The 285686-nt window shown below is 46.7% G+C and overlaps 7 protein-coding genes and 2 long non-coding RNA genes across 19 annotated transcripts in view; 5 read left to right on the top strand and 4 right to left on the bottom strand.

Moving 5' to 3' along the window:
* Positions 1-20779: 20779 nt before the first annotated feature.
* TBKBP1 (TBK1 binding protein 1) lies at positions 20780-38218 on the bottom strand. 5 transcript variants are annotated; one of them, XM_070393826.1, is made up of 10 exons: positions 38184-38218; positions 35649-35908; positions 35122-35244; positions 34760-34864; positions 33605-33779; positions 32867-33042; positions 32612-32673; positions 24495-24613; positions 23526-24250; positions 20780-22330 (listed from the first exon to the last, which is right to left on the bottom strand). In XM_070393826.1, exons 2-10 carry the CDS (start codon positions 35871-35873, stop codon positions 22202-22204), a joined length of 1839 nt encoding a protein of 612 aa, XP_070249927.1. In that variant the 5' UTR covers positions 35874-35908; positions 38184-38218; the 3' UTR covers positions 20780-22201. The 5 variants fall into 5 exon arrangements, with proteins under 5 accessions (XP_070249927.1, XP_070249926.1, XP_070249924.1 ...); XM_070393825.1 differs by lacking the exon at positions 38184-38218 and adding an exon at positions 37753-37897; XM_070393823.1 differs by lacking the exon at positions 38184-38218 and adding an exon at positions 36528-37084.
* Positions 38219-45074: 6856 nt separating this feature from the next.
* Positions 45075-73741, bottom strand: KPNB1 (karyopherin subunit beta 1). The gene is made up of 22 exons (XM_070395002.1): positions 73365-73741; positions 73203-73261; positions 70872-71054; positions 66324-66524; positions 65254-65406; positions 62916-62975; positions 62093-62182; positions 61628-61738; positions 60773-60874; positions 58689-58913; positions 57611-57802; positions 56720-56850; positions 55733-55880; positions 55086-55157; positions 53111-53255; positions 51920-52002; positions 51060-51167; positions 50570-50713; positions 50349-50454; positions 49638-49752; positions 48823-48984; positions 45075-48104 (listed from the first exon to the last, which is right to left on the bottom strand). Coding segments are annotated over exons 1-22 (2631 nt in total). The 5' UTR covers positions 73405-73741; the 3' UTR covers positions 45075-48103.
* Positions 73742-74387: 646 nt separating this feature from the next.
* Positions 74388-86084, top strand: LOC138994358 (uncharacterized). 2 transcript variants are annotated; one of them, XR_011468425.1, is made up of 4 exons: positions 74388-74587; positions 78922-79027; positions 83963-84053; positions 85826-86084. It is a non-coding gene; the product is annotated as an uncharacterized lncRNA (long non-coding RNA). The 2 variants fall into 2 exon arrangements; XR_011468424.1 differs by lacking the exon at positions 85826-86084 and having other exon boundaries at positions 83963-84253.
* Positions 86085-99512: 13428 nt separating this feature from the next.
* On the bottom strand, positions 99513-165436 carry NPEPPS (aminopeptidase puromycin sensitive). The gene is made up of 23 exons (XM_070393581.1): positions 165057-165436; positions 153967-154051; positions 141543-141620; positions 135050-135171; positions 132047-132154; positions 130443-130643; positions 129890-129986; positions 129744-129777; positions 128555-128669; positions 124931-125095; positions 124052-124156; positions 123000-123060; positions 120435-120544; positions 119127-119190; positions 116386-116525; positions 114300-114434; positions 112803-113022; positions 109661-109803; positions 109157-109213; positions 105760-105867; positions 104876-105031; positions 104561-104608; positions 99513-101079 (listed from the first exon to the last, which is right to left on the bottom strand). Exons 1-23 carry the CDS (start codon positions 165318-165320, stop codon positions 100927-100929), a joined length of 2769 nt encoding a protein of 922 aa, XP_070249682.1. The 5' UTR covers positions 165321-165436; the 3' UTR covers positions 99513-100926.
* A 216-nt stretch (positions 165437-165652) lies between these two features.
* LOC138994009 (uncharacterized) lies at positions 165653-187140 on the top strand. 2 transcript variants are annotated; one of them, XR_011468366.1, is made up of 3 exons: positions 165653-166058; positions 171722-171960; positions 186696-187140. It is a non-coding gene; the product is annotated as an uncharacterized lncRNA (long non-coding RNA). The 2 variants fall into 2 exon arrangements; XR_011468367.1 differs by having other exon boundaries at positions 165653-165813.
* A 7008-nt stretch (positions 187141-194148) lies between these two features.
* On the top strand, positions 194149-201902 carry MRPL45 (mitochondrial ribosomal protein L45). Its single transcript, XM_070393583.1, has 8 exons — positions 194149-194287; positions 195188-195365; positions 195793-195910; positions 197226-197324; positions 199481-199529; positions 200503-200652; positions 201082-201255; positions 201435-201902. The coding sequence occupies exons 1-8, from the start codon at positions 194222-194224 to the stop codon at positions 201519-201521; spliced, it is 921 nt and encodes a 306-aa protein (XP_070249684.1). The 5' UTR covers positions 194149-194221; the 3' UTR covers positions 201522-201902.
* A 3288-nt stretch (positions 201903-205190) lies between these two features.
* On the bottom strand, positions 205191-220771 carry GPR179 (G protein-coupled receptor 179). Its single transcript, XM_070393580.1, has 11 exons — positions 219978-220771; positions 218361-218469; positions 216391-216478; positions 215986-216221; positions 214877-214945; positions 214160-214269; positions 213621-213859; positions 213306-213444; positions 212671-212776; positions 211996-212142; positions 205191-210291 (listed from the first exon to the last, which is right to left on the bottom strand). Exons 1-11 carry the CDS (start codon positions 220769-220771, stop codon positions 205210-205212), a joined length of 7119 nt encoding a protein of 2372 aa, XP_070249681.1. The 3' UTR covers positions 205191-205209.
* Positions 220772-225673: 4902 nt separating this feature from the next.
* SOCS7 (suppressor of cytokine signaling 7) lies at positions 225674-251350 on the top strand. Of its 3 annotated transcripts, XM_070393064.1 has the most exons (10): positions 225674-226756; positions 234271-234335; positions 237134-237238; positions 237691-237792; positions 238645-238775; positions 239282-239450; positions 242536-242664; positions 243270-243405; positions 243800-243948; positions 245474-251350. In XM_070393064.1, exons 1-9 carry the CDS (start codon positions 225795-225797, stop codon positions 243918-243920), a joined length of 1920 nt encoding a protein of 639 aa, XP_070249165.1. In that variant the 5' UTR covers positions 225674-225794; the 3' UTR covers positions 243921-243948; positions 245474-251350. The 3 variants fall into 3 exon arrangements, with proteins under 3 accessions (XP_070249165.1, XP_070249168.1, XP_070249166.1); XM_070393065.1 differs by lacking the exon at positions 237691-237792 and having other exon boundaries at positions 225676-226756; XM_070393067.1 differs by lacking the exons at positions 237134-237238; positions 237691-237792 and having other exon boundaries at positions 225675-226756.
* A 9585-nt stretch (positions 251351-260935) lies between these two features.
* ARHGAP23 (Rho GTPase activating protein 23) overlaps positions 260936-285686 on the top strand; it is a 75870-nt gene continuing 51119 nt past the window's right edge. For 2 of the 3 annotated variants that reach the window (XM_070395192.1, XM_070395194.1), the window contains exon 1: positions 260936-260959. In XM_070395192.1, coding sequence (XP_070251293.1) covers positions 260951-260959 — 9 coding nt within the window. In that variant the 5' untranslated portion in view covers positions 260936-260950. Of the gene's footprint in view, positions 260960-269001; positions 269065-285686 lie in introns of those variants that run through there. The other variant, XM_070395191.1, reaches the window with a different exon arrangement.

Here is a 285686-nt window from a genome sequence, read left to right on the forward strand (position 1 = left end):
TCCCCGCGCCCCCCCACCCGCTGCCTCGGCCCCGCCCCGCTCACCCCGCCCCCTCGTGGCTAAGGCTTGACAAGTTCTACGCCAGGCGGCTCGGACTAGAAGGGCCACGGGGTGGAGGGGGAGTCCCTGCGAGCCCCGTTCGCGCTGAACGACTTTGCCTCCTGGGAGATCAGCCCCTGTTTCTCTTCTCTGGACCCTCATGGAAACCATCCCACCTTGGAAGGCTCAGCTCGAAGGCCCCCTCCTACAGGGAGCCTTTGGCGATGGCTCAGCTGGGACGCAGGCTCAGTGCCATCGCCACCTTGAACGGCCAACAGACATTCCTGGATGCCCACTGCCTGTCAGGGGCTGCTGTGCAAGTGGCTTTGCATGAAGTGTTAACACACTCCCCTCCCCAGAGGCCCAGGTGGGCTGTGTCACATGCATCTTGTTCCTCTAGGCCAGTGGTCGGCAAACTCGTTAGTCAACAGAGCCAAATATCAACAGCACAATGATTGAAATGTCTTTTGAGAGCCAAATTTTTTAAACTTAAACTATATAGGTAGTTACATTGTTATTAACTTAATTAGGGTACTCCTAAGGCTTAGGAAGAGCCACACTCAAGGGGCCAAAGAGCCGCATGTGGCTCACGAGCCGCAGTTTGCCGACCACGGCTCTAGGCCTAGGGCGGACCTGGAACCTGGTTCCTTGGGGAATAAATACATCTGGCCACAGCCTCTGGCTTGCAGGCCCTGGGCCAGGCTGGGCCCACAAAAGCTCCCTCACTGGGCCTGGCCCCAGGGGCACTAGCAGGGCACTCTCCGAGTCTCAGGACTGGCTCCGTGCCTGTCACTCAGGTGTGTGTGACCCGGGCAAGTCATTTCCCTTGCCTGACAGTCAGCCTCGGTGCCTCAGTGATGGGAATGGGTCTGCTTTTCAGAGGGGCTGTGAGCCTTACCTGAGCAGGGGTACCCCTGCAGCACCTTCCAATCTCTCATTACGCCTCGCTGGGAAAGCTCTCCGAACAGATTCGGAAGCCGCTGACAGGAAGGAAACCTGCCCCATGTTCTGAAGGGCTGTCAGGTGCGAGGACCACGGCTTTCCTGTCTCTAGTTTTCCTTTTCTGCTGACTCATGTAGTAATATTCCTTTTATGATGAAAACGCTCCTTTTCCCCCAATTGAAAATAGCATCGCTGGGAGTTTTCCTGTATATAACGATAAAACATACTCATCTAGAAAACTTAGGCAGTAAAAGTAAAATCAGGACTGTAGAAATCCTTCCAATTTAGGATTCACTTTTCCGTGACCACCCTTCCAGGCATTACTCCCTGCACCCAGCCTGTCTTGTGTGTGTGTGTGTGTGTGTGCGCGCGCGCGCGCGTGCACACGCGTGGATGTGCACACACACACCAATAGGTAATTTTATACAAACACCACACGTTCTGCTTTGTAACGTGTTTTTCTCTTTCACTCCACAAGGTGTCATGGAATTTTTTGCATGTCAATATGTAGATAAAGATTTACATGTGAAAAGAGTGTTTTGAAAAATACTTTCATCTGGTAAAGGCGAGCCTTTCCTCTCCCCTGCCTCCCCAGCCCTCTTCAGTTCTCCCCTGGGGGCTGGCCCCATCTCCACGCCTCTGTCCCAGCCCAACAGGACTTCACCCTTAGGCGTCCATGGGGACTCTCTGCTCCCAACTAGAGCTGAACCAAGAGGCGGGTTGGCAGGTGAAGGCAAAGCTGGGGACCCCAGGGGGCGGGCATGACCCAGGGAGAGTGGGGGGAGAGAGAATCAGCACATCCCCTGAGGGAGGAGGCCAGATACTCGGCGGCACCAGAACCGGGGAAAGGCCCCCTCCCACCCTTTTACCCATCATTTCCTCATGCTTTAAGGGAGGCGGAAGTTTCTGCCTGCTATTCCAAGTGGGGCAGCATTGCTCGAAAGAGAGGGTGACCATGGGATCCTTGGCTACATGGGAAACATGTGAGATTCCAGTAAGACATCCCTGAATGACTGTCCCCAGGAGACATAAGGCTGTTGAACGCCGACACCTCTTTGGGGGGAACTTTGCTAAGTGCTGGGCTGTGGAAGGCCAAAGGGAGTGTGGTCCTCCCTTGCTCTCCCCCTCCTCTTTCCCACACTAATCTTCAGGTCAAATGACCCCTCCCCCTGCCTCTGAACAGGAGGGATGAGGCGTCTCAGAATCGGGTGGACCCGGGGACAGGTCCCCGGAGGGAGAGGGTGGCTGGGGGCAGTATTCCTATAACCTGATGGACTGTCAGAGGGTCTTACAACCTGGCTCATCAACCACAGATGGCTCACCCCCCTCCCTCCAATGTCTTCCACCCAAAAAAGAAAGTGCTTGTGAAAAGCGGGGGCTGAGTGGCCCCGGTGTCACCGCTGCCAGTCCCGCCCCTCTGCCAGCTCGGGTGAGAAGAAGACACTTCCTCCTCCTCTTGCCACCTCACCTCTTCCCAGGCCCCAGGGCTGGAGCGGTGGGAAGGAGGAGCAGGAGAGGAGGCCCCCTGGGATCCCCTTACTTCCCTATCACTGCCCCTCCCAGCCCCCCCTCTCATCCCATCAACCCACTGAGCATCCAGAAGGCTGGCCCGGGTGGGGCGAGGGACCAGAGATGCACAGATGTGTGTCCAGTTGGAAGGTCACAGTTATGAGACAGGTAGGTAGTAAGTATGGGAAGCTGATTTACCAAACGCACACACTGCATTCTGGGCAGAGCCAGGCAAGAACCCGGTCTCCGGATCCAGCTCTACCCTAGAGAATACGTGCTTTTCCATTCCGAGGAAGAACAGTAAGAATAAAGGGAAAGTCATATGGTCCCAGAAAAGGTTTGGAAAACAGAAAATTGCCCCTGACCACCAGCCCGGATACCGGTGTTCTTCACCCTGTTGTCCTCTCTGTGTATCCAAGGCTGCTTTTCAAGCCGGTTTCCACCAAGACCCGAAATGAGGCGGCTCCTCTGATGTCATGCTGACGGTCACACCTGTGGGCTGCACACTGCCAGGAAGCTGTTACATGTGGATTCCTGAGACCTGCTTCTAGAGAGGCTGATTCCCAGGCCTGTGGCCGGTCCCCAGAGTCTGTACCTTTAAGGAGAACTCCAGCCCTGGCCAGTTTGCTCAGTGGTTAGAGTGTCAGCCCATGGAACAAAGGGTCTGAGGTTCGATTCCCAGTCAAGAGCACATACCTTAGTTGTAGGTTCAATCCCTGGCCCCAGTTGGGGCATGAGCAGGAGGCAACCAATCAATGTGTCTCTCTCACCTCGATGTTTCTCTCTCTCTCTCTCTCTCTCTCTCTCTCTCTCTCTTGTCCCCTTCCCTTCCACTCTCTCTAAAAATCAATGGAAAAAATATCCTCACTTGCGTGAGGATTTTTAAAAAAGAAGAACTTGAGGGAGTCCACGCGTCCCACTCTCAGGCCCCCTCCCACTTAGCTCTCCCATCTCCAAGTCACGTCCCATCATAAAGGCAATGTGGCCTGACCTTGCTGCTGTGCGCGCCTCCATGGGGGAAGGCTTAGTGTCTGAGGACCAGACCACAGACTCCTCACCCCGGAATCTAACGGCCACCCGGCTTCTCTCCTTAAAATGTGTGGAGTGCGTAGCTCCCCTGGGACCTAGAAGGCTCTTGAAAGGGCTGATACCGCAAGGTGTGGGGAAGGCTGAGCAGCAAGTACATGGGGGAGGGGGGAGGGGGTGGCTGTTCGTGGAGACTCAGAGCACAGGGGCACCAGCACCCAGGATTTTGGCCTCCACCCCGCTGGGCACAGCCGGAGAGGCTGTAAGAGGGTAGATGAGTGAGAGAGATGGGGGCAGCGTGTTGGGGAGGAGGCAGGAAAAAGAAAGAGAGAGCACATGAGAGGCCTGGGCTGCATTTCTGAAAGAGAAATCTAGAGATGGAGAGGGACAGGGACCACAAAGTCAGAAACCCAGAATGTGACTCAGTGGGAAAGTCTCAGGCCAAGCAGGAGGGGAAAGCAGAAGAGGGAGTGGAGCCAGTGAGAGGGGGGTCTACAGAAGCAGAGACACCTGTGGGTCCCCGAGGGAAACAGGATGGCTGGCTTGCAACCCCAATCCCAACCCTCCCTGGCTGTGTGGCCTGTTAAGTATCTTAACTTCGCTGGCAAATGGAGCTCATAGACCTTCTGCTGGGACGAACTGGGTCTCAGCGAGGGGGGAGGTAGTGTCAAGGCGGAGGGGTTCTGTCGCAAGGCCGAAGCAGAGCAGAGCCACAGGCCATGCTGAACTGCTCCTCTCCGCCAAGCTGCCTGCTTCTTCCTGTTCCTCCCCGTGGCATCCATGGGTCCCCATAAAGTGTCCTTCAAATCCAGCCTCCAGCCTCCACTAAGGGCCTTGGGCCAAAAGGGAGCCTCCATATGACCTCCCCGCCCCCCGCCCCCCGAGGCCCATGCACCACCATTCCTGAAGACTCGTGTATTGAGGGCTGGGATGGGCCAGACCCAGGGCATCTAGGGTCACAGAGATGAATTAGGCTTAGCCCCTTCCCCCCATGAGCTCCTTAGCAAGGTGACCTCAGGGGCTGGAATCCTGAAGCCCCTCAGTCTAGTCGCCCCTTAAGTGTGGACTCAGAACACACCAGTCTTTGCACGTACATCACCCAAGTGCACACACCCACCCTACACGGAGTTACGCTAGACAAATCCTCGTGATCTGCACCTCCTCCTCTTGTCGCGCATCCAGCCTCCCTGAGTGCCTTGGACACCTGCCTGGCTCACCCCCACCCGCCCTGAACTCCCTCCCCTTCTGGGTCCAGACTGCCAGGCCTTCAGAGAGCATGGCCGGAACCGTTGGATTAACAGCCAGCGAGGGCGCAAGTGGAGTGACCGACCGGCACCTGTAGAGCCCCTCCCCCCATGACAGCTGCAGGAGTTCCGAGTCCCCAACACCCAGCACCAGGTGGTCAGTGTGGGCTCCTCTCAAGGTCAAGGGCTCTGGGTTCTCCCATCCAGGCTGGCTCACCCTTCCCCACCCCACACATTCCTCAAGGCCGGGCAGTCCTTACCCTTTGGCTCCAGGCCACGCCTGGGTCCTTCTGCATGGCAGCCCGCCCCCCCTCGGTGGGCATCCTATTTCCCTGTCTCGGATCATCTCTTCTCTCTGGTCTCTAACCGCTCAAACCCAGGCCCCAGCTCTTCACACAAGATCCACACACACCCACACCCTCGCAGCACCCCACCCCACTGTGCTCCCAGGCTAGGGTTCCTCGCCCGCCTGAAGCAAGGCTAAAGTGTCAGGCACTGGAGCACCTCTGTGTTGATGGGGCATGCCAGGTTAGGGACAGGCAAGCTGAGCTCCAGGGAGGCCCTGGGGAGAGGCTGTGTCCCCCCACCCCCTTCCTGGGGAATCTCAGTAGACAGGCCCTTAATCTCAGGCAGGAAGCAGGGTCTGGTTACCAGGAGTGGGGGTAGGGGGAATACCCAGGGCTTTGGGTAAAGGGAGCTGGGGGGGTTGGGGGGGAGTAGAGAATAAAAAGAGTTGAGTGGGATACAGGCCCAGGGGTTAACCCCTTCACAGCCAGACTCCTCTGTGTTTCCCATCCTCTGTTCTTGGAGCTGCACAGCCCCCTGGCCCGTTAGGCTCTGCCCGGCCAGGCATCCCATCTGAGGCCACTCCACATGGCCTTTGGCCACCGGACAGCAAAAGAGCCCCTGCCCGGCCCCCTCTCCCTGCTTCCTGTGAGCGCACGTATCCCTGTGTGCCCCGCCGCTCTATTAGGCTCCCGGGACTTCGGAGTCTCTGTTTCTCTGCGGTGTCTGTCTGCTGCTGCGGCTCTCAGGGTCCCTGTGCTCCTGCCTGTGCACAGTGCACCTTCTTCACAGGACCGCTGTCTCTGGGGTAACACCCCCTGCTTGTTCTCAGTGTAGGTTCTGTAACTACCACTCTGTGACTGTCCGTCTGCTTTCTCTGGGGCTCTGAGTCTGCTTATGTCTCTATCTCCATGTCTCTCTCTCTCTATCAGTGTCTTCAGGTCTATCCAGGTCTCAGTGTGCCCGCTGCACGTCTGTCTGTCTGTCTGTCTGGGACTGGGCTTCCATCTCTGAACCTGCCCCGGGCCTGTCTGCCTCTGGCCTGAGGCCCTTTGGCTCGCCCATCTGGGTAACAGTGTAGGGTGGGGACAAGATAGGGACAGGCTCATGGACTGGACCAGGGATGGATGAAAGAGGAGGGTGAAAGGGGACACAGGCAGTAGTCGGGGGAAGCGTTGAAAGGACAAATCCCATCCTTAAATGGTGCCTGAAGCAAGCTGGCCAGCCCTGAAATGCCCAGATGAAGCTTTGCCAGGCCAGTGGGCACGGGGGAGAGGGGCATGGCAGGGAACACGCCTGGCCAGGGGTACCCGGGCAGAGCTGCACAGCAACAGAAACATGTCAAATGGGAAGGACCCAGAAGCAAGTGGGAAGACTGCTTGGGGAAGCTCTGGGTTCTGATCCTACCCCCACCACTCGCCCCTGATGATCCTGGCTGGGCGCTTTCCCTCTCTGTGCCTTCGTTTTCTGCTCTGTAGAATGAGACAGTCAGCAGACACCGTCCTCCAGAATTCTGTGAGAGAGCAGGTGGGGGGTGGGGCAGAAGACTTCCCAAGACCCAGCGCAAGAGACTGCCCCTGAGGAGTATCCCTCAGTGCCCTCCAGTACCAACGTCCTCTGTGTCTGGGATTCAGCTGGAGGCAGGACCGAGGCAGGAATGGAAGTTAGATCGTAAGAAGGACTTCCTGCCATGCAGCAGGAGGACGGGGAGGCCCCAGATTCTCCTCCCAGTGGTCCTGGGGCCCCCTCTGTTGGGGGTAGGGGTGGAAGTACAGGGTAGGGGAAGGGGGGGTCAGCAGCTGGATAATTAGCCATGGCTCTCAGGCCCTGGGGGAGGGGCTGCTGGACTGAGAAACCAACGCAAAGTGACAGGGGCAGTTTTGACACGTGGTGGAGCTGACGGGCCCAGGGGCTGGGGCTTTGGTGTGTGTGTGTGTGTGTGTGTGTGTGTGTGAAGGGGGTGACAATCCCATCAGATGATTAAAAATAGGTCAGAGGGAAGAAGCCGCAGCCGGCACTGGTCCGTGGTGAGAATGCCATGTAGCTTCCCCAGGGCTGCTGCCAAAGTGGGGTGGGGGTGGGGGGCTGAGGAGTATTTGCACGGGGGCGGGGGGTGAGCTAGGCGTGGGGACAAGAAGGCTGCAGGCCCAGCAGCCGCCCTCGGCCTCCCACAGCCCTGTCTCATGGGGACAATTTGGAATTCTACCTGCCGTCCACCTCCTGGCCCTTCTGCCCCGCCATCTTCCTCCTCAAAGATGCAGCTCTCCCTCTGTCCACCCGACCCACCCACAGCACGTAGACAAATTCTGTGCCAGAAACAGCAAGACTATCGCCCCCTCGGCGAGCCCTGCGTAGCTCCCAGTCTCAGGGCCTCCTGCTGCCCGGGTGGCTTGCTGACCTATTCTACATGCCTTGCCCACCTGAACCAATTCACTACCGATTCCCTCCTGACATCTCGCCAATGCCGCATCCTGCTTGGAGCCCCTTTGGTCCTCCAGCTGGCGCTCAGAGGTCCCCTTTCCCTCCCCCCTCCTTTCCCTCCTTCTCAACTCCTGCCACAAAACATACAGTGGCCTGGGAAAGGCTACGGCAGAGGCAGAGGGCGAGGAGGAAGGAGGTAGGAGGCCCAGGAGCCTGGGGCAGGCTGATGATCTCCAGGACGGCAGATGGAGGCCAAGCAGCTGTCTGGATGGACAGCGCTGAGACACCTGGTGGTGTTCCCTCTATTTAAGCAATTTAGAGCCACCTCCCACCTCCTCCACTTAAGGTTGGGAAGTTCTCGCCAGGTCTTCCCACAGCCCCTCATCCTCCTGCAGCACAATCTCCCCCCCCCCCCCCCCCCCCCCCCCCCCGCCAGAGCTCCTGGAGAGATGAGCACCTGCAGTGTGGGGGTGGAAGGAATGGCCTGGGACCCGCATGCTGAGTGCGCTCTGGTCCTCATACATCCTGGGCACAGGCAGACAGCGGGCGGGCGACGAGGTGCCTGGAGCAGAGGGACAAACCAGCATTAGCAGCACCATCGCCAGCTGAGTGGACACCTGGGTCCCAGCCCCTGAAATGAAGGGCACCCAAGGCGATGTTGGCATGGAAATGGATTGGTTAGGTCTGACCTTGAGTTTAACCCCACTTACCACCCCAGACACAGATCCGCTCTGACACACACGTCGGAGATGTCCCTGGGAGCCTGGTGTCTGCTGCCCACCCCCCTCCGTTACCCAGGCAGTGTCACAAGGCCTCCTGCCAATCTCCTGCCACCAGGGCCACTGGCAGCTGGCACTTTGCACGGGGCCCTGAGACAGCCGCTGAACCCACACCTCCAGCCACAGGGGGCTGCCCATCACTGTCCCCCTCCACATGCCACCTCCGTTCCTTTTCAATCGCTGGCACCAGAACCTAACGTGTTGTCTGGGTGGCTATTGGACCAATGGCTGGGAATCACGATACTGGGCCCATGGTCTTTGCATCTCTCTCTCTCTCTCCTCTCCTCTCTCTCTCTCTCTCTCTCTCTCTCTCTCTCTCTCTCTCTCTCTCACACACACACACACACACACACACACACTGACGAGGCTCCGGTTCCCAGGCCCCCACTGCCTTGGACATATCGCCCAGTCTAGCTTGCACTGTGTCTCATCCTTAACTCCCAGTGAGTTTGGAAACGGGAAAACTCTGAGTCCTTCCTGATCACCGCCCACCCCCAGGCAACTCCTCCCCTTGATTGCATTAGACTTCACAATGCGGTGAGGTCCACTGGGCAGGGATCATTGTCCCTGTTCTACTGAATACGGAGAGTAAGTACCTTGTCAAGGTCACAGCTGGTGACCCAGTGCTGAGCCCTTATGCTGGCACCTGCCTCCCCAGGACCCACCTGTGAAGACCCCACTTGTTCTTCCCGTTTTGCAGATGAGAAAACTGATGCGCGGGTTTTGCTTTTTTTACCCCTATATCCCTCTCTCCTCACAAGGTGTCCTGCCAACCCAGTGCCAGCTGAGTCCCGTGCTTCCTCTGGAGAAAGGCACGACCCCCAAGGCCTCCCCAGGTGACCTGGTGAGCAGTCCCTGTGCTTTGGGAAGCGGGTCTTTTTCTGCCCGATGACCCTACAGAACTGAACCTCATCACCCAGCAAATCCCACCCCACTTACGGGGCAGGAGGGGTGGGAAGCAGGTTTGAAGAACTGAAAGGGGCAGGGACCGGCTTAGACACACAATCTGGCGGCAGAGAAGGAAAATGGTCCAGACGGGAGGAGCCAGGAGCCCTGGCGTGCAGGTGCGTGGGGGGCGGGGGCAGCGGCATTCCTCCTCCCTGAACTCCCTGCCCCTGGCAACAGGGCCCACTGCCTCTCATCCACACTGTGAGGTGTCTGAGTGGGGAGTGGGGAGGGTACGACCTGGGCAGCTCTTAGAAATGGGGGGTGGGAGGAAGGAAGACGCCACGGGCATGCCCTTGCCATGTTCCCGCTGCCCACTCCCAGGTTCACCACGCCTTCAGCTACTAGAACCTGCACTCTGCTCCCTCTTGCTTCTCACCTTGGGACCTGGGAGCCACTGGCCAAGGCGGGGGCAGCAGGGCCAGCGGGAGGGGCCAGCTGCCCCACCCTCTCCATGCCAACCTATGATTCTGGGGACCCCTGTGTGCCCCCGTTACAGCCTCAGCCCGTGGCTCTAGGGCCCGCATGTGGGTGGGGCTTAAGAACTCGTGTCTGGGCTGGGAGCGAGGAGGGGGCTTTCTTTGACAAGAAAGGGGGAAGTTGAGGCCCCCAATTCTGGCCCCAGACTCCCAAGATCTGAAACCCCTAAACCTCGCGCCCTTCTTTAACGCACCCGGGGAGACCCCCAAAAGGCCCGTCGGAGGCGGGTCCCTCCCCGCGCGCGGGCTGCCCAGCCTCCGCCCTGGCGCAGGAGAGGCAGGGGCAGCGATGAATCGCAGTTTCTTATAAACCCGGTGGCTTCTTGTTCCCCGACGACAAGACAGCGGAGGAACTCTGAGGTTCTGGGTCTGAGTCAGGCCCCATCGCCTGGGCGTCCCCGGTGCCATCTCCCTCCGCCCCGCCCCGGACTGGAAAATCAGGCTCACGCCCCTGCCCCAGTCAGTGCTTCCCCTGCTTCCCCTCAGGTCTCTCGCTTTCCCCTAAAGGGAGGCATTTCCTCGAAGCTGGGAAAAGTCAAGGGGGCAGAGACCTCGCTCCGCTACCGGCTTCGGGTGGGAAGGGGCGGAGGAGGGTGGGCACGTGCGGGCGGGGGTGGGGCTGCCTCGCCTTCCTGTGCCCCCCCCCCCCGCCCCCCTGCTCTCAGCCCCGCTCCTCAGTCCCCTCTTCTAGTTCCTCGGATGTGTGCGCCAGGGCGAGAGCATGGGGGGTGGGGGGGGTGTCTGTGATCGCGTGGGTCCCCCCAGCCCCCGAGGGTGCGGGCGGGTGGAGGAGGGGAAGCGCCGTGCCTCTGGTGTGTCTATGGGGTGACATTCGTTTTGTCCACATGCTCTCCCTCGGTTCCTTGTCTGCAGGTGCTGCCTGTCCCTCCCAGAAGCACAAGTCTGGTTGGTACCCAGCTCCCCACCCTGCATCCTGGAAATTGAACAGACCCCTCTCCTCCAGGAGTGAGACGAAGCACTCCATTTCCACCCCCCCCCCCACCCCCCCCCAAGATCAAGGGATTCAGGAATCAAGGAGGAGGCAGGCGCTTCCCATCTCAGGAAACTGACTCCTCTTCCTCCCACCACGGGACCCCCTCACCCTGGGCTGGCGAGGGCAGGTCATGCAGACCCCCACATTCCTGCCTGCTCAAAGGCTCCGAGAGACAGGAACCCCAGTCTCCAGAACCGAACTTCCAGGCCCTGGGGGAGGGCAGGTGGGTTTGGGGAGGGTCTGGGGGGGTGAGAAAGGCCCGAGTCAACAACCCAAAGACCTCACACGTGCCCACCTCCCTCCTGGGGGCCAGATGGGGAGAACAGGGAGCTGAAACAGAAAGCACAGAGAGAGATGGAGAGACAGAGAATGAAAGCAGGAGAGAGAAACTGAGACAATGGACAGTCAGAAGGAGAGTGAAGGGCAGAAGCGGGGGCGGCCACGCATTGGGAGAGAGAGCCCGGGAGCAGGTGCTTGCAGAGGGTCAGGGAATGGCTACCCATTCCCTTCCTTTCATCTCCAAAGGGGAAATGGAGGCTCGGTGATAGAGCCAGCAGAAGGGAAAACTGAGCCCAGAGGGAGTGGGAGGACCAGAGAGAGGGATGCTCAGGCACTTCCAGCATTCTCTATGGGATGGTGGGACTGCGGGTGGGGGTGGGGGGCGGCAGGATGGGGGGACGGGGGGGGGGGGGGGGGGGGGGAGGACTGTGGGGGGTGAGAGTGGAGACATGTCTGGACGTGCATTTATTTGCAGGGCAAGCTCATTCCTTCCTTTGAAATGTTAAAAATCAATAAAAAATGTCAATTTCTCTAAAGGATGCCTTTCCCCCGCTTTACATAACATTGAGGTGAGGGGATGGGACCTTCTCCCTTGGCACTGGCTACCCCTGATGCACATGGAGGAGGCGGCGGGAAAAGGAGCCAAGAGTATTTAATATCAAGAAGAAGAAGAGAGAGGCCATGGCCGGGTAGCTCAGCTGGTTAGAGCGTCGTCCTGATACACCAAGGTTTCAGGTTCGATCCCAGTCAGGGCACAGGAATCAACCAATGAACACACGAACACGTGGGACGACAAACTGACGTTCTCTCTTGCTCTCTCAATTAAAAAAAAAAAAAAAAAAAAACTTTAAAAAAGAAGAAAAAAGGAAGCCTCTCTTACCCACTCCACCTGCACCCCAAACGCAGGATCACCCGAGTCCTCTCTCCCTGACTCTGAGGATGGAGAGGTAGGCCCTGGCAAACTCCAGATGACCCTGGCCTGGGGGTGGGAGCTGAGGGGGCTGGACACTGTCAGTCACAGCCTGGCTTCTCCCATCCGCACCACCTGTCCCTGAAAGACCAGATCGGAACTTGGCCCAGAGAGGGGAGGGGACTGTCTCCAGGTCACACAGCCCTCTGGGAGGAAGGTGGGGGGATTCCAAAGGAGGATTCTGGTCCCAGGCCCAGGTACCAACTGGGCTGCCGGGCTGATATCCAGGCTCTGCTCATGTGACCCACTGTGCCCTGTCCCACCCTCAGCACCACCTCAGCTCTTGGCTCCCTTGGGAATTGAAAGGAGACAGACTTGGGGGACCCAGGGGCCCTTATCCTCAGCCCCTCTCTACTCCAAGCTGTTGGGTGAGGCAGCCCGAGAATAATGTCGCCCCCACTTTGTGACCCCCCAACCCCTGGGCCCACAGACATGTGCTAACACAGCGCCAGCAGCCCTGCCATCGGGAGCTCAGCCACCAGCAAAAGCTTCCAAAAGAAGCCCCTTGTCCGTCTCTGCCTCTGCCTGTGCTGAAAATTTGGGGGGCCAACAGGAGGGGCTTTCAACTCCCTTAGTCATCCTAGGAAGCCAAGCTGAGTAGCAGTGACTGATATTCACCCGACCACAAGCCAATTTGTGGTTTCAGTTGTTTTCGGAAGGAGCAGCAAAGCAGGCAGGAGGCCCTGAGCAAAGGAGTGGGACCCCAGCCCCTGCCCGGGCCACTCAGCTGGGCTCTGGAAGGACTCTGCTGGGGCTCAGGAGCGCCCTGGACTGCCCCCTTCACAGACTCGCACTGGAAAGATCTGTGACAACCAGGAACACCTCTCCCCATCCCCTCATGTCCCCATGGCGACGTTCCTGGTTAGGCTGGCTGCTTCCTGGATCCAGGTGAACTCTCTTTGTTTCATTTCCTTTTCCTCTCCTCTCCTTTCTCTTCCTCCTTCCATCCCTTTCCTTCCGTCCTTCCTTCCTTCTCTCCTTCCCTCCTTCTTTCCCTTCCTTCCCTCTTCCTTCCTTCTTTCCTTCCTTCTTCCCTCCCTCCCCACCCTTTACTTCTTCCATGATAGGAATAATTCAGGAGCCACAACAAAGAGAACAGAGGCTGCTGGAAAGGGCCCCAAATGTACATGGCCCGCCAGGCCCCAAACTCAAACCTACAGGCGCCCAGGCCCAGCCTCCAGCTCCTTCGGCTGTGGCACCCACTGCCCGCCAATCCCCAGACCACATCTGTTCACCCCCCTCATGATCTGGGGGGCAGAGCAGGATTAGCAATAAGGGCCACTTCTCACAGGGCAGATTTTAGAAGAATCTCAGAAATACAGAAAGCCAACATGTCAGAGCCGGGAAGGAACTTAAAACTGCCTGGTCCCATCCCTTAATTTTTTTCAAACTGACGAACGGAAGCTCTGAGAAGTGATGCAATGCCTTAGAGTATGGTTAGACGAGGCGCTCACGCTCAGCGGGCTCTAACCATCTCCCCTCACTGTCTCCACACCACACGAGGAGCGAATTCTCTCCCCTTTGTGATTTTTTAAGTGTTTTTTTTTTTAAGTACATATATTTTTATTGATTTTAAAGAGGAAGGGAGAGGGAGAGAGACAGAGATAGAAACATCAATGATGAGAATTATTGATCAGCTGCCTCCTGCACCCCCCACACTGAGAACTGACCAGCAACCTGGGCATGTGCCCTTGACTGGAATCGAACCTGAGACCCTTCAGTCCGCAGGCTGATGCTCTATCCACTGAGCCAAACCAGCCAGGTCCTCTTTGTGATTTTCAATGTTGACCAGACTCCTTGTCCCAATGACCAGGGAGAAGAAGGAAGTCACCAGAGCCAGGCCAGACGCAAGGAGGCAGATCCATTAACGGCTGGACACAGAGAGGTTTAGCATTTCCGGGAACAAGTGGCATTCCTTGACCTCTTCCTCCAGGAAGCCTGCCTGAATTAGCGATGGGCCTCACCCTCCATACCTGGTGGCCATAGCCATGGCAAGAGAGAAAGGGAGGAGCCAGGGTAAGGGACATGCCCGAGTACCCGCCACGGCGCACAGCCCTGAGGGACAGGGGAGGAGGAGGAGAAGTGAGCGGGGCAGGAAATGGGGTTTAGACAGGATTGGGGAGTACGAGAAGCTAGGGAAAAAGGGGCACCCCATGGGGAAAAAAGCTGCCCAAATGAGTCACCGCTGCCCAGGTGCAGCCCTCCTGGGGGCTGCCCATGTGCGTTTAAGGTTGATCATGTGATTTTTACAAAAGATAACGGAGCCCTGGGCTGGAGCCGACCACGTGCGTCTTCTCCCAATGGTCAGCGCCGTCGCAGCGGCAACCTGAATGCGAGAGCCCGCTGTTCAGCATTTGCGGGCGCACTGCTGGGTAAGGGGCCAGCTTCAAAGCCAGGAGCGACGCCTGCGTGTGCATGTGGGACTGCACGCATGTGTTGATGTGCACTGCTCCTGGGGTCTGCACGCAGTCACATGTGAATGCACAGCAGTGTGTGCCTGTGTTCCTGTGGCACCTGGGACATACCCCCATGGCACTGTGCTCCTGGCTGTGTGAGACTGTGTGTGTGCGTGTACACCACGTGTGTCGGGAGAGTGTGTTACTGCAGGTGGGTGTCACTGGGAGCTTGGTGAGGAAGGGTGTATGTGTGTGTGGGTGTGTGTGTGTGTGTGTGTGTGTGTGTGAGTGTGTGTGTAACTGGGACTGTCCATATGCTTTATGTACCTGGAGCTAAAAGTGCATAAAGAGGAGGGCAGTGGGAAGAGACCCACATGTGCCCAGGTGGGGGACTAGGGCTGTGCCTGAGACCAGAGACACCCAAATCCCCGAGCTCTGAAGATTCAGAGGGGTGGTCGCTGAGACCCCTGCACCACGTCCCACTCAGTCCCTCATCTGTCCTCAGGCTTAACCACCTGCCAGTCCAGGAGGGAATGGGATACTAAGGCAGGCAGGGGGCTCTCTATCGCCCAGGTAAGTTCTCTGTGTGCTGAGCACACCAGAAAGGCCAGCACCAGGGGGCACTGTCCCCTTCCCTGCCCCTCACCCATGCTGCTGGGTGAGCTATTTCCCTCACACCATCTCCTGATCCCCCCCCTCACCTCCTATCCACGGTTTGCTTTTGCTGTCTAGCGGGGAGGGTGGGGTGCAGGAGAGTTCACCCTCAAGGCCAAGGGCCCCAGGATGGAGGAGGGACATGATCGTCATTCAATCAGCCCCATCCATCTCCTCACCTGTGGGCTGAAAGCCTGGCTGGGCTTTCCTCTGGAGCAGAGGGCTCTGGCCAAAGAACACGGGCTCGCTGTATCCCCTGTCCCCCTTCTGGCCACCGTCCGGCTCTTTGCCTCAGGAAACTTGGCTCTACAACCCTAATTCCCCCCCCCCCCCCTTCCTGCCAAGAAGTCCTGCAGGCCTCTTGCTCCAGGCACATGGGGAAGCAGCTGTGGCTTCCCTGGCCCTTCTACGGTCTATAGGCCAGAAGAGGAAAAGCACGAAGGCAGGACTTGGGAGAGGGCTGAGACGAGACTGGCTTTCTCACCTGTGGTCATCAACTCAAATCCCTTCCCCAGGGTCTGGCTTGGGGACATGTCTTCTGGGGCCCAAACCCTCCCCCTCCCTCGAGCTTTCAGGTGCCCACCGCCTGCAGCGGGGCACTTTCTCAGCTCTCTGCCTCAGGCCTGCACGGGCCCCAATGCCGGCCTGAACTCCCCAGCCTGGGAGGGAGGGTCTACGGCGGGAAACATCCAGGGAAGCAGCTGCCTGGGTTCAGCTCAGACGCATGCCCCAGCGTCTTCACCTGAAGTTCTTCCTAAAGTCGAACCTCGTGTCCCTTTGACTGTGGCCTTCCCAGCCCCTCCCCGCCCAGAAGCTGGGCCTCTTCCCATCTCAGCCAACCCTGCTCCTTCAGGTGGAGCTGGACTCCAGCAGAAAGAGAGGCAAGTTCCAAAAGCGAAAACAAAAGCCTCCACTCATCCCGAGCTCTTCTACCCGCCCTGTCCTCCCTGCCCCCAGCCACCACAGAAACCCTCAGGGCATTGGAGCCTTGGTCCCCAAATGAGTCAGGGCCCCTCCGAGGGGTTCAGCGGGGGCACAGGAATTTCCCTTCATGCCAAGCAAGGGCTCGACTTCTTACTGACCTCTGTCCAACCCCCGTGGCCCAAAGGGGTAAGATCAAGATCGGCTTCCCCAAGGGGAGGGGTGGAACCTCCTGTGAGCCAACCACCTCGCCCTGGACGCACCTTCTGCCCTGGCCTCTTTTAACACCAAATACGCCCCCCCCCCCCCCCCACAAAGGTTGATGCTAAAGGGGAATCCATGCAGAGTGCCTGGGGATGGAGTTGGGGGCAAGGAGTGCTCCTGCCCGCTGAGGTGTGCCTGGTGCCCGCCTCACCCCGTGCCCCCTAGGACACTTCACACTTTTATTCCACGGAAGTAATGGAAACAGGAGCTTCTCCCCAGGTCTGAGGCCCCAGAGGGCCCTCAGGGGGTGCCAAGAGGCCAGCTGCGAGTTTCCTTCTTTCTCCTCTTGTGCTCAGGAGAGCGAGACTTCCCAACGGGGAGGCAGTGCTGTGGCGGGAGAGGGGCCAGGGCTGGTGAAGATGCTGGCCCGGCAGAGTGGAAGCAGCAGGTGGTCCGGCTGACCCCGTGGAAGCGGCATGCTCCCCTCACCCTGCACCCTGCACCCTACACTGCATATATTCTCTCTCTCCAAAATAGCATCTCTGGAGGGGGGAAGTGGAGGAAGTTCTCAGCTCATCATTCGCTCCTTCCCACGGTGTGTTCACAGCCCTCTGGCTGTCTCTCTCGACCTGGTTTCCCTGCCAGGCCCTTCTGCTCTGCCTCCACCCTCACCACCATGATCCGCCAGGTCCCAAGACCCTCTGGCAGAGAGCGAGCCTCCCTCTCTCAACCCTCCATGCCTGCGGTCTCCGACCTCCCAGCCGTGGCTGAGCCGTCATCATTCCCTACTCTCTTTGGTACAGAAGAAAATCCATCCCACATAAATGAGCACCAAATATGTTGGGGGGTCTATGTGGTGGTCCCTGGGGCGGGGACACCTGGGCCCTACCACGGAGTGAAGCTGCACCAGAGCCTCTAAGGGAGCTGGGAGTCCCCTCTCCCTCCCACCCCATGCCGAGGGCCGAGGGCCCACACTGGACCCAGGTTGGAAGGCGCAGTTAGGGCCCTGCCTGGGAAATGCCCAATCAGACGGTGGAGCAGGACACAGTGCTGGGGTCCCACATCCTGCCTAGGAGAGGGGCCCCAGGGACAGGGTTCTCCGGAGAAGGGTGTGTGGAGTCGGCTCTGAAGAAGGAAAGGGGCAGCACTGGGGTGTCTGGGGCTTAAGGATGTGGGAGGCCGAGATGGGGTGTCTGCCCAATCTGAGGAGGGAGGAGCCACAGTGGGTGCATTTCCCCTGCCAGGAGGCAGCTGTGGGGCTGCAAAAGGCCTGACCTCCTGACCCCAGCACCGTGTGAGTGTTGGAGGCAAGGAAAGACAGTCTCAAAGCCCCCCCCCCCACTCTCCCACCCCCAGGGAACCACCTCCCCCTTTGTTATTTCTGGCTCCATTTACTTGGTCAAGAAGGGTGTCAGTGGTAATGCAAATGAGGAGGTGTCGGAGGTGCTGGCCGACACCCATCCTGTCTCCCTCCCAGGCCCTCCCCCAGTGCCCACACTCACACAGTCGACTGGAACATCTGCGAGGCACGCCTGGTGCCCTTGCCCGTGGCTGAGTTGGCATGGAGGGTGGGTGTAGCTGCCGGTTCTCAGGGTTTCTGCTTCTGCCACAAGAACAGGGGCTGACACCAAAAGGACCAAGAGGGTCTCCAGCTGATGCCCAGGTCCTCCCCTACCCCGTCCCCTCCTGCTCTCTGCCCTGCCAGGCCTCCCGGTGGCACTGATATCTAGACAGTCAATGCCCCACACGGGGCCTTCTCGCCCAGGCTGCCCATTGAAGGACACACACTGGAGCTTTCTCGCAGTACCTGCCCGGCCCCTGCAGTACCTGTGAGATCTCTAGAGGCACTCGGGCAGCCAGCGGGCACCGCTCTGGGTGCCAAGCATTTCCCTAGCGCTAACACGGAGAAGTCAGGGAAGGGCAGGGAGAGGGGCAGGTGCTAGAGGATCTCGCACCACATGCTCTCCTCCCATTATCTGGCCTCTGCCCCAGACATCTCATCCACCGCTTCCCAGGTGGGACCCCTTGCCCTTGGGGTCACTCCTATGTGTGACCTCAGTTCTTCCTGCGCTAGCCAGAGTTGCTCTGTTCTTGTCCTTGCTGAGAGAGAAAGGGGACCGGGGGGTGGGGGGAGCTGTTCCGTTCCCCCTACCCTTTAGAGATGTCGCTGCGTGAACCCCCCACCCCCTCTGTTCTTCTTCATTAGTCCTAATCAGCGGGGTGAGGCGTTTCTCATTAACACGCTGACTCACCCACACGCCTTTCCCTTTTGTTAGCTATCAGCTTCTCTCCCGACAGACACACACCACCACCGCTTCTGAAAGGAGTGTTGCTCCTCTCAGCTGATTCCCTGACAGAGAGACCAGGAGTGGGGCAGAGGTCTCCATGGTAGCTCTGGCTGAGGAAATCCTGGGGGTACAGGGGCAGGGCTGTAGGGTCCCCAAAGATGAGGCAACCTGTTTGAAGGTGAGGCTAAGGGCAGAGGGGCTGGAGCAAATATGTTGGGTGCTGGCCTTTCTTTGGGTGCTTGGAGACAAACCATTGGTGACCTGGTCTCTGTGAAGTCCCCCCACCCTCCAACCCACCCCCCATGGTGGGTCTGTGCTGGTGGGAGTAAGCGGGTGTCCCCCCACCCCGCCCCAGGTGTATCTGCCTCAGCAGGGGTCTTCCAGCCACTTTGCTCTGCTCCTGTGAAGGTTGTCCCATCCTCTTACCTTTCCAGGAGCCTGGAGAGCGAGACCCTTTCACCCCCACACTCAGGCCTTAGTGCCCCCCACATGACTCCTAGAGAAACGAGGAGCCAGCGTCCTTATATCTGAGGACATCCTGCTTGGGAAGGGAGGGGTGTGTTGGCAGGACTCCTCAGCCCCTCTTCCAGCCCCCCAACCCCACAGCCTCTCCTTCGGTGGGGGAGGGGGGTATTCAACGGAAGGCTGTGGTCTGGAGGACCTCGGCTGGGGCATATTTCCCCACCTTCCCTCCCAGCCCCCAGCAACTTTCTGCCCCGCACCTGAGCCCTTTCCCAGGTCCTCAGAAATCCAGGAGACCAGCTGCCAGAATCTGCACCTTCTGTCCTCACGCTCTCTCACCCGATGACGATGACGGGGCGGAATGGCCAGGTTGCAGGAAACCCTAGGTTCCCTCCTGTGCCGAGCTGGCACGGCCATGGGTGAACCTGAGGTAGGCGGTGAAGGATGGAGAAGACAGACAAGAGAAGAAAGCTGGGGCTACGCGGGACGCTGCTTCTCTGATGGAGAGACAGAACCACGGCCTGCAAGCCGAGTCTTTATTTTATAGCAGATTCCACGCGGCAAAGTGAGGGCGTGGTCAAGATGTTTATCACGTGCTCCTGGGTTTCGAATCCACTCAATTACATGCACCTGATCAAGCTTTGTTTACTTGCTGCACCTCCCGCAGCCCTTATCACTCAACCACGTGGGACCACAGGTTCGGACCATAAGGTCAAGCTTACAGTCATAGCCTTTGGCTGTCATTGTGCTGGAAGTTGCACGCCACGAGAGGACCGTGCCCTCTCTTTAGTCCAAGGCTTGAACCTGTCCAAACGCTGTAGCCGCTCTCCACACCCTCCCAACCTTCAGATGTGCCCCTGCCAGCAGCTCATTCCAGCTCATCCTTTGCCTCCTTTCTCAATGGCCAGGATTTCTCTCTGCCTAATGCTCCTGTGCCACCCCTAATTCATCCACGCCCTTCCAGCAAATGCTTCCAAAGACCCGAACAGGACCCAGACCCCAAACCTGGGCACTGGAGTTGAGATGGGGGAGTGCCAAGGGGCACTGAGCCTCCATGTGCCAGAAGTTCCAGAACCTTCTCTCCCATGACTTGTGAAGCCATGTTCCATAGGGATCACTGTTCTCATCTCTCCTGTCACTCAGCACGTGACTGCAGATGGAATCAAGGCTGGATGAGCTTTCAGAGGAGCAAGCGGGGCTGGGCAGTCCCCTGGGGATCTGGACCTTGACACTAAATGGGGAAGGTTGTTCGCCCTGGGTCTAGAGCTGAACCTCGGGCCTTCAATTAGCAATTGCCCCCACCTCTTGTTTTTAAGGGTGAAAGCATCATGTGGAAATGAAAGGCACCCCGAGTTGATGCATAAGAGCCTCAGGCCCTTTGTGCAAACAAAAGGCGGCCCTGGCGGGGGCAGGAGTCGAGCGAGCGTTCATGACCCGGCTCTGACCTCCCGGGCGGTGCGACTTCTGAAGCAGCTCTCAGCCTGGAGCTCAGCCCTGCCCCTGCTCTCAGACTCATGAGGACATGGAACACGGATGTTCTTCCTCTTTGAGGCCCCAGCCTGGTTCCTGGAAGGCAGAAACCATTTGATGAAGAAGTAGCTGCTACTAATACATGAGCCCTCAGGGCGGGCTGCTGACCTCCACCTGCCAGACCTTCCGGGCAGGGAAATTCAAGAGTCCCCGAAACCTGCTCAGGGCTGGGGTGGCTGCTCTGTCACCAAGACACCCTCTGCTACCCCAGATCTGTCCTCAATAAACTCATCACAAGTCACCTACGGCCACTCGCATGCTTACGTCACCAGAACCACCTTGAGACGTGGGTGCCCTCTCATCCCCTACCTGCCCAATGACCACTCTCCATGGTGGTGTATCTGTGAGATACTGTTTTCAAGACCTCTGGGTCCCTCCCCACCCCTGCCATGGAGGGCACAGACTGAGCGCAGATGGAACAGGTAAGTTTTATTTGGACTTTCAACTTGTTCAGAGGGCTCGGGGGGCCCCCACCTCCCCTCTGCATTCCCCGTCCCCACTTCCCCTCCCTGGAGGAACACTTAAGGTACAATGCCATCTCTGGAGTCCTTGGCCCCTTTCCTGCCTGACACACCCCTTCACTCCCCCACGCTGAGGGGGAGGGGAGACGTGTGAGGAGGGAGGGGCCTGGAAGAGTTGGATCAGAATGGTACATGCACTGACAGTAGCGTGCGCTGCCACGGGCCTGGGGCTGAGACCCAGCCGAGGCTGGCAGCGGGGGGGTGGGTTCATCGTGGGTGGCAGGCTCTTGCTGTAGGAAGCTCCCCAGCCCCGGGACGCCCTGGCCTCCTGCTTACCCGTCCTTCTGAGGGTACGACTCTGAGGTAGATTTCACAGAGGGAATGTGGGTCACTGGGGTGTGGGAAAGGGGTTAGCTCTTTTGAATTTGATCTCCACAGCACCCTGGGCCCATCCTCGGGTTCTGGCTTGGGAGGCAGAGCTGATGACACCCACCCAGCTAACAGAGCCTGAGTCACACACCAGATCCTGGGTACCTGTGGTGCCAGGGCTCGAGTGGGGTAAGAGGGGAGGGGAGCAACTGTCATAAGCATCTGTGCCTCGGTGCTGGGGGCTCCAGGGGGAGCACACGGGCCTCGAGGGCTAGCACAGACAGTCCCCTGGCCTGAGGGTCATGGGGCAGGGACCCCTGGCCCATAGGGCAGCCTCTTTAGGCTGGATCCTTCCAGTCCTTCAGGGTCCTCCCTCTGCTCTCCCACCCTCCCTGTTCCCCAGGGTGGGCAGAGGGGGAGAATAGGACTGGCCTGCAGAGAGTGGCAAGAATCAAAGTGTCTCCTTCCCCCAATAGGGGCCCAGGCCACATGCCCTGAGCTGGCCATGGGATGGAGGAACTGGCGTCAGTGCGCAGGGCAGGCTCTGGAACCCCACTCAGGCTGTGTTCCTCGGGCAGAGCACGGCCTGAGAAAGATGGATGTCTGGGGAGGGGCTGAGGGAGCTCCTGGAGTCCTTTGATACCCTCCCTCTCCCCCAGGCCCAACCACTAGCCATCTCCTGGGATCCAACTGTGTTTGAGAACAGAAAGGCAGAGGGAGAGGCTGGGTAGGGTCCCCCCTCCCTGTCCCAGCCCAGATCCCCATCTCCCCTTGGAAGCCAGGGAGCTGGGGAGAGCCTTGACTGACCTCCTGGGAAGAGCCAGGGCTGAGTGGTGCCTGGACCAGGGAAGATGGCACACACATTGACTCGGTAGCTAGTGGAGGTATCTGGGGGTCGCGAGGGGCAGGGGCCCCCCACAAGATTCATGCAGCATTCAAAGTGAGTGAGTGCTTGGGGGTGATGGGAGAGGGCAGGGAAACAGCCAGAGGGTGGGGGCGGCACCCTAGATCTTGCTGTTCTCCAGGTGGGAGTCAATGTGTTTGATGAGGGCGTCATCCGGATACCCGACGGGGAAACCCAGCTGGCAGAGGGGGCAGCTGCGGACGTCAGAGCCCACTGTCTCCATCAGCAGCTGCGGGGAGAGAGGGACGTCACTTACGATCCCCAACCCTCCCCCGTGCTCCCCATATCCCAGCCTGCCCTTTCCCTGGGACCCAGGGCAGGGAGGACTGCCGCCCGCAGAAGGGTTCTGGGCACCGTCTGTCCAGTGCCAACCCTCTCCTCCCCGTCCCTGCCCACCTTCCACCGGTTCAGCATCCACTCCCCACCCCGGGGCCTCGGGTCACAGGAGGTGTGTGTGAGGAGGTGTGCATGCTCAGTCTGCCAGGACATCTGCCAGGGCCAGACCCAGACGTGCCCCCGGAGTGACTAAGACACCGCTGCCAGATAACTCAAAGCACTGAAGAATCCCAGGCAATGTATAACCCAAAAATAATTTTCTGTTTGGCTTTGGAATGTATTTGGGTCCTTCGAGGTGACAGGAGTTGAATCTGACATTCAGGAAACTCATTATTTCAGTGAAACGATGGAGCCCTAAGAGAGGCTGTCTTCTAAGACAGGTCTTAGAGGGGCTCTGAGGCCTGACGGCGGGAAGGGGGTGCGCAGGCCTGTCCCCGAGTCAGCCAGGACCCTCGGGGTCAGCGTGGCCTCCGTCCCCGACGAAAGAGCAGATGCTCACTACTAAGTGTCCCCCTCAGGTCCTGTGCAGGGGGTTGCAGGCTATGGCCTCCCTCCCGGAACCCTCTAAGGCAGTGGTTCTCAACCTGTGGGTCGCCACCCCTTTGGCAGTCAAACGACCCTTTCACAGGGGTCGCCTGAGACCATCCTGCGTATCAGATATTTACATGACGATTCATAACAGCAGCAACATTACAGTTATGCAGTAGCAACGAAAATAATTTTATGGCTGGGCCACCACATGGGGAACTGTATTGAAAGGGCCAGAAGGTTGAGAACCACTGCACTGGAATCAGATAATGGAATCATAACGGAATCACCGCCCTCACTATGCAGATGAGAAAACTCAGGGTCTGCGGGGGTGGGTCCCTTGTCCAGACCCCACAGCTCCGAGGCGGCGGAGTCTGGAATCAGAAACGGGGCTGTTGTCGTGCGGGCCACGCCCTGCACCCGGGCCCAGAACAGGTTCCAGCGGCGCATCAGGACCTCGCTCCCGGGCCCCAGGGAAGCCGCCGGGGCTCAGAGGACGCGGGGTGGGGCTGCCAGGCCTCCGATCCCCCACGCGGACGGGCGGCGGGCGCCCCACTCACGTTGATGGACGGCCAGGACTGCGCGTGCTCGGCGTGGGCATAGGCCGCGGCGGCCGGCGACTCGGGGACCGGGAAGCCGGCGCAGAAGGAGGAGCAGCGGATGGCGCCCGCCTCGGGGCTGGGCGGGCTGGGCGGCACGGACCACTCCTCCTCCTCCGACGGCTGCTTCTCGAAGCGCAGGCGGAGGCCCTCGAAGGCGCGCCGCGGGCTGAGCGGCCGGCCCGGGCCGTAGAGCTCGGCGGCGCCGTAGGCCCGTGGCTTGGGCAGCGTGGCGGCCTCGGCCTGCAGCCAGGGCGGGGGTGCGCCCGCGTAGCCCGCGCCCTCGGCCCGCTCCGCCCGCTCCGAGTAGCTGCGGCGGCCCTGGAAGCCGGCCTTGGCGTAGGCGCGCTCGGCCAGCGTCCGCTCCCCCGGCGGCGGGAGGGGCGGCGGCGGCCGGGGCGGCGGGGCGGGGCCGGCGGGGGGCCCCGGGGACCGGCGCTGCGGGCTGGGCGACTGGCACGGCGGCGGCGGCACCGGCGAGCGGCGCTGCGGGACGGGCGAGGGGCAGGAGGGCGAGGCCGGCGAGCGGCGCTGCTGGGGCGAGGGGCACGGGGGGCCTGGGGAGCGGCGCTGGGGCGCGGGGGACTGGCACGGGGGGCACGGGGGCGCCGCTCGCGCCGGCGGGGAGGGCGAGGGGCACTGGGGGGCCGGGGAGTGGCGCTGCGACAGCGGCGAGTGCCTCTGGCCTGGAAGAGAAGCAGGACCGGGTCAGGGGGCGCGATGGGGAGAGGAGAGGTCAGACTGGGGGCCGGGGCTGCTGGCCACCAAAGCCCACCCACCTCCTCCTCCTCGCGCAGGGAAAAGCATCGGGCCTGGGAGGGAAGGGAAGCGGAGGGTGGCCCGGACACGGGATGGCTCTGTAGCTCCCCCGCCTGGGGCCCAGCCCGGCCCCTGCCCGGCCCCTGCCCGGCCCCTGCCCGGCCCTCTCACCGCCGCTCCTCGTCTGCTCCTGCAGCAGCGTCCTCAGGATCCGCCCCTGCAGCGAACTCAGCTCCCGCAGCCGGCCCAGCTCCTCCGTCAGCTCCGTGTAAGCCAGCGCCAGGTTCACCCTGAAGGACACCCCCATCCCCCAGGTCACGGCCTGGCCCCCGCCTTCCCTGACCCTGAGGTCAGAGGGCAGGGAGCAGGGAAGAGGAGGAAAGTGGTTTCCTGTGACGGCTGTGGAGCAAGAACGGGCTCTGGGCCAGCATCTGGCCCTCTCCCCCCTCCGGGGCCCTGCGACCCCGATTGAAATGCCACCTGATTCCAGGAGCCGCCCTCTCTCCCAGCGAATGGTACCTGGGGCGAGGGCAGTGGCTCCCAGACTACGGGCTGGGGCTGGGAGCTCAGGGAGGCCCGGGGGTCCCTGAGTCCAGGTGTCGCCAGGCACTGCCTGTGGCCTGGACGTACCTCACACGGGTATGTGTGAATGTTTTTCCAATCTGTGCAGAAGCTGTGGTGACAAATAAAACACAGATTCATCAAAAGGCCGCACGGGACTGACAGTAGCTCTCGTCACTGTGCATTTTCCCAGAGAGCACCTACGAAAAGTGGAAGTGCCATCCGTGGGTCGCGGGCAGGGGGTCCACGAAGAGCCCTCAGCTGTGAGAGGGTGGGGACCACGGTTGCACAGCCCTGACGAGCCCCCTTCTGGAAGTGAAGGGCATGGCCTCCCGGGGAGCCCAAGTCTGCCCGGTTCCGGGTTCAGGCCCCTTGCCTCCATCTCTAAGCTGCCTCTGAGGGAGCCCTCTACTCAGAGATCTCTGGGAACACAGGGCCGTGCCCCACTCGCCTCCAGGGGGCGCCACTCACACTGAGAACTTATCCAAGTGGCCTGGTTTTGGAACTTCCCTGGGAGCTCCTCGAAGGTGGAAACTCTATCACTGCATTCCTATTCTCAGCTCCTTGCCCAGGGCCTGGTACCCAGGACATGGATAGTGAGTTGAGCCTTTCCATCCATTTTTCTTTCTTCCTCCACGTCCTGCTCGGCTCTCTGGGCACCCACCCTCACGAAGCTGGAACAGACTGTGAACTTGGCAAAGACCTCACCTACTTCCCTTGTTCCTTTCTCTTTAGGTCACTTTGACCCAGAACCTCCGGAAGTTATCACTGTCGGCACTGCCCCTCCCCTCGCCCCCACCCTGGCCTGCTGGCCCCAGAGAGACCGTCCTGACCTCACACGAGGCTCTGCCATGGCCTGGGGTCCCTGCCTTCCGGCCTGGGCTTGGACAGAGTCCGGGAGGCCGGGGTTTGGGTTCTCTTGCATCCCCATACCGTACCAAGTCCAGAAGGGGCTCTGGGGCTTTGTGGAAATTGGGGCTGGAGGGAAGGGGCGGGCAGAGGCGCAGCCACTCGGGTGGGGAGGCCCTTTGGCCCCAGGAGCTGAAGGGCCCTGGGCAGGAATGAGGCGGGGACTTCTCCAGACCTTCACTCAGGCCCCCCCCGCCCCCCCCCATCCCACGATACCCGGCATGTGAGAGAGGATGGATGTGGATGGGAGGGAGCGGAGGTAGGTGTGAGGCCAGTATGGTGAGTGTGAGGAACAGTGTGAGAGTGTGTGTGTGTGTGTGTGTGTGTGGCCCCAGAGGGGAGGAGGGGAAGTCGTGAGGTTAGGGCTTCAGAGGGCAGGAAAAGCCGAGGTGCAGGGCAGGTGATGACGGAGCTCCCTCACTCACACTCCCCGCTCACTGGCTGGCTCTCCTACTAGAGCTGGGTGGTGGGGGAGACAATGGCGCCTCCCACAACAAAACTACTTTTGGGTCAAAACAAAATTATTGCCAACAGGCTGGGATTCTTGGGGGACAAGGCTCCCTCTTAGGGAGGGAGATCGCTCACCCGCCCCTCGGATGGTGGGCCGAGATGGAGGAAGGAGGGTCCTTTCGGAAACCCTCGCTGAAAGGCTGCAACCCCTGTGTTGGCTAAATGTGTCCTGGGTCCACCCACTCAGCCTATGGGCCTGCGGGGACCACGCCACCTGTCCTGCCAGCCTAGAGGTCCAGTCTGTGTGCCCCACATTAAAGTGGGGACTCCCCAGTGGGAGGCTACCCCCTTCAGACCTGGGGAAGTCTGAGGGCAGGAGCTGTCTCCCTCATCAGACTGGGAGCTTCGAAGGACTATGCCACCCCGCAGTGGGGGGATGGGAGGGGTTCAGGGCAGGGCAGTGATTCGGAGCAGCGTCCTCCTCTGACCAAGCAGCCACCGTTTCTCTCCCCGTCCGCAGTCGCTGCTGTATCTCAGGTGACAGATACAGGTCGCTGCCTTCACACCCTGCCTGGGAGATCTCTCCTGCCACCCTCCGTTCCCAGGCCCCTATCTCTCCCCTGCTTGCCTGCCTCCCCTTGTCAGGAGCCAGCCCAGTTTCCAGGGCCAGCTTCTGGCAGCCTCCTCACGACAAGACAGACAGAGCAGCAGGAAATGGAAGAAAGGTAGCCCTGGCCCAGAATGTCCAGCCCTCACAGCTCTGATCTGGGTGCCTGGGGCAGGCAGGAGCTGTCCTGCTGGAACCCCTGGCAGCCTTCCCAGAGACCTGAGACCTGGCCAGGCGGTCGGAGCCAACCTCCTGATGCGCTATGACCCTTTGGGACCGCCCCCTTCAGTGGGTGTCATCTCCCTACCCCAAGATGCACACAGCCAGGCGGCGAAATACGCTAACGACCCGAATGACTCACATTAGAAAACACTGCCAATTCAGTGGAAAAAAAAATCTCAACTTCACAACGCAACCAAGAGTCACACGCGTACACCTGAAGGCACCTTCTGTTTCCTGGCTTCCTGGCCCTGCTACTTTCCACTATCGAGGCCGGTCGGGAAGCATGGGGCAGGTGAATGGCATTCGGGCGCTTCTTTATGGCTTAAACTACGGGATGTCCTGAGTCCCTCGGAACCTGGGAGGGACCCAGGGAGAAGAGAATCACAAATCACCTATGAGCGCTCATCACAGGCCAGGCATCGTGCTGGGAACTTCCCTTCATCTTCACAGCCACCCTACAGTGTTGCATTTTACAGGTGAGGGAATGGAGGTTCCCAGAGGTTGAGTCCTTGACCAAAGTCATAAAGCCGAGGAGGAATGAAGTTGCTGGAATGGGAGCTCTGGCCTCCTGGACTCCGGAGTCCAGGCTACTGACCGCTCCGCTATACCCTGCCTTCCAAAAGGAAGCAGCAAGGGCGGGAAAGTGGAGGCGGGATGGCAGCGGAGGAGGAGGAAGAGGCTGGAGACCTCCGAAGTGGCCGGGCGCCCTGAGCATCACCCCCGCCGCCCCGGGAGGAGAGAGGAAGGAGCTAGGCATGTGTGGCAGCGGAATGGCAGGGCTGGTCAGAGGCTGGCCCAAGGCCATGAGCAGTGGTGACACAGAACAGGGATTCAAACATGCTCTTGGCACCTCAGCCTGCTGAGCTGGCACCTTCCGAGGAGCAAATGGCAGAGCTGGCAGGAAGAAGGGCCCCCGCTGCAGCAAATCTTTCCACCCTTCATTGACTTATCCTTTCATTCATTCTTCCCACGCCTAAGTCAGGGATCTCAGAACCCACCTGGCAATAACAGTCCTCACTATTGTTGCTAAAGCTACCGAGGTTAGAGACCGAAGTGTCCTCCTCTATTAAAGGCCTTTCTGCCCCGAACCAGCTGGGAGACACAGAGGCCCCTGGGCGCCCTGTGTTGGAGCACCAGTGAGGACGTGGCAGGGTTGGAGTTCATGCGCCGGGTCATGGATGAGAATTAGGGAAGGGCTTGAGGTCGAGGTTAAGGCTGGGCTCAGGGTCAGATTAGGGCTGGGGCTGATAGTTCATTTTCGGTCAGGACTGTGGACAGAGTTGGGGTCAGGATAAGGGATAGGGTTAGAGTCAGGGATGGGATCCATATGAGGGTCAGGAATGGGGTCAGGGGTGAGCTGGCCATGGGGTCAGTCAGAATCATTAACTGACTCAGGATCGGGAGGAAAACAGACATCCAGCCCTCCCATCTTTGCCCACTGCGGCCCTCAGTTGCCCCCAGTCACCTCCCCCCTGTGGGTAAATTTAGGGACCAAACTTTCCACCACCCACAGGCACGCCCAGCATCAGTCTTCCCACCCGACCCTCAGGGAGGGGACCACAGGCACCAGGCCATGGAGCGGACTTGAGGTTACAGGCCACGGTGGGAGGAGGAAGTCGCTCTGCAACAACCCAGTGCTCCACTTCCTCTCAGGCGCCTTGAGCCCCTTCACGCTCCTCGACCAGCTATGACTTGCGGTCCGCAAAGCCTGGCAGCCCTGCCATGCTTCCAGCACAGCGAGATGTCAGGGTGCCTGGGCGCCTCTGCTACGCAGCCAAACTGAGCCGCTCACAGAGAGGCTGGGAACCAGGGTCCCTGGTTCAGTGAGGGGCCACCCATCCCAGTTTGCCCAGAACTGCCCTGGTTCACACCGGTGGCGCCAGCATAAATACTAACGGTGCCCCTTGCACTTGCTACAGGGATCAGGTTTGATCAACAAATCACCCGGCCCCTCCGATATAAGGGCCTCCAACCTGAAGAAGAATCTGAAGCAGAAAAAAAACCCATTTGCTCAGAACCTGCTTGACATGTACACTTAGCGTCTCTGATTACTTCACTTCTCTGAACCTCAGTTTGCTTAGCTGTAAAAGCGGACAATGCCTTCATCACATGGTTTTTTGGGGTTTTTTGGGTTTTTTTGGTGAGAATTAAATGAAATTGCCTCGCATAGCGTCTGGCATGGAGGAAGGATCAGGTGAGTGCCTAGGACACAGGGGAGGGAGGGGAGACCATTTTGATCCTTTTTCTGGAGACACCAGCTCAGTGACTTGGGTTGAAAAGGGAGGGGAGGATGTGGAGTTTCCCATGGAGGGAGAGAGTGTGGTAAGAGCTCCTCTCTGCCTTCCTGGCAGGGAAATGGCCCAAGACCAAGACCGGTTCAAAGCCCACCAATCCCTCAGACCACAATGAGGTGGGAGTGGTGGGCCTCAATCGCAGAGCCCTGCCCCACGCCCGCCCGCCAGGGCTGCAAGCGCTCAGTGGTTAATTCCTGTGAGCTGGTGCCTGGCTGAAGGAGACTTGAAAGAAAGGAAGTAGGGAGGGTGAGAAGCGTGAAGGGGGAGGCCCTGGGCCCACTGCTTCTGGGGCAGGAGGCTAAGCTCAGGGTACACGGGGGTCTCCGACTTCCGCCCTGACCCACCCTACACTGCCCTTGACCTCTGTGCAGAGTTTCCATCCTCTCTATCCGAGTTCACACTTCTCCCCCACCACTAACCGCAGCCCACGCAGAGGCTTGTGGGCGGAGAGAGGGGCGTGGGGGGTGGGCGGAAAAGGGCCCAGGCTGCAAGCTGAGCCCCCCACGTTGGGAAAGAAGAAAGACCTAGAGTTTACCCCTCATCACTCACACTGAGCCCTGCGTCTTCTTACGGTGGACCCCTCAAGAGCGAGCTCCCCCTTCACTGAGCCCTCGTTCCCCTCACTAGCCCTGCTCTCTCAGAGCCCTCAGATCCCAAAGGAGCCCCCTCTCCACAATTTCCCCTCCTCCCTCAGCGAAGGCCTCTGCGCTGGGCCCGGAGGGCAGGCGGTGTGGGTTCCGCACCTCCCCCTGGACAGGGACCCTCCTGGGGGCACCTCCCAGGGCACCTTCAGGAGCAGGTGGTCTCCACTCCCACCCCCTCCCCGAGTGGCCCCCATGCCCTTGGCCCCGGAGTGGCCCCCTGCAGCTCTCCCCCTGGGGCCATCTGTTTCCCTGGGCATCGGTCTCCAAAGGGCAGGGGAATCTTGCCCGGAGGTCAGACCTGGATGCATCTGGTCTGGTCTGGGTATCCATTTTCAGAGGAACATTGATGACCAGAGCTGATGGGCCAGGGGCTGGAATGGGAGGAACTGGGGAAGCCTGGGGCTGGGCTGCCTCCCAGCCTCAGCACAGGAAGGACCTATGTCGGAGGATTAATAGAGGCAGGAGCTGCATGAGGGGGTGCATTTTAACACCCAGGACTCCCCACTATACAACTGGCTGCCCTGGAGGTGGCCAAACGGAGAACAAGTGAGAAGCTTTCGGGGACACAGAAGATTCCCACATGGGAGGAGGCTGAACGCAGACATTTCTGGGGCCCCCTCTTTAGCGTTCACACCCCCACCCGATAATGCAGCCCCTGCATTCCTCTCCTGGGTAAACCCATCTGTGACATTCCCAGGAGCCTGGAGGGGCAGGAAGAAGTAGGAAGAAGAGGAGGGGTTGTGGGGGAAAGTGAGCTGACACAGGTGACTGAGGCCTCCCCAGGTGGGAGGCCAGGGGAGGCATCGCCGAGGAAGCGGACGATTACCACAAGGAGCTGAGTTTATAAGAAAATAAAACTGCCGGGGGAGTGAGGACTTCCTCTGGTAATTAACTCTTGCCAAGCTGGGGCTGTCCAGAGAAACCCAGCCTGCAAGCCAGTGTGAGGCCGGCAGGCAGGGAGGTCCAGGAGGCCCGGAGGCAGCGTGTGAACCACTGGGACCGAGGGGAGGAGCCAGGAGGCAAGGGAGGCAAGACCAGCTCATCCTTATGGCCAAAGGGACTGGGTGAGGCAGGTGCAGGGAGAGGAAGGAGAAGGGGCTGTTCTGGCCAGAACAGCAGGATGCAGAACCTGACTGCCAAAAGCACTTTATGGGGGGTGTTCTCTTCCACTCACTCACCCTCAGCCTTGGCCCCTTGGCACCCACCACCCCTCCTCTGCCCTCACCCGCTCATCACATCTCTCAGCAACGACTGACCTCTGGGCCAGAGAGGTGAGGTCAGTAAAGCCAAGCTGCTCAGCACGCCAGCATCCCTGGACTCGAAGCCCCGACACAACCCCTGTCTTCTCTCGGGGTTCAGCCACCTGGGGGCGTCTTCACTGCTGGTTTCTGAGAAGGGTTGGACTCACTGACCCATAAAGGGCCCTGCGGTGTGACTTTTGGAGCAAGCGAAGATTCTAGACTCGTGTGTGTGTGTGTGTGTGTGTGTGTGTGTGTGTGTGTGTGTGTGTTCCGGGCCGGGGCACACGGATGAGCATGGGCTGAGTCCCAGCCACAAGCTAGGGTGGACCCTCTCCACAGAGGCCTCTCGATGCCCCGCAGCAGCCTAGCTTAGGGGTCCCACCCACCAGGCCCACAAACTGTGTTCTCACCCCCCCCCCCCCCAGCTATCACAGCTCCACCCAGGCCCCCACCCCAGGGTGCAGAGGGAGGTGAGGAGATCCCCAACTGGCCAGAAGCTGGGAGGAAGGTGAGGAGGAAGCCTGCTGGGGGAGGACCTCTGGGGGCTTATAGCTGGGTATGCTGTGTGATGGAGGGTGAATTCCTGCCCCGCCTCTGGGCCTCGGTCTTCCCCTCCAATGGAGGGAGAAAGCCTGTGCCATACACCTCACCTCAGGGGAGAGGCTTAGGCGGAAGGAGGTTTGCACCCTATTTCTCAGAAAGTGGGAGAGGATGAGCTGGGTGCGGATGTTGAAAGGCATCAGGCTCACTGCTACCCGCCTGCCGCTCACCCTTGCCCGGCTGCCCACAGCTGCCCAGAAGCCCCCACCATCTGGCTCCTCACTGACACAGCTCCCTTCCTACTTCCTGCTTCCCTTCTCTCCTGGCAGGATTCCAGAGGGACACCCAGCTGAGTACATTCTAATCCCCCCCCTGAGGAAGTCCCTCCAATCCTAAGCCTCAGCTTTCTCTCTCCTGAGACAGATGAGGCACCATAAATCCCATAAAAAACAGGCCATCTCTTTCCTCTTCGTCAGGGAGGGGAGGGCAGGGCTAACCGAACTGGCTGGACCTTGTTCCTGGTCCCAGAGAGGCTCCAAAACTCAGCAGGGGACACAGGACATAGCAGCAAAGCTGCTGAGGTGGCCTCTCTCAACGCCCTCGAGCAGACACGGCCTTGGGTGCCAGAGGAAAGCAAAGGGAACCTCCTGGAACCCGAGCACCCCCAGAACCTCGCCTCCTTCCTGTGAAGGATGCAGTCACACAAGCAACCCAAACCCCACACAATGCCAAAGGGAGACGTCAATCAAAGGGAGGGCCTGGGAAACGCCACTGCTGGGGTTCAGAGGTAAAGAGGGAGAGGATTACAGGCATGACTTACTGATCATCTCCAACTCTTTTCACCCACGCCATCTCCCGCTCCGACTGGTTGGAGGCCAGATCCTAAGGGAGAAGACGGAGAGGTCTGACGCCAACCTCATCTGGTCTGGACTCCCCTCCTCTACCGTTCCCAGGGATGGCTGTACCCAGAGAAGAAGTCTTAAACCTCTAAATGCTATTTCCAGCAGCCCCCAGGCCTCCAGAGCTGTAGAGGTACCAGAACAAGGGCCCCGGGCCTGTGCCCCCTGTCACTCACCTGGGCCCGGGTCTCCTGCAGCTGCTTCAGCTCCTCCTGCAGCCGCTCGCACTCGGCCTGGAGCTGCTCTTCCCGGAGCTGAGCCCCCCGGGCTTCTCCCTGGGCAGCCTCCAGAGCCTCTTCCAGGCGCCTCCGCTCCAGCTCACTCACACTCGGCGCGGGGCCGGGCCAGCCTGCTGGCGGGGAGAGCACACTGTCAGGCTGAGTCCAGCTGCTGGGCACCTCCACTGCCTCCCAGACCAACACAAAGGGGAGAGGTGGGGACTGCAGCAGGAGGAACCCGAGAGAGACAGCTAGAGGACAGACACCCAGAATGAGGACAGTGTGCAAGGGGGAGCTGAGCTGCTGTTCCTAACCCTCCTGGAGGCCAGGGAAAAATAAGATGGCCCCTGAAGGGCTCCCCTGGCCAGACTCAAGTCCCTGAGCATCCTCTGGACCTCTCCTAATCACAACCTAGAGCAGGCAGGGGACTCTGGTTTGGGGTGCCCTCTGCTGGCACCTATGAGAATTGCATGGGGATAGCCAGGGTGGCGGGAGAGGGACTTTGATGGCAGAAATTGGGGTAATAGTGGATGGGGTGAGGGAACAGGTGGGGAAGTGGGTGATTATGGGGGAAATGCAAAGCATTATAAGGGGGTGTTGACTACCTGAGAAGCTGGGGGTGTCCAACGGTGTTGAAATGGGGGTTTGGCTTGGGGAGTTCGGGGTAGGGAAGTTTAGGGGGAGCTGAGATCTTACCGTGACTCAAGCCAGACCCCCCTCTCAGGGTCAGGTAGTGCAGGTCCAGATCAGCACAGGGCGGGCCCGGCGGGGGGCTCAGGCTGGAGAACGCTGTGTCCTGGAGGCCTTGTTGCTGCTGCAGTTGCTGCTCCAAACCACAGATCTGCCGCAGGTGGGTCTCCACCAGGGCCCGCTGCGAGGGAAACAAGGGGGTGAGGGTCTGCACAGGACCAGGGTGCCCCTGGAGCCCCCCGGATGCCCTGTTTGAACAGCCATCACCCCCAAACTGAGCAGGCCCCGGGTCACGCCACCCTCCAAGTGACCATGAGTTCGAGCGCTCCTCTCCCAGCAACTGCAGTGCAGATGTTTCTAGCTACTGCCTCTTGCAAAGCCAGAGTTCATGCCCCTTCCATGTCCCTAACACACTGGGACACTTTAGGAAGCCTCAGCCCCCTGTTCAGACACCACCTCGGGGGCATTTGCATACGCAACAACCACTCTGGCTTCATCTACCTCATCTATGAGATAGGCATAACCACACCTACCTCTTAGGTTTGTCATCAGGAGGAAAATGACTATCTAGAGAGATAAGAATGGTGCCTGGCACCTAGCAAGTGCTTTTGATGATTAAAGCAAAGCATTTTACACTAATGCCCACAACAGCTCAGGGAAGTTATCTGCCCCGCTTTTCCGAGGAGGAATGGAGGCTACGTGACTTCCCCCAGGTGGCAGCTAGGAGTGGACAGAGACCATGCCTCCTGATTCTGACCCCCGCCCACTCGCTCACACACACATGGCCATACCCTGATCCAGAATCACACACATGTCAAGACCCATCCCAGCACCGCAGACACTTTGGTCACCTTTGCCCTCACCTACAGAGCCTTCCAGGAGCCGTGCTGTAGGCCCAGGGTAGACCCAGCAGGAGACTCAAACATACACACAGAGACACAACGTTCTACAGGGTCACTCACACAGTCACCCCCTGACACTGCATGGTCAGTATGTACATAGTCACTCACAACCGACAGGGCACACACAGCCCCATTTACAAGGCCAAATGGACACTCACGGACAGACACACGGGATCGCAGCGGGGTGCACACCACAAGCACACTCACAGGGTGACACACAACCGGTCACACTCTCCCACCCCAGCTCCCTGGGCCTCACCATCTCCCCAAGCTCTGTCTCCAGGTCGCTCTTCTCCACACAGAGTTTCTCGTAAGCCTGGATCATCTCCCCGAGCTGTTCTTCCTGCTCCTTATTCTTCTGCAACTGGATGGGGGCCCGGAGGGTTGGGGTGCACGCCAGTCAGGCCCATCACTGACTTAGGGGCTGAGCAGCTCCCTGTGCCTCCCACCCCCGTTCCCAGTACCCAGGGGAGGGGCAGGAGGAGCTGTGGCCAGCCCTAAGGGGGATCATGGCCATCTCTGATCAAGGGGACAGAAGGCCGGAGGCTGTTGGGTAGGGGAGGTGTCTGAAATTGACTGGAGCAAGCTTAGGGAAAGCCGAGAGGCCGGCCAGGGGCTCACCTCATGCTGGAACTGGTTGAGCCGTTGCTGTAGGCTGACCTTCTCCACCTCCAACAGGGAGCCATCCTTGATTTCATACAGAGAGAAGCCGTGCTCCTCTCCGAAGTTATTGATCAGCGGGTACTGTGGATGGTGGGCAGGCCCTCAGGAGAGCTGGTGCCTGGCTCCCTTCCCAGGCTGCAGGCTCATTGTGCCCCTTCCCTACAACCTGCCTCAGAGTCCCCCTCCTCCAGTGGGATCTGCACATCCCAATTCCCATGGGCCTGTAGGCAGTTCCCACGCCCCAGATCTCTAGACCCCAGGCCCTCCAAATCTCTTCCTGATTGGCTCTGGGCTCCCCAGAGTTCCCATCCAAAGCAGCCCCACCTCTTATCGGGGACTCTCAAGTTTCAAGAGTCTGTATCCTGACCTCCCTTTCGGATCCCTAGAATCTCTGCTGAATCCCCAATTCCTGCCACTAGCAACCCCCGCTCCCCCCCTCCCCCCACACATAAACAGCCAGACCCCCATCATCTCCAAGTTCTGACCTTGATCTCATAAACTTTGAGGCGGTGCCGCAGGGTGGCGTTCTCCCTCTCCAGGCCCCCCAGACGCTCCTTGATATCTCCGTAGGCCGTGATGAGGGCAAAGTGGGAGGCGGAGCACATGTCTCCCCCCAGCGATGGGTCTCCAGGAGCGTCCAGCCACACCTCACTGGGGCCCAGGGCTTCCTGGGTCAGGATACTGATGTCATCCTCAAACATGGACTCCATGGCGAGGGCCGGGGCTGCAGCACCCCTGGGGCCTCCTGGGAAAGCAGGAGACATGGTGGAGGGGGCGGCCTGAAGCTGGTCCCCTGACACCCCTAGTCTTGGCCTGAGGAGCCCTGTGACCAGCTGAGAGGCAGCCTGGTCCTGCCCCACCATCTCCCACAGCCCGCTTCCAGGCCACCAAGCCCCATCATCCCTTCCCTGCATCCGTTGGGGCGAGGGGCTGGGACCAGGTGAAGACTTGGGGGTGGGAAGCAAGGGGGAGGTGACAAGTTGGGGCACATAAGCCAGTCTAGCAACAGGGACGGGCTCCTTTTGGAACCCAGTGAACTGGAGAGCGCTGCCTTCCCAGCATGGGGCCCACAGGGGGGCCGGCCTGGACTCACGCCTCAGCCCCTTCTCCACCCCAGGCCTCATTTCCCCCAAATACCTCTCTGCCAAGCCCCTCATCCCGGCCTCTGGCACCCCTGGCTCCTCTCTAAGGAAGGCTCAGTGCTCCTGGGAGGGTCAGCCCCACCACTGTCAGCACTTCCTCTGCTGGGCCCCCCGCCCAGCTCCCCAGCTTCCTCCTGCAGGATCCCAGAGTTCAGGAAAGGGAAATGCCTCCCCCACTCTCCGCGGGCCGTGGCCACCCTCCAGGCCCTCTTCGCCCCTGACCTGGGACCCACAGGAAGTCCTGGACGAGCGTCAGGATGCGCAGAGGGGCAGGGGCCTGGGAGAGGGCCCGGCCCAGGAGAGGGCTGCCCGAGTCCCCCAGCCCGCCCTGGGGGCGCGCACACGGCGACTTGGGGAGCCCTGGGAGGGGGCAGGAATGACTCAGGGCTCCCGAAAGAGTGGGCTGGGCGCGGGGGTGCGCGCGCTTCCCCGGCCTGTTTATGAATGTGTCTGCAGTCGGCATGTGTGGGGGAGTGTGTGTGTCTGTGAATGAGTGTAGGTGCGTTACACTCCGCGAGCGCCGGAGCGGGGCTGCGCGCGGGGGTCAGGATGGAGCCGCCAAGTGGCCGTGTGTGTGTGTGTGTGTGTGCGCGCGTGTGTGCACGCGTGCGTGAGCGTGTGTGCGGGTGGGCACGTTTGGGTCACGTGAGGCACTATGGGAATGTCCGAGGTGTGTGCGCGCGCCGGAGCCCGTGTGTGTGCAGGAGAGAGGGCTCCGGAGGTGTGAGTGGAGACAGTGGGGTTCGCGACCCCCCGGAGCCCTGCAGCAGGACCCCACACCGCCCCTCCCCCCCGCCATTAAGTGCCAGGAAGACGCGTGCGCCCCGGCCCGAGTGCGGAGCGTGTGCGCCCGTTCGGAGGGCGGCCGCACCTTTAACCCCTTCCTCCCAGGCCGTCCCCTCCCCCAGCCCCGCCGGCCGTCGCGCACCACACCCACAGCCCGACCCCTGCCCGCCACCGCGGGCCCCGCACTCGCAGGGGCTCGGCCCCGCGCCGCCCCGACTGTTTCCTTCCCCCGCCTTCTCCCCTCCGCCCGGCGGCCCCGGGTGGCCCCGCGAAGGACGGATGGGGAGGGGGTGCCTCCTCGGCCCGGGCCCCTCTGCGGCCCCTTTAAGAGCCGCCCTTTAAACCCCTTCAGCTCCGCCGACAGAAACCGTCGCCCCTCCCCTCCGGCGGGCTGAGACCGCGCGGCCCCCTCCCCGCCGCGGGCCGGGCCCGGTCAGCCGTCCCCGGGCCGGGGCAGGGGCTCGGGAGGCGGTGCGGCCTGGGGAGCGGCGGAGCGGGGCCAGGGCCAGGATGCGGGCGGCGGACGCCGGGTCCGGCCCCTCCCCGCCATCCTGGGCCAAGTGCCGGCCCCCCTCCCGCCCCCTCCTCCCGGGCCCCCTCGACCCCCGGGAGCCGGCCTGGGGCGCGCGCCCCTCCCCCGCCCAGCTCCGCCGGGACTCACGGCTGCCGCGGTTCCTGCTGGTGATCGCCGCTACCCCCCTCCGCCGGCTCCCTCCCCAGACGGGCACCGATGCCCCCACCCCCCTGGCACCGCGCTCGCTCTCGCCCTGTCGCCGCCGCCGGGTCCCTCCCCACCCCCCAGCCCTCCCCCAGCCCCCCTCCCTCCCGCCCGCCCCGCTCCTCCTCCTCCGCCGCCGCCGCCGCCTCCTCCTCTCCGGCTGCTCCGGGTTTCTCCAGCTGGGAAGGCGCCCCGGACCCCGCCGCTGCCACCACCACGTGGCGAGAGGGGCGGCCGGCCCCCCGGTGCGGCCCTCCTGGCAGCGCGCCCGGCGCCCCCCCGCCCGGCCCCGCCCGCCGCGCCCGCCCCGCGCTCCGCGGCCTCCCCGGCGCCTCCAAGCCGCGTGGCGGGGCTCGGGTGGAGTGTGGGGGCACCTGCAGGCTGTGCCAGGGGCAGGTGCTGCTTTGTATGTGCCTCAGGGCTGTACAGTTTGGGGGGAAGTGAGGCTATTTGGATTGGGGGGGCGGTCTGCTCTTTTGAGAAGGAAAACATTCGCCCTGCTCCTCACTGCTATTGGGCAGCGCTCGGATAGGATACACACCATAGAGTCCAGTCGGAGAGACGAGAGTTAAAGCAGTAACTTCTTTGGCAGCGAAAGTGAACTAAGGAGGTCAAAGGTTCACTTAGGAAGGGACAGCCCCCCCCTCCCCAGAACACACACACGCAATCCCCTTCCCCAGCACATAGACGCACCCACGGGCCAGCGAAACGAAGAAACAGCTGCGTTTACCCTCCCCACAAAGATCGTTTCGGCACTTGCCAAGCTACCGAGCGGGAGATGCTAGTTTGGTTTTTCGTTTGATTGTTCTTGCCACTGTCCCACTGTGTGACCTCGGGCAAGTCACTCAACCTTTCTGGATAAAGTTGGAGATAACCCCCAGCCCCTGTAACCATGGGGATGAGAGCTAAAACTGCTGTGTGACACTCAAGGTGTTGAGTCATTTTGGTCAGCCGGGCGGCAGGTAGGAAATGATGGAGGAAGCTGGAGGACTCTGGCTCAGCCCTGAGCAGCCAACCCTGGTATGGGGGGAGGGGGGGGGAGAGAGAGGGGGGAGAGTGGGGGGTAGGCTGGGTGGGGGGGTTTTGGGTAGGCTCATCATTTAGCTCAGTGGTTCTCAACCTTCTGGCCCTTTCAATACAGTTCCTCATATTGTGACCCAACCATACAATTATTTTCGTTGCTACTTGATAACTGTAATGTTGCTACTGTTATGAGTCGTAATGTAAATATCTGATATGCAGGATGGTCTTAGGCGACCCCTGTAAAAGGATCGTTTGACCGCCAAAGGGGTTGCGACCCACAGGTTGAGAACCGCTGATTTAGCTGGAAGGAGGGTTCAGGCTGCCGGGGCCTGAGGCTCCTGGCGGGTGGGGTGGAGGGGTGAACCTGGAAAGGGAAGAGGAGGAAAGAAAAGGTTTCTTGCATGCTGTGAGCTCTGAGAAACAGCAGCAGCAACTGCCATCTTGCCCCACTGTAGGGAGAAGATTGGACTGAGGGGTGAGCTCCTCCCAGGAGAGCCAGCAGGGGCTTGGACTCTCTCTTCAAAGAAAGGGATTCTCACTGCTCTCCTTCCTCCTCCTCTTCGGGGTTCCTGAACGAGAAGGCAGGCCATCCGCTTCTCTCCGAGGCTCTAGCTTTCTCCCAGCCATGTGGGACAACCCATCTGCCCTCTGGGTATGGAGGCTACCCAGCTGGGACAGCTGTCACCCCACTAATCCTGAAGGCTGGGCAGGTGTCACCTTCCTTGAGGCTGCACAGGGTCTGTACTGAAGCAGAAGACCAGGCAAAAGATTAGAAACTAGGCTGGAAGGTGTGGGGCTATCGCTGGGGCCTCCATGGCTGTGGACTTGGCTACTGGACTTGTGACACTGCCTGCCAAGCCCTCCCTCACTGGAAGGGGAGCACACTCCAGTAGATGAGTTGTCAGCCCCTGATGCTTGGGCTGCGCAGGACACAGGCCTGAGTCACAGCCAAATGGTTTATCCTGGCTTCTAAGCAGTTGTTAACAAAAGCCCCAGAGAGATTAGGCCTGTTTTATTATTTTTAAATATATTTTTATTGATTTCAGAGAGGGAGATAGAAACATCAATGATGAGAGAATCATTGATTGGCTGCCTCCTGCACACCCCTCACTGGGGACTGAGACTGCAACCCAGGCATGTGCCCTGCCCGGGAATTGAACCGTGATTCATAGGTCGACACTCAACCACTGAGCCAAGCCGGCTGGGCAGATCTAGCCTGTTTTAGGTGCCCCTAAAATACCCTGTCCCCATCCCCAACCTGGATCTCCAATCTGGACCGGTTCCCATCACATTCCGAATTTTCTGGTTCTGTTGCTAAAACAAGACAGTTCTGAAAGCAGGAACTATATCCCATCTATTTTCATATCCCCAGGTGCCTTGAGGCTACCTGCTCACTGTACATTAATTAATTCCGCAAATATTTACTTTTTAAATGTATTTTTTAAAACTGATTTCAGAGAGAAAGGAAGAGGGAGACAGGGATAGCAACATCAATGATGACAGGGAATCATTGATTGGCTGCCTCTTGCAAGCCCTCCCACTGGGGTGGAGCCCAAAACCTGGGCATGAGCGCTGACCAGAATCAAACTGTGACCTCCTGGTTCATGGGTTGACACTAAACCACTGAACCACACCAGCTGGGCAATTCAGCAAAGACTTCTTGAACCACCTATTAATGTGCTGGATGCTGAGAATACAGTGCATGCTTATCACTGAAGGACAAACATGCCCTTTTTGCCCTCATAGAGCTTATATTCTAGTAGAGGAGTCAGACCAAAAAGATTAAAAAAATGAAACAATTAGAAATTGTGATAAAGGGTAAAAAGATACATGGGACAGAAATAGAGAAGAATGGGGGGGGGGGGGCGGGAAACCTGCTTTAGATAGAGTAGCCAAAGCAGGTTTCCCCATGAGGTGACATTTAAGCTAAATCTTAAAGGGTAAGGAGTGCTCTTGGTTGAGTGAATAAATGAATGAAGCGGTGTGACTTTGGGTTAGTTACTTGCCATCTCTTGACCTGTTTCCTCACCCGAAAAAGCTGGAGACGGGTCTAAATTCCTTCTAAGAACCATGATATTATCAGGGCTCATCGTGATGGAGGCAGAAAATGGGGGAAACCAGGGCCATGGTCAAGGGGAAGTGAGGTAGGAGCTAAGGTGGGAGGAGAGGAGGGAATGTGGCAGACAGCTGGTCAGGCAAGAGTTGTAAACATTTCTAGAAGGCGTTCACAGGCACAGTAAGAGAGGACCCGCCTCCACTAGTTACTGGTACGAGAGAGAACCCCAAAGCAGGGCCTGAGTCACCCCTGCATGTTTCTCCTTGGGAACCATCGGGGAGAGACGATCTCCCACTCCAGGACTCTTGCTCTGGAGAAAGACTTTGTCTTTCCGGCCCCGTTCTTGCCTGAAAAGAGTAGGAGGAGATGGTGTTTGTTAGCAGCCGGCAGAGATCGAATGAAAATAAAACCCAGATGACTCAAATAGAACCAGGCAGGCAGGAACATTGATTAGACACATGTGACAATACAGGACCCGGGTGCCTCCAGTTCTAGACCTTAGAAAATTAGGGTTCGATGCACAACCATTCTGGGACTCCAACTACAGCTGCTGGTCTTCCATCAAATCAGAGGTTTGTGCAGTAGTAGAAAGACCTTTATTTCTTCACCAAATCCCCAAATTCCTTTGGAGGCAACACACATCCTCTAATCAAATTAGCCAGGTTTGAGTGGAAATTGTTTTAGTAACTCGTTGTGCTTTGTTTTCTCCACAACCACGTTCCTTTCTGCTATCTCCCAAACAGAATTTTGAAAAAAAATTATGATTATTATATTACAGTTTTGAATACTTATGAGGTATTGTCCATTAGAATGTGGACTCCATAGGATGGAGATTTTTATTTGCTTCATTTTCCAGTGCCTTTAACAGTGCCTGGCACATACTCAATAGTTCTCGATCGATTAAACTAATTCATGTGTGAGGCTCTATGCTAAGAACTTCATATGCATTTTCTTTCATCGGGATTCCTATTTTACAGATGAGGAAACTGAGGATCAGAAAAGTTGAATTTGCTCAAGGTCATACTCAAAAAACTGTGTAATATTTTGAAGGGCAGAGCTCAGAAAATAGCAGGCATTGCTTATTGCTATAGAGAGCTTATTCATACAGAGCCATTTCTCATTCCTCTTCCCTTCAGGATGGTGACCAGCTGCCCCTCTGTATCCAGAGCCCAGGCAGGGTGCCAGAGCTGAGATGTACTTTCCTTTCAGAAAAGAAGGTACATTTCACATTGAGGAAAGCTCAGCTCAGGAACTTGGGGCCTATGGGCACCTGGGGAGAGAAGAGCTCAGACATCGAAGGCCTCCTGCCCACATACGCTGCCCAGGGACAGCTGACAGCACTGGGCTAATTCAGATGGGGAGCTTACTCAGCAGCTCCATCCAACATATATCCCACCCCCAGCCCTGGTTCCCCAAAGCTTCTAGCTCAGAGGGAAAACAGCAGAAGTGCAGAAGATGGTTCAAACCCCAATGGCGAGGAAAGTTGACTTCATTCGTCCCCGAATGGAGAGTCTGACAGTTGCCAAAGGTTAACAATGGACCTCATACTAGAATCAAGACAAAATGGCTTTGCTACTTAATTACAAAACTTCATCCAGGGCGCTCTGTGCTTCACCACAAACTAAACTTTGGGAGCAGAGACCCATTTGCTGCTCCTGCCACAGGGCTGTGCAACAGCCCAATGGGACAAGCAGAATCTATGGAATCAGCACTGCTTACCAGCCCGCATGACTTTGGGCAAGGTTCTTAGCCCCTCTGGCTGGTTTCCTTATCTGTAAAATGGGACTAAAATGATGCCTTTGTTATAGTGGGGATCACTTTCATTACTAGTAATCTACCTAAGATGCTTATTACTAGCCTGACATCTGCATAAAATGGACACCATATGATGATTAATTGTTGACTAATCCTGTTCCCAACCCTCCAATTAACCCAAGGTTAAGACACTAGCCTGAAGACACGCAGCAAATGAGAAGCAGAAGAATAGAAGCCCAAGTCTTCTGCGGCCCTGCTGTTCCCAAGTTCCTTGATGCTCTGCCCTTCAAAGGCTGATGCCATTCCAGAAACTCCCTGTACTGACATGTCATTAGTTCAACAAATATTTATTGAAGGTCTATGATACGTCAGATGCCGCTCCAGTCTGGGGATATAGCAATAAATAAGACAGCCAAGGGCACTGCATTAGGGAGCTTACGTTATAGTTGGGAAAACTGGCAAAAAATCACTAAGCAACAAACTTAAAATATACTTTTAAATAGTCCTATGAAGGAAATAGATGCATATTATAAATATGTACATGGGCCCTTGTATTTATATTGCTAAGATGCTCATAGCATCAGTATAGGACAAACATGAGAAAAGCTTGGATTTTGCTGTCAGACCTGGGTTTGAATTCAAGCTCCATGTGACCTTGGTCTGGTGTCAGTCTTTCTACCCCTCCTAACTTGAGCAGTAAACAGGAATAGTGACTGTTCAAGTTGCTGAGAATCTATATAATAAAAGCCTAAGCGGCCATTAAGGCAGAACGTCCAGAACAACTGGTCGCTATGATGCACATTGACCACCAGGGGGCAGATGCTCAGTGCAGGAGTTGCACCCTGGTGGTCAGTGTGCTCCCACAGGGCCAGAAGCGGGGCTCATGGCTGACAAGCGCAGTGGTGGCAGCACCAAAGAAGGAGCAGCGAGTAGGAGGGCAGTAAGGAGCAAGGAGTCCCAGACTGTGAGAGGGATGTCCGACTGCCAGCTTAGGCCCGATCCCCATGGGGAGCGGGCCTAAGCCAGCAGGTGACATCCCCTGAGGAGTCCTGGACTGTGAGAGAAATATCTGACTGCTGGAGGGGGGAGGGAGGGATCAGACCTAAGCTGGCAGGCAGACATCCCCCAAGGGGCAGGTCAGGCTGAGGGGACCCCCCTGCACAATTTTGTGCAACGGGCCTCTAGTTAAGATATAATAGAACAGCCCTGACTGGTGTGATTATCATCCCATGCACCAGTCACCAGTTTTGATTCCCGGTCAGAGCATGTACACAGGTTGTGGGTTTGAATCCTGGTCAGGGTGCATATGGGAGGCAACCAAGGTTCCTCTCTCTCCCTAAAATCAATTTAAATAAAAGCTATAATGGAACATACAAAATCTCAATGTTTACTATTTTTCACTTCAGGCTGGAAGCCTTTACTAAGGCCAGGTGGAACTGTAACCTTGTTCTGTGTTCTTTTTGAGTGTTTGCTGGGAAGTAGATATATGGGAATGAGGAGTTATCTGGAGAAATGTTGAAAAGGAAAAAAACAAATTTAGCAGGGAAAGCAAATCTCTCCCTGCCATTTGATAATCAATTGATGCAATTTTTTTCCTCTCAGTACACCTTTCCTGGAGAAATGTCCTTGGTCAATTACCATCACTCAGGATTTAATGCAATCTGATTAGAATTACAAGTTACCTCTATAACCAAGTAATCTCCAAAATTGGACATAAAAATATTAGAACTTATGTTTATATTTACTTTTTGATCAATTGCTCTTTAATTCTATTTTTGTTATGAGTACACAATATATGGGTACAGTAGTACAGGTATAGAATTTATAAACAGTTGGGAGTAGGCATGATCAAAATTTCTTGACAAGTGTGCATCTAGAAAAGGTAAAAGGCCACATGGAGGCTAAGGTAGGAGAATTAGGGTTAGCCCTCATTGTATTTGCCTAATGTAAACTAAACAAGTGGGTATTTCCATAAAATACCCTGCAGGTGCCACTATGCTGCTAAGCAGCAGGGTGAAGAAAAGGACCCAGTTCCTAAATCCCAAGTTAGTGTTCATTTCTCTACAAGTTTCTGGGGCAAAAGTGGAAGTAGAAATTAAATACATGTTGCAACCTAAAAAGCCAACCTTTGTGGTGAGCCTTTAAGCAGCCCATATCATTAACCTGAAAAATATGCACGAGGCCAATCTTTAGCAGCTTCACCCTCTCCGAACAGGACACCTCCTCCGTGTAGTACCTTTGCCCTCCCTCACTTGTGGGGAATGTTTTTATTTCCCACTACATTACATACAGTCCATTCTTAAGACAGATGTGTCTGTCCTTCCTCTTCCCAACTCACACACATCACCACCACACGTTCCAGCTTCTTTCAAACCACTCATTTCACCTCCAAGGTGACACCATCTGGAACCAAAAATGAAGCGGCAAAATGTTGAAAATAAAAATAAAGCGGACTTTATTTAGAAGATAAAGGTGGTGGTATCAGTTTTGGTTAATAAAGTTGGGCTCAAGTGTTTTAACAGGTCTTCAATGCCATCACAGACTGGCATGCCAAGGGCATTCTAAATGCCAATTACAGATTGACGTTGTTTCGAAAACCAAGATGCTATCAAAAGCTGATGGAGTTTGGATTTCTCTTAAAGTCAGACTAACACACTTCTTAAATATGAGTGACTAGATTACTTGGTTCTGAAAGTGAAACACTACACTGAGCAATTCCCCTCCCTTTCTCCACAAGTCCCTAAGGCAGCACCACAGTTGCCTCGACAGCCAACATTTCAACAGAGGGGAGCTGAGGGGAACTGGAAAAATGAAAAGCAAAATTAATAAATGTAATTGTAATTGATATAGGCAGCTGCCACTGTGGCAAACCAAAGCCTAGTCCGATGTCCATTTTCTTCACATTTGCACTGACATCTTCCCAAGCAGACGGTAACTACATTCTTGAAGGAATGTGCCAAGACTAGGGAGGGGGAGGCCCAGAGAAGAGTGGTAGAATGTGTTTTGCATCCAGTTGCCTTAGGTGGTACAATCGATTAAGGACAAATACCCAGACTATGGAATACCCACTAGCCAAAGGTAACTAGATTAAATGCATAACCAATGCAGAATAACTGCGAGGCACCAAGACCACAATCCAACCAGCCCATTTTCCTCCTCTCCATCACTGAATGGATCTGGGAGAAAGCTTTAATAACAGCACTTGTCAACTGCTTCCCTGGAACAAAATGACAAAACACACGCAAGGTTTTGTTTTCATTATGGTTCTTGGTGTACTTTATTCTCCTGCTGTCTAGCTAAGCAGCCCACACAGGACAGAAATGGGTAGCACTGAGGAATGATCATTTTTTTCTCCCCAATATTCCTGCCGCATCCCTAAGCCTTGACCAAACCCTGTCTACCAGGAATGGTTAGTATACCCTCTCCCTCAAGGAACAACTAAAATTTACACAAGGCATTAGAGGGCCAGGTCTCTTCTTAGGGCTTAAGAGCTGGTGCACTCTATTCACAATGGAGCGTCTTTTCTTCAAATACCTGGATTTATTTTTTGTACACTGGTTCATAGATCGGCACTTGACTTTGAACCTGGCACCAAAAGGCACAATATCTGATACCCTGTACAAGAGCTATTAGAGATGCTGCCATATGGATGGGCAAAACCGAGCCAAACCCACATATGAACGAAAGGCTTGGACAGGAAGGGGAAAATGGCAGAGAAATACATAAGCCCCTATTTTTTGCTAGAATGAAAATGGAAGTGGGGGTTTAAGGTCTTGTTTTTCCAATCCTCCAAATACTAGGAAGCATTTAAAAATCTTCCTTGGTCTTTTTGAAAGCAGCATATTCGAAATGCCGGCAAAAATTCCTCTAATAACTGCAAAACCAGAAGAGGATCAAAGCTCACCCACATCCCTTATTGCTGAAAGATTCGAAAACCCAAATTCAGGGTGCCCTGTTCCCTGTGTAAAGGGAACATAATTAAGTCTGATTTATGGTTATCACAGCACATCACACTTTTAAAAAAATATTAAAGCGTGTGACCAGGGGAATGTTTGACACCATTTTATTAATCTTCAACTTCAGTGGAAAAATATAACCTTTTTCAAGTGCCACTTTCATCACAAGAGTTCTAGTCTAAGTATATGTATATATATACTTATATATTCTTTTGTTGTTGGTTAGTTGGTTTTGAAGTGCAGCAAGAGACCAATACCGCATTGCAGTCAATCAAATAAGAGAACAGAAGGCCAAGCAGTTTCCAAATGGTTATTTTATCAGATTGTTTGAACATTAAATTTATCCTTGTTTGCAATCCAAAATAGTTACCTGAAGTTTGCTATGTGTGTGTGTGTGTTTACTTTATTGTGTATTTGTTTTCTAAACTCTTTGGCACAATTTTCTGGGGGCGTTCAGACTGCCTTGATACATGTCAGAAGAGAACGTTTCTTTTGTGCTGCCAATCTGAGCATTTAAATTTTGTTTTTTGGGGGGGTTGTGGCTTTCTTTTGCTTTTGAAGTCTGCATTCTTTATTTGTAACAATTGTATTTTTATTTTTTCTATATCATCTAACTCCAGAGTTTTTTTTCTCCCCCCTCCCCCCATTCTACATTCACAGTTGAACCATATTATTAGGAAAGGCGCCTTGATGAGATAGATCAGAATGGGAGCTCTGAACATTCGTCAGTGTTTTCCCTAGAAGATAATTAAAAAACAAAACAAAACAAAAAATGAAACCTAAAGAGCATCCCCTCCCCCCCCCTTTTTTTTTTACATCTCTTGTGCTGCATCAGTAGACAGAACTTCTGTTAGTTTTATGAAATGCAATGTCTAACCCCTTTTTTTCCGGGAAAAAGAAACTGCAATGACTTGAAGTTGAGAATGTGGATACCGCCTCACTCACACACACTCATTCTCAGACTGTAAAGAATCCCTCGCCCTCCTTTTAGCCGGCACATACAGTACCGTATAGCAAAGGTACACCAAAGGTGGGCTCGAGACCCAGGCTCCATCTTTCTTATCAGTAGCAAAGGCCAGGCTGCCTTTTACAACAAAGCACCACAGCTGAACCCAGTTCCTCCTCCTCCTCCTCCTCCTCCCGAAAACTAGTCATTCCACTCACTCAACACCGGCCAAAAGACAGAAAGGCTAGTTCTAGCCTCTCCTGGGAAGAGACAGCTTTCTTTTGTAAGTAAATCCATCGGTTATTCTCTCTTCCAAGATGGCCGACGTTATGGTTTTCTACGAAGTCAGTGCTTACTTAGCTCACTAACAGCACTGCTGTTGGCGGCTGCGGCTGCTGCTGTGGCAGGATTTTCAATGTGGTGTGTTTTCAAGCCTCACTCACTCATCCTTTCATTCCCAAACATTCAGCATCCGTGCACACTCCTCACTTCCGGGTTTTTCAAAAGATTGGAGATTTCCAGTGGGGGTCTCAGGTTATCATCCCAATGGTAACAAGATCTAAAAATAGATGGAAAAAAGGTCAATCTTTGAGATCACATACAGCTGGTAGAGCCAAACACCTCTGATTCCTACAATTAAGTGCTCAGAGGCCAGAATGGAATTTGTCAACTTTTCAAGGACTGATTATTTTTCTTGCCTTCCTATGTGCCATTTATTGGCACATCCGAAGGTGGAAGGGAAAGTAAAAAGATAAAATTCAAAATAGCCAATTTTACTGAGATCTGTAAAGTAAAATAACCGAGTATGTGAGAGAAAAATAAATTAAAACTACATTGCCAAGCAGGGGTCAGACAACTCTGACTTTGGATATCTTCCGTAGAGCTAAGCGCTAAGCAATGTCTAAAAGCACAGCAGTCAAGAAAGAAAAGGGCCTGGGGAAGGGAATAGAGAGTAGAAAAGAGAATTAGGGGAAATGCCATTATTGAGGACTTTATTAAGGCCCAAAATGTGGGCACTTCAGTGAATTCTAGTTATAAAAGTTCTGTTCTTCATCACCACGAGGAATCAAATATTTGGCTCAAGGAAAGATTGAGGTTGTCTGACCCTTCCACTAGTACAAAGCTTAGGAACAAAGGCCCAGCTCAGACGCACTTATATGGGAAACAGTACAAAACAAAATACCAAATGAAAGGAAGTCTTTGTCAGAACAATCTAAATAAACGCTCCTCCTCCCCAAGAAAGTACAAGAAAGAGGGCAGTAAAGACAAGCTCTTACCAAGCTTGGTTCTTCAGTTTCCTCAGTTCTTTTGTTGCCCATGTAGCAAGGGTTTTTGCTTTGTTAGTCTTCGATCTCCGTCCTTCAGTTAACAGTTCATGGATCATTGGCCTAGCTTCTACTAATTTCAGGACATCCTTCCCAAATGCTGTACATAAGTCCCTGTGCAAAATAGACAGACCAGAAAATGAGCTCCTGGCCTGATGTATTGAGCTCAGTAATTATGTGTTGAGCCTCCGAAACCAGTGCTAAGGTAGCTATGGGTTTCTTCTATCATTTACTTTTTTAAACTGAAAGAAATCTTACAAATAGATAAGTCTAACACCTGCCCTCAAAAGATGAAAATATGGGGTCTAAAGAGGTAGAATGACTTACCAAAGTCAATCATCCCACCGCTATTTAATGGTAAAATCAGAACTAGAACCCAAGTCTTTGAGCTTCTCAAAACCAATGTTCTTTCCTTAAATGATGGTTCAGAAACCCTCAATTTGTTGACCAACATCAGAATATGGGATGGACATAGATCTAATGCTGCTTTTATACCTATTTCACTTCATAAGGAGTTTAGTGGGAAGAAATTAGAAATCTGGAGGGTCTGAAATGAAGCTAGTAGAGCTAATGTCTTAAATGAATTATTATTTGTGAGAACTCAAAACATGACACCATGGGTTCTATGAAAGAAATCTCCTCTGTACCAAAGTGGATAATTACCCTCTAGTCTACCCGCATCCCCCAATTTTTTTTTTTTTTTAAATATGTTCTCTCACTTTCCACCAGAAGCTAAACTCAGCTATTAGAAGACAGGTATAACCTACCCTATCAGTCCAGCAGCACAAGCTACTACTCCGTCTGTGTGATCCTCATCCCCAGCAATGTGGTCAATGAAAGACAGAATAAATTCTACTCTGGGTTGTACGAGCATCACATCCGCTATAAAAGAAAGAGATGGTCTGATGAACTTGTCCCATATCTGGCAGGGCTATACCCCATTTCAAAATTTCAAAATACTCTAACCCCATCAGGCAGGTGTCAGGCTAGAGAACTAGTTGAATATAATTATACCAATTTATTCTTTCTCAGATTAACATGCCATTTCTCAAGTCAACAGAAAAAGCAGATATTTTTCTTCTATTAAGCTGATATAATACAGCAAAAACAAAGCCCATGATATTGAAGGGGTAAAAGACAAAAATCCCCCAATCACTCAATTCAGTTGCACAAGGAGGGTGTGTGTATCAACAACTGCCACTTAGGTTGGTGCAGATGCAATAGCCTTGCTGTATCCCATCCCTTGCAAAGCTCAAGGAATGAGATAATGTAGCAAAGAAGGAGCAAAATAATAAAAGTCTGTCCCCTCCCCCCCCCCCGCCCCCTCACCAAAGCTCCTCTCTTCATAAGGGCACTGTTCCTCCTTCTCCCCTTCCTTAAGCAATAGGTACTAGCCTACAAGTAAGCTACAGAAGGAAAGACACAGCCCATCTGACTAAGTGCACCCTGGACCATGTAAGTTTGGTTGTATACTCAACGGTGTACGTTCTCCTGGTCTCCCTTCAATCCCTGGACAATTCCGGTATAGGCTTCCAAGCAGCTTTCCCTTAGTTCATTCAGATAATCCACCATGTCATAGTCTGACTGTAAGACACAAAGGAAAGAATTTCCATCATCTTGATCATTTTTAGTTATAGTATGTTTGTCAAAGTTCTACTCCTCTAATCGGGGCTGGACTGAAAGATAGCTTTAAGCTTACCTTGTCCACCTGGGCTTGGGAAGCCTGCTGAAGAGTATTCAATACAACCTCTAGGTATTTCTTAAACTCTCCACCAATAGCAAGGGCAATATCACCAAACACTGACAGAATCTGTGGCTTCACAGACCTGTGGACATTTTCATTCTGACAAGGAAAAATAACCAGGAAAAGCAAATTATTAAAAGTCACAATTTGTTCCACCCAAGACAAAAACTCTTAAAAAAAAAAAAGCAACTTAATATGCTGGGTGTATACACACAACTTAACAATGGTTACCTCTGGATAGAGGGATTCTATAGTTACTTTTCCTTGGCATTGTACTGGTTTTCCTCTCCAAGTTCCATGCTTTCCTTTAATTTTATAATCTGACTTTAGAACTGTCTTGTGAAAATGAGTAATTCCCTTCTTCATAAGCCCACAGCCACACCGTGGGGCCTGACGCCTCCCCAGAGGCTGGCGGACAGCTGTGTGTGGCAACTCACTCACTCACCCCCAAGTTTTCCAGCAGCAGCTGCATCACCTCGTCGCAGAAGGGCAGGATGCTGGACTGCAGCGCACGGCACAGGTCGCCCACCAAGCCCACCGCTGCCAAGCAAACCTGCAGAGGAGCAAGGAAATAATTTCCTAACGGAAAAGACTGCCTGCAGGGAGGGGTAAAGCACTGTTTACCTAGCTGCTGGTCCTTTAACACTTGAACCTAGAGTCAAAGAAAAAAACATCCCCCCTCTCTGAGATTTGTTCATTTTAATGAATATGGCAGGAAGAGAACTAAGACTATCAGAGATATCACCAAGAAAAGACAATATTCACCAGGGATGGTGATGGTGGAGGTAGCTGGCTTGGGGAAAAAAAACAGTACTGCTATTAGAGAACTACTCTATTTTAGGCAGCTAATATCCTGCTTCTCACTGACTACTTTTGTTCAGACACTCAGAGCAACAAATAAAATAGCTCAATACTTGGGTCGATACACAGGGAAGAATTACCTGCGCTACAGGAAACCGAGTTTGTACCAGAATGACTATTAGGTATAAATGAGAATATAAATGTATTATAATTGATCTTTGAATGATGTGGAGGTTGGGGTCCCAACCCAGGTACAGTCCAAAATCCACATATAACTTTTTCACAACACTGGAGCGTGCTGCAATGGCAACAGAAGGTGGCTATGAAGTAATTACAGTAATAGTTCTATTGTAGTTAACATTTCTAGGCTATGTGATCCACGTCTGCAAGTTTTTTCAAACTGTTGCAAATCTCCAAAAAAAATTTCCAATGTATTAAAATGTCTGCATACAAGTAGACCTGAGCAGTTCAAAGGTCAACTATATTTTGAAACGTATAGCCTACCTGGTACTCAGCATAATTTTTCAATCCAATGCCCAGGAAGGGTTTAAAGGCCTCCATGTACTTTAGGAATTCACCACCCAACACTGTAAAGAAACAAACTATTACCACCACAGGATATCACAGAAGTGAGCAAAAATAACCATGCTAGCAGTCCCAAACTCACCAGGTTGGGTGAGTTCATTACCGACTATCATTAAGACATTAAGGCTGCCTCAGACAAACCAAATTTTAACTGCTGGAAGGGCCTGACTCCACGCCACATGGCCAGAATAGGACTTCACTCTGGCTCAAACAACCAAGTGGTAGGGCCTCCTAGGAATGTCAAGGTTAATTTGAATTGGCTGAGCTAGCAATACTGCCTCTTGTCTGCCTCTTCATCTGATTATAACATGTCCTCTTGGAAGCCAGCTTACAACTGGGTCCCTAGGCAATTCCATTAAGGACTTACTTAAGCCAGTCAGGACAAGCAGACTGGGATGCATATCCAAATCAGCCACTCGAGGAGCCAAAATGAACCGCTGTGCTCCGTTAGGGTGGTCCCATGATGCCAGACCAGCTAGACACATGCTCTTTAAGCTAGAAATAGGTCTGGTCCTCAGGGGAGTGGTTCTCAGGTACAGGCATCGCCGGAAGAAGCATTCCAGGTTTCTAAACTGCTCTTTAATGTATTTTTAATGACCCTTCGAAGAGTCTTAAGTCTGATGTGGCTTCTCCTAAGTCATATAAGAACCAGAAATTCCAAGAACTCACTCACTGTTTTGTTCCAGCCCATACCAGGCACTATGATGTGTCAACCCGAGTCCAAAGCATTACAACCCAAACCAAGAGGTAACAAGTTCCAGGAAAGAAAATAGAAACCTTTGCTTCCTCTATCCTTGATAGGAGCCAAACCTCAATAATCAAGTAGACTTTCAGGGAGAAAAGAAACCCGATGCACATTAGGAAGATGGTAACAGTTTCCCCCCAAAAGGTTGCCAATCTGATTTGCAAACTGGCTCCCCATTTACTTCAAGGAGATTAAGAGGCAAGGCAGTCATGCACAATTTTACAATCACATTCAATTTAACTTGAACTGACTCATGCCGCAGTAAATGAGAAAACAGAACTACGCTTTCCACAATAAAAAATTCTTCATGGCATCGTAGCTCTTGCATTCTAAAAACATTCCCTGCCTGATGTCTGCTCACTGACCTTCCACTAGTGTGCTAACTGCCATTAGGGCATCCTCTTGAACTCCCCCTGACCCAGCCGTGCTTTGGAACATCCTTAACAGGGAAGCCATGACGACATCAGAGATCTGCAAAGCATCCTGATGTTGCACTTTCCGGAGAACATTCTGTGAAATGAACAAGAGTTCAGGATCTGTTGATTCCAAACCCTCCAATCAGAACACTATACTTAAAAAAAAAGAAACACAATTAAGCCCCTTGAAATTTTTTCTTAAAAAAGCCAAATATACTGCCCTGGCTGGCATGGTTCAATGGTTAGAGCGTCAGCCTGCATACCAGAGGGTTGTAGGTTTACTCCCCGCCCGTAGATGGGGCACATGTGGGAGACAGCCAGTCACATAGATGTCCCCCCCCTCGCCCCCCCCGCCCCCCCCGTTTCTTCCCACTCTCTCTGAAAAAGCAATGTAAAAAATATCCTCAGGTCAGGATAAATATAAAAGGCCAAATACACCTTTTATGCTCAAATGTTTTGACAGTGCAAATCACTTGCAAAGTACATTCTAATATTCCTTCTACTTCCCAATTCAGAACACACACGATGATCTTCCATGGTGCATAAAACCAACTCTTTATGTCTGACAAACCCATCAGCAGCTTCCATATTCCAGTCTTATTACTTCTGCTTTAAAGAACATATCATATATACTGAGTGGCCAGATTATTATGACCACCCCATCAGTACAATGAAGTGAATTAGTTATGCAAATAATAATAATAATAAAACCTTGAGAGTATTTGCTTAGGAAATTTTCAATATTCAATATTTTTAGAAGTGTCAATGAAGTACTGATGGGGTGGTCATAATAATCTGGCCACTCAGTGTAGTTCTTATTCATAAAACAACAATAACAACCCTTTATATATCCTAATGGTCAAGATAACGGTCAAGAAACGGTCTTGATAAAATGAAGCCAACCTGCCTTTTCCTAATTTAATATTCCGCTAACTTCCCTCCTTAACCTTTAATTTGTTTCAACTAATGTTACTAAATAATTGCTGTACTTGTCTGATGAATAAGGAAACACCTCTTAACAGTCATGCTTTAAGTTTGGCCCAGCCAGCATGGCTCAGTGATTGAGCATCAACCTATGAACCAGGAGGTCACGGTTCGATTCCCAGTCAGGGCACAGGCCTGGGTTACAGGCTCAAACCCCAGTGCAGGGCATACAGGAGGCAGCCGATCAGTGATTCCCTTTCATCATTGTATTTCTATTTCTCTCCCTCTCCCTTCCTCTCTGTAACCAATAAAAATATATTTTAAAAACATTAAGTTTGGAGTAAGAGAGGTAAGGTTACCTAGGAAGCATCACTCAATACTAAAATCTAGTGCCCACCTAAGCATCGGCAAGTTCCAGGGTCTTCCTGTTCTTTAGTAAAAACCCTCAGCCACTGCATGACTTGTCATGAGGAGTGACATTTGAATTATCCCGGCTTTTCAGAAAACGGCTACTGTCAACACTAGTTATTAACTCAAGGTATGATGGTAGAGACTCAAGGCTTTATTTTTAGCTGGGTGAATTACAGCTGGGAACCAAATCTACTGGGCTACCCTGGGACAACCAATGAAAACCAAAGACTAAAAGTTGCGCCGACGCTAAACAGCTGTAAAGAAGCATTCTTATCAGTCTGTTGAGATTTTTGCTTTCAGGTGTATCCTGTTCAACTCAAATAACTCATAAATTCAAATAAACAAAAAGCGCTGGATAGCAAGGAGGACCATCATAGCAAGGAGGAGCAGTTTTCTTCCCGACAGTGTGCAGAAGACAAATGCCTTCTTGATGGAGAGAGACAGGAAAATGAAAAACTATTCTGCCAATCCTTCAGAGAAGTTTCTCATAAGCATCACCTGCACCATTTCAGAGTTCAGGGTGCACATAACCCTGTTATCCTGGGATATGATTCTCTTCCCTGGAGAGTGCGACAGGCCACCATCATACCTGAAGAGTTGCGCAGAGTAAAGACTGAAGGTCATTGAACTGGATCCTGTCCGATGTGCTCTGGATATGTGACTACAAGGTAAAGAAGATGAACATGCTCTGAATAGATACTTTTTAAAGAGGCTCTAAAATCCCTCAATGTTTCCATTTTTGCTGGGTTTGCCAGGACCATTAAATAAGCTTTACTGATGCTAATGTAGGAAAGTAAATAAAATGTAACCCATGTGCCCTGGGGTCAGTAACTCAGTTGTTTAAAGCAGCTGTCTCCAACCCAGTCCGTGAGGTCCAAAAGGTTGGCAACTGCTGAGTTAGAGCATTCTCCCGATACTCGAAGGTTGTGGGTTTGATTCCAGGTCAGGGCACTTACAAGAAGAAACCAATGAATACATAAGTGGAACAATAATTTGATGTTTCTTTCTCTCTCCCACAAACCAATCAATAAAAACAAACAACAAAAAACACCCCACACACATTTATGAGTAAACTGTGACGAGCAATGCAAACTTTAAATTACAACACTTCTTTGCATAAGCATTATATCTTTCTGAGAAAATATATACTTAAAACCAGAAGAACAGCCTTGAAAGCAAAGCTGTGTTAGAAGTACTGCACCCTTTCTGCCAACAGCCAGGAACGCCCTGTCTCACCTCCATCTGAAGTACTTGTTGAAGTCGCTCCATGATGACTAGAGTAGTTTTCTGAACTGCAGGGTAACAATCCTTGGCACTGTTTTTCACAATTTCCATCAGAGATTCATATGCAGAACTCCTCAGATTGTTCTGGTGTCCATCAGGTCTGCAAGCAAAAACCAGCAAAAATCATAAAGTCCCAATTGAGAAAGAACAGAGAAATTGGTATAATGTAAACATTGTTTCATCAAAAACAAGAAATCAGGCCCTGGCTGCTATGGCCCAGATGGTTGAGCATCCTCCAGTGTACCAAAAGGTCACCAGTTCAATTCCCAGGCAGGGCACATACCTGGCTTACGGGTTCGATTCCTGGTCAGGGTGTGTGTGGGAGGTGGCTAATGTTTCTCACACAGATGTTTGTTTCTCTCTCCTTTCCTCTCTAAAATCAGTAAAAATATATCTAAAAAATTAATAACATTTTGCTGTATTTCAACCATTAAAGAACTCAGAAACTGATATGGTGGCATACCTATTTGAGTGTGGCAACAAAATACAGCCAGGAAATAAATTTTCAATCTTTGAGCCAATGACTGTGTTCATTATGGTCTCCAGACCTGGTTAAACTATTGAATGGCCTTTTTGGAAATAGGCTATAATTATAAGAAAAAGCTAGAGAAAAATGATGAAGAACCTATGTGGACAATTAAAGAGGTTGCCTGAGTAGCTAAGAAAAAGGCATCTAAAATTTCCTCATTAATCTATGAGATGCCTTTATATATAATTTTGAACAGAGAAGTGGAAATAAACAAGGTAAGCCTGAAGAACTTATACATAGCCCGCTTCCCTAATGGTTTCTTTTTCTTTTTATTCTCTCTCTTATTTAAACAAATAATCTACTATAGTATTCTTCTAATTCCTCCTATTATTATGTTTCTATGACTAGGTCAGACAACCCCCCACACAGAAGGCAGAAGTTGAATGCAAAGACACCTAATAAGAAGTTACCTGTCCGTGGTCTCCAGGAGCTTCTGAACTATTAGTTCAAAAGAAGACGACAAGCAGTAGGTAGCTGGTTCTTCCTGATCATCGGCTACATCTGCAGCTTCATAAGCAGCTTCAGCCAGACTAGAGAAAGCCTTAAAACCAAAGAGAGTTAATACTGGTCCTGCAAAGAACCTACCCCAGGATTACCTCATTTTCCCTTAAGATACCTTGGGCAGTGTTCCTCTCCAACTGATCTTAGAATATATCAATGCTAGTGAATTCTCAACTTTTTCGGACAAGGTCATCTCAAAACAACATTTTATAGGGATCCTTAAAATTAAATGTTTACTTATTTATATATGTTTGTGCGGCCCAAAACTCTCTAAGCAGCAGAGTACTTTCATCTACCACAAATGCCTGCCACTTCTACTTCTAATCATAGAAAGGCTTTTAGCCTTCCCATTTCCTTATTTGAACTTCCTCCCCCACACCCCCAAATGTCCCTAGTGAACTACATTCAGCCCATATTGACTCAGCACTTACACCGCCTACCTTCCTTTCCTCTTGTCCCCTTCTCGGCAATTGTACTTTTTGTAGCTAGCAACTCTCTACTTTAATCTAAATTTCTTCTCCCCAAGCAACTGAAGAAGAAAATGGAGTCCAGATAGTTTTCCCACTGGGTTAGCATGACTGTTTTAAATGGTTGAGGAACTGAACCAGTCACCATGAGTCAACAGCTCCTACTGGCTAATGGAGTTGACATCTCCCCCACATTTAATTGAAGAAATTAGAAAGGAGATGCTATTCAGAAAAAGCCTTCCAGGGAGGCAGACCCATTTCTCTCCCACACCTCATATTTCCTTGCCAATGGTTTAGCCAAGATCCTTATCTCACCAGGAAAAATTCCCTTACCCAGCACACATTTGAAGCCACTCTGGGTTCAGCACTGAGGCCCTCGATCAGACACTGCAGCAGCGGAGTCAAGTAGACATCATTGATGGCAGCTTCAGGGAGCAGTTCACAAATTCTGCCCACAGTCCATGCAGTTGTATCTCGAACAACTACACTGGGGTCTTTCATTAATTCTATTAGGGTGGGCATAGCCTGAAAATACAATATAGTTATTAGCAAGGCAAAACAAAGATTAAAACTCATGTTGACTACTACCTCAGAAGAGGAAATTCTAATGGTTAGGTTTTAACTCAAAGCATCAAGATGGTTTTGTCATTTTAAAGTCATGCTTGTCAAGTATCCATAATATAATAAATAAAAGTAAGTAAAGGGAAAAGTCCTCCTCTCTACACCAAATTCCAGTATACAGTTTTCTTCAGGGTTTGGTGTGACTTTTCAGCAACAGTCCTTACTAAATTACTTAGGTTGAGATCCTAGGAAGCAGCTATGATGGCTACATTTGACTATATACTGAAAGGTTCAGTTCTCTACATATTAAACTCAATTATAATGGACTTCTATCATCTTAAATAGCAAAGTAAGTACAATATTTCCCTAAAAATTTTCATTACGTAAATGTCATTTTGTCCCAGGGACAGAATAGTCACATCATTAAAAATTACAAAGAAATGTTTATGATACAGTATTAAGAGAAAAAAACAAGTTAAAAGATTATTTGCACAGTAAGACCTCCATCCTGTTGCACATATTATATTCATACTGAAAATAAATATCAAGAGTTAGAATGTTATCCCTAGGCAAGGGAATTAGAGATGACTTGTTCATTTTGGCCTTTTCTGCATTTTTCAAGTCATGTCTTTTGTAAAAAAAAAAAAAAAAAAAAAGTTAAATATATTTTTTGAACATTCACAAAGAAATATGTTTTACCCTTCATTGGCAGCCAATAGCTATCTAGAAATAACTTTTGTGGGTGACTACTTACAGCTTTGTTTTTTAAAATAAAGGCACACTTTCAAGCAAATAATTTAAACAAATAATAAATATCTCATTTCCCACCCCAAAACTTCCTCAGCTTCACCTGTATAACTAGTGGTTTGAGCTGATTGGGCTCTGGTCCTTCCAAGATACAGCCAAAAGCCATCACTGCTGCATCCCGGTACCGCCAATCAGGGTTCTTGATGTGTTCTTTAATGAAGGGGAGGACATGGGGGACAATGTCATCTTCACAGCAGGTGGCCAGAAGCATGATGCACACCCCGGCTGCTTTGCAGGGATTCCAGTCGTCGTCATCATCATTTTCATCCTGGAGAAAGAATGTAGCACTAGTTAAGGAACAAAACCTTTATATTTTACTAAAGGCCTGGTGAATGGATTCATGCACTGGTGGGGTCCCTAGGCCTGGCATGTAGGGATTGGGCCGAAACTGGCACTCCAACATCCCCCGAGGAGTCCCAGATTGTGAGAGGGTGGTTCTGGGGTGACCCATTCTGGAATCGGGCTCCCTCTTCTTTGGTTCCTGATGTATCACCTAAGAACCGCAGCTGCCAAGTCACTGCAGCTTAGCAGCTCCTGTGTTGAGCATCTGCCCCCTGGTGGTCAGTGTGTGTCATAGCTACCGGTCGGCCAGTCACTTAGGCTTTTATATTATCTACTAGAGGCCCGGTGCACGGATTTGTGCACTGGGGTGGGGATGGGGAGGGAAGGCACCCAGCCCGGCCTGTGTCCTCTCACAGTGTGGGACCCCTCGAGGGATATCTGCCTGCCAGGGGGATCATGCCTAAGCCAGCAGTCAGACATCCTTCTTGCAGTCTGGGGCTCTCGCAGTCTGGGACCCCTGGCTCCTTATCGCCCGCCCACGATGGAGGTGGGAGAGGCTCCCGCTACCACTGCTGCACTCACCAGCTGTGAACCCGGCTTCTTCCTGAGCAGCGCTCCCCCTGTGAGAGTGCAATGACCCCCAGGGGGCAGCTCCTGCATTGAGCGTCTGCTCCCTGGTGGTCAGAGTGCATCACAGCAACTGGTTGTTATGCAGTTCAGTCCATTTGCATATTACGGTTTTATTATATAGGATAGCTGCCCCCTGGTGGTCAGTGTGTGTTATAGCTACCGGTCGGCCAGTCACTTAGGCTTTTATATATATAGATTCTCTTCCACAAAGATTCATCACAGCACAGACTTTGTTAAATAAGATCCAGGTGGAGGGAAGAGCCACTGGAGTATTACACAATGAGATGAACAAACTTCAACTACATGTAACAAGAATGATCTCAGACTTACAGAGTAAAAGGCAGAACAAAAATGTATATGATTCTAGTTATATACATAGTTTAAGGTGCCTATGCAGTTTCAGATAATTACATACCTAAATAATGATTTGTTCCCAAACCAGGAAAGTACAACCAAAATATACAAAAGCAAAAATACTAAGGTCAAAAGATAAAAAATGGCAACTATAAAACTGAGAGATGAGATAAAGTTTTAAGGGAACACCTAGTCCATTTCAAACCAGACACATTTCCACATATCTTTTGAGATTGAAAGAGTCATGTACTTCCTCAAAACAAATTATACTCTTGTGTACAAAGACATATTGCTGGAAGTTATAGCACTGCTGCCTCAGAGCACTAGCACTGCCAGCTCTTTGGTAACATTTTACATGCACCAGAAGAGATGAGGCAATAGAAACAATCTTCCCAAACACCTCACCAAGGAAAACTATAAGGCATAAATTCAAAAGGGAATGATTGCAACCAGGATACACTTCATATAAAAGAGTTTCTATATTTACTCATTAGATCCACTTCTTCATGAAGTCTCATTACTTGTATTTGAGTGGCTTAAAACTTGCACCTCTATCTTCCCAACCTTTCTTCATCATAACATTTGTAGCTCAAGTCTCTTCTGCTAGTTTGAACAACGTAGCACTCAGGAAATCAGAGCAGTATGTGGTTCATTCCTGCTCAAAACTGCAAAGTTCTCCTTTACAAACAACTCAGAGCCTAGAGGATCTTATAGATCCAGCTCAGCAGTTCCCGAGTCATCTATATCAGAATATCAACCAGTTGAAGAGTTGCTGAATTCTTTCTTGGAAACTGTTCCACAGCAAACCAACCCATAACAAGGTTTCATCACTTACCTGGCTAGAATTGGAAGGTAACTCACCTGTTTAGTTAGTGTCTGTGTGAGGATTGGAACCAGGTACTGTAGTGCTCCCTTGGCATAAAACTTGCTGGTGTGCTCAGGGGGCCGTCCTTGTTCTGCTGCCTGAGGACAAACATAGAGCAAATTCTGGATGGCAACAAACAAGCTATGATACTAAGGCATACAATGAGAGCCGCCCAGGGATCTGTACAGAAATACATGGAACAAATGGTAACATTTGTTCTGATCTTTAAAGGCATTTATTTTTTGGTCTACTTCAATGAGATTCTTTTAGGCCTTAAAGGACGAAGGCAATCTTAAGAATTATGCTCTTTTTTCATAAGCTCAATTTATATTAACACAGTGTCATCTGTGACCTTAAGAATGCCAAAATAAGATTTGTGCTTTTTGAAGTACACGAAGACAATCAAGATGGGAAACAAAGATTCCAAGTGCAGAACTAACTCCTTTTTCCATATCTAATGTCTTCATTGAAGTTAGTAAACTATCGATTTCCACATCCCATACTTGCATTAGGACTTCCAAAAGGAAGTACTTTAGCACCAGATGTCACTTTGTTAAACTGTGATTGCCTGCTGCCCCCTTGTGGTCACAGTACTAAAATGAGTATTTATAATAAATCATGCCAGGCTGATTGGGGAAAACATGAGATGCCACATGATTGATCCGTCTCCCTCCTAAGTGGCTTTGGCTAGCAGAAAGACAGCTGTACAAATGGAGATACCCACCAAGTCCAGTCAGAATAAAGCTTTCCCAGAGGAGAACAATCATACCCACAAAGGAGATAAATCCCCAAAGCCCAGTCAGAGTAACAGCTCTCCCCCCTAAACCAACTGTCTTGTCTCCCAGGCTCACCTCTGAAGCCTCAATGGCCAAATCCATTTCCTCATCACAGACATTGGACCAGAATTCTATCCCTTGTAGGGCCACTTCATCAATATCACTTTTCATTGCTTCAATTGTGATCTTAAGAGAAAAAACATGGCAACACAGGCCCCACATAAGTGCTGGTTCAAGTTAGACCCCCTCCTCTAACCACAGACATTCAAGTTTCAAAAATGTAGATTTATAAAAGCTGTCTGAAGTGAAAGGTAGAAAAAGAAAACAGATTTTTAAAAATACACTCTTTTTACCAGCAGAAACAGCCAAGCTTTCTTGGCACACTACTAATGAACATAAACATAACACTGGAACTCAAGAAATTTGCTTGATTTAATAATTGCAAGTAAAAAATTATAGAAATGACAAAAAAAAAACAAATAAGAATGATGGGCTCTGCAATTAGCTACATGCTCAAACACATAAAACAGAAATACTTACTGCAAAAAGAGCAGGACCCATGTATGTCTCCATGTACTGATAATACAAGGACATTATTTTCACCAGATTCTGTAAGGCAGCCACTCGAACCTTTTACAAAGAGCAGATTAAACGGTTTACCATTTAGTTTAGTTAAAAAGGCAATTGGACAAAAGTAACTACTTCACTCAAATGGGTCAATAACCTAAAGGGTCAAGCTAGGTACATTTGGGTTATCATTCCTCCATGTAAGCCATAGCAGGACAAAACTCACTAATACCACTTAGACTAGATCAGTGGTTCTCAACCTTCTGGCCCTTTAAATACAGTTCCTCATGTTGTGACCCAACCATAAAATTATTTTCGTTGCTACTTCATAACTGTAATGTTGCTACTGTTATGAATCGTCATGTAAATATCTGATATGCAGGATGGTCTTAGGCAACCCCTGTGAAAGGGTCGTTCGACCGCCAAAGGGGTCGCAACCCATAGGTTGAGAACCGCTGGACTAGATGTTACTTCAAAGGTCAAGATTAGGTTACAGCAATAGCAAAGCTGTTTCAATGGCTACACTGGAAAACAATCAATTAAAAAATTACTGCAATTAAGTAGCAAGGCGGATCAAAAACCATTTCTCCCCTAAACCCTTTTCAAGATGTCAGCTTCTAATATGTTAACTTTCCAAGTCCTATTCTTTCCTTTTCTTTAATGTTGAAGAAAAATTCTTATTGGTCAAACCTTATTTCTGAAGTCACCTGATTCTCAACATTTCAAACTACAATGCTAGAGTTGGCATTTCCTAGGAAAGAAGACAAGACAGATAATTCAATGACCTCATACTTACCCTCGTATCTGGACACTGTGTGGCTTCACAAACCACCTGCATAATAAAGTGCCTTTCGGACTGCAGAAATAAAAGAGAGTTAGAAGAGTATAAACCATACATATGAAAATTGCTAGGCTATTATTTCAAGAACAACCTTACTCCCTCCGGAACCCACACAATCCTGGACCAATCAAGCAGCTTTACCTTGACACAGTAATAGCACTGGGAAGGCTATAGAGTTTGCCCCAGTGTCTACTATATGACCTGCCCTCAAAGGAAGTCCCACCCTAGCTGGTTTGGCTCAGTGGTTGGAAGGGTTTCTGGTTCGATTCTTGGTCAAGGGCATTTACCTGGATTGCAGGTTTGATCCATGATGAGTGCAGGAGGCAACCATTAATCTCGCATTACCCCCACCCCTCCATTCCACTCTCTAAAAAAATTCCTTGGGTGAGGATTAATAAAAACAAATAGTGCACCTACAGTAGGAAAATCTGTTTCTTTGTATTTAAAAATTAAGAGAATTCAAAACATCTGCTTTATTTCAGAGACAAAACTGGTTTCCTGAAAGGTGGCAAATCCACATCAAATGTGGCAAGATATAGAATAGAATAATGAACTTTGCTATTGTCCTAAATCTTCTGAAATCTAAAAGGAAAACCCCTATTTTCTAAGCAATCAGAATTTCAGTTTGCTTTGGCCTTCTTTAGACCTCCCTTCTTTGTCCACTATAAGGCCAAGTAATGGCAAAAAGCCCAGTTAAAGTGCCAAAATATATACAAAAATACTTTTAGACCATATGATCTAGCAATTCCACTTCTGGATGTACATATAAAAGAACTGAAAGCAGGGTCTCCAAGATTTATATACACATACACCCATGTTGAGAGCAGCGTTATTCTCGATAGAAGGTGGAATTCGCTACCCAAATGTCTAGTGACAGATAAATGGATAAACAAAATGTGGTATATACACACAATGGACTATTATTTTTCCTGTTTTTATTGATTTTTAGAAAGGAAAGGAGAGGGAGAAGAGACAGCTAGAAACATCGATGTGATGTGAGAACATCAATTGGCTGCCTCCTGCATGGCCCCTACTGGGGACCGAGCCAGAAACTCAGGCATGTGCCCTGACTGGGAATCAAACCAGCGACCTCTTGGTTCATGGGTCAACACTTCTGACACATGCTACAACATGCATGAACCCAAGACATCATATTAAGTGAAATAGAACAGTCACAAAAAGACAAATCAAATACTGTATGACCCACTTATATAAGCTATCTAGAGTAATCACAAAAACAGAAAGTAGAAAGTTAAGTAATCATAGAAACAGAAAGTAGAAAGATTGTTGCCAGGAATAGGGAAGGGGAAAACAGGCATTGTTTAATGGATATAGTTTCAATTGCAAGATGAAAAAGTTCTGGAAATTGGTTGCAAAACAATGTGAATACACTTAACACTACTGAGTTGTACACTTAAAAATGGGTAAGATGGTAAATGTTATGTTATTGTCTATTTTAACACAATTAAAAATAAGTAAATAATGAGAAAGTACTTTCAGGCAAAATAAACTTTGTTTATATATTAATTTTCAAAAGCACCTTCCTCAGGAGGTATAAAACAGCCCAATTTATTTTCTTTTTTAATCTTCACCCGAGGATGCTTTTTAAAAACTGATTTTATAGAGAAGAAGGGAAGGAGGGAAACACCAATGTGAGAGAAACATCGACTGGATCACACCCTAAGTGCCCCAACCTGGAATTGAACCCACCACCTTTTTGGTGCACAGGAGGATGCTCCAACCAAGCCACAGTGGTCAGAACTGAAAAGCCCTAATTAAGGAGGTTGGGGGAGGGGATTCCCAAGTACACTTTGTACTGAAAAAAGGAAAATCCTAAGCTTAGAAATCCTTTAGGTCACATTATTCCCAAAGCCTGAGGAAAAATGGCAAACACCTATTCCCTGGCCACCTCTCACAAATGTTAACTAGAAATGAATGCCTCTATCAACCCTGGACCTGGGAATCAACCTTGGAACCATTCTCATTCAAGAACTGCCTATTGTCATGTAAAAATTAACAACCTTGTTGCCCAAACAGTGGAGTCCCACCCCAGCCTACTACTTCCCCATGTAATCCTTGTCCTACCCCATATCAGCAGCTGGTTTATGGGGGGCTACAGAGCAGATTTTTGTGGATGACCTGCTGCTTTCCCATACTGCCGGCAGTACTGGAATAAACACTCGTATATGGTTTTAAAAAAGGAATGCCTCTAAACAAAACAGTTCTTTCTAAATCATAAGCTTAAAAAACTTTCATTTAACTCTAACTCTCGCTTCTCACCCTTTGAACTTACCTCTTTGTCAAAGTTAGCTTTGGTGAACTCCAATGAGTTCAGGAGTGCGTTAGTAGCTGCTAGCTTCACATTATTACTAGGCTCTTCTTTCCTCATCCCCTGAATTATGGCAGTCAGAATCTCATTGGATTTATCTTGTAGCTGCTCTGGGTCCTGAAACGAGGAGAAGCGCAATAAATATAATAATGAACTCATGACTAATCAGCCGTCTTTTTAAGTGTAAAATCCACTTGAGTGAGGATAATGACTTTCTCTGATCTCTCGGCACACGTTTCCATTTAGGGACAAAATATCCCAGCAGCTGGTAGTCCTAAATTGATCCGAAACAAGTTGAACTCATCAACTTCATCTCTGACTTCTTAGCAAGATTCTGGACATGAGGTAATAGTGTTTCCCCCGTTCTGTGCAAATGGAAATGGCAGTGTGATCCCTCCCCCTGCCCCCGGGTCACCTCTCCCAACTGAAGTATAGCTTCAGAACATCCGAGGGTCAAGAATCAATGCCTAGGCACACATCTAGGGAATCTAAGCCCATGTCAAGTGCTAGGAGCTGCTTTGCTTCAAATCTGTGTATCAAAACAGACACTCCTCCACAACACATACAAACCTCAGCCACCAAGGGTGGTAACTTCAGCAGCACCAACAGTCCTAGGAAGGCTGCATTTAATATACTGTGCTGTGGCTCCAATGACTAAACCAATTACAAGAGCTGGCAAACTGTTCCTACAGTCAATGAAAATGTAACAGCAACCATGGTACACTGAGGATCCTGAGAAAGGATCAGATCAGGATGCTACAAGATAAAGAATATCCTTAAAAGTCCAGAATCTATGTCTCTCCAAACACATGGAGTTTTTGACCCTCAAGTCTCTTAATTTTAGGACATGATTAACAATGTGAGGATATGCTAATTTAGGAGTCTAAATTAACAAATAAGGCAGTTCTACTTTCAAAACACTTTGCAGTAGCTTCGTTTTCTTTATAATATGGTAAAGATCATCCTAATATATGCATGTAACAACTAGATGAAATCATAGTTATGTACGTTAGGTAACATGAGGCAGCACTTACGATATCTTGGCAAATGTAACCAATAGCTTCCAATGTCGACTCTTTCATGTGCTCTGTGCTGTTGGGATTTGTGACATTGGCCACCAGCTGAGGAATGAGTTCTGGCCACTGGTTCACTGGGATCTCTGCACAAGCAATGCCAGCCACACACTGCGAGGCTGAACTAGGCCGGTAGGTTTCTGTGCCCAAAGTCTGCAAAACCTGCAAGCACACACATACACCAAAAAACAAGATGAAAGATATTAATTTCTAATACGATTTAAACACCTCATATCCATCTCTGAGTTTTCTATAACACAAAAAAGTAGAAAATGGCATATACAGTATAAGTCAGTTGTCGGAAAAAGAAAAAAAAAAAGCCAGCCTCAATACCAATCCCAGCACAATCAACATTGCCTCAGACCTCAGAAAAACAGCAACAAAAAACCCGACCCCTACTACCAATTGGAATTCTCCTAAGCCAGACAACTCATTTCAATGGTTCAACGCAGAAAAAAAAGCAGCACTTAGAAAAGAGATAGCATTAAAAGGCGGAAGAGATGACAAAATTAGTCTTCTATGTTCCTTTCCGGTATAATGGAAGGATGCTCACAGCTTTGTTTTGTGTAAAGGGTGGGATTTTAGGATGAAGGTAACTAACTCTGGGGCACTAAAGTGGATCTGATTCCTAATCTAACCTGATTCAAGAGATTTTCCCACTCATGAAATGTGGAACACACCTTCTGTCTTCTAGTCACTGACAATTTAGCACCCTGGGTGACTTTCATAGTAACATCATTAAATGCAGACATAAAGTTACTGATGTTACCAATACCTAAGAACCAATCCTTATTTAACTTCCAATCTGAAAGGATTTGATCTGTTCCCCCCCAAAATCAAAGAACTGTTCTCTCCACCATCAACAGGTACCAAGTACTAGTCAGATATGCCAATTAAAATGAAAACCACTTATCGTTAAACATATCTTGTTTGAAATGGTATTCATACAAGCATTTATGTAATGGGTAAAGGCACATGTACAGACAAAGGGTGAAGCCACAATGGATCCAGGGTTAATTATTACCATGATCAACTTATTTAGTCAATGAACTAAGAATCACCAGTCCACTCAAAAGGCAAACAGTTAACTGTTCCTGGCATGAACACAGGACAAAGAGTAGCTGCCAATTATTCAGGCCAACTCTGCTGACTGGGTCAGGTCACTTAGTATCCTGCATTGTAGCTAATAATAATGAACTCCCCCCATCTTTCCCCCTTATACTGTATACTCCCAACAGCTCTACCCAATAAACAAACAGTTTTGATTCTAAATAAAGGTTTTGCTCTCTAGGGCTACTAAAGCTAGAGTGCACTGTAACAGAACTGTATGTCAAAAGTCTAAGGGAGCCCTGACCGGTTTGGCTCAGTGGATAGAGCGTCGGCCTGCAGACTAAAGGGTCCCAGGTTCGATTCCGGTCAAGGGCATGTACCTGGGTTGTGGGCACATCCCCAGCAGGAGGTGTGCAGGAGGCAGCTGATCAATGTTTCTCTCTCATCATCGATGTTTCTAACTCTCTATCCCTCTCCCTTCCTCTCTGTAAAAAATCAATAAAATATATTTAAAAAAAAAAAAAAAGTCTAAGGGAAAGTCCAGCCGGATAGCAGAGTTGATTAGACCGTCATCCCAATATGCCAAGGTTTTGGTTTGATCCCTGGTCAGATCACATACAAGAATCAACCAATGAATGCATAAATAAGTGGAACAACAAAAATTGATGTTTCTCTCTCTAAAATAAATAAGAGAGTAGGAGGGGTAAAGATGAATTGTCCAAAATGGCAGGGGTTGAACAGTCATTAACCCAGGTCTGACCGAGAGCTCCAGTCCAGGGTGCCTTTATACTATTATACTGCACCATCTCCTAGAACAGCCGTCGCCAACCTTTCGGACCTCACAGACCATCAGTGGTTCGTGGACCACCGGTTGGCGACCACTGTCCTGGAACATAAGTAGAGAGTACTGAACCCCATCTACCTTTACTTTTCTCCTTTTAAATTGCTTCAAGAATTGCTTATTACTTCAGGTGATTTAGAGGCCACAAACATCCAACTCTGGAGTACTAAAAGTTATGTTTTAAAAAAACTAGGGGTGACCCTAATGATAATAGGCAATAACCTGAAATAAGAAAAATAAGAAACTAGTTCTCAATTGTGTCCAAGACCCAGATTTCAAAAAATAACCACCAGCATTGAGAAAGCATTAATGACAAAAATGTGCTTCTTCTTCTTCATCTTCTTTTTTTTCCTTCAGAGAGGAAGGGAGAGGGGGAGAGAGAGAAACATCAATGACGAGAATCATTGATCAGTTGCCTCCTCCATGCCCCCTACTGGGGATCCAGCCCAGAAACCCGGGCATGTGCCCTGACCAGGAATGGAAATGTGACCTTCTGGTTCATAGGTCAACACTCAACCACACACAACCAGTGAGCCACACTGGCTGGGCAATAATTGCTATTTTTTTTCTTCATGCACAAGGGCTCAACAAGTTCTTACTCAAATTTCAGAAAAACTTTTAAGTCAAGAGTGATGTGACAAAAAAATAAGTCAAGCCCTAGCCAGTTTGACTCAGTGGATAGAGGGTCGGCCGACACACTAAAGGGTGCCAGGTTTGATTCTGATCAAGGGCACGTGCCCAAGTTGTGGGCTCGATCCCCAGTAGGGGGCAGTGCCAATCAATGATTCTCTCTCATTGATGTTTCTCTCCTTTTCTCTCTGAAATCAATAAAAATTTATTTTAAAAATAACAAATAAATAAGTCAGTTACAGTTCTAATCATGTCCTTTCTCAATTTGGGCGCTACAGTATAGGAATCAAGATTTGCAGTGATTGCCCAGACCGGTTTGGCTCAGTGGATAGAGTGTCAGCCTGCAGACTGAAGGGTCCCAGGTTCGATTCCAGTCAAGGGCATGTACCTTGGTTGTGGGCACATCCCCAGTAGGGGGTGTGCAGGAGGCAGCTGATCGATGTTTCTCTCTCATCGATCTTTCTAACTCTCTAACCCTCTCCCTTCCTCTCTGTAAAAAATCAATAAAATATATATATATTTTTAAAAGATTTGCAGTGATTGATGAAATAAACATTTATATCAAACTGAAGGGTGGATTAAAATGTTACTACATAAGCAGACCCAACGTACATAAAAATAGTTCTATATATTTCAAAGACTATACAAAATAAGTTGCCTTTCATAACTTAATTCCTTATCATGGATATATCTATGCCAGACTGGAGAAAGACATATATAACTAGGAAGAGAACTTACTGCGGAAAGGGGCGTTAATTTACCTAATGCTGACACCTAGAACCAAGAAATGGCAAATATGACGTGCATAACCATACCTGCTCAAGTACACACACAAGAATCCCCCACTAGTTTTCCCTCAAATACCAAGGACCAATGATGCGTGACTTACTCACTCTGTGCCTTATATATGTAGGACAGTAAAAAAAAAAAGCTCCATTATTTTTTTTTTTTAAAGCAAAACACATCTGTCCATATATTCCAAATCTTTTGCTACATCTAAAAATATGAATTTCTAATACAACAATAAAAAGGTCACAAGAAGCCCTTGCTGGTTTGGCTCAGTGGATAGAGCGTTGGCCTCTGGACTCAGGGGTCCTGGGTTCGATTCCGATCAAGGGCACATGCCTGGGTTTCAGGCTCGATCCCCAGTAAAGGGTGTGCTGGAGGAAACCAATCAATGATTCTCTCTCATCATTGATGTTTCTATCTCTCTCTCCCTCTCCCTTCCTCTCTGAAATCAATAAAAATATATATTAAAAAAAAAAAAGCCACAAGAACTCCATGATGCAGAATAACAATGTACATTCAATTTTCCACAAAATCCATCAGCCTACTCTAAATGCCTTGATCAAAAGCCCGGTGTTTCTAAAGAAAGTTTTTCATAATTTGCTAAATATTTGATCAAATCCCCATTAATGTCAATCTTGTTTCATAAATTCTCTGGGCTTCAATGGCCCAAGAGATGATTTAATTCACCTTCAGACTCCACATAGTAGCATGCCTAAGCCACCGAACAGCAAGAATTATCTACAGCAGAATTTCAACAAGAGCTGGGTGCTGGCTGACTAGAAGAACCACTTGGGAAGACAGGTTAAAAAATATCCCCAAGTCTCACACTCCAAATCAAAATTTCTGGAGGGAGCTTGAAAACATACTAACAAATTCCTTAAGTGATTTGGATAATCCAAGTTTGGGAACCATCAATTTGTATACTACAATTCTCCAGAGAGTCTACAAATTCTGGCATCTAACTAAAGTTTCCCAAACTGCTGCAGTCTACCTCAGTTATCTTAAAAGAATTCCAATCCATTAATGGGAACGGACAAGCTGAAATGAGACAAATCAAATACAATTTTTATCTTCAAGTGAAGTTCAGGTACCAGAAACCTATTATACCATCAGCTCTATCCCATGTAAATGATAAAAGAACTGACAAGAGATTTTTGTTCCCTATGCTACATGACGAAAAAGAGACAAAAGTTACTTACATAATTCTTGACTTCCCGTCGAGCATTAGCATCAATTGCAAGCCACCTCTGCTGATATTGTGCCTTGATATCTGGATCTTTAGATGTCAAAGAGTTCTTGATTTGTAGACCTGCTGCAACTCTGGCAACTTGACTATTTCCTGGATTTGCTAGCACTCTGGACAGTTCCACAAGGAAAGTGGGCTGTTAAGAAAGATGCATTGGTGAATGAATATATCTCTTGGGAATTCTGTCAATTGAGGGTAGCTTATGAAGCATCAAAACACTGGGGAAAACTTAAATTTTTTAGGACATATCATAATGCCTCAGAAAACTCCAAAATATCTACTTCAAGACTCCTGTAAAAATGTTACATTAAGGAAGTCATCCATCTACTCAGGAAGCCTCAGCATTTAACAAGTTACAGATTTTCCTATTAACATCATTCTTAGTGCCCAAATCTTCACATTAGATCCCCCAGAATTAAAGCAAGTTTGACAATTTCGTAGTCAGAAGATTTTTTTTAATGTACCTACAACAGTGCTGTTACTCAATACTTATTTGTTGAATAAATGAATATGTTATGACAGGGTAAAAAGTAAAAATTTTTTCTAACTTAAAAAAAAAAACAACCACCTTAGTCCAAATGGAATGACACTCACGAGTGGCTTTTGATCTCATAGAAGCAGGTAATCTTGTAGGAGTGTGTGTTACTTATAAACCTAAAACAGACTTAGGAAACAAGCCTTCTATTTTAGTTGTGAGTGTTCATCAAGTGGGGAACAATGATAGGGGGGGAAATGACAAATACTTAGAAATTGCCATGGTAAACCTGTCAAAGCAAATGACTTTATATTTAATAGCCAACAGTTAACACACTAAAGGCTCCTATACACTTTGGACGTGAGCTGTCCACTAAACACAGTGGATTCCCCAAAAGCACACTCAATCTTTTCTAACACAGAACCCCAAAACTACTCCCTTTGTTTTTCAAAAAATGTAACACACAGTCCTTTACCCTGCAAAAAGCTCTGTCCAAAAGCTTTTCTTTCCCTGAAAAGTTAACAGGAAAAACCAAAAGCAGAGAGTTTCTTACCACCAACAAGTTCTGCAATCACAGAAGACAACTCTTTATTTTATTAACTACATGCTACTAAATAATGCTAGCAATTACATAAGAGGCTTCTTGCAAAATAGCAAAAGCAGGAACAGAAATATACTCCACATGGAAATACTATCAATCTATACCAGTGGAAAAAAAAAAATCTTTTCTATGGAAAGTTAAGGATAGAAAAGTAGTAATGAAACCTATCACAGATAAGGGCAAAAAAAAAAAAAAAAAAAATCACTCAAGAGCAGTTTGTATAAAATAGGCCTTTTCACTATTTTCTCCTTACATGATTTGCCTAACTAATCCAAATAAATACATGTGGTTAGTGTTATTTAGACGTATTATCTATTACCTTTCAAAGATGTCAAGTATGAGACACCTTCCCCTTTGCTCTCCATTCCAACAGGAGAGGGACACCAGAGAAACACGACCCGCACGGGCTATTTCAACCAATCCACCCCACATTTTTATGCAGAAGTCCAGACTCTAGGGGACTTATCGTCATTTTTCCTGTACCCCTTAAATGTGAAGTTATGAAAAACGAGGAACTTTCCTCTGATTTCATCTGGAAACAGGCCCCACCTTAAGGGTGAGCCTCACAGCCTGCTGTCTGGATACACATTCTCTACTCATCGAATTAAAAAAAAAACACACACACACACAAAAAAAAACTGGGAAAGGAATAATCAGGCAGGTAAGGGAGAAATATTGCCCGGAAAGGGTCAACAGGCATTCGGGTGCCAGACCGGTCTCTGAGGACACACACCAAGGGAGAGAGGAAAGGGGAGAGCTCGGAGAAGTGGGTGCAGAGAAGCACCGGGCCACGGGGCAGGAAGAAGCCGGCCCGGGTCAGAACTGGGCGGGCAGCTGGGCCCGGAGCCTCCACATGGCCCCTAGGCCCGGCTCCCCCACCCCCACCCTTGCTGAACACGCAGCGCGGCGCAACCGAACTTCGCTTCCCTCCCTCTTTCTCCCTCCCGCTGCACCGCCGCCCTCAGGCCGCGCGGCGATTGGCCAGCAGTCACCCCGGCGCGCCGCGCCATTGGCCAGGCGCCGGGGTCCGGGGCGGGACACACCCACCGGCTTCCCGATGGCGGGGTTAGGTTGGACCGGGTGGGGGAGGGAGGGGGACGGGATGGGGCGGGGTGGGTTCCCGAGGCCTGGGCCTCCGGGAGGGCGGGAAGGCCCGCACGCAGGGGATGAGGAGACAGAGGGATGGGGGCCGGCGGGATGGCACGCACCAGGTTTTCCACGGCCGCACGCTCCAGGAACTTCTGCGCCGCTTCCAGTTCCAGCCGATCTGGGGGGAAGGAAAGTGGGAAAGGGGACAGGGTCAGAGGGGCTAGGGCTCCCCTTCCCCCCACCCCATCACCTCAGCCCGACCCCCGGCCCCCGCGTCCTACCCGGAGACACGGTCTTCTCGAGGATGGTGATCAGCTCCATGGCGGAGGTGGCAGCGGCTACTCCTCCTAAGACGACGGTCCGGCCTCTGGGGCGGCGGCTCTAACTGGGGATGGGGGTTGGGGGTCGGGTGGGAAGGGAGGGTGGGGTGGGGAGCGGGGGTCACCACCAGCCCATTCACCGGCTCCCTCTGGTTAGTCGCCCTGGCTCCCTTCCTTCCTCCTTTCGCCCTTTCCTCCCTCCCAATTTGCTGCTGGCGGCGGCGGCGGCGGCAGCTGCTCCTCTGGCGGCGGGGGAGGGACCCCGGGGGCAGCTCAGAGCGCGGCTGGTGCTCGGGTGGCGGAGGGAGAAAGAAGGAAGGGAGGCAGTCAGTGAACGGCGGCTCGCAGGGAGCGAGATGGAGGGAGGGAGGGAGGAAGGCGGAGGGATATTCGGGCCGGACCTCTCCGCGGCGGCACCGCGCTCCGTGTCGATTGGCTGCCGCCGTGGCCATGCGGAGCCCCCTATTGGCCAGGCCGTCTGCGTTGAAGGGCCGCCCGGCATCCATTCGCCCGCTGGTTTCAAGTCCCGGGTTGGTTGGGCGGGCAGCGGAATGGGGTGCGTGGATTGGCCGAGGGCAGGCGCTAGCTGGATGCTGATTGGGCGGGCTTGGTAAAGGCCTCGGTCTCAGACCGGCTGAGCGCTGAGGGGAGAGGGGACCTCAGGCAAGACTCCGGGCCCGCATGATTGGCTGGGGTACTAGACGTTGATAGGCCAGGGCGCCCGGGAGAATTGGGGAGAAGAGTTCGGGGTCGGGGCCTCGGAAAGGCGGGAGGTGCCCCGCCGCTTCTGGAGCCCGGCGCGGGGCAGGATGGGACGCCCCCGGGAAGGGGCGGAGCCGTGTCCGGGCTGCGGTTGGGGAAGCGCCGTCCCTCGAAGGGGCGTGTTGAGGGTTTCGCGGGCTTGAGCGGGGGATTGGGGGGGTGGGGGGGCGCGTTAAAGCCTTGCACCGCGCCCACAGGAAGCTGCTTTAATGGCTGGGACTACTTGGCAGCGGGCTCGCGCGGCAGGGCAGGACCTTGGAGACCACGCGGTTCAACTTCCAGTTTGCAGATGTGGAAACGGAAGCCCAGAGAGGGTATGCAACCGGTGCAAGGTTACACAGCTGGTTAGTGGCCTGCTCGGGACTGGACTCCCGCGCTCCGGACTGCCCTTGGCCTTGCACTCAGCTTCCCCCTTCGAGGAGGTGAATACTAATCATCACTTCCCTTAGGCCTATTTATAGGATTTGAGGCCGGTGCTGTTACAAGCTCTAACTCACGTGGGGTGGGTATTCGAATTCCTCTTAGATCTCCACCCACATGTACCAGGTACTTAAAGGAATAGAAATGTTTCATCCTGTGAAGGTGCCTGTATAAAGGCACAACCGGGAACCAGAAAGAATCGTGTACAGGTGGAAAGCATCGTGGTTCTTAGCCATTTTTTTTTTTTTTTTTTTTAGTTCTAAGCTCTGGAAGGAACTAATAGTGAAAGCCTTCCTTGGTAAAATGCACATAAAGGAAATGTGCAGTTTGGGGTTTGTTTGGTTTTTAATTTCCCCTGATATTGTTACATGGGCTGCACGTGAAGAATTGTCTGAATTGTTACATTTTCACCATATTGCTCTAGGGTTAATTGGATGCAGGCAGTTTATAGAACTCATGACCATGAGCTTGAACTTGTGGAGTAATTGCCCTACGCTGGCCATACTCAGGGGAAGTAGGAGGAACTCTGTCCTCACTGAGGTTCCATCTCATAATTAGGAAAGGTGGGCCAGCTATCTTTAATCATTAAAAGAGGAAGAAAAGTTCTTTCTCTGCTAGAGATAATCATTGCGGTTCTGAAGCAGAACTGTGGATCACCTTCCTCACCCCGTGCTGTGACTAGTTGATTTCCGATGGCTTAGCAGTTCTAACCCCAGCCTTTTGCTTCATCTGTTAATTGAGGAAGAACTACCCTGTGTGTGTAACTTTGTTAGTAATCAGTGAAGGTTTAGGAAGGTGACGCCCATGAAAATCTTTGAATTGGCCTTATGTAGATTACCCAGACGCCAAGTGATCCACAATTTTGTCTCCAAGACAACTTTCTCCTGCACCTCTCGCCGCGGTTTGCCGAGCCACCTCCTCTGCTCAACATCAGTCGTGATAATACCAGTGAAGGCAAATGGATTTGTAAAGTAGCTGGAATAATACGCTGGGGAGATAAATGTTTTGCAGCAAAGTTCCAGTCAAACATAAGATCCGAGAGAAATAATTTTAGTTCAGTTGACGTTACTGATGCTGCTGTCCAGTCCCTGTCTAAATCACTCACTCCCCTGCATTCAGCAGGTGCTAGGGAGGCACCACAGTGAGTGAGTGCACACACTCTAGAAGCTGACTACCTGGGTTCATCCTAGCCCACCTCTGCCACTTCCCAGCTTGTGTGACTTAGTTTCCTTATATATAAAGTGCTAGTTTACCTACCTCAAAAGGCTTCTGGGAGTTCTTATGTGAGCTAATAGATGTTAAGTGCTAAGAACACAGCCTGGCATGTTCTATATGTTACATACACATTGACTATTATCTATTTAGCATGTATTTTGGACTAAGCAAGTAGTTCTTGGTCCCTGGCTGATTAGAGAAGCTAATCTCACAAATAAATGTCAAAGTGACAGATACCAAGGAATGCTACAGTCAGGGGACTCAAGAAAAACTTAGCTGAGAAAGGGAAGAGAGTTATTCAGGTGGAGCAGAAAGGAACAGTATGTACAAAGGCCGAGGTAGGAGAGTGCTTGGAGATTATAAGGAACTGCAAGAAGGCGGGGCCCCTAAAACAGGGAACAAGGGGTTGAGATAAAGCTAGAGTGTTGAATAGGGAAAAGGCCACGTGAAACCTTGCATGCCACTCAAGTGATTTTGTCTATATCCTAAGAGCAAAGAGCAGCTGTTGAAAGGTTTTAAGAAGGATAGTGGTTGCCGAAACCGGTTTGGCTCAGTGGATAGAGCGTCGGCCTGCGGACTGAAAGGTCCCAGGTTCGATTCCGGTCAAGGGCATGTACCTGGGTTGCGGGCACATCCCCAGTGGGAGATGTGCGGGAGGCGGCTGATCGATGTTTCTGACTCTCTATCTCTCTCCCTTCCTCTCTGTAAAAAATCAATAAAATATCTTTAAAAAAAAAAAAAAAGAAGGATAGTGGTTGCCCTAGCAGCCCAGTGGTCGGCAAACTGCGGCTCACGAGCCACATGCGGCTCTTTGGCCCCTTGAGTGTGGCTCTTCCACAAAATACCAACTTCTGCGCACGGGCCACAAAGTTTCAATCGCACTGTACGTGCGCGCCCGCACGTGGTATTTGGTGGAAGAGCCGCAGTTTGCCAACCACGGCCCTAGCCCTAGCCGGTTTGGCTCAGTCGATAGAGCGTCAGCCTATGGACTGAAGGGTCCCAGGTTTGATTCCTGTCAAGGGCATATGTAGGGGCGTGCAGGAGGCAGCCAATCAATGATTCTCGTCTTTGATGTTTCTATCTCTCCCTCTCCCTCCCTGAAATCAATAAAAATGTATTTTTAAAAAAGGATAGTGGTTGTAATATGAAGATTAGCCTGGAAAGGGGGAAGAGTAGATGCAGGGAGACCAGTTAGGAGGCCACTGTAATAATCCAGATCAGGAATGATTCTTGTAGAAAGGAGAAGGGTAGGAAGAATAGTGGAAATAGATATCAGAGTTCATTGAACTCGGTGACTGGAAGAAGAGGGAAGTGCACTGGTACCTATTAGGATGCTATTTGCAGTATCTCCCAAGTGGAAGGAATCAGAGACTATTGTTTAGCAGAGTGAGGAGAGGTACATAGGCTTCAAGTTGTATTTCTTTTTCTGTTTTAAAAAATATATTTTTATTAATTTCAGGGAGGAAGGGAGAGGGAGATAGAAACATCAATGATGAGAGAATCATTGATCGGCTTCCTCCTTCACGCCCCATTCTGGGGATTGAGCCCACAACCCGGGCCTGTGCCCTGATGGGGAATCGAACTGTGACCTCCTGGTTCATAGGTTGACACTCAACCACTGAGCCACACCAGATGGGCTCAAATTGCATTTCTTAATCTCTCTATGGAGTACATGGATTTTGATATGTTATTCTCTAACTTTTTGAAAGTCAGGAATATTCATGTCTGGTGAACAAAAAATTATGAAATTAAGAAAGAGAAAAACTGAGTTTCGCTCTTACTCTGCTACTTCCTGCTGTATGATCCTGAGCAAGTTCCTTAACCTTTTGGATCTGGATCTGTGAAACGAGTTGCCTGAGCAAAACCGGGAGCCTCTCTGAGGTGCTTGGTGTAAGTGTCTTGTGCCAGGAGGTGCTCCCAGTATGTTCAGCAAGTGAATTCGTGAATTCAAGAGATCAGCTGCGTTTCCCCTCCCAGGGTGATGTCCCCGCCCACGCCCCTCCAGGGGGGAAGACTAAACCTGAGGCTCTTTCTTCCTGAGCAAGGCTGACCTCCTTGGCCTCATTCGTGATTAGGAAGAATGTAGGTGAATATGACATTTGGAGGACTGAGCGCAAGAGAGAACATTCACAGAATGCTCTTCGTCTTCAGCTCCCATAAGCAGAAAGACCATTATTGTAAAAGAATTCTCTAGTTTTCCCTGTCTCTTCCCTTTGCTCACTAAGCTCTAGCCTTTCTATTCCTTGGACACTCCATGATTTGTGAGTCTGTTGGTATTTGCTGTTTCTCCCCATTATTCTATCTCAGATTCAGATGTCACTTTGTAAGGCCTTTCCTGACCAACCTATCTAAGGCACTTCCCACAGCCACCATGACAGGACCCTAGTTGATTATCTGCAGAGCATCTCTCAATACTTGAAATTATCTTTTTTCTTTTTTTTTTTGCTGTCTCCCCATAGCCACTAGAATGCAAGTTCCATGAGAGCAAGGATCTTGTCTGTGTTATTTGGTGCTTAAAATTGTGCCTCACACATAGTAGGTGCTCACATATTTGTTAAATGGAAGAAGTATATATAACTAAGCTTGCAGCATGTCCTCGTGACCAGTGAGAAGTGACCGTCCAGCTTTGTTGAAGGCACTTTATAACTTCGCCTTCTTTCCCAGTGTTTCACTGGTACCTGTGGTCCAGTCAGTCCAGCCAGATCATATCCCCTGCCTGGAGTTTCCTCCTTGTCCTCTGTCTTCAAGAATGTACTCTTGCCTGGCCAGTGTGGCTCAGTGGTTGAGTGTCAACCTATGAATCAGGTGGTCACGGTTCGATTTCCAGTCAGTGCACATGCCTGGGTTGCAGGCTCGATCCCCAGGGGGAGGGGTGTGCAGGAGGCAGCCAATCAGTGATTCTCTCTCATCATTGATGTTTCTATCTCTCCCTTTCCCCTTCTTTCTCTGAAATCAATAAAAAAACTTTAAAAAGTACTCTTGTTAATTTGTTCATTCAGCTACAATAACTTATTGTTTCCCTCACCCTCAAGGGCATTTCAAATATGACATGGGAATGTTCACCAAATAGGTAGTTATTACTTGATCAGAAGAAATGTTTAATTTTTTTTTTTTAATCCAGGAAAAGGGATAGAGAAAATGTTTGAAGAAGGATGTGTAAGCTCAAGGGCCAGGACCCTGCAGCACCTGGCACAACCAAACCTCTATGAACGATTTTCTGAACTCAGGTGATGATTCTTTCTATTGTTTTTTTGTGTTTTTTATTTTTAATATATTTTATTGATTTTTTACAGAGAGGAAGGGAGAGAGATAGAGAGTCAGAAACATCGATGAGAGAGAAACATAGATGAGCTGCCTCCTGCACATCTCCTACTGGGGATGTGCCCGCAACCCAGGTACATGCCCTTGACCGGAATCGAACCTGGGACCTTTGAGTCCGCAGGCCGACGCTCTATCCACTGAGCCAAACCGGTTTCGGCTGATTCTTTCTATTGTATCCTCCTCCCCAAAACAGAAAGGGACTCAGTATGGGAGCACAGATAGAAGGAAGGGTGGAATAATGTCAGAGTATAGAGATAAAAGCTTCCTGAATTCTAAGCTAGCAGGGCCTCTGAGAGAGGTGAGGGAGGTGGAGCAAATTATTTAATGAGTCTTACTCCTGCCCCTCCCGTGTTTACCAAAGAGCTTGGAGACAGACCAGGCACCTGAGCCACTTTCTCCTTTCATTTATTCAGTCCTCTTTTTGTTCTTTTTATGATTATCAAAGTAATACAGGCTTCTCACTGGCAAAGTTTTGAAAAGCATCAAGAGTTAAGCAGAAATCACCTGTAATGCCAAATTATATCCACCATTAAAGTAATTGGTATATTTTTCCCAACAAAGTTCAAATTTAAATGAAAACCAAGGTATTACCTTGTAACATTTTTGTCATCCCTCCTCAAAATGTACTTTTAAGAATTTTAAATTGGTTCAACTCTATCCGGTTGCATTAAGAAATAGGATGAACTAAACATTTGAACTGGCTCTGGAAGGCATTTCACACAGAGCAATGCAGAAAAAAGCCTTTTAACTTTGACTTAACCTTTTTTTAAAAAGTGCCAATAGAATAAGCTAAAATGGGAAAGTTATTGAAGTATGCCCATGGGTCACCAAACCCAAAGCTCCCGAAGGCCTCTATTCCTGGCCAGGTGTAGCAGGGAATCCTCTATTCAGGCCAGGGCTCTTCTCTATTTCAGTTCTCTTTTTCTTTATTTAACTGAATACGTCCTCAGTTTCCATTATCTGTTTTGTCATTTTGGGGAAAACCCAGCTCTTGTATGTCTCCATTATTCTCACACCTTCTACACTCACAACACCTCTGACACCAGAATGTGTGGGGTTTTCCCCCATCAAACAATACTCTGACCCCAAGTGGGTGTCCAAATTTTACTCAATTCTGACACTATCTGGAAATAGCCTCAGATTCCACAGGTTGAGGGCTCAGTCCCCTGAGACTGCCCCCCACTTCAGATGCCCATCACAAGTAGTGGGCCCCCAGGTTACCCACAACCTCTGTCTGACTTGGCTACAAATGAGATGTCCCTTTGACCCCTTCCTTGGGTTCTGTTACAGCGGCTCACAGAACTCAGGGAAGCAGTTACCTACATATACCAGGTTATTAAAGATATAAAAGATACAGATGAACAGCCAGGTGAAGAGTTACTGAGGGTGAGATCTGGGGTGGTCCCTAGCACAGTAGCTTCTGTCCCTGTGAAGTTGGGGTGCACCATCCTCCCAGCTCATGGCTGTGTTTCATCCACGGGAAGCTCCCCGAACTCCCTGCTATTGGAATTTTTATGGGTGCTTCCTCTTGTAGGCATGATCAGTTATTAACTCATTTTCCAGGCCCTCTCCTCTCTCTAGAGAAGTTGGATGTGGCAGGCCGAAAATTTCAGCTTCTAACTATGGTTCGGTCTTGCTGGTGACCAGCCCACATCCACTACCCCCTGAAGTCGCCTCAGAACAGAACATGCTCCTCGTGCTCTTATTATATGGAATGTACAAGGGTTTTAGGAGCCCCTGTGTCAGCGATGGAGTCAAAGACCAAATATTAACCCTCGCCTGTTTGGCTCAGTGGGTAGAGTGTCAGCTTGCGGACTGAAGGGTCCCGGGTTCAATTCCAGTCAAGGGCACATGCCCAAGCTGTGGGCTTGGTCCCTAGTAGGGGGCATGCAGGAGGCAGCCAATCAATAATTTTCTCTCATCATCGATGTTTTTCTCTTCCTCTCTGAAATTTAAAAACAAAACAAACAATAAAACACACCAAATATTAGACCGAGAGAGGCTCCTAGTGTTCTTACCACTTAGGAAACTGTAAGGGTTTTAGGAGCTCTGTTCTAGGAACTGGGGGCAGATAGTAATATATATTTTTTCTGTTATTTCACATTTGTGTGCACACACATCTTTTATCCCCATAGACTATAACTCAGGGGTTCTCAACCTTGGTGCTATTGATATTTTGGACCAAATAATTTGTTTTGGGGCCTGTCTTGTACATTGCAGGATTCTTTTTAGCAACATCCCTGGCTCCTACCCACTAGATGCCAGTAGCAAACCCCTCTCCTGACAAAAAAAATGTCTCCAGATCACCCTGGCTGGTGTGGGTCAGTGGTAAAGCATCAGCCCAAGCACAGGGGGGTCTCAGGTTTGATTTTCAATCAAGGCACATGCGGGAGGCAACCAATCAGTGTGTCTCTCACATTGATGTTTTTCTCTCCCCCACTCTGTCCCTTCCATTCTCTCTCAAAATCAATGGAAAAAATATCCTCCAGTGAGGATTAATCAAAAAAAGAAGTCTCCAGACCTTGCCTATTTTTCCCTGGTGGCAGAAGTCACTCCACCCCCAGCAGATGAGAACCACTGCAATAGCTCCTGGAAGTCAGAGGCCTTGCCTTGTAAATTCTGTATCCCCTAGAATGCATAGCACATAGCATTTTTGTTGTCCAAACAGTATCATTGCCTCATGAAAATCATTGCTATTATTTGTAAAGCTCACACTCTTTGTACTGTTCTAAGCTCTTTACATATATTAACTCAATCCTCACAACAACTCTGTGAGATAGGTACTATTTTTGTGCCCTTTTTAGAGTCAAGAAGCTAAAGTTCAAAGAGGTTAGGTTAGTTGCTCCAGTCACCTCGCTGGGGAGTAACACTGGGATTTGAACCCTAACCAGGCAGTCCAGCTGCAGAATCTGGGCTCAACCATCTTGCTATCTGCTACTTTTAAATACAAAGAACAAAACTCAATTTGTTAAATAAGTCAGACATTCTCCATTGGTCTACAGAATTTGCATAGGCAAACACATGGTAAAAAATAAAATTTCCTTTTTGACAGAATAGAGCAAAGCATTTTGCAAAAATCTCCTGAATTGTTTCAGTGGATGCATCATAGTCTGTAAAACTAACATAACCAAGTCTTTTATTGGGCATTTTGGTTGTTGCTAATACTGTATCTGAAACATTATAATCGATTGTTTATTGCATATAAGTTATACTTCAAAAAATGTATCAAACATGTAAGGATACAGTTTGATACATTTCGACAAATGTATAAACCCATGCTACCACCAACAATCAAGATGTAGAACAGAACATCTTAATCACTTTTGTTCCTTTCTGGAGTGGTGTACTAAAGCTGGCTAGTGTCCTGGTACCAGCTGGGAGAATCAGTTATGTACATTTCTCAAATCTGCATTTAGTGACATCACATTAGTAGCTCAAAATTGGCCAAGGTGGGAGTATTTACACCACAGAAATTGATCAAGTGTCACAAACCAGGGCTGACACCCCCCCCCCCCTTTTTTTGACCCCGTATAGTCTGCCTGCATCCCCTGCCCCGGGCCTTCACCATCCTATTGCTCGTGTAAAAAAAAATTTTTTTTTAATATATTCTTATTGATTTCTGAGAGGAAGGGAGAGGGAGAGAAACATCAATGATGAGAGAGAATCGTTGATTGGCTGCCTCCTGCATGCCTCCTATTGGTGATGGAGCCCCCAACCCGGGCATGTGCCCTTGACTGGAATTGAACCCAGGACCCTTTAGTCCGCAGGCTGATGCTCTATCCACTGAGCCAAACTAGCTAGGGCTAAAAAAAATTTTAAATAAAATATGATAACCACTAACTTTAAAGGGTTGGAAGATAAAGAAATATCCTAAAAAAAAAAAAGCACCCTGAAAAATAGGCATTAAAATATTTTTTAAAGCTAGAGGTAGCCTAGGAGGACTAACATTTAACTAAGAAGAGTTCTAGAGAAATAGAAAATTGGAGGGAAAGCCATCATTGAAGGAATAATTCAAGAAATAATCTTAGCCAAAACCGGTTTGGCTCAGTGGATGGAGCGTCGGCTTGCAGACTGAAGGGTCCCAGGTTCGATTCCGGTCAAGGGCATGTACCTGGGTTGCGGGCACAGTCCCCGGTGGGAGATGTGCAGGAGGCAGCTGATCGATGTTTCTCTCTCATCAATGTTTCTAACTCTCTGTCCCTCTCCCTTCCTCTCTGTAAAAAATCAATAAAATATATTTAAAAAAAAAAAAAAGAAAGAAAGAATCTTAGACCCAGCCACAGCCACGATGGCTCAGTGGTTGAGCATTGACCTATGAACCAAGAGGTCATGGTTTGATTCCCGGTCAGGGCACATGCCCTGGTTGTGGACTTGATCCCCAGTGGGGGGCGAGGGGTGTGTGTGCAGGAACTAGCTGATCAATGATTCTCTCTCATCGATGTTTCTATCCCTCTCCCTTTCTCTTTGAAATCAATAAAAACATTTGAAAAAAAGAAATGATCTCCGAACTGAAATCATCTCCAGAATGAGAGGCCCACATAATGGATGAAAAACAAATGAATTTCAGATCATTGAGTACATAGAGGAAAGTTACTAAAAATCTTCCAGAGAGAAAACGCAGGTCACATGAAAAGGAGCGAAGGTCAGAGTGGCACCATGCTCCTCAGCCATACTGAAAGACAGTGGAGGAATGCTTTCAAATTATTACCTATAATTTTAGGAATTAGCCAAAATTGTGAATTCACTAAAGTAAGCACATTTTCAGATGTATGAAATCTTATTTTTTTTTAAGTATATGAAATCTTGAAAATTTTACTTCCTACCCATCTATCCTTTCTCAGGAAACTACTGGAGGATGTGGTGCACCAAAACGAGAAAATAAACTAAGAAACAGGAAGACACGTGGTCCTAGAAACAGTATATTCAACATAGGTGAGAAATGAAGAGAATCCCCAAGGTGATGATGAAGGGAAATCCTAGGGTGACAGACGGCCTGGCTCAGAGAGTAATCAGTCAGGATTGGGGCAGGAGGACAGAAGGCACCAGAATGGATGTCCCCAAGAAATAAAATGAGATGAATAGAGGAAAAATGTACACTTTTGGTGATAGTGGAGAATAAATTCATTATAGGGACATGGAAAACTAAACAAATAAAAACCAATTTGTTATTAATAATTCTAAAAAATTGATTTTTTAATAAACTGAAAAAGAAAGCTTAATTATAGAAGACTAAATAACTTGGCTGTGCATGGTATTTATGGAGGCATAATTATGTAAACAGTATATGGATGGATCACTAATCCTAGCATTCCTGGGCTTGCTCCTTGCAGTCTGCATTCCAGCCAGCAGGGGCTGGCTCTCTGTTCTAACTATTCTGGGTTTCTTCTGGTTAAACAGGAATTGATTTAATTACATTCTATTGGAAAATTAATACATTAAGAAATTGTTGAATTAAAATATCAATAAGAAAAATGGGTCTAAGCAAAAGGCTGTGGACAAAACTACACACACACACTTTATCCCCCCATTTTTGTACTAAACACCTGTGAAAGATTGTCTGAAGCTTTAAACTTGTGTTCTGCTAACTAATTTGAGAACTTTGATTTACCCAAACTATATATACACAACCTTCATCCTCTTATGGGGAAGTTAAGTTGTGCATGTTTGAATCCAGCATATGTTAGATTGACCCTTACCACATTATATTGCAAGTTTTTTGTGTTTTGTTTTTTTCCTAGTTCCGTTTTCTTTTTATTCACTAGCCTGTACTCAGTTCAAGGGCAAGTTCTTGTTTTTTCCCCCTGCAAGGTTCTGGCACCTAACACAGACAGACCCTGGCTCTCCTCTCCTCTCCTCTCCTCTCCTCTCCTCTCCTCTCCTCTCCTCTCCTCTCCTCTCCTCTCCTCTCCTCTCCTCTCTTCTCCTCTCCTCTCCTCTCCTCTCCTCTCCCTTTCTTCCTTCCTTCCTTCCTTCCTACCTTTCTTTTTTTAATCTAAGATTTACTGAGTCACCACAGAAACCACAATTTGAGATGGTGACCCCATCTGGTATTTGCAGGGCACTCAGTTACTCACCCAGCTTGTCACCTCTGTCTGCCTGACGCTGACACTGGTGTTTTAATCGCCTCTTCCACCCTCCCATTTTGCAAAGAGGACCCGAGTTCCTAAGAGTGCCTTGCCCAAGGTCACACAGGTCAGTGTTGGAGCAGTATTCAGGCCTTCTTACACCCAATAATGCACATATACATTTGTATTTTTACATATTTACTTACATTTGTATACATGAAATATATTTTAATCCTCACCTGAGGATATGTTTTTATTGATTGTAGAGGGGGGGGGCGGGGAGAAAGAGAGAAACATTGATGTGAGAGAGAAACATCAATCAGCTGCCTCCTGTATGAACCCCACCTGGGGATTGAACCTGAAACCTAGGTATGTGCTCTGACCAGGAATTGAACCCACACCTTTTGGTGTATGGCCAGTGCTCCAACCAACTGAGCCACCTGGCCAGGGCACATTTTTATGTCTTAATTGAAGTTTAAAAAATTACCATTTTAACTGTTTTTAAGTATATAGTTCTAATGAACTATGTTAAGTATGTTCACATTATTGTGCAACAGATCTCCAGAACATTTAATTTTTTTAAGTTATTTTTTAAAATAATTTTTATTTTTTATCATCAACAAATCAACAAACGACAAGTGCTGGAGAGGATGTGGAGAAAAAGGAACACTTGTGCACTGCTGGTGGGAATGCAGACTGGTGCAGCCACTATGGAAGACAGTATGGAGTTTCCTCAAAAAACTGGAAATGGAACTCCCATTTGACCCTGTGATCCCACTTCTAGGAATATATCCCAAGAAACCAGAAACACCAATCAAAGGATATATGCACCTATATGTTCATGGCAGCACAATTCACCATAGCTAAGATCTGGAAACAGCCTAAGTGCCCATCAGTAGATGAATGGATTAGAAAACTGTGGTACATCTACACGATGGAATACTATGCTGCTGTAAAAAAGAAGGAACTCCTACCATTTGCAACAGCATGGATGGAGCTGGAGAGCATTATGCTAAGTGAAACAAACCAGTCAATGAAGGAAAAATACCACATGATCTTACTCATTCATGGATAATTAAGACCATTACAAACTTTTGAACAATAATAGATACAGAGGCAGAGCTGCCTCACACAGATTGTCAAACTGCAGCGGGAAGGCCAGGGAGGGTTGGGGGGCAGGAGGGAGGGGGGTAAGAGATGAACTGAAGGACTTGTATGCATGCATATGAGCATAACCAATGGACATAAGACACTGGGGGGTAGGGGAAGCCGGGGTATTGTCAAGGGCGGGGGGAAAAAAAAGGACACATATGTAATATCCTTTGTAATGCTTTAAGCAATAAAAAAAATAAAATTAAATAAATAAATAAATAAAATAATTTTTATTGTTAAATTACAGTTGACATACAATATATTAGCTTCAGGTGTACAACTCAGTGAATAGGAACACACATAACTTATGATACTTAATAAATCCAATACCCATCCGGCACCATACATAGTTATTACAATATTACTGACTATTTCAGAACTTTTTCATCTTGAAAAATTGAAAACTCTATTAAACAACAACTCCCTGCCCGGCCTGTGTGGCTCAGTGGTTGAGTGTCGACCCGTGAACCAAGAGGTCACCAGTTCTATTCTCAGCCAGGGCACATGTGGGGGTTGTGGGCTTGGTCCCCAGTGGGGGACGTGCAAAAGGCAGCCAATCAATGTTTCTGTCTCTCTATCCCTCTCCCTCTCTCTCTCTCAAATAAATAATTTAAAAAAACCTCCCCATTTCTCCCTCACCCCAGCCTCCGGCAACCTCCATTCTACTTCTGTTTCTATGAATTTGAATAGTCTAGGTACCTTATATAAGATAAATCATACAGTATGTCTTTTTGTGATTGCCTTATTTCACTGAGCATAATGTCCTCAAGGTTCATTCATGCTGTAGCATGTGTCAGAATTTCCTTCCATTTTAAGGCTGAATAATAGTCCATTGTACATATGTACCACATTTTATTTATCCATTCATTTGTCAACCGACACAGGTTGCTTCCACCTTTTGACTATTGTGAATAATGCTGTGCGTAGGATCCTTGAGATCCTGCTTTCAATTCCTTTGGGTATATACCCACAAGTGGGATTTAAATTCTCCATCTAATTCTAAAAATGAGCCCCTGTTGGAGTGGTTGAATTGGTTGAGCATTGGGCACCAAAAGATTGCCAGTTCAATTCCTGGTCAGGGCACATGCCTGGGTTGTTGGTTTGATCCCCAGTCCGGGAGCATAAGGAAGGCAACCAATCGATTGATGTTTCTCTCTCCCTTTGTCTCTCTAAGCAGGTCCTCGGGTGAGGATTTAAAAAATAATAATTCTAAAAATGATTTGAGGCTACTATCCCAGCACCTTCATCGATATTTTTAAAATGTTCTGAATCTTGAATTAATGAATGAATGAATAAAGGGGCCAGCATGGAACAGAGGCAACAATGGAAAGGAGGAACCTAACAGAAGTCTTTGCTGGAATAAATCTTTTCACCTTTACCCTTGAGAAGTAGCTGCAAATAGGCTTAGATCCATCAGAGGACTGGAGTGGCCAATCCTTGTTTTCCCATCTACACATAGGTCTCCTAACATTCCAAAGTTACATTCAAACAGAGTAAGCCCTATCCATGTGAAAAGGTCACAAAGGAGGGGACACAGTATTCATAAGATTTGGTCTACATGGGTAAAGGATACAAATTCAAGATATTCTAGGCCGGTCACATGAACTTCACAAAGGATCCATGCAGGCAGAGTAGTGACTGGCATAATATGCTGGTCACCTCCAGACATTTTTTTTAATTTAAGTTTTTTATTTTTTAAAGTATTACATAAGCCTCCTTTCCCCCCATTGACCGCTCCCCGGCCACCCCCACCCACTACCTCCAGACATTTTTTTAAAAAAATATATTTTATTGATTTTTTATAGAGAGGAAGGGAGAGGGATAGAGAGTTAGAAACATCGATGAGAGAGAAACATCGATCAGCTGCATCCTGCACACTCTCTACTGGGGATGTGCCCGCAACCAAGGTACATGCCCTTGACCGGAATCGAACCTGGGACCTTTCAGTCCGCAGGCTGACGCTCTATCCACTGAGCCAAACCAGTTAGGGCTACCTCCAGACATTTTTAAAAGCCAGATCTGATTTTCCTAAAGTTGGAAACCTGGATTTTTCTACGAAATATCTTTTTTTTTTTAAATATATTTTATTGATTTTTTACAGAGAGGAAGGGAGAGAGATAGAGAGTCAGAAACATCGATGAGAGAGGAACATCGATCAGCTGCCTCCTGCACATCTCCCACTGGGGATGTGCCCGCAATCCAGGTATATGCCCTTGACCAGAATGGAACCTGGGACCCTTCAGTTCGCAGGCTGATGCTCTATTCACTAAGCCAAACCGGTATCGGCTTCTACGAAATATCTTGATTTTTAAAAACTGGATTTAAATTTTCGAAAAGATTTTAACAGCAATGCATAGATTTAAAAAAATAAAAAAAATAAAAGCAAGTTTGTAACGTCTGGTGTGCAGCAGTGTGAAGCATTTGTGGTAGTCAGTGACCTCTGGGGAGGAGGCATGCCTGGCTTGTTTGACCAGAGCTGGGAAGAGGGTTGTGGTGATGCAGTGCAATCAAATGCCTACACCTGCCAAAGCTCTGCCCTTCTGTACTCAGGTAATGTTTAATGCGTTGCAGGCAGAGTGGAAGTGGCCAAAATGAACCAAGTTCTCCATGGTAGTATAGCAATGCTGATCAGACCTTTCATCCATTCTGAGATTTGGTTGAGCCTACTTCACAGAATCATTGTAAGATTAAACTGTCACGAGGGAAACCAAGATGGCGGCATAGGTAAACACCGGAAATTGCTGCCTCTCACAACCACTTCAAAACTACAACTAAAAGACAAAACGGACATCATCCAGAACTACAGGAAGGCTGGCTGAGTGGAAATTCTACAACTAGAAGGAAAGAGAAAAGCACACTGAGACTCAGAGGAGGTGTGGAAGTAAAGTGCAGAGGTACGGAGGCGCACGTAGAAAGGGCTGACAACTGAGGACGCGGTTGTCTTTTTCAATCGGGAGGGAGTCTCAAGTTCCCTACTGCTCTGAACCAGTTCTGGGCGAGTCTCTGGGGACCCAGACTCATATGGGAAGAAACTGGACTGTCTGGCATCGGTTGGAACTTGAGGGCAGCTTTCTCTCAGAGGTGCTTGCAGCGATTACTGGGTAAGACTGAGGATCTGCCATAGCTGTTTGCTCTGACCTGTTGATTCCCTGAGACCCCGCCCCACCCAAGCTATGCACAGAGGCTTTTGCATATGAAAGGCTTGGCCCTTTGCAATCTGAAAATTACCTAACAAACTGCAGCTGGGTCAGAGAGACCCAGAACTTCCAAAAGAAGGCCCAAAGCCCCACAGCAGCTTGCATTGCTTCACAGCAGGGCCTCATCTGGGCACCTCCAAATCCCAAACAAAGAAGAGGAATCTGCAGATCTCTCCGTACCTTCTGCTGGGTAGCCTCAGGCGGAGGCTAAATTAGCATCTCCTTAGAGATCCAAGGGCCAGTGTACCCAGTGGTCGGAGTGGGACCATCCAGATTAAAACTCCTCAGATTGCCGAAACCGGTTTGGCTCAGTGGATAGAGCATCGGCCTGTGGACTGAAGGGTCCCAGGTTCGATTCCGGTCAAGGGCATGTACCTGGGTTGCGGGCACGTCTCCAGTGGGGAGTGTGCGGAAGGAAGCTGCTCGATGTTTCTCTCTCATCGATGTTTCTAACTCTCTATCTCTCTCCCTTCCTCTCGGTAAAAAATCAATAAAATATATTTTTTAAAAAATAATAATAAATAAAACTCCTCAGATCTATAAGGGACACACTCAGGGGGCAGACTCAGTGAGCACCAAAGCTCCACTGAAGCAAGTCTTGCCCCAGAAGGGTGTCTCCAGTACAGAAGTTCTCCCACTGTAGACACAGCTGATTCTCACAGCCAAATGGCCTGGAGGTCAATTCCTCCCAGTGATACCTACAACAATCAAGGCTTAACTACAACAAGACTGTGCACAAAGCCCAAAAAGGGGTGCACCAAGAGTGTCCACCTCAGGTAATTGGGGAGGCTGAGCCACTGGGCCCTATAGGACACCTAGCACAGAAAGCCACTCTATCAACACAGGGAAGCATAAAAAATGCGGAGACAAAGAAACAGGTTACAAATGACAGAAATGGAGGAAAGCAAACTACTGGATATAGAGTTCAAAACCACACTTTTAAGGTTTTTCAAGAATTTTCTAGAAACCGCTGATAAATTTAGTGAGACCCTCAAGAAATCTAGTAAGACCCTCGAGGATATGAACAAGGACCAACTAGAAATTAAGCATACACTGACTGAAATAAAGAATATTATACAGAGTTCCAACAACAGACTAGAGGATTACAAGAATCAAGTCAAAGATTTGAAATACGAAGAAGCAAAAATCACCCAACTGGAAAAACAAAAAGAAAAAAGAATACAAAAATATGAAGATAGTGTAAGGAGCCTCTGGGACAACTTCAAGTGTACCAATATCCGAATTATAGGGGTGCCAGAAGAAGAGAGAGAGCAAGATATTGAAAACCTATTTGAAGAAATAATGACAGAAAACTTCCCTAACCTGGTGAAAGAAATAGACTTACAAGTCCAGGATGCGCAGAGAACCCCAAACAAAAGGAATCCAAAGAGGACCACACCAAGACATATCATAATTAAAATGCCAAGATCAAAAGACAAAGAATCTTTTTTTTTTCAAATATATTTTATTGATTTTTTTACAGAGAGGAAGGGAGAGAGATAGAGAGTTAGAAACATCGATGAGAGAGAAACATCGATCAGCTGCCTCCTGCACATCTCCTACTGGGGATGTGCCCACAACCCAGGTACATGTCCTTGACCGGAATCGAACCTGGGACCTTTCAGTCCGCAGGCCGATGCTCTATCCACTGAGCCAAACCTGTTTTGGCAAAAGACAAAGAAAGAATCTTAAAAGCAGCAAGAGAAAAAAAGTCAGTTACCTATAAGGGAGTACCCATATGACTGTCAGCTGATTTCTCAACAGAAACTATGCAGGCCAGAAGGGAGTGGCAAGAAGTATTCAAAGTGATGAATAGCAAGAACCTACAACCTAGATTACTTTACCCAGCAAAGCTATCATTCCGAATTCAAGGTCAGGTAAAGAGCTTCACAGATAAGAAAAAGCTAAAGAAGTTCATCACCACCAAATCAGTATTATATGAAATGCTGGAAGGTATCCTTTAAGAAGAGGAAGAAGAAGAAAAAGGTAAAGATACAAATTATGAACAACAAATACACATCTATCAACAAGTGAAACTAAAAATCAAGTGAATAAATAATCTGATGAACAGAATAAACTGGTAAATATAATAGAATCAGGGGCATAGAAAGGGAGTGGACTGACTAGTCTCGGTGGGGGGGGGAGGGTATGCAGGTGCGGGAAGAGACTGGACAAAAATCATACACCTATGGATGAGGACAGTGGGGGGGAGGGTGGTAAGGGCAGAGGGTGGGGTGGGAACCGGGTGGAGGGAAGCTATGGGGGGGAAAAAAGAGGAACAAGTGTAATCTGAACAATAAAGATTTAATTTAATTTTTTAAAAAAGATTAAACTGTCACATATTTGTAAAGCTCTTGCATTTTTCCTAAAAAATGTAATGCAGGTGCGAATCGGGATAACTATTTTTCCACCAACAGTTCCGAGGAGTGTAATGGGTTTGGAATGATGGCAGCTTCTACAAAAGCTGACGTCGGAGAGGTGCTGGGCCTAAGCTCTGGCTGGAAGGAATCAAGAGGAAAGAATGTCTCAGTGGTTCTGCTGGCGGGGGCAGGAGGGGCGCGAGGAGGAGGCAGAACACTGATCTTTTCTGGAAGTGATGTTGGAAGTCAGTGTGGATTGAGAAATACACATGGCCATACATGGTGTGAGGCTGCTCCAAACAGCTGGGCTCACCCCTCGGCTTCATGAACTTCACACTGGAAGTTTCGACTGAAGTAAACTTCTGACCTTTCCTTCAGCTCCCTTGAGTAAGTCAGGGTTTTATAGACTTTCATATTCCCATGTAGGAGATCTGAACTACGACTTCTATTACTGAAGAAGGCAGCGTAGTTTATAATTACTGCTAATATTATAATGTTAGTAGTATTCCTATAATTGTTTTAAATTATTGACTTTTAGAGAGAAGGGAGAGGGAGAGAAACAGTGGTGTGAGAGCACAACATCAGTGCTGCCTCCTGCACACCCCCTACTGGGGAATCTAGGCCGCAACCCAGGCATGTGCCCTTGACCTCGAATCGAATGAACAACTTCCTGGTACATACATAGGACAACGCTCAACCAACTGAGCCACACTGGCCAGGGCCCTGTAATGTTTTAAAGATTACGAAGACCTTTCACTTGTATTCTTATTTTGTTTCCTGATAATCCTATGAGATAGCTATTATTCTCACTTTACAGATGAGGAAACGGATGGTTTCCTATTGTCCTTTAGCTAATGTTTAGATTCTTTCACGTGGCCTAAGTTCCTCCCCAGTCTGACCCTTGCCTACTCTCCAGATCCCTCTTTTACCACTTCCCCGAGACTGGTCTGTGTTCCAGCTATTCTGGATTTCTTTTGGTTCCTTAAACAGGGCAGGTTCTTTCCATCCACAGGCCATTGCACAGGCCATTTCTTCTGCCTAGCCCACCTTCCCATCTCCTCTTTGGCTAGCAACCACTAATCTTTCAGGTCTTCACTTAGCATTTCTTGATGGGAGCCTTTCCTGCACATTCAGGCTACGTTGGACTCCCTACTAATATCCTCTTGTACCACCCTGCTGGTCCCATTGCAGACGCATCACACTGAAAACTACCTACTCAGTATTTCTTGTTCCTGCTGGATTGTAAGCTTCACCATCAGAGACCAAATCTGCCTTATTTAAAAAAACAGTTTTATTGATTTCAGAGAGGAAGGGAGAAGGGAGGAGAGAGAGAAACATCAATGATGAGAGAGAATCACTGATCCGCTGCTTCCTGCATGCCCCACACTGGGGATCAAGACCACAAACCAGGCATATGCCCTGACCGGGAATTGAACCATGACTTTCTGGTTCACAGGTCAACGCTTAACCACTGAGCCATGCCGGCTGGGCCAAATCTGCCTTATTTGATAGTTCCAGTGCCTAGTACAATATCCTGTTGCTCTGAAAGCTGTTGTAACCACGGTCTGCTGTCTGGATTCCATAACCATGGAATGTGCCCTCAAGATAATGCTGAGGAGCTTTTCAGACAAGCTTCTCCTGATAAGTCAGTAAGCAAATCCTTCCATTAGTGACCAAAATGCACGCCTCCCACAGCAGACTGCGGGTTAGAGCACAGTGCAGCTGTGTTTCATTTGATAACGACCAGAAAAGGCTGGTGTGCTCACCTCTTCTGTTGTCTCTGTGAGGCTCACATAGCAATGAGAACCTTTGTCCAGCATCCTATGTGACACAAACATAGAAAGTAACTATCCCTTCTTATAAAGCCACCTCCCAAAGACAGGCATGGTTAACCGATAAGTTTGGGGCATGTTCTTCCGGTTACATTTTTATACTCAGTTTATGCATTCAATTATTTTAATAATGAAGATAGGCTGTGGCCTTTCTGCTTATTCCCCTTTGTAACCAGCACAACACATTTCAGCTTTGCCTCATGAAGCTAAGTGTGTGGGCTCTGTCATGAAGCTAATCCCCAAAGATGACTGAGAGCCACGTAACAGTTGGCAGATGTATTCCTTGAGACGCATGTCTTGTGGGTCAAGTCACAGGTGACAGGAACATTTAAAGCTGTCCATACTATTTCTACCTTGGTGCACACTTGGTTTGGGTCATTTACTGATGGCTGGCACATTGATCTTTTTTTTTTTTTTTTGAAGCAGTGAGGTTCAGTCATCAAATTAATGGTGCAAGTGCAGGAGTGGAAGTGACACAGTTGCTCAGGCTCGCACGGCAGGCGTTCAGCAGGTAAGTGGGGCCCAGGGGGAGGAATTGGTGGCCTCGTTTCAACAAGTGCAGCGAGCGGAAGTCCCTGCAGGCTGCAATCTGTGAAAAGGGGTGCTTTTTTTTTTTTTTTCCTTCGAGCCAGTTACATCTCTTCTCACCAAAGTCTTTGTGAAAATCCATCACCATATCACTTCCTAAATCCAGTTAATGATGATAATAACCAAAATCTGTAGCTAAACACTCGGGCAACGCCATATATGGTTGTAAATGTTCCAAATAGAGTCTCAGCTCACATCTCTGTGAGGAAAGAACATTGAGTGGATTCATTACACGAACCACTGCAACTGAGCCGAGAGCTTAAGGCCACATTCCTCGAATGCGTGCACCCCACCAAACAGGCATTTCACATCAGGCAGCAGTGACCAGCCAGGCTGGGCACCTTTCATCAACCAATGATTCTCAACAAGACATGCGTCTCAAGGAATACATCTGCCAACTGTTACGTGGCTCTCAGTCATCTTGGGGATTAGCTTCATGACAGAGCCCCACACCCTTAGCTTCATGAGGCAAAGCTGAAATGTGTTGTGCTGGTTACAAAGGGGAATAAGCAGAGAGGCCACAGCCTATCTTCATTATTAAAATAATTGAATGCATAAACTGAGTATAAAAATGTAACTGGAAGAACTTGCCCCAAACTTATCAGTTAACCATGCCTGTCTTTGGGGGTGGCGTTATAAGAAGGGATAGTTACTTTCTATGTTTGTGTTTTTCCTTCAAAATTTGGAAAATGAATGTGAATTATACTTGTGAACAGAAATAAAATTTAAAGTAGATTGGAGTTAGTGATAGTGTTCTTGGATGAGTAGCAAATTACAATGAGGTTGGTAGAGAAAACATGTAACAATTTTCTATTATACACAAAAAAATACACTTGAACAGGGTGGTCCAATAGAATTTCAGTGATGGATATGACCTGTATCTGTGCTGCCCAATATACCATAGTAGCCACTGGCCATATGTGGCTCCCGAGTATTTGAAATGTGGCTAATGCAACTAAGGAACTTGTTAAAGTTTAATTTAAACTTAAATAGCTGCATATGGCTATAATATATATACTGTATTTGGACACACAGGTCTAAAACCTTTCATTTGCTGGGAATAAGAAACAAGAGTGTCAACAGGGGCAGGGAGAGAAGACCAGATTTGGAAGCCAAGAGATTTACATGAATTATGTACTACTTTGGTGTCTATCCAGTGGAGATGGTCTATGTACTCTGTTACTGTTTTAAGAATGAAGTGAAAGGAGACACTTCTTATTTAAAAAATATATATATTGATTGATTGATTTAAGAGAGGAAGGGAGAGGGAGGAAGAGATAGACACATCAATGATGAGAGAGAATCATTGATTGGCTGCATTCTGCACAGCCCCTACTGGGGATCAAGCCCGCAACCCGGGCATGTGCCCTTGGCCAGAATCGAACCCGGGACCTTTCAATCCGCAGGCCGACACTCTATCCACTGAGCCAAACCGGCTAGGGCAGGAGACACTTCTTTACACTTATAAAGGCAACAGCATTAACTTCATCTTCAACACCCCTTTACATCTTCCTAACATTCAAGTGCTCCATTGATAAAAGAAGGAACTGACCTATTAGAAAAGCAATAATCTCATTCATCTAAAATTTTTAAATGTTTTATACTTTTTATAAACTGTTTCTCTCCTCTCCATTATCTTGTATTCAATGTTCTTGTTTTGAGACTTCTCCCATCAAACCATCAGCCGTTCAGTATATGGTTTTCTTCTCCTTAACTTTTTTAGAATATCCATAATATTAGTATATATAATACAAGTCCCCAAATACTTAGACTGGGTTGAAATTGCAGTGTAATGCAATATACCTACACAATTTGTCAAATTGATAATAAAGGTTAAGGTTGGGCTTGGGGTTGGGGAGAAAGCGGATGTCTCAAGTGGTCGGCTAAACCATAGCAAGATTTATGATTTTTTTCTTCCCAGTTGTCATCTTAACTGGTATATAGCATGTCTGCTGTCAGCTGCTGGCAACTTTCTCAAGAAAGCCCAGATTATGGTAGTAAGCTATGTTCTTTCCCTGTTGCTAATTTCACCCCAGTGTTGGAACCAGGAGTCCAATAATGAAAGCTACAGCTGACAGATACCAGCAATAGAATCACAGGAGCAATCAGAGCTTTACAAACGTGAGTAACAACCGAACTGACTTTCCTTCCTACACTACCATCAATCAAGTTTGCCATCAAACGTTCAGATAGGACCACCAATCCTTTGATTTGGTTTCCCAGGGAAAGCCGTTGTTTGGCTCAGTGTTTTATTAACATTAGGTTCTCCTGTCTTTTACTCTTGCATTTGAACCCAAACACCTTGACCACTTTGCATGTATCAGGGTTGGTACAAGAAGGCATAGTCCATCTTGATTGGGTATTTTGCACTGTCCAAAAGATAGTTTTATAAAAAACAAAACTAAAACAACTCTGAGGTCCTAAAACTAATATAGTGAGAGGAGATTCAATTCTCATCAGGTGTTGTTATTCAGTCAAAAATGATGCTGTCTCTAAGTATAGATACAGCGGGATAAATATATTACCAAGTGCTTCTTTTTATGATTTGCTGAGAAGAAAAATCACTAACCCTACAAATGTGGCTCCAACTCTTTCTCATAACATTCTAGGACCTTTTTGGGTAATAGAATAGAAAGGATTTATTTAAAGCTGTAGAACTCTTATAACCCCCAAATTGCATACTACAGAAAGATACATTCTTTTTTTTATTAATATATTTTTTTATTGATTTCAGAGAGGAAGGGGGAGAGAAGGAGAGGGAGAGAGAGAGAAACATCAATGATGAGAATCATTGATAGGCTGCCTTCTGCACACCCCCTATTGGGGATCAAGCCTGCAACCTGCGCATGTGCCCTTGCCCAGAATTGTACCCTGGACACTTCAGTCCTTAGGCTGACACTCTATCCACTGAGCAAAACCGGCTAGGGCAGAAAGATACATTCTTTACAAATAATTTCAAGGGGTTCCTTACTCCCTGAAACCCATACTTAGAAATTGCAAGTTAAGTATTCACCCACTGCCTTAGCTGTTTTGGCCCAGTGGATAGCGTTGGCCTGCAGACTGAAGGGTCCAGGGTTCGACTCTGGTCAAGGGCACATGTCTGGGTTGCAGGCTCGATCCCCAGTAGGGGGCATGCAGGAGGCAGCTGATCAATGATTCTCATCATTGATGTTTCTCTCTCTCTCCCTCTCCCTTCCTCTCTGAAATCAATACAAATATATTAAAAAAAAAATTCACTCACCATTGCCTGCTGTTCCCAAAAGGCTTTATTGCTTCACAGGATGGTGGGCACATGGTCCTGTATACAGATTTTGTAAATTAGTAACCCACACATGTAACCTATATGTTCACGTAGACCAGTGGTTCTCAACCTTCCTAATGCCGCAACCCTTTAATACAGTTCCTCATGTTGTGGTGACCCCCAATTTCATTGTTACAAATTGAACATAATTAAAGCATAGTGATTAATCACAAAAACAATATGTAATTATATATGTTTTCCGATGGTCTTAGGTGACCCCTGTGAAAGGGTCGTTCGACCCCCAAAGGGGTCGCGACCCACAGGTTCAGAACTGCTAATATAGACTAAGGTCACCCCAATTAAATTTTTAAAATCTATAATAATAAAAGCATAATATGCTGATTAGATTGGATGTCCTTTGGACGAAGCCGGGACTGCGAAGGAAGCCAGGGTCCTGGGTGCCACAGGGAAGCTGGTGCCGGCAGCTGGGGGAAGGCCTACTCTCGCACGAATTTCGTGCATCAGGCCTCTAGTAAATAAATAAAATTCTCCACAGGGAGGATCAACACATTCGTCTTTCCAACGTTCTGATTTCCACTAAAGTGTAAACCAAGAAATATTAGGGAAAAGGAAAATCGTTAAATATCTTAAAGCTATTGCCTGGGTAGAGTCTGACTATATGATCTTCTAACTGTGGAAGCATGACAACTAGCTGGAAGAACACAGGTTTTGGACACTGTCAAGCTTGGGTTAACCACTGGTTCTGAATGTTATGTGCAAAATAACTACTTTGTCTAATTTTTCTAAGCCTGCTTTTTTATCTGTGAAATGAATATATTACCTATGATAGGGAGCTATTTGGAAGACTAATAATAAATTAAAACACCTGACACAAAAAAGCTTAAATCAAGACCTTTAAAAATCAGGACTCTGGTGTCCAAATCAGTCAAAATATTAGTTGAAAACAGAGAACACACTCAAACTGGATAACTTGAGGAGGGTTTAATAAAGGGACTATTTACAAAGACATGGGCAGCGTTCAGGGAAACCAACAACGAATGATGGAATAATCCAGAGCTGGTTAAGGAGTTGTCCTTTATGTCCCTGGGTTTGAAGGGGCAGAGAGGAGGAGCTAAAAGCTAGAGAGGGCTGTGTAATAGGGTCACGGTCTTTGGTAGAGGGACTTAGCCCATGTGACCTGGCAATGAGGAAGCCAGAATAGATTTCCTGACCATCCTTTTCTCAGGCCTTTTGATCATCTGAGGGTTTACTAATTGCATCAACACAACCTGAGTGAGAGGGCAAAGGGGCTTGTTAATGCCACACACAAGGGTCAACAACTCCTGGCTGAAGGGCAAATGGAAGACGTCCAGCACAACCTCTCCCAACACAATTCAAACTGAACTGTTACACTGTACAAAGCTTACATGTATGCTGAGACAAAAATATTTTCTTTCCAGAATTCTTTTTATTCTTCTTTTTTTTTTTTTAGGGGAGAAAGAAAAGAGAGGGGAAAGAAAGAGAAGGGAGAAAGAGTGGGGAGAGAGGGTGGTGGGGAGGAGAGAGATTTTCCAGAATTTCTGACGTAAAATTGAGTTATTTTATTAAAGCGGAATTCTTCTCAGTCTTTTGTGAACCTGTTTTGCAGCTTCCTTAAGCACATGCCTAGAGTCCACAGAACAGCCCTGAGCTTGGCTCCTGTATAAGGAAGCCTTAATAAAGGTCTCAACTCATGAATGCTGACTCTAATGAGCTCTAAGAGATTTTTGAGAATTCAGAACTAATTAAGAAGGAATCTTAGGATTTTTCTGTTTAGGTACTATTCATTAGGAATTCAGGAACTAGATTTTCTTATAGACTCAAAAAAATCCAATGGTAGTGAAACTTACAATCCTGCTGAATGATAGGAAACTTTTTAGTTTCTAATCAAATAGATAAAATAAATAAATCATGACATCCGTTTCACATTGACATTTTTATTAACGCCAACTGTTTTTTAATTATTATTTTTTTAAAACAATAGCACAAAAATGTTTCAAGGAAGCAGTCTCACAATCTGATGACCTTCTGAAATACAGTTAAGCCACACCAAATATGAATTTCTGTTAATAACACAAAAATATTTTTAAAGAAAAAATAAAAGGAAAAGTGGGTAAAAAGAAAAGAAAAATTGTAGGGACAGACAGGAATGAGATGTAGAGTTAAAACGCACTGGATTAGATAGGTGAGGCTTGTCAGTAGGGTGCACTGTTGAAGCAGAGAGTGGCACACCACAGGCGTATAGTCTTTGTTGCTCCTTTTAACCAGTTACCACTAATAAATAGGCCTGCAGCAGTGACCACTGGCTTCTTACATGCCCCCAATGAACCCGGAGAAGCCAGTGCGGATACTGTCAATAAGAGGCCTGACAGTTGGCCTACAAGACAACTAAGACCATTTTCAGCAGAATAACTCCTTCAGAAAGGCCTCGCTGAAAGCCTTTCATTTCTATAGTCTCACCTATATGCCTTTCAGGGTTCTTAAAAGTGATCCTAAAAAGGAAAGAAAAAATAATGTATATCAGTTTCTCTTATTTAATGTGGCTATAAAAGATGTTTCCTTATTATTTCGTTATCTCTAAGAAGGACACCGGGGGTGGGTGCTGGGGGTGGAACTAAGGGGAGGAAAAACCCAGACCAGGATAAGTGTTTTTTTTAACCTTCTTTTTCTTCTTCTTTTTTTCTTTTTTTGCCAAGGGGTCACACAGAAGGGAAGGCAAGGAGGAAAACTACAATCCTTGGATTGGATTGAGTTATGCAGGAAAATATGTCTCCTGATCAGTCCCCATGCCAAAAATACCCCCCAAAACCCCCAAGAACCCACTTGGAATTATGCACAGACTCTATATTATACCAGCTATCAGTCTTTCATGTTTAACCATTCCGCAATGGACACTACCCTTGGCTTGTAGGCTGCTTGCAGAACCCACTTCACAAATATCCTCTTCGCCCAGAAGCCTCTAGTTTCCTTTTGGTAGGTTATAAAAACAGAACATCTGTCATTAACAGGAGAGTGTTAAATACTTTTAACCACTTGACAAGGCTTCAGGAAGTTTCACAGTTTCATTATGCTCTATTTTATTACTATCATATTTACAGTTTTATTTTTTATTCTTTTTTTTTTTTTTTTTTTTTGCTGAATTGCTGATTTTCCTTTTTCAATAGAACTTAATTCTGGAGTGTGAGCAGGAACCAGTTAACTACATTCATTGTCCAACCCCCACTGGTTTGAAAGAAGACTCCAAATTCTTGGTATATGAATCAGCTGTTCGGTAGCTCCACCTTATCCCGGCAGCGAAGCAGCAGAACCGTAGTGGCAGCGTGCTCAGGCTTCACACTGTGGGTGGTGAGGCCTTTCGCTGAAGGAGGTACTGGTGGATGCTCTCAGCATCTCGCTTTAGCCACGCAGCATTCAGCAGGATATTTTCACAACACTGCTGGATGGTACGCTCAGCTGAAGGAGCTGGGTGACTCTCGAAGAAAGCCTGGTATAAAACAACCCAGAATGTAGGATTATTACTAGCAATAGTAAGGGGTCCTGAAAAAACACCTGCTCGTCTGTAAAGGAATCATAACCTTCACTCATGACAATTTATCACTGCCATCCCCAGACTAAAAGAAACAAGCAGCTTCTTGGACCTACCTATAGGAATTCTCCCTTAAGTATTATATGCTTAAAACCTAATAAAAAGTTAATAGTATATTTTTATTGACATCAGAGAGGAAGGGAGAGGGAGAGAGAATCATCGATTGGCTGCCTCCTGCAGGATCCAGCCTGCAACCAGGCATGTGCCCTAGACAGGAATCGAACCTGGGACTCTTCAGTCCACAGGTGGACACTATCCATTGAGCCAAACCAGCTAGGGCCAACCTTTCTTTTTTTAAAAAAATATATTTTTATTTCAGAGAGGAAAGGAGAGGGAGAGATAGAAACATCAGTGAGAGAGAACCACTGATCAGCTGCCTCCTGCACACCCCTCGCTGGGGATCAAGTCCACAACCCCGGGCATGTGCCCCGACTGGGAATTGAACTGTGACCTCCTGATTCATAGGTCGATGCTCTGCTCAACCACTGAGCCATGCCGGCCAGGCCTTATAACCTTTCTTTAGATTTAGACTCACTGTCTAGTGGTTACTCTAGGCTTTGGAATCAGGCTTGAAACTTGATTCTAGACTTGATCGTGTACTAGTCTATGAGTGAGTAAATTAACTGCTCTAAGTCTGTCTTCTCATCTATGAGAAAATATTTACTCCAGAAGATTAAAGAGACAATGCATATAAACAGTTGTCACAGAGTACTGAAGGACTCAACATATTTTGGCTGCTTCAGATAAAGATTTGTAAGGGATAAAACCAAGAAACTTATATTGCTGCTATACCCTAATAATTTAATACTCCATTGACTCACATTTTTCACACAATAAAACTATTTTATTATAATTTATTATAATGCTTATTGAGTCAAGATTGAATTAATTTTCTAATGAAGTCTACCTGGTTTCACTGAAAACAAAACAACTCTTAAATACCAACCAGCAAAAGGATGGGGTCTTCCCTTTGAACTAGAGAGAATGACTAATTCATCAGATTAAGTCTAGACCTTTTAGAAATCACTAACCTTATTTATATAGATGACAATGGCCCCTCCCCCAAGTCTCCTTATCATGGTTCGATTCTTAGGGCCTGAGTAAGATGCTAGACTTCCTCTTATTACAGCACCACCATTTACACAAGAGAAACCTGGGAATTATCTGCAACTCTCTCTGCCCCCAGATAGGTTCACAACACAGAGAAGCCATTCAGTAAATATTTGTTGAATTAAAGATTAACAGCCCTAACTGGTTTGGCTCAGTGGATGGAGCATTGGCCTGCGGACTGAAGGGTCCCAGGTTCGATTCCGATCAAGGGCACATACCCGGGTTGCGAGCTTGGTCCCCAGTGGGGGAGTGTGCAGGAGGCAGCCAATCAATGATTCCCTCTCATCATTGATGTATCTATCTCTCTGTACCTCTCCCTTCTCTCTGAAACCAATAAAAAATAAATAAGGAAAGGAAGGAAGGAAGGGAGGGAGGGAGGGAGGAAGGAAGGAAGGAAGGAAGGAAGGAAGGAAGGAAGGAAGGTAGGTAGGTAGGTTAACAAAATCAGTCCCCTGAATCTCTTTCATTACTTCACCTCCTCCAAGCTACTATATCATTCTTGCTTGGAGAGTTAGCTTCCCAACATCTTCTCTTCTCTCTTTCAAACTATTGCAGCCAGCCTGAGATTTTAAAAATACAAACCAGATCAGGTCCTCCTTTTTTCTTTTTCTAAACTGGTTTATATTTATTTTTTAATTAATTTTAGAGAGAGGAAGGGAGAGGGGGAGAAATATAGAAACATCAATGATGAATATATTTTTATTGATTTTAGAGAGGAAATGAGAGAGGGAGAGAGATGGAAACATTAATGATGAGAGAGAAACATTGGTCGGTTGCCTCCTGCATACCCTCTACTGGGGATTGAGCCTGCAACACGGGTATATGCCCTGACCAGGAATAAAACCTGTGACCTCTTGGTTCCTGGGTCGACGCTCAACCGCTGAGCCACACCCAGCTGGGCAAGTCACTCTCCTTTTTTTTTTAAAGCCATTCAAAGGCTTTCCATTAATTTTTTAAATATGTTTTTATTGACTTTAGAGAGAGAGAAAGGGAGAGGGAGAGATACAAACATCAATGAGAGAGAAACATCAACATTGATTGTCTGCCTCCTGCATGCCCTGTACTGGGTGGGATCAAGACTGAAACCTGGGCATGTACCCCGACCATGAATTGAACCAGCAACCTCTTGGTGCATGGGTTAATGACCAACCACTGAGCCACACCCTGGGTAATTCTCAGGAACATTTTAATATGGCCTACAAGGTCCTCCACGGTCTGGCCTCTACCTACCTTATAGACTTAAATTGGCCACTGCCTTCCCCTCCAAACACATTATGTGTATTTCTCCTTCAGAGTACTTACCTGAATTGTTCACTTAATACAATGCACAATACTAAATGAAGGCAGACATCAAGTCTTTCACTGTTTTCTCAAGATCTTAAAAGTTTTTAACAATGGCTCACAGAGTGAACCAAACATTACCTTCCAAATCCATACCAGATAACCCCCTTGCCTTCAAATGTTGAAGGTGAAAGTGACACTTTAAAAATACTTCACAATTAAAAGCAATGGAAGGCTTAAAGGTAACATTTTCCTAATCAGTGTAGATTTCTCCCCTAAATGCCAAACTTTATCACTATACTGATTGTCAACATTTTAAAGGCTAAGAGGAGTTCCTACAGAGTCACCTACATAGGTTATTAGAAAGGGAAAAAGCTGCCTTAGCCAGTTTGGCTCAGTGGATAAAGTGTCGACCTGCAGACTGAAGGGTCCCGGGTTCGATTCTGGTCAAGGGCACATGCCCCAGTTATGAGCTCAATCCCCAGTAGGGGGTGTGCAGAAGGTAGCCAATCAATGATTCTCTCTCTTCTCATCATTGATGTTTCTATATCTCTCTTCCTTTCTGAAATCAATAAAAAAAACTTTTTTTAAAAAGGGAAAAAGTGAACATGACAGACCTACTCTGTTCCAGCCCCACTGTGATACTTAATCTAAATAATAATCTTATCACCCCATTTTACAGATGAGGAGACAGGCTCATAGGGGTTAAAAAACTTGCTTGATGTTGAATAGCTAACAGAGCAGAGCAGAGTTTTACACCCAGGTCAACTGCCTCCAAGTTCCATATTCTTTCAACCATATTTCAACTCCCTCAAAGTTGATTCCAACCCTAAATTCTTCAGGCATTAAAGAATCAACCTAAGCTGTCTTTCTCTAAGCAATAAAAGGAGATACTAACATTCATTACCCCTACATACTATGATTATAGTTTGGTTAGTGTTTTTATTTAATAGATTGAGAAGTGAAAAGTTAACAGTATTTTCCTTACCTTAACCTCTCCAGCCATTTTATCAACTGCAAATCCCTCAACTGATAGCTGAAAAAAACACACACAATGGTTTAAATAGTAAGTGCAACTAAAAGAGGCTTGGAACCAACTAAAAAAAAACCCATTCTATTCTCTCCCTACTTCAGTTTATTCTGGAGGGTGCAGGATGGATGATGGAGATGCCCTTTAATAAGACTAATAACTAAGGAAACTCTTAAAGAGCAAAGACCATAATCTATGGGTCTAGTGAATCATGGTTATCTCTCAATAACATCCATGATAAGCAAGCTACTCAAAATAAATATCTTCACATACCTTTATTAGTCTGGATATTAAGAATCCTCCCTGGTATCGATTATAAAGTTCTTCCCAGTTGTCCTTTATAAATTTCCAAGCAGCCTTCCTTCCATGTTTGCTGCCTCCAGCCACTCCACCAATTACTGATACAGTATCCTGTGGACGTACCTCTTCCTAAAAATAGAAAGAGAACTAAAAGTCTACTGTAACCTAAGCATCTTCTAGTACCAGAAAGAGCAAATGTTGAGGAACCCAAGTAATCGCTTAAAGATAATGTTCCCTGTTTTAGCAATAACTGGCACCTGAAGCTTCCAACAAAAAGGAATTTAACCTAAAGATCAGCCAAACTGATAATAAGGCATTGAGACAGGTACAAACAAACGGGTAGCTCAAGAAATACTTGCTAGCCGAAACCGGTTTGGCTCAGTGGATAGAGCGCCGGCCTGCGGACTGAAGGGCCCCAGGTTCGATTCCGGTCAAGGGCATGTACCTGGGTTGCGGGCACATCTCCAGTGGGGGATGTGCAGGAGGCAGCTGATCAGTGTTTCTCTCTCATCGATGTTTCTGACTCTCTATCTCTCTCCCTTCCTCTCTGTAAAAAATCAATAAAATATATTAAAAAAAAAAAAAAAGAAAAGAAAAGAAATACTTGCTAGGGCTTCCACAGGGTAAAAAAGGGAAGAGACAGGCAGCTTTCCAGTTTCTTTCCTCTCCCAACTATTTGGATTCTCACCACTAGAGGGAGATATAGAGGTCAGTAACAAACTCATTCCAGTTTTCCTACACTAAAAGGAAGCCTTACTCTATGGTTAAGGCAAATCAAGAAGACACTGGATCAAAGACACATGCTACAGATCAGTGGGTAACAATTCCCTCTAAAAGCAGTTTTCATTGTAACTTACCGAAAGTGCAAACGTGAGGACTTTTTGAATCAATTCAGGTGAAAGAGTAGCCCCAAGGACTCTTTCAATTCGGTTTTTCTCTTCCTGCATATCTGCTTGCTTGTGAAGCTATAATGAAAAAATAAAGATAGAGATAGTTAAATCTCCCTTGAAAGTTATGCATATGCTTATATGAGCTTCTTCCCCAATATGGTGCAACTTTTGCTCTAGATTCTCACTGGCTAAGATTGCAGGGCATAAAATTAACAAAAGAATACCTTTTAAGATGTTTGGCACTAAATTTCTCATGCCATTTTCGTAAGTCACTATATATAAGTGCTCACTATATGAATGGCTTCTCCTCAGTTCTGAGCAGTTTACATCAAGATCTAAGGGGTAAACACTTCATGGCCAAACTCTTTACACCATAGATGTCTGACTAATGTTCTATGTTATATGAACAAACTAGTCACTACTAATACCACTGATGATCATCAATTTAATATAGAACAGTAAAAAATATATAAAATGCATTATTGAAAATAACATTTTAAGAATGTTTGATGACATAAACATGTTCTTGATACATTAAATGGAAAAAGGAGAGAGATAAAGCAAAATTATTCTTAATTTTTAAAAGTTTAATGTGAAGGGAAAAGAAACCCCTGAAAACCAATCAAAATGTTAACATTAATAAATAATGGTTTCTAACCAGTGAGAATCTGCATCATAACATTTTTAGACTGCAAGCAGCAGCACATATTGAATGCAGAATATTAAGAAAATAGAGAAGTACAAAGAAAAAATCAAAATACTACTATACGTACAGTACCAAATCAGGAATAAGATCATGTTACACCTGCTATTTTTGTGATCTGATATTTTAAAATTACAGGTAAGTTTTATTTTTTCTTTCTATTTTTCTAGTGTCTACTCTTTCATAGTTAATATACAAAATCTTCTTCCATAATCAGAAACAAAATGTTATTATATATTTTTAAAAATTAGGGCTATAAAGGTATATGAAATACTTCTCGTAGACAACTTAATTTATAGACTCTCTTGACCGTTTTTCCCCCTAAAGATTTAACACTGACCAGTGTCTGGAGACCCCATCACAGCTCCCAGTTTCCTCTTCCTTTCCTTTGGACTCTTTTGAGCAGCAGTGTGGTAAAATAGATAGGAAGTCAGGTGATCTGGGTTCTAGTCCCAGTTTGCCTCTAACTAGCTGTGTGATCTTGACTAAGTCCTTAACCTCTCCGGGTCTCAGTTTCCCCATCTGTAAAATGAGCGGGGTGGACAGATGATTTCTAAGGTCCTTTTCAGCTCTAGTACTCAATGTCTGCACTTGGGCTTTTAGAAAGCATTTCCCCCTCCCCAGGAGAAGCTGTTACACTAGTCCACTAGATGGCACCATAACACCCCATTTCAAATATACTTTGAATTAAAGTTATTTTTATCTTGCCTCATGATTCTTAAATTACCAACAAAAAACATCTCTCATGAACTGTTTTTTTGTTGTTTTTTAAAGAACTTTGACTCTGGGCCCTGGCTGAGTAGCTCAGTTGGTTAGAGCATCCCAATAAGCCAAGGTTGCTTGCGGGTTCGATCCCCAGTGAGGCACTAACACAAAACAACCAATGAATGCATAAATATGTGTAACAACAAATCGATGTGTTTTTTTCCTCTCTTCCCCTTTCTCTCTCTAAAATCAACACATTAAAAAACAACAACACACCAACCTGATTCTGTCTTCATATGAGAGCTATTTCATAGTAAAACTGAATTATTGAGTTCCCTTGTGTTAAACAGATGCAAATTCTTGTTAAATACACATACCAGTATAAATTCTTAAAATTACGCCATGACATGAAAGTGTCAATTTTCAGTCATGAAATTTTTAGAACCCCTATTTTGTCTCATACCCTTTATGGCATAGACAAAACCCATAAATATCTCATTTTATATGCAAAGAAATATATGATTTATAGTGTACAGGCTCACAGATTATTAAGAATGAGAAGGAACCTTAATGTCATTTAGTTGAAAGGTAAACCCAAAATATAATTGTACATTATTAGGAAGGAAAACCTTGCACAAGATGGGTAGTTAAAGGAGTACATTTTGAGATGGAGTTTCTTAAACAAATCAAGTTTATATTTTTCAGAACATTCTAATCATATAAATAGGATTTGCTTAAAACTAAAATACTGGAAATTAGATTTGCAATTCTGATCCATTTGGGATCAGTAAATATTCTTAATATATTACAGGTGAAGTATTAAAGCACATCACACTCCTATCCTGTTCATCCCCCTAAGTGTGGCTCTTTCAATGCATGACTGTTATAGGTCTGATAGATAATTTGAGTATTTAGCACATTATGCACATTTTACTTGATGGTAATAAGAAGACTCAGCTCCCTCCATCTCTAATGCAACCAATATAGTCAAGTTATTTCTTAGACAGATAAATGCATGGATAGGGACTAGAGATATCACCTGTCCCACAGTTTTAGGACTTTCAAACAGGCCACTGCCATTATAAGGACATGGAAAGTTTTGCCTATATTTTTTCTAAGCCAGAGTTTAATTATATGCTAACCACCCTAGGGAAACGACAGAGGATATGCAGTCAGGTGAATTAATTTCCTGTCCATTCATAAGAGGCAATGGCATAGTTTAAACCCTTGAGATACCTGATCAATCATCTATTTCTTTTCTAAGCACAGAAACAAACCTTTTGTTTTAAATGGGCAGAACCCCAAGTAAGTTTACAATGAAGGGGAAAATTTTAAGAACCTGACTTGTTAATCAAAATAAATGAACATTTCAGTCTTAAGATTTAAGATACATAAACTGGTGAGTAAAAAGAAGTAAAAAATTGTTTTACTTTTTGTATCATATTGGTAGTATACATGAACAGACATTATATATTTACCAGAGGCCGGGTGCATGACATTTGTGCACTGGGGTGTGTGTGTGTGTGTGTGTGTGTGTGTGTGTTTGTGTCCCTTAGCCCAGCCTGCACCCTTTGGAAGTCTGGGAGCCCTCGGGTGCAGGAAGTGGGCCTAAGCCATCAGTCGGACATCCTTAGCACTGCTGTGGAGGTGGGAGAGGCTCCCACCACCACCACTGTGCTCACCATCTGTCAGCCCAGCTTCTATGTTGAGTGTCTTCCCCTGGTGGTCAGTGCACGTCATAGCAACCGGTCGTTCTGCCATTTGGTCGATTTGCATATTACCCTTTTATTATATAGGATCCCATAGTTTCTTAATATTTGGTGTCTGCAATTATGCATAACTGTATATATTTCTTTTGCTGGGACTTTTTTTTTGAAAAACCACATAAAGTTCATACTAGCTGTGTCAATCCAAGTTCAAAAGCAGAAAATGGGAGCCCTTTCCAAATTTACTCACCTTTATCATAATGTCTAAGGTAGTGCCATCACCATGCTTCAAAACAGTCAGATAGACCTACAAGAGAATATAGGAACAAAAAAGAAGGCATCTAATCAAATATATCTCTTCCAAATATTCTAAAGCTAAGAAAAGACAGAAAGCTAGTAAAAAAAAAATTGTAAATAGCCATGTGTTGATGTTACATACAAATTGTGGCAAGGAGCTAAGAGCCCACATGAATCAGAAAGGCAGATGGCATGTAGTAAGTAACAGCAGAGCACAACAGCTTTCTCAGGGGAATGTGCTTTGATAATCACCGTTCAGCACCACAGTGCAGACTGAGAAATTTGAAACAAATGAGAAGCTGACTACAAATCACTTAAATAGAACATATTAAAACAGGGTCAGACATGATTTGCAGGTCAGTACTTAGGTCATTTTTAGTTACTATTAAATATGTTCCACACTTCAAAGAATGATGCAGTTACCTAGAAATTAAAGTAATTCATTATGAAAACCTACAGGACTCCTCAGATCGGCGGAGAGAATCTGTTTCCCTTCCACATGGTCCTTAAACCGACGACGAGCTTCTTCTAATGTTGCCTTATGTCCTGCTTTTCCTAGTTTGCCCAGGACCAAGCCCCTCAGGAGTGCATCTAGATGACCTGATTGAGAAGTAAAAGAGACAAAGAATTACCTAAAAAGCCTATTTATACAAATATGCCACCTAGATATCTTATAATTGTGTTATATCATATCTACAGTCTTGAATAACAGAATCAATAACCTTAGTACTTGAAAGAGCACTTGGTTTAAATTGATCAAATCATATTGAGTGAAATGAAGTGCTAAACAGACCAGACAAGCAAATAAATTGCTAACTTTGTCTATATTCACAAATGCCAGCTATCTAAATTTACTAAATGTTCACTCCGTCTAGGTAATTACACAACTAAGGATTATGTGTGAAAGAAGAGGCTTAGATCATGCAATTTTAACCCAAGATTCAGGGAAAGGCCACATACAGTACTAATATACTGCATATAAGAAATTAAAAATTTAGCCCTAACCGGTTTGGCTCAGTGGCTAGAGCGTCAGCCTGCGGACTGAAGGGTCCCAGGTTCGATTCCGGTCAAGGGCATGTGCCTTGGTTGCGGGCACATTCCCAGTGGGGAGTGTGCAGGAGGCAGCTGATCGATGTTTCTCTCTCGTCGATGTTTCTAACTCTCTGTCCCTCTCCCTTCCTCTCTGTAAAAAATCAATAAAATATATATTAAAAAAAATTTAAAATTTAGACTTTAAAAATAAAATTTGACAGATTTATTACTCCAAAGATATACAAATGGTTAAAAAGCACATAGAAGATGCTCAACATCATTGATCATTAGGTAAATGCAAATCAAAACCACAATGAGGTACCACTTCACACCCAATAGGATGGCTAGAATAAAAAAGACAGATAATAACAAAAGTTGACAAGGACATGGGGAAATTAGAATCCTCATACATTGCTGGTGGGAATGTAAAATAGTGTGGCCACTCTGAAAAACAGTCTTGCAATTACTCAAAAGGTTAAACATAGAGTTACCATATGTCCCAGCAATTCCACTCTTAAGTATATACCCAAGAGAAATGAAAGCATATGTCCACACAAAAACTTGTATACAAATGTTCATAGCAGCAGTCATAATAGTAAAAAAGTGGAAATAATCCAAACACCTATCAACTGATGAATAGACAAACAAAATGTGGTACTGTATATCCATATAATGAAATATTATTTCAAGTATAAAAAGGGATGAAGTGATATATGAAGCATGGATGAACCTTGAAAACATGCTAAGTGAAAGAAGCTAGACCAGGGGTGGGCAAACTTTTTGACTTGAGGGCCACAATGGGTTCTTAAACTGGACCGGAGGGCCAGAACAAAAGCATGGATGGAGTGTTTGTGTGAACTAATATAAATTCAAAGTAAATATCATTACATAAAAGGGTACGGTCTTTTTTTTTTTTTAGTTTTATTCATTTCAAATGGGCGGGATCCGGGGCAGTAGTTTGCCCACGGCTGAGCTAGACACAAAAGGCCACAAATGGCATGACTTCATTTATGTAAAATGTACAGATTAGGCAAATCCATGAGATAGAAAGCACATTAGTGGTTGCCTGAGACTGGGGTTGCCAGAGAATGGAAAATGATGGGCAATTGTTATGGAGTTTCTTATGAGGTTAAAGAAATTGCTCTGGAATTAGATGATAGCAATGGTTGTGCAACCTTGTGAACATACTAAAAACCACTGAACTGTATACTTTGAAGGGTGCATTTTATGGTATATTGGTTATATATATATATATATATATATTTTTTTTTTAAATATATTTTATTGATTTTTTACAGAGAGGAAGGGACAGAGATAGAGAGTTAGAAACATCGATCAGCTGCTTCCTGCACATCTGCCACTGGGGATGTGCCCGCAACCAAGGTACATGCCCTTGACCGGAATCGAACCTGGGACCTTTCAGTCCGCAGGCTGACGCTCTATCCACTGAGCCAAACCGGTTTCGGCAGGTTATATTTTTTTTAAGAATTAATACAAATCTGATGGATTTGCAACAGTACAGTGGCCAAATAAAGTTGTGGTATATTCACACAATGAAATACTCCTAAGCAATAAAAAGGAATGAACAACCTGGATCATAGTAAGTGACAAGAACATCATACTGAGTGACAGAAGCCAGATATAAGAACAGAGTATATATATAATGATTTCATTTACATAAAGTTCTAGAAGAGACAATATTAATATAGCATTGAAGAAGTCAGAATAGTGTTTGCCTCCCAGAACAAGACTGGTCAGGAGGAAATACCACCTTTAGTTATTAGCAGATGGTAGAAAATAATTATATTTAAAGCCCTGAAGTCACCATTGTCAACATTCTCTCACAGAGGAGAGAACATACATAGAAGGCCAAATAACTTCTCTAATTCAGAAAACTGACACTGCCCTGGCCAGTTTGGCTCCATGGTTAGAGTGTCGGCCTGTGGACTGAAGGGTCTTGGGTTTGATTACAGTCAAGGGCATGTACCTTGGTTGCAGGCTTAATCCCTGCCACGGTCAAGGCGTGTGCGGGAGGCAACCAATTGATGTGTCTCTCTCACGTCCATGTTTCTCTCTGTTTCTCCCCTTCCCTTCTACTCTCTTAAAAACAACAACAACAACAAAAAACAATGGAAAAAATATCCTCAGGTAAAGATGAATACACACACATACAAAAAAACTGGCACCTGTGTCTTTACAAGTTGTATATAAGGTACCTGGTATTTATGATAATAATAAATAAAATAATCCAAAATTCCCTATAGCTTTTCTTGACTATAAATAGGCTTTTGGAATTCTTTATAAAAGACTTTTATTTCCACCATTTGCTTATGCACAAATCATATTTAGCAATGAGTACACATAATATAACCACCACTGTTTTTATGTTAGTGACCCATGTAACTTCACAACTAGGCTTAAAAGACCCAAGTCTTAATTTCTGGCTAGCTGAATACATAATAACATCTAGCAGATACCAAGATGAGGCTACTGCCATTGTTAACCACAGATAAGTAAAAAAGAAACAATTTCCGATCAATTATTTCTCCATTCAGTACATCCATTACCTTCTCCAGGTTTGGGGTCCCAGCCCAGTCTCTCCCCTATAGGTGAAAAGACATCTTTCACAAACTCCTGGATTTCCTCATAGAAGTCTGTGTGGGACAAGAGAGTTGAGAGAATCCCCAGGTTACAGCTCAGGTCGCTCCATACAGTATAATTGGGCTCATTCACAAAAGCCTCCATGACTTTTAGAACCTCTACAGTGCTAATGATTCCAGCTCGAGCCTGGGATAGGAAAAAACATAAATTAATCTAGTCTTCAAACAAAAACAAAACAAAAAACACAAGCATGCATTTTTGGCATTAACTACTGCTAGTTAGTCATCTCTTTGCTTTAAAGGAAATGAGACTACATACGCTTGGAACACTAGACTTTTATAAAATAAAAATCCTATATGATAACATTCCTTATTTATTTTTTTGCTATTTAATAAAGAGCCACTTTAAAATATGCTAAAATTCTACCAGTTTGGAGAGAATGAAAAAATAAATAAAGACAGAAAACAGTTAATTTCCTTATTTCTATTCTATTTTAGGGGTCTTGGCTTTGTTTTTCTTTTGAAAATTTTCATACGTTTAGAAAAGTTACAAAAATAGTTGGGGCTTTGGTTTTTGACAGAGGCTCTTTCAAAACTAACTGGACCTGCAAACTGTGTCAACTTTAGCTTGTCCTTTACTCATTTCTAAAAGAACACATACTGGAAGGCACTGCAAATTCAGAGTCCTTTCAGAATTAGCTAAGAGAGTTAGGAAAAAGAACTTCTGTTACAACAGCCAACTGCACAAACACACCACTCTCCTGGGACAGGTCTCTCTCAGCAATGAGATCAGCAGATGTGAGGTTTTGTGCATCAATGCTAATCTGTGTTTATACAAAGGAGGAATCCAAAACCAGTTACTGCAGAGGGGAGGGAAAACTTCAAGTCCAACTTAAAGGAACACTAGGATGAATCTGACAATTTTATTACAGTCAAAGACACCTAGAAATTATCTAACCTATGTTGGAGACATAAAAATAGCACTACTAATGCTGCTTTAAATCTTTTCTGGAACAAAGCCAAATATAAATATAATTCTAAAGCTAATGGGCTATTATAGAGTTTTAAAAAAATTCTAGACTTTCCCAGCAAAGTACAACCACTACTTTAGAAAAATAGAAATCACTCTGAATCAACTAAGTATTTTTTTAAATCACATTAGTAGGGAAATTTCTTCAAGGCTCTTACCTATTTCTATTGAAAATAATTTCTGCGTTACAAAGGCTAGTTTAAGTACAGTTGTAAAAAGCTGACTTAAGAATAGTGAAATGGGATTTGTTTCTGGTAAATTATATAGATTCAATTTTGTCATGTTAGTTAATAATTAGTCATTTGCTCTAATCCCAAAGGCATTCAACCTTCAAGAAGAACTATATTCTTCTAATTATGTTTCAGTTAGACACTCCAGGAAAAACAAAATCCTTTAATCAACAAAATCCATCATACTACGTGAGAAAGGCTCACCAAGGAGAAGAGGTCATTCTGTAATCCAAGTCGATCCACAGGGGGCAGAGAAAGGTCACGAATGCCTGGTAATAAACTTTCCAGCATGGCCGAGCTGTACTGCGTCCGATAAAACCCAACTGTTCCCAGGTTTAACTGAAAAGATATCCAGTAGATATTATTAAATAGTTGCATTTATTTTTTAAGTCAATCTTTTGTAGGTGTGAAAGAGTTCTGGTTTTAGTATATCTGGATGAAAATAATAAGGATCATATATGCCAACAGATAGGGATTAAAGTGAAACAACACATAAAGATAGAAATCGGTTGTCAGAGATGAATACAAAGGCAAAAGAAAACAAACTTGACATGGTAGAGGCCAAAGTGAGGGAAAGTAGGAAGAACATGGTGGGAAGAAATGATATGGATAAGTTTCTATTTCTAAATTTAGTAAATAGTTTTAAGATTATCTCTATATATAAAAGCCTAAGCGACCAGCCGACCGGTAGCTATGATATGCACTGACAACCAGGGGGCAGACGCTCAATGCAGGAGTTGCCGAGCTGCGTTGACTTGGCAGCTACGGTTCTTGGGTGATGCACCTGGAACCAGGGAGAAGGGAGCCCGATTCTAGGGTGCATCACCTGAGAAACATCTTTGGCCCGATCCTTGCTGGCCAGGCCGAGGGACTCCACCAGTGCACAAATTCATGCACTAGGCCTCTAGTAGAAAATGTTTACTATATGTAAAAATACTTGGACAGTGGAATCTCTAAGGAAGACTAATAAGCCTTTACAAACATTGATCTATTGAGCCCAGAGCCTCAAGAGAATAACAAATGTCAGGTCCTAGATTTTAAATAATTACATGGACTTAAAAAATAGTTCATATGATTTGTGAAGTGAGGTTATCACTGACTGTCATTCTCTGTAGGCTATTTGCCAACAATAAAAAATATATGTGATAGTATTTACACACAAAATATTTTAATGATAAAATAATAGTATAAGATACAAATATTTTACTATTTATATAGAAATAGTAAAAAAAAATCACCTAACAATTCTAATACAACTATTATTTTCATTACCTTATCTTTTACTGTAGAAGTAACACTTTTATTTACCTAATTACAATCAGTGTCCATAACTTTTTTCTCATTTATAAGAAAATGTTCATATAGCTATTTAATCTTCCAGATTATAATTTCAAATGGAAATATAGTATTCTACTGAGCATAAAAATTAAAACAGAGGGAGAAATGACACTTTTCAGAAAGCACAAAAGTTCAGCCAGTGTGTGTGTGTGTGTGTGTGTGTGTGTGTGTGTATGTATATATATATATATATATATCCCACGTTCAAAGGCTGTTAAATCGAATTGTGTACCCATATCTTCAGGAAAAAATCACTTCTACTGTTGTGGTAAACAACCTGCTTCCCTGTTTATAATGGTCTGGCCCTCCAGCAACTTCAGTGCGAAATTATAGCTAATTTGTCTACAAACATCAGGTGGTCATAATAAACTGGCCACTCAGTGTATATTTCCTATTAGGAAGCTACAATTGGGAGAAAATTTTGTAGTAGATACTTACATTATGAAAAGTATAGAACAATGAAAAACAGTATTTACCAACTGTTATTTTTATGAAATGGTTTTAAAACACCAGCTAAAGGAATTTCACGTTTCGGTGACACAAACTGATTATTATACGTCTGATCTCACTTGATTATAGTTGTACACATGCGATGACAACACATCATTGACATTGACATGTCATTACAATGACAGGACAGTTTGAAGCTGTGAGACTACAAAGTTTTGGTTAGTGTGACTTTATACATAGTCTACTATTTTCCCCCCTCTTTAATGCTATCCCTTTGTATCTGCTTATCTACCACTCTCTGCCACAAAGGCAAATATCTAGACAATATTATTTGAAAACTGGCCCTACATTTCACATAGGAAAGTTTAGAAATTTTTTTCTTTGCAAGTCCTAGTCTAATATGAAACAGTAGAATTTAGAACCAGCCATAAAATGCATAAAAGAAGTGAGATAGAAATCAATTTAGATAAGATTAAAATGGCCATGCCATTTCTGGACTCACCTTTACCCATTGATCTGGTTTAACATTCTTCAAAACCACATTCATCTCTGGCTTGTCCATTAGAATTTTCAGTTTGGCATGGTTGGGATCTTCGCTAGTAGAAATTGTGATAGGAACCATCCACTGGGGACAGTCTTCTCCTTAAGCAAGAGAAAAATAAAAAACTTGAGAAATAATTTCTCACTGTAAAAAAAGAAGGTAAGGTGTAGAGAGAGGACTAGTATTCTATGCACAGGCTTGAGCCTGACTATTAAGCCAATAGCTCATTTTTAATGGCACAAAAACTCTTTCAGGTGACCTGATTAATACTGGTGCAAAGGAAAAGAGAATTTATTAACAAAATCACAAAAGTCTACAAAACCCCAAACCTAACAGTTTACTTACTTGCAGGATCACAAATACAGTGATTTTAAGCATATTTTAATGATATTTTTCTTTTTTTAGAGAGAGAAGAAGAGAAAGAGAGAGAGAAAGAGAAACACTGATGAGAGAGAACATCAATTAGCTGCCTACTGCACTCCCCTCACCCAGGATCGAGCCTGCAACTCAGGCATGTGCCCTAACCAGGAATTGAAGTGGTAATCCCTTGGTGCATGGTCGATGCTCAACCACTGAACCACACTGGCTGGGCACAAATAGAGTGATTTTTTTAAATACGTTTTTATTGATTTTTACAGAGAGAAGAAGGGAGGGGGATAGAGAGATAGAAACATCAATGAGAGGGGAACATTATCGATTGGCTGCCTCCTGCACACACCCACTGGGGCTCAAGCTCTGACTGGGAATCGAACCAGTGACCTCTTGGTTCCTGGGTCATTGCTTAAGCACTGAGCAACACTGGCCCGGCCAAATACAGTGATTTTAATTTAATTGTTGTTTTCCCTTTACAGAGCAATAAAGACATCAATGATTTTTACTGTCTTAAAGAAATTTCAAGTATGTGAAAGTCCTCATATAGCATTTAAAAACAAATACTAAGGTACAGTCTTTAACAGTACCTTATACTAGAGGGTTGGTTTTTATTTTTCTGATAGATAGGACACACCCTGGGAACTATTGGATTCCAACATGGACAAATCATATTTAAAAGCCAAAGCTTTTGTAAGATATATACATACTCTTAGGGATCAGACAGCAAAATTAACTTTGAATTAAGATGCCAAATAAAAGAGAGTCACTGTCCAATAGTACATCAAAGGAAACATTTTAATAAGGTATATACCTTTATGCTATCAGGCTAAGCCACAAATTAAAATTTCCTCTCCACACTGGGATATTTCAGGTTTTAACACTGCCTATATTGGTCATGAGTATTAGATAAACCTGCAAAACCTGTCAGTCCTACAATGCAGATTGCAGGTGTGAGGCAGAAAATGGCAACTGTGACACTTAAGGATTTATTTGGATAATACACGTGTCCTCTGACTTTCAAATATATTTATTAAAAGAGTAATTTTAAATGCTAAAGAAGGTTGAGGGTAGAAGGCTGTATCTTTTAACCTTAGTAGAGTGCATCATATTTTGGTGGATTGAAGATGAAAAGGCATTGGTGATTCTGATATACACCACCCCCTGTTGAGACCTGCTATTCTAAAGGAAGTCTGAAAGGTATAAAAAACTTTATTTTTTTATTTTTCAATTAATCTTTAATTTCTTGGATAAAAGAATCTAATGATATGTAGAGATATTTTAAAGAAAGCAGAGATGAGTGGTAAGGGTATAAATTCATGGAATCCAATTACTTTGTTTGAATTCCTACTCTTTTTAAAATTATTTTTAAATATATTTTTTATTGATTTCAGAGAGGAAGGGAGAAGGGCAGATAGAAACATCAATGATAAGAGAGAATCATTGATCAGCTGCCTCCTGCACACCCCCTTCTGGGGATCGAGCCTGCAAACCAGGCATATGCCCTGAATGGGAATTAACCCATGACCTCCTGGTTCATAGGTCGATGCTCAACCACCGAGTCATGCCAGGTGGGCTGAATTCTTACTCTTTAACTCATTAGAGAATTAACTCAAAATGACCTTGGGCAATTTTACTAATGTACCTATGCTTCAGCTCCCTCATTTGTAAAATGGAAATAATTTACTTACCTAACAGGATAGCTGAGAGTATAAAATAAGAGCTAGCACTATAATATATCTAAATAGTCATTGGGCTTTATTTATTTACTTACTTACGCCCAGGAATTTAAAAAAAATAATTAGCCACCCACACAAATGTGTATCAAGTCTTCTTTTAGGTATTAAGGCTAGAGGCATCACTTCTTGGGTGTTCCTATGCTTCTTCATACACAGAGACATGGAATATAAAAAAATCTAAGAATATGACATTATATATACTTTGTAAATCTCCTTTCTTTTCTTAATTTTTAAAAATTGATTTGGGAGAGAGTGAAAAAGTGGTGGGGGAAGACAGAGAGAGAGAGACGTTGATAAGTTGTTCCACTTATTTATACATTCATTGGTTGATTTTTGTATGTGACCTGATCAGGGATCAAACCCACAACCTTAGCATATCAGGACGATGCTCCAACCAACTGACCTACCCAGCCACAGCAAGAATCTCCTTTCTTGATTTTCTGGATTTCACTTTTATTCTATTACCACTTCCTTGTTTTTATTTAATTCTATTAATTTTTTTAAAAAATGGATAATTACTTCCTATTAGTTGGAACACTACTGGTATGGTATCCAAAGTCATTGATCACCTGCCACTTATAGCCATTTGCTTACCAACATATGGTCCACTGGCACAAAATTTCCTCTGGGACAACTTCAGTAATCGGTCATTTTCTACCTAAAGAAACAAAACAAAGGCTATAGTAGTATAACTTTTTTTTTCTTTTTTGGAGGGGGCAACATTTCTGTGACAAAGTAGAAGGTAAAACCAGTGTTATCAAATGTCATATAAGTATACAAAAAATGCAATGATGATGAAGATGATGATGCTATAGAATAGTGAAAGGTTACAATTTCTTATTTAGGCTTCAAAATAACAATAGTCTAAATAAAAGAGCAGGTTCTATGTAATATGGTCCCTCAGAAGAGATATGTACCCAGATAAGAACTTTAAAGGATTAAAGTTCTCAAAAGGATACATAACAATAAGTAATACTACAAAAAGTTATTTTAGATTAGCATGTGAACTCAATGTTCAGAATTCAAACTTTTAGAATGACTGATAAGCATAAAAGAAAGCACACACCTTGTTTTCAAAGGATAAGCTTTGCAATGAAACAAAAAAGTATGGAGGAAACTAAAAAGCCAGAAGCAACAAAGTCAAGTACATGATTTTTAGAGAGAGGAAGGGGGAGAGGGAGAAATTCAAAATGTTTTTGTTACAGAGCCCTCCTATTTCCCACCAAATATGATTGATGCATTCACTAAATTGCCTTTTCAAATGTTTACAGCCAATCTGAGAGGTCCTCCAATGTGTGTACTTTTTATTATAAAACTGGAGGCCCGGTGCATGACATCGTGCATTGGGGGGTGGTGGTGGGGGTGGTGGTGGTGTGTGTCCCCCTCAGCCTGGCCTGCACCCTCTCACAGTCCAGGACCCCTCAGGGGATGTCCGACTGCCGGCTTAGGCCCGCTCCCCTGTGGAAGTACCGCTCAGCCAGAAGCCGGGCTCGCTGCTCCTTAGCACTGCCTTGGAGGCAGGAGAGGCTCCCACCAACCGTGAGTCCCCTTTCTGGCTGAGTGGCACTCCCCATGTGGGAGTGCACTGACCACCAGGGGACAGCTCCTGCATTGAGCTTCTGCCCCCTGGTGGTCAGTGCACATCATAGTGACCAGCCGTTCGGTCGATTTGCATATTAGGGTTTTATTATATAGGATACAATCATGTTTAAGGTTAAGATGTGGCTTTGGAAGGTTAACTTACACTGTAATGTACCATGTAAATTTGAGTGCATTTTGAGGGCTGGTTTAAATGTCACCTAGAATTCTTAAAGTACATAAAAAAAAATAAATTTGAAACCACTGATTGAATTTCACTTAATACAATATTAGATAAGTTGAGGGACTTTTTATTAAGTTTACCTGTTCTGCTTCCACATAAATGAGGGGGAATCCCATTTGTTTGGTCCAGGTATTCATCACCGCTGCTATAGGTTTACCACTAGCACCTTCTAAACATTCCCAAAGGTCCTCTAGGAGATAACACAAGCAATGAAAATGTAAATGTTTACATTTTTATTTTCCTAAAAAAAACGCAGTTTTATATACCTCTTGACAATGCATTGCTGACCCACTCTTTAATTCTCTCATGTTCAGGAAACAAACAGTGGGCCAAATTAACATCCTCCTTGCCTTCTCATTAATTTAACTCTATTACAAAAACTGGTCTTATATTCTAAGATGTTCCTAACTTTTCCAATTTATTAAAAATTACAAATTATAATAAACTAAAGACAAACAGGTGAGTTCGAATAGAATAAATAGAAACAAACAAATGGAAACACATTTAAGATCACAACTAAATAACCATTCACTAACATAAAATCATTATATCCACTCAATTAACAGAGTTAAAAAATACTCAGTAAAGCTGATGAGGTGGTGACAGAGTGAGCAAAACAGTAATGCCATGTGACACATACTATAGTGAGGGCATGAAGAGAGAAAAAGCACTTCAAGGAAAATCCAAAGAAAATAAAGGCTTCACAAGAGTTGACTTTTGGCCTGCATCCTGAAAAGGAGTTGTTCATGAGATAGATATGAACCACTAGCTCATTCCAATTGGGCAGAATAAATGGTCAATGCAAAGATGAAAGTATAAGAAAAGACAGAAAATAACAAAAAATAGCAATATGTTCAATTAGCTGAAAATAGAGGGCACATATGTGGGAATAATGGGCAATGAGGCTATAAATGTAGGTAGGGCCGAACTGCTGAAGACTCTGTATGGTTTACAAAGAAGTACTGACTATCATGAAGGGAATGTGGCATACCCATTATTTTATTTTTAAAATCTTTATTGTTGAAAGTATTACATATGTCCCTTTTCCCATGGACCCCCTCCACATTCCCAGTATTTTTAATCAGCAGGATGATGCAATCAGGTATTCACTTCAGAAAGATATTCCTAGCTAGCCTCAGAGAGAGAGATGAAACTGAAGAGAGTGGGGCAAGGCAAGTAGTGAGTTAATAGGCAACTGCAAAATGCAATAGATAGATCACGAAGGAAAGCATGAATTAAGGGAAGTGCAGTGAGATAGAAAGAGGGCACTGGAACTGCTGCGAGAGGGTAAATAGCATGGATGGTAACTGCAATGTATTTGAACTGCCAATTATCTTTCATAAACCACAAAACAAACTGAAAAAAGGTACATGGTGGGCCTTGCTATTCATATGTGGTCTATGAACTAGTAGCACTGGCTTCACCTGGGAGCCTGTTAGACATGCAGACTCTCAGACCTTACTCCAGACTTACTGAATTGAAACATTCTAATAGATTCCAGGTGATTATAGGTCCATTATATTTTAAGGAGCATAAGGTACTTTCCTCATATATTATATACGGGCATACCTTGGAGATACTGCAGGTTCTGTCCCAGACCACCACAATAAAGCAAATATTTCAACAAAGTGAATCACATAAATTTTTTGGTTTCCTAGTGCATATAAGTTATGTTTATATTATACTATAATCTATTAAGTGAGAAATAGTATTATGTCTTAAAAAGTACATCTTAGTTAAAAAATATTATATTGCTAAAAAATACTAACCATCGTCTGAGCCTGTTTGAAAAATGGCACTGACAGACTTGCTCAATGCAGGGTTGCCATAAACCTTCAATTTGTAAAAAACACAATATCTGCGAAGTACAATAAAAACAAGGTATGCCTGTATATGCATGCCAAAGACTCATAAAACTTGCAAGAGTACATTTTTCTGTAGCCCTTCTTTAAGGAACAGAATGCCTCTATTTTACAAACTCTAATGGAAATTTATGGGGCTGGGAGTGGGGTGTGAAGGTTACATCATATCCTGAACAGAGGAGAGATTGTATTTTTAAATCGCAGGTCACAAACCTAAGGAACACCCTTATAGCCAGGACTCTGCACTTCTGTCATTCTATTAGACACTAATGACAATACATAAATCTTGTTTTTTAGAAAGTTTTCCTGTTCACTAAAGAACTCAAAACTATGACTCTGGCTCTTTTTCATATCCAATCAATTCTTAAGCCTTTATTCATCCTTTTGAATCTGATAGCAAATAAACAATAGACCACCATACGCAAAAATTTCTTAAGATTTTACTTCATTGAAGCTCTAATTCCATATATTAACTTTTAAAAATGGTTAATCTGCAGCTATTTTAATAGTCAATGATTAATTTAGGGCAATAAAACCAACAAATAGCCAGAAAAGAACAAGCTCTGGTAAGGTAAACAGCACTCTTTAGACTCTTTTAGGTGGCAAAACACTGAGCTATGGAAAGCTGACTATTGAAGAATGACCAAAAGAATAATGGGCCCTGACTTAACAAATGGCATAAAATAAGTCAACTTCATTTCCTATCCATCACAAAGAAAGTTAAGCAGCTAGAAAAAAGTAAATGTCCCACTTCCATTTCTCTCTCAAGCTATTAAAGATTACCTGTGGCAGCATTCTTTTGCTGGAACTTGGTTAAATACATGTTCATTCCTTTCTTAAAGTCCTGAGAAAATATAATTTTTAAAATCCAAGAGTCAGACCTCAGAACTTATAGTATATTTACATATTAATACTCAAAAGCTACTTTACTAAAATTATTGAGGGCCAGATTTACTGAAATACATATATGTCTACTGCCTTTTATTTATTTTAAAAAATATTTTTTAATTAATTTTACAGAGGAAGGGAGAGGGAGAGATGAAACATCAATGATGAGAGAGAATCATTGATCAACTACCACCTGCACACCCCCTACAAGGGATCGACCCTGAAACCCAGGCATGTGGCCCGACCGGGAATCAAACCATGACCGCCTGGTTCATTGCTCAACGCTGAACCACTGAACCACACCGGCCAGGCTACTGCCTTTTATTTAAGAATGCATACTCTGGCCCTGACTGGTTGGCTCAGTTGGTTCAAGTCCTGTATACTAAAAGATCACAGGTTTGATTCCCAGTCAGGGCACATACCCAGGTTGTGTGTTCAATCCCTAGTTGGGTTGGATAAAGGAGGCAACTGATCGATGTTCTACTGTCACATTGATGTTTTTCTCTCTCTTAAAAAAAGAAAAATCAATAATAATAAAAAAAGAATGCATACTCTGTCTTCTACTTTTAAGTTTTATACCAGCCTTCCACCCTCCCAAACATATTTGTATATCATTCACCTAAGACAGTGGTCGGTAAACTGCGGCCCCTTGAGTGTGACTCTTCCACAAAATACCACGTGCGGACGCGCACATACAGTGCGATAGAAACTTCGTGGACACACTCAAGGGGCCAAAGAGCCGCATGTGGCTTGCAAGCTGCAGTTTGCCGACCACTGACCTAAGAGATCACAAGAGTCAGTATTAAAAAAATACTAGTAAAGACAATCCAGTAGTGTAATATTCTAGATGCAAAAAAAAAAAAAATTTACTTAGGAACTTAATCTAATTAAGATCTGACATTTTTTCACCATAAAAGAATAGAAAACTTTTAAAATTGCTTTTTTACCATATCCCCAATGTAGTCGTGCAGCATTCGGATGACAGATGCGCCTTTGCTATATGATATAGCATCAAATATCTCATCAACTTCAGAAGGATGGCCCACACTGACCTGGCAGACAATGTAATTCAAGGTTATGACAGGAAGGTTATAATACTGAATTACATAAAAAGCTTTCTAGGAAAACACTTCTAACTAATATGATACTTTTCTGCCTTTGGCTCCCTCATAATGTATAATGATGATCCTTAAAAAAAATATTTAACATGATCCCCGTCAACTCTTAGGGTCCAGTCTTGGCTCTGCTTTGCTTGGGAGGTAAGTCACTATGAATCTGTTTATTGCTGGTGGTGGTGAGTGGGAGTGGAGAAGAGAGAGATGAAAAACACTTTCTTTCTTTACGGTTTACAATTATATAGGACCTTGGTTAAATATGTCAAAGTAGACTATAAGTCTAGTTCTTTGAAGGCAAAATTTATACATATAAACTAGCTGAAATAACAATAAGCTAAGTCAAGAGAATTAAAAAATATATATAAATAGATAATGACAACAAAAGAATATGTTCAGAATTTTCTTTGAAACAATGGAATGATAATGTTCCCCTATGCATATTATTCAATAGGTATGGTTCTCCCATACTAGTCAATAAAAATGTATTTAATGAATGCTTAAGGGTACATAGTACTTGACTCTACAAAGATCAATTTTTATAGTGTCTATCTTAAGAAGAAACGTAATTAGACCAGTCTTGCTAGATTTTCAAGACTGGAAATATAAACTATAAAAACAAGTGAATCACCCATGCAATTTTCAGAGTTTTAAATATCTCTGTAACAAATTACTTCATTAAAAATGAGAGCAATGGTTGAAATTATGGCTCACTTCAATAGGATGGCTGTTCTCTAAGGCATCAAGCTCCTGGGCACGGGTATAATCAGCAGAAACAAACTGAGTCCAGATATCATACTCTGGGAAGCAGTGGTCTACACACAGATATTCAATCCAGGATGCAAAGCCTTCATTTAACCAAAGATGTGTCCACCATTCCTAAAAACAAAAGAGAAATATGTAAAGAAAACAAAATACTTGTCATTCCATTCATTTGAAAAACTCTCATGTCCCCTCCACTATACTCTAAAACTTGCCAACTTAATGAACTAAAATTCAAAAAAATTAGTAAATAACTCACATCTCTTGTTTTTGTTTTTAATCCCTGTCTGAGGATATGTTTCTACCAATTTGAGAGAGAGAGAGAGAGAGAGAGAGAGAGAGACAGACAGACAGACATCGACTGGTTGTCTCCTATACTTGCCCTGACCAGGGTTTGAATCCACAACCTTTTAGTGTATGGGACGATGCTCCAACCCACTGAGACATACAGGCCAGGGCAATAATTCATATATCTGAACTAAAGAGATGCCTAAAAGAGATTCCAAGAAAGGCCAATGGATGATGTTAGCATTATGCCTAAGAGACATTTCAAAACATTAATAAGTAACATTTTACTACCAAAGGTATAAACAGAGGAAGGAGGGGGGAACAAGTGGGAAAGCCCTTATATAAAAAGGGGAAGAGAGTGGATAAATGTAGGCATTCCCCCTATATTATTTCCTATATTGTCATGTAAAATTTAGCTTAATAAAAATTTCTCTTAAAACACACACACACACACACACACACACACACACACACACACACGTCCTTGCTCACTGGTTAAGAGTATCAGCACATGCACCTAAGGGTTGCCGGTTCAATTCCTAGTCAAGGGCATGTACCTGGGTTACAGGTTTCATCTCTGGCCCTGGTTTGGGAGTGTGCAGGAGGCAACCAATCGATGTCTGTCTGTCTGTCTGTCTCTCTCTCTTCCACCCCGCCCCCTTCTTTCTTTCCACTCTCTTTAAAAATTAATGAAAAAAATATCCTAGGATGAGGATTAACAAAACAACAACAAAACCAAAAACCCTCAAAAAGAACCAGAAAGCTACTAGGACCAAACAAGAAAAACTGGAAACTATTTCCATAATGGCTGAGAAAAATCACTGTTTATGGATGAGTTAAACTTTCTAGGTAAATAGAAAAGCAGTACTGCTTATATTAGAATTGGGTGAGATGAACAGAAATGGCAGTAAGTAGTTCAGTAATGAATGGTATTTAAGTATTTATGGAATAGAAAATTCTCAACTGTTAAGAATTAATAGGGGAATGGGCAAAGAATATAATGGGTCAAAAAAAATCAACTTTTTTTTTTAAAAAAAGCACATTTTAGAGATTTTAACCTAATTTTTATTAAAGTTGATTAAACCTCTTATGAAAACAATATATGAATCCATGCTAAATGCTAAAGGACTAATGCAATGGTAAAAAACAAAAAGGCATTTTAAAATTCTGAAAAGACCAAGATTTTCCAACATTAAGTGATAAGTGGCTATTTGTTTTGTACACTTATTTAACTACTAGCCTACATTAAGATAGCTGGTGCATAGCTAGTTATTCCCCAACCTATCTTCAAGCCCTTGAATTTCAGTTATTGAGACAACTGGTATCTAATAACTAGAATAGTTACTCAAACCAGGTAAAAAAGCTGCCTAAAATCAAAATAATAATGCACACATTTCTCCAACTAAAAGTTATTACTGGTAGTTTCAAAATAAAATCAGAAAAAATAAAGTCTGCTGAAAGCCTGAGCAAAAAAAAAAATTTTTTTTTAATTGTTTAGTAGCCCTAACTGGTTTGGCTCAGTGGATGGAGCGACGGCCTGCGGACTGAAGGGTCCCAGGTTCAATTCCAGTCAAGGGCATGTGCCTTGGTTGCGGGCACATCCCCAGTACGGGGTGTGCAGGAGGCAGCTGATCGATGTTTCTCTCTCATCGATGTTTCTAGCTATCTATTCCTCTCCCTTCCTCTCTGTAAAATATCAATAAAATATATTTTTTAAAAAATTGTTTAGTAGCAACAAACTTGTTGCATTAAGCAGAAAAGAACATTTCTGGCCCTAGCTGGTTTGGCTCAGTGGATAGAGTGTCGGCCTGCGGACTCAAGGGTCCCAGGTCTGATTCCGGTCAAGGGCATGTACCTGGGTTGCGGGCACATCCCCAGTAGGGGGCGTGCAAGAGGCAGCTGAATCGATGTTTCTCTCTCATCGATGTTTCTAACTCACTATCCCTCTCCCTCTCCCTTCCTCTTTGTAAAAAAATCAGTAAAAAATATATTTTTTAAAAAAAGAACATTTCTGTACATATCTGAACACAGGTACGAGCATACTTAATTCCACATAAAATTATATTTCAAAAAAACTTTTTTCACCCCTAAGTAAAATTTTAATCATCCAAAGTAAAAGGGAAGGATTTACTTTCAAGGGCTGACTTCCTTTTGAAACTCTCTCAGACATGTCACAGTTGCTACATATCTTACTTTCTTGCTTATTTCTGTGACATATGGTCTCAACTAACATCCAAGTCAGGTTTTCCTCTTTGGCAGCCTAAAAAGCCATCAGGGATTTGGCTGACTCCAGAATCTCCAGTTCTTCCTTTGCAGAGGTATTTCTAGTTCACTTAATAAACCCTGTGCTCCCAAGCTTTAATATAATTGGCTGTTGTCGATGGTATTTACCAGTATTTACACTAATTCTGCAATTTCTTTGCTTGAATTTCTATCAAATTTCAACATAACATTTTAGACAATGAAAAAAACTGACCCCTAAAAACATTTCAATATAATCAAACTAGAGGCCCAGTGCACGAAATTCATGTGAGTGTGGGGAGGGTCCCTCAGCCCGACCTGTGCCCTCGGGGGATGTCTGACTGCTGGTTTAGCTGGGCCTAAACCAGCAGTTGGACATTCCACTTGCAATCCAGGATGCTGCATGTACCAGTGACCATACTTTTCATACAGGTGAAAGCCATCTTGCTGTTGTATGGGCAGCTACATTTTTTTTGCCCTGATTATAAAAGTAGTTCATAGCATGATCCTTCTGAGGCAGTAGTACCATTTCCCCCATCTTATGGGTGGAAAAACTGAAGCAGAGAGAAGTTAAGTAATTGGCTTTGTCACACAGTTATAAGTGTCAGAATCAGGGCTGATCACAAAAGGTGCAAGCCAGAGTCCATGCATGGCATTGCTGCATCATCCTGTTTTTTTTAGTGTTAGAGTAGCCTTGCCAGGTTTTAATGTTTATCTCTAAGAGACTGTTCCCAATATATAGGGTACGGTCCCGAGGCCTGGCCGGCAATCAGGGCCATCGGTGGGGCGACCGGTGGGTGGGGCAATTGGGGATGACTGGGGCAATCAGGGGACCCACTGGTACCTGCCTTGGCTGGCGGCCTGGCATCGCCCGCTGGCCGGCCCTGCCCCCTGATCACTGCTACCAGTCACCTCCCTCTCAGGGGGCAGACGCTCATTTTATTTTTGTGGCACAATGTTACAGGCATCCCTGAAATATTATGTAGCCAAAATAATGTGCAGCAGGATGAAGATAAATATATTTGAGCACTTAAAAATATTAAATACCATAGTAACAAGATTTCCAAACCATTGATGGGCCAGTTCATGTCCCACAACCAGAGCAACCCACTGGCGTGATGAAGAACAGGAGTTTTTTGAATCAATAAGCAATGCAGTCTCCCTGTGTTAAAAAAAAGAATAAAATAATTAAACAATAAAAGTACTACAATAAAAACATGCACAAGTAGGGAAGGGAGATTCAAATAGTAAATAAGATGGTCAAATTAGGCTTTAGAAATGTCAAGAAAACATTTTCTTAGTATAAAGGATAAAAAATTTCCAGGAAGATTAAAGACTACATCAGTAGAAGTCATACAACAGAAGACAAAGCTTTGACACAAGTTTAATTATCAGGTTATTGATAGGACAGTTGCCTGAAATTTTGGGAAAACTTTGTCTTAGTGATTTAGGGATTACTATGCTAGAGAGAAGACAGTTCTTCCATTAAAAGAATGGGAGTGCCAAGTGGGGGGAAGATGCATTTCACAATCCTAAAAAGAACTAAGAAGGTTGTCTAAAACTTAGCTAATCAAAGAAGGCAATTGCAAGTAGAAGGCAAAAACTTGTTTATAGACCAGGGGTGGGCAAACTTTTTGACTTGAGGGCCACAATGGGTTCTTAAACTGGACCGGAGGGCCGGAACAAAAGCATGGATGGAGTGTTTGTGTGAACTAATATAAATTCAAAGTAAACATCATTACATAAAAGGGTATGGTCTTTTTTTTTTTTTTTTAGTTTTATTCATTTCAAACGGGCCTGATCCGGCCCGCGGGCCGTAGTTTGCCCACGGCTGTTATAGACCCTGCTTCAAAAATTATATAACCCACATGTTTATAATGTAGTGACAGACATGTAAAAATTTGGCTAGAAAATATTAAATCAGTGAAGGTTCAGCAAGCTGGATAAATAACTATGAAACTACTGGGAGGAAGAGAAGGCACCGAACTGAGAAACTGAGCCCAAAATATATCTAAAAATGTTACTAATGCCAGATGCTTACTAAAAATCATACAATCTCAGATAGTAGCACCAGAGGATGTTCATCCACATTTTTGAAATGTGCACAGAAGTGAGGGGAGGTAGGAAAATTTATGGTAGATCATAAAGCAGAAGATACTCAACTGTGATTATGAGTGAAACTTTTATGAAATCAGTGATTGAAAAGATAAGGCAGGGTAATGCATCATTAACATACCTATAAGTAACAAGGCCCCAGTTCTCCATGGCACCTTCATAAAATAAATATAAACATTTATTGATATATACACATACTTCTTCCTCAAAAATCACAAAATCAAAAAAAGTTATTACAATTCAGCAATAAAATGAAATTTACTTTACCAGCTGCAAAGTCTGCAATAGCAATGAGATCAATTTTAGGTAGAGGATAAGGAACATTGAAGTAGTCCTTATAAAAAGGCAGGGTTTTAGCAGCAACCTATAAAAGTATAAACAAAAAAACCATCTAATAAATATTTTATTGGAATTCATATAGAAATCCACAAAGGAATCCTGTTGCAAGCCAAATTATCTCAAGTTACTAGAAATCAATCCCAGGGGCCCTAAGTTCAAAGACTGTGTTAGCCCCAACCTTTGTATCTGTTGGCCAAACTTTAGTTATATCTAACTCGGTATGAAAAATGTAATTACATATTTTCCCACTCACTCTCTGGGTAAATAAATTCTACTCCAATATTCTCTTAATCATTATCTCATAAAATGTTAGTGCAACAGCAAGGTTGGTACTTCAAAAATTCTATTACAAATAAAACCAAAGTAGCACAACAAATTTCAGTTTAAGTTATAAATAAATGTACTAATAATTGATCAGAAATGTAAATTCCCCAACCTGGAGTTATGGACTGTTGGAACAATCCTCTTCAAGTACATTTACCTCTAACGCAAATTTTCCTTGCTCTGCTTTGCCAACAGGGGTGTAAACACGGACACACACACCATCTTTTGACCTTGTTTCTACAAAGTCATATTCACCCACAACAAATGCCACCAGATACGTTGACATGACAGGTGTGCGGGCAAACTTCACTTCCACTACATTTTCATCATCAGGGTATGGTTTCCGATCAATTACATTCTTAAAAAAAAGAAAAGAAAAGAAAAGAAAAAATTTAAACAGATTTACATTAAATATAAAGAAAACATTAGTCCAAAACTGTAGGCTTTCTTGCCTCTCCTTCCCCATTTCCGGAACTTATCTATGCCAATTCACCCAGTGCTTTTATGCTGTCAAAATCTTTCCTATTAAGAAGGAAAGTGATTTGATCATGCAGTTACATTAAAAAGTTCCAGACTAACGTGTTAAAAGAATGTGTAAATAGAAACAACTTTTTTTGAATGCCTATTATATGCCAGGCACTGGGATGTTTTAAGACAGAGCTCAATACATTTTAAGTGAAATAAGGCTAGGAGACAATAATTATTAATGCAATTGTGAAATCTACATTTCAAGGGGAACAGATTTTTAGATTTAGAGCATTCTCTGTACTAAGACTAGCTCTAAGCAAATTTGTGAAGAAATCTCCACTGTACCTTTGGAGTTCCTAATTTCCCTTTGGTGTTCTCCCCTTCTTCCTATTCAGGCTCTCAGTTTCCCCAAGATATCTCTGTTCTTTCTTCCAAGGAAGACTTATTCAAAAACAGACTTGATAAATTGATACTAAATTGTAAATGAATATTTTAGTTTAATATATTAGCCACCTCTCTAAGAATATTTGAGAAGAGAATGGCGTTCTATCTGTGGAATTCTTTCCTCCAATAAAGGAGGCAAAAGCCAGTTATTTTCAGGTGCAGGAGGCTTTCCCAAGTTCCCCAGATTCACATTATAAGCTATAGTATATACTCTATGTCTGAAAGCAGTCCTAGACAAAACACTTCAGGTGGTGAATGCTTACTCTGTTTATGAATGAAATCAGGCATATTCCAAAAATACAATCAGCCACAAACCTAAATACAATTCATTATTTGGTTATATCTTTTGATATTTAATAAGAAATTCAGATTTTTTTGAGGGTAGTGAACATACAATACAATATATAGATGATGTATTATAGAATTGTACACCTGAAATCTATATACTTTTTTATTAACCAATGTCACCCCAATAAATTCAATTTAAAAAGTCAGATTTTTTTCTTTCTATTAAACTCATCACTTATTTATGCCTTTAAATTAAAAGAAGATACTCTTGTCAATATGGTTTACAGCGGTCGCCAACCGGTGGTCCGCGGATCACTGGTGGTCCATGAGGTCCGAAAGGTTGGCGACCGCTGGCTTAGAAAAAATTTCTCCCATGAGGTGGAAAACTCTCCAAATAAGGCAATTAGAAAAAAGAGGGCTTACTAGAAGTATAAAAACTAACATTTGTGTAACTATTATCTATGAAGTATTGTGTTGGGTGGTTTCATGCTATCCTATCTAATTAGTAAACTAAATGTGTTAAAATTCAAAATTTAAATATACTTACAAACACATACATACCATGTTTGATAAAGCTACTCTGTCTTTAGGAACAACCAATGAGATATCAAAAGTGGCTTTGATGGCAGGCTCATCCCAGCAAGGAAAAGCCCTCCGAGCATCAGTAGCCTCAAAAAAAAAAGAATATGAAATGTAAGTATCACTGATTACCCTAGCAGTCTATTTCACAAAGTAACTGCCATCTCTCCCTCTCTATTTCTTTCATTCATTCACTTGTTCAAATATTTACTTTAACTCAGTGCCAGGCAACAAGCTAGGCACTGACTACAAAGAAACACAAGGCTTACTATCATTGCCACATAGTAAGGAACTAGATCTTCTACAGATCATAACAATTTATAGCATCAATTTTCAACCAGTGTGTCCCAAGAATTTTTAAAACATGCAATACCTGGCTATTTAATCAAGGGCACTGACATCTTTTTCCTTAGATTATCAAATAAAGAAATGATAACAGCCAACACAACAATAGCTGTCCTGTGTGAATAAATAAAAATTATACCCATTTTTTTGCCATGTTGGCAAAAAACATATTTTTTCGTGTGCCATAGAATTTTAGTAGTTTATGTGTGCCATGAGATGAAAAGGGTTGAAAATCGCTGGTTTATAGTATTAGAGTTATTTATAATATATATATTTTTTATATTTTGTTGATTTTTAGAGAGAGAGGAAGGGGGAGAGGGAGAGAGAGAAACATCAATGTGAGAAACATCGATCAGTTGCCTCCTGTTTGCACCCTGACCAGGAATCAAACCCACAACCTTTTGGTGTATGGGACGATGCTCCAACCAAGCCCCACTGGCCAAGGCTATAATTATATTTTTTTAATAAAAATATTTCAAAAATGTAATGCAAATGGCTCAATATTAACACAATAAGAGCATAGGGAGAGTCAATAGTATACTATAAGGATTCAGAACTGGGAAAATATGATAGGTTGCCTCTCTGGCTTTTATTTCAAAAGTAAAAATATTTTCAGAATCTTTGATGTACTTTGTTCTTTATCTGGCATGTTAGCAATGGGAATAAAGACAGACGTTCTATCAATTCTAAGCAGGTAATTTGTTCAATGGCATTTCCATATATTAAACATAAAACTGTCACCACTTGACCTACTTAAATAGACCTCATTCTTTCTTTAAAAGTAAAAACAGAGCAGTTGTTAAAGCAAAATAAAATTTAGTGGTTCAGTAGAATATCAGTTGCAAAAGGAAGGAATTAAATAAAAGAACAAAATAGAAAAAACCCCCACAAATGACAATATTCTGTGTCATGAAAAGAAGTAACAAAATATGCAGAAGTAGAGAAACCCTGAAAAAGGTTTTCTAAAGAGGAAAAATATTAGATGGCTGATTGCACTCTCAAAAAAATTAAATTATAAATTCTATCAAAGAATAAATAAGACATTTGAAAAGTAAGTAGAGTGTAAGAAAAGAAATGGTAGTATAAAAAACTTAAATTACGAGAAGCAGTACAGAAATAAATTTATACTAGAGGAAATTAAATGAATGATACAAATAACAAAATTTAAAGGTTTCTGAAATATTCAAAGGATGAAGTGATGAAAGCAATCAAAGGCACATTTGAGCGATAGACACTAGAGTTACACCTATTGTTAGCTGATGTTCCTGAAGAAGAGCTCAGAATGTGTATATGGAAACACACACACACACACACAAATACATGCAGATAATTTTTCAATACTTGAATTGCTTTTATACTATGTACCTTTCTTTTTTTTAATTAGTATGACAATAAATTTTTATTTCACAATCCATAACAATGGGCCTCATAATGAATATTCAATGTACCAGTACCATGATCTACTTAAGTAGGCCCAAATGGAGTCAACATAATAAATACATAAAGTCTGAAATGTTCTGGTTTTTAATCATTTAAAATCTATGAAGAAATTCAGTAATATCTCTAACTCAGATTCTGAAATTAGTTCATACTAAATTAGAAAGTGAAGTTTTAAATTCATTTCTGCACCTTAAGCTATGAACTTTGGCCAAGTTATAGAATGCAAAAAAACAAATGCCCTCATCTGTAAAATGGAAGGACACTATTTCATCTGCTCTGGTTATCCAACAAGGCTGATATAAAGAAGAAATCAAATAATCTATGTAAAAAAATTCTCTGCCCATTTAAGAATACAGGTCATACAGAAGACATGATTACAGCCGAAACCGGTTTGGCTCAGTGGATAGAGCGTCGGCCTGCGGACTGAAAGGTCCCAGGTTCGATTCCGGTCAAGGGCATGTACCTGGGTTGCGGGCACATCCCCAGTGGGAGATGTGCAGGAGGCAGCTGATCGATGTTTCTCTCTCATCGATGTTTCTAACTCTCTATCTCTCTCCCTTCCTCTCTGTAAAAAATTAATAAAATATATTAAAAAAGAAAAAAAAAAGAAGAAGACATGATTACAGCTTTCTGGAAAACCAACTTCCTTCTTTAATAGGCAATTAAGACATATTGGACACCTGTCAGCTTCACTGTACAACAAACCAGTGGTAGCAGTATTATCTTTGTCTTCTTCACCTTCCACATCTTCATACTCCTGATCTCCCACATTTAAGGTATAGACAGTTTTCTTCTTCATTTCTCCTTGAAAAGGGGTTTCCTCAGGCCGAGGTCGAAGCGCTGGCTCCACTGGCGGCAGCCCCACGGCAGGTCCCTAGGTCCCCGTCACGCCACTGCCAAGTTCCCCAACATGGACTCCTTAGTCCGCTTGGAGATGTTCGGGGGACCCTATGTACCTTTCTTAATTAAAATTATCCTTAGTATCTGATGCCTGTGGTTTTTCCTACTAAATTAATAGTAATGCTGTTTCCCTCCCTCTTATAATGAAAATAATTGGCTGAATATAAAATAAAAATCGAAAATCGTAAATATAAGTATGGCCAAAGGCACCTAGCAACAAATAATCACACAAATAATAGAATAAACCTTTGTCAGAATATCTCATTTAAGATCGTAATACTTCAAAAAAGAATACCATACCTCAAACTGTGTGACAGCAGCATAGCGTACCTCTCCAGAAGGGGTAGTATATTTACTTCTATAGAACCCTTTCATTTTGTCATTCAGTTCTCCAACAAAATCTATCTTTAAGGTTCCTGTACCTGTGATTGAAGATAAATGAAAAACACTTTTAGGGAAATGTTAAGTACAAGTTATCAAAAATATGTCCTTAAGACACTAATTCGACAGGCTATTTACAATGTTTAAATCAATCCTTCCTTTCTTAAATACTCCTCCTGACCATGGAGAGAATATAGTATTTACTAAAGTACACGGCAGACTAATCCTAAAGTAAACTTAAAGTCATGTTTAGGGTGGGTATCTGCTTAGAAAGTTCTTCAACTTTATTATTAGTCTCAAATGACCACTACATGAAGATAAAAACAGAAAAGGAAATAAACATTTATTATTAAACTAGAGGCCAGGTGCATGAAATTCATGCACTTGGGGGAGGGGGGTCCTCAGCCCGGCCTGTGCCCTCTTGCAGTCCAGGAGACCTCAGGGGATGTCCAACTGACAGCTTAGTGCTGCTATGGAGGCAGGAGAGGCTCCCGCCACCGCCACTGTGCTCGCCAGCTGTGAGCCTGGCTTCTGGTGCAGTGATCACCAGGAGGCGGCTCCTGCGTTGAGCATCTGACCCCTGGTGGTCAGTGCGTGTCACAGTGACCAGCCGTTTGGTTGATTTGCATATTAGCCTTTTATTATATAGGATGTATAACATGCTATTGTGTTTTAAAAGTATTTATAAACTTGGAAGTAGGTATTGTCTCTATTTGCTCAGATGAGGAAACAGGCTGCAAAGTTAAATAACTTGTCCAAGATCACACAATTAGTTAAGTAGCAAAAATGAGATAAAAACTTAAGCCCTGACTGGTTTGGCTCAGTGGATAGAGCATTGGCCTGTGGACTGAAGGGTCCCAGGTTTGATTCCGGTCAAGGGCATGTACCTCGGTTGTGGGTACATCCCCAGTAGGGGGTGTGCAGGAGGCAGCTGATTGATGGTTCTCTCTCATCGATGTTTCTAGCTCTCTATCCCTCTCTCTTCCTCTCTGTAAAAAATCAATAAAAAATATTTTTAACAAAACTTAAACCTGTTTAACCTAAAATTCATGCTTCCTGCCCATTTTACCATGTAAATTGGTCCTTTTAGATTAATTCATGTCAATACCTCTATCATTAAGACAAGACACTATCTGCTCAACTAAATAGAACAGTGATCCATACTTTTGTAAGGAGCCACAGGGAATACCAATGATTTGATCATCCAAAGGGCATAAAACATCTTAGAGCCACCTCAATCATTTGAAATCTGATATTAAAGAAATACATTTAATCAATAATTATTAAATACAAATAAAAATAAATATTCAACCTGAATATAAATTCTACTAGAGGCCCGGTGCACGAATTCATGTATGGGTGGGGTCCCTCGGCCTGGCTGGCAATCAGGGGCTGATCAGGGCCGTCTCGCCCAGTCCTGATTGGGGCCAATTATGGCTGGGGGGGAGGGACCACAGGAGGTTGGTTGGCCATGGGAGGTTGGCTGTGGGAGCACACTGACCACCAGGGGGTAGCTCCTGCGTTGAGCATCTGCCCCCTCGTGGTCAGTGCGCGTCATAGCTACCATCTGGTCATCCCGTCATAACGGTCAGTTAGGCTTTTATATATATATATATTGTTGTACAAATACAAAACCAACTCAGACAAAATGGGATATTTTGGTGAGTACATATGCTTTTCTCATAAAAGAAATTATCTAGTAGTCATCTACTAAACTCAGATGCACGACAAAATAATAATCCCATCCTACATTTTACAAATCAAGTCACACACAAAAAAAACCCATAAAAATGTTGACTTAAAAAATGATCCTTTTAAAGTGCCTATACAGATATATTACAGGATCTAGAGCAGTGATGGCGAACCTTTTGAGCTCGGCATGTCAGCATTTTGAAAAACCCTAACTTAACTCTGGTGCTGTGTCACATATAGAAATTTTTTGATATTTCCAACCATAATAAAACAAAGACTTATATTTTTGATATTTATTTTATATATTTAAATGCCATTTAACAAAGAAAAATCAACCAAAAAAAATGAGTTCGCGTGTCACCTCTTGACACGCGTGTCATAGGTTCGCCATCACTGATCTAGAGTGTGGAAGTATAATGAATCAAGATATAGTAGAACTATAAATTAATTAGCCAATCAAACTTTTATATCATAAAGTTTTAAACTGTTATTTTAGAATGCCATGAAACAATGACACTGACAATGTTCAAAATGCTCTTGTATTTCTCCCTCTATCTTTCAAACATATCATCCTGGATGTTCAAAAACTCAAATCTTCATCTTCCAAAATTGAATTTGCTTTTCAGAAAGATCCAAAAGTTATAAAGAGTCCAAGTCTATGGAATAAGTGAATGATGAGCTGTCAACCATTTCTAAACAAACACTAAGTGATTTTATTAACTACTTAAACTGATGATTTTCTTAAGTGCCACAAACTGGTTCTGAAAGTAATTTCAAGTGACAATTTCAGACCTTTGCACCAAATTCATCACTAAAGCAAGTTCCACATTCTTAAAGTAATCATACTGGGAAAACAATTCAATTGAAGTTCAATTGAATAGACATTTGTGATTTTAAAAAATATTTATTTTTATTGATTCCAGAGAGGAAGGGAGAGGGAGAGAGAGATAGAAACATCAATGATGAGAGAGAATCATTGATTGGCTGCCTCCTGCATGCCCCCTACTGGGAATCAAGCCCAAAACCTGGGCATGTATGTGCCTTTGACCAGAATCGAACCCAGGACCTCTCAGTCTGCAGGCCGACGCTCTATCCACTGAACCAAACTGGCTAGGGCTGTGATTATTTTTTACAAATGAGACATTCTGGCTTGGCCGGTGTGGCTCAGTGGTTGAGTGTCAACCTATGCACCAGGAAGTCATGGTTCAATTCCCAGTCAGGGCACATGCCCGGGGTTGTGGGCTCAATCCCAGTGTGTGGTGTGCAGGAGGAAGTCAATCAATGATTCTCTCTCATCATTAATGTCTCTATCTCGCTCTCGCTCTCCTTTCCTCTCTGAAATCAATAAAAATATATATTTTTAAAATCAGACATTCTGTCTTAAGGGAACAATGAATAGTTTTTTTCTTTTAAAGAGAATGATAGATTACTAGGATAGTAAATGTGAATATAGTAAAAGAATTTAAAAGAGTTCTAAATTACTGATAAATAAAAAATTTAACTATAAAATTTCTCTCTTTAGGAATTCACTGACTTTTTTTTTTAAAAAGCAGATATATCGACATTAATAAAGTTTACAAGGAATATCTAATAGATTATCAAAACCCATTCCTTCTATGTTACAATTCCATTAATAGAACTGGTAAGTCTGTTTTCACTAAGTTAACTGTTACGGTGTCTTTTATATAACTCAGATTCCATGGTAAATCTACTTTCAACTTTTCCTATTTGGAATAAAACTCAAAACTAAATAAGAAAGGCTGCTTACACTTTTACTTGGTTTTAAATCTCCAAAGCCATCAAACCATAACAAGATACTGACAGTGACCACTGCCAAAAGTGGCATACTAAACAAAATACAAAGTATTAGGAAGGGTTATTACCTGAAATTCAAACAAAACACAAGTTAAAAATGTTTTTTAATCATTAATAAATTTAATTAGTGTCACATTGTACAATATTAATAACAAAGTATTTATTATTAATGTAGTAGAATTTTAGGCCAAGAAAGAGCAGGAGAAGAAAGAACTTTTTAAAAATTAATTTCACTTATCAAATTTACACCATATTGAAGAACTGATTGCCAGTTCTAATTTTATACCTATTTGCACATATAATTGACAATGCTTCCTCAAATTATATATAATATTTTGATACCCAATATTTATCTGCTTGGGATGATAACCCTTTTAAAACATACAATGAACTCATTTATAAATTAACTGAAAAATTGAGACTTCCACAAAAAACTTTAATTGTTTAATATTTAGGAGAGTATAATAATTGTTATAAAAACTGAAGATCTTGAAATACTTTAATATAAATTTGATGAGCCTACTAAATAAAATAAAATCAAGGACAGATTATAGAAAAAGAGTAAAGATCTTTGCCTCTGTGTGATCGTTTCTTGTGATCCTTCAAAATGTTACTATCTTCTAGTGTTTCTCCAAATAAATGCCATTCTACAGGATCCTTAAGCACTGATTCTGAGGTTGTTAGGTCTTACAAAGATTATGGTAACTTAACACTATTCTAAAATGGTGCCAATTTCAGAAAAGATATTTTACTTAGAGAGAGAGGATGGGAGAGTGAGAGAGAGAAAGAGAAACATCAATGTGAGAGCAGAACATCAATGGGCAGCCTCCTGCATGCCCCCTACCAGGGATCAAGTCCACAATCCAGGCATGTGCCCTGACTGAAAATCGAACTGGCAACCTTTTGGTGCATGGGAAGATGCTCAACCAACTAAGCCATGCTGGCCAAGGCTATTTTAACCTCTTTAAATGGCTAAGCATGGAATTCTAGGTTGAAAATTAGATTCTCATAACTTTGAAGGAATGGCTTCATTAGAGTCCAGTTTCCATTCTTTTTTTTTTTTTTAGTATGTTTTTTATTGATGGGGGGGGGGGCGTAAGGGGAAGGGAATAAGGGAAAGGGGGGCAGGGAGGAAGGCGGAACGGGAGGGGGAGAGGGAGAAGGAGAGGAGGAGAGAGAGAGCGAGCGAGAGAGAGAGAGAGAGAGAGAGAGAAACACTAATGAGAGAGAACCATCGACTGGCTGCCTCCTGCCCCCTGGGATCGAGTCCACCATCTGGGCATGTGCCCTGACCAGGATTCCAATGGCAACCTCAACCAACTGAGCCACCCTGGCCAGGGCTAGTTTACATTCGTGATGGTAAATCAACTGCTATTCTGATCCCTGAACTTTGGGGGGAATTTCAATTTTTAAGTTATATTCTTAGATATCTGTTAATACATGATCATAGCAAAACATTTATATTTATAATAATTTCATTAAAAAATCCTAGTTAGAAAAAGGCAAAATGAAAGGTCATTAAGAGCCCTGAATAAAAGATAACTTGTCCAATTAAATATTTTTCTAAAAATACTTTTCTATTAAGGCAATGTATTCTCAGTTTAAAAATTATGAAAACCAGAGAAAGGTATTAATCAGAATAAAAATCATAAATTATGTCAACAACCAGACATATAATTTTATTTGTACCATTTCAGAGATATGATTCATCACCCTGTATATGTAATTTTGTATTCTGCTTTTTAATTTCACATTATAATAAGCACTTTACAGTGTTAAGAATTCACAAACCTCACTTTTAATTGCTATATATATTCCACCAGACAGACACGTCCTAATATGTCATAGCTTGATTATTTCCTTAATGTTGGACAAACACATTAATTCCAATTTTTTGCTACCTTAAGTAATGTCTCCATAGATATCCTCGGCATAAAGCCTTTTCCATATTCTTTAGGATATATTTCTATTACCAGAATTGCTAGGTCAAAAGATATAAACATGTTTAGTCTTTTGAAACATACTTCCAGACTGCTTCTAAATAAATTACATGGATTTACACTTCCACCAATAATATCAAGTCAGTCACATTATCAAGAATATTTTTTACATTTCAGCTTACAGAAGAGACAAAAACTGATATATCAGTAACTGTTGTTTTGATATTTTTCATGACTAGGAAGCTGAATACTAGTATCTCTTCACATTTTTTCTGTTTTTTTTTAACATATATTTTTTTATTGAGTTCAGAGAGGAGGGGAGAGGGAGAGATAGAAACATCAATGATGAGAGAGAATCACTGACTGGAGAGCAGGGAGCAAACCTGCAACCCAGGTAGGTGCCCTTGACTGGGAATGGAACCCGTGACCCTTTGGTTCTCAGGCCAACACTCTAACCACTTAACCTCACTGGCCAGGGCTAATCAAAGTCTTAGTGCTTTACCAACAGATTTGTATATAATTTTTCCCACTATTTTAAGTTTGGAAAGTCTTCTATTTTCTTTGTGGTTTTATATCTAATAATAACATATTAACAAATCTTTCCTTCCATGTTTCCTTCACTAACATTATATCTATCTAGTCTCCAGTTGTACATCAAAATTATCTATGGAATATTCATCTCAGAGATTTGGATTCAATTAGTTAAAGATGGAGCTAAGTAAATGTATTTTTAAAAAGCTGAAACTGAAAAGGTGAAAAACAATGCTTTATGTTCTAAGGTAAAATGAGCATTAATTTTGGTTTTTTTTTCTCTCTCTTATTTTCCCCCTGGTGGTCCAAAAGTTGCAATATATCCTGACTTTAATCTGCTTAAAACATGAGTGGGGGAAATGGCAATAAATTTCTTTGGAAGAAGCACGATGCCACTATTCTTCATCGGACTTTACAAAAGCCACATCTCTTACCTGGTTGGAGAGTACTAGGAAAAGACAAGGTGACTTTTTCATCTTCATTCTGATAGTTAAATCCTGTAGCATGTATTTCTGGAATGGAAAAAAAAGTTACAATAAATCTGACTGAACTAATAAGGTTAAATGCAGACTTCAGCAATTAACATTTTCAAGAACAAAATCTCTACTGAAACGAAATACCGCACATGGTATTTTGTGAAAGAGCCACATTCAACGGGCCAAAGAGCCAAATGTGACTTGCGAGCTGCAGTTTGCCGACCACTGGTAGCCAATGTGGCTCACTAGACTGAACACTGTCCCATGCACCAAAAGGTCACTGGTTCAATTTCAGTCACGTTACTTGCCCGGAATGCAAGCTCAATCCCCAGTAGGGGGCGTGCAGGAAGCAGTTGATTGATGTTTTTCTACCATAGATATTTCTATCTCTCCCTCTCCCTTCCTCTCTCTTTCTTAAAAAAAAAAAAAAAAAAATCAATAAACCTCCCCCCCTTTTTTTTTTTTTGGAGAGAGAGAGGTAGCTGCCCTGGTTGGTGTGGCTAAATGGTTAGAGTGTTGGCCCATGCACCAGAAAGGATCATGGGTTTGATTCCTGGTCAAGGGCACGTACCTGGGTTGCATGTCCAATCCCTGGCCCTGGTCAGGAGTGTGCAGGAGGCAACTAATCAATGTTTCTCTCTCTCTCTCTCTCCCTCTCTTTCTCTTTCTCTCTCTCTCCCTTCCTCCCTCCCTCTCCCTCTTTGTCCTCTGCCCCTCTCTCCCTTCCACTCACTCTAAAAATCAATGGCAAAAAGTATCCTTGGGTGAGGATTAACAAAAAAATTTTTTTAAATAAAAAAAATAAGACAGAGAGGTAGCCTTATCACCCACAGGTTTAAGTCTGATACAGGAAACAGTGATTCAGATTTAATAACACTCCATGAGCCAGGCAAGATGCCCACAATCCATTCTTTTTTTATGAATCATCCAAAGACTGAATTGCCAATGTTTCTAATATCATTATAGTTCAAATATCTTTATAAAGCCAAAATCTTTACAAAACCAAAAAGAAACTATAATTTCAGACTTTAGAAGAACTTTAATAAATTACTCATTTTATAGATGAAGAAAATGAAGTAAAATTCATTCTACTACCATATGCTAGCTCCTAAATTTGAACAGAAACTCAAGAACTGGCACATACAAAATACTGATGAACTCTCTACTGAAACAATGACTTTTGCTAGCAAAAACTAGATCTTAACCTACAGGAAAGCCAAGAATCAACTTAACACTTAAGATCAAGCATGTCAAACTCATGGCCTACGGACCACATGTGGTCCACAATGAATATTTTTGCGGCCCAGCCAATATAACAGTATGTAAGAAACGTTTTAATAAAAATTTCGTAACTTAATTTTTACAATATCTTGTTATACATAATTATTAATAACGAACTACAACGTTCACTAATGACTGATTGCTATAATCATGTTGCATTCATTTCCCTTACACACCGGCGCACCATTTCTCTCCACTAATACCAGCAGCGAAAATTTTAGCTGCTGATGACCACATCATTAGTCTTGTACTGACTTGTTTGGTGTGCGTAACAGGAAATATTTTGCTTTCGGAGAACAAGAAAAATAGGTTTATTTGCATTACACTTATTAATTTGTGCAGTTATTCAGTGTCTTGTAAGTTAATGTTCAAAAATATTAATTTTTAATATGTTCTATTATTTTATGTTAACAATTACTCATTTATTTCAGCCCTTTGTATTCAGCACGTCTCTATCAAAATAGACCTACATATCTATGAAAATTGAAGCTTTTGTTTTTTTGTGGTCCACGTAAACTTAAACCTTGTTTATTTGACCCATGTTAGCCTTTGAGTTTGACATGCTTGCTTAAGAATGTAGAAAAAGCCCTAACCGGTTTGGCTCAGTGGATAGAGCGTCGGCCTGCGGACTGAAGGGTCCCAGGTTCGGTTCTGGTCAAGGGCATGTACCTTGGTTGTGGGCACATCCCCAGTAGGTGGTGTGCAGGAGACAGCTGATCGATGTTTCTACCTCTCTATCCCTCTCTCTTTCTGAATCTCTATCCCTCTCCATTCCTCTCTGTAAAAAATTAATAAAATATATTTTTTAAAAAGAATATACAAAAAAGCTTCAAACTGGTAAGAAATGAAAATGGAAAAACAAAAGAATAGCAGTTTTAAAATTGAAACAATCAAATATTGTATTGCTAGGTTCCATTAATGTACACATCAACTATATTATATTACATGTGTACAAAAAAGAGTAAAATTTCCTCCAAAATTTTCTCTTATAAAAGAGAGAGTAGCCATGTATTTGAATCTTTTAAAAGTCTCATATATTATGGGATACTCTTCCAATTACTTTACACTGAAAAATGTACTACTCTGCAAATATACATTAGAGTTTGAAATAACCTTGGTCAACATAGTTTTGGATATTCTGTAAATATCCACCATTCATCCAGTAGCTCTGGGCAAAAATATGGAATCATCCTAACTGCCTTCCTCCATGTGTGTCTGTCTGTCTCTCATACCATACATCCAATATGCAGATTCAATAGCCTATACCTTAAAGCCCAGACTATTTAATGCCTCCACCACTACAGCCCCAGTCCAATATACCATTATTTCTCTCCTAGACCACTACACAATAGCATCCTAACTGTTTCTATTCTTGCTGCCTTATAGTCTATTCTTCTTCACACATCAGCCAGAGTAATGAGAGATCAAAGCCTCTAATAGAGTCCCAAAATATTCAGCATGAAAGGCTCAGTCTGTTTGAAGTTGACAATTATTTGTTAGAGGCAACAAAAAAAAGCACTCACCATAAAAGAAAAAATTTGATAGATCAGATTTAATTAATATTTAAAACCTGTGATTATTAAAATACACTGTTAAGAAAATGAATAGGCAAATCATGTGCATGTATTTTTTTTTGTCATCTATATGACAAAGAACTTGTATCCAGAGATACATAAACACTTCTACAACTCAATGATAAAAAAAAAAAAACAAAAAAAAAAACCAGCAACTAAATTAAAACATAGGCAGAAACCTGAACAATTTCATAATGGAAAATACATGAATTTTGCCAAATTTCATTGGGGGGATTACTTTTGACACAACTTATAGGTATACCACTCTCACTGGTGCACAAAAGATGTCCTATGTACTGTTTATAATTGCCAAAAAAGTGAGGGATAACCAAGATGTGTAATATTAAGAAATGGCTTAGTAAAATGATATATCTATACAAAGGATTACTAGGCCTTTATGAGACATATCTACATATACTTCCTTAAAAGATGTACACCAGATTAAGTTAAAAAAGCAAGTTGAAAACATTATATGTATTATAATCTCACTTCTGTAATTAAAGAAAAAAATTGTGTGTATAAAAGAATTCCTATCAAATTATTAATATGGTTACTTCTAGAAGTGGAGGAGTAGGTGATACAATGAAGAAAAGGACTTTCACATCTTATATTCTATATTGTTTTATTTTATTACAACATGTATTTCTTTTATAATTTTAAAATATAAGCAAAACAATATACTAAATATAATTTAATGGTGATAACCTATAATTGTTTTATAATTGTTCACATTTTTAAAATATATTTTATTGGTTTTTTACAGAGAGGAAGGACGAGGGATAGAGAGTTAGAAACATCGATGAGAGAGAAACATCAATCAGCTGCCTCCTGCACACCTCCTACTGGGGATGTACCCGCAACCAAGGTACATGCCCTTGACCAGAATCAAACCTGGGACCCTTCAGTCCGCAGGCCGATGCTCTATCCACTGAGCCAAACCAGTCAGGGCAATTGTTCACATTTTAAAAGTTATTTCTGTGCAATGTTTACAAAAGTATTTTAAACTTTAATAGCAATCTTCAGATCATCTTAATATTTGCTAATGATAATTTGTATATGGATTAAGGCCAATAACCTTTGAACCTACAAGTAGCTGCAAGAAATATCACTTGCTATAGTTCTCATAATGAATATGTTTCACATTTTTAAATGATGCATACACTTTCGCTTTGGCTGTGACAGCTTAGCTGGTGTCAGAAAAACTACAAAAATTGGGTCAAAATGTTTTAAGTGTTTGCGAATCACACAAAAATTCGCTCTATATTCACAGACTCTTTATTCATTTGTTGAATGTATTTATTGACTTCTAAGTAGAACATAGAGGCCAATAAAGAAAGAAGAGTCATAAAGTTTACAGCAGTCTCACTGGGCTGAGGAGAGAAAAACTGGAATTAAGGACTACCAAAGCAGCCAGGATTCAAGGCCAAGATCTCAGAAAAGTGTAATAACAGATAAAGTTTAACATTCTTCATTCAATTTCCCCTCAAGACATCTGCTGACTACTAGATTTAAGCAGTTTTATAATGGTATGGAACTAAAAATTAGATTTCAGGGCCTAAAAAGTAAGGGAAAACCTTAGTAAAGATTCCTGACTGGGCTACAAACCAGCAATAAGAGCAAATTGACAGGAAAAAAACAAACTTAACTGGATCAAGATGATCTCACTTAGTGAAACACTGAAAGCTTTTCCCCTATGATCCAGAACAAGATAAGAATGCCTGTTTTTGTCACTTCTATTCAATATAGTACTAGAGGTTCTAGCCAGACTAATTAAGCAAGAAAAGGGAAAAAAAGACATCCAAACTGAAAAAGAAAAAATAATTATCTCTGTTCACAGACAAAATAATCTTATACGTAGAAAATCCTAAAAAGTTCCACAAAATAAAAACAAAACAACAAAAAATCAAACAACTATAAGAGTTAATAAACAAATTCAGCAAAGTTATAGAATACAAAATCACCATTTAAAAAAAAATCAGCTGCATTTCTATACACTAATGATGAACGATCTCAAAGGAATTTAACAAAACCATTCCAATAGTATAAAAAAGATATAATACTTAAGAACAAATTTAATCAAGGAAGTGAAAGACCTACACACTGAAAATTACAAAACACTGCTGAGAGAAATTAAAGGATACAAATTGCCCTGGACTGGTGGCTCCATTGGTTGGAGCATTGCATCGTACACCAAAAGGTTGTAGGTTTGATTTCCAGTCAGGGCACGTACAGGAGACAACAGATCAATGTTTCTCTCTCTCTCCCCAACCCCCCTCTAAAAATCAATAAAAACATAACCCCCCTCTAAAAATCAATAAAAACATATCCTCAGTGAGGATTTTTTAAAAAGATACAAATAAATGGAAGGACATCTTCCATTCATGGATTTAGAAGACTTAATATTGTTAAGGTGTCCATAATATCTAAAGTGAGCTATAGATTCAATGCAGTACCTCTCAGAAGCCCAACAGTGTTTTTTGTAGAAATTTAAAAATCCATCCAAAAATTCATATGGAATCTCAAAGGACCCCAAAGAGCCAAAACAATCTTGAAAAAGAACAAAGTTGCCGAAACCGGTTTGGCTCAGTGGATAGAGCGTCGGCCTGCGGACTGAAAGGTCCCAGGTTCGATTCCGGTCAAGGGCATGTACCTGGGTTGCAGGCATGTCCCCAGTGGGGGATGTGCAGGAGGCAGCTGATCGATGTTTCTCTCTCATCGATGTTTCTAACTCTTTATCTCTCTCCCTTCCTCTCTGTGGAAAATCAATAAAATATATTTAAAGAAGAAAAGAAAAAAGAACAAAGTTGAAGTCTCACATTTCCTGATTACACAGCTATAGTAATAAGAGAGAGAGAGAGAGAGAGAGAGAGAGAAAGTATAGTACTAGCATAAAGAAAGATATCGACCAATGGACTAGAACAGAGAGCCCCAAAATGAACTCTTCCATATATGGTCAAATGATTTTTAATGAGGGTGCTAAGACCATTCAATGGGGGAAAAACAGTGTTGGGAAAACTGAATATACACATGCAAAAAAATGAATTTGGACCTTTTATATCATACCAGTGGCCCGGTGCACGAAATTCATGCACGGGGGGCGGGAGGGGGCCCCTCAGCCCGGCCTGCACCCTCTCCAATCTGGGACCCCTCAGGGGATGTCCGACTGCCTCTCACAATCTGGGACAGCTGGCTTCTAACCGCTTGCCTGCCTGCCTGCCTGATCGCCCCTAACCACCTCTGCCTGCCTGATCTCCCCTAGCCACCTCTGCCTGCCTGCCTGCCTGATTCCCCCTAACTGCTCCCCTACCGGCCTGATCGCCCCTAACTGCCTCTGCCTCGCCCCATACCTGGGACCCAGGATTCCCTTCTCCAGCCGGTTGCAGGCACCCAGGACCCGGGCTACCCTCCCTCTGGCCGGCCACAAGCACCCGGGCCACAGGGGATCATGGGCGGGCAGCTTGTCCCTCTGCCGGGCCGCAGCCTGGCTGGTCCCCATTCCTCTCTCGCGAGCTCATTTATGCCTGACAGGTTCCCATTCCTCTTCCACAAGCTCATTTGTGCCTGGCTGGTCCCCATTCCTCTCTCCCCAGTGTTGAGTGTCTGAGCCGTTACCGCATGAGGTCGTGATGACCATTTGCATATTAGCTCTTTATTATATAGGATAGAAATTTTAACCAGATTCAGATATGGCAGGAATATGATCAATATGCTAAGGGCTTTAATGAAAAAAAGATATAATTCAAGAACTGATAAATAATATAAACAAAAAGATGGAAATTCTAAGAAAGAATAAAAAAGAATGGCAGAGTGCAGCCAGCGTGGCTCAGTTGGTTGAGCATCATTCCATGCACCAGAAGGTCACTGGTTTGATTCCCGGTCAGGGCACATGTCTGGGCTGTGGGCTTAATCCCCAGTAAGGGGCATGAGGGAGGTAGCCAATCAATGTTTTTATCTCTCACTCCCTCTCTCTTCCTCCCTATGAAATCAATAAAAAAAAAACACACACAACACACCATATATTTTTTTTAAATGGTAGAGATAAAAAATGCTGTAATAGAAATGAAGAATGCCTTTGATGAGCTCATTAGACTGGACACAGCTGAGGGAAGAATCTGAGCTTCAGGACATGATTATAGAAACTTCCAAAACTGAAAAACAAAGAGGGAAAAAAGACTGGGAAAAAAAAATAACCAAGAATAGTGGGAAAACTACAAAAGATAAAGCATACCCACAATGGGAATTCCAGAGGAAGAAAGAGATAAAGGGACAGAAGCACTAATGACTGACAATTTCCTCAAATTAACATCAGACAACAAACTACAACTACAGGAAGCTCAGAAAAGACCAAACAGGATAAATGTAAGAAAACAAACAAAACAACACCTAGGCATATCATATCCAAACATTAGGAAATCAACGATAAAGAAAAAAAATCTTGAAAGAAGCTAGAGGAAAAAGCACCTTACCTATAAAAAAGCAAGATAAGAATTACATTAGACTTCTCTTTTAGAAATTATGCTAGCAAGAAGAGAGTGGAGTGAAATATTTAAAGTGTTGAGAAAGAAAAAACACTAATCTAGAATTCTGTATCCTTCAAAAGTGAAAGAGAGCCCAGCTGCAGTGGTTCAGTGGTTGAGCGTCAACCTATGAACCAGGATATGCCCAGGTTGCAGGCTCGATCCCCAGTGTGGGGCGTGCAGGAGGCAGCCAATCAATGATTCTCTCTCATCAATTGATGTTTCTCTCTCTCCCTCTCCCTTCCTCTCTGAAATCAATAAAAATATATTTTTTTAAAAGTTGAATGTATTTATATGAGATACGTACTCTCCAGTTCAGCTTCTGTCCCAACATTCTTACTTTCCTACATCCAGCCCAATTCATTCAATTTTGTTATTTGCTTAACCCAAAGGGTAACTTTGGTTTGAGGCCCCTACCATATATCATTATTTTTATTATTAAAGTTATACTTGGAGCCCTAGCCAGTATGACTTAGTGGATAGAGTGTTGGCCTCTGGACTGAAGGGTCCCGGGTTCAATTCCAGCAGGGAACATACCCAAGTTGCAGGCTTGATCCCCAGTGAGGGGCATGTAGGAGGCAGCTGATCAATGGTTCTCTCTCATCATTGATGTTTCTATCTCTCTCTCCCTCTTCCTTCCTCTCTGAAATCAATAAAACATATATATATATATTTTTTAAAGTTCTACTTGGATTCCCTTTACATAAAATTTCTGTATGAAATTCTATATATTTCAATACATTTGTATTAGAAATTTTCCCTTCTCTTTCAAGCTTCCTGATTTGAGGGTTAGTGCTTAAGTAGGTGAATATGTATTTTCAGAATGATACAGCAACTTTATTGCAAAAGAGATGGTGGTTTATTAATGTTATTATTAATGCACACATAATTATATGACAGAATATTTATTACTAATAGCTAAACAAAAGCTGATGATCAAGTGTTAGGAACCTTTCCTTTTTTTCAAGTTAATAGTTTTGCTTGAAATTATTCATGTTTGGCAATATTTCTTCTGACTAAGCTGTTTTATCCTTTTATTAAACACATACATGTACATATGCACACACTAAAAACTACAATCATACTTCAAGAATAAACATGCTAAAGTTTACATGCCTTATGTGGATAAATCAAAGTGATGCTGGTGGATCTGAAACTATATATTATAATCTTGTATGAAATATTATGTCACTGATGAAAAAGTTTTTTTCTTACAAACATATACCTGGCAGAGTATAGTGAGGGAGACACTGATACAAATCTTTCAAGTGATCATTTTCTATGTGGCCATGCCCAAGCCATCTATTAATGATAAATTAAAAGACTCTTTACCTGTCAGGACCTGAGTTCAGGCACTCAAAAGTTTCGTATTCCTTTTGCAGAAGCTGATGACAATACTAATCCCTGCACTGTGTAGGGAGGTGCATTCCTTGCACTGGCTTAAGTGCTAGTGATTTCACCAACCCTTGAAGTGCAGAACAGTAAAAAAACAGTTTTCAGCCGTTTTTCTTACTGATTTCTCATTTTTAAATTATTACAAAGTAAGATCTCAGATAGATTTTAAAATAAATTAGTTCTGTTTTATAAAAGGCAGTGCCTTAGTTTAAAGAAACATGCCAATGCCTTCAAATAACTTTCTAATTTTGCCTTAAAGCGCCAAGATTTGGTGGCTACAAATATGTAAATCGGTCTTGCAGAAGGCACCCAACAGTATTAATAGGTACTACATTAGATTAGGTGGGTTAATAAATGGTATCTCTCCTACTGACTCATTTGTTCCCCTGCCATCAGCATATAGCCCTGGGAAGAGCTGGATGTCAAATTCATAACTACTAGTTTATAAAGAAACAACATGTTATACTCTCTCATAAGATAAAAATAAAAAATGTTGCCCTGGCTGGCATGGCCAGTGGTTAGAGTGTTGACTTGCATACCAAAAGGTTCAGGTCCGATTCCCAGTCAAGGGTATGCACCGGGTTGCAACCAATCTATTTGTCAGTCTCTCACATTGATGTTTTTCTTTCTCTCTACCCTCCCCTCCCAGCCTCCCTTCCACTCTCTGAAAATCAATGGAAAAAATATCCTTGGGTGAGGATTAAAAAAAAAAAAAAAGCTACTATGTCCAAGGGCAAAATTAAGCTATGTAAGATATATATATTATTACAAAGAAAGATCTCAGATATATATAAATGAAAGGCCAAATCTCTTTGTCTCTGACTGAAACCCTAAAGTGCCAAATTCATACAACTTCTCATTCTCTTATACTCCAAAATAAAATGGGTTTACACACGACTCCAGGATTTTCTGTTGCTATAGGAGAAATGAGTTGAGAAATGTACCTTAGCTAGTTCTAAAGAAAATATTTTATGTATCTAAAAAAATTAATTATTTTATATGAATTCTCTCCAAATCCTCTTCACTTCCTCTAAATTTTCATTTCTCTCCTGACCCTCTTACTGAGAACATTAACACTACTTCCTTGAGGTTCAGATCATTATGAGTTTGGCGCCATGCAGTTATACATTTTCAAAACATTTAAGTTCTCGGAATTCTTACCTGACAATTTAGTAGAGGAAGATAAAAAACAAACCTGAGGCCTAGCTGATTTGGCTCAGTGGACAGAGCGTTGGCCTGCGGCCTGAAGGGTCCTGGGTTCGATTTTGGTCAAGGGCACATACCCAGGTTGTGGGTTCCATCCCCAGTGAGGGGCATGCAGGAGGCAACTGATCAATGATTCTCTCTCATCATCGATGTTTCTATCTTTCTGTCCCTCTCCCTTCCTCTCTGAAATCAATAAAAATATATGAAAAAAACAAAAACCTGAGCTGAAGCCATGCCAATTGAATGGTGCATATTTCTTTTACTATCTCTACCTATATATACTGGACACCATTTTAAAACCCTACATTGAATTTAAATGTTCTCTACCTACAACAAAGAAAGCTTGCCTTGATATTCTTGGCTAATGTGCTTCCTTTTTTCTTCAGTTAAAGAAATTAAATAATCTCTCTTCCATTCACCAAACAACTTTTTAAAGTTGGCATGCATTCAAAGTCCATTTGAAGGAACTGTTCCTCTAATTTAAAATCGCAGCAGTTTGATCTAATTTACAATCAATTGAACATAAGTATTTCTTGGCAATAATATGCTCAACTGCTACATACTTTTGTCTTTCTATGGATAAGATAATTTAAGAAAAAATCATGAAATAAATATTGCCAAGCCCGGCTGGTGTGGCTCAGTGGTTGAGCGTTGACCTATGAACCAGGAGGTCACAGTTTGATTCCCAGTCAGGGCACATGCCCAGGTTGCAGGCTCAATCCCCAGTGTGGGGCGTGCAGGAGGCAGTGGATCAATGATTCTCTCTCATCATTGATGTTTCTATCTCTCTGTCCCTCTCTCTTCCTCTCTGAAATTTATTTTAAAAAAATATATATATATATAAATAAATAAAAAGGAAAATGATTAACTTGGTGTGTTTCTAAATTATTTAAAATATGTGTGTGTGTGTATATATATATATATGTGTGTGTGTGTGCGTATGTGTGTGTGTGTGTGTATGTATATATATATATATATATATATATATTGCCAAGCCTTAAAATGTTACTTTTATGCTTCTTTTCAGTATAATGTAAAGGAGAGGGAAACCAGCAATGCAAAATGTAAATTAAAAGGTCAAATTTCTAACTTATTTTATTCCAAATGAAAAGACTTTCTAAGAGGAAGTCTTAGAGTAGTAGAAACTAACCAATCATTTTGACAAGGAATGTCAAGGTGAAGTAAAAATTAAAAGCAATTCAGCTCCAATATTAACATACCTTTGAGTTTATGCCAAACTGGATAACTTTAAAATATGCAGCTTATGTAGAAATAAGTTCATGCCAAAACTGATTACTAAATTTACTCCTTATTGTAATTACAAGATCTAAAATAGTTCTCATTTTAAAGATGTTCATTGAATTTCTACACATTCTATGCCATGTTTCTTTTAATCTATTCTTCCCCTGTAAGTCCATCATTTAGCTTCTAACCTTCATATTTGATTTCATAAAGCAAAAGTTTTTCTCTCAGTTATGAGTAAGACTTCTCTCAATTTTAATCTATAGTTCAAGAGGAAAAACATTTTTAGGAAAACCACATATGAACTAAGCCCACTTGATGAACCTTTCGTGTTCAAATTGCTTAATTTTTAAAATAACTCTTCAGTTTTTTAAGCATGGTATTATATTCATTTTGCATTTAAAAGTGACTTATCAGAGTCACAAAATAAGTTAATGTCTGAAGTAGAATTAAAATTATGACATTTCCGTTATCTCATAGTACAGTCTGATTACACTATTCAAATATTTCCCATGAATATCTTAAGAATTTTCCTATTTCTAAAATAAAACGGATATCTTAACATAATGTATATTTACACATGCACACAAAAGCACACACAAATACCAGGTGAGGCAAAAGTAGGTTTATAGTTGTTTGCATAAAAAATAAACAATCTATATATATAAAAGGCTATGCGACTGGCCAACCAGCCAACTGGCCGGTAGGTATGATGTACACTGACTACCAGGGGGCAGACAGCAACTTTGCAGCATGCCCTCTCGCACTCCAGGACCCCTTGGGGGATGTCAGACTGCCGGTTTCCGCCAATCCCTGCAGGCCAGGCCAAGGGACCCCACCTGCTAGAGGGACCCCGCTCACTCCGCAGATGCCCTTCGAGCCCTGGTGCCACCCCAGCTGTAGCTGGCCAGGGAGGGACCGTGGGAGGTTGGATCCAGGGTGTGTCCAGCCCGTCTCACCCAGTCCTGCCTCGCCCCGCCGGCCACCTTCTAATTAATTTCCTTTCAATGTGCATGAATCCGTGTACCCGGCCTCTAGTAATTAATAAAGAATACAAGAATAAACTCTTTCATGTACTCAACTGTAAATACCTACTTTTGTCCCACCCTGTACATATCATACGCACACAAATAGGAACAGCAAATTAAAATGAAAAACGGCTCTTACCTTCATCTCCCTCTGGTACATATGAAGCTGTAATAATGTCAATATCAGCACAATTCATCACAATCTGATTGGTTGCCTGCCTCACCTAAGGGGAAAGAAAAACCAGCATTGTCAGAAATAGCTTGACTAATATTTATATCTTCAGCTTGGCCTACTACATGTCGCAAACTTTTTATTTTTTTAAATATATTTTTATTGATTTCAGAGAGGAGAGGGAGAAAGAGATAGAAACATCAATAATGAGAATCATTGATTGGCTGCCTCCTGCACACCCCCTACTGGGGATGGAGCCCGGAACCCGGGCATGTGCCCTTGATCAGAATCGAACCTGGGACCTTTCAGTCTGCTGGCTGATGCTCTATCCACTGAGCCAAACCAATTAGGAAGAGGCATACTTTCTGAAACCCAGACTCACTAAAACTTAAACTATTTATGCATCAATGATAGAAATAAATGACTAGTTTTAAGGAATCCAAAGCAATTCATATTATATAAAAGCAATAACAAATGTATAAGTATTTCACAGAATTTAAACATCTGACCAGTTAGCTAACATAAAAGCAATATTTTTCTTCTTAAACCTTGATTTATAACTACTTCTTAATTAATCTTCTTAAATTTAAAAATTTTTTTAATTAGAAAACATTTCTTATATGTTGCAATTAATTCTGTGTTATATAACCCTTGAAACCCATCATGAGACCTTTTATAAGGATGGAGGAAGAAAGCTAGTATCATAAACTATGTCAGAACTTCATAAAACACTCTTTAAATTTTTTATTTTCCCAAAGAAACATTTTGGATATAATAGACAATAATGACGCTCCACCAAGACTAAATAAAGTTTTATTTTGGGCTTTGTCTCACTTGCTTCAGATCCAAAAAAGAAATGAAATATAGAAATAATAAAAGCCCTTTCCTCTCTTCCTCATTCCCTCTTAACCACTATCCTGAGACCACTACATGTATAAAAATCAGCAGTTTTTAATTTTATATAAATGCTATCAAATTGTGTATATATAATTTTATACAACCTGTTTTTTTCTTTTTTTAATATATATTTTTATTGATTTCAGAGAGGAAGGGAGAAGGAGAGAGAGCTAGAAACATCAATGATGAGAGGGAATCACCGATAGGCTGCCTCCTGCACACCCCCCACTGGGGATCAAGCCAGCAACCCAGGCATGTGCCCTTGACCAGAATCAAACCTGGGACCATTCAGTCCACAGGCTGATGCTCTATGCTCTGAGCCAAACCAGCTAGGGCACAACCTGTCTTTTTCACTTAACATTGTGTCTGAGATGAGTAAATGCTGATAAATTTATATCTAATTCATTCATTTTAACTCCTGCATAGTAGTATTCCACTTTATAAATAAACCAGTTATTTATCGCCGAGACCGGTTTGGCTCAGTGGATAGAGCGTCGGCCTGCGGACTCAAGGGTCCCAGGTTCAATTCCGGTCAGGGGTATGTACCTGGGTTGCGGGCACATCCCCAGTGGGAGATGTGCGGGAGGCAGCTGGTTGATGTTTCTCTCTCATCAATGTTTCTAGCTCTCTATCTCTCTCCCTTCCTCTCTGTGGAAAATCAATGAAATATATTAAAAAAAAAAACAAAACACAACAGTTATTTATCCATTTCCTTCCTCAGGGAAGTTCGACCAAACGACTGAACCGGTCGACTGGTCGCTATGATACGCACTGACCACCAGGGGGAAGATGCTCAACACAAGAACTGCCCCATGGCAGTCAGTGCGTTCCCACAGCCAACCTCCCGTGGTCCCTCCTCCCAGCTGGCCAACCTCTCACGGTCCCTCCCCCAAGCCGGCAGGCCCCAATCAGCCCAGATCAGAGCAGCCCGCCAACCTCCAGCCTCACAGCCCCTCCCCCTGGCTGGCCAACCTCTCACGGCCCCCCATTGGCCCTGATTGTCCCGATTGCCCACCAGGCCGAGGGACCCCACCTGTGCACAAATTCATGCACTGGGCCACTAGTACTATAATAGTTATTTTAAATAGTACTATAATAAATATCTTGATCCATGTTTTCTTGTGCACACGTTTTTTTACTAAGAATTGCCAAATTATCCTTCAAAGCAGCCTCAACTGACACTCCCAGGAGCAAAGAATAAAGAAATCCCACTTTCAGCATCCTCCAAAAAAACTTTAAAATTATTGACAATCTGATAAGTATTAAATGGATTCCATTGTTGTTTTAATTCAAATTTCCCAGATTACTAGTAACATTGATTACTAAGCATTTTTTTTTTGCCATTAAGTTTTTTTTAATTTTTTTTTTTTATTGATTTCAGAGAGAAAGGGAGAGGGAGAGGGAGAGACATAAACATCAATAATGAGAGAGAACCACTGATTGGCTGCCTCCTGCATGCTCCCGACTGGGGATGAGCGCACAACCCAGGCATGTGCCCTTGACTGGAAGAGAACCTGGGACCCTTCAGTCTGCAGACTGAAGCTCTATCCACTGAGTCAAACAAGCTAGGGCTGCCATTAAGTTTTTCTTCTGCAAATTGCTTGTTCATAGCCCTTTCCCATTTTTCAATTTGGTTGTAATCTTGTTTTTATATATTTGTTGCATTAAACAAAATCTCGTATTTATTTTCAGACATTTGAATGGTCTAAATCTAAAATAACAAAAATAGCCGAAACCGGTTTGGCTCAGTGGATAGAGCGTCGGCCTGCAGACTGAAAGGTCCCAGGTTCGATTCCGGTCAAGGGCATGTACCTGGGTTGCGGGCACATCCCCAGTGGGAGATGTGCAGGAGGCAGCTGGTCGATGTTTCTCTCTCATCGATGTTTCTAACTCTCTATCTCTCTCCCTTCCTCTCCGTAAAAAATCAATAAAATATATTTTAAAAAATAAATAAATAAAAATAAAATAAAATAAAAATACAGATGTCCTAAATGACAAACAAATGCCTGCAGAGGCCAGCCAAGCAGGTGAATGCAATAGGTCAGATGAAAGGTACACATAAAGGAAAGCTATGCATAAAAGAGGGGGAAGTAGCCACTTCTTAGAGCCAACTAATTATTGCTGAACTGAAAAGCAGACTTGGTGTTGACAGATCTTCCAATTTTTAAAAAGTCACAAATTCAGATTTTATATATAATCTCTTAATTTTTAATTTGATGACAACTAATTCAAAAATTCAAAAACACAGTGTGGACCAAGCAAAACCTATATGTAGGTCAATAGTGCCTTGAGAACACTGAACAGACCACAAAACTAGGTAAGGAAACAGAAGTAATATAATATCTGTATTAAAAAGCTATACCTAACAGTAATCATTTTACTAACAAACCATACATAAACATGATTGTTTTGAAATATGTTTTTATTGATTTTAGAGAAAGGGTAAGGGAGAGGAATAGAGTGATAAAAACTTGGATCGGCTGCCTCCTGCACACTCCCTATTGGGGATCGAGGCTACAACCCAGGCATGTACCAGTACCTTAACCAGGAATCGAACGGGTAACCTCTTGGTTCATGGGTCGACACTCAACCACTGAGCCACCCTGACTGAGCAAACATGATTAATTTTAAACTAAAATTATCTGACCTATATTACAAATAGTATGCTATCAAGCCTATAACAGACTGTCAAAATCTCTAACACATATGGCTCATTATATATTTTGGCTCATTAAAAAAAAAAAAAATCCTCACCCTGGCTGGGTGGCTCAGTTAGTTGGAGCATCCTTCCATATACTAAAAATATGGTGGGTTCTATTTTGGTCAGAGCACATAGCTAGGTTGCGAGTTCAATCCCAGGTTGGAGCACATAAGGGACTCAGCCAACTATGTGTCTCTCTCACATCGATGTTTCTCTCTGTCTCTCCCCGATCCCTGCCACTCTCTCTAAAAATCAATGGGAAAAAAATATCCTCCAGTGAGGATTAACAAAAAAACTAACAAAAAAACAAACAAAAAATCCTTCTCATAAATCAAATCTTCTTGTTCCTAAACCAAAGATGTCATTTAATAAACATATTTTTTAAAATTTAGTATTATTTCTCCAGAATATATTTAAACAGCACTAAAACTTTTATGTCCCAACTGGCCACTTATAGCATTACATCCGAACAACAACAAAATCTTTGCCTATTCATAAATATGACTTTTTTAAAAATACAGAAACAGAGAAATGAAGCACTTACTGGCTGTTCGCCAAAGGGTAAAATGAATCAAAACCTTCCAGAGTTTGAAGTTTATGCCAACAAAATAATAACAGGAGTTTAGTTATGCATCTTAATCTTTATCTAGGCAACTATATTTTCATCCATCAACATCTACAGTGAATTTAATAGTAGCCAAGCAGTTAATCTACCAATGTCAAGATACCAGTACAACACTACATATGCCAAATGATACCATTTATCTCACTACTATAACATTCTGAGGGAAAGTGTGTACTTTGGAAAGACATAGTGCACAACATCCAGTTACAAGTACATTCCAATTCCTCTCATGATTAGAGAAAACCCATTTGTTTATACTAACGAATTAAGCTACTTGTTGAACAGCTACTAATTTTTTTTTCCAGGAATACTGCCATTTCTGGAAGGATGGGAGTAAAGAAACAAAGGGACAAAAATACTTAATAATGAAATTAAACTCACAATTTTAAAAAATCCGACATTATATTTGTCTCATATTAGAGATGCATTTGAAACAACAGGATAATCCATAGAAAGTGCTTATAGAAGCATTTAGTGCCTGATACATAGTAATCACTGAATAGATATTAAGGCACACACACAAAGACCAAGATTAAATGTGCTCCAATCATAAAGATATTACTCTGAATATCATCTAACAGCATTCACCTAACAGTTTATAAAGCACCTGATCAGAATGATATAAAATTTAAGAACTAGGTACTGTGGTATATAGCACTTTGGATATCAGCATATATGTACTGCCCAAGGAAGGTAATTTAAAGTAGCCATATAGACCAGCGGTTCTCAACCTGTGGGTCGCGACCCCTTTGGGGGTCAAACGACCCTTTCTCACAGGGGTCACCTAAGACCATCGGAAAACACATATATAATTACATATTGTTTTTGTGATTAATCACTATGCTTTAATTATGTTCAATTTGTAACAATGAAAATACATCCTGCATATCAGATATTTACATTACGATTCATAACAGTAGCAAAATTACAGTTATGAAGTAGCAATGAACATAATTTTATGGTTGGGGGTCACCACAACATGTGGAACTGTATTAAAGGGTCGTGGCATTAGGAAGGTTGAGAACCACTGATATAGACTTAGGCATATGCTTAAGTAGTTGATTACTACACTAGAACACTGTTCTTTTTAATGCTTTTCCAACAATAGCACTGACCTGATAATCCCATATTTGATTTCTCACATATTCACATCATCCTGTTAGTGCATATGACCTGTGTGTTCCACTATCAAAATATGTAATAGCCTGGCTGGTGTGGCTCAATGGTTGAGAGTCAACTCATGAATCAGGAGGTCAGGGTTCGATTCCTGGTGAGGGCACATGCCCAGATTGCATGATTCATTCGGGGGGGGGGGGGGGGGCGCGATTCTCTCTCATCATTGATGTTTCTCTCTCTCCCTCTTCCTTCATTTCCTTGAAATCAATAAAAATCTATTTTAAAAAAATACAGGTAATAATGCAAAGGATTTTCAGTTTTCAAACTTAAAAGAGAGCAAAATGCTAACGTTAGCATATAAAATTGTGTTACTAATAGTATTCTTTGTTTCAAACCCAGGGTTTTAAGTCATCTTGGAGTCTCATACAGATAGCACTTCAACTGAACCAAAGCTAAGGAATGGCTCTACTGAAGAGGCAGCTTGACCATTTGTAAGAATTTTACAGTGGAAGTGTCCTATAAACTAGGAAGACAGCAATTTGAGACATTTTCCCCCCCTGAATGAGTCTTGACTACAATCATTCAGAAATACACCTTACATGTGCTATAATAGAAGACTCAAGAGTTTTTTCTGGTTGCCCAAATCCTGAGATTTTAGTTAAAGGAAATCTCCATCCAGTGTGACAATTCCAAATACTAGTCAATCTGAAGCCTGAGTCACTTTGCACAACAAGCAATTTCATCATTAAAATTTTGTAATAATTGTTGTCTTTGTGGAACAGGGCTATAATTTCTAAAGACAATAAGGAGCAAATAATTAGTAAGCACAAGTTGAGCCAAGTTTTCTAATAAAAAAGACATTAAAGAGCAAGTTGCAGAAAGTCATAATAAGTACCATTAATGTAAAAATGTTAAACACACAAAACATTGCTATTTATTGTCTGTGGCTACTTACATGCACAATAACACTTTTAAATTATACATAGGAAAATACTCACCTACCTAAAGAAAGAAGTTACCTCTGGGTATGAGTGGAAGAGATGGAAATGGGCTTTAGTGGCATCTGTGACATTTTATTCCCCCCTCCCTCAAAATCATGCACAGTCTGAAGCAAATGGGGCCAAATATTAATAACTGCTAAATCGCCCTAACCAGTTTGGCTCAATGGATAGAGCGCCGGCCTGTGGACTCAAGGGTCCCAGGTTCGATTCTGGTCAAGGGCATGTACCTTGGTTGCAGGCACATCCCCAGTAGGGAGTGTGCAGGAGGCAGCTGATTGATGTTTCTCTCTCATCAATGTTTCTAACTTTCTATCCCTCTCCCTTCCTCTCTGTAAAAAACCAATAAAATATATATTTTAAAAAAATAACTGCTAAATCTAGGTGGTGGGTTACATTTCCATATTTCTAAAATATGTTCTAATTTAAAATAAAAATTTAAAGTGATTACAAAGTGGCCAAATAAATTGAGAACTATATGCATGTATGGTGTTCAACATGAAATCTCCAAGATCTAGAGAACTAATCTCAGTTAACAACAAAATAGCTATTAGAAGACTCAGTACTTTGCCACTGACTCACATACAGATTAGAATAAGACTTAATTTTACAATAAGCGCAGGCTCATTTACTATGTAGCAAAGTTCAGAGAAGTTTCTTAAGTTTCAATTTACTACTTAAAATCACATTTATCCAGGTTGTATTGGCAGTATCAATTATCCAGAACCAGGAAGTTAAAAAAAAAAGTCTCTATGGAAAGCCAGAATAGTTAATACAAAGTCCATACAACACAGCTCATACCTTCACTCAAAGGAGAATCCATCAAACCCTCACTTAGAAATGTCTTCATAAATTCAAACAAGCCTGTTTCTCTGGTTACTTAGACGGCTTCAGATCAAGTTCAGTAAAATAAAAGAGGCAAGAAATTTCACAACAGGCAGCAACAAGGCACAATAAGCAGCAAAAAATAATAGCCTCAGAGTAAGAAAACAAACAAAAAACCTTTAAAGAACAGATATGAAACTAATATACAGATCATAGCACATAGTTTTGAGTAATCTATGGCTATAAGCATCAATGACAGATGTTCAGAATGATGTCCAGTATTTTAAAAAAGAAAAGAAACAAACCTAGATTCTGAGGAAGTATAGAATTTTTAAAAAATAATACATATTAGAAATATTTTCACTTAATCAGTAAATATTTTTAAAATTCTAAATGCCTCAATGGGTACACTTCATTTATCTAAAAAATTCACTGCAGAATTCATTGCCAGATGATATTAGATAAAGCTTCACATATAAAAATTTCTTAGGTGTTTCTTCATAGATACATTTCAAAAAACAGAATAGAAAATCTGAACAAATTCAATTCCTTATCATCAATCTCTCAAATTTAATTTCTTAAGACCATTTAGTATTCTAGCACAATGCTGGACAAATTATTAATTTTATCATTTTTTAAGTAATAAAAAATAACCAAAATTACTGCAAATGCTAAATTGGGGCAGAAAATTCCCTAACACAGGGATGACAACAACATCCATTTATGTGCCAACTTTCAGTGTTCCAAACAAACTACTATATCTGTAACTCTCCTGTAAGTGCCAATTTAGTCATCACAAACATGAATATTTTGTTGGCGCAGGCCAGGGATTGTCTAGTGTATCCTGACTTCTGGCCTTGAAGGATGATGGTAATTTCCCTGGCACAGGTGAAACATTTCCATAAGGAAAAAAACAATTATTGCATAAATACAATTATAACAAAGAATTGTAGCCACTCACATGAACTTGTAACCTATTTCTTAATTATCCCACAAAGCAAGAAAATCAGAATTTGAAATAGTTACAAAAATCCATTGCTCTCAAATATCCTAAAGGGACGAGAAAGGGAATGTTCCATTTCTCCAGGTCAGTGATTTTCAATCTTTTTCATCTCGTGGCACACATAAACTAATTACTAAAATTCTGCGGCACACCGAAAAAAAATTTTTTTTTTATAATCTGACCAAAAAAAAGAATACTTTTGATTCATTCAACTGGACAACTACTGTTGTGGTGGTGGTTGTCATTTTTATTTGACAATCTATGGAAAAAGAGGTCAGTGCCACAACTAAATAGTCAGGTATTGCATGTTTTCAAAATTCTTGTGGCCCAGGTTGAAAATAGCTGCTCTAGGCCCATGATAAACACCTTTTCAAAACCTGCTGAATTAGACCACACTCACTTGTGTACAAGACGACTACTTTTTAAATTATCCACATTGACAATTTCTTCAGCTTCCCCAAGAGTCCACACCCCAGGCCAGGTTAAAAATCCACTAAGTTTCTAATATGTAACCTGTACAAATACTCTGGGCTTATCATAAAATTCTGTAACTAAAGCAACCAAGCAACTTGCATACTTTGTGTAATGTGATTCCAACTATTAGGAAACTGACCCAATACCAGTTATAAATCTGGTTTCTAGAGATGTAATTTTGTCCACATTTTAAATTTTCCACTATAAGATACTACCTAATGCCACAATTTATTGCTCCAAACCATGGATTTTAAAAAACATTAACATCTGATTTTTACTACTAATGTAACTTTTTACTAATGTTAATTCCTCTTTACACTTCCAAAGGTGGCAATTCATACAATTAAGGAGTCCAACTGTCCTTTAATAACACCTGTTAGAATTCACTATATATTGAAATGCCGTCTTTCATGTGTTGCACCTAGCCTGAAAAGGATTTCTGAAAAGAAACAATGTGAAAAGTTCATGTTACCAAAAAAATTCACATATTTCCTTATATCAAATTGACAAGTCCCTGCTAATATCTAGCACATTACTATGTGCTCCCTCAATGACCCAAACCAATCTTTTAAGTATTTCTCATCTTTTTGGAAAAATAGAAAAGGAATAAGAAGTACATCATTGCCTGTTGTTCTATCCTAATACTTAAGTAAAACTGTCACTTCCTAACAAAATAATCATTTAAAAATATTTCTTGACAATTTTTTTCTGAAAATTTCCCCTTAATATACACTCCTCTCAGAATTATGAACCTATTATGCCAGCTAATGTGGTAAAGAAACAAATAATGTTTTTAAATGTTAGTCTTTTCACATAATGCGAACTCATTCATCACTAGGTCCTTCCTTTGCCAAGTCACAAGACACGCTACTGTTTACAATCCCTCCCATCTGCCCCCTGCCAATATATATCAAACACTCTAGTCACTTGGTTTAAACAAACATCGTTTTCCAAATAACCCTTTCAAATCCCAATTTAAACCCAAGATGCATTCATTCTGATTCATACTCTTAATGGAAAAATTCGAAATGACCTGACTTTCACAGGGTTAAGTTTTGCTTTTTGATGCAGCCAGACCCTAGAGTCCTCATGCTTTCACACAAGTGCCCCAAATGTGACAGTACACTTTTTAATTGTACACTTTTAGGCATATTTTTAATCTGCGGCGGACCCGGCTTCCAAAGACAACTGCCCACTTTCAACTCATTCAAACACTCGTCTACATCTCTTTCATTTCGCCGCTATATCCACGCCCTGTTCTTTAAGGCTGAGGCCTACGGATTTTTCCTCCTGACTGCAGTGGGAAGAAAAAAATGAAACAAACTATTTTGGCCCTCATTCTTTTTAAAGAAAACTGCTACACAGTCCCCATGTTGCATTACAGACTTCACATAATACATCACGTAATACGGTATCACAATGTCTACGGTTCAGGACCTTTGTAGGGCATCAATATGAATGGCCTCCAAAATCCAACAATACTTCCGATAATGCTGCAGAGGGTGTGTGTGGGAGTGGGGGTGGGGGGTGGGGGGGGAGCATGATTCACCAAAAACTGCAACCAAGAGTAATGGAATATTTTCCCCAGTGGAATGCTAACACCGATGGCTTCTTTCAGGGAACCGGGCTGCTGCAAACCATCGCTGTAGCAACAAATCCACCTGCTTCGAGGGCTGCACAGCCAGCAAGACGGGAGGACCACCGGAAACGGGGTCCTCCTGCAGCTTCTCTAGGGGTTCGGGGAGAACCGGCGCCGCTGCACTGTCACTTGAGGAGAAGGGGAGGGGGGAGGGGCGGACCATCTCGGAAACCCAGCCCCTGGGCCGGAGCAGGCGGGGAGAACTCAGCCCGGCTGCCCGGGATTAACATTCTCCTTCTCGCCCTCTCCCCGCTTCTAGAATCTCCCCTCCTCGCCAACGCGCGGCGGCCGGGGGAGTCCCCGATGGCCGCCCCGGCCCCAGTGTCCCCCGTGGGGCGTGGGCAGAGCCACGGAAAAGAACTGAGTCAGGAGGCCGGGGCAGAGCGCGCACGATGGGAGCCCCGCCGGCCGCTCCCCACGCCCGCCGGCCGCTCCCGGAGCGCCTCCAAGCCCGGAGGGGCCGGGGATCGGCGGGGATGCCCCACACGGGGGTGCGGGCCCCGGAGGGGCGCCCGGGCCGGGCCCCGCCGGCTCCCGCAGCCTCCCCGCAGCGCGGCCTGGACCCCCGCCCGGCAGGGCAGGGCAGGGCCGGGCACCCCGGACCCCCGCGCCCCGCCGCCGCCCCAGAGGGGCGCGCCCGTCCGGGACCCAGCCTCTCGGGTCCCCGGCCCGCGGCGCCCAGGCCCGTCCGCCAGCCCGGCCCCCAGCCCAGCCCGCGGGCGCGGCCTAACTAACTGCTGGCCCGGCAGCTCGCCCCCGGCGTCCGAGGGTCGCCGTACCTGGGCGGCGGCCTCCAGCTTGCCCTCGAAGGTGAAGTCCAGCAGGTCGGGCTTGAGGCAGAGGCTGTAGTTGATGGGGGAGACATCGGCGGGCAGCCTCTCGAAGGGCCGCTTCTCCGGCATCGCGGCGAGGCCCAGGCTGTGGAGGCGGCGGCGGCGGCGGCGAGAGGAGCGGCTGAGAAGGAGAAGGAGGAGGGGAGGAGGCGGAGGGCCGAGGAAGAGCAGGCGGCGAGCGAGGGAGGGGGCGGCGGCTGCCAGCCACATCCACCGAGCGCGGGCGACCGCCGGAGGAGAGCCGCCGGGGGGTCCTGGGGGGCTGGGGAGAGACCCGGCCCGAGCGCCAGGGGCCGGGAGGGAGTCTATGCGGGCGGGCGGACTGCCTACGGGGAAGGGGGCGGAGGGGAGGGCAGGGGAGGAGAGCCTGGAGGGAGGGAGGGAGGGAGGGAGGGAGCGAGGGAGGGAGGCGGTGGCAGCGGCGGCCGCTGCGTGCGCGGCCCCGCCGGTCAGGCGCGTCCCCGCCGGTGTGCGTGTGCGCGTGCGCCGGGCAGGGGGCGGGGCGGCCCGCGGGGGGCGGGGGCAGGGCGCGGGCTCGGGGCTGGAGGCCGCCGGCGGCGGCGCACCTGTCGGCGACGCCGGGGCCCCCGGACCGCCCGCTGGAGGAGCCGGGAGGACGGGGCCGGCAGGGGGAGGTGTGACCGCCGCCCCGGCCGCCCCTCTGCGCCCCGGCGGCCGTCGGAGGTCGAAGCCTGCTTCGTCGGTCAGTGCAGTCAGGGGTCACTGGGAAAATAATTCAGAGCGAAACCCGGAGCGGGAGTTTTGCCCCCGGGTCAGTGGGAAGCCGGTCCTGTTATTTTAAGTAGCGACTTGCAGGGATGCTGTGAAAAATGGTGTCAGAAAACTTTTCCTAAGTCCACGTTACTGAAGCCAGTGTGATTTGGACCTTTGAGGGAGTGATTTCAAAAAGTTAGATGTTTGTTTCCGTGATTTAATGTTCAAAATAAGGTATGTTTTACCTTTCTCCATTTTCATCTTTGTTCTTGCTTTTTTTAAAAAGTAAAAAAATAAAAATAAAATTTTTTTAACCCCTTTCCCAATTGTGGCCTCTTGAAAGGTAAATTAGCTGTGGCTCCCTCAGTTCTGTAGCTACCTAGCAAATTGAGGAATATATATATATATATATATATATATATATATATTTAATATAAATATATATTAATTATATGTATACATTTTTAAATATTTCAACGTGTTAAGAACAAGATTCATCCATAAGCCCCTAAGCTTTTATAGACCCTTCTCATGTAGACCCTCTTAATTTCCAAATCTGAGTAATGAAAGTTGTACTGGACCAGTACTGTACAAAATAAATATCATGTGAGCCAACTAGCTTCAAATTTTCTATTAGCCACATCAAAAATTAATAAAAAGGAAAAAGGGAACAGGTGAAATTGATACATCTTATTTAACCTAACATATCCAAAATATTATCATTTCAACATGTAATCAATATAAAAACATGAATGATTCTTTTTCCTGTATGGAGGCTTTGAAATCCAGTGTGCGTTGTACATCGGCAGCGCATCTCAATGCTGACGAGCCACATTCTGGACGCCCAATAGCCCCATGTGACTAGTGGCTGTTGCATTAGACAGCACAGTCTTGGACACTGGACTTGCCCTCCTACCCTCTGCATCCTACATAGCTTTTAAGACAGACTGAAAGTCTGCAATCCTTTCAAACTAACATGTGAGAGGGGGCCTTTTTCACATGGGTGCATATCTGTGACCATTTCTGGGTCCTAGAAATAGTAATAGATTAGTAATCTACTTAGCTAAAAATGAAATAATAACGTAGTGAGTGCTTACTAAACACTTTTTATGTATTAATTGATTTACTCCTTTCAACAACTTTGTTAGGTTGATAGCATTATCCCCATTTTACAGATGAGAAAACAGGCACACAGAGATTCAGTGACTTGCCCAAGGTCATAGCTAATACATGGTAGAGCTGGCATTAGGACCCAGTCTGTCTGTCTGTCTCTATCTCTATCTCTATCTCTATCTCTATCTCTATCTCTATCTCTATCTCTATCTCTCTCATCTCCTAGAAAATTTTGCAGCAATTTCCCTATTTTTCTAAGTCTCCCATTTTGATTTATTCTAATATATCTGTATCTCAGCTTTTTAAAAAAATATATTTTATTGATTTTTTACAGAGAGGAAGGGAGAGGGATAGAGAGCCAGAAACATCAATGAGAGAGAAACATCGATCAGCTGCCTCCTGCACACCCCCCACTGGGGATGTGCCCGCAACCAAGGTACATGCCCTCGACCAGAATCGAACCTGGGAACCTTGAGTCCACAGGCTGACGCTCTAACCACTGAGCAAAACCGGTTCTGGCTGTATCTCAGCTTCTTAAAAAGTTATTTTCATTATGCAAGAACCCATAAGGCTCTCTTCGGTCAGTTAAAGAAAATTCAGCTTATAACCATTTAAGGCTGTCTGTGAACTGTCCTTACCATTTTCTCAGACTTGTTTCTTCCTATCCTTTAATATATATTCTCCAGTCTTAGCAAGCTAACCTGTTTACCATTTGGCCCTTACAGCTGGCTTATTCTCTCTTCCCTCCTATGCTCGTGCATTATTGCCGGAAAGACCTCTTGCTCCTCCCTTCCTTTAAAACTCACCTTTTTCCAGAAAGTCCTCATTGACTAACTCCATCCAGCTCTAACCCACTTAGTCATATGGGGCTACTGGGCATGCAAAATGTGGCTAGTCAGAATTGAGAGGCGTTGTCAACGTAAAATGCACACTGGATTTCAAAGCCTATGTATATCTTTTCAATATGTACTACTAGCAAGAGCTTGACTTCTAATTATTTTTGTAACTGTCAGTACTCAACCTTGCACAAGGTATAACTCAGTTGTTATTGACCCAACTAACCACTTGACCAAGAGAGAGTATTTTATCCAGCCTGTAGCCTTTCCTTTATATACAAGATGTGTGCCTCACAAGAAAGCACAGTGCCTTACTATGTGAACCTAAGACTAGAGGCCACCATCTTTTATTTAAAAAAAACAAACAAAAAAACCACACACACAAAATGATTTTTAAAACAAAACCAAAACCAAAAAAAATAGTAGGGCCATAGGCTTCATTGCAGCAGTGCTTGTGACCCTGTTGAGGAAAAGTGGGGGAGGGGGGGGAGGGCGGGGGGGACTTAATTGTCCCAATCTCCAGTCCCATGACTCAGAAGGTTCTAATGCAGCAAGTCAAGAGTAAACCCAGACTTACTACCTACAACTTGATATAGGCAGTGGTTGGCAAACTGCGGCTCGTGAGCCACATGCGGCTCTTTGGCCCCCTGAGTGTGGCTCTTCCTAAGCTTTAGGAGTATCCTAATTAAGTTAATAACAATGCCTACCTATATAGTTTAAGTTTAAAAAATTTGGCTCTCAAAAGAAATTTCAATCGTTGTACTATTGATATTTGGCTCTGTTGACTAATGAGTTTGCCAACCACTGATATAGAGGAATTGAAGGTTGCATATAGTTCCGATAATAATATATTTTTTAAAAGACTAGCTAACAATCTCACATATGCTCAAGGCAGGCTTCTCTGGAATAACTGAAATGAAGGACATATGTACTCTTGGAAATTCATTTTCCTTAGAGAGGGGCGGGGGGTTGGAGAACTGGGTGAAAAAGGGGAAAGGATTAAGAAGAACAAATAGGTAGTTACAAAATAGTGATGGGGATGTAAAGTACAGCATAGGGAATATAGACAATAATATTGTAGTAACTATATATGGTGCCAGGTGAGTGCGGAAATATCAGGGGAAACACTTTGTAAAGTATATGATTGCATAACCACTATGCTATACACCTGAAACTAATATAAAATAATATTGACTGTCAACTATAATTGAACCCCCTCCCCCCAAAAAGAATGAGAGTTGAACATGTTCTGTACTTAGATTGTGGTGGTTGTTGCATAGCTCTGTGAATTTGCCTCAAACCATTACATGGGTGAATTTTATGGTATGTGAATTATATTTCAATAAAGATGTTTCAAATATAAAATAAAATTATGGTGGATACCCGATAGTATAATATGATAATATTAGGTCCAATAAACAGTCTTTGATTTTAAAAAAAGAAATTCATTTCTCTCCATGGTATTTCAGAAGGAGTGGGAAAATCAGTAATGTGTCAAAAAGTTGTAAGTCCTACCAATAACAGATTTCTAGGCATCTCTATTTAGAAGCCCTTGAAAATCTGCAAATGAAAAACCTATGCAAGTTGTATACTTTAATAAAAAGTTAAAAAAGGAAAAAATTAATCAAGATAATCCTCATCTTAGGCACTTTTTGTCTTTAGCTTTCAAGCACTAGTCTGAGAGTCTGATCTCATAGTTTGAGTATTATCAGTGACTTGTCTATGACCTAGATCAAATCTTATTAATTTCTCTGCTTCCGTTTCCCCATTGGTAAAGCAAGTAAGGTGCATAATGCTTTTTTTTTTTTTTTACAAAAAAGGTATTATTTTACCTGTGGTTTGGGGGCTTCTCATAACAAACTATAATGTTCTCAGTATTAGAGTGGTCTTCGTTGCAAGCTGTGGATAGTGAGTTGGTGTAGAGGATATATACTGGAAAAGCAAATGTAAATCATTGGAAGAAATGTTTCAAAGCAAAGAGAATATAAAGGAGTTGGGTTAGGAAGCCAAAATATTTGGGCAAGCCCTGGCCAGTTGCTCAGTTGGTTAGAGTATCGTCCTGATACACCAAGGTTTTGGGTTCAGTCTCCGGTCAGTGCACATACAAGAATCAACCAATGAATGCATAAGTAAGTCGAACAACAAATCGATGTTTCTCTCTCTCTCTCTCTCTCCCTCCCTCCCTCCCTCCGTCCCTTCCTCTCTCTCTCTCTCTCTCTCTCTCTCTCTCAAATCAATAAAATATATCTATATATATTCAGGCAGAAGGGAAAGACACACTAGCTGTAAAACATTGAAAGAGGAAAAGAAAGATGTGGAAGAGTTTGGAAAACTGTTATAAAACCCACCACATTAGGTCAAAAACAAAACATTGCTGTTACTACTTAGCCTCCCTGACTTAGAAAGTGTGGCCTTCAATGTCAATGTCAAGCGTGGAAATTAAAACTATAATTCCACTAATATGAATCTTACATGCGGAAGATGGTAAAGAGGTTCCAAAAACCAGGAACACAAAAAGTTGGAGAGCAATCCATAGGAAGCTGATGCCACAAGATCCCAACCTTCTGCTTCCTTCTCTGTAACTTTAAATGGCTGTTGGGATGACCGTTGGAAATGTGGAGAGTAGATGGAATGTTGCCTACCTATCCTGTGTTCTTCGTGAAAGGGAACTAGATGAATTCCATATGCTTTAGCCCTGGCTGGTGTGGTTCAGTTGGTTGGACATGTCCTGTGCACTGAAGGGTTGCCAGTTTATTCCAAGTCAAGGCAGCTAGCTGCTCAGGTTTTGGGCTTGATCATGCAGGAGGCAGCGGATCATGTTATACTCTCACATCATTGTTTCTCTCTCTCTCTCTCTCTCTCTCTCTCTCTCCCCCTCTTCCTTCCTCTCTCTAAAAAATAATTTAAAAATCTTTAATAAGTAGGTAAATAAATTAAAAAAATGTATCCTATACAGATGAATAACAACTATATATATCAGATGATACATGTGTATATATCTGTATATGTATGTGTGTGTGTGTGTGTATATATATATATATTATATATATACACACATATATATATATTTGAAGTTGGCAATATGGCATATACATCCAAATATGGCCAAAGAAAGGTTCTCAGAGTTGGAAGAATTTTATTTCTTTTGGTATCTTTCCATCAGGAAGTTGAAAAAGTCATGCATTTCCACCTGTCTTACTTCCTTTCTAGCCCCTTCGCCCCTCCCTTTTTATTTCAGTACTTCTGCTTCCTTTTTCACAACCACTACCCCGAGATTATTTACCAATCCCAAGTGACTGGCAACTACATGACTAAAGCCAGGCCCTTTGCTGGTGATCTTTAAATTGAGATGAACCTGTTTGGCTATGCCCTCTTAAGAAGGGTTAGTCACTAGAATCTTGTAGAAAGTGAGTTAGGGAGCAAAGCCAACACCCCCTTGCTGCAGGCAAGAATGCATATGTCTGTGTCTGATGCGTGGGTCTCTGGAATGCTGCTACATTTCTTGTGGAATCCCAAGTTTTTAAAGGTTACAGTATTTGGGAGCTAGCATGCTGGAATTGACTTAGCACTGATGTTGCCTTGACTTCAAATCCAATAAATAAATAAATAAATAAACAAATAAATCAATAAATAAGTGAGGGCTCAGGCTGAACCAGACCAGTAGGGTAGGCAAGAGGATTAGAAACCTTAGAAGCTTGCCAACAGTCAGGAGGCCTCAGTTTCTCTACCCTTGGCTCTATTTCTGTTTGCTTTTGAAATTCCTGACAGCAAGAATTTACATCAGAATTAGTTCTCACTCAATTAAGCCCAGCAAAGAGAATAGTTTTCAACCTCTGGCCAACCCTAGGTTAAGGGTGGGGTGCAGAAAAGAGACCTAAGACATTAAGGCCCGCCAACTTGGTCAAATCACGTCCTACAGGTTGTGATTTTTTTTTTTTTTTTATACAGGGCGTGATTTTATGAGAGCAATTTGCATTGGAGTTTTAGCCACATATCTTCAATAACAGAGGATGGAAATCTTCCACTTCCAGCTTCCCTGATTTGCATATGAATCAAGATGAATAAACATTTAAAAAGTGTAGAAGAAGCTATAAAATTGGCTTGCGGCCTGCTGATGCACAGGACTGAGCCAAAAGTCATCTTGTCCCCAATAAACTAATAATACTGCAGCTGAAGAGAAACTTAAGGTAAGCATTGAGGACCCTTTCATTTTCAGATATTCTGCATTTTCTAGGGAATAGTCCCCAGTATGGAGGCTAGCCTTTGGGATCTGGTGACTTGAAAAACAACACCACCTAAATTGTGAACTGACTCAAGAAGAAGCCAGAGACAAAAAGCAATTCAAACTGCTTATATTCTTTGGTCCTGGGAAGCTGTACCCTCAGATTTCTAGATATGGTCTATTTTAGTTCAAAGTGTGATCACACTGTATAAAATATACATTCACTGAGAATGAGACATAGCACAGATACCCTAGGGACCTGACATCAGGAATTAGGGCAGGCCAGAAAAAAAGACAAAATTCTTTAGGCAAACAGGCACAATTCAAACATTCAAGAGGGATTTATATTTTTCTTGCCCCAAACATACAGTAACTATGATGTGGGAGCCACAGTTTTAGGAATTCTATATCAGGAAACATCTATGTACTTTTGCCAAAGTGATTCATTACTGTCTCATCTCAATGTAAAAGGATATCAATATGTGGAATGGAAGGTGACAGAATCAAAGGAATTAAAGAGGAGAGGAAAAAGTCACTATTTTACAGAAAGTGTTATTCTTACTGTCTGATGGAGTAAATCGCTTTCTTTTTTTAATATATTTTTATTGATTTCAGAGGGGGATGGAGAGGGAGAGAGAGAGAGACATATCAATGATGAGAGAGGACCATCGATCGGCTGCCTCCTACACGGCCCACACTGGGGACTGACCCTGCAACCCGGGCATGTGTCCTTGACCAGAATCCAACCCGGGACCCTTCAGTCTGCAGGCTGACGCTCTATCCACTGAGCCAAACTGGCTAGGGCAGTAATTTCTTTTAAGGCCTTTGTTTTCCATAACTTTCCCCCCACTTCCTGGTAAAGGGACAGAGAAGTCCAATATGCCATATTACAAATACTAGGATTCAAACTTAAATTTTAAGGGTAGGCATAATAAGTTAAAGTGAGTTCCTTTTGCTTTGTTCTTTTAAAAAATATATATATATTATTGATTTTTTACAGAGAGGAAGGGAGAGAGATAGAGAGTTAGAACCATCAATCAGCTGCCTCCTGCACATCTCCCACCAGGAATGTGCCCGCAACCAAGGTACATGCCTTTGACCGGAATCGAACCTGGGACCCTTGAGTCCGCAGGCTGACGCTCTATCCACTGAGCCAAACCGGTTAGGGCACTTTGTTCTTTATTATTATTGTTCTAGGGGGCTTCAAGTAAAAGAGGACCAGAAACTGACACAGAGCAGAGATAGAAGCAGTAATTTGCCCAAGGTTAACTGCAGAGTTGTGACAAAGGCCATGATGAGTAGAATTTCTGACTCCTATCCTTGCAGTTGTAGGTAACTGTCAGAGGACAGGTGTTGATATATTAGCAGGACTACTTGCCCTAGATTTTAGCAGACAGTCCTGGTTTCACATTATTCCCCACCCTTGTCATAGCCGTGTACCTGTCCTAGAAATCCCAATATTCCAACATTTGAGTTTAAAGAAAATGAAAGAAGAATTGTGTACCTGGGAGTCAAAGCAAGGAGGGCACATGATAGCTGGTGTCAAGGCCCGGTAACAGGAAGGAGACAGAAAGATCTGATTGCTAGAATAACCAGGCAGCTCAAATGAAGGTAATAGAATCCCACGCTGCAGAACATCAGCTGATGCTGAAAAGAATGCTCTCTCCATGAGTGCTTAACACAGACTCAGAGCAGTATTGCTGTTCTGAACCCACCTCTGGAACACGAATACTCCAGCCTCCATTAGGAGCGGGCTTCCACCTTGGCGATCTGACATACCAGTAGTATGACGAGTCCTATCAAACAGAACCGTGGGGATAATCCCTTAGTGAAAGAGGTGGGGGAAGAACTTCATTAGAAAAAAAAAAACAACGTTTTCATGAAGCAAATTTGAAGTCCTCCAACTGCTTTACAAAATCAGGTCTGTTCATACCTCACTAAGATTAGCAAACCTAGCAAGAGAAACAAGTTCTCTAGGTTAGTCCTGGGCTCTTAGCTCCTACACAAACAAACCCTAGAGATCCTCTTGAAGTATCCTCTTTATTTAGTACAACTAATCCATTACAACTCTAAGTAAACGGAAACACATTTAAATGTTTTTCAAAGTATTTTTCGGTGTGAAAGAGAGAGTAGAAACCCATGGAGCAGAAGAAAGGTTCAATTTTTCTCTTACCATGGCCATTGCTAACCTTTCATTCCATGCAGTAACCCTTAAGACATATTCTCATCAGCCAGGTGGGGGCCTCTTGTTCTACAAAGTAGACCAAGTAATTCTCCCCTAAATACAGGATACCTAGTTTAATTTGATTTTCAGGTAAACAATAAATAGTTTTTTAGTATAAATATGGCTCATAGGACATGCTCATACTAAAAATATGCAATATTTGCGGGGTATACTTATACTAAAAACTATTCATTGTTTATCTGAGACTCAAATTTTATTGAACATCCTGTATTTGTATTACCTAAATCTGGCAACCCCACCAGTAGTCTGCTTTCAGATTTTGAAGATGGCAACCAGTGGCTTTGGAACTGTTTGGTTATATAAAAGGGAATTTTAAAATAGCTTTGTGTGGTCCTAATCATTTTGATTCAGTGGATAGAGCGTCAACCTGCGGACTAAAAGGTCCCAGGTTCGATTGCGTTCAAGGGCATGTACCTCAGTTGCAGGCTTTTCCCCGGCCAGGGCCCTGGTCAGGGCAGGTGCAGGAGGCAACCAAACAATGTGTTTCTCTCACATTGATGTTTCTCTTTGTCTTTCCCTCTCTCTTCCATTCTCTCTAAAAATCAATGGAAAAATATCCTTGGGTGAGGATTTTTTAAAAAAATCAATAAACTATTCTTTAAAAAAAGAAAGAAAGAAAAGAAAATAGCTTTGTGTGTTTGCAAAACTTTTTCTTGAGAGTTGATTGGCATTCTGTCATGTTAGGTTTTTTTTTTAATATGTTTTTTATTGATTTTAAAGAGAGAGGAAGGGAAAGGGGTAGACAGAAACATCGGTGAAAGAGAGACATGGATCAGCTCTCTCCTGCATGCCCCCTCCTGGGGATTGAGCCCACACCTGGGCATGTGCCCTGACCAGGAATCTAACGGAGGACTTCTTGGTTCCTGGGTCAATATTCAACCACTGAGCCACACTGGATGGGCAGTTTATTTTTTTAGGCTATGAAACCCCTTCAAGGACTTTCTTCTAATTTTCGTACATCCCAAGGTATTAATCTTAGTGGAAAACAGCATAGTTTAATGTCAACTGGCTCCATTAAAGAATCAACTTGTCTCATCAGATATTTCAAATGCTTTGAATACTTTTTCTGAGATTAAATACCCATGTTCAAAATAGGGTGGTGATTGTGCCATCTTTTATAAGAGAAATTGCTTTGAGAGTGATGTTGGCAAGATTATATGGAGTAGCAGCCAAATGCTAATCTACCACACTGGGAAACCAATGATAGTTTTTTATTTCTTTCTCGCACACCTGTTGCTATATTAATATACTTCTAGTATTTTCACTCACCTGAAAATGATGCAGTCAGACATTATAGACCTGATTCTGCCACTCCTGTAGATATTACTAGTAAAGCTTAACCATTTTAATGAGGAAGGAAAAAAAACTACTGTGAAGAATAAAAATTCACAGGATTTTCATAAGGAGTTTCTCAAAAGAATCTCACATTTTAACATTACTCAGGAGAGGGAAATCTTTTCATAATTATGAATAATTTGGTCCTTTAAAAAAATCATCTCTTCCAACCTGTTTCTTAAACATTTATTGCTACTGTGTACTACTCTTGAGTGTATGTGCCTTCTTTTATATACAACACTAGAGGCCCAGTGCATGAAATTTGTGCATGGGGGTAGGGGTGCAGACTCTCAGCCCAGCTTGCATCCTCTTGCAATCCAGGACCCCTCAGTGGATGTCGGGCCTAAACCGGCAGTCGGACATCCCTCTCACAATCCTGGACGCTGCATGTACCAGTGACCATACTTTTCATACAGGTGAAAGCCATCTTGCTGTTGTATGGGCAGCTACATTTTTTGCCCTGATTATAAAAAGTAGTTCATAGCATGAGCCTTCTGAGGCAGTAGTACCATTTTCCCCATCTTATGGGCGGAAAAACTGAAGCAGAGAGAAGTTAAGTAATTGGCTTTGTCACACAGTTATAGGGTCAGAATCAGGGCTGATCACAAAAGGTGCAAGCCAGAGTCCATGCATGGCATCGCTGCATCATCCGGTATTTTCAGTGTTAGAGTAGCCTTGCCAGGTTTTAATTTTTATCTCTAAGAGACTCTTCCCAATATATAGGGTAGGGTTCCTAGACCTGGCCCGCAATTGGCCATCTGTGGGGCAACCGGCGGGCAGGGTGATGGGGGAGCCTGCTGGCACCTGCCTTGGCTTGCAGCCTGGTGCCGCCCGCTGGCCAGCCCCATCCCCCACTGCCACATCGCCTCCCTCTGTGGGGTGACCAGCGGGCAGGGTGATGGGGGGGCCTACTGGCACCTGCCTTGCCCCCTGATTGCTGCTTCCGGTTGCCTCCATCTCGGGTGGCAGATGCTCAATGCGTTGACTGTCTGCCCCCTGATGGTCAGTGTATGTCATAGTGACCAGTCCTTTCGCCGTTTGGTCAATTTGCATATTAGGGTTTTATTATATAGGATGGTTTTGATCTACAAATGTTGGGTGTATCAGTAGTTCATTCTTTCATATTGCTGAGTAGTATTTTAGGACTATATGCAACTTTTAGAGAAGAATAAACACCTTTATTACATGAGCTAAGATAGGAGGGAGGAGGATTTATTTGCCTTTCCAGGCCTTGATTTTCCTTGGTAAAACCCCAGCTCCTTGCCCCTAGCACACAGCCATCCACTTGGCAACAGTGACCTGGTTTTGGAGCGATGCATGCAACAGACTTGCCTTGCTGGAAGTCCACCTCTAGAAGACTGCTGATTTGGGCATTCTTTTTCCTTTCATCGTATTTCTTTTGAATTTTCTTTGATCATTAAAATCTCTGTCTCTTCAAAAGTCAGCTTGGTCCCCTTCTTGCAGTGCAGGGGCATTGCCTAGTGGGACTCGTACCACTGTCGGTCGGTACAGTGTGCTGGCCATGAGCATGATGCAGTTTTTGTTACGAGGGTCATGGTGAGGACCAGTTCGTGATTGGATGCATATAGATGTCAATAATTCTTGTTTTGCGGGTACAACACTGAAGCCCCAGGAGAAGTTGTCCACATTCAGCCTCAAGGCACAGTATTTCTTGCTGCCTACTGGCACGCAGACTAGCATGTGTATACAGTGGGGCCTATCTGGGTGTTGTTAGCAGGGCCAAAACTAAGCTCATATTTTCACTCCTTGTGGTAGGACTTTCTCTGGCCCACAGTTTTGTGGCACTTGTGCCAGTTGTCCCAAGAGATGCCCCCTGGCTCAGTCCCAGCTTGAAAGAGGACTGTATTGCAATTTATTTATCCACTTTCTTATTTATAAATGTTTGTGAGCGAGAGGAAGGTTATGAAAACTCATACTTATTATATTCCTTCCTATCATATTAAGAACAAACTTAGACAGATAGATATGACAGCTCTTCCCCCAACACACACACACATTTGATTGTTTTCTTAGGCTAAGTATCTAGAAGTGAAACTCTGGATCAAAGAGTGTGAACATTTTTTAAGGCTCTAAAAACACATTGCCAAACTGACCTCCGGGAATGTGCCAATTTACAATTTACACTCCTTTTAGCAATATATAAGGACGTCTGCTTCCGCACCGTCCAGCATTGTTAGCTTCGCTTTCTTTTCATCTTGATTTGGTAGGTGAAAGTGATAGCTCATTGCTGGTTACTTTCCATTTCTTTGATTTCCGGTTAGGAATAATTTCCTTTTTCATTTTGGCCATATGTATTGCTTTGGTGAATTGCTATGCACTTTACACTAAGTATTTTTTCACTTATTCCCCCAGGTACTACGTGGAATATATGTTATTATTTTCATTTTGGAAAACTGAAAAATGCATGAATTAAATGACCTGCCTGGGATCTCAGTGGCTAGTAACTGGCAGAGCCAGTGCCAGAACAAACCCAAGTCAGTCTGATTCAGAGCAGGCACTCTTTCCTCCTCAAGACTCGGTCTTCCCATTCTCTCTTTCTGTAAATTCCAGCGCTGATGTAATTTAACCCAAAGAATGGAACAAGACTAGGAGGAACAGAGCTTGAGTTCCTATGTAGCTCATCGCTAACAGATGGTGCATAGCATGGCCCACTTAAGAGCAGAGGAGTTTCCATCACCTGTTTCACTTAAATATTAAGAACTATTAAAAGACATTGTTCGCTCTTGATGAGTCTCAGAATCTCCTGACTTTCCAAAAATGCCACCCGAATCCTTTATCTATCTCTGGAACCTCCCAGTGCCTTAGTTTCATCATCTATAAAATTAAGTGTTGGAGTAAGTTATATAAATGTCAAAGATTATGCTGTATACCCGACACTAACATATTGTATGTTACGATAATTGGAAAATACATTTTTAAAAAGGAATAAAAAGCTTAGATGTTGTATTAGATATTCTTTGCAGTTCTTTCTAGCTCTTAAATTATTTTTTTTTTCTACTAATTTTCTGCAGAAAAAGTTATTACACTTGCCTCCATCAGCTTTGGCCAATAAGGGCTACGTTCAACAGTTTGTGAAGTTTAGAAAATTCTCCTTAGAAATGTGTTTTCTTTTCTTACATACCTTTCCATCCTGACTGTCCTTTCCCCCTGATATGTTGCATTATTTTCCAGAGGATCTCTCTCTCTTCCTCCCTCTCCTTCCCTCCTCCTCCCTTCCCCTCTCTCCTGCCCTGGATTTGAATATTCCACTCCACCCAATTTTGTTCCTATGTTGCAACTTTTGTGTTTCTACTGTGCTAGGGTGAGGGACTGAGGCATGAAAGGGTTACGGAATGTGCTAGGGGGAGGGACTGAGGTATGGAAAGGTTACCGGTCCGAGATTGTGACAGAAAAATTGCTAGATTGTCTCAGAAAACAATGTATTATGATTCAACCCAGCCAGGTGTGACTCCGTTTACCTCCCCTTTGTTCTTGTGAACTTTTTTTTCCCATTTGTTTATTTGTACATTTTGTTCTTGTGAACTTCTAAGGAACAGCTAATGAAATGCTTTGTAGTTTTTTGTTTCTTTGTTTTTTTAAACATTATGTAGAATTTGCAATAAAAGATTTTTCTGTACCCTTGATCGGCACTGCAGGCTGCAAAGCCCCGTACTGAAGGGACACACTGTAGTCAGCTGGCCAGCTTAATAAAGGCTCTTAAATTTAAATTTTGAGTTGGTGGTCTATCTCACTGATTGAACCCATAACACTACTCCCCCCCCCCCATCTTTCTCTGGATTCTTTGGTGTTTTAATTGCATCTATTCTCTATGCCCATCTCTGTGAAAGCTACAAGATAGCCATAAAGTCTGGAGACATACATAATAGCTTATTTTTTACAGATTGAACTTCCTTGATTACTTCTTCTGGGCTATATAGGTTTGTTCAGTGGAAAATAAAATTAAAGCTAAGTTATATGAGGCAAAGCATCACAGATTCATTTGCAGGAATTGATAGAAACTCTGTAGCACTGTATGCCCTGTAGATTGATGCATCACATTAACTAAGCATTTCTAATGAGGGACATTATATTGACCACATCATGTAATGTTATTGAACATAGAATATGTGATATTGTAATATTCATAAGCCTTCAGTTATGGATGTTCACCTATGTTTCCAGATTTTCTGGCCACTTGTGTTCATCAGTGGATTTTTGTTCTTGCCTTTTCTTTCATTTTGCATTATACATATTTCTTCTTAAGTATGCTCTTCATTAAAACTAGCCCATGTATTAATGATTTAGCTTTGAAGATAAAACCAAATGCTTAAGTGGAGTCTATCAAGAACCAGAAGTTGTAGAACAATTAAGGTCTATCTTGCCCCGTCTATGTTTGTCAATGGCCAGAATTTCTGTCCCAATTAAGAGGAGGAAGTTACTCAAGAGAGGCCCCCTGAGCAACACTCAGCATCCATTTAGAAAAATACTGTATCAGCTACGTCCTTTTTACGTTTCTGGAACAGTCTGAGAAATTATTAAAGACAATAAAATATATCTCTACAAAGTGCTATTTCCCGAGCCATTTAAATGTTTATTTCTTACTCCTTTCTTTCATTTTTCACAATATTGAGAGACAAGAGTTTATGATTCTCACAACACAAATGAGAAAGTGAATGTCCAGATAGGTTGTGAATTTCCAAAGCTCACAGTAAGTTGGACCAGATCTGAAAGCAGAAACTGGATCTCTCTTCTGGCTGAGTCTCCTGTCCATGGCGTTTTATACTGCAAGAAGCTGTCTGGTTTAATGTAAAGGATGTGGCTTGCTTATTCATGGCTCTTGGAAAATGAACCTTTCTCTTCCTCTCTTCCTTCCTCCCTCCCTCCTACCTTCAGAATACACACACACACACACACACACACACACACACATGCACTTTATTAAATGAGCAAGAGGGGGGAAAAGTCCACAGCAGCCTGCCATCTGGAATGGCTCAGGTGGTAGCCAGCCACCTAGAAGCAGGGAAATGACTGTGTGGTCACTAGTGATTTCAGTGATTTTTTTCCCCCACCACCAGCTGTCATCACAATTTCCAGAAAAGCTGCCAAGAAAAAGCAGTAATTAGCATTTCACAGGACCCTCTCCCTCCACGCTGTTATGGATCTTGGAACTTTTTCTGACTGCTTTTTGCCCACATTCCCTCCTTCCTCCACCATTCTGGATAAAGAGACAAGGTATTTGACCTCACCTACAGTTGAAGAACTCTACTCTTGAAGATGCTTCACTTCTGCCAGAAACCCTCACTGAGACTGAGTTATTATTCCTTGCCCTAATCTGGATTGTTTCCTTCAAATCAGCACCCTTATGAAAAAGCACCGTATTCCTACCTTCCTTCCCCCCTTTCTCCTGTTGAGCCCTCTCACTCTAAACAATACACTCAGGCCTCTAGCTCTTGAGGCACTTATCACACTGTAGGTAACTAGCAATTGAAGTGCTTATCTTCACTTCTAAGGAATGTGACTTAATGTATCCTAACCCAGCAAAGTGCCTGGCCCATTGTTGAGACTCAGTCAATCTTTGTGGAACAGAATTTGCCTAACTTGGCCTCAGGAACCTCCTGAATTTCACAGTGTGCTGAGTAAACCAACTGCTCCCTTCCTGTCTGGGGAGACCCACCCAAAGACCAGAAGAGGGAGGTCACACCTCTGCAGAGACAGAGTCTTGACTGATGTCCCCCCTCTACCTATAATCCAGTGGTTCTCAACCCTCCTAATGCCGCGACCCTTTAATACAGTTCCTCATGTTGTGGTGACCCCCAACCATAAAATTATTTTCGTTGCTACTTCAAAACTGTAATTTTGCTATTGTTATGAAGCATAATGTAAATATCTGATACGCAGGATGTATTTTCATTGTTACAAATTGAACATAATTAAAGCATAGTGATTAATCACAAAAACAATATGTAATTATATATGTGTTTTCCGAGGGTCTTAGGCGACCCCTGTGAAAGAGTCGTTCGACCCCCAAAGGGATCGTGACCCACAGGTTGAGAACCACTGCTATAATCCTACTCCACACTTTCTCCTCTGCCACAGGCTAAGTAAGGCAGTCCTCAAACTTGTCTTTTCCAGACACATTTGTGGGGCAGAGCTGCTAATAGAACAGGCTATGGACTAGGTAGGGATCAGGGTAGAGGTCAAAGCCTGAACTATCCTATATAATAAAAGGCTAATATGCAAATTGACCAAACGGCAGAGTGACCGGTCGCTATGACGCACACTGACCACCAGAAGGCAGACGGTCAATGCAGGAGCTGCCCCCTGGTGGTCAGTGGGCTCCCATAGTGGGGGCGCTGCTCAGCCAGAAGCCAGGCTCACGGCTGGCACACATTTGTGGCAGTCCGACTTCCCTGAGGCTCCCTGACTGCGAGAGGTCGCAGGCCGGGCTGAGGGACCCCGCTTAGTGCACGAATTTCATGCACTGAGTCTCTAGTATTATAGAAATCTCTAAGAACGTTAGATTAGAATTTGATATAGATTGACAACGTACTAGATTGATAACCCAAGAGAGGTCCATAGAGGTGGGTTAAGAGTGCTGTCTCTAGCCCTAGCTGGTTTGGCTCAGTGGATAGAGCATTGGCTTGTGGACCAAAGGGTCCCAGGTTCGATTCCGGTCAAGGGCACATACCTTGGTTGCAGGCTCCTTGGGTTGCAGGCTCCTCCCAGACCCAGGCCCTGGTCAGGGCTCATGCAGGAGGCAACCAATTGATGTGTTTCTCTCACATCAATGTTTCTCTTACCCTCTCTCTTCTACACTCCCTAAAAATCAATGGAAAAATTATCCTAGAGTGAAGATAAATAAATAAATAAATAAATAGTTTCTTTAAAAAAAAAAAAAAAGAGTGTTGTCTCTAGAGACCTGCTATCTAGGTTCATAGTATTTGTGCAATTTTTAAACTATTTAACCTTGGACACATTAATCTCTACTTTATCTCTCTATACCTCAATTTTCTCACCCACGAAGTAGGGATAATAATGGTACCTGTGTCATAAGGTTGTTGAAGGGTTAACTAGGTTAATACATGTTAGTGCTCAGTGTTGTTATTACTAAGGAGAATGGCTTTGGATGGCACCAAATTTATGATGAGGATTTTATGTGCAAATGCAGGGCCGAGGCAGAGTTAAGTAGCAGGGTCTGGAGATAGCAGAATTTCTTTGGATAAATGAGTGCAAAGAATTTGGAGTTTAGGGTGGGGGAACAATCAGAGAAGAGAGTAAAGTAGAGAAATAGGGAGAGAGGAAATTTTAAAAGCAATTTCAAATTTACAGTAGTAGTTAAGAACAGGTATATTTAATTCGAAATTGTTTATGTTGCTGAGATCTAAACCACCACAAAAATAAAATGGTACAGTACTCCTTGGAGAGTAATTTGGCACTATCAAAATTAAAATGTATATATTTTTGACCCTTTAATTCTATTTCCAGGAATTTATCCTACCTTGGTACTTGCAAACAGACTCATGACCTTTTTGCAAAACCAGAGTTTAGAAACCACCACCTGTCTATCAATGGAATACTATGTGTCCATTAAAAATATTGAGGCAAAGTTATACATATTATAGCCAATCTAAAAAAGAAATACATATCTTAGGCAGCGGGGGAGCCTAAGAGTCAATGGAAGGAGCCATGCCAAAGTCCAAGCCAGAGTCTAAACACCTGGAAGACTTTAGAGGCTTCATATTTGGAGTGGCTGGTGGGGGTAATGAGGAATCAGAATCGCAAAGCCTCCCACAGAGTTGCATGGAGGGAATATCATCATAACAGCAGGCGGGGAATTAGCAAAGGGGAAGGTCCTTGATAATTCCTTTAAAAACATCAGGTGTTTGTAGGTCCCATGCAGAAATCTGTAGTTTTTGGTCCCTGGGTGGGTCTGGTTTGCTAAATGCCCCGGGGACAGACTGAGGAAGGGTAGTAGTGGAGCAGGATGATGGGGCTGGGAAAATGAGCCTGGGAAGCTATGGGTGGGTAATCGCAGTTACGTGGATTTCAACTAGCTTTTCAACTGAGCTCAAAGGATATTCATCAAAAGATTGATATCAACAAAGAGAGGGGCCTCGCTGTCTTAGTAAATACAATATATTTTAATGTTTTTATTGACTATAGAGAGAGAGGAAGAGAGAGGGTGATAGTAACATCCAGGAGAGAGAAACATTGATCTGCTGCCTCCTGCACCTCCCTGCTGGGGACTGAGCCCGCAACCAGCAGCCCCAGCATGTGCTCTGACTGGGAATCAAACCAGCAACCTCCTGGTGCATGGGTTGACGATTAACCCCTAAGCCACACCTGCCAGGCTGACTAAATATTTTTTTAAATCAGTGACTTAGATCAGCAATTTTCAACCTTTTTCATCTCATGGCACACATAAACTAATACTAAAATTCTGCAGCACACCAAAAAACATATTATTATTATTATTATTATATTTTTTGCTGATCTGACCAAAAAACAGGTATAATTTTGATTCATTCACACTGGACAGCTATTGTTGTGTTGGCTCTTGTCATTTCATTTTATTTTATTTTATTTTATTTATTTATTTTTTAAATATATCCCATTGACTTTCCACAGAGAAGAAGGGAGAGGGACAGAGAGCCAGAAACATCGAGGAGAGAGAAACATCAATCAGCTGCCTCCTACACGCCCCCCAGTGGGGGTGTGCCCGCAACCAAGGTACATGCCCCCGACCGGAACCGAACCTGGGACCCTTCAGTCCGCAGGCCGACGCTCTATCCACTGAGCCAAACCGGTTCGGCTCTTGTCATTTTAAAATTTTACAATCTCAGGGAAAAGAGGTCAGTGCCTCTGACTAAATAATCAGGTATTGTGTGTTTTAAAAATTCTTGTGACACACCACTTGAAAATTGCTGACTTAGATGATGATCTAGCTGGGACAGATAATTAATAGAATGGAAGACAGAAGCAAGAATTAAAATAATCTTGACAGATTAGAACAAAGTGCCAAAACCAACAAGAAATTTGACAGGGATAAAGTGAAGACTTAAGTTTAGGTTTTTAAAACATCAACTGTACAGAAAGGAGTGAGACTGGCTTGACAGCATTTGACGTGAAAAAGGTTTGGGTCTCACTAAATCCAGTGCCATCACTGTTTCATGAAAAGACAATGTCAGATCAAGAGAGCGCATAGTCTCACCATGTTTTGAACTGACCAGTTCTGACTTCCCGGAAGATATTGATGAATTCGTGTATACCAGTGAGAGATCAGGTTGGGAAAAAGTCCAGTAACTTCACCAGGTGAGGAAGAATGAGTGGAGTTTGGACATGTTAAATATGGGGAAGACTAAGGTGCATAAATAATAGTTGTCCTCAAATGGCTGTTTTTGACAAGTATAAGGCTAACACTATGAAACTGCCAATGTTTAACCATTTTGATCCCTAAACTGGCAATTTCATTTGGCTCAACCTAGTAGAAGAGGATGTAAACTCTTTTTGTAATGCTGCAGAGACAAATGAGAATCAATGGGTGAAAGAGGGAAGCAAAGATTCTATCGTCATAGGAAGGAGTTAGTCACAATCAGATGCTCTAGAGCAGATTGAGCTGCCTTACAAAGTTCTAGGTTCCTTGTCACCGAGAGAGCCCAGGCAGAGCTGGGCGACAGTCTCTTGAGGATATTTAGAATTTTCTGCATTCAGTGGGAGACTCCGTGATCCAGCCTGAGTCTCCAGTCTCTCCAGCTGAACTCCACAATTCCAAGACAAACACAGCAGGCTGCTGGGAATGCCTTGGCCATTCTGTGTTGTCTTCTACTGCTGTGTCTCTGTGCACATCAATCCTAGAATTTCACATCTCCTAACTGTGCACCCTTCAAATTCCTACTCACCTCTGCAGACTCAACTCAAGTGTAGGCCCATCTGAACTCTCCAAATGGTCTGCCATACTCTCGCCTATGCACCTTGTACCTGCTGCTTACTCTGTAGTGTCACTTAACATTCTTTTGTAATTTTGTGTGGACCCGTCTCTTTCCTACTAAGTGTGTGTGAGCTGCTTGTGGGCCAGAAACATCTCTTCCATCATTATATCCCCAGTGTTGTAGCAGATTTTGTAGCTTCATATTCTTTTAATAACATTAAATGAATGCATAATATTAATATTGGATGTTTTGATTATATATGTAAAATTTAAAAAATTATTACCTATGCATTTTAATAAAATATTAATTATTCAAAACGAATGCCCTTACTATGGGGGATACACATTGATATTTTCTATTTTATTTTGTTCATTTTAAAAAATAGAAGTCATAATCTAGGTTCCAAAATTAATGTAGGTTTCCAGCCTTATTCTGAAAAACACTGAACTATATAGTCAAGAGCAGGGGTTTGAGCTTTGGCCTGGTAGCTCATTTGATTAGAGTGTCATCCTGATAAGCCAAGCTTGCAGTTCGATCCCTGGTCATGGCACATACAAGAAGCAACCAATGAATGCACAAATAAGTGGAACAACAAATCAATATGCTTCTCTCTCTCTCTCTCTCTCTCTCTCTCTCTCTCAAATCAATTAAAAAATAAAAAGAGCAGGGATTTGAATGGAAGGTATGAGAACCTAATGGAAGCTGTGGGCCTTCTTGCCAGAAAGATGCATGTGTGCACTAAATTGAGATTCAATTTCAGAGGCTCCTTGTACCCACTAAATCCTTCTGTGCATCATGGGTTATGAGAGTTTCTTCTAACTTCTATTTTTCTGAGAAGCATATAGACGTATGTCTAGGAACATCTAAGAGTCACCCATAGAGAGAGCACAAAATTGGAAGGGAGGTGCATAAAGAACAAAGACTAGACTCTAGAGGGACAATTCTGGGGTGGGACAGGCAGGACAGTTAAGTACATGTGAAAGGCAAAGGAGTGGGGGGCAAAGTGAATCCTGGTTAAGGGTTAGGAGGAAGGAAAGGTGCAGCACCCCTGGGCCCGGAGATTGGGCCTGCTGATCTGATATTCTTTCCAAACTATGGGGCTTTCTTCTCTCCTCCCTATGGCTCACTTTCCCTTCCTCCCCTTTAGGCAGCCCTTATGGAAACTCTGAAACTTTTCCTCTTTTCTTCCAGATGGGGAGCTCTGGCAGAAAAAGTGTTCTGGCCCGTGTGCAATGACGCCGTTCTCTCTGCCAAGGGATCAAGTTAAAATCTGCTTTCCTGGAAACCAGCTAATGTCTTTAGGAAGCATGACCCTAGTTAGGGAGAGATTGGGACCGTTGGATAAAGAAGGGATAGGAAAATATTTTTCAGCTTTCGCTGATATAGTAACTTACAAGGATAAAATATGAACACCGCCCTAGCCCGTTTAGCTCAGCGGATAGAGCGTTTAGCGTGCGGAATAAAGGGTCCCGGGTTCGGTTCCAGCCAAGGGCACATGCGCAGGTTGTGGGCTCGATCCCCAGTAGGGGGTGTGCAGGAGGCAGCCAATCAATGATTCTCTGCCATCATTGATGTTTCTGTCTCCCCTCCTCTCTGAAATCAATAAAGAATATATTTTTTAAATAAATAAATAAAATATGAGCACCAACAAATAATTAAAAAATGGAACCTCCTGTTTCTGAGATCTAAACTCAGGATCACAGACTTGATAAGGTCTTCCTTGGATCTTAGGAAACTCTGAAGTGTTTTCAACAACATGTCAAGGAGGCAACAAACATACATCTCACATTCCACAGGACATATAGGGAAAGGGACGTAAGCATAACACAATTAATTGCCCCTCGGGAATTTGGGGATTGTGAGAAGTTTTGTAAAATGAAGAAAGCCCAGGACATTATTATAGTCCATTATTAACATGGCTAAGGGGAGAAGAATGAGATTTGGGGTGGGGCTAGGAACCTGAGTTATGTGCCTAGATAGGCCCTGACTCACTCTGCGATGATGGCCAGTCACTTCTTGGCTCAGTGTTCCAGTCCCCCTTTTCCCCAGCCCCTTCGCCTGCCCAAGTAAAATAAAATAACAATTTTATTCTTTCTTAAGAAAGTCAAACCTGATGGTTTCTATAAAGCACTCTGGGAAATAGCCAGCCTCTGAGTGTAGCAATGTGAGATGATTTTATTCATTTTATAACCCATGTCCTGGGTGATACCTGAACCATGAGGACTATAAACTTCTTTATTTTTGTTGGAATCCTCAGCTGGGGAGGAAATACATAGGTGTTCCGCTTCCTCTTCTCTTCTGTCTCTTCTGTCTTCTGGGAATGACACTGTTGTGTTGCTAAAAGGTCCGTGGGGAGATATTTGGGAGATAACTGGGTAACACCCAACTAGGTCAGGGAATGAGTCAGGGCTCAAGGACTCGATACCAACCTCTCCCACTCCTGCCAGGAAACCTCCTGGGGTGAGACAGAGATGAGAAGGGAGCCAAGGGGCGGGCCTCACGGCTGCCTGCCCTGGGGCCTCTGGCTGGCTGTTTCACCCTGGTTTGCCCTGCAGCTGTACTGTGTCTGCTGACGTGCGAGCCGTGACACACTCTCCCTCCCTCTCTCCTGAACCTCTGCTCAGTCTCAGAAACAGATGGCCCATCCCACCCCACAAGTGACTCTAAGAGAGGTGAGAAGGAAGGGGAAGAACCGAACCAGGTGGAGATCTATCCCTTCAGGAAACAGGGCAAAATACAAGAGACATTTGTCTAGGAGGTGAAGAGGAAGTAGAAACTGCATTCTCCTCTGAGGAATCAGGATAAGAACAGAAGAGCATCGTGGCCGGGCTGACACAGATGATAGAACAGGATGGAGAGCTAAGGCTCAGAAGGACCAAGTAATATTAGCCTGAAATCCTGTAAGACTCAAGAGCAAATGGAAGAGAAAAAAAAAAGTCACAATTCTTGCAAAAGTCTCAGCTCTTGCAAATCCATCTCTCTTTCATCACCATCAATCCCAGTTGGTGGCAATTCTTAGACCTCTCATCCAAGACAAAAAACCAAACCATTCTAGGCACCTAATGTCTACCAGGCACACGTTTCCATAAATGATTTCACGTAGCAGTGCTCACAACAGCCTTACCAGGTAAGTTTTATTATGATCGCCATTTCACAGAGGGGTACACTGAGACTTCAATCACTTAGAGGATTAAAGTGATTTGTTCATAGAGTTTGGAAGTCGTGGGGTCTGTACCGGTTACCAGAGTCCCCAGAGATTCCATTATACCAAATTGTCTTTGATATAAAGTCAAATCAAGTCAAAATAGTAGAGATTTCTTAAAGCTCCTTCAGGAGCAGTGAGGAGCAGACCAAATAAAGAGCAATGGGCAGAGATCTCTAACTCTCTAAAGGTAGGTATTTTAAATCCTGGAATTGTTGGGTTTGCACAGGCCTCCCTGCAGTCTGAGATCCCCGTGCAGCCTTGGTACCCTCTAGTGGAAGTTTTCTGCATTCACACAGCTTCCCTTCAACCCCAAAGAGCTGGAGAGCATCCCAAAAGAATGGTCAGCTGGAAGGTACATGTTTGTAAGTCAGAGTCCATGGCTGGTGAACAGAAGAATACAGACTAAAGGTATGCTAAGCACTTGGTTCACAAGGGGCCCCAAAGGGAGTCCTTGCCAGTGTATTATAAATGAGCTCAGGCCTTTGTGCATTATTAATAAGAGCTAAATACACATCACAGGAGACTGGAGGCTTTTAGGGCTCTAGATTGTGACTTTTTTAAAAAATGAGGAAAATTAGTGGTCAGAGATGTGAGGTGACTTTCTTTAAGGCAGGGTCAGTCAATGTCAGCAATGGTGGGACTCGAACCCATGTCCCCTGCCTCCCAACCCGGAGCCCTTCCCACTGCATCACACTTTTATATTTATTGACTTTAGACATAAATTGATGTGCATATAAGGACATGGGGTTGTAGGTATAATCAGAAAGTTGTTTTTCCTTCGTCTGCCCAGAATCTATACACTTTCCAATTTTTTGTTCAACATGTTTATAGAATGCCTATTATTGCCAAACACTACTCTAGGAATTGCTTTTACAGGGCACCCCAGCACATGACAACAGTTCCCAGGCTTCTGAACCCCGTGTCTACAGCCCTCTGACACCCCTGGAGCTTCTTCCCCATCTCCCAGTGCTCACGTGTGTCGTCAGATTCCTTTCTGTCTCCCTCCTCCAGCAGAGGTAATCCCTGGGAGCAGAAGTGGGTTAGAAACAGATTACTCTGATCCAGGGGCTTTGTTCTCTCTTCTCTAAACATGGCTCTTGGGGGGGGGGGGGGGGGATTGGCGGGGGGGGGGGGGAGGAGTAGGAGGGGGAAGAGACGGTGTCACAAATAGCTTGAAATTCCCTTTTAGGATTATTGCTCGATTTAGCCAGCTGGGGCGAAAGTGGAGCAAGAAGAGGCTAGGGATTAATTCTAGAGCTAGCTTCAAGAGCAGGCAGCATGGACTTCTTTTCTGGCTGAGCTGGAATGAGCAGTATCTTTTTCTAAACATACCTTTAGAGATAAGGAGTCTGAGGCAGGCAGAAATGGCAAAGGGAAAGGCCTTTGCCCTCAGCAGTCGGGCTGAGTGGGAGGACAGATGAGAAAGGACAACAGCTAGGAGAAGAAAGTCGTGCAGCCCAGAAATAAGAAATCACTTTGGACCTGGAAACAGACCTGCCTCTAGGTGGTCTTAGTTCCAACAGAGGTGAGAACTGCTCCCTCGGGGGCCACAGCTAACACACAGGGCTTCCTGGGGATTTCCAGGGCCTATCTGGGTTAGGAGCTGTCTTGCTTTAGGGACATTGCACTGGGGTGGACTCTGGGGGCAGGGATGCTATCTGTGTCCAGCACAAAGAGCAGTTACACGTAGCAGGACTCTGCTAGGCTCTGTACATCCCTTCCAGAGTCATAGGGCTTGGAAGCAGTGGCCATAACTAACCAGAATGGGAACATGTATTAACTCATTTAATGATTTAATAACAATTCTATGAGTTAGGTACATATTTACCCCCTTTGTATAGGTGAGGAGAAGAGCTGGAGCTAAGATGTAAACTTAGGCACTATAGCATTCTCAACCATTACGTGAGCGTCATAGATAGTTAACTCCTGGAGTGACAAAGAAGCCCTGCTAACATTGTTAGCTGGAAATCACTGGAGAACATTTCCTAGAAAGTCAGAATTCTTGGCTTTTCTATGCCACTTTATCTTGGAGAATTCAATTCTGTTCTTCATGCTCTCAGGGAAGGAAGTACAACAGGAATACATGGCAAGCCTATTGCTTGCATTTGTAATCAATAAATACATTGTAATCAGATTCGTTCAGTTCTCCAGAAGGATTTTTCTTTTTTGAATCAACTGTGCTCCTCTTAGAATGCAGGTTACCAGAAAGAACTGCAGGAATTTCCATCTTAGATGCCACCTGCCCCTGAAGGGGGGATAAATGCAAGTACACGCCCCCACTGCTTATGAGATATCCCATTCTTTTTGGCTCCGTTTAGAAATTTCAAAATTTGGAGAAATAAGAAATCAATTTTGCCTTCTGCTTCATCATATTTCATCTGGGATTATATTCATTTATTGAATAAATACATGAATGTCTATTATGTGCAAGACTGTCCTTTGCAAGGCTGAGCCCCTAACCACTTTATTCCTCCCTCTACTTGCACGAGTTCCCTTCTCTTGCTTTTTCTGAAATGTGAATTACTAGGGTTACAGAATTAAGAAATATCCCGTGGTGTTACTTTCCCAGCAGACAGCTCCCAATTTTCCATGGAGTTAATGAGATAGAAAGATATGAATTTTCCAAAAGAGCAGCTAATAGGAAAAGAGAAGCTCATTCATTCATCTCAGAATGAATTAAATGATGTTAACTTCCCTTATTTTTTCATCCAGGCTGATATGAAACAAATTTGCATTCCTTGAGAAGCTGATCAGAGGGCAGGCAGAGGATGATCTGTGATGTGTTGGCTACCATGCGAGGCCAACATAAACTCAACAGTGGAGCAAATAATCCCAGACAGATTATATCAATGTTCCGTATTAATCAATAACTACTCAGTGGAGTGGTGTTTTTTTCACTTCGGTGAGGAGACAAGTAAAATAAAAATTTCATGTTTTATTTTCTGGGGCATAGATTGACAGAAGTCTGTTAAGAAATGACTAGATATCTCTAATTTAACTGCTTAATGATATATGTTCTTTAATTAATACATACATATGGCAACTAACTTCATGTTGCTACTAGTGTGTAACGCTGTAGGTTCAGTGCTATGGCTAGGGCTGATAGGGGAATTCTTACCCTTGAAGAATTTGCAGTAGAGTTGAGAAGTCAAGATTTAAGACAATGCATGTGATCCCCAAACCCAAAAGTAATCTCTCTCTTTCCTTTCATAGTCCTTAGCATTTTACCCGGAACTTTGTAGCAATTCTATTCCAGCCAGTAAGCTCTTTATGTACATACCATAGTTTCTGACTCATTGCAAAATACTGTAGGTAAGTGCTCAAGAAACACTAATTGTCAGGATAAGATAAGAACCTATGGGTAAGCTGCCCCTGCGAGGCTCCGATGGCCCCTGGGAAGCCGGCGGAACAGCGCAAACCGCCCGGACAGCTTTGTCGACGACGGCCTGCGAACCAGAGTGCAGCCCCAAGCACAACTATCACCCGAAGGGCGAGAGGGGCGAGAGCAGCTGTAGTGTTGCTTTCTCCTCACTTTTGGTAGCGAAATCCTCATTTTAAACATAAGAGGACACGTTATTTTAAAAAGCCGTTACATGTCTCTGTACCCTTTCTGAGTAGAGCGTGAACAAGTCGTGAGAGACCTTTCCGAACACAGGGACACGTTGTGGATGGAAATAGCCACATTTTCCATGTGTATGACCTTTGACCCGGCAACAAAAAGCGTATACCTATGGTTGAGGACAGTGGGGGGGGGGGGGGGGGGTTAAGGGCAGAGGGTGGGGTGGGAACTGGGTGGAGGGGAGCTATGGGGGGGATAAAGGGGGACAACTGTAATAATCTGAACAATAAAGATTTATTTTTTTAAAAAAAGAACCTATGGGTAAGTGGAAAGTGTTTGCCATTCAGCAATGATTACAGCACTGGATTTTCCAGGATGATACCAACGTCATGCATCCTTAAACAACTGAATGTGAAGCAGGACAGCCTAGTAGTTCATGGGTTCTGGAATTAGACTGCTTGGATTTGAATCTCAGTTCTGCCAGTTATTAGCCATCGAATCTTTTTTTAAATTATATTTTTATTGATTTTTAAAAATATATATATATATTTTTTTAAATATATTTTATTGATTTTTCACAGAGAGGAAGGGAGAGGGATAGAGAGTTAGAAACATCAATCAGCTGCCTCCTGCACACCCTTTAATGGGGATGTGCCCCCAACCAAGGTACATGCCCTTGACCGGAATCGAACCTGGGACCTTTCAGTCTGCAGGCTGATGCTCTATCCACTGAGCCAAACCGGTTAGGGCTTTTAAAATATATTTTATTGATTTTTTACAGAGAGGAAGGGAGAGGGATAGAGAGTTAGAAACATTGATCAACTGCCTCCTGCACACTCCCTACTGTGTATGTGCCCACAACCAAGGTACATGCCCTTGACCAGAATCGAACCTGGGACGCTTGAGTCTGCAGGCCAACGATCTATCCACTGAGCCAAACCGGTTAGGGCTATTTTTATTGATTTTAGAGAGGAAGGGAGAGGGAGAGATAAAAACATCAATGATGAGAGAGAATCATTGATTGGCTACCTCCTGCATGCCCCACATTGGGGATCGAGACCCAGGCATGTGCCCTTGATCAGAATTGAACCCGGGACCCTTCAGTTGGCAGGCTGATGCTGTATCCACTGAGCCAAACCGGCCAGGGCTAGCATCCAATCTTAATTTTTGTAATTTCTCTAAGACCCAACCTCCTATGTAAAAGGAGAATATTACTCTTGTTTGTGGTGAAAAGTAATTTAATTAATACATGTAAATGCTTAGAAAATTGCTTGGCACCCGGTAAACATTTCTAAGTGTAAGCTATTATTTGTTCATGTTAACCCCATCCCTCTGTCCCAAAATGACAGATAAGAAATGTTTTCGTCGCCCACGTGTCTTTTGCTTCAATAAACGCAGTAGCCAGTATGTTTGTTCAATAAACATACTAGTCATCTGACATTAAGAAAAAATTTTCTTTACACAGTACAGATTGGGAAAACTAGGGCTTAAGTTTAAGGTCACAGCACATTGAGGTCAGATACAAACCCAGAAACTAATCGTGATTGCCTATCTGGGATCAAAGTAGGCATTGGGAAAAAACACTGGTCTCGGAAGAGCCACACCTTTTCATCAGCCTCCAAACTGAAACCAGGTGCAGCGCCGGCCCAATCACATAAGAATGCAGCAACTCCGGGCCGCCTGCACGCCTCCTGCGCAGGCGCAGCTCGCGCTCCAGCGCTCCCGGGTGGGCGCGTGACAGCCGTGCGCTCCCCCCTCCCCCCAACGCCGTCTCAGTGCGCACGCGTAGTCTACACGCCACGCGCACGTGCGCGTTCACGCTGCTCACACTTCGGCGAGGGGAGCGCGCCCTGGAAAATTCCACACCCGAGCCAGCTCCACCCTACGCGCCTTCTCTCCGGTCCCGGGCTCTTCGCTCTTAGTCCCCAACCCAGAAGCCTTTGCGCGGACAAAATGGCTGCCCCCATGCCGCGGGGGCTGACTTGCTTATCCAGGGCTTTAGGATGGTGGTCTCGACAGGTGGGTAGGGAGGGGGCCGATAGGGCTCCAGGAGCTGGAGGAGGAGGACAGGGGAGAGGGAACTACTCCCTTCGCAGTTGTCCTTGGTGAGCTTGGAGGGTACGAGTCACTCCGAGGCGAGGGAAGAGTTTAAGGTAGACGGGGACCCAGCTACTGAGTAAGTGGCTAAGTAGCGAAGGCCTCGGTAGGGCCAGGAAGGGGAGCAAATTCCCGGGGATTAAGGTTCTGCGGTTTGGTCTGGGTTTGTTTGGCGGGAAGGGTTTAAAGGTAATGGTTTGGAAGGTGAGCTCGCTTCCCCTTGATTCTATAAACGTCCGAAATGGAGCAACATCTGCCACTGTACCTGCCTGAGCAAACCTCATGGTCAGAGAGAAAAGGAACTGGCCTTTAAACAGCTGATTAACCAGTTGGGAGCGATAATGACTGAAATTTACAGTGAGGATACCAATAGAATGAGCAGAATGTAATCTCAGTAAAAAATAAAATAAAATAGAAGAGATGCCAAGACTTTTCTTATGCTTTAATAATAGCATTCTGCTCATTTCAGCCTCGGGTCGGTGTTTAATCCCCATCAGACTGAAGTTTTCTTTGAAAGCAGAAGCCTTGCTTTAGTCGCTCTGTATCCCTAGGAGTTGGCGTAGGCCTGCACTATGGAGAATACTAAAGGGAAGCCTTTAGTAAATGTTGAGTCGTTAGTAAAAGGTGCTTACTAGCTTCTAGTAAGAAACACCCATAAATGTTAAAGTAGTAATGCATTCCTTCCCCGCCCCCCCAATAGATGGCTTTATAATTGTTCCTAAGTCATTCTTTGTATATTCCCTTTTGACCTTTGCTTAGAGTTTGTTCAAGATAGTAGTTTTTTCCAAGTTTACCTATATCCTAACCTTTCCTGCGTTCCAGCCCGTCCTGGTGACTCAGTCCATAGCTGTAGTTCCAGTGAGAACTAAAAAACGTTTCACACCTCCTACTTATGAACCCAAATACAAATCAGAAAAGGAATTTGTAGAACATTTCCGGAAAGCGGGAGTTGTCATTCCTCCAGAACGTTTGGAGCGCCCCATACATCTGGCCTGTACAGGTGAGGCATGGTGTTTCTGAGACCTTGACCCATTCCCCTTCTGTCAGAGATCATCTGGAAAGTAAAATGATTTGGACTATGGTCGACACTAGTTAATTAACCACAAAACCAGTGGATCAATAGAGCCTCAATAACGATTTACTTTGTATGCACTGTATTTCATGAGGTCATCTTTGATCTTGTTTTCCCACTATTCTTCGAAGGCAAAGGTGAAATTTCCCCATTTTGTACAAGTAGAAACTGAGGCTCTGAGAGGAGACTTAGGTTACCTTATTCTATTTTTTCTAATGTAACATGATTCCCTCTACATGAAAGTCTAGTTCATTAGTCTACTTTATTTAGGATCCCTCCTAATTTTATGTGACTTCAAGATGACTTTTTCTCAGTCTTTCAATGCTTTCTTTGGTGTCTCCTTCTCTCATTTCAGGTAATATCTTTGACCCCTATGTTCCTCCAGAGGGTGATGCTCGGGTGTCACCTCTTTCAAAGGAAGGACTGGCACAGAAAACTGAACGATGGAAGAAGAATGTGGCATCACAGTTGTCGTAGGTGTCTGAGACAACTGGGAGCTAATATTAGAATAAAATTTCTTGTTGCTACTTTATTCCAGAGAGATCATCTTGGGCTAATTGGATTGGATATAACTCCCATAACAATTTGACATTGTTTTCTTTCTCTGTAATAGAGTCTGTAGTTAATGTAGAATAATATGGGCATTCTGATTCTTAGCATCTCAACCTTTTTGGTTGTTTTTGTCACATCAATTAGGGAGTTGACTTTGAAGTTTGTAGGACTTTTAAAAAATATATTTTTAAAATAAAAATAAATTTTATTAAAATATATGTTTACTTAATTATTTTTTAAAAATATTTTTTAAATTGATTTCAGAGAGAAAAAATATTTTTATTGATTCCATACTGACGGGGAAGTTTGTAGGACTTTTTTTTTTAATCACATATTTTGTTTTATTATTTTTTTAATATGTTTTTATTGATTTCAGCGAGGAAGGAAGAGGGAGAGAGATAGAAACATCAATAGTGAGAGAGAATCACTGATTGACTACCTCCTGCACACCCTTCACTGTGGATTGAGCCCACAACCGGGCATAGGCCCTGACCAGGAATCGAACTGTGATCTCCTGGTTCATAGGTCGATGCTCAACCATTGAGCCATACCAGCCAGGCCTGAGTCTTTTTGTAAGATATTTTTATTGATTGATTTTAGAGGGAGAGAGAAACATCAATTTGTTGTTCCACTTATTTGTGTATTCATGCACTGATCAGGGATTGAATTCGCAACCTTGGTGTATCAGGATGATGCTCTAACCAACTAAGCCACCCAGCCAGGGTTCATTCTGACTCTTTAAAAAAAAAAAAAAAAAAAATATATATATATATATATATATATCTTTATTGATTTCAGAGAGGAATGGAGAAGGAGAGAGAGATAGAAACATCAATGATGAGAGAGAATCATCGATCACCTGCCTCCTGCATGCCCCCTACTGGGGATTTAGCCCACAACCATGATTGGGAATCAAACTGTGACCTGGTTCATAGGTCGATACTCATAGGGCTCATTCTGACTCTTGAGCCTTCCTATGACACCTGTGTTTTCTTTCTTAGTGCTTATAGGATGTTTTCTTTGATGCCAGAATTATGAAATTTTACTATAAGAAACCTTGGTCTTTCTTTAGAATGATTAATTAAAATGAGAGTTAGAAGGTTGAATTCATAGGACTTGACACATTTAAAAAACAATTACTGAATAAATAATTAGATAGACATTAATGGAGATAAAGCTGTGAGTTACAGAATTGAATGAAGTCTTTAAAAATGATTCTCACGCTTAATTTTACAGCGTACGGAAGATAAGAGAATATGATGCTAATTTTAAAATAAAGGACTTCCCTGAAAAAGCTAAGGATATCTTCATTGAAGCTCACCTTTGTCTAAACAAGTAAGTGAACCCCCTGTCTTATACCCATTATGGTCTCATGGCCAGCAGTACTAAAACCATGGCATCATTTGCTCTGGTCTCTGTGATCCACCAGGCTGACCAAAATGTGCAACGCCCAAATTTTGGAGGGCAAGGTCCCTACTATCTGCCCTAGCACCAGCCATCCACTGCAGAAACACAGGCCACTATCCCATAGTCATGATAGAGCTGAGGGAAGAGGGATGATAGATAGTTTGCACATATTGTTCTTCTACCCAAGATCACTAGCCCCTCCCCTCAGCAGGCACTCCCCTGGCTGTTATAGTGTCCAGTCAGAATCCAGAGTTCTGAAATGGTGGTTCTGGTCATTTTTTCTAAGTTGCCAGTTGTTTCAATGGAGGGACCAACCCTAGAGCTTCCTATTCAATTATTTTGCTTAATGTCTTGAGTCTGTTGTTTTTACTGGGTAGATTCCAGGTCTCCTTTTGAAATGTTTAGTTGTAAGCTCATCTTCATTGGAGAATGTTTCTTCTGAGGAAATCCTCAACAAGCTAAGTTATGAACATGCTCCCAGAGCGGTTTTGTGTGTGTTTCTGCCAGATACCTCAGGGATATCATGGACCAGGTATCAATTTTTATGTTAATTTCTTAGCTTAGGAATTCTTACACCATAAATTTCATATCCACATTTGCGTATAATGTGGGCTTAGAGCTTTAATTTTTCAGTTTCTTTGTTTTTATTTTTTCTCCCACGCACAGCCCTAGACAGAGAGAAGCATTATCTCTAGGTTGGTGGGCTATTTTTCTAGTCTCTATTTCCTGCAGGTGCAGGACTCGTATGGTCATCACTTTATTCAGGGATTTCAGTTCCAACTCCCTGTTTTTGGAGGGTCCAAGGTTTTAGGAAGGAACCAGCCCCTAGTCTTCAGACCCTATTTCTGGATCCCTTCGTTATCCCTTGTGCTGTTGTAGCAGATTGTATTCTTTCCATCTGGTGTTTGTTCCTTCTTCCTTTCTGGCGTCTAGGGATTTACCTATCTTTCTAGTGAACTAGGACAGTGTATTTAAAAATGTGTGTGTGTGTGTGTGTCTGTGTGTATCATATTCTATCCTACATTTCTAGATGTTTATAGTGGGTGTAGTTTTACATTAGTTCAGTCCATAATGTTACCAGAAGCAGATGTCTTTATTTTTTAGTGTCAATTCCATTGTAAAATAGTAAGTGAACTCATAGAAAAGGGAATTTATTTCTCCTGAGGATTTCTAGGTCAGTATAGTGAGGAGGAAGGGTTCATTCAGAGGTGCCAGACAGAGTGGTTGAGGTAGCTATCACCACAATTCAGCATAGTCTAGTCTAGAGCTACAGCAGGAGAAATGAGTTGGGATCTTTTCTCTTGGAAATAGAGGTGGGAGGGAAGCAGATAGAACTAATTCCTTACCCATTCTGGGATTAGAGTCAAGAATTTTTAAAGGGATAAAGACTTAAACTGCCCAGGAAGTATTAAACTGTGAGGGAAAGTCGTGAATGTGTACATAAAGAAACTAATCTGTACTCTTAGGTTTATATGAAACTCCTCAGTTAGGAATCTTCCTAAAATCTTGTATGCACAAAGGCTGGGGTTTGCTATCTGTTTTCTTACTCCTACTGCATAGAATCAGCATGACTAGGACACTGTGGCAGTAACAAAGATCGGCGTGGGGGAGGGTAGCACGGACCAGAAAAGATAGATGATTATCTTTGGCGAGGTTCAAAGATGACAGTGTAAGATTCAAGGCCCAGCCAGTTGGCACTGGTGATGTGTCTGCGGTAAGAAGAGAAGATGAGCTTTTGATTGTTGTTATGTTGGGTTTTGTTCCGTGTTGCAGCTTAGAACAAAAACTAGTCCCCATGTCAGCATCTCTTGCCCATCTTAAGGATGTATATGATAATTTCAGAGAAATTTCTTTCTGCTCCTGAGATTCAGACCTAACTTTACTCGGCTGTGGAGCTCAGGATTTTCTGGTAAATCAGGTTGCTGTTCATCTTGTGTCTCCAGGACTTAGCATATCACCTGGCCTATGGTAGGAGTAAAGAAAATATTTGTAAAAATGAATTGTTTTTCATTCTCAGGGTCATTTTCAACTTTCATACAGGGTATCATAAAAGCAGGAGTCAATGATATGTATCTCTTTTTTAGCTCAGACCATGACCGACTTCATACCTTGGCAACTGAAAACTGTTTTCCGGTAGGTTCTCAGCCTTAGAATTGTGGGATGCTGAATGGGCGTATTGTAGACATCACCTTTGGTTTTCTTAAGTAAGATCAGTTTTGAAAATGCAGGAAGTTTAAAGCAAAAGCTGAAGTTTTTGCCTGAATGATAATGACTTGATGTGGACTTTGGTAAGGGCCATGCAAATGAGGAAGGAGAAAGTCCCTCAACAAGCAGTACTGAAACCTTAGGTGTGGATCTTGAGCTCAGGGTGTGGGCCAAGGTAGGCCAGCCTACACTTGCCTACACTATAAAAAGGATTTAATGAGCATTCACAAGGCTTATATGGTGTGGTAACAGGGGTGCTAGGTACTTTGGGAGACCCCCAAGGAGGGGGGCTTTGTGATTCAAGAATAAGAACTTCAGTTTCTATCAGTTCGGCCTTATCTCCCTAGGGACAGGGATAGCTAACCAAGTCTCAGCAGTGTAGGATTTTATATCCCTGTAAAATCCCACTCTTCTCTGCTAAAAAGGGGAGGGGGACAACCTATATGCAATCAGCAGCAATACATTCAATAATTACCAGAATATGAAAGTGTATGGGAGGTTGGGTGGTGAACACACAATGTAATATTCAGATGATGTATTATAGAATTGAACACCTGAAACCTATATAATTTTATTAATGAATATCACCCCAATAAACTCAATAAAAAAGGGGAAAAAATCAAGCTGTCAGTTTGGAGTGTGGTTTTCATTGATTTGGAGACGGGTCCTCAAGGAGGTAGGTAGGTCTTGAGTTGTGATTTAAATGAAAAGAGGGTTGTTGTGAGGTGGGCTTGAGCAATAGTTCAATGAGAACTTGGGATGGTTGAAAAGAAAGCATTTGGTGGGAAATGTTGCATGTTGGTTGAAATATTGCAAGAAGAGAGAGCAGGTGTGGAAGGAAGCACCAGCTTTCGTAAAAGGAGGGAAAAACTCAGTAGAACTTGTTCTCTTCTGCCTTCAGGACATGGTCTGGGACCTCCAATATAAGACCGTCCGCTGGAGCTTCGTAGAGTCTTTAGAGCCAGCCCAAGTGGTTCAGGTTCGCTGTTCAAGTATGGTGAACCAGGGCAATGTATATGGCCAGGTCACCGTCCGCATGCATACCCGGCAGGTAGAGTCACCAGTCTGCTTTCCTCCCAGCTGCTTTTCTTCACTCAGGTTGGGCACCTACCTCTGGAATTATGGCCACAGCTCCCCAGGACTGTGGGTTCTAAGGACAGGTTTACTGTGGTCTTCCCTGCCCTTTCCCTACACCCTTCCTACTGCTGGAAGTTAGCTCTGCGAGGACAGATGCAAGGATATTCTCTCCCACCCTTCCTAGTCTCAACTTCCTCCCTCCTCCCCTCCCCAGTCAAAAATACTTCTAAAAGTAAAGTGTCAATAGTTGATCAGTTAATCTAGATTCAGAATTCTGAGATAATTTTTCTACCCATTAAAATGTTTTGTTATGGTTGTCTTTTAAACGGTTGTGTGCAAAAAAACAAAACCAGACACAACAGTTCTGAGGATGAACTGGCCAGACTTGCTTTCATCCTTGCAGACTTTGGCCATCTATGACCGGTTTGGCCGACTGATGTACGGACAGGAAGGTGTGCCCAAGGATGTCCTGGAGTATGTTGTTTTTGAAAAGCACCTGACAAACCCCTATGGAAGCTGGAGAATGCATGGCAAGGTCGTGCCTGCGTGGGCACCCCCCAAGCAGCCTATCCTTAAGGTAAGGCAGCTTGCGTGATTTGAAAGAGCTGAGGCCACAGTAGTGGTATGCTGTCAGTCCTGTTATGCGCCCCCTCGTGGAGAGAGGGGGTGATGCAGCACCAGGGAAGGGGTGGGCATGAAGGTGAGTGGGTGAGCCTGGGGCTTGGATGATAGATAACTCAGCTTCCTGCTTTTCAGACGGTGATGATCCCTGGCCCCCAATTGAAACCTGGGGAAGACTATGAAGAGCCACAAGGAGAGGCCCATAAGTCTCAGCTAGCCTGAGGGCAAAAATGACTCCTGGGGTGAAGTATGGGCGATGAGGTGGCTGGGAGCTGTGAAGTCGTCCATCTCCATCACGCTGTAGAAAGAACCATCTTTGTTCTCTCCTGTTCTGCTGCGGTCATTACAGCAGCCTCATCCTCGATAACCACAGCTGATGGCCGGGCCCAGGTGGGTGGCTGTTACGCACAGCCCTGGACCCACTTCTTTTAAATTGTATATCTACCTTCTGGGTCCAGATGAAAGACACTATGTTTCAGAGAACGTGTGACACCAGTTTTTCCTGCGGCAGGGACTGTCTGGAGCAAACTGGCAGAATTTTCTTTCTCACCACAGGACAGGGATCAGAGTTTGAAATAAAACACTCCTGCAGTGTTGGATCAATTGTGGTTGGTTCTGTCCATATTCCCTGGTTCAGGCTAGAAGTAGACCAGCCTTCAAATGGCAGTAATGGAAAACAGGCTTAATTGTGAGTGATGTGACTTCCAGGAAATCCAGACTTGGGAAAAATAATTAGTGTTTATAAGAGATGGTATCATTTAAGAGGATCTTTTCTCATACACTGACTCACTGAATCAGCATTCGTATTTCACAGAAGAATGTAAATCCAAAGAAATCATTTCTCAGCCTTTGGAACGTGTTCCTAATTATCAGCTGTGCCCTGGTATGATCCCAGGAAGCATGGGGGAAGTTCATACATTGGGGTAGTCCATCTGTAAAACTTGGTTCCCTGACTTTGATCGCCTTTTAGAGTAGGCGACTATTTTCAGCCCAACCCTGGGAAAGCAAAGGCACCAGACTATGGGCCTGTGTAGAGTGGAACAACTCAGCCCCTTCTTGTTCCTTAGCTCCAGCTGGACTGTCAGGAGGAAGAAGTGGGACTGCCCAGGTGTCCTGTGTCATTGGAAGTTAATGACAAGGGAAATCAGTCTGTACCCAGCAGCAAGCTTGGCTTATAGTACTATTGCTTCGTCAGCCCAGTGTGGCCTTCCCTGGAAAAACAGGACCTTAATTCTCATACTTCGTATTTTTCAAGCCTAGAATTTTCTTTTAAGGAGTCTGTAAGTTAGGGTAAGGATTAATCTGTTCTGCCCTTGACCTGAGAGTAGAATCCAAATAAACTGGAATCGGTTGAGAATAATCTAACTCCTCAGTCCTTCTAACGCTGCCGTCTCAGCAAAGCAGCAAACCGACCACGCCTCACCGGGGAAGATGGTTGTTTTTGCAACAGCTGCTGAGTGCTGGCTATGGAAACAAGATGTGGAGGCTTAGGGAAGAGGCAGCATTGATGGGTTAATCCAAAACAGCCACTCTCATCATGCTACTTAGTTTCAACCTCTTTGGCTTAAAATGTACATCATTTTGCAGCCCATGTAAGGTTTGGTCATACCCTATTTGTGTGATCCCCAGATTAAGGCAAAATGAGATGGGAAGTGCTTTGAGCAGGATCCACAGCCAGGAGGAATAAGGGGAGGTAACCCAGGTTGGGTAGGGAAGCAGAGAAACAAAGCACGCTTACTGGGCAAATGATAGATTGATTCTCTGAATATGTGAAAACAGTGCTTTAAATAAGCTGTTTCACCCCACTCCCCAGATCTGTCTCCGGGGTCTCTAGATAATCCTAAACAGCAGCTCAGCGGTAGCTGCCACAGGGAGCCAGAGGATAAGTGCAGTTTTCATTTCCCCTTGGGATCAAATCCAGATGAGCGAATGGCCCAGATGTGAAGGATTGGCTAGAAAGGCCAGGCAGAGCCCATCTGCAGTGCCAGCCACAGAGCTGAAGTCCTGAAGGCTGCAGTGTTGTTACCTTGGGCTTTAGAGCAAGCATTGTTTTAATTCCTGTTCTTGTTTAAAAACATTGAAAAAAGAAAATCACCGTAATGAATAAAGCTACAACCAACTGCCAAGGGAAAGCATTCTTTATTTTTTTCTATATGGTTTATTTCACAGCAGTGGGTATAGAGACAATATTTTTGTTCCCAGCTAGACCAGACCCAATGGGATTGTTCTGAGGTGCGCAGTTAGCAAAATATGCATTGGTTCAGAAGCTGTGGGGTTAACCAGCCAGAGCCCAGAGCAACAACACACATCAAATACTTCTGTAGACAGGAGAGCAAGGGTATTTAGTTCCTGAAAATGTGGGTTACTCCATTCATTTGCCTCCTTTTTGGAAATGTAGCTACTTTTTCTGTGACTTGCTGTATCTGCCCAGAGTATTCACATGCAGACTCATTTCTTCCCCGTTGGGTATTTGGTCTTATTTTGCCTTTCCTCCTTGTGAATGGTATCAGTATCTGTTTAGTTAACATTGCCCAGTTCTGCCATGTTTAGCCTGCATGTTCCTACCCCCGCTCACCACTGCCAATCCTGGGACTTCTTTGACCAATGTTTTTCTCTTTCCTCATTTCCCTCTGGTAGTATCATCTAATTCCAGCACTCTGTTATCTAGGATTGCTTAAGAAAGAGGAGCCTGAACTGACTTAAGCGAATAGAGCTGAGCTAAGAACAAGAGAGCTCCCTAAGAAAGAAGGCTTTGTATTTACACGATGCCCTTTCCCCAGCCCTCAGGCCTCTCACCTCCTCTGTAGCACTACTCTTTCTGGGGGCAGTTTATAGTGCTGGCTGCAAACAGGACCTCCTTTCTTTCTCAGGCTTCTCAGGAAGGAGACTGATGTGGGCCTCTTGTTACTGAGCAAGTGATTTGGAGTGGTTCTTGCATCAGAACCAGAGATTCCCTCTGGCTCCAGTTGCATTGACAACAGAGAGGGGTCCCTTTGATGACAGCACTGAAAGGCTAGGAGAGGGAGAAGGAGCCAGTGAGATGAACTCTAGACTGGCAGAAGATGGGGCAGGAAGAAGGGGCCATCTGAAAAAGCTAAACTGGGAGACACGGTGTCTAGAAGGGAGAACTCGACCTTGGCCCACATGGGGAGGACCTGGAGCGATTGCCTTTCCTTCTCTGCTCCGTCTCTGATATTGCTTTGGATGGCAGATGATATGGATGTAAAAGTGCTTGGTTGGCTCTGCTTCATTAGTAAACAGGGCCGGTCTGAGGATCGATTAAGCCGAAACTGGAGATCCAAAGTCAAAATGACAAGGTCTTAAGGCCTTTCAGGCACCTCCTTTGAGCCATTTAGGTTTTTCCTCTTATTTATCTTTGAACTTCAATTAAGTGGCTTCTTAAGCTTCCTATGGTGACCTGTGTAGCCTTCTGTAACCCTCAGCCCCTGTACAGTCAGCACCTTGTTTGGTTTCGTTTCTTCTTTAAAACAAAAAGGTCCTTTGTAGACTTCAGAGAAGACTAGGGTCTCCCCGTGAGAAAATGTGGGCGGGCACTACTGATTTCCTTTCATCCCTAACCTTGGCTTTCAAGTGAGTGTCTACACACAGACGCTTTGTGTTGCGTACTCTAGCTGGAAAGGAGGATTCATTAGGAGCAGAGGGTCTGGCCTTTGTTCGCTACAGGAGGAAGAATGGGAGATAAGGAGAGGGTACAACTTCCTGTAGGGATTTGAGCTGCACCCTTCCTGTACAATTTGTCTTTGAGTGAATTGACTTCTGGCTTTCCTGGAAAGGGGTGGTCAAGGGTCTTTGTTTCAGCTCTTCGGGGACACCTAGGACTTGGACAGGACTTTGGCTCCTGAAAGCCAGCCACCCGATGTTGGACCTCACACGAGTTTAAACGGAGTTGTTACTCCCAATCCCAAGGATAGACAGGTGGAGGGACGAGTTCTTCATGTGGATCTTGGGAAGCCACTTCTCCTTGGTCTTCAGTTAGGGAAGAAGAATTCTGAGCCGCAGCTTCTTGGAGAGTTGGCCCTGGAGCTAAGCTGGTTCTTGGCTCGAGCCCTGAAGGCCCTTGGAATTCTCCGCTGCCTTCCGGAGTAAAAGAGCTGGCTGGCTGGCTCATCTGGGGGCGGGAGCACTTGCTTTCGGGAAGGAAGCTACCCAGAGGCCTCTGGATGGAAAGGCCTGGTGGGTTCTCAGGGCCTCTGGGGGAAAATGTTTCTGTCTGCGTTGCTGTTAAAGCCGGGAGGCCAGGCTCCTCAGATGGGGCTCCAGTTGCCTCCCAAGGACAGATGTCTGCCATGGTGCCCTTTATCTTATTTCCTTCTGGATCTGTGACTTCCCATTGATACAGCTCTGCCATCCTGCCCCCCACACTACTTGCTCCATGGGGACTGACTTGGGCTTGGTCAGTGTCCAGAGCATCTGGCTGGGGGAAGAGTCCCCCCGAATCCATGCCTGCCCAGGGGCAGACTGTCTCCTGCTCTCGGCTGCCTTTTGCTGCTGCTTTTGAAAAGTGTTCTCTAGTCCCGCCAGACCCTGCCTTTTGAAGGAACACCTCTCCTTGCCCTTGGAGTGCTCTGTCCGCCTCCTGTTCTGGGCCCTCTTCCTCTGCGGCTGCTGTACTCATCTCCCAAGGGCAGATCTCTGCTCTCTTGGCAGAGGGAACCTCGACCGCTTCCCATGGACACACTTCTGCTAGCCTGGCCTCCACTCTGCCTGCTGCCTCAGAAGTGCCTTTGCTCCTGTCAGAAGCTTGTGGGGCTGGTGGTGGAGACAGACCTCCACTGTCTTGACTCTCCCAGGAACACACGGCCTCCTGCTTCCTGTCTGCCCTCTCTGGCTTTTCCTCAACTGCCCCAACGTCAGCTTCTGGTTTTTCTGGAGCTTCCCCCTCCTCTTGAGGTTCCCCTTTTCCGCTCGGTGTGGACACCCCTTCTTCAGGGATTCTTTCAGTCACCTCCCAGGGACAGACCTCTGCTTTGATGCTGCTGTCAGGCTGATGAGCCTCTGAGGCAGGAACATCCCAGGGGCACACCTCAGCGTGCCTGCCCCCAGCGCTGACCAGTCCCTGAGAGCCGGTTTTCGGTTGGTCAGGGCACTGCCTTTCGGGGCTGGAGGAAAAGATGGCCGGGGCCACACTCTCCCATGGACAGATAGACTGTAGCTCCTTGTTTGCTTTTTCCCCACCTTCAGTCGTGGCTTCTGCCTTTGAAGATGGAGCTTTTTCTTGGGTTATGTGTGCTTGGAGGGGACCCGTTTTGGGGTCTTGTATCAGGTCTCCTCTCTCCGCTCCCTCCTCATTGACTTCCAGGGCATGCTCCTCCGCCACTCTCCTACTCATGCTGCTGGCTGAGTCTGAGGCCTTCGGGGCCTGAGCAGAGGGCTCCCTCAAGTCCTCCCAAGGACAAGTAGCTTCTTGCTCTTGACTCCGTTTTGTCTCTCTTTTTGATTTGTCGTCTTGCAGGGAGGTGAGTCTCCTCCTTTCTAGACTTTTCTCCCTCTGCCCTGCTGAATCACTCCCCATCTCTCCTTCCAGTCCCTTCCCAGTAGCTCCTCCACTCACTTCCCAGGGACAGATCTTGGCTCTGTCATTGGTGGATGCTTCCTCTACTTCCCAGGGACACACCTCAGCTGGCCTGCTCCCCACATGACCCAGTTCCTGGAATCCAGCTTTTGGTCTGTCGCTATCCACAGGGTCTGAATGCTGAGAGGAGCTGCCTGGACCCAGGCTCGCCCGGGGACAGGCCACCTCCCGCTCCCCAGCTGGCCTCTCTGGCTTCTTTGGAGCAGTAAGAGCTATCTCACCGGGCCCAGGATCTGCAGAACCCTTTCCTGTAATGCTTGGCAGTTTCCTAAGGGCCTCACCTCCCAGAGCTTGCTCCTCCCCTGCTCCAGCGCTCACCTCCCAGGGACAGATCTCTGCCTTCTCAGCAGACAGGGTGTCCTCCATGTCCCACGGGCAGATTTCGGCAGTTTTGCTTCCCACACCGCCTGACACCTGGAAACCGGCTTTGGGTCTGTCTGTGTCTCGAGGACCCGGTTGTGGGCGGAATCTGTCAGGGTCCACACCCTCCCAAGGACAGACTGCTTCCCGCTTTTGGAGCTGTCCCTCAGGCTTCTCCCACGCGGTGACCTCTTCGATTCCTGGTGTTTCAGGCATTTGCTCCTTGTCCTTTTGAGATTCTCCTCCCCTGGGTGCCTGTCCTGATGTCCAGTCCTCTGTTGCTTCACTTACCTCCCAGGGACAGATTTCTGCCTTGGCAGGTGGTACTGCCTTTCCCTCTGGCTCGAGGTCTTCCCGTGGGCACACCTGCGTGGCTCTGCTTCCTCCCTTGCTGGGGAGTTGGCCACCGGCTCTGGAGGAGGAATTGTCCAGACACGGGCTGGAGTGCCCAGGGGCTGTGCTCTCCCCGGAACACAGCGACTCCTGCTGTGGACCACAGGTCTGCACTGCTTTCCCAGTCTGACCCCCTACCTCCCCAAAGAGCTGGTTTCTGGAGGCTTGACCCTCTTCTTGGGCAGAGTCTCCACCGGTCCCCTGACGTAGCATTTCCTTCCCCACTTCCTCATCACCCAGCTCCCAGGGACAAATCTCTGCTTTCCAGATCGCAGGAGCCTCTCCTGCCTCCCAGGGACACACCTCCGCAATGCTCCCCGAGCACCCCGGAGTTCCTGGGGCCTCCGTCGAGATTGCTAAGGGGCCACGGAAATCAGTCCTCTCCCACGAGCAGAGCGACTCCAAGTCTCTGCCCAGTTTCTGTTCTTTCCCGGAGGCTGCTTTCTTGGGACTTTTCTGCTTTTCCTGGGGGAGCGTCTTCACTCCCTCCTGGGATGGTTTCTCGTTCTCTCCTCCTCCCCTTGCCTCCCAGGGACAGAGCTCTGCCTTGGCCGTGTCAGGTGTACGCGCCTCTGGGCCTGTGACTTCCTGCGGACACTTTTCCACCTCTTTAGCCTCCATACCGCCCCCTGCCACAGTCCTGCCCTCGGTTCTCTCAGAGTCCTGAGGGGACAGGTCCCTGGGATGGGCGTTCTCCCAGGGACACACTGCCTCCTGCCCCCTGACCAGCCTCTCTGGCTTCTTCCGAGCCAGGGCAGCCACACCTTTAGGCTCGGATTCTTCTGGGGCTTTCCCCCTCCCTCCTCGGGAGTCAGCCAGATCTTGTCTTAATGCCCCCCTCTCCGGGCCTCCGCTCACCTCCCAGGGGCAGATTTCAGCCTTGTTGCTGTCAGGCAGACTTGTGTCTGACTCAGGGACTTCCCAGGGGCAAACCTCCGCCACCCTGCAGCCAGCACTGCCCAGGGGCTGGAGGCCGGCTCTGGGTGTCTCCTGCCTCCCTGCAGGGGCTTCTCTTGCTTGCTCAGCACTTTTGTCCCCAACGGTGCCCTGCCTGACTTGCCCCCATGTGGCAGGCCCTGTTCCACCTGCTCTCTCAACACCCCCCTCCCCTTGGCCCTGAGCAGTCCTCCTGCTTCTGTCTTCTTGTTCCCTGCTGCCCTCCTGGTGACAGCCGTGGAGCATTCTGCTGGTGTGTGCATTCTGTTGGTTCTGGAGGGACTCCTCATCTTCGCAGGGGGCGAGGGCCGCCTGCTTACTCACCACCTTGCGCCCGCCTAGCCTGGGGGACCTGGGGCATGCCCCCACCCCCTCTCCTGAAGCTCGGCCCCTGTCCTTCTCAGGACTCCCTTCCCCCCTCCCCCTTTCCCTGTGTGTGCTCCGGGAACGGGTCAGAGCTTTGATAGCCAGGCCCAGGCTGCGCACGGAACCCTGCTGAACAGGGGTCTTGAGGCTGTGGGATTTGGAAAAGATCTTGGGCCTGTCCTCGTTCACATCATCAGCTTCCCCCTGGAGACGCCTGTCCTCCGTGTCCATCCCATTCTCCCCAGCACCCTTTTTCTCTACTGCTACAGAGAGGGCCCTCCAGAGCCTGGCCCGAGCTGGGGCAGGGGAGTGGTGGCCTCGCTCTGGGCCCGAGGGGCCTTCTTGAGCCACGTTGTCTTTCTTGACTGGCAGCTCTGCATTCTCCCAAGGGCAGATGAAGGTGAGTAAGCTGGGGCTTTGGGCGAGTATTGGGACTGCTGCCAGGGCAGGGCCTGGAGCCAGAACCGGGGCTGGACCTGGTATGAGAGCTGAAGCCAAGGCGGAAGTGGGAGACAGCATCCTTGGCTCTCCCCGGCAGGCCCCAGACAGGGCCATGATGGGCGTGGAGACCTGGTGCTGGATGGGGGGGTGAGGCAGCCTTCGGGCAGCCTCCCCCTGAAGCTTCCCAGGGGCATAGGAGCTGTCCATGCTGCCGCTGCTCTTGGCAGGGGAAGGTGGGGCTGACAGAGGGGCCCCTCGGGCTCCCTCCAGCCTCCTGGCCGATGGCCTCCGAACTGGGCTCGCCTCTGCCTTCTTCCTCTCCTCTCGTTCCTTTGCCTGCCGGTAGGTCTCCTCCAGATAGGCCTGGCTGGCCACCAGCAGGGCCTTTTCCCCGGAGCCAGCCATGACGCTGAGCGACTTCTGCAGGGAGGCAGGCCGGGCTCTGGGGAGCCTCTCTCCCACCGTCAGGTTGTGGGCGCTGGCCGACCTAAAGCCCAGGGCAGGAGGCCCCTCTGCCAACTCCCGGCTCTCTGCCCGGGAGGCCCTCTTGGCCAGCTTCCTCCTCAGCAGTGAGTCGAGGAGGGGTGGGTCCTGCTCCCCGCAGTGGTTGTGGTCGTAGGTGCTGCGGGACTTGCGCAGGGCGCCTGGCCCCTCGGGTTCTTGGAGGCTGGAGCTGAGGAGCCTGCGGCGGGAGGAGCTGGGCAGGCTGCTGCGGCCTGGGGAGCCCGAGTCCCGGGAGTGCTGCCGGGCCAGGGCCTCGGGGAACTCAGCCAGGTACCTCACGAAGGAGCGGCCCAGGCCCGGGCGCGCGTTGCCCCGCTTCTTGGGCAGGTGGGGGTTGTTAGCAGCCATTTCCTTGGTCTTGTGGACCTCTAGCTGGGCGTAGAGCTTCTTCAGCTCATCCTGGGGGAAGAGAGGACCAGGAGAGCAGAGCTGACATGGGGACCGACCGGCTAGTCTCTCCATCCACTGGCTGCACTGTTACCCTCCTCAGTCCTTATTTAGACCATTTTCTCTGGGGAGTCGCTTCCCCCCAAGCTGTGTCCCTTCCTTGCTTTAAACATCTCAGGGCTTAGCCGGTTTGGCTCAGTGGATAGAGCGTCAGCCCACGGACTGAAGGGCCCTGGGTTCGATTCTAGTCAAGGGCATGAACCTCGGTTGCAGGCTTCATCCCAGTCCTGGTTGGGGTGCATGCGGGAGGCAACCAATCGATGTGTCTCTCTCACATCAATGTTTCTCTCTCTCCGTCTCTCCCCCTCCTTTCCACTCTCGCTAAAAATCAATGGAAAAATATCCTCAGGTGAGGATAAACCAAAAATAAATAATCCTCTCAGCCTAGCCAGCATGGCTCAGTGGTTGAGCATTAACCTATGAACCAGGAGGTCACAGTTCAATTCTGGGTCAGGACAAATCCCTGGGCTTTGGGCTCGATCCCCAGTAGGGGGCGTGCAGGAGGCAGCCAATCAATGATTCTCTCTCATCATTGATGTTTCTATCTCTTCCTCTCTGAAATCAATAAAAATAAAATAAACCTCTCAGAATTCACCACTCCATTTCTGCAAGACCAGCACCAGCCTGGTTCCCAGCCGGACCCACTCAGCTCCGGGGACGCAGTGTGTACTCACTTCCCTGGGGCCTTGTGGTCTGAGGGGGCAGGAAACCTGAGTTTCAGACTGCTGACTTATGTGCCTCGAGGGTGTTTTCTTGACCTCTCTGAGCCTCTGCTTCTATAAAATAACAGTAACTGGCTGCCTGGTGTTAGCTTCCTTAGAAGGATTATGTGAGGTTGAGGGACTAGTGGGTATGAAAAGTGCCATATTCAGGTGTAAATGATACAGTGGGGCCTTGAAAGTCTTTTATACTTTGGATCATTCTCCCCAGAGCCAGCATAGGGAGAGTAGATTGGTTGCTGCTCCGCAAAGTGGAGACCAGGTGTGGCGTGGCCGTGGCCGTGGCCTCCACACTCTCTGGGGTCCCTGCAGGATTGGGGTCTCAGCTCAGCCTCTCCCCGCGGGCTGGAGGCCGGGCAGGCAGAGCCCAAGGGTGTGGAGGACACAAGGGGAATGAGAGGCAGAGGCAGTGGGGACGGGAAGGAATTGGGAGATGAAAACAAGTCGGTGTAGAGGCGGGCCCCAGCGGAGGCGGAGGGACGGGCAGAATGGCTAGTGAGGGTTCCCCACACTTTACGTTTTATAAGACCATGGGCTTAGTCCGCCAGGTCTCCTTATTTCCTGCCCACTGAGCCCCTCATGACTGTAATGCTATCCCTAAGCAGAGAAGTGTGAGTACAGATGCGCTCCCGGGAGACTCAGGAAGAACTTCCTTCTCTAAGAGCCAGGTTCAGGGAAAGGGGACCCTCGGTAGCTGCCTGAGCTGCCCGGCCCCAACTGACTAGAGATGCCCCTGCTGCTGGGGGACATGGGATGAGAGCTCCACTCACAGCTCTGCCTCCAACTTTAAATAGAGCCAGGGAGGTAGCTCAGGGCAGTGGTAGAGAAGGAGGGAGGCAAGTCTCGGAAAGCTAGGAGCAGGGCAGCAGCGCTCCCTGCCGGGTCCCTGGAAGCTAGCACCAAAGGGAGGCGGAGAGGGCGGGAGGGCGGCGCCTACCCGAATGTCTCCAGGGTCCAGGCTGCGCTCGCTCCAAGCTGAGACAGTGCTGCTGTTGAAGTAGGAGCCTGAGCGCTGCAGGTCCAGCTCGTCCTCATACTCCTCATCCACCATCTCCTCTCGGGGAGGAGCCCCCGGCTTCCAGAACTGGCCAGGGAAACGGGCGGGTTGGGAAAAAGACTCACCTGGGTCCCTGTTCACCACTCCCCCACCACCTGCCCCGGGGAATAAGTCTTCATGAACCCTCACCCCTCTCTGACTCGGAATTCCGGGGTCTGAAGATTTGCTTCCTCTCACCCTCCCTGATCTCGAGCTTAGAGACCAGGGGCTCTCGGCCTCCTGCCTCTGCAACTCCTAGCCATGTCTTCCGCTCCCCACCCCTCTCTCTGTAACTGCTTCCGAGGTGATGTTCAGAGTCCGCCCACCTTAAAGCTTGGTTACCAAGACCCCTCCAGTCCTCCCTCTCACGTCCCTTGCCCAGGGGTTGGAGGTAGCTTCCTCCCCCGAGTGGGCTCCTTCCTTAGGGTCAGAGCCCACACACCCACAGGGTGTCCTCTTCACCGGGACCTGGAGATGGCGCTGCCGCTGCTGCAGATCCACAGTGCCCCTGACACGGTGGGGAGGGTAGCGGGGGTCGGGGGGTCTGCCTTATATCCTGGAGGGGGAAGAGCTCACCTTAGGGATGAAGAGCAGAGCCAGGGTGGCGGTGACTGTGCTGTGGGTGTGGAAGAAGAAGAGGAGGAGGGTCCAGTCCGGGTGTAGGGAGGGAACCAGCACAAACCTGAGAGTGTGATGGGAGGGAGATTCTTGCTGTGGGTGGGGGTGGCCTCTCCCCCCTCCCCACTCCCCCCTGTCCCAGCTCCAGCCTGATCTCCATGGAGCTACAGGTCGGGTGAGGAGGGCACGCTTCCTTCTCGCCCTCTCTGGGATGGAGGTCCTGCCTCAAGGAGCCCTCCCATACTCCAGCTCGCCTTCTCTGGCTGCCTACAGTACAGGCCTGTGCCTCACAACCCTATTACGGACACACGGCAGGCATGCTACTGGGCAGCTGAGATGGGAGGTGGGAGAGTCAGGGAGAACTGAGCAAGGGTGGGAGGCACTTCCTCTTCCTGGGTGTGGGGTGAGACGTGGGTAGTGGGTACGAGAAGGGTATCTGTGGGTGGGGAGAGAGCTCCAGGTGGGGGCCTTCCTCACCTTGCTGAGGCAGAGCCGTGTTGTAGGGATGGCCATGGGAAGGGGTGCCCTCGTCTAGGAGAAGCGAGGAGTAGTGTTGGGTGGGGAGGAGCTTTGAGTAGGGGGGCCGTCCTCACCTGGCTGCATAGAAGGCAGCAGAGAGCAGCAGCTCGTTGTGCAGGGCGATGCCCATGTAGCGCGGCTCGTGGAAGGCGGAGGGCACCGCCCGCGTGGCGTAGCAGAGGAAGCTGCCCCAGCACAGGAGCAGCATCTCGGCTGTGGGGAAGCGTGAGGGGCAGAGCCGGCACCCCCTCAGCAGCCAGCCTACCCCTTTCTCTGTAGGGTTTGCTGGGAGGAACCGGGGCGAGGGGTCAGGGGTCAGGGTACAAGGCCGGAGGGTCTGGGCCAGGGGCCCCATGGAAACGCAGAGCCGGGCCCAGAGCGAGACTCACCAACAGCCATGGTGTAGTCCCAGCGGTCGTGATGGCAGAGGTAGAAGTGGCGGCCCGTGCGAGTGTGGCCCCGGGTCACCAAGGGCGTGTGCAGCCCGCCTCGCTCCAGGACCCTCACTGTCCACACCGCCAGGAAGCCCAGCACCAGCAGCAGGAGCAGCCCCAGGCGCCGAAGCTGCTGCCCACTGCTTGGATGGGGGCCCCGCTGGGCCGTTCGGGACAGAAACAGCTGGAGCACTCTGCAGGGGTATAGATGGTGGGTGGGGTAGAGGGGAGGGCCTAGGAGAGGGGCCAGGGCTCTGTCCTCTGACCATTGCTTCCCTCCCCTCCACATGTACCTGTTGCCCCATCCCTTCCATGGTTCGCTGCCTCCTTACCCCCAGAAAAGTGATGTGGGGGGAGGACAACCGTGATGGGGGCAGGCCTTGGGGACAGCGAGTGGAGCTGGTAGGGATCTGACTGTGAAGAACTCCATTCCACCAGTGAGCTGGGGTGACGGGAGTGAGCAGCGTGAGCGCAAGGCCTGCTCCGGGCCCTACCTGTAAAGCTTGAGTATAATGGTGCCGTAGACAATGGCAAAACCCAGCAGCCGGACCCAGCGGAGAGCGATGCAGCGGAATACACTGGGCTTGAAGTACAGGATGAAGACCTGTTTGCAGTTAGAGGGGAGCAAAAATGGCTGCTTTCCACTGCACTCCTACTATGTGTCAGGCCTCCTAACACCCTTGTCATAGAAGCATCATCATCTCCATTCTGCATGGGAGCAGCTTAAGAATCAGAGAGGTGCCCTGGCCGGTGTGGCTCAGTTGGGCCTTGTCCCATGCACAAAAGGGTTGCTGATTCGATTCCACACGCCCGGGGTTGTGGGCTCAATCTCCTGTAGGGGGTGTGCAGGAGGCAGCTGATCTGTTCCCCTCTCACATTGATAGTTCTCTCTCTCTCCCTTTCCCTTCCTCTCTCTCTAAAAAAAGAAATAAATAATAAAAAAACCCTTTATTTATAAAAAAGAATCAGAGAGGTTAGGGAACTTGTCCTAAGTCACACAGTGGGTCATAGGGTTCTTTTAAGCTTGGACTGTTTGCTTCCAGAGCTCACTAGGCCAGCCTGCCATTTGTTGATCTGAGTAGGGGGATTTGGAGGTCTCTTAACCCCCTCCCCTGACAGGGCAGAGAGGACGTATTCCGGGGTTTGGGGGGTTCCATGTTGGGACTGCGGGGACCCTGGGGGTGGAGGTCAGCCTCTGGCCACAAACTCACAGGGAAGTAAAGCAGCAGGGATCCAAAAAGGATGGTTTCCAGCAGGACAACTCCAGATGCCCGGATCCTCTGTGAACCCAGGAACAAGAGAGGCGGGTAAGCAGGGAAGTGGGAGGACAGCCTGGATGGCGGTGCGGGGGTGGGTGGGAGGGGGGCTTCTCAGACCTGTTTTAGGGGTCACTCAGTGGTCCTGGGCTAAGACTTTACCCCATAACATCAGCTCCGCCCTCCACCCATAGCCACACTCCTATTCCCACCACAGGCGCTCAGCTCCCCTGGCAGGAAGCCTGGCTAAGGCCCAGGTTTCAGCCCCCACCAGCCTAGTCCCATTCTCCTCCTCACCCCAGCCGGGGCCTTGCTGCAGACCTGGGCTCAGAGCAGAGGCTGCTGAAGCTGGAAGGTACCTCATGCATTCCTCCAAGCTTTGGTTCATGCTGCTCCCTCGTCTAGAGAGCTCCATCCCCGCCCGGTAACCATCTGGCTGAGCTTCCAATGGCACATTCTCCAGAAAGTCTTCCCATGTCAGCGCAGGCAGGACAACTGGGTCCTTTCCTGAGCTGCCACAGAAGCCAACACAAAATTCTGTCCTCAGCCCTGTCTTGCTCCATTCACCTGGGCGCTCCCGAAGGGTCCAGATCACTTCCCCTAGTACCTACACACTATTTCGAATAAGTCAAGTGCCTTCATTTTACAGGTGAAGAAACAGGTCTAGCCCTAGCCAGTTTGGCTCAGTGGATAGAGCATCGGCCTGTGGACTGAAAGGTCCCGGGTTCAATTCCAGTCAAGGGCACATGCCCGGGTTGCAGGCTCGATCCCTAGTAGGGGACGTGCAGGAGGCAGCCAGTCAATGATTCTCTCTCATCATTGATGTTTCCATCTCTCTCTCCCTTTCCCTTCCTCTCTGAAATCAATAAAAATATGTTAAATAAAGAAAAAGAAACAGGTCTAAGTGGTGAGGTCACCCACCTAATGTCACATAGTGTGTTCGATTAAGAATCAAGGCCAGAACCCATTTCTCCCAAATTCTAGTAGCCTCTGGTCTCGTTGGTGCTAGGGACCCGAGATGGGTAGGACGTGTGTGTAGGAGAGAGATGTGGAGCCTGGCTTACCTTGCTCTGGCGGCAGCGGTAGGAGACCAGCATGCTCAGGAAGACAGTCAACATGCAGCAGGCCTGGCAGGCCAACACTGCTGCCCGCAAGGCCAGGGCCTCCTCTACCAGGCATGGCGTGGCGTCCATGCAGCTGGTGCAGCCCTCAGCACAAGGCAGGCACTGAAGCAGCCTTCCGGAGCCGCCTTGCAGGGACCCAAATTGCCCAGTAGGCGGGGTGGCATTCTCCTCTAGCCCTATAAAGAACACGATGGGTGCAGAGAGAGGGGCAGGGCTGGGGCATGCTGAGATCCTAGCCTTCTCTCCCAGTGGTCACCACAGCCCTCGTCCTGTCCTGCCCTCCTCTGGTGGCTCTGGGGTAGGGTCAGGAGGGGAGGAAGGAGGAAGGACTCCACGATGACATACCCCAGGCGAGGCTTGCCCCATAGAAGCCAGGTTGGCAGCGGCAGAGGTAGCGGCCAAGGACAAAGCCCTGACTCTCCAGAGGGATGCACTGTGGGAATGACCAAAAAACAAACAAAAAAACAACAGATATTTGTATGGGGCTTTCCCTCCTGGGAAGAGATGGAGGATCCATCTACCTTCCTACCCATTGCCCCTGGGTCCACACGAGGGCATCTCACCAGAAGCCCTCCTTAGTCCCAGGGAAGCCTTCCCTCTGTGGGAGCCCTACTGCACCCTACACCCACGGCCACTCTTCAAGAGACACCCAAGCCAAGAGGATGGGGCTAGACCACCCTTTCATTCAGACCAGCAGTGGCAGGAGCCTCACGGGTCCCATTTCCCAGTGCCCAGCTGGGTGAGTGAGGTGCTGCGGGAGATGGAAGTAGGAAGAACTCTGAGCCCAACCACACCCGTGTGCCTGCATCCTGCTTCAAAGGGTCCCTTCAGCCTCCCCCTTGGGCATGCCAGTGGGTTGAAAAGGCTCCCACAGAGGAGTGGCTTCCTCCGTCAGGGGCCATCTGGCCTTGGCACAGGCCTGCTTTCCCAGCCCTAATGCCAGGCTGGTGGGATGCCAAGGCCAGCTCTTTATTCCACCTCCGCCCATTAATAGTTACCCAGCAGGGGACAGAGCAGACCTCAGAGCTAGGTGAGGAAGACAAACCCATGGATGAAACCAGATCTGCTGTAGGGGAAGGCTAGAAACAGCACTAGGCAAAGGAAAGGGTGAACCCTCAGAGATTATTTTTAAAATTTTAAAAAATATTTTGTGTATATTTTTATTGATTGAAGGGAGAGGGGTAAAGAGATAGAAACATCAATGACGAGAGAGATTCATTGATCAGCTGCCTCCTGCAACCCCCATCCCCCTACTGGGGATCGAGCCCACAACCAGGGCATGTGCCCTGACTGGGAACAGAACCGTGACTTCCTGGTTTATGCGTCAATGCTCAACCACTGAGCCACACTGGCCAGGCAAACCCTTGGAGATTCTATATCCAGCTCGACTTCACCAAGAAAGGTTAGAGGGTGCTGCTTCTGAAATCTCGGCCCAGCTTCCCCTCTTGCCTGAACCACTGGAACGTGTTCTGCTCCTGCCACCGTCTGCACAAGCAGACTAAAGCCTGCCCAGAGATGCGACTGTCGCTAGGATTTAAAATGCACCAGACAGTAGGGTCCTTTCTCTGTCCCTGGACTTATAGCTTCAAACACATGTGCCCTGAAGAGCAGCAGATGCCCCAACTGGCCCCAGGGCTGCAGGGCTCGCCTTGGCTTCAGTCCAGCTCAGGAGCAAGCATGTATCAATGTGACTGTGGAGCAGGTTAGTGCACTGGCCTCCCAGTTCCCCAGTACTGGGCTCGCAGGATGACCAGCCGTTGCTTTCCATTATCCAGATTCTTCCGCATCCATGGCTTCGATTCTGCTGGCATCTGGCCTGGGTTCCATCACCTATACCATCCCAGAGCTCTTCAAGCTCCTGCTGTGGTTAGGTTCCTCCCACAACTCAACCAGCAACTCCACGTATTTCAACAAACACCAGCTGAGCATCCCTTGTGGGTCAGGAAGAGCCTGGAGCGCTGGTGACATGACATGACAATGTGGGCCCCGAGAAGGGGAGGGGATGACTAATAGAGGCTCAGAAGATGGTCCTGGAGAGGGACCCTGGAGCCCCCGGTGCCAGAAGGGAAAGCAGACAAGGGAGGCTCACTGACATTTCAAAGAAATGAGGGTGGCTGTCTTGGGTAAAGGGTGGGGGTAGCCTGTACATGTCCCCACCTTTTAAAAGCCTGCAAACCCGTTTTTAGCTCATCACTAGGGGCTCCCCTGAAGCCCTGAAAGGCTGGTGTGCCTTTGTCAGCTGCTCCTGGGAGCTGGGTGGTGGCAGTGGTGAGAAAGGGAGGAGTCAGGATCCTATGCCGCACCCCCATCCTTACCTGGGTGCTGTTGAGATCACACAGGTGCGTGTTAGAGTACCATCCTGGGCCGCTGGCACACTGATTGATGTCCACCATCTGAAGATCTATGTCCATCTGCACCTGCCCCCTAGGACAGTGATTGGCAGTTAGAGGCATAGTGAAGGCTGCCAAGGTAGACATGTGTCCTTGGGCCCCAAACGATGGGCAATGCAAGCTCTGCAAACTAGCACAGCGGTTGCAGTGTGCGGAGAGGGCACACGTGCATCCCATTTCTCCAACGCTAGGAACCCTCACTGTCTCTGTAGGCAACAATCCCTCTCCCCCTAGGTCGTCTCCCATCCCCATCCCTCAGCTTTTCAACATCCTAGCGTTTCCTGGTTTCTATCAATTGGTAGGCGGAGGGGGCATGTCAAGACATTTGGGAGCTGGGACTTTGATGATCTGTTTGAAGGGGATTTTCACACGCTCCCACTGCATGTACACACACACACACACACACACACACTCACACACTCACACACTCACACACTCACACACATACACATTTGGAACTCAAGTATTAACCACTGCTTACTCTGCTCAAATCAGAATTCATCATAGCAAAGGAGATATGGAATGGAGAAGCCCCGAGTTAGAGCTGCCAGGCCCAAGGGCTCCCAACCCCTGCTCTGATTGAGTGGGGGGAGGACAACAGTGATGGGGACAGGCCTTGGGGACAGCGAGGGGCGGGGGGTGTGGGTGTGGAAGCCCTTGGGGGCTAATTGGGAGGGAGGGAGATTCTTGCTGTGGGTGGGGGTGGCCTCCCAATTAGCCCCCTGGCCGGTGTGGCTCGGTTGGGCCTTGTCCCATGCACAAGGGGACAGCAGGGGGCAGCAGGGAAGCCCTGCTGGGGACAGTGAAGGGGGACACTCGCTGGAAAAACAATGTTATTGTTGAATGTCTTGAAGTACTGTGCCCACTGGCTGCCTCCTTCCCACCAGGACTCCCAATCACCTCTTTATCCTGGCTGAGGGGGGTCAGTTATTTGAGGGGTGTCACAGACTCCTGGGCCAGGACAGTAGGAGAGTGGAACTTACTTGATATAAGAATATAGCCATTGGGAGTGACCCTGAGGACCTGGCCAACTGCTGAGCAGAAGGGGCAATGGTTTCAAGTGTTCCCCCACCCCGACCCCAGCCAAGACCTTTCCTTCTCTTGGGAAACCCTCCTTCCACAGCTCTGGATTGCTAGAAAGCAGCGGGTTTAGCTCCCGAAGCGCCCATCTGGCTCCTCCAACATGCCTGGTGCATGGATTACCATTTTCATCCACACCAAGCCCTCTCACGCTCAGACCTGGGAGCCGAGACCTACACCTGGCTATATCCACACATCTTACATCTGTGCACACATATGTCTCCCTATGTGTCAATACTTTGATTCCTACACAGTGCACAGTATGTACACTCACACCTATATGTGTTCACACAGTTACACATACAGAGTCGACTGCAAATACACACTGCTGAATGCAAATATACACATCTGTGACCCCAGACACACATGTGCATGCCAAATGGCCCATGCACGGCTGGGTGGACTTGGGCCCCCAGCCGCACAGACCCACCAATGCATCGAACCCTGAACAAACCCACTTACCTGACCTCCGGGCTGAGGTCTGGCTTGAGTCCATAGAAGGTGGCCGAGAGAGTGAGAAGCCAGCCTGGACGGAGCCGGCCCTCCTGGCATTCCAGGAAGGGGGGCGACAGCCTGACATGCTGCATGTCCCCCAGATACCCGTCTCCCCGTGGCCACTTGGGGCTTCCGAGGCTCCTTAGGTCATTGGTCAGCACCCGCTTCTGCAGGGCAGGGGTGTCCAGGGCCCCGGGGAAGCTCTCTTCCGGTACCCCATTCCCAGACAAGTCCCGAAGGATGGTCTCCTCCCCCATTCGGGTGGCCTGCAGGGCCAGCTGCAGGTGGCTGGCTCCTGGCGGAGGGTTAAAGGTCAGCAAAGCCCGGTATGCCCTTGGGTCCCCCTCGGCCATGCTGCGGACCAGCGCCTGGTACCACTCCACATCCTCCTCCACACTGGACTCGCGGATGTCGTTGGCTTGTAGCAGCATGTTGAGGAAATTGGCGGCCTGGGTGAGGGTGCCCGCTGCCCTCCCTAAGATTGGGGGAAGCCCTGGACTGGCTTCTGCCCCTTGGGCTTCATAGCGCTCACTGCAATTAGCCCCCAACAGCTGTCGAGCATCCCCAGAGTAGAGAAAAGCCAGGGCTGCTTCAGCCCCCTCGGGGGCCACCCACATGGGTACATGTCCTGGCCTGACTTGGGAGGACAGCGGGGGCAGAGAGCGGAGGGGCCGCAGACCCCCCAGAGCCCAGCCACAGAGGAAGCAGCAGCCCAGCAGCCCCCACACAGGAGGAGGCATGGCCACTTGCCTGGTGCCCATCCTTGGGGCAGCGCTCCGGGAGCCTGGGGTCCAGGCTGCCTGGGGATTTGGTGGCTCAGGAGAGCCCAGGTAGAGAGTGGCTGTAGTCTGGGACTGCCTGCCTCCCCACCTCCTTTCCTTGCTTTCTCTTTTCCCCTCCCCTTCTTTCTCTCCACTTGTGCTGATTCGCCTGTTTTCCTTCTTCTAATGTCATCAGCTGGCTTCTGGACTCAGGCATGAGGGCTCTGCCACCTCCTCTCTGTGTGGCCCCCATCGCAAACCCTCTAATCCTGACGCACCGCTCTTCCCTCCCCCTCTTATCCAGTGTTTGGGCTCCCTGCCCCCCATTCTCCACCCTACATCTGTTCCAGAGAGAGAGAGATGGGAGGGGAGAGGGGAGAGGAAGGGACCAGTCATTCTCTCTCTCCCTCCCTCCCTTCCTGCCTCCCTCTGCCCTTTGCTCCATTATGAGAGATGGGAAAATCCGGGATGGGATGTCATAGCAACCGCAGATGAGCCCGTGCTCCCCTCTCCACCCCTCTCCCCATTCAGCCTCCTGGCAGCAATTGCGATGGGCATGATAAAGGGGCAGGCTGCATCTCCTGGCAATCTGCTTTGGCTGCCTGTACCCCCTGGACAGCATGCTGCTGAACCGGAATTTGAGATTGGGGATGGCGAGGGTGGGAAGCTGAGATTCATATAACTATGATTGTACAGACTGTGGCAGTTTATAAAGTGTTTTTCATATGCATTACCTCAATTAATCTTACCCACAACTACAGAAGCTGAATATTCTTTTTAAATATATATTTTTTATTGAGTCAGAGAGGAAGGGAGAGGGAGAGAGAGAGAGAAACATCAATAATGAGAGAGAATCATTGATCAGCTGTCTCCTGCACGCCCCACACTGGGGATCCAGCCAGCAACCCAGGCATGCGCCCTGACCGGGAATCAAACCGTGACCTCCTGGTTCATAGGTTGATGCCCAAACACTGAGCCACGCCAGCTGGGCACCATTCCATGTTCTTGTTATTACCAGTTACCATTATTTACGTCCAAAACACACTGGGTGAAGACATAACAGTAAGTTGTTTTTCCCCTCAAGAAGCTTCTCATAGTAATAACAACTAACATTTGTATAGTGTTTTAGCATGTACATGTACGTTTCCATTTAATCCCCACAACAGCCCAGTGGAGGGAGATTATTATTGACCTGCTTTTACAAATGAAACACGGGTTCAAAGATGTTTACTTATTTGCTCTTGGTCCTACATCCAGGAAATGGCATGATTAGGACTCCAACGTGATGGCAAGCTCCAGTGGGACAGGGACTGAGCCCCTCGCACTCATCACTATACCCTGAAGCCTGGCGCATTGCTGAGCGACTGAAGAGAACCTGGGGACTGGTTTACATGATCTGAATTGCTCTTCACAGACTTTACAAGCTAGGGTCCTACCACCGCGGGGGCCACTTTTATTGCCTTCAGTGAAAGAGGGATGTGTAGACACAAAATCTGCTCAACAAACATACACTTACCCAACTCACACACAGATATACTTCCTTTGCTGGGATCTACAGGCCTGGACATCCACAGGAATGGAGGAAGGCAGCATTCCTTGCCCTCCTGTAGAAAGAGGCTGTGTGCATCCCCGGTGCCTCTGAGTACTCGGGACAGAGTGGAAATACTCCAGGTGGCAGACCAGCTCCCTCTCAGGACAAAAAAGTAGAGGACAGCAGAGGGCGCTGCAGAGCTACGGACCTTGCATCCTTTGGTAATCTGGTCTGGGGCCAGAGCTTTACAGAAACAGCCAGGGATCTCAGGTGGTCTTCTCGGCCTCAGGTGTTCTGTGATCCTATAGCAATTTCTCTTCCTTTCTCCAGAAACCTCAGTGACACCTGAGAGGTAGCTGAGGGAGAGGAGTTAGAGAACAAAATATTTGGCATCAGACAGGGCTGATTTTGAATACCACTGCAACTTTTGAATTGTGTGATCTTAGGTGAATAACTGAGTTTCCGTTTCTTCATGGGCAAGAAAGCATATTAATTCTGTTGGGCTGAATGAGATGAATCTGTATCAAGAGCCATAAGGTGTGAGGTTGAACATTCAATACTTATTATCAAGGGCTTACTCTGTGCCCAGAAAGAGTCCTTGGCACTGAGAGTCTACGATGGGCAGATGTGGCCCTGACCTTCATGGAACTGACAGCTTAGTAACAAAGAAAGGCTTCAATCAAACAACTCCGCAGATAGATGACAAATTATATCTGTGCAATTAAGTGCAACAAGGAGTGGTCCTGGACCTCAGGACCTAAGGAGGAAGTGCCCAGGCAGGGAGATTTCCCCGCGGTAGTGAGAAGTTCCATCTGAAGAATGAGTAGAAATTTACTAAGCAAAAAGAGAGGGAAAAGCCTTTCAAGGAAAGGGAATCGCTTATGCAATGGCCACATGTGTGCCAGCTTGACACAGGGCGAGTGGAACTACAGGGGAGAGAGAACAAGGGGAAGCTTCGTGAGAGGAGCCTGGAGAAAGGCAGGGTCAGGTCACACAGGACCCCAAAAGCCTCCTTAAGGAGTTTTGTCTTTAGCTTGAGAACGATGGGAAATCATGAAGCATTATCATTACTGGCTATTGGACCAATTTCCATTTTAAAAAGGTCATTCAGGCTGCAGGACTCATAGCAGACCCTCCACCCTCTTCCCTTCAGCGCACCCTGGAGTACCAAAGTTGCTAAATTCTGCTGGCTGCTGCCTCATTATCCCTTGCATCCCTAAACACTTCGAATAGGGCGATTGCAATGGTTTCCTAACTGGTCTCCCTGCCACCAGTCTGACCTCCTCTACACAACTAGCTTGATTTTGTTTGATCTTCACAACATGCCTGCCAGTAAGTCAAGCAGCAATCCTTATTCCTGTTTTTTCAGATGAGAAAACTGTGGTGCTATGGAGCTGGCTCATACAGGTGTGTGAGAGCCAATTATAAAAATTTCAGGAATTCTGCAAGCCAGTTGTTAAACATAGCCAGTGTTAAAATTAAATTATACAAATTTATAATGGAATAAATATTAAAAACAAAGGTAATGAATTCTCAAAACTCATCACTTCCTAATAATCTTACTATTATGAGTTATCCATGTTCTTGGGATTATTTATGTTGTTGCATTTGCATGATGAAACTACTACATAATGGCATGCTACTGCTCATCTCTTTCTAACTCTGTGTTCAGATTGAAATCAACCATGACAGGAGTATTTACACCAGGGAAATTGGCAAACCATACAAATGTAGTGTTTTGTTGATTATCTAGACTTAAGAAAGTGATGGAGAAAATGTTAATAGTTCAGATTTAAATTTAATGTGTTATGTCTGTGGCCATTTCATTGTGAATAGAACAAAAATTGTGGACATATTCAGTATTTGAACTCAGTTTTCTGATTCAGCAAAGAAGTCACTCCCATAATTGACAGTTAAGACTCTTTTTTTTTTTTTACTTTCCTCTTACATTGACATAGAGGAAAATATTAACCAACATTCACTCCTTGGTAACCTGACACCACAGGGCTACCCTTCAAAACTTGGCAAAAATCAATGAAAGCATTCTGTGCGAATCAATTGGTAACATGGAACTTGCAATTGTATATTATTACTAGAGGCAGGGTGCACAAATTAGTGCACGGGTGGGGTCCCTTGGCCTGGCCAGCAATCGGGGCCTATCAAGGCCGTCCAGCCCAGTCCCTATCCCGGCCAATCAGAGTGGGGGGATGGGAGGGGGAGGGACTGTGGGAGGTTGGCTGTGGGAGCGCTTTGACCATCAGGTGGCAGCTCCTGCATTGAGTGTCTGCCCCCTGGTGGTCAGTGTGCATCATAGCAACCAGTTGTTCGGTCGACTGGTCATAATGGTCGCTTAGGCTTTTATATATATAGACTAGAGCAGCAGTTCTCAACCTGTGGGTCACGACCCCTTTGGGGACCGAATGACCCTTTCACAGGGGTTGCCTAAGACCATCAGAAAACACATATATAATTACATATTGTTTCTGTGATTAATCACTATGTTTTAATTATGTTCAATTTGTAACAATGAAAATACATCCTGGATTTTCATTACGAATCGATATTTACATTACAATTCTTAACAGTAGCAAAATTACAGTTATGAAGTAGCAACGAAAATAATTTTATGGTTGGGGATCACCACAACATGAGGAACTGTATTAAAGGGTCGCGGCATTAGGAAGACTGAGAACCACTGGACTAGAGGCTCAAAAAACATCTGATCGAATTAGCATATTACCCTTTTATTATTATAGAATTTTTGTAAATCGTGTGCTACATATCCTTACCTCAGTACAATGTATGCTAAACTTACGTATTCTATACATATATCTGCATACATCTCCTTTCCCCCCCAGAGTGTCAGTTCAACATCTATCAGCACGCCTCTGAGTCTCAGGACACATTATCCATGTGTCATTACAGAAACATTCACTACATGCCAGGGTGATACAGTTCGTCAATGAAGAAATGACCCCGCCTGGGTCGGTCACACATCGCGAGCGGCATAGGCGGGACCAGAAACCGAGTGACTCCCAAGGCCGGCAGCTCTCTCCCGGGACCGACCTGGAGCCCCAGGGCTGGTGCCCCCTCACCGGCAGGGGCGGCTGCGGCCTGAGCGCCCGGGAAGTGAAAAGCGAGGGTCGGACAGGGACCAACAGCCAGGCGAGAAGCAGCTCGCGGCCAATAGCGGGCCAGGCCGCGCGTCACGTGACGCTCCCCGGAGGCCGGCGCGAGCCCGTCCTGGGGAAGGGGCGTGGCCACAGCCTCCCGGAAATGACGCCATCCGGGGGCTGGCCTCCGCGGTGGCGGCGCGCGGCCTGGGCTTGCGCTGGCCTCCGCGCGTCCCCCGCCCCCCTCTATGAGGCTGAGGCCGCGGCGGCCGTTAGCGCTGTCGCTCCGGGGCCCGTGGCGGGCGGGGCTCCGGCGGGGCCCGGCCTAGTCCCCACCCCAGCCCGGCTCCCAGCCGCCCGCCCTCCCTCCCTCTCCCCGATGCAGGGGGCCGAACTCCGGGATGGCGAGGCGGCGGCGGCGGCGGCCGCTTCGTACCGCGTCCTGAGCCGCCTGCTCGGCTATGGAGAGGCGGCCCCCGAGCCAGGCCCGCCGCCGCCGCCCCCGGGCCATGGCCCCCCGCCGCCATCCTTCCTCGCGCGGCCCGGTGCGCGGGGCTCCCGGCCGCCGCAGCTGATGGTGTTCCGCAACGTGGGTCGGCCGCCGGAGGAGGAGGACGCGGAGGCAGCCCCGGAGCCCGGACCCTCGGAACTGCTGTGTCCCCGGCACCGATGTGCCCTGGACCCCAAGGCCCTGCCCCCGGGGTTGGCGCTCGAGCGGACCTGGGGCCCGGCGGCTGGACTGGAGGCGCAGCTGGCCGCTCTGGGGCTCGGGCAGCCGGTGGGGCCGGCGGTCAAGACGGTTGGTGGCTGCTGCCCATGCCCGTGCCCCCCGCAGCCGCCCCCTCCGCAGCCCCAGCCGCCGGCTGCCACCCCGCAGGCCGGGGAGGACCCCACGGAGACGAGCGACGCGCTGCTGGTCCTGGAGGGCTTGGAGTCGGAGGCCGAGAGCCTGGAGACCAACAGCTGCTCGGAAGAGGAGCTCAGCAGCCCGGGCCGCGGAGGAGGCGGCGGGGGCCGGCTTCTGCTGCAGCCCCCGGGCCCCGAATTGCCCCCGGTGCCCTTTCCGCTGCAGGACTTGGTGCCCCCGGGGCGCTTGAGTCGAGGGGAGCAGCCGCCGCCGCCGCCCCCGCCCCCTGCCGGGCCCCTCCGGCCACTCACGGGCCCTTCTCGGAAGGGCTCCCTCAAAATCCGCCTCAGTCGCCTCTTTCGCACCAAGAGCTGCCACGGTGGCTCCGGTGGCGGGTCCGGGGCCGGCAAGAGGCCTGCGGGGGAGCTGGCTGCTTCGGCCGCGAGCCTGACGGACGTGGGAGGCCCTGCCGGCCGGGAGCTGGACGCCGGGAGGTAAGACCCGCTGGGGGCATGGCCGCCAAACTTGCCTTTTGTGCTTCATTTCCCTTGTATTCTAACGAGATCCTGGCCCTTCTTAGGCCATGGTGTTCGTAAGGAGGCAGAGAATTGGGGCTGAAAGGCGGTGACATGGCTCCTTAGGTCGGAGCTAATTAGGGGAAACGGCTTTCCCCCTGCGTTCATTCCCCTTGACGTTTCTCACCTGGTTAGCATCCCTCCAGTTCAGAGATGACTTGAAACCATGCCTCCACCCCTAGCCTGGCCCGGCTTTTAAAGTTTTCCCAAGGTGGGTGTCTGTCTACCATGAACTCTCACAAGGCGCTGGCTGGAAATGTTTGTCCTTTGGGACAAAAAGTTGGTGTTGCATTGTGACCACCTTGCTTATTCCTCTTTCTGTTCTACCGGCAGCCCACCCCCTCCCTTCACACTCATGCATACAAATGATGTGATCAGTTGTAGGCCCACAATCAGTTGGGCCTTTCAGCACCAAGGTTTCATGTTTTCCTGGTTGGTTGGTCTCTTATGTACTTGGGATCTCAAGCCTGTGTGCTGACCACTGTCCGTGGGAAGAGAAAATAGCTCTGCTGTCAAGCCCATGTGAGAATTCCATGTCTGAGTAGTAGAAGCATTGGGGCATGAGTTCCAGGCTAATTGATGAAACTTTCAAACTTAGACATTGAGATTTTCCCCCTACATTTCTGAAGGGTGGACTGCTCTCTATCATCCAGTATATTGGTTTAGAAAGCTGTCACCTTTTGTGCCAATGAAATGAGACTTCCCTTGTGGTAACTGCCACTGTGGTTTGTGCTGCTGAATGAATTCTTAGAAAGGTTGGAATTGGTTTTGGTGCAGCTCATGTGATGGATTCTTGAGACACACTGGCAGCCACAACCCAAGGCCGAAGAACAGGGACACGTAGATTGAGAACTTTGTGCACCAGAATCACGTGGGGAGCTTTGAGAAAAGAAAGATCAGTATATCTGAGAGCCCAAGAATTTGATATTTAAAACGCTCCCCAGTTGATCCTGAAGTATGACCTGGACTGGGAACCACTCATCCATGGACTTCTCTTTTCAAGGGAACTTGGGTCCTCCAAAAGGAAAGTGAGGGTTACTTGGACGTTGCTGCCCTTCCGGAACGGCTGAGCCAGGGGCTTGTTTTGGGTATCAAACCAAACCAAAGTCCCTAAAGAAATCAGTAGGTTGATGCGTGTTACCCCTTCAGGGAGACCTGTTTCTGCATTTGCCTCCAATGAACTCATGCTCAGGTCTTAAAAAGTGTGTGGCTGCTGAAACAGCTCTTTTGTAGTAGGCTCTGCATTCGATGCTCCACTTAACCAGTATAGATGAAATTTTCATCATATGGGGGGAGGGCAGGATTGAAGCTGTGGGCAATGACATAGGACAGATTGCTAATTTTCTTGTGATTTGTCTTGCCTTTGTTCCATATTGACCAGGCCTTGGTCTAAGATTCCAGAGACGCTAGATATGAGGTGTGGCGTGAAATTAGCTGCTCCGTCTAATAGATTAGGAAGAGGAAAAGGCATATAACATTATACGGTTTTTGCCTTTGGAAGCAGAATTTAATGGTCATTGGCTGCTCTGTCACCAACCCTCACACTAAGCACAATACAGATTTCTGCTGCAGAGCAAATTGGGCTGTAGATCTGCAAAGCTTAGTTCAGGGCACTGGAGAATTACATTTTTTGGTCCAAGGGCTTTTTCTGATGAATTGGAGAAGAGCTAGGTATCTGTGTACGAACGTTCGGTTGACTGCTGTTAGGCAGCTTGTTGGACAGAGAATGTGAACACCTAGACTCCATGTAGAACTCCAGCATCAGCTGTGGGATGCTGGCCAGTTTTGCTTTCTTCATGCTTCTCTCTCTTTATTCTTTAGTAACAAGGTCCCTATCCTGACCTTGTAGGAATAGAGTGAAGACTAGAGAAGTGGAGATGGAATATTTTGTGCTTTTGGAGAAGTAATAAAGATTGAACTGGTGATTTTTTTTTAATGCTAGATTTGCTTGTTAGCTTTTACACAGCTTACTATGTGCCAGTCTTGCTGGCAGCCTCGCAGCTGTGAGAAACTTGGTAAGTCTGGCCAGGGTAGTTGTGATTTCTATGGATCTGCACCTCCTAAGGAAGGAAGAATGCGTTTGGATATTTAGCTTGTTCTCTTGTTTTGATTGGTAGGACCTGGAAGCTGTGAGAAATCTCAGTCTCTTGCCAGAAGGTATATGCCTTCCGCCTTAATGATGGTTGGAATCTCTATAGTCTTTGCTGTATAATTTGGGGCTTTTACAGTAACCTCTGGACATGATTCTCTTTGCTCTGCTTAATATCTACCTTTCCCACAGTTACCACTAGAAAATACTTCCTACAATCATTTTATAAGGCTAACAGTTTCCATAGTTTAACATTAAGAAAAACTTTAGTTCCTTTCTGATGTTTTAGAGTGTGCTAAGTGGACCTGCCTGGTTATTTTGAATCTTCAATCTAGTATGAGTTAGCTTAGAGAACTCTGAAGTGAAGGATGAAATGGGCCCACCAACTAACCAGGTTTCTGTTGTGGAGACTGGGCTAAGCCTTTAACACATATGTTCAATTCACAGAGCTGGGCTTGATGCCTGAGGGCTTCAGTGTAATATAGAATTGCTATTTCAGGAAAACCAGAGAAGTTCCCTTTTCTGTTTCACATATGTTGAGCTGATTGTCTTCCTTTATATTTGGTGAGAAATGGTATTTGATCTGACTTTTTAAAAAAAATTATCATAATACACACTTGGTTGTAAAGTTTCATTGTTTAAGTTTTTTTTTTTTTCTGAGTTAATGGCTAAGGCTATTACTATCGATCTTCATAGTTGTGAAGTGGAAAAATGGAGAACAGTTCTGTAGTCGTTTTCTATCTATTTGTTTCGGGGGGGAAGATACAATTCTGGAAAGAGAGGCAGGCTGCCTTGGCATCAGTTTGGGACCCTGCTGTTGTGGACAGAATTGGCAGACATGAGAAATCCTTTTCTCTGTTTCCTTGGGTCTTCAGGTCCAAGGGGGTAGTTTTAAGAAATAGCATGACATAGTGAGAGCAAAATGATTGTATGGTGTGATGAGGAAGTTCTGACTCTACGTTTGCGTTTTGGGTCCATACTCTATTGATCTTTTTAACTATTTTTCACAAAGTGGTTGTGGTTGTGGTTGGCAGCTCTTGTTTGGAACGAGCAGCCTGGCTTCAGAAATCTCTGTCCATTTGAGTCTTGTATCTTTCACTCCTTAATATTTATTTCCCCTGCTAACATCATTCCTAAGGTTTTAGACCTTGCACTATACCTTTTGGCTTTTCCCTGGAAGTTCCCTCCATAGGTTCTTTAGTTGGTTTATGATGGAGTTTTGGATCTGACCTTGCTGCACAGATGTCTGTGTATTGGAACTAAAAATGAACACATGGTTTTTGTGCCTGTAGCACATGAACAGACACTGGCTTATGACGTGTTGAAAATGGCACAGGCTGGCTGACTTGGCACTGTGTGCTTTAGCAGGGGCAGAGGTAACTTGCGGCTGTAAAGCCTGATATTTGGACATTCTTGTTTGGAAGTTACTGTAGAAAAGAACATGTGTAAGTCGTAAGGCATCAGTAGAGGAGATTAATGGACAAAGAAGGGAAGGCATTGCTATTTCATTGTTTATATTTTAGGTTTCAAGGAATTTGAAAAGTGGCCAATGGTTATATCAGTGTGTTGTCGGCCTGTCTAGTCTAATTCTTTTAACTCCTATTATCCCACAGATCTATTGCCATACAATTAGCAATTTTCAGAGTGCAGATGGACAGAGGCCTTCTGTCTCTTTGTTACCTGCAGCACAGGCAGTGCTTAGCTGTCACAAAGGACAACTTAGCCTCAAAGAAGACCTTTGCCTAAGGTCTCTTGCCACCCACGTGAGGCATAGCCCACCAAATCCTACCACCCCCACCCCCAAGTCTTTCTGCTACTAAGATGCACATCGCCCACTAGCAAAGTTAACAATGGCTTAACTTTGCACCCTAATGCTCATCAAGGTGATCTGGGGAGAAATAAAATAACATGGGAATGGGTTATAGAAAGGTTAGTTAAAAATGTTATCCCTATCATTCATGCTTTAAAAAAAGCAAAAACAGCACATCCAGCTTTTATCATTTTTAAATGTTTCATATATGCAAAAGGAGGTGTGTGTGTGCACTATAATAATAAATGCATACCTAGGTACTCATCTTTAAACTTAGCAGATAGAATGTTATCAGTTACCTTTGAAGACCCCTGTGTGTTGTTTCCTGATTATATCTCCACAGCTACTGTAACCACCGTCCTCAATTTTATGTTAATCATTCCCTTGCTTTGTTTTTTTAATCGTCATCTAGATTGGTCTTTTCATGAGTGACTGCCATTAGAATGCTCCCAGGATCCTTGAGACAGAAACTGCTTTGGATTTTCAGTTAGCGTCTCCCCGAAGAGAGAAAGAAACACTTATTATTAGCCTTTCAGCCTCTTAGACCTACCTCTCCAAGCTTCCAGCTCTGAGGCCCCCTTATTTGCCAGGAAAAAACCCATCCCAGGGCTCTTCAATGACTGTGCCTGGGTTTAGATTCATATGTATTTCTTTTTCCAGATCCTAGAAACTATGATTTCCTTCTTCAAAATGCTGGGGGCGGGGGAGGAGATGAGGTGGAGTGAGAAGGCCTCCGCAAGCTGTGTGCATTTGGGTACTGCCGTTCTTCAGTACTTGGCACTGAAGAGATTCGTCCCCAGCATGGGCAGATGGCAGAGTAATGCAGCTTCCTTTGAAAAGAGGCAAACAGCCAAGTGGCTGAGGTGTGAACCCTTTGAAAGACCAGTGCTTTAGGTTTCTCCTTGCTGAGTTTAATGTTGTACCATAGTTATCAAATAAAAATCAGTTTGAAAGCTCCTCAGTCTTAAAGTTCATGTCCAGTGGAATTAACTTTCTATTTCAGCCCTCTGAAGTGTTGGAACTAAGCTGCAGACTGTCATGAGCAACTTTTATAAACAGGGACCATGCATCATGCTTGTGTCTTGCATGATGCAGCCATTTCTCCCATGGGTGCCATGGATGGGGCATTTACTAGTATGATGGGCACCATCATTAGACTTCTTGTGTCTCAGCATGGAGGGAGGTTGCAGAGGGAGTTCGGGAGCGGAAATCTAGCTTCTGGGCTATTTTTGAGTAAGATCTTTACAGTATGGTTTTGAAATTTTGTTTGAAGTGAGTTCTGAGAATCTCAGATATCTATGCTAAAACATACATGCATAAAGATCTAAAATAAAATAATTTTAAATATGATTTTCTTTGCGTCACCTCTCCTCCTGCATCGGTGCAGTTGAAGTTTCATTTAGTCCTTTGGGTGAGAATAATTTTGGAAGGTGAGCCAGCTACAAGGCCCAGAGTCAGGCCCTCAAATCAGTGGTGGGAGGTTTTTGTTTGTTTGTTTTATAATTCTTTATTGTTGAAAGTATTACATATGTCCCCCTTTTTCCCCATTGACCCCCTCTAGCCCATCTCTCCCCCCCCACCCCCCCACACCAGGGCTTCAGCACCCTGTTGTCAGTGTCCATGGGCCATGCATATATGCACACAAGGTCTTTGGTTGATTACCTCCCACCTACCCATCCTCCCCCGCCTTCCCCCTGAGATTCCACACTCTGTTCCATGCTTCCATGTCTCTGGATCCACTCCGTTCATCAGTTTATTTTGTTACTTATATTCTACATTTGAGTGCGATCATGTGATACTTGTCTTTCTCTGACTGACTTATTTCACTTAGCATGATACTCTCCAGGTCCTTCCATGCTGTCTCAAAGGGTAAGATATTCTTTTTCACTGATGCATAGTATTCCATGGTGTAAATGTACCACAGCTTTTTTATTCACTCATCTGCTGATGGGCACTTGGGCTGTTTCCAGATCTTAGCTATTGTAAATTGTGCTGCTATGAACATAGGGGTGCATACATTCTTTCTGATTGGTGCTTTGGGTTTCTTAGGATATATTCCTAGAAGTGGGATTGCTAGGTCAAATGGCAGTTCCATATTTAATTTTTTGAGGAAACTCCATACTGTTTTCCATAATGGTCACACCAGTCTGCATTCCCAGCAGGGTACTATGGTTTCCTTTTCTCCACATCCTTGCCAGCACTTGTCACTTGTTGATGGTAGCCATTCTGACAGGTGTGAGGTGATACCTCATTGTTGTTTTAATTTGCATCTCTCTGATGATCAGTGATTTTGAGCATTTTTTCATATGTCTCTTGGCCATCTGTATGTCCTCTTTGGAGAAGTATCTATTTAGGTCCTTTGCCCATTTTTTTTTTGTCCCCGTTTTTTAATTGCATTGTTTGTCTTCCTTTTGTTAAGTTGTATGAGTTCCTTATATATTTTGGATATTAACCCTTTATCAGATATATCATTGCCAAATTTGTTCTCCCATACAGTGGGCTCAGTGGTGGGAGTTTTTTAAAAGTCTGGTTTATTGAGGTAGGACTTACATACCACCTAAAATTCACCATTTTTATGTGTCCAGTTCTATTAACATGTTAAGCGCCCAGCCTGTTTTGTCTTCTGGACAGAAAGTATAGTGTCAGTCACCAGTGACTGACTGGGCTCTTAACATGTTAATTTTGATAAAAGTATATAGTCATCATGACCTCTGTCACAATCAAGATATAGCATATTTTCATCACCTCCACAAGTCTTTCCCTAGTGGTCGTCAGTTCAGTCATCCTGAGGTGATTTTTTAAATAATGTGCACTGTTTTATTTATAAAATTTATCTTTATTGTTGAAAGTATTAAACTTAGCACATTTCTAGCCAGAAAGTCTGTCTTTTCACAGGAGATCTGGGTTTTTCCAGCTCGCTCCCTGGAGCAGCATCAAGGGGAAATCACAAGGAGAACTGTGTGACTGGCAGTTCAGAGAGGAGAAGGGGCCATCTGTTTGGGTGCCAGGCAGAGCCCCTAACCTAAGGAAGCCACCCTGTTAGTTGATGGCTTTAACCCATGGCTTGGAGACATTGGTGCATGTTTTTCGTGGTTGAAGATTACATGTGCATCCTGTAGTGCTGGTCTCAAACCCAAATATGTTCTCTGGTTCACCTTGCGACCTGCTGTCCTAGGAGCAGGCCCAGAGAGGCTTTTTCTTGGTTCCCATATGCAAATCAACTGTGTTTCTGACTTCCTCTAGAAATAGACTTGCTAATTACCACTCAAGGTGTTTTACTCTTTCAATGTGCTGGGTGAGGAGAGATCCAAAGGGATTTCTCATGCTTTTGTAGGCTGGTGAATTCTGTAGCCAGATCTATTTAAGGAATTGCCTTAATTATTTTATTCTCCCCCTTTAAATTTTAGGCTTTATTACAAAAGTGTTGCTGATAATGACTGGGTTTGCTTTGTTTTTCAGTGCATATGGAATTGAGTATTGTAGAGATTTAACCACCCCCCAGCACTTATTCTCTCTGTGCTTTTCACCCCCTAGGAAACCCAGGTTGACAAGAACTCAAAGTGCCTTTTCTCCGGTCTCCTTCAGCCCCCTATTCACAGGTAAGGGTGATCTCTCTCTCTCTCTCTCTTTTTTTTTCCTTCTGACATCTAAAAGCAGGAGTGTTCTGAGACCTGTCAGGAAACACTTACGGATGCATTGCAGAGGGAGCTTCAGGCCTCTCTGTGGTTATTTTCTTCATTCCCTGCCTGCTGGGTTTGGGGTGGGGCTATTTTTATGGTGTAGAATGTGTTCTTGACTTTGGATGCTTTATAGGTTGAGGAGTGACTGCTTGCTGGTAATTAAGTGACCCTGGCAGTTATGCCGTCCTTAGTTCAGGGTCAGCACTTATAAATTAAAAGGAGGAATTACAAATTTATAGGCTCGCAGTGCATGAAGGACTCCTGAGAAATCATACAATTCCTGTCTCTGCTTCCAAGGGAGTTCATGGATTAGCTAATAAACATGACCCATGATTATCTGGTCTATTTTTAAAGACTTTGGGCAAAGGGGATTACGTGAACTCTTGACTTACCCATTTTAGGGGCTACCAGTTCTTGCAGCTGTTAGAGTTCTTCATTGTGTCTAATTTAAGTCTAGCATCTAAGAGCAAGGAACACAGTTGCTAAAGAAGGAAAGCGGTTGAATGTCCTTTGGGCAACTGCCTTCTCTTTAATGGGGAACTTTTTCAGAGGGAGCCCTTTTGTTATGTCAGTCAGATGTGAAGCTCCCACTTGAATACGCTGCATAAAAGAAGGTCTTCACATTGCTTCAAGTCTCAGAAACTGGGCACTCATTGATTGTGACTGAGAAGATTTTTTTTAAAATCCCAATTTCAAACTCTTTTGGTACTGTGTCCCTCAAAAAGATGATTGGAAGAATTATGATTAAGGATAGACATTTCCAGAGTTAAGCAGGCTAGTGGGACCCCCACCCCCAGCCCTTACTACATAGATAGCCATGAGCTGTCAGAACAAGTGTGTTGGTACCTGTAATAGGCACAGGTGAAGAAGGAGATCTCTGTTTTTACCTCAAGCCCAGAATTAATCTTTTTACATATATATATATATATTTATTGACTTCAGAGAGGAAGGGAGAGGTAGATAGAAACATCAATGATGAGAGAGAATCATTTTTTTTTTAATATTTTTTTTTTATTGATTTTTTACAGAGAGGAAGGGAGAGGGATAGAGAGTTAGAAACATCGATGAGAGAGAAACATCGACCAGCTGCCTCCCGCACACCCCCCACTGGGGATGTGCCCACAACCAAGGTACATGCCCTTGACCGGAATCGAGCCTGGGACCTTTCAGTCCGCAGGCCGACGCTCTATCCACTGAGCCAAACCGGTTTGGCGAGAGAGAATCATTGATCGGCTGCCTCTTGCACACCCCCTACTAGGGATGGAGCCCACAACCCAGGCATGTGCCCTTGACCGGAATCAACCCGGGTCCCTCCAGTCTGCAGGCCGACATTCTATCCACTGAACCAAACCGGCTCCGGCCAGTACTAAAGAATCTTATCCTGTAGTAATATATCCTTCTGGTTAATAATTGTTTCCTCTCTAAAGTAAGGAACCCACATTTGAAGTGTTCTTGTTTCACACAGCTTAGCTCTTTTGAATGATTTTTTATTGAGGTGCTACACCTACAACCTAGACCTCTCTGACCCTTCAGGAGGCACACTTGTCTGGGTTCATTGCATTGCTCTGGGCATCTAGGCTATCGGTTACCAAGCTCTGTGATGAGTCTAGTATGTAGTACAACTTTCACTGATGACTTTTAGAAGAGCTTTTCTGTTTATCTTAATCTATGTTCAAGAACTTTGTAAAAAACAAAACAAAAAACAAAACAAAACTGTGTATTAAGCTCTAAAAGCCCTGCTCCTGACCATTTAGAGACATTGGTCTCTAATAATAATAAAATCCAGCTTAGGGGCTAATTGAGCCTCCTGAATAAGAAAAAGATATTGGAAATAACACCCTCAAATTAGAGAAATCCCGAGTTTTGACCTATTTTTGGCTGTCATCCTTAGTTAATAAAATACCCTTCATCCTCTGGTGACTCAATGGAGAGAGGGTAGATGGGGCTGGGTGGCGAGGAAGAATGTATATGGCAGAGAACAGAACTGCATCACATGCTGGGAAGTAAAGAGAAACCACATGTCATCTCCCTAACCTCCCACCCCCAATCAACTTCCTACTGAGAAGCTTCCTCTAAGCTTACCTGACTTTTGGCCGACTGTGGAAGTAGTTAATTATTAGGGTTGTAAATGTACTTTTCAACCTTTGTAGCCTCAGTTATTAAGAACTAATTCATATGTGAAATGGGTTCTCTTATGAATGAATAGTGTGAAAACTCTAGACATGGAAAGCCGTTTAGGAAGAAGTTAGGGCTAACATTGGGACCTTTATTTGCATGCAATGTACCATGCAGCTCTTACAGTTTTTGGCACTTGCTTTCTATGTTCACTTGGGCTTGTAACAAGCTGCTCGCTTTGCTCCCTAAGGCAGAAATTAGTATGCAAGTCTGTAAAAATAAATGGTTTCCATTTGAATAAAGATGGCTTGGTCAAGGTTCTATTGTCAGTGGCAGAGTCACAATGAGTTGACTTTCCCACTGTCAAGCCCATGTTTTTATCCTTAAAGAATCCTTGGCCATTAAGATGGTAAAGAAATGATAGCATTTAAAATTGACTTCCCAGGTGTTTAGGGGTGATTCCAGCCCTGGGAGCATTAGATTTTGAGCTTTTTGAGAGCCAGGGACCTCTAACTTCCCTTGCTTGCCCTTTGCTTTCCTTTGCTCTGGCCTCAGCTCTGGGCAAGGTGTTCTGTAACGTGCTTGCTCCATGAATCCCTCAGGTGAAACAGTATCGCTTGTGGATGTGGACATCTCTCAGCGGGGCCTGGCCTCTCCACACCCTCCAACTCCCCCTCCTCCTCCGAGAAGAAGCCTCAGCCTCCTAGGTATAGTCTCCTCCACTCTCCACCTTCTTTCTCTAGTGGGAGGGGGAGCTCTCGGACCTGTTTTTATTTGCCAGGAGCCCTACAAGCTCCTGGGTTTCTAATGATGAACCAATTATGTCCTATCCCTTTCTCAATACCCCTATCATCTGCGTAAGTGGTTGAATGAGTGTCTTACCTGCATGCTATTACAGCATTTATTATCCATGTGTTGATTAGATCTGCATTTATCTTGCCCTGAATCTACAGCTAGTGGGCTGCTTTAAGAATATCCATACTTTTCTGCAGAGGAAACCAGATTAAGATGATTGTTGCCCTCTGTACAAAAAATAGGGTGAAGGTCAGGCCATCTTGCCCCAGAGGGCAGCCTGATGGTCCTTCTCCGCCTCCTGTGCTTCGCCTTGCTCAGTCTATGCTCATATTTCTGAACCTTTTGCTTTTGTTCTCTCTTCTAGATGATATCAGTGGGACGCTGCCTACATCTGTCCTTGTGGCTCCGATGGGGTCTTCCCTGCAGTCTTTCCCCCTACCTCCGCCTCCTCCACCCCATGCCCCAGGTTAGCTTAGCTTAGAGACGAGACTTGCAAGAGTTGGGAGTACAAATGATAAACTTTTTGAAGGATGGGAGAAATCTATTTATGGAAATGACAGAACTTATGAGAAAGCTTATAGAACTCCTTGGAAATGAGGCCAAGAACTGATTTTTCTAACCTGTTTTATTTATGGAGTTGAATTCGATTTTTGTTAGAAATAAAAGACAATTGAATTTTTTTCATCCTTTTGCTACTGAGACTTTTTTTTTTTAATCCTTGAGTAGACATCATTGAGGAAACTAATTTCAGGACAGTGAGGAGGTTTAATATATTGCTGGTTTTCAAAGTTCTGTGGTTTTTCTAAGCTTTTAGTACTGACTGCAGCCTTGTAAATATGTAGCAAGCATTTAGTAGCCCATACCTGCTTTGCCAGTCTCCAGTACCCAAGGAATAAAATGAATGAAATCGGCATTTTTTTCTACTTGCCTGGCAAAATCGTTATACTTCCTGGGCAAGTAAGCGAGTCACTATTTCCAAGGCTGCTTTACCGGCACTTCACCTCGAGGTGGGAGAAGTTGGAATCACTCTAGGCTGGTGAAGGCCCTGAAGTAGTCACCTTAGTCAGGTTAGTGAGCAGCTCCCCACCCGCTTCCTGGGGTTCAGTGCCCTCACCCATCCTTCACAGCTTACACAAGCCCACACAGCTTTTTGTTCCAGCCCATCAGCTCTTTCCCACTGCTTTGGCTTTCACCCTTTCCAGCTTAGCTTCTAATGCCTTGCCCCTCTTCAGTTAGCATCTCTGTTTTGGGAGGAGGGTGTACTAGTGGTTGGGAGCATTGAGGGTAAGCGAGTGACCACCACTCTCTCACCTTACAGATGCATTTCCGCGGATTGCTCCTATCCGAGCAGCTGAATCCCTGCACAGCCAGCCCCCCCAACACCTCCAGTGTCCCCTCTACCGGCCCGACTCGAGCAGCTTTGCAGCCAGCCTTCGAGAGTTGGAGAAGGTAGGTGGCACTTGAGCACTGGATGCTTGCCTCCTCTCCTACTCCCTAGTTCTGTACCTGGCTCCCTTTGTATTATTTTTACAGGGAGAGTAATTTCCTTGTCTCTATATTTATAGTGACAAAGCAAGATACTACTGTTATCAATTCTATAAAATATATTGTAAAATTGAAACTTGGGGGTGGTGGTGGAATTGAATGTGATAAGGAAAGGCGCGGAGAAATGTTTACATAGTCTAAACTGATTGTGGCAGATTAACTGACTTGGGTCACCCTTCTCTTCTTTGAAGGGCCTTGGTAATGGAATTGTAGAATGTTCCTTCTGCTACTTTGGAGGGTTAAACGTATATGGAGCCTGGTGTGTATTGCTAGTGGTTGAGACACTCCCACAGCTCTTCCCTACTGAAATGTTTTGGAAATGGGCTTCTCCTATGGTGAGATAGATTGTGCTGAACACTTTGACATTTCTCTGTTCTGTTAACCACTTGACTGCTTTTTATCTTTGATAGTGTGGTTGGTATTGGGGACCAATGAATTGGGAAGATGCAGAGATGAAGCTGAAAGGGAAACCAGATGGTTCTTTCCTGGTACGAGACAGCTCTGATCCCCGTTATATCCTGAGCCTCAGTTTTCGGTCACAGGGTATCACCCACCACACTAGAATGGAGCACTACAGAGGTAAGAGGGGCTAGTGTTGGAGGGAAACCTTTCTCTACCTTTGCTATTTGACTTTTTCATAGGAAGCATTCATAGAAATGGAGAAAGAATCTCATAGAGTCAACTGAATGCTGATATGGGCACTGGTTTCAATCACTAGAAGAAAAGTTGGCAGGGGTAGGGATGAGAGTAAGGGTTCCTTTTAAAAGTATTCTCAGCATCTTGTTTCCTAAAATAGGAGGGCCTAAATAAGACTATATATATATATATATATATATATATATATATATATATAAGCTGAGGTGGTGAGGCTTTAGATCGTGGGCGAGGGCAGGACAATAAGTTGAGAAACTCAAATATATATATACTTTATTGATTTTTTACAGAGAGGAAGGGAGAGGAATAGAAAGTTAGAAACATCAGTGAGAGAGAAACATCAATCAGTTGCCTCCCACACACTCCCTACTGGGGATGTGCCCGCAACCAAGGTACATGCCCTTGACCGGTGCCTGGGACCTTTCAGTCCGCAGGCCGACGCTCTATCCCCTGAGCCAAACCGGTTAGGGCTAAACAAGACTATTGAAGAACAGAACAAAGCCAGTAAAACTCTCTTGGTAGAAAAAAGAAATAACCTAGACAAATTCTCCCAAACTTTGTTCATAATTAAACTTAACATTTAGAGATGCTTTCTATTAAATCATATGGACAGAGAGGAGAATTTAGTGTTGATACTGGACTGTTCTGTTCTGAATTTCTTTGCCTGATAGTCACATCAGCTCTTGTGCCAGTCAGCATGGTGATGAAAATTCTCTCTTGGTCAACTTTGTAGTCTCTTAAGAAATAGTCATCAGAACTCCAAGAGTTTGTGAAATCAGTGTGCTTTATAGACTGTCTACCTGCTTCCCAGGTGGTACCCCTTTCTGTGTGGTCATGTTGTGCTTAATGTTGCCGTCGTGTCTAGAAGATGACTAGTTCAACACCACTGTCTGGATTAACTTTGCAGCAGGGCCTTCTGTACTTAACTTGGGCCAGAAACTTGTGACAGTCATTGGTGGTAGGACTGGATAATATATCATTTGTTGAAATATCTGCATATGTTATAAATTTTAAAAGTATAGAGAACTTTGGGGAGTTTTAGGGATTCCCATCTCTCACACTCTTCCCATGTGTGACCCCCTTAAATGAGCTGTATTAGACATCCATCTCAAACGAGTCTCTCTCATGCTCTTCTGAGGCACCACCATGTCTTTCCTGCCCTCAGCCATGTTCTGCTGGATTTATTTGGTTTGCTTCTCTTGTGAGGCAGGAAGTAGCTGTTTAGGTCAGCATGGTTTCCTCTGCCTCTACCTTTGTCTTAGAGATGCATGAAGAGAAAGGAACTTCAGTCCAAAGACCTGAGCATTCATTAGTTAGATCACTGTGGGATAGACTGCTGCCTATTTTCCTACTGTTCCTAAAAGCAAAAATCAGACAAACAAATGCAAAACAAAGCATTTCAGAGTGAAGTATTTTTATAAACCTATTTTAAAATAAATGACTGGGCCATGGGAATAAATGTTTGACCTCTAGGTTCCTGATAGGTGAGATGCCAGGAATGAGAGAGCTCTTTCAAATGGTTCTCCAGTTACTTTTTATTCAAAGGGACTTTTCTTTCTTGAATAAATGGAATTTTTCATAGAAGCCTTGTGGGCCTTTTGGTTGCCAGTTTGCAATAGAGCATTTGTCTTCATCTTTTTAAGTGATACTGTAAGAGTAGCTAGAGAGACTCAGATCTGCAGTTTTCTTGAGTGATTTAGTATCCCCTCTGTGGGTGATTCTTTTGGATTTAGAGCTTTAGTTTTTTGTGTTTTGTTTTGTTTGAAGTCCTGGAAATTCAGATTCCCTTTTACCTTTGGGATCTTGAAGTTTGGGGTGGGATCTTTGTAACATGTTGGGGCATGGAATTTTAGAAGTTAAAGGAAAGACTTAGAATTTGATTTTTTTGTGCCAACACATACATGAATGGGTAATACTCACAAAACCTCTCTTCTTTCTTCAACTGTCCCATGAATACTTGAAAACTTGGATCTTTTTGAGGGGAATGTCATTTAAACTCGCTTTTGCTATGGCAGTCTTTTTTCCCCCCAATTATAGTTGAATTCAATATTAGTTTCAGGTGTACAGCATAGTGACTGCACATTTATGTAACTTACAAAATGATCCCCCTGGTAAGTTTAGTATCTCCCTGACACCATACATAGTCTTACCATAGACTATGTACATATATATATATATTTAGTCCTCACCAATGGATATTTTTTCCCATTACTTTTTCAGAGAGTGGGAGGGAGGGAGGGAGGGGAGGAGGGGGGAAGGGGAGAGGGTAAGGTAGAGGACTGTATGTCCTCTTCGGAGAAGTGTCTATTCAGGTTCTCTGCCTCCTTTTTATTTTATATATGTGTGTGTGTGTGTGTGTGTGTGTGTGTGTGTGTGTGTGAGAGAGTGTGTGTGTATATTTCAGAGAGGAAAGGAGACGGGAAGAGAGATAGAAACAACAATGATGAGAGAAAATCATTGACTGTCTGCCTGCTTTTTAATTGGATTTGTTTGGAGTTTTTGTTTTTTTTTTTGCTATTGAGGTGTGTGAGTTCTTATAAATTTTGGATATTAATCCCTATGGGATGTATCATTGGTATATATCTTCTCCCATTCAATAGGTTGTCTTTTTGTTTTGTTGATGTTTTCCTTTGCTGTGCAAAAACTTTTTAGTTTGATATAGTCCCATTTGTTTATTTTATTTTCCTTGCCTAAGGAGATATATCAGAAAAAAATATTGCTAAGAGAATTTCAGCAGAGTATTTTTATATCTTTTTTCTGACTTGAATTAATTATTTACTTTAACAAAAGCCTTGTAAGACCTAATTTATGTCTTATTAAAGGCAATAGCTTTCTTTCCATTAACTGTAGAACAAGTAGGAACAGGTGGCTTCAGGGACCTTTGTCTGATTCAGCTTGCCCATAAAGTCTTGCCCTCCGAAAAGTGAGAATCATAAAAATGTGCAAACCAGCTTTCTAGGTCTTTTTAAAATGTTTTACATTTTTACCTCTTCTTAATTTTCACTGGTAGGAACCTTCAGCCTATGGTGTCATCCCAAGTTTGAGGATCGCTGTCAGTCAGTGGTGGAGTTCATTAAGAGAGCCATCATGCACTCCAAGAATGGGAAGTTTCTCTATTTCTTGAGATCCAGGGTTCCAGGTATGGCTGTGGTTATTACAAAATTATTTAACTTACTTGGGTATAGTCTAGTATAGTATCAAAATGCACCCTCCCTCCAAAAAAGGCCACACTTGCTTAAAGCTTTTTATCTTGGCTCTTACAGGAAACCCTCTTTCTAGAGTCCAGTGGTTAGTCCCCTACCCTTGTACATTAATCCCTCAATATACTGAGAAGGAACCTTTGCTTCTCTAACCACATGAGTTAGAAAACTGATCCTTCCTCCGATGTCCAGGCATCATGTGAATAGTTTACACTCTGAGATGTCTCCTTGTCCCTGATCCAGGCATCTTACATTTACATGTGAAACAGGTGAGAGCTCTCGGCTCATTTCCATGGAACAGGGAAGGTGAAAGAGTGTTCACTAGAAAGGCAATGGTAAGGGTCAAGAATAGATTCTCTTGAGTGAAATATAGTAGTTGTAGTTCTGCAAATGGAAATCAGCAGCCTTTGTGGAAGGAAGCTTTTGCACAGAACACACAGGTAAACTATAAAGGAGCCCATTTCCTTTCCCTGAACTCTTCATCAGGGAAGTCATAGTTGCATTGTTCCTACTGAATATTTCTCTTGGTTTTTCATTCTTGAAGGACTGCCACCAACTCCAGTGCAGCTGCTCTATCCAGTGTCCCGATTCAGCAATGTCAAATCCCTGCAGCACCTTTGCAGATTCCGAATCCGACAGCTCGTCCGGATAGATCACATCCCGGATCTCCCACTGCCTAAGTATGATGTGGTCTTTAGGGTTGGGGCAGGAAGGAGGGTTACTTACAAATGTTCGTGAGGCCTGCAAGCCAATTGCACAGGCAGAGTCTGGCAGTGTTCACAGGTTTCACTTCTCCTTTGTCCTGACACCTAACTCTAGACCTGTTGTTAATTGCAGCCAGAAGGGAGGAAGGTGTGTGTGTCACCTTCCCTTCTGCAGTCTCTATGAAGGGTGGAGGGAAGGAGACAGAACTATAATAAAGTGAGAAAATGGGAATTTTGTTAGGGTTGCAAAGTGTTTGGTGTAGTCTCAACCATATAGGGATTGAAAAGAAGGAAGAGTTGAACAAAGGTGGTCTTTCTTTTCAATCTACGTAAATGACACTTTGTGTGTATTCCTCTTATGTTTTTGCAGACCTCTGATCTCTTATATCCGAAAGTTCTACTACTATGACCCTCAGGAAGAGGTATACCTGTCTCTAAAGGAAGCGCAGCTTATTTCCAAACAGAAGCAAGAGGTGGAACCGTCCACGTAGCGAGGGGCCCCGCTGGTCACTACTGAGGGTATGAGCGCTCTGCCTCTCGTCCAGCCATGTCTCTTCCTGGGCAGTTGTCATCATGCATGGGCCTTGTCCCCCAACCCCCACCATCCCGTGTGTATCCAAACATCTGCCCATAGAGTTACCACATCTGATAACAGAATCCCCAAGGGGCACCCCAATTGGAAAAGAGCAGGTAGACAAGGGAGACTTAAAGAATATTTTTGCCAAGCAACGTGCAGGCTAACTGCTGGATATGAAGAAGGAGAAGGACACACACGTGTAACTAAGTGTTTAGCCTTCTCTCATACTTCGGCTGGCTCCCTGATATTGCACAAATGATACACAAAGCTGGAAGCCAAAGGAATCTTTATCAAAGGAAACATAAACATGCCTTCAATTGCAATAGAAATACACTTCGTTGAGAGCTCCACTGTGTCCCATGGCTCGGGATGGGGGAGAGAAAAAACAGCTCACTCTTCCCTTTAGGGATCCATTTAGGCCACTGAAAAGTAAATTGTTCAATAGACTAAGTGAATTAGCTAAGGAATTCACTTCTCTAAGAGGCTATTCTCCCATTGCTACACTAAGTTCTCATTTATTTTCCCATAAAGTATCGTGGAATACTGGTTTGTGCAGATGAGTTCTAATTAGTCTTTTAAATTTCATTAAGGTGAACATTGAAAAGTAGAGGTGAGTAGGGACCAAATTCCCACAGAATAGTGGTTTTGGTAGTGTGGGTTTACATGCACAATCTCACATTCTAGTGATGGGGTGCGTGATAACTCATCCCCATCTTTAGTGTGGAGTTTCGTTTTTAAAAATACATATATTTTGCCCTAACCGGTTTGGCTCAGTGGATAGAGCGTCAGCCTGCAGACTGAAGGGTCCCAGGTTCAATTCCGGTCAAGGGCATGTACCTTGGTTGCAGGTACATCCCCAGTAGGGGGTGTGCAGGAGGCAGCTGATCGATGTATCTCTCTCATTGATGTTTCTAACTCTCTATCCCTCTCCTTCCTCTCTGTAAAAAAAATAAAAAATAAATAAAATATATTAAAAAAAAAACATTTTTATTGATTTCAGAGAGGAAGGGAGAGGAAGAAAGAAATAGAAACATCAATGATGAGAGAGAATCATTGCTCGGTTGCCTCCTGCACGCCCCCTACTGGGGATCGAACTCGCAACCCGGGAGTGTGCCCTGGCTGGGAATTGAACTGTGACCTCCTGGTTCACAAGTTGATGCTCAGCCACTGAGCCACACCGGCTAGGCTCAGCTCCTTTTTTAATCCCTAGAAATAGGCGGAAAATTACGGAGTAAGGGAAATGGAAAGAGGGAAGTTAGAGCCAGTTTTTGGCATCCAGGTTATAAGCTACTCAGGCCTCCTGACAAAGGCTGTTGCTGCATCCCCAGCCAGCTACAGTGTTTGTGGAAGTGTTTGGCTCCATTCTCCTTTTGAGCTACGCTCCAGAGGCTGGGCTGTTCACTTCACTCTATTCTGATTCCACTCTGGTGAACCACTCTAATTTCTTTTACCTCCCCTCCCCACTAGGCATTTGGTTGCCAAGCTCCGGTTTTGAAGAACCAAATGAAGGTACCATGAAAAGAGGAGTGAGGAAAAAACAAGAGGAACTAGGAAGGGTTGGGATCCTCTGTGCAAAGACTGTGGTCCCCCTCGCCACCCTGGGGCTTGGAAGAAGCACACAACCATACTGAGTGGGGCTCCAACCTTCCCATCCGCCCATCTGGTGTCTTGGAACTGGATGAGCTCCTGGAAAACTGGAAGAAGTCTCAACACTGTTCCCTTTTCACAACTTTTGTTTTGGATATTTACATTTCTTGGTATGGAAAACTCAAAGGCAGCTGGGTTTTGCGCCCATTGGATTGGAAGTGGTGTGAAGGGTGAGCCAGGTCCAAAGGAGGGCTGGGTTGGGGATTGCCAGTGCCGGTCAAGCAGCTGGTGCCAAAGGCAGATGCGAGTCTTCACCATTGACCTTGAAGAAGGGGAGAAGGAGTCTAGTGCAAATGAAGTTAGGAGTTTCTGGAGGATGAGAATCTGCTTCTCTTTAAGCATATGTAGCTTCAGTAGGAGCAGGAAGGAAAGAGGTGGGTGGTCTCAGAAGATTACTGCACAAAAACTGGCAGATGGCCTCTGCTGGGGGAAGTAGTGACTCCTTGAATCCTTTCCTTTTAATTTAGGAACCTGACTTCAGAATCACCTCTCATAGAAGCTGGATTCGTTTTGTTTTATTTAATTTTTAAGCTCTGTGACCTCAAGTTAACCTCATTCTTTCTCCATCCTCAACCTGTTCCCCAAGATAACTGTACATTTCACTATGGTCATGGTCACATCATTCCTATTGCTTTCGCCAGCTGTCAAGGCAATAGTTTTTTCATCACCTGAGCAGTAGCGCTCCAATCATGGCTGCTAAAGTTAATGGAGCGTGCCTCCAGATTCTTAATGGCAAACCGTACCCATGACTTGGGAGCCAGTGTTACTTACCTCCAGATGTCTGTCAGTAGTGAGAGCGACTGTGGAGGAAGGGTGTGAAGCGAAGCTATCATGGTTGTGCTCTTCCTACAGAAAGCTCTCTAGTGTCTCAACTGTAATAGGATGTCCTTAGATCAGAGAGGAGAAGAGCGCTACATCTCATGGTGTATCACTGTCGCCCCACTTCTGGAACGGGAGGTAGCAAGGGCTTCTTCATTTTCCTGTGTTCTTTCTGGCAACCCAAACATTTTCCTGAGTCAGATCCTGTTTGTCCTCCTTTGACTGGGATTCTGTCAGATGCTGATTTCAGAGTTGCCAGTCTTCCAGTGGAAGTGAGAAGGAGGAAGAAAAACTCCAGTGCTTCTCAATGGCCCTCAATTCTCTGAAGCAAGCCATTGTCAGATCATGTAAGATTATGCGTTTGCTTTTATGTAGAGTTACTCTGGGGAAAGGTTTGCTATTAAGATGTGAAAATTGAGCTGTTTGGTCTTTACTGCTCTTTTGCAGTAGTGTTCCATTAGTCTGCCTCATTTGCTTCCTCTGTGCTTATCTCTGTCTCATCTCATTAGATAAATAGTACTGTCAGGTTTCTGGTTTCCTGATGGCTTGGGGTGAGGCCCAGTGATTTTGGGCCTCACCTTGTAGCTGAGCAGGGAGGAAACGTGCATTGTTATTTGCCTCTGAAGAGGTGGCCCCAAAAATGAGCTGTGAACCATAAACACAGCCACCTCTGGTTTGTCGGGAGGTCCCTCTTTCTGGCCTCCATGGTAGTCTTACCAGCCAGTTAAGACTGTGATCCCAGAAATGGACTTAACCTGTGAGTCTTGCTTCTTGAGGGTACAGATTAATTTGCCAGCTTGCAGAAAGTACCACCCACCCCCACCACCGTAGAGCCTGAAGTCGAATCCATTTGGATCCTTGAGTGGCTGGTGTGCAGCTACCTGGGATTTTTTTTGACCACTTTAGCTATAATTTAAAACCATTCTTAGTGTTTGTTTGCCTGGCTCTGGGCTAGATATGGAGGAAAACACAAGAAGTGGAAGACAGGGTATCTGGCCTTCATGACCGTGTGTGACTGCCACACACGGAGCAATTGGAGAATGGCTCCATGGCAGAGAAGCAAGGGCTGTGTGTAAAGAAATTCAGAGTGGGGAAGAGCAGGGTAGACAGATGGTGTAGGAAAGCTGAGGCGGTGAGGCTTTGGATCGTGGGCGAGGGCAGGACAGTAAGTTGAGAAACACAGGAACCAAAAGCATGGAGGCAGAAATCTGCATGGTGTGTACTGAACAGTGCACAGCCCCACGTTAGAGCGGAAGCACTTCAGAGCCCATTTTCAGTGCAGTGGTCTAGACCGGAACCTCCAGGTATTGGGCAGATCTGATTGCTGAGGGCTTAGGATGGTAAACTTGGGTCCAAAGCCAGAAGTCACCTGGGTTCCTGCCATGGCCAAGGACCTCATTGCTCTCAGTGCAGCCTGGGTGAGGGAGGCAGAGCTCCCAGCCCCTCTGTGGTACCAGGGTTTCTGTTGGAGATTTCCTGTGTTCAGGTACAAATGCAAACCCTCTGAGGAGGCCCAACCTCACCCTGTCCTCCTTTTTCCTGGGAAGGGTGGTGTTTACCTGTGTCCGAAATCTGTCTGTGCTTCAGTCATAGCCCAGGCTGCAGCCTAGTCCTTCCTCAGGAGAGTGGGCTAAAGGCAGAGTAGTACAAGGGGAGACAGGCTCCATCAGACGTGGAGGAAGGGGTGTGGCGGAGGTGCCAGCCTGCTCAGAGGAAACAGGGAGCCGGCGCAGCCAGCCTGTGGTCAGCACTTCCCCTTCATCTCTCTGGCTGGGCCCACGCCCTCCTTTGCTAATTCTGTGCAGTGCTAATTGAAATACAGTCTACGGAGGGTACTTACTCCTTCTTGGTTGTATTTTAAAGTCACCAACTGGAAAAGGCTCTCACTCCTAGAGACCCCTCATTGATAGCTAAGGTGGGTGGGTGGTGTCAGTCCCCTGAGGCCCTGCCTGTGTAACCCTCGCTTGTTTAAGGTTGATCTGCTGGAACCTTCCTCACTGTGAGCTAGTTTCAACTACTGCTACAACTCGCTACTGCTTGAAACTGTGTGCTGTGGTAGGAGCACAGGAGTGAGGAGGGTGAGGAGGTTGGTGTAGGGACTAGGTAAATGGGTGACGCTGGGAGTTTGGGACCATTGGTGATGACCTTGGCCTGGTCTCCTGCCTGTGGCTCATTATAGTGAATGTGTATTCACTGGAGTCTGAGCCGAGGGCTGCATCCATCAGCCTTCCGTGAGGACAGGCATGGCCGGGAGCTCGCCACCCAGTTTATGCTCCTCCACCTCTTTTCTCCTTTTCACTTAGCTGATTTTGCAGGCCCCTTATTAAGGCTGGGAATGATGTTAAAATAGCTGTGAACACCCATGCAGTGTGCATCCTGGAAGAACTGGGGAGCAGGGAGGGTGGCTAGTGGCCCCAGATCTGGGTGTAAGAGACTAGAGTGGAGCTGATGCCCTGGGGTGGCCACCCATTCAGGCTTCACCCAGAGCCCCCAGAAGAGCTGGGCCTGCTAGGCGCCCTCAGGGCCCAGCAGGGGGGAGGGGGTGGGAGGAACTTTTCCCTTAGGTTCCATCTGTCTGCCCTGCTGCCTCTCCCTTGGCCTTGAGCCCTGAGCCTGGAGGACTGGGCACTGGGATAGAGCTGTGGCTGCAGGAGGCAGTGTGAGAGTTGTGTGTATGTGTGTGGTGTGTGTGTGTCTTCATTTGTGGAAGTCTTGTCACCAGTTGGGGTGTTGAGAGCATCTCCATTGTGGGGAGACTTGCCATTTGTTTTCCACTTTTAAGAGAATGACATGCCCCCTGTCCCTAAGGGAGGAGCTTTTGAGTTAGACATTTTCCCTATGGGAATCCTCTTGGTTTTGTCTGTGGGAAAGGGGGGAACAGATGAATGATTTTTATCTCTTAATCGTCAACACAGCTGTTCTTACACTGAATTTGTGCTATTGCATACATGTAGCCATCTTTCTTTTCACTGCAGCAGTGTTTATTAGTAGTTCAAAATGATTTATTTGCTCCTGGGGAGTAAAACCTTTTTTATTAAAAAAAGAAAAAGAAAAAAAAATGTGACCCCCTTCCCCCATGATTGTGATCAGATTATTGGGCCACAAAGCTCAAGAAGGCAAAGTCAAGTCTGCCAGGCGCCTCATCTCTCCTGTTGTGACATTGGAGCCTTCTTGCTCAGCACAAAATGACAGGAGGCCTGGAGATGGAGAGCAAAGCCTTGGGAAGAGTGAGGTGGGGTTGGACCGCAGAGACGGGCACTGGGGACTCGGGTGCTGCAGCCAGAAAAATAGATAAGAATTGTATTTAAAATATTGACTCTAATCTGCCAGAGAAAGACCTTTCTTTACGTGCAGATTCTATTCTTTGTCCTTTTTATCCCTACTTGACCTTCCTTGGTGTAGGTGCTGTCCATTTCTTTCCTGTTTCCTTCCTGTCCTTTCTACCCCCTCCTCCCATCTCTTTCCCATCCCCTCTACCTCCCGGAAAGCCAGTCCTGCATGCTGAGTCTGTGACCTGCCTTCAAACCCATTTCATCTCATGTAGAGGGTACCTGGAACTGCTCCCTCCCCGTCTCCCAGCCCCGCTCCTCTGCCACGCCGAGAGGCATCAAGGGGCAGGCGAAAAGCAGCCAGCCGAGGCGGAAGACATGCATGTCTGGTTGCAGCTGGACTGCGATCTCATAGTTGCCCCTGGAGATAGAGTGCAAGGAAAGCTTAGGGCACTCCTGATCAGAACCCAGGGTAACAGCCCCGCTCAGACTGCATCCTAAGCCCCCTACCCAGCTCAGGTGGAGCGGAAGGCTGGTCTGACTACTCATCCTTGGTGCTCCCTTGAACAGGGACCTTCCCTCGCTATTAGGCCCAGAACCTATTCCAAGGGACAAGCATAATCCAGGCACCACGCTGTGGGCAGGCCAGGCATTGGAATTCCCAAACTGGTGCTGCCTGTGGCATAGCCACTGCTGTACATTTTTTGGTTATTTTTAAGAAACTCAAGGCGGGTGTCATTCTGTGCTTGGGTAGTTGCCAATTCTTCACCAAAGGGGAACCACACCCCCTGTAACCACTTCTGCCCTTCAGCCCCCACCTGCCACCCATACCCCTGCCCTCCTCCAAGCCAAAGCGTGGCCTGGCTTTTATCTTCCCATTTAGTTTTTCTCCTTTCCTCTCCCTTTTTGTGCTTAATTTATTAAAATAGTTACTGTATAATTTATTTTCATAAGCTATAAAAAATTACTAAATGGTTAAAATAGACTTGCAGGCCAATCTTAAATGGGGTGGGAGGGGCTGAGGGTGGGGTGGGCAAAGATGTTTTGATATAAACAAAACAAATGCACTTTGGGTGTGATTTGGTATTTTTCTGGGGCTAGAGGGGTGGGTTGGGATGTCCCTGTAGGTTAGTTCCAGAACGGGCTGTCTGTATATATTGTAGTAATAGGCATGTTTGACTCTTGTGAAGGGACATTAGTAGCTGCTGCAGGTCCTGTTTGGAACCCCATGTACAGTTCCCAGTTTTTTGTAAGTGTCAGTGCGGGAGGCATTTGACTCTTGTGTTTGTATCTCCTTTTTATGATTGCTGTACTGACCCATGTCTTTTTGGGGAGGGGTGAAAAGAGATTTGAAATAAAACTGTTTAGAAATTACTTCATGTTATTCGAGTGTGTGGTTTTCAGTTCCTCTCCATCTCGTATGACTCCTCACACCACACCCACGAAGGTCAGATGACCCACTCTTAAGGATTGGGGAACCCCTGTGACATCAGTCAGCTAGAGCGCATCCAGAACTGGGCTTGTCAGAATCAGATGTTGAAAATATTTTTTGCGTCTGATGACCGCTGCTCAAAGCTGCCTTCTCCTTCCTTAGGACATGCAGGAGCCTTTTTGCCTTGGTGAGCAGTGGTGTGGGGCTCATGTTTTATCTTAGAACATAGTCATTCCTAGTAGATCCCTAGGCTGGCAGTCAAGGTTTCATAAGTCTATCTGTTCCCCTCTGCCTTTCTAGCTCATTTCCTTGAGCTGTACTCTGGGGGAGAAAAAGACCAGGTATGTTTCTCTATGACAGTTGTGTGTACTTGGAGCCACTCAAGTCTCTCCTCTTCACCTTCCCACCCAATCCATTACCAAGTTCCCCACCGAGAGGGCCAATATACCACCTCGGCACATTTTGGGGAATTTTCTGCAAATTCTCTGCATCCTCAGTGTGGGAAGCATGCGGAGTAAAATAAAACCAGAGTTCTCAGAAGTTGCATTTCCCAAGGACTGACTAGAAGTGCCTCAAGGAGGGAGTCTGGAAATCTCTGGTCCCTGTCAGCTCCCAAGTCCCAGGTTCGAGGTCGGATGAAATATAGCATGTCAGTGACAGCATTAACTCCTGATGAAAGATTTCTTTCCTTTTGGAAGAAAAGGTGCTCCAAGCTATGAATTGTGAGCAGCATTACAAGGGAAAATGCTTAACGCAGAATCAGCAATTCAAATGCTCTAATGACCAACTACCAGTTGGACACACTTGGTCAATCATAGGGAATCTTTGCTACCATTATCTGTTGAGAGTGAGTGTGCATCTCTGGAAGGAGAGACATAGCTTTTCATCACTTCAAATTGGCACCATTCCTACTGGGATTGGTTTGTTTGGAAAGAGGCACTGGTCTCTTCTGACTTCGGTGATAGAGCCATGGAAGGAGAGGGATTCTATTGGAAACAGGGAGCCCAAAACTAAACTACCACCTCCTGTCCTCTTCACCCCCAAACCTGAAACCACCACTTCATCCCGTGTTCCCTGTGTTCTCCTTTCAACCATCACTCTATTTTATTTTTTTAAATTTCTTTATTGATTAAGGAATTACATATGTGTCCTTATCCTCCCATTGCCTCCCCACCCCCCCACCCCACTCATACCCTCACCCCCCTGTTGTCTGTGTCCATTGGTTAGGCTTATAGGCATGCATACAAGTCTTTGGTTGATCTCTCGCCCTTACCCCCACCCTCCCCTACCTTCCCTTTGAGGTTTGACAGTCTCTGTCTCTGGATCTGTTTTTGTTCATCAGTTTATGTTGTTCATTATATCCCATAAATGAGATCATGTGATATTTATCTTTCTCTGACTGGCTTATTTCACTTAGCATAATTCAACCATCACTTTAGTTCTCTCACAAAGGCTGTTCCATCTCTCCTCAGTGGTGTCTCCTACACATACTTAACTTACTTGAATTCAATTATAAGCATGTGGCAGATGGCAATAGTGCAAGGGATTTCCTCCTCTGTTCCTTTGTGTGCCCGCCTGATGGAAGACGAGATGGGAAAAGTGAACTTTGTCTTTCTTGGTTCCCTCCAGCCTCCCCCAGTGTGAGCAGCTTGTGCATAATGATTCCAGTGCCTGTTTGTGCCACGTGGGTTCTGAAGACCAACATGTTCACCTGGTGCTCAAAGGCACAAGAGTTGATTCTAGTTCTGAAGAGGCACCAGCGGGGTTGTCGTTGTTCTCTAATGAAGCCCCTTCCCAAGAGGTTTCCAAGAGGAATTTTGACTGCATTGTTATCTCACTTCAGCTGTGATCTCATCACGCATCTCCTTAATTGCCACATCCCAGTTTAGGCAGCCCCTTTTTCACCTGAACGATGCAACAACTGTCCAACTGGTCTTCATGTTTCCCCTCGCTAGTCCTTCCTAAAGGCCTTCTAAAAATAAAGATGTACTTAGGTCACTTCCTTGGTTTAAAATCATCAATGAGTCCAGCCGTCGTGGCTCAGTGGTTAAGCGTTGACCTATGAACCAGGAGGTCATGGGCGCATGCCTGAGTTGCAGGCTTGATCCCCAGCGTGGGGCGTGCATAAGGCAGCTGATCAATGATTCTCTCTCATCATTGATGTTTCTATCTCTTCCTCTCCTACCTGAAATCAATAAAAATATATTTAAAACAAATAAAATCGTCAATGACTGTCAACCTAGAGAAGAAAACCTTGACTCCTCAACTTGACATTCAAGGCTGTTTCTCCTCTCCTGCCACACAAGCGGCACTCTGGTCACAATGTGTGGCTCGAAGTTCTCAGATCATGGCATCCCCTTCCTTCATGCCATCCCCTCTGCCTGGAGCACCTGTACCTGTCACTCTCTTTACCTGCAAATATTCTCGTTCTTCAAGGTTCTGCTCCAAGGCCTCCTCTGCAATTTTCACCAGTCACTCCCAGCCCAACAGATGCTCTTTCCTCTGGTTAAGATATTTGTTCATGCCCAGCTGGCATGGCTCAGTGGTTGAGCGTCTATGAACCAGGAGGTCACAGTTCAATTCCGGGTCAGGACACATGCCTGGGTTGCAGACTCAATTGCCAGTGGGGGGCGTGCAGGAGGCAGCCAATCAATGATTCTCCTTGATGTTTCTCTCTCTCCCTCTCCCTTTCTGAAATCAATAAAAATATATATTAAAAAAATATATATATATATAGTTCATGTGATTTCCTGCTCGCTCCACTGTGAGGAATAGAGCCCATGTCCTGTTCAGCTCTCTCCCTGCCCCCAGGCCTGGCGTAGTTGAATAGATGTGCCAAGGTGGTTGAAGAAATGTGAGATCAGCCCCCTCCAGGGAGTGCTGCTTGTCTTCCTTGGTCTCTAGTCAGCCAGCCTTGAACCTGGATTTCCACCTTTCACACAGGACAGCTTGATTGTATGGGGGGAGGGGTGGCCACTAAACATCAGTCTTCAGAATTTTTCCAAGGGATTGAAGTTTTGGTGGTTGAAGTAAGAGTGTGAACCGTGTGATACAGCTGTAAACTCAAAATATTTCAAACCTGGAATGTGGACTGTGGACCATTTCTTCTTGGTGCCAATGGCATCAGGGAGAACGACAGAGCTGCTGCTGCCCTCCGGGTGGAAGGTGCTGCTGGTGTAGGGTCAGCAGGCTTCGTCCAGTGACCAGAGGTTGCACTGGAAACCCACTCTCCTTCAAATCCTGGGCTTCTCCTCTCACTCCTTGGGGTATCAAGGAGGGACCGGGGAAGCCTTTGTTCTTGGCCTTTATTCTGCAGGTCGAGGGGTGGTGGGACAGGCGGAGAGTAGGAGAGACTAGCTGGACTTTTCCTAGGAGAGAGAAAACAAGCGTGAGAAGGTAATGACTGAGCTTGGGATGGGTTTGGAAGGTTTGGAATGAACAGGAGAATCTGGCACCGCTAGCTTATATGAGGGATTGGTAGAGTTAAAGGAGATTTCAGGGACTGTGTGCATTGGGGGTCATCTCCTGGCGCCCCTTCCCTGCAGCTGCCACCCTCCCCCATGCCCTGGTGTTGGTGAAGAAAACTGCAACAGAGATACAGAGAGACACCCTTTTCTTCTGGGTGAGCATATGTCTTTGAATGGGACACCGTATGTAGAGTGACTGCAGGCCCAGCTTTAGACATGTTAAACCCTTATCGCAGCTGGAGAGTGAGCTCTGGGTCTTTTTAAAAAAATGCTTTTATTGATTTTTAGAGTGAGAAGAAGGGGAGGGAAAAGGAAGAGAGAGAAAAGTCAATGAGCCCCAGCTGGTTTGGCTCAGTGGCTAGAGCGTCGGCCTGTGGACTGAAGGGTCTCGAGTTCGATTCCAGTCAAGGGCACATGCCCAGGTTGCAGGCTTGATCCCCAGTAGGAGGCATGCAATCTGTCATCATTGATATTTCTATCTCTCTCTCCCTCTCCTTTCCTCCCTGAAATCGGTGGTGAGTTGGCACGGCCATGGCACACTCAGCCCCACGTTGGGCGCCTTATGTGCCACGCCAGCTTAGCCAGGTTCGGTGACCCTAAGAGGGGGCGGTGAAGGATTGAGAAAAGACAGACAAGAGAAGAAAGCTGGGTCTGGGTGGGGCGCTGCCCTCTCTGATGGAGAGACAGCGCCACGGACTACAAGCCGTGTCTTTGTTTTATAGCCAGATTCCACGAGGCAAAGTAAGGGCGTGGTCAAGATGTTTACAACATTATCATGGGTTTCGATCCTACTCAACTACATGCACCTGAACTTTATCAAGCCCACATGACTCAGGTGCGTGGGGCCACGTGTTCGGACCATAGGTTCAAGCTCACAACCATAGCTGTTGGATATAATTGTGCTGGGAGGGCTCTGCCCTCCAAGCTGGGACTTGCATGTGGCAGTGAGAGAACTGTGCCCTCTCATTAGTCCGAGGCTTGAACCTGTCCAAACACTGTAGCCGCTCTCCACAGAAATCAATAAAAATATATTAAAAAAAGATAAGGCAATGAGAGAGAAACATCAATTGGCTGTCTCGTGCACGCCCTCTACTGGTGATTGAGCACACAGGCATGTGCCCTGACCAGGAATTGAACCAGAGACCTCAACTACTGAGCCACACTGGCTGGGCTGGACTCTGGGTCTTGTTCATCATCTGCTCTGCCCCCTACCCCACAACCCAGCACTGGGCCAGCACACTAAGAAATGCCCCACGTTTGCTGGATACGATGGAGTAGGCCAAAGACAGGAGGGAAGGTGGCAGTGGGGAGGGTCCTGTGAGTGTGGAATAGGAATTCTCATCGGAGGCAATGCTGGGGAGGGGAGAACCCAGAATGCCACGTGGAATCTGGGGGAGAGGCAGCAGGGCGGGGTGCAGTGGTCTCAGCCAGGACAGCGGTTTTGTGGGCCTGTTTGTCACTTACCATCTTTTCAAACCTCACAGTCTCCCCTAGACTAAGATACCTTCCTAGAATCTCAAGGAATGGGGCGGGGGAGGAGGTGGTAAAGAGGGTGGACACAACTTCTCAGGTGCATCGGATGGGTCCTTTGCTCCCGCTCACCCCAACCTACAGCTAACACTCCCGGGGAAGACCCCGCCCAGCATTTGCAGACCCAGGTTTGAGTGCCGGCTCCACCCCTTGCAAGTCATGTGATCTTGGGCACTCTATTAATGCTTTCTCAGTCTGTTTCCTCTTGAAAAGAGGGAGAGCATTTTTCTTGCCCTAACCGGTTTTGCGCAGTGGTTAGAGCGTTGGCCTGTGGACTGAAGGGTCCCAGATTTGATTCTGGTCAAGGACATGTACCTGGGTTGCGGGCACATCCCCAGTGGGGGGTGTGCAGGAGGCAGCTGACCGATGTTTCTAGCTCTCTATCCCTCTCCCTTCCTCTCTGTAAAAAAATCAATAAAATAAAAAAAATGTGAAAGCCATATTTAAAAAAAAAAAGAAAAGAAAAGAGGGAGAGCATTTTTCTTTACCTCCTGTGTAAGTAAAGGAGATAATGCATGTGAAATGCCTGGCACTTTTTCAGCACAATAGATAGCCACAGGCTCTACTTATGACCATCATTAGCAGCATTTTGAGAAGAACTGGAAGCTTTTTGCCTTCCCAAAGGCAGAGGGAAAATGGAAAGACTTCAGGCCTTTTCAGTCTGCAGAGAGGGGTGGGCGGGAGGGAAGAGGAAGGAGAGGTTGCAGGGAGCCGGGCTGAGGGGTGGTGGTGGGAGCCAGTGGGGCTGCATGAATTGTTGGGCTTTTCCTGCCACCTAGCGGTCTCCTCTGGGATAGGCCACCCAGCTGTCCTCAGGTCTGGTGGTGATGGGGTGAGGCTGGGCTTAAATATTCCTGAACACAGTATCTCCATCCTCTCCTGCTGACCCGCTTCAATGCCCTGGCCCTTTGGAGACGCTGGCCCATGACACATCCTCCACATGGCCCTGGTGTGTGGGTCACGTCCCCTTCCCCTGGTGGAGCGGCAGGGGGAAGCCTTTGTTCTCTTGGCTCCCAGCAGAGTGGGGATCCGAGGCAGACACCCTCTCAGGTCTACCCTCACCCGCACGGGCTTGCTGGCTGCTAATGGTGTCCGTGCCCAGGGGGATGCCAGGGCCTCCTGGCACTGGGGCTCCAGACCTGTCTCAGTGTCTGGCTTGGGTTGTAGGTAATTCTATAAACATGTACTATTCTGTGCAGGCCCTGGGTTAGGGCTGTCCTGAGCCTTCCCCTCCCACCTTCCGCCGAGGATTTTTGCCTTCATCTCCAGGATGAGAGGAAGGAGGGACAGAGAACTGCAACCCCAGGTCTGCTGCTGACGGGCCCAGCTGGGGCCTCTGAGGCAACTGGTGTCTGGGTCTCTCATCATCGCCCTCCCCCAAGGGCAGGGCCCCTCCCCTCCGCGGAGGCTGCCTGGAATGATGTCCTGGTTGCATCATGTCCCACTCCAGCTGTGACTTTTCGGGGAGGGGTCTGGCCCTGTGGGAGGGGCTTCAGGAGTAGGCCAGGAGCCACGTGAAGGAGCCGCATATTGGGCTGGGAATTCAGGGTCAGGCATCCACAGGCCCCTCATGTCTGCCCTGTGCCCACTGCCCTCCCCACCCTGGACACCCACTCTTCCTCTGTGCCTTCAGCCTCAGCTGCAGCAGCCAGGATTGCATCATCCTTGGCTTTGCTTGCAGAGCAGCAGGTGGAGGAGTGGGGCCTGCTGCCCGCCACCCTCCTTCCCTCTCATCCCCTTCCACTCCCTCCTGGGTAATCCTCCTCCTTCCTCCCTTCTCAGGCCCATGGCACCCCAGGAATCGGCTGCCTTACCCTGAGGCTGTCAGCTCCCTTTCCACCTTCTCCTGCTCCTCAGGGAGCCCCCCGAGGCTACAGGCTGCAGAGGCAAAGGGAAGGAGGCTGGGGGCTGGGATCAGCACAGGCTAGAAGCCGCCTGTCCTCGTCTCTGTTCCCCACTCAGTTGAGGGCAGGTGCTTCCCCCACAAGGAACCCCTGGTTGTAGGCAGGGTATGGCCTCCAGAATTTGAGGACAAGGTCAGAAATGATCACCTGCTAAACTGAAGCTAATAATAATCAGCATAAGACGAAGCAATTCTGCTTTTTGTGCAAAGTACTTCCATTGAGTACTTATGGGCTTGGCCAGAGGACCAAGCATTTTATATTCACATCTCACTTAATCTCTCATCAGCCCCGTGAGGTGGTGCTATTATCATTCCTGGTTTATGGGTGAGGAAGCTGGAACTCATCTGCTCTGCTACTGGAAGGCAGACCTGGGGTTGGAATCTTGGTTTGTCTCCCTCCAGCGTGACCTCAAGTCCTCAAAGAGACGGTTGGAAAACACAATGATGACCAGACTTGGACATTTTTTTTTACCCCCTAAAAAGGAGGTTTTTGCCTAAAGATACTCATCAAGAGACAAGACTGTCCTCTTTTAATTTTATGAAGGAAATGAAATAAGATACATATCAAATGGCCTGGGCTGAGCCCTGCCTCCACCCCCACTCCCCACTGCCGCCCCTCTGAGGTAAGGCTGTTGCTGAAGGTTCCGGCCCATGTGGGGTGTAGAAAAAGAAAACAAAGAGCAGGAGGTTTTGGGGGATCCAGGCAGCCAGGGAAGACGGCGGGTGGCACATGCGGACCCTGCAGGCTGGGGCAGAAAGGGAGGCAGTACAGTACGTCTCTTCCTTTCACAGGGACTCTGCTTGTGATTTCCCTGCAGTGCTGACAAACCAGCTTTGGATTTAGCAGTCTGGCCACCATGACTCCGGCTGGCAGGAGCCTAGTCCTCAGGGGGAGCTCAGCATCTCTGGGGACAGACCATTCTCAGCCTTTCAAAGCTCAACTCCAGACCTTAGGCCTGGCCCAGCAGCAGCTGTTTCAGAGCCCAGCATGGGCGGCTGCTGCCACCCAGGCCACCTCCTCCTCGTTTTCCTTTCCCGGTGGCTGCTCAGCTCTGCAAGAAACCAGAGGGAAGCCAATGGGAAGAGCGGGCCTGCCTTCCACCACCACTGTGGTCCGAGGGACGCGCTTGCTGGCTGACACTCTTCTCTGTCTCTGGTCTGTTTAGCCCAGGACTGACTCCGTCTGAAGGGACAAAGGGCCCCATTGACCCTATAGCCTTATGACCCACCCAAGTCTGTCCCTCCCCTCCCCAGGCAGCCAGCAGGGCACTCACTTGGGTAACAGACAGGGGCCACGAGGCCTCCGAGAGGGCAAGGCAGGGAAGCCAAGAGAAGCTGCAGCTTGCGGGGCTGGGAAGACTCGGAGCGCACGGGCAGTGTCCACCAGATCCCTGACAGGAGGGGTGGCCAGGGGTGCAGGGCTGCCAGGTCTCCTGGTTGCAGTCCCAGGAGCAAAGCAGCAAATATCCCAAAGGGCCAAAGCATGGGAGGGTAAGGGGAGTCCAATCTCAGCCCCAAACTGGGCTGCCCGGGAGCTCAGGGCCTCCCAGCCTGCATTCCTGCCTCCCTGCCCCCAGCACGCCCCCCACACCCAGCCTATAAAGCCCCCTTTGTCTGGGCCCACTGAGGATCTTAACTCCCATCGCAGCTTCCTGCCCCCTGCCCCGTCATCCTCTGGTGCCTAATGGAGGCCAGGGCACAGCCAGAAGTGGTGAAACTCCCTTCATGCCAGCCTGGGCACCAGCCTCGAGGGGTTGGGCAGTCAGCCCCTGAACACTGATGCCCACACCCCACCGCCTGCCTCAGGGCAGGTTGATTCCCACCCCTGTCCACTCAGGACTCCACCCTACTGCCCTGGGCGGCATGCCCGCCTCTCACAGGCCTGCTCATGTGATGCCCCCTCGGTTGGGCCCTGCCCTGTCAGGGGCAGGACAGAGAGCAGTGGGCAGTAGTGGGCAGTCAGGAGCCAGGCCTGATGGAGGTGGGGCGGGAGGTGGTGGGCAGTCTTTTTGCCACCTCCCTGCTCTTCACCGGAGTGGGTGGCTTCACAGCCCACAAGGTTCTCAGATGGTATCTGGGCTTCAGAGGACCCTTCTCTGGTGGTGGACAAGCAGTCCAGCCGTCCCACTGGGCACATGCCCGGGCAGGCGCATGGTGGGCGGCAGGAATCTCCGTGCTGTTCCCCACACCCAGCCCAGGGCCTCAGAACACAGTTGAATAGAGGCTGGACCTTGGCCACAGGGGTGGCCCTTCCCCACTGGGTCCTGTCCTTACAGGGACCCAGGGTCCGCTCCCCACTCACCCTGGTGGGGGCCACGCGGTGTCTCCCTGAGTCCCACGCTCTGTGGGTGTCTCTGGCCTGCGCCCAGGCCACCCCTGAGGTGGGGCATCAGCCTGGGAGACGGTGTGCTGGGCGGCGGCCGTGGGGTCCGCTCTGTCACGAAGCTGCCGTGTGACCCGGGCAGGCCCCTCTGCGGCCCCTGTGTGTTGAGGGCTGGGGGCCATCTGATTCTGATAAACCTCAGGGGTGAGGAGCGAGCGGGGCTTTCCTGGGAAGGTGTCTCCCCTGGAATGACAGTGCCCCCAGGACAGGCAGAGCAGGGGGTGCTGGCAGGGATGAGCCCTTGAATGTGGAGGAGGGTGTGTGCATTGTGGACGCGTGTGACTGAGGGTGCACGCGCGCGCGCGCGGGTGTGAGCGCGTGGGGAGGAGCGGGGAGGGAAGGGGGCGGAGCCTGCGGGGCGGGGCGGGGGTCTGGGCGCTGACACCCCGGCTGCTGGGGCTCGGAGGTGCTGCACCGCCCTGGCGCATGGAGGGGCCGCCGTCCCCAGCGCCCCCCGGGGCTGGCGCTGCGCAAAAGGCTTAGCTGGCCGCGGCATGGAGCAGGTGAGTGGGCGCGGGGAGGGAGGCAGGGGTTGGGGCACCGAAGGACAAGGTGAGCGCCCGAGGGAGGAGGGATCGCAGCCACCGCGGAAGGGGTGGGGTCCCCGGGCAGGCGGGGCCGAGGCTCTGGGAGAGGAATGGGGCTGGTTTGGTGTGTACACGCTCACACACACACACACACACACACACAAACGCGCGCGTGCATACGAAGTGCCCCCCACCGCCGACACACAGGGAGGTGTGCAGGAGGGAGCACCCCCCGCCTCTCCTCACCCCGCTGCAGAAGGAAGCCCCCTCCCCACTCCGTAGGGTCCCAGCGCTGCGTGGATCCTAGGCCTGAGGGGGCTGCAGGCTCTGCAGAATGGAGGAGTGACAGGAGGCGGGGTGGCTCTCCCAGGCACACAACTACCACCCTGTGGGACCCCAAGATACAGCTGTCTCCTCTGCCCCCTGCACATCAGGGTTCTCTCAGCCGGGCTCCCGTCCTCTGCCAGTTACAGCAGCAGCTGCTGGCCCCTTCTTGGCAGGAAAAGATGGGCTGGGGTGGGCTGGGCAGCTTCTCTCTATGCCCCCCCAAATACAGACCTGCACCCCAGCCAGGCTGGGGGCGCTGTCCTTTTCACACAGGCCCCGTCAGAATGGGGCAGGTCAGAGCTCCTGGCCCTCTCCACGGAGCTCAGCCAACCCTAGGTGAGCCGGCCAGTTTCCTTAAGAGGGGAGGGCTCTGTCCTGACCTGCAGCTCCGAGGGGCTGAGCGAGGGCTGCTCGGGGCTGCTAGGGGCTGCCTCGCTTCCTTCCTAACCCGACTTGGTTTGCAAGGTCTGGGGTGGGGCCTGGAGTGGCTGTTTTCTGTTCCTGGGAGTGACTGCCTGTGAGAGCTGGGCTTGTGCACACTCCCAGGCCCCTTGGGGGCTGCTCTGCCTATAGCAGTGGCCTGGGGCCCTGGGCTCTGAGACCACCCCCTTCAGACTGAGCTGGCCCCTGACTCTGTGGCAGAGAGAGGGGTTCATGGGCTGTCTGTGATGGTGGTGAGATGGGGCATGAGGCGGGCTGGAGGGAGATGGGGAGGGAGAGGTGGGGCCTGGGGGTAGGCTGGTCCTAAGTTGTGCGTTGGAGAGGGACACTGGGAGGGAGGATGAAGGGGTCTGGGCATCTGCTCTGAGTGACGTTTGGGGTGGGATTGTGGGCTGGGCTGGTCTCCAGGCCTGTTTGGCATCTTGGTTGTTAATTTAAATGGCCAGTGGCAGCTCCCGGGGGCGCCTGGCCTGGCAGGGGGAAGGGGACTCAGTTCACCATTATCTGCCGTTGTTATTACTGACTCCATCCTCAACTCCACTCTGGGCACAAACCAGTATTGGAGGGGAGGGAACGACTAAATGCCACTGGATTGCTCAATTGAAAAGAGTTAATTTAATAGAATGTGAAATCCGCCTCAATAACAAAAGGGGGGCTAGGGGCCACCAAGGCTTCCTGCCTACATCACCCTAAACGCATCTCACTGGGGGCGCAGCCTGGCCTGCGTTGCTCCTCAAAGCCGCCCTGGGTCGCCTCCCTCAACCTTCTGTACTTCCTCTGGGGGCCGGCGGCTCCCCCTTTCCCAGAGCACAGAGCCCGTCTCCCCTGTTCTCTGGCGTCGCGGGAGGGAGGGGAGAGCGGGACGGAGGGTCAGGACATTGGGCTCCTGCTCTGGCCCGTCACCGGGCCACTGGGAGGCCTAGGCTTCTGCCCTCTGGGGGCTGCTGTGAAACCCCTGCCAGCTGTGCTGAGCGGCGGCTTTCCGGGTCCTTTCTAGCGTCCGAGGGCACCTCTGTGGAGGAGCACTGCGGCCAGCCTGTCCCTCCACCCCGTGGGGATTCTGATGATCAGCACAGAGCACAGAGGAGGCGCCCAGGCTGATGGCAGCGCCTTAAGGCAGCTCCAGCCCTGCCAGCCCCAAGGGCACTGCCAGCTCTGTGGATGTGCGGAAGCAGGGAGTGTGTGGGGTGCTTCTGAAACCAGAGCTGCTTTCACGGCACCGGGGAAGCTCCTATTTTAAGTTTCCCATGTGCTGAGCCTTCTCGTAAAGCAAAGAATCCTTTTATAGTGCAAGCGCCACCCTGATGTGCCTGTTTGGTATGTGTGGGTTTTGGCATGTAGGGTTTCCTTAAAGGGGAGCATGCCTGGAATCTCTCACAGGGGCTGGAATTGCCCTGGGGGGCGTGGGGGGTGGGTGTGGGCTTGCCCCCCTGTGGTCAGTGCCCGGCCTCTCTGTCCTCTCCATCTAACGCCCCTCACTCCCACCCAGGGCTGGCTCGGGGCCAGACAGAGGCGAGGGGAGCAGCTGCCGGGGATTTCCAGAGCGTCCAGGGGGAGGTGGGAGCCACCCTTCCCCGCTTCCTTTCACCCCTCCCCTCTGTTCCTGTCCCTTCTCCTTCTCTTCCCTTCCTCTACACTTCCCTCCTCTCCCCTCCTCCTCCTTTCTCCGCCACCCCCACCATGGAGGAGCGTGAGCAGGCCTGTCCTGTGTGCAGGGGCCAGGCGGGGCCAGGCAGGGTCTGGGGCCTGTGTAGAAAGCAGGGTTCTAGGCCATTTGCTGGGAGAACGAAAAAGCCCTCACAGGGAACCATGGAATTTAGCATCTTGGAGCTGGAAGGGAGCACCCGGCCCTGCCGTGCGGGGGTCATGCTTTGTGGAAGGAGGAAGAGCTGAACATTAGACGTCAGCGAGTTACTTCTCCCCTCTGGGCCTGTTCTCTCCTTTAGGTAGCGGGCAAACAATACCACCTCACGGTGTTGTCACGGGCAGTACGTGAACGCAGGTTTGTAAAGAGCTTGGTGCATAGCAGGTACTCAGCACATTTCAATTCCTTTCCCCGCCATCTTGGTGTTTCCAAGCTCCTGCGAGGTGACGTCCCGGTCCTTATGCGTCATCCGTTGTGTTACCCTTGCACACACCCTCGCACACACTCCAGGCCACCGGCTCTTCCGTGGCCGGGTGGCTGCGGGGCTGAGACCCCAGGCCACAGCCACGTCTCCCCGACCCATGACACAGGTTCCCCGACATGGTTTCCCTGCGGGGCTGCCAGTGGACAATAGCAGGGCTGGGGCATCTGTCATCCACCCTCTGCCCTGACACGGGGCTTCTCTGGGGTGTAGCTGGCTTGCCCTGATGCCAGCCCAGAGAAGCCAAAGCCCTCGCTCCCACCCGGAGCCAGCTGTCCAGAGGTTGCTGGGCTGGGGCCCCAGTTCTTTGGCCGGTTGCGTGTCCCTTGGCCCCAGCCTGGCCAGGGGTCTATAACATCCCCACCCCGCGTGGTTTTCCGGTGGGATTCTTCTTACCCAGATTCCTCAGGGACCTGGAAGCACGGATGAGGGCGGGGACTGCCCACACCCTGTGCCATTACAGATGCTCAGTGAGGTTCACTCTATGGGATGCCTGGTGCTTCTGCCAGAGCCTGGGCCCACCCCTCCCCAGCTCTCAGTCTTCAGGCCTCCTTCCTCTGCCACTTGCCAGTTGAGAGCCTTCATGGTCTCGGGCAAACACTGCCTCCCACATCCCTCCCTTCCCCTCTCAGTATGGAGGCTCCCCCTTGTTTTGCACAAGGCGCTGCTCACACCACCCTCACGCCATCATCCCAGCCATCCTTTTCTGCGTCTGTTGCCCTTTCCTGGAATAAGAGTTCCTTGCAGGGAGGCATATCCACTGGTTCATTGAGCTGTGCCCACCACCCCACACAGCCATTTGCATATAGTCAATGCTCGATAAATGCCTTTGTTGTTGTTGTTAATCCTCACCTGAGGATATTTTCCCATTTATTTTTAGAGAGAGTGGAAGGGAGAGGGCGAGACAGAGAGAGAAACATCGATGTGAGAGAGACACATTGATTGGTTACTCCTACATGCACCCCGACCAGGGCTAGGGGACCTGCAACCGAGGTGCGTGCCCTTGACCGGAATCGAACCTGGGACCCCTCAGTCCATGGGCCGACACTCTATCCACTGAGCCAAACCGGCTAGGGCAAATGTTTTGTTGTTGTTGTTGTTTTTTTTACTTGAATGAATTGGGCCCCCACCTGCCTTGGAGATGAAAATTTAGGTGAGGCTGGGTTGCTTTTGGGGCACAAGCAGAGACTCTGGTGACTGAAAGCCAGAGACCCAAGAAGAGGTCAGCTCTCCAGGCTTCAGCATTCCCCTTTAGTCCTGCCCTCTTGCCCTTCTCCACAAGGGGGTGCTCTTTTACCTCCAGTGGGAGGGCCAAAGGCTGTGGCCAGGTTTACGGCCACCTGTCCTATAACCCGAGCCCCCCCGCCCCCCCTCCCACTGTTGTTCCTTTTCAGCTCAGAGCTTGCTTTGAATACATATCAAATCGGAGGCAGGTGGAAACGGCCTTAATCTTACAGAGGGCGATCTGAGGTTCCAAGGATGTTCTTTTCCTCAAAGACTTACAGCTACCGGGTGGGCAGGATGGGGCCCTGAACCCACCCTGATGACACCACACAGCACCTTCCGAGCTCCTGGGCCAAGCCTGATCCTGTCCTGGGAGGGTCTGGTCTGGGGACTCCCTGACCTTCACCCCTGCTTCCCTTCTAGCCCTACCTGGCCCTGGCAAGCTGTGTTGGTTCTTCTTCCTCCACTCCATTCAGGCTCTCTCTCCCTCGGTGCCTGCTCAAGCCTCCCCTACCCAAATGGAGATGGGCCTCCCCCATGGCTCACCTATGCCACCCCCTCCCACCCTCTCCTGCTGATTCTCTTAGCAGGTTCGATTTCATGACCTCACCCCTGATGCTCTTCCTCACAGCACGATCTGGCCACTGCCCCCACCGCACCCCGAAAGTGCCCTCTCTGCCCAGCACAGTGCCACTTCCTCCAGCCTTCCCGGGTTCCTGGCTGCCTCTTCCTCTCTGACCTGCCACTGAGGGTGGGTGCTCCCAGGCTCCGGTCCCACATCTGTCTCCTCTCTGCTCTGTCTCTGGGGAATCTGAACCACACTCCTGGTCTCCCGATGACTCAATCCATGTCTCTAACGCAGGCCTCCCTTCTGGGGAATGGATGCAGGGTTTAAGCTGCCAACCACTACGCCGCACAGCCTGAGGGTTAAGTCTGCGGGCTCTGGTGCCCAAATGCCTGGGTTCAAATCCTGAGTGGCCTTGGGTAGGACTTTCGAGCTCTCTGGGCCTCCGTTTCCTTATCCATAAAGTGAGGATGATAATATCTATTTCACAGCCCCTTTGTAGGGCTAAATTTGAATAATACATACAGAAGAGCTAACATAGGGCATGTCTCTTCTCCCTGAGAACTCTTGAAACAGAAACTTTGGAGTTGTTCTAGACTCTTCTATTTCCTTTCCCCAACACCCAGTTGGTCACCAAGTCCCAGGGCCTCTGATGTTTATTGCTCCATGCTCTGGAGCAATGCCCCCCCCCCTGCAGCCCCCCCTCTTGCCCCCCCAGCATCAAGCCACAGTGGTCATGGCACATCTTCTCTAGAATCCCTGCTCCAAGCCAGGCTAAAATCGAAGTGCCTCGGGCCCAGTCACTCCAGGGTCATATCCCCACCGGTGTTTCCTTCCTCATCCCTCCGTGCTTCCTGTCCACATGCCCCCTGCTTGGCTCCAGCCACACCCACACCCTAGTGGGCTCCCTCCTGCTTCCCTGCCTTTGTCCATGATAGTCCTTTTCCCGGGAGTGCTTTTCCCCCATTCCCCCTCCTGCCCACAAGCCATCCATGGAGCCCTTAACAACCCAAGGCCACCTCCTCCTGGGAGCCTTCCTCTGCTTCTCCAGCCTTGCCTTGCTCCTCACACTAGAGTCAGGATTGGTGAGACCCAGCCCCCTCAAGGGAAGGAGCTAGGCTTGTCTCTAGATCCCAAGGGGCCACCTCCACTCCCCCATTTCCTCGTGCTTAGGGCTCCCAATAAACAATTGTGAATGAAGAAAGGTGCTTGGGTTGGGAGGGGAGTTTAGAAAGAGTATAAGGAAGATCCTTAGTGAAGGAACCCTCCACCCCATGTTGGGCTTTACTGCCTGAAACCCCAGAAAAAGAGCACGCCAGGAAGACAGTAGCTTTGGGGGTGGATGGTGGGATGCAGGCAGTGAGATGCGGGAGTCAGGGGCTGGGGAGCCAGGATGGAGAGGACGGAGGGGAGGAAGAGGTACTAGAGAAGATGGATGGGGAGGGCTGGGACAGGATGGGGGTGCGGGTCAAGGTGCAGGAAGAGGTGGGAAGGGCAGCAGGGTGGGGGCAGAGCACACTTTCTGGGAAGTGGGGGAGGTGAGTGCCGTGCATTGTGGAGGGAGAAACTGCCTGCCGGCCAGTGTGAGCTCATTTCCTCTCGCCGCCTCCTGCAGTGTCTGAGGGTATCAGGCTCTGGAAAAAGTGAGCCAGGGGCCTCCCAGGGGCCACCACGCTCCGCCCCTCCCCCACAGCCTCAGTTCAGTCTGGATCTCAGATGCCAGGGCTTCCCCCTTTACACGGACAACCCATTTGTTGAGAGGAACGGTCCCCTGAGCCAGGGTGGCAGCAGACTTTGGGCCACTGGAGCTACAGGGCGGAAAGAATCAGAAACAGGAACCCGGGTGAAGATGAAGCAAAAATATACAGTGTGATGGATTACAGTCAGATAGTAGGAGGGACTTCTCGGGAGCGGGGGGTGTGGTGGATAATTCTGGCTGCACCTGACCTCGATGAAGAGCGGTGGGGAGGGAAGAGGGGTCATTACTGCCCCTCTGTCATTAGAAGAGCACCCGTTCCATTGACGTCCTGGGGATTTAAAATAAATTAAATGAAACATAAGATTTCAAAGCAAGTCAGTGTCTCCTTCCTCAGGTTCACAGGAGCAGGGATGGCCTTGATCCCCATCAGAGGTGAAGGGGTGGGGGGCTGGGGCTGATCTGCTCTCAGGAGTCAAGGTGGAGGCTGTAGGAGTCTTGCCCCAGAAGGAGTGGGTGATTCCAAAGGACGCAGAGTTGGCCTTCCCCCTCTCCTCACAGGCCTCATCCAAGTCATATTCCATCTATCGGTCGCTCTCCCTTCCTTTCTCCATAGTCCGTAAACTGCAAGAGGCCATGGGGAAGAGGTGAGCATGGGCTGGAGGAAGTGGGAGGTAGGAAGGATGTTGGACAGCAGAGAAGACGACCCCTCAGAAATGAAGGACCGAGGGACTGAGCCCTCCTGGGTCGGCTAGAGGGGTCCTGCTTGGGGGACAGAAACAGGAGGAACCGGCTCAGAACCCCAGTGGCTCTTCGGGCCCAACTCAGAGTGAAGCAGGGTCGCTTGTGCCTGGGGGGCCTGAGGGGTCTCTGCTCTCACGGCTGCCTGCTGTGGGGAAGGTCTCCGAGCTGCCGAGAGGCCTGAGCCGCAGGCTGGCTGCGCCGGAGTCCGAGGGCTGGGGTGCCTGCCAGCCTCTCTCCTGCAGCCTCCGTTCCGGCCTCTGTAAGGTCCTGGGCGAGACCCTGACTTGGGAGGGGGTGTGAGCCTGCGGGGAGCCCCTGCAGGTTCCCCTCCGGAACCCTCGGCCACACGGGCATCGCCATCCCTGCCCTTGTCTCAGCTTCCTTGAGTCTCGGGATGGAAAGTTCCCGAAGCTTGTTTCTGTCTTTCCCTCCCATCCACCCCAGGTCTTCCATCTCTGTCTCTGGCTTTCCCGGCCTCTCTCGGGCTTTCTCTGTCTCTGTTCCTTACGTCTCTGTCTAGCTGCGTTTCCCTCTGCCTCCCTTTCCCTTCGTGCCTCGCTCACGCCCCCTCCATGTGCCAGTTCTGGGTTCTGTGCCCTCGTCCCCTTTCCTGGGCCGGCCCGGATCACCGTCTGTTGGGGCCGGTCCCGGGAGGCTGGCCCGGACGGTCTCCCGGAGACCATCGCCCCGGCCCAGCCTGCGCTCTGCCCTCCAGCTCCGGGGCCAGGGCGGACCTGCCCGCGCCCCTCTCCCCATGCGGTGCCCGGCGGGGAGGCGGCGCGTGCGCCCCGTCGGGAGCTCAGGGGGCGGAGCGAAGGGGCGGCCCCGCCCCCCTCGGGTCCCAGCCCGCGCGCCCCCAACAGCGCCCCGGCCGCAGAGTCGCCGCTGCCGCCCGATGAATGGAGTCGCTTTCTGCCTGGTCGGGATCCCGCCCCGCTCGGAGCCCCGGCCCCCCCAGGTGAGGCCCTCGGCCAGGGGAGGGGGTGGTCCGGGCACTGCCGGGGCTGGCGGTGGGCCCGGGTCGCGGCGCCCCTGCTCGGCGGGCACAACGCAGGGCGCACGGCGCGGGCACGGCGGGCACGGCCGCGGGGGATACCGGCTGGCGGGGGGCCGGGGGGCGGAGGGGGCGGGGGGCAGAGCGAGAGTTGCCCTGGGCAGGAGGTGGGGCCGGAGGACGGTAGGCCGGGGGCCGGGACTCCCGGGGCGGCCAGGGCAGGGGGCACGGGCCGGGGCGGCCGTGCCCGGACCCCGGCGGCTGGCCAGCGGGGGCGGGAGGTCCGTGCCTTTTGTCCGGGTTTTTCAGGCGGGGCGCCCGCCGCTGCTTCCTCTGCCCGAGTTTTCGTTTTCCGTTGGCGAGGCCCCGGCACAGCTGGAGGGAGAGGGAGTGGGGGAGGGAGTTCCCGGAGCGGGACGTCCTTGACTGCGGCGGCCGGACACCCCCTCCCCGCGCCACACTCGCCCCCCGCCGGGCCGGACGGCGCAGCGAACTGCCTGGCGCGAGTCCGCCGCGCCCCCCTACCTCCCGGGGTCCCGAGGAAGAGAAATGGGTTCGGGACCCCTGGTCCCCTCGGACTGGCCGTGGGTGGGTCTGGTCGCGGGGTGCCAGGGGATTACTCAGCGCTGGGCCGCTTTGCTTGGGTTCTTTCATCTGCCAGCTGCTGAGGGTGGGGAGGGGCCGGCGGGGGCCTCCGGGCCCCATCCGGTCAGCCCCCTCCTGCCGAGCCCGGCTGCCCGGTCCGCCGGGGCACCCACACATGCCCTCCTCCCCTTCCCGAGCTGAAGGATCGAACACCGTCAGGCCAGTCTGTTCTTTGGGCTTGGAAAGGAGGTTCCCTGGGGGTCTATGTTGGGGTCAAGGTCCGGGCTGAGGCCTCTTCCTCCTCTGACAGGGCTGGGGGCCACAGGGGTGCTCCTCCCAGCCCTCCCCCCAGAGGAAAGCTGGGGTCTAGCGCTTTGCAAACTCGGAGACACTCTGGAGACTGCTGAGTGTCTCGGGAGCTGGAGGGATGTGTGCTCACTTCTCCCGGACTCCCCCTCCGCCGCTCAGCCAAAGTGCTCCTAATTACAAACTTGAAATTCAGGATGGACAGGGGGTGGGGGTGGGGGTGGAGGTCATTAACCCTGAGTCCCTTGGATTACACTCCTCCACCACCACCACCACCACCACCAGCACATCATCTCTCTCCTCTGCCCTCTCACCCCCACCCTTACCCTGTGGCCCAGCTTGGGGTGGATGGCTTTGACCCCATGTTCTCCCCCTGTGCCAGGGCAACAGTCCCATTCCCAAAAGCGGCCGCTCTCTCGCTGAGATGCTGCGTTCGATGTGAATCTCGACTCCATAACCTCATTTCACCTCCAAACATCACTCAAAGGTTCCCAACCTCAGCCTCTTCCACTTGCTCACATGGTGGTTGAGTCCACCCCCAAGGGGCTAGGAGTTCCCAGTTTCTGCATCCCAGGCCCCCCAGTCTCTTGATGGGAGTCACAAGATGAAAACTTTTCGGAGGACAGCGTTATGAGGAAGGTGGCTTTAGGACACCATGGGGAATGGGGCCGGCTTCTGAGGATCCCAGTCCAAGCAGAGAGGGAAGGGGCCTGGGGAATAGGCCCTGTGTCTGGGCCGCCTGGATGGAGTCTGTGCTCCCTCCTCAGGCTGACCCTGAGCTCACGGGAAGGGGGAGCAGGAGGCCAGTCTGGTCCTCCAGGGGTGCAGCATTTTTGGCATGAATGGGCGTGGGGGTGAGGGCAGGTGTCGGTACAGGACAGGGCAGTGCAGGAGTGGGCAGAGGCACGTATTGCTTCATCCTTCATTGCAGGGATTCTTAGAAGGATTTCATGATGTGCGTGGTTAAGAGAGTACAAAGGAGGAGAATGGAATCAGTTACAACAGGAGGGATTGCAGTTAGCTCTTGGGGAGAACTTCCGGGGAGAGGCTTCAGAGCTGCAGCATCCCAGGCTAGCCTGGAGCACCATGCCGGGAACTTTCCTCCACGATAGCGGGTCTGGTAGATTCTGGTGGAGGTGGATTCCAGTGCAGAAATACAGAGCGATTCATAGGGGATCAAATATAGTCAAACGAGCATATACATTCGTGCCCCCAAAGATGTGTTTTTAAGGAGGGGGAGTTTCTTTCATAGTACAGCTGACAGCTAAGACATGGGCCAGGATTTGTATCAATGACCTCATTTAATTTTCACAACACAACCATGAGGTGTGGTACCATCATTCCCATTTTACAGTTGAGGGCACTGAGGCACACAGAGCTAATAGCTTGAACAAAATCACATCACTAAGAGGTGGCAGAGCCGGGGTAGGGTCCCGGCAATCCGGCTGGAGTCCATCCTCTCACCCTGCTATCCCTCGTCTCAGGACCTGCCTTGTCCTGCTGTCATTCGCACCCCAAAGCTGGGTCCATCTTGGACACAGCCCAAGATCAAGGTCAACCTCTTGCTAGATTGGAGCTTGGTGGTTTTTCTTTCAGTTGGCACAGGGATGGGCACAAGAGGCCTCAGGGTGGCGAGGCCTCAGGTGTCCATGGTTGGTGGGTGGGGAATCAGCTCATTTACCCCTCCAACCCCCAGGCCCCATGCCAGCCCATAGACTTGGTCATGGTTCGGTTCATTGGTGTTTTCCTTCCAAAGGGACATCAGCCCTGGTCTGCTGGTTCAAAGGTGAGATATTGGCTTGGTCAGGGATTTGGATAAAGCCTGGGCTTAATTATCCTGCTCTCTCTCCCTCCCCAGAGAGAGAGCCATGAATAGGGCCTGTGGGAGCTGGCGCTGCCTTGCCCCTAGCACCCCCACCCCTTCCAACAACCCGCCTTTAGATCCAGGCCCCCTGTTCCATGTGAAATTGTGCCAGCTCATCAGCAGGGCAGTGCCAGTTAGTGCCAGGCAGGCATCTTCTCCCCACCGCCTCGGTGGGACAGCAGGCTGGGGTGGCCTTGGGACTGGACTTTGGGGCCCTATGGGGGTGGAGCATAGTCATCAGCTGTCAGTGTGGGTCAGGACCAGAGGGGTCTTCTTGTCCATCTCCCTCCTGCTCCAGTGGGGAAACTGAGGTCAGAGAGTGCCCAACGTCAGGTGGCCGGTGAGCGGTGGACATGAACCCAGGTGTTCTGATTGCTGGCCCCCAGGCCATGCCTTTCCATGCACAGTTGGTTCTGTCCTTAGTGTCCCCCTCGGTGCCGGGTTCTGGGACCAGGCCCAGGAGGGAGAAGGGAGGGCGGAGAGGAGCAAGGATGAGTGGACAATGTGTCCCGTTCATCTCCGTGTCTCCAGTGGCCAGCACAGTGCCTGGCACAGAGTGATTCTCCATAAATGTTTGTGAAGTGCAGGCCAGGGAGCAGCCCCTCCCCTGGCCTCCCAGGGTGCACCGTGCCTAGCTCTGCCACTGGCATTGTGACCGTCGGTCTACAAGTCAGTCTCCCCGACCAGACTGGCATTATCTGAGGGCAAGAAAAATAATAGCAACTACTTCCGAAGTGCTTACCACTCTAGGTAGGTACAGTATCATCATCCACACAAAGAAACTGGCACAAAAAGATTACATGGCTTCCTCATGGCACTCAGCTGGTGGCAGAGCTAAGGAGTTGACCTTGCTCTTGACCTCGTTCCAGGCAGGCCCAGAGGTGTCCTGTTTATCTCGGTATCCACAGAGCCTGGCCAGAGCAGTGCTGTTTGTTGACTGACTGAATGACTGACAGTGTATGGAAAACCACAGAATTCGATCATCTAACCCTGTGGAAGTAGCTGGGATTGGAGTTTTGGGAAGGCAGCCGAGAAGTGCATTACTGTGTTATCTGCGCCAGGAGTGCCTGAGCCAAACCTAGAAAGAAAAGGAAAGCTCACCCACACCCTGTCACCAATGCCTTCCACCACTTAAACGGGGGCCACTGGGGGCCCCCAGTCCTCTGGCTTTTCTCTTGCCCTCTCTCCCTCCCTTCTTCTCCCAGAGTTCCAAGGGGACAGTGCTGGGCAGTGGGCACATGGCAAAAGACTACAGATTGGATTAAAGAGGCCTGTTCCTCTTTTCTCTCTCTGGCCCTGAGATGTTCAGCTTAATAGTTGGAGGGCGCACGGAGTGTTTGGTTTGGGCAGGGCCTGTCATAGCCATCAGTTTTCTATGTCTGACAGGAAGAGGTATTGGACTCCCGGTCCTAAACCCTATGATGGCCAGGGTCATTCCTCCAACCTGCTCAAACCTGTGTGCTCCTGGGCAGGTGACTGCTTCCCCTCTGACTCCCCCTGCTCCCCATTTGCTGGTTTGAATGAACATCAGACTCCATCACCAGGTCACACTGGATGTACTGACAAAGGCTGGTGGGGAGCTGGACTGGGAAAAAAGAAGACTCGGTGTCGGGAGGTGCCTGGGCACACTGGGAGGTAGGCTGAATGCCTGGGCCCTGACTTCAGCCTTGCTGAAGTTCAGATTTCAGCCCTACCCCTTGTTCACTATGTGACCTTAGCCAAGTTCATTGTTTTTTGGCCTCAGTTTTCTTGTCCCTGAAATAATCCCTCAAAATTGTTTTGGATTAAATGAGGTAATATAGGTAAAGTGGCTGACATTTGGTAATCTGAACTCTTAGTAGCAACTGTGATTAAACAAACAATAATCAATGGATGGAAATGAGAACAACATACTTTGGGCTCAATAGAGGGAACCCTTTATGGCCTGAGTAATCTGAAGAGGAAATGAGCTGCCCCTGGAGGTGATGAGGGCCCCAATCAGAGGAGGTGAGCAAGCTCCGGCTGGACTGGAGAGAATTCAGGCACTGGTGAGAGGTTAACACAGAAAACCTGAAGGGCTCGGCTCTGGGATTAGCGCCGGGTGGTAGGGAATCAGAGGAGCAGGTGGAACCTGGTTCCTGCTCTCAGGGACTGGAGAGAGGAATGCGAGGTTCGAGGCTGTGCTGTGAGGTCCCTCCAAGCACAGGGAGTCCTGGAAGACTTCCTGGAGAAGGCCTGTAAGCATGGGCTTGGTTCTGATGGGTGGGAGGCCCTGGCAGGCCTGCAAAGGGCTTGGTGGTTGAGGGGCGGCGAGGCCCCAAGGCTGCCTCCACATTCTGGCTGCCCGAGGGGGTGGGTGTTTGGTGGTGGTGGTGGTCATGGGGGAGCTGGTAGCTCCTTGTCTCCCAGTCTCTCTTGGAGGAGGGACCAGGGCTACTCCCAGTGGCAGAGAGCAAGGGCCTGTAAGGAGCGGAACTGGGGAAAGAAAGACTTCTTATGCCCAGTGCATTTGGGGGCGTCTGGGGGTCGGAGGAACAGTGGAGCCTTTGTCCCCAGCCGCCGGGAATCTGGCCGAGGAGCCAGCCCTGGGTCTGGCTGGGCTCTCACAGGCAGGTCCTCTTTGAAGTGACCCTTTCAAAGCTCAGCCTGAACCCCTGGGTGGAGAGACAGCTTGGGGCGGGGTGCAAGGATGACGGATCTGCAAGCCAAGGATGCAAGCAGATGCAGTGCCTTTGGGCAGCAGGCTGGCGGGAGGTGTGTGGGCTGGAGGAATGTGGCCAGGCTGGGGGCACTTGTGGGAGGACAACCGACCCGGGGTCTTGGCCTCCAAGTGGGAGGTCAATATAGGGAAGGGCAGAGTTCATTTTGGCCCCGCTAAAGGTTCATTTGGCTCCTATCATGATTTCTGTCTCACTCTGGGCTCCTAAATTCATAGCTTCTTTCTCTTTTTTAATTTCCTCAGAGTGTGAGAGTTCCTTGGAGAGATTGGGGGATGGGGTAGGGGGGATGTGAGACTTAGAGCCCTAGGTAAGAGAGAGGGGTAGAGATCTGGGTCATCAGAGCTTTTCCTGCTCCTGAGAGCCCCCAAAAGGCTGAAAGGGGGGGCTGAAGTGGAGACTCCCACCCTCCACCACAGAGATCCCCTCATTCTCCGTGGGGAGGAACATCTGGATTGTTCTCCCAAAGAGAGAGGGGGGTGGAGGGTGGGGAGAGAAGTTCTCTGAGAGGGAACATCTTCAAAAGTTTCAGCTGGTGCCCTGGCTGGTTAGGCTCAGTGGACAGAGCGTCAGCCTGTGGACAGAAGGGTCCCGGGTTCGATTCCAGTCAAGGGCACATGCCCAGGTTGCAGGCTCCATCCCCAGTGTGGGGCGTGCAGGAGGCAGCCTATCTATGATTCTCTCTCATCATTGATGTTTCTATCACTCTCTCCCTCTCCCTTCCTCTCTGAAACCAATCAAAATGTTTAAAAAAAAGTTTTAACAGGAGATAGGCCACCCCTACTTCCCTTCTTCTCCATTTGACTCATGGGGAAACTGAGGCCCGGAGACAGGACAAGGAGGCAGAGGCAGAGGGCAAGGGAGCGGCAAAAGTGGGAGGAAGAGGGAGGATGGGAGCCCGCTGAGAAGGGATCTCGGGTGGTTGAGTTACAGTCCAAGCTGGTCTCTTCTGACCCGCTGTGATTCCATGAAAGGAGGGAGGGGAGGAGTGGGTTTCTGTTAGTTTTGTTTGTTTGTTTTTTATTGAGTAGTGGACAGTGGAGCCTCTGGCCGCCCAGGTGAGAACCTATCCTGATGCTGTTTTCTAGTTCATGCCCCCACACCCCAATCTCTCGGTGGCATCATGGCACTCTCTGTACTTGGGAAGATTCTTCTAAATCTCCCTTACCTCTTCCGAGGAAGTGGCCCCGGTTCCTCCTCCAGAGATGGGGAGGAGGGAGCTGAGGGCCCGAGGTCCTGATGGGGCTGCAGGCGGTCCGGGTCCTCTTCCGTATCTTGCACCGGCATCTGCAGAGCTGAGCCCTCATTAGCTGTAATGAAGCCTTGGCACTGTGCCCCCCTCTGCCCTGCAGCACCTGGCGGGGATGATGGGGCAGCTGAGGTTGGGCCTAGAGACCAGGAGGAGGGTGGGATGTCTGTAAAAGGAAAGAGAGGGAGTCAGGAAAGGGGGGCCATGCAACAGGCTAGGGCTGCTGACAGAGGAAGAGGCACATATATCACCTGACCTATGAACCAGGAGGTCATATACCTGGGCACATGCCCGGGGTTACAGGCTTGATCCCCAGTGATTCTCTTTCATCATTGATGCTTCAATCTTTCACTCCCCCTCCCCTCCTCTCTGAAATCAATAAAAAAATATATATATATATATATATTTTTTTTATTGATTTCAGAGAGGAAGGGAGAGGGAGAGAGAGATAGAAACATCAATGATAAGAGAATCATTGATTGGCTGCCTCCTGCACACCCCACTGGGGATCGAGCCTGCAACCCAGGCATGTGCCTTTGGCCAGAATCAAACCTGGGACCTTTCAGTCCACAGGCCAACACTTTACCCACTGAGCCAAACCGGCTAGGGCTAATATATATATTTTTAATGTAAAAAAAAAAAGGCACACATCCCCCTTTCCTTCCCCACTGGGACCTTTGCCTTGCCAGTGGCTCCCGGATGCTTGGGTCCCACGGTGCTAGGGAGAGTGTTATCTGGGAGACGGGTGTGGCCCAGGAGCATTAAGGACATTCCCAGGCCTGGCTTCAGCCTGGGGCAGGAGAAGGACCTGACTCCAGAGATTGGCGGTTCTGTGCCTGAGAAAACTAGGCAGCAGCCAGATCTCCATGCCAACCGGCCGTGGTTCATTTGGTGATGACTCCTGTGCCCTCTCATTTCCCGTGTTTCAGGCTCCCTGTGGGTCTTGGGATCTGGATGAAAAAGACACAACCCGGCTCTCAAGGGGGTTCTTGTCTGTTTTTCCTCCACCCAACAGCTCCACTGAGATTTTATAACCACAGGTTCTGAGATTTGCATCTACACTGTCTGCCAGTCCAGAACACTCCTTGACACCCTCTGTCAAAAATATTACAGCGCGGCCAGCGTGGCTCAGTGGTTGAGCATCGACCTGTGAACCAAGACGTTGAGGTTCAATTCGGGTCAGGGCACATGCCTGGGTTTCGGGCTCAATCCCCAGTGTGGGGCATGCAGGAGGCAGCCAATCAATGAATCCCTCCCATCATTGATGTTTCTCTCCTCTCTCTCCCTCTCCCTTCCTCTCTGAAGTCAATTATATATATATATATGTATATATATATATATATACACACACACACACACACACACACATATATATATGTATATATATTAAATTACATAAAAATGATCTGGCATAACTGGGGAGACAGAACCAAAGCAGACACTAGCGAGTATCTTCACTGTGACGTCATTTGAGTGTGAATGTGGCCACAAAGGCGGTAACAGCTGTTTGAAGATGGAAACAGTACGGCTGGGTAGAATCGCTGTAGGAATTGGTTAAAAACCAATTGGCGATGCGATTAATCTCCTTTCTCTCATTTCCTGTTTCCAAGCCTATCGTTGAGGATTCTTTAGTGAAACTTTTTTTCTATGAATTTTCAAGGGTCATTGTGAAGTGGTTATCTATTTATTGATACAAGAGCTGAGACCCTGAGAGGGTAAATAACCCCATCAAAGGTCACCCAGAATCTGAATTTAAGTCTGGATCTTTCTGAATCCTAAGCCTGTCCTGAGTCACGGCTACCTCCCCTGACCAGGAAAAGCCTGCGAGAGGTGGACACTCCCACCTCCCCCACGGAGCCCTGAAATCCAAGCAGGGGTCTGGGTGATGGTGAAGGAGGGGTGGAGGGTGCAGATGCATGATTATATTCTGCTTCTCCACGCCTCCGCTGTGCCTGCTTCTCCTCGTGCCTGCCTAGAGTCTGGGTTTGCCCTTGAGTGGTATGGAGCACCCCAGGGCTCCATCAATCAACATGGGTTGAGCCCCTGGTTCTTCTAAAGATGCTTGAGCTCTGAGGGAAAGAAAGCCTCATTGAGGAAGCAAGGCTGGCCGGGCCTGAAAGATGTCCGCTGGGGCAATAGAGGGGTGGTAGGCATAGAAGGGAGAGATGGGCATTCCAGACCCAGTATGACTTGTTTTCATAGAGACTGTGGAGCCATGGAAGGGTGTCAGGCAGCGGAGACAGCAGACCAGATGATGAGGGATGGAGTTGGGGATGGAGAGGACAGAATAGGAGCAGATACATCACCCTCTTCCCTTTCCAGAAACTTGCCACACCATCTCTTCACCTTCTCTGAATAGCCTTTCCTGTCTTCTCTATTTCTCAAACTCCTATTCATCCTTCAATGCCCAGTTCAAATATCCTTCTCTGTAAAGCACCCCCCCACCCCCAAGTCCTTAGATATATGGGGACTTCCTCCTCTGGGCAGTAGGCTGTAAGCTCCGTGCGGGCAGACTTTGTCTTGTTCACTGAACTATCTCCAACTTCTAGCCCAGGTCCTGTTGACTGAAATTGTTGACTCATGAACTGTATGTTCCCATAGCACCTGGCACTGCATTGTGAGAACCACGTAATAACAACCGGAGTATTGGGTGTCCTAACATTAATTGAGCATTTCAGTGCCAGACATCGCTGTGCTGAGCACTTTACACAAACTGTCTCTTTAATCTTCACAACCGCCCCATGAAGAACAGATTATCCCTGTTTTATAAATGCAGAAAAATAAGCTCAGAGAGGTTCGTCACTAGTTCAGCAACACACAGTTAGGAAGTGGGACCAAGTTGGGACTCTGAGTCCTGTTGGAACTTTTAAACACTACGGTCTGCATCCTCTTTATTTGTTGCATGTCTGTCTCTTTATAAAGTCAGAGACTGTCTTATTAATTTAAAAAAACCCTTGTGGACTACCAAACTAAGGTTTGTTAAGCATCTTGTAGGTGCCAGGCCCTCAGTGACACACAGCCCACGGCTCTGGAATGAAAAAAAAAAGGAGTGGGGCTGAGGTTGACTGACCTGTTGGGGGTACACAGGGGCAGGGCTGGGCTGGGGACTGCTCCCCACCGCGGTCACTGATGGGAAAGGGGGTCCCCAGGCAGGGCAGGTGCAATTCCCAAGGGCCCAACTGTCTAAGCCCACGGAGGCGGAGGCGAGGCTGACCTGGCCCTGGTGGGCAGGGCGGTGTCTGAAGGCAGCAGGCCCTGGCTGAGGGGTGCGAGGCCGCCAGGGCACAGTATCGGTGGAGTCTGAGTCGCGGTGACTCCGGGCTTGGGAACCGCCGCCGCCAGGGAAGCGGAAGAGGGCGGAGGCCCTGCGCGGGGCTGAAGGACCGGCGGGCGGGCGCTCGCTGAGCCTGGTTGAGTGCCCATTGGGCACACGTTCCCAGGCCGGCAAAGACCCGCCAATCAGATACGTCCGCTGCTCCTTATTTGCATGACCACACCCCTCCACTCCGGCCACTCAGGCTTCGCCCCCAAGCGAGCCTCCTCCGACCCCGCCCCTTTTCTGGCCCCTGTGGGCTACCGGGGCTGGCGTGGGAGGGCTGGGGGGGGAGGGGGTGCTGGGGGGGAAGCGGGGGCCGGGGGGTGCTGGGCTGGGGCGGGGGGCGGGGGGGGCTGGGGGGGGAGGGCTGCGGCCGGGGGCTGCCGCGGGGGGCGGGGGGGGTGGGAGGGCTGGGGTGAGGGGAGGGCTGGGGTGAGGGGGAGGGCTGGGGCGGGGGGTGGGGGGGATGCGGCGGGGGGACGAGGGTGTTGGGGAGGTGGGGGCGCTGCGGGCGGGAAGGGCAGACCTAGGCTGCCAGCCTGGCCGGCGCACTATTCATAGCTCTGGGGCTGGCGTGGTTCGCATACTTGGCGTTTCTCCTGTCTGGCTGGCCCGAAGCTGTCGCCCCTTCGCGCTCCTCCCTTTCCTCCTCTCCCTCTGCCTCCCCCCTGCCTTCATCCTCTGCCCATCTTCTTGAAATCTAGAGTCCGCAGGGGGAAACTGAGGCCGTGAGAAGGGGCGTGCCTCTGGGCCGGGCCTGCAGGGAGAAGCTGGTAGTAAGGAGGCTGCAGTGCGGTGGGCCGACCGGGTGCCTGGGCTTGAGTCGGAGCTGTCACTGCTGTGGGACCCTGGCAAGCTCCGACGCTCGCAGTCCGGGAAGCTTCTCAGAAGCAGCCAAGCTGAGACCTGGAGGACAGGGATCCGTTAAGGGAAGACGAGGGACGGGGAGAGACAAGGGTTATATTCCAGAGAGAGGGGCTGTGGATGTGGTGGGCCAGCCCTGAGTGGACAGGACTTGGCCAGCTGGGGCGAGGGGACCGAGGACACTGCAAAGGGGATTGAAGCAGCTTCTCCCCCCCATCCTTATTCCAGCACCCCCACTTTCCGGATCTGGTTCCCACTGAGGAAGGGGTAGGATGCAAAAAAAAAAAAAAAAAAAAATAGACAAAGATCTGAAACAGCCCCAGCACCAGGCAGACACCTCCCAGAGACTCTCTGAGGAGAAGCTCATTCATCCCTTTACGTTCAGAAATGGTTTGCCCAGCGCTCACCTTGTGCCAGGAGCTGGGGATTGGACAGCCAGCAAAGCAGCCGGTCCCTGCCTTCCAGAACTCGCAGTCCTGGGGTGGGGTAGGAAGATGGTCAAAATGACCTCATAATTATATAGACACCAGCTCAAGGTGCTGTGAGGGGTGCAGAGGGACCATCCCTGGTTAGGGGCCCAGAGGAGGTGTCTCTGGGGCAGTGACTTTTTTTTTTCCTCCTGAGAAATACAGGGTGGGTAGTAGTTAGTTAGGGTGTGTGTTGGTGAGGCAGGGAGGGGGCTGGGGAAGAGAAAACAGCATTCCAGAAACAGCATGTGCAAAGGGCCTGAGGCTGGAAGAGTGCCGGGTCCTCAAAGGAACTGGAAGGAGGCCAAGGGAGCTGGAACACAGAGGAAAGGGGTGCGGTGGGCGTGTGGGAGCCTGGAGGCATGTCCCAGGGAGTCTGGTGGCCATACATTAAAGCAGCCAGTCTGGACTGTCGGGGGAGTGGTGGCGGCGACGAGCAGAGCGGTGGACATGGTGAAGCGGATGGACCCAGGAGACGGTTGGAAAGCAGAGCTCACTCTGACGGGTGGAAAGTAGGGCTGGGGCCATAACACCACCCCTTTATCAGTTCCCCAAATGCTTCCCCAGCACCTTGTCAGGCCGCTATCCCCAGCTTCGTTTTGTAGCTGAAGAAATAAGAAAACCCGAGTGACCTTGAGGTCACATAGCTGGAAAGGGCCAGGGCCAGTACCGAGGGCCCGATCCTGGGACAGTGAGTGATCTCTCTCACCAGCCTCCTAGCTCCAGCCCCTAGTGCTCCTGTGGTTTAGCCCAGCATTTCCTACCTAGCACCAGATTGGGGGGTGGGGGCAAGGAGCCAAGATGGTGTGTGTGTGTGTGTGTGTGTGTGTGAGAGAGAGAAGGAGAGAGAGAGAGAGAGAGAGATCCCAAGAGGCTGTTCTGCTCTTAAATGAGGTCATGCATGTGCAGCCTGCCTGGCATGTAGTAAGGACTCAACAACTATTAATATGGGGCCAGGCAAACTGGTGAGGGGTAGGATATAGGGCTGAAGGCACTGCCATCTGTCCTCTTCTGACCACAGAGCCCAGCCCAGAAACCATCTCAGCTCCCTTATGGGCAAGAGCCAGGGAGGTTGTCCCTACAGGGCCACCGTCCCCTCCGCCCTTCCAGCTGCCTCGGGGCATCATGGACTGGGTGAGGGCGAGGTTCAGCTCCTAGGTGGGGTGAAGGGATGACCTGGGCAGGTTGGGCAGGGCCTGGGTGAGGGGGTGGGTGGTTTCAGGGGTGGGGCTGAGAGCCTCTCTTCGCTGGCAGCCCCGGGTGCCCTGAGGGAGACTTTCGGAATCTGCCGAGGCCTGCCCTGGGAGGAGATGTGGTCTCAGCTTGACTAGGACTGAGCTCTCCCCTGAAAAACAAAACAAAACAAAACAACAGTGGGTGCACCTGTTGTCTTTGCCCAGGTGGTCAGACAACAGGCAGATATTCATAGAGAGAGCCACTCCCAGAGTTCTCCCCCCCTCCCCCCATCTCCACTGAAATGGGCGTCCAGTGTGGAGTCTCCGAATGGATATGATGATTTTGGAGAAGAGTCATTGTACGCATTCTCCTGCCTCCAGGAATGACTGCCCTTAACTCGATCTAAGAGGCTCTAGCTCAGCGGCTCTCAACCTGTGGGTCGCGACCCCTTTCACAGGGGTCGCCTAAGACCATCGGAAAACACATATATAATTACAGATTTTTTTTTTGTGATTAATCACTATGCTTTAATTATGTTCAATTTGTAACAATGAAATTGGGGGTCACCACAACACGAGGAACTGTATTAAAGGGTCGCGGCGTTAGGAAGGTTGAGAACCACTGCTCTAGCCTCTCTCCAGTGCTCCTTGACCAGAGGGGGAACCTTCCCAAGGTTCCATAGACCCTGCTCCCGGGAGGAGGTGGAGAGGGGTGGTCCTGGGGTGTGGAGGGGCTGAGGGGACTGGAGGATGAACGGTGAGAGGCAGGGTGGAGGGAATGAGGGCGGTAAGTGTGCTAGTGCTGGGCCAGCAGGGGGCTCTGCTGCACATGGGACCTGCCTGCATGTTTGTCTCGGAGTGTGTGCCTAAGAGAGCATGTGGGAACGGGAACTTCTGTGTGAGCGCCCTCGTGTATATGTTACGGGTGTTTTGTAGGCTTAGAATAGACGTGTGCGCGGTGCGGGGTCGGCCCTCAGGAGGCAGGAACCTCGCACTTAGCCCCGCTTTTGCTAGGAAAATTCTTCCAAGGTCCTGACACCATGGGATATGGCATCCCCAGAGACTGTGCCTCCATCAGGTCAGCCCCTGATAGGTGACAGGTCCTCATCAATGCCAAGGGTGGACCGTATCAAAGTTCAGACTCCCTGGCAGCCCCCGAGCTCCCCCTGTGCAGGGGGTACTAGGGCCCCCAAAGATGACAATCAGGGGTCTGAGAAGGCACGAAGGAAAGGTCCTCAGGCAGGAGGTTCCCAGCTGTCCCGGACAATCTCTGGGTCGGGCTTGCTTCTGGGCCCCAATGGGAGATTGTTCACTTGTTCCATCTCCTTTCAACAGGAGGTTTTTTTTCCATTTGAATTCTGATCTTTGCCATTTTTTTTTATTGTGGTAAAATATACATAACATAAAATATACCTTTTTTTATTGTTGTTGTTGTTAATCCTCACCGGAGGATTATATGCTATATAGATATATAGGTATATATATTTATTATATAGATATATAGATATATAGGTATATAGGTATATATATATATAGATATAGATATTTCCCCCCCATTGATTTTTAGAGAGAATGGAAGGGAGAGAGGGGAGAGGAGAGAGGGAGAGAGAGAGAGACAGAAATATCACTGTGTGAGAGAGAGACACATCGATTGGTTGCCTCCCACAAGCACCCCTGGCCAGGGACTGGGAATTTAATCTTGACCAGGTATGTGCTCTTGACCAGGAATTGAACCTGAGACCCTTTGATGTGCCGGCAGATGCTCTAACCATTTAGCAACACTGGACAGGGCTAAAATGTACCACTTTTAAGTGGTATTAAGTACATTCACATTGTAGTGCAGCCATCATCACCACCATCCATTTCTAGACATTTTCCATCTCCCCAAACTGAAACCCTATACTCATTAAACAGTAACTTATATTTCCTGTTCCCCCAGCCCTTGGCAGCCGCCATTCTATTTTCTGTCTCTATGAATCTAGGTGTCTCATATAAGTAGAATTATACAATATTTGTCCTTTTGTGTCTGGTGCATTTCACTTAGCATAATGTCCTCAAGGTTCATCCATGTTGTCACATATGTCAGAATTTCCTTCCTTTTTAAGACTGAATAAGATTCCATTGTATGTATATACCACATTTTTTAAATTTTAATTTACGTTTCTCCCATCACCATTTATTCCTCATGCCCTCTTCCACCTCCACTCACTCCCTCCCGCCCCCGCGCAATCACGGCACAGCTGTTCGTGCCAATGAATTCTTTCTCTTTTTTTTCTTTTTTGCTCAATCCCTCCACCCACCCCCAGCCCACCCCCCCACTGCCTGACAGCTGTCAGCCTGCGCTCTGTCTACGAGTCTGTATTTTACATGTTAGCTCACTTTGTTCATTAGATTCCACATATGAGTGAAATCATTTGGTGCTTGTCTTTCTCTGACTGGCTCATTTCACTTAGCATAATGTTCTCCAGGTCCATCCTTGCTGTTGCAAAGGGTAAAATTTCCCTCTTTTTTACAGCTGATAAGTATTCCGTTGTGTAAATGTGCCACAGCTGTTGATGCCGGGGCAGACCACATTTTATGTATCCATTCACCTATTGATTGACATTTGGGTTCCCACCCTTTGGCGTCTGAGTGATGCTGCCTTGAACATGAGTGTGCACATATCTGTTTGAGTCCCAGCTTTCTTATCTTTTGGGTACAGAGGCAAAAGTGGAATTGCTATGTTTAATTTTTTGAGGAACCACCGTACTGTTTTCCATAGCAACAGCAACCATTTGGCATTCCCACCAGTAATGCACAAGGGTTCCAATTTCTCCACATTCTCACCATGAACAAATAACTATTGAGAGCCTACTATGTACAAAGCACTCTAGTAATACAAACCTATATCTGAAAGTTCAGTAGCTCCTGTTCTTAGAAGCTCTCCGTCTGATGGGGAGACTCAGGTCATGCCCTGGAGCAGTCTCCAATCTGAGGAGAAAGACACAGGTGGTGACCTCTGGGAGACCCTAGATCAGTGGTTCTCAACCTTCCTAATGCCGCGACCCTCATGTTGTGGTGACCCCCAAACACAAAATTATTTTCGTTGCTACTTCATAACTGTAATTTTGCTACTGTTACAAATCGTCATGTAAATATCTGATATGCAGGATGTATTTTCATTGTTACAAATGGAACATAATTAAAGCATAGCGGTTAATCACAAAAACAATATGTAATTATATCTGTGTTTTCCGATGGTCTTAGGCGACCCCTGTGAAAGGGTCGTTTGAGCCCCAAAGGGGTCGCGACCCACAGGTTGAGAACCACTGCCCTAGATGGCTATGGGGCAAAACAAACAAACAAAAAACCCCAATGCTGCTGTAGGGAGCTCCCAATCTGAGGGAGGAGGCAGAGGCCCTTGTTTGGGGGGAGTCCCAGACAGACCCAGAGACCAGAATGGACACACGGAGGGCATGCATCGAGACAGCCAGGGGCTGCTGAGTGGAGAAAATCAGGGGGTTGGAGAGGGCTTGTGGTGGGCCCTGGCCCACACTGGCCTGCAGTTGCCTAGGCAATGGCCCTGCTGTTTACTTTGTGGCTGGCTCTAGACTCACCCTTTTCCGCAAGTGCTCATTTCCCACCATGAGAAAAGATGCTCATCTGTAGTCCTCCCTCCCGGAGGAGGAAGTTGGCTCTCTTGCTGGGAAAGGCCCTGCCAGCCTGGCACTTCTGCCAGGTTCCTTGCCTGCTAAGAGCAGGTCCCGTCCTGGGGTCTCACGTCGCCCACCTCTTCCCCACTCCCAAAGGACCTACAAGACCAGGCTCTGGGCCTGCCCAAGTTCTGCTAGGGAAGGGGGGCTCCTGAAGATTCCTCTCGGCTTGGGGAGAAGTGGGGCATGTAGGAGCCCGTGGGGGGCTGGCAGGGGGAGGTGGCAGTGATGCCCTCGTGAGTGGGTTCACCTGGCTCTGTGCAGATCTCCCTAAGGGTCTGCATGTGTCACCGTGTCTTTGTGTACATGTGGCTGAGTTGTCTGTCTGTCTCAGTGTGAGTGTGGCTGGGTGTGTGAGAGTGTAAATATCCA

This window comes from Myotis yumanensis, unplaced genomic scaffold, assembly GCF_028538775.1.
Source record: "Myotis yumanensis isolate MYYU_CA2020_CCGP unplaced genomic scaffold, mMyoYum1.0.hap1 SCAF_16, whole genome shotgun sequence".
Classification (NCBI taxonomy): domain Eukaryota; kingdom Metazoa; phylum Chordata; class Mammalia; order Chiroptera; family Vespertilionidae; genus Myotis; species Myotis yumanensis.

Coding starts and splice junctions, on each gene's coding strand:
- TBKBP1 (XM_070393822.1), bottom strand. CDS start 36,320: ATGAGGGGCTTGGCAGAGAGGTATTTGGGGGAAATGAGGCCTGGGGTG. Junction 35,245..35,648: donor TCAAAGTTTATGAGATCAAG/GTCAGAACTTGG, acceptor CACCATCCACAG/TACCCGCTGATCAATAACTT. Junction 22,331..23,525: donor AGTCCTGGCCGTCCATCAAC/GTGAGTGGGGCG, acceptor CTCTCCCCGCAG/CTGCTGATGGAGACAGTGGG.
- NPEPPS (XM_070393581.1), bottom strand. CDS start 165,320: ATGTGGCTGGCAGCCGCCGCCCCCTCCCTCGCTCGCCGCCTGCTCTTC. Junction 120,545..122,999: donor GCAAAAGAATGCTGCCACAG/GTAATCTTTAAT, acceptor GTTATCTCCTAG/AGGACCTTTGGGAATGTTTA. Junction 105,032..105,759: donor TCCTCACGTTTGCACTTTCG/GTAAGTTACAAT, acceptor TTCTATTTTTAG/GAAGAGGTACGTCCACAGGA.
- GPR179 (XM_070393580.1), bottom strand. CDS start 220,771: ATGGGCACCAGGCAAGTGGCCATGCCTCCTCCTGTGTGGGGGCTGCTG. Junction 214,946..215,985: donor ACCGCTGCCGCCAGAGCAAG/GTAAGCCAGGCT, acceptor CTGGGTTCACAG/AGGATCCGGGCATCTGGAGT. Junction 212,777..213,305: donor GCTGCCTTCTATGCAGCCAG/GTGAGGACGGCC, acceptor TCACACTCTCAG/GTTTGTGCTGGTTCCCTCCC.
- SOCS7 (XM_070393064.1), top strand. CDS start 225,795: ATGCAGGGGGCCGAACTCCGGGATGGCGAGGCGGCGGCGGCGGCGGCC. Junction 237,239..237,690: donor AAGAAGCCTCAGCCTCCTAG/GTATAGTCTCCT, acceptor TCTCTCTTCTAG/ATGATATCAGTGGGACGCTG. Junction 238,776..239,281: donor GCCTTCGAGAGTTGGAGAAG/GTAGGTGGCACT, acceptor TATCTTTGATAG/TGTGGTTGGTATTGGGGACC.
- KPNB1 (XM_070395002.1), bottom strand. CDS start 73,404: ATGGAGCTGATCACCATCCTCGAGAAGACCGTGTCTCCGG. Junction 55,881..56,719: donor CTCCTGGAGACCACGGACAG/GTAACTTCTTAT, acceptor TTTTGCTTGCAG/ACCTGATGGACACCAGAACA. Junction 49,753..50,348: donor AGACCAGGAGAACGTACACC/GTTGAGTATACA, acceptor TTTCTTTTATAG/CGGATGTGATGCTCGTACAA.
- MRPL45 (XM_070393583.1), top strand. CDS start 194,222: ATGGCTGCCCCCATGCCGCGGGGGCTGACTTGCTTATCCAGGGCTTTA. Junction 195,366..195,792: donor CATACATCTGGCCTGTACAG/GTGAGGCATGGT, acceptor CTCTCATTTCAG/GTAATATCTTTGACCCCTAT. Junction 200,653..201,081: donor TCCGCATGCATACCCGGCAG/GTAGAGTCACCA, acceptor TCATCCTTGCAG/ACTTTGGCCATCTATGACCG.